The sequence below is a fragment of the Equus caballus genome, chromosome 5 (assembly GCF_041296265.1).
Source record: "Equus caballus isolate H_3958 breed thoroughbred chromosome 5, TB-T2T, whole genome shotgun sequence".
In the NCBI taxonomy this organism is placed as follows: domain Eukaryota; kingdom Metazoa; phylum Chordata; class Mammalia; order Perissodactyla; family Equidae; genus Equus; species Equus caballus.
Genome location: NC_091688.1, coordinates 21051102 through 21339459, shown reverse-complemented (window position 1 = coordinate 21339459; position 288358 = coordinate 21051102). Strand labels below are relative to the sequence as shown.

Genomic DNA, 288358 nt, shown 5'->3' with positions numbered 1-288358 from the left:
GAAAATTTGACATGACTTTGATGTGTTAAATGCTAAATAGTGCTGCACAGGATGAAAATTCTTTGGAAGAAGACCACGAGTATAACTATTTTTGCAGGTGTTTTAGAGCAGAAGTCTGTTCACTCAATGATTCCACATTTTTGGGAAGAACGTAACTAGGAAAAATTTTAGCTTTTTTTCTTTTTCCAAGGAAGGAACATGAAAATGCCAGAAATACAGAGGTAATTATTTTGATCAAGCGATTATGTTACTCATTATGATGGCAAAATCAATTTACACTTTATAGAATCATTTGTCAAGAAGCTTGGAAATACGGCACATTGGAAATTGCAGCAAAAGCAATTACATTTGATTTTCTTGATTAAGAAGAAAGAAAATGAGTATTACCTATTGACAAAATTACAGAGTCTGAATTAAAATACACACTTATTTTCTTGATGAATACAAACAAAGGTGATTTGACATTCATAAAATCCCATTGCAGTTTGGGTAGGGAAGTCCCGACTTTCTCGATGTCAAGGGAAGAGAAATTTAAGCTTTGTTTGTAACTCATTCAATGAAATACGTAGGACAAAAAATAGGATTTTCAAGGAGGAAAATGTTGATCCATCAGGACACATGAAACTACTGGGGAGAAGGAATCAACATTAGAAATCTTGGACATAGTCCTGGGGTATAATTTTGTATTTGGCTATAATTCAAATTACAAATCTGTGTTTAATCAGTTGATAACTAAGGTCAAGATCGGAATCCTCCAACAGCTTGCTCCTGGCCTTTGGTGAGGCCCTGCTGGTCTTTTAGAGTTCCCTCAGAGTCTGAGTTGACACAGAGAAGCGTTAAATATCCTAGGACTGCATGAGGAAGTCTGCTCCAAAATAAGACTCATTTCTTTGAAAACCAAGGATTAATTTCCATTAAGCATGTGAGAGTTCCTTTAGAAACATTTTTGTGTGGGCTGTAGCTCATTTTCATTACTGGTTTTTTTTTTTTTTTTCATCACTTAGGACAATTCATTAGAAAATCCACCAAATTTATTTGAAGTAATCAATTAATCCTTTGAGATGCAACAATTAATATGCAAATTGTGCCACATTAAGAGTCTCAGGGGGAGTGAAATTAAATAAAAAATGTACAGCCCTTCAGAAATTAAAAAAGATATTGTTTTACTGTCACAGATTTTCAAAATCCATGTGATTTTTCTCCTATGGTTCATTTTATTATCTCCTTGCCTAGAAGTACCAAAACAAATGACCATTCCTCTCTTAAATGCATTACATCAGGATACTAATGGAAGGATATTAAACATGATAGCTACATTGACAAAAGATCTGATGAGGCAAATAACAATATACATAAATAAGTATGAATTCAGAACAGAATAATTACATCAAAAAGTAAATAATTATCATTGCTATTTCCTTCTCAGAAATACTCACAGGGAAATAAAGGACTAAGAGGTCATTTTGAGAACATTACCCAATAGGCAACATCTTTACTGAAGCATGCAAATTCTGTGGTACAGTTATGTTTTAAATGGTTTTTCCTGATGACTGGATAATGTGAGGGAGATATGAATATTGTTAATAAAACACCTTTAAAATAGTACCAATACTCGCTCAATAATTTCTATATACAATTTACTGTTCTCAGCACTGAGCATGTCATCTAAACCTCACAGCAGCTGTATGAAATAGGAACTGTCATTACTATCTTACAGGAGAGGAACCAGAGAGCAAAGTGACTGACCTGAGGTTACCCAGTTAGCAGAGCCAGGATCTGAGCCCAAAGATTTAACACTACGGACCACGTTGCTCGCCACTGCACCATCCATCTCTGAGAAAGATGCCAGAAAATATTGCTGGCATTTTCCTGAGGTTAAGCATTAAGCTGTTAGAAAGTTAGAGAGATAAATATTGCTGTTTAGATAATTGTGATCACGTTCACTTTTTGCTATTATTATTCTAAATATGCAAAAAGAATTAATGCACAGTTGCCTTGCTTTTTCGTTGAGCTCAGGAAGCCTTAAATGTATCATCTCATTATTTTGCCTTAAATTTTCTCCATAAGAGATTGGAAGAAGCCACATTTGTCCTCATAGTGTAAATGAAACATATTGAAGTGGTTACATAGATATTGGTAGTGGGTATTTGCAAGAGAATTGGGTTAATTATCAAAATGATTTTGGAAAACAGTTACTTTCTCCAGAGCTACCCAGTACTACATTCTCTTTCTTTCTGTATACCTACCATTATTATTCATCATTATCATCATTATCATCCTTGTCTTTTTCCTAAAAGATTTGAGACAACTGCTCGAACTCTATACTTCAGGCAGAAGTCAATTTTGACCTATAAATATTAATTAATTCAATTAATGAGTGATTATCAAGCATAGATTCCATGCAAAACACTGCATTAGATACTTTGCAATAATTTTTAAATGCTCTAACTTTCAAGAGCCTGAAGTTTCATTGGGTCAATAAGTCATATATACAATTACAATTCAAGGACTTCTGAGATAAGTACCTTAAAAAGTACAAAATTATATAGGAGTTCATAGGCTATTTCCAAGTGGGAAATAGGAATGGGTGGGAGGGAAATCTGAGAAGGGTCATTAAGAAGGGGGAGTTTGAACTGAGTTTTGTGAGAAGGATAAATTGTGTGTGTTCATGTGAATCCATTTATCATGTAACAGCTTTGCCAAATTTTCTCTTAAAGATGGAATAGTTTTTTCTATGAAAAACACTATGCTAGACAGTCAGTATAGCACAGCTTGAACCATGGTTCTGCTGCTTAGTCACTGTGTGATCTTGGGCAAATTGCTACACTTCTGTTTCCTCACCTGCAAGATGGGGAAGATGGTACTAGCTACCTCATAGGGTTCTTCTGATGATTAAGTAAATTAGTATGGATAAGCAATCACAACAATGCTTGGCACTATGTAAAAGTTAGCTGCTAGGATTATTATTTGAGTGAGGGTGGCAAATTCTAATCAGTGGTGCGCATTTAGGATGTATAGATGTTAAGGCAAGAATTGTTTTGCATGTTTTAGAAATAGGGAGGGCAAAAGATATAGGATGAGCTGAAGACTTGGCAAAGGCACAGATACAGAGAAACATAGGGTTGTTTAACGCAATGTTTCCATTTTGTCTCATTTGGAAGAATGTGTGTTTTTTGTTTGTACTTTAATTGTTACGTCCATCATAAGGAATATTTACAGGTTAAATGAGGAAAAAGTTTTTGAGGACTCATGAACACTAAATGTTGACTTCTCCACTTTGCCTTAGAAGTCTTACATTTTTGATGACTATCAGAGTGAACATATCGTCCCCAATATTGCCTACATGAAGTGGGTAAAGTACTAGAGAAGAAACAGGGTAGAACCTTGGAAATTAATTGGTCCTTCCAGAGGATTGAAAGCAATCATTTTCTTCTGCCCCACATGTTCATGTAGCAAAGAGGCATTTTATCCTTGGTCTTTCCAAAGAATAAAAACTGTTCTCAACACTGTACGACAATCTGACTGATTTCTGCAGCCAACTTCTCCTCCTCAGCAGGTGTCCATCTCTCCGCTCGCTTAGCCCATTCAATATTGTTCACCCAGGCGAAAGCGAAAGTCCTTCGTTTCCCGTCTCGCATTCCCAAAGCTTGTTGGTTTATTTTTATAGGGCTGCTCAGATTTTTATAGTAAAAAGCCACTTGAAAATCTTGTCTAAATGCATTCAGGTGCATATTAATTGATTTCCCTCCTTCAACTGGAATTTGCACAACAAGAGAAACAGCTGGAGACAGTTCATTAACTAATTGGAAATCTTGGCTTTGGAGATACCAGGAATAGAACAGAAAGGGAAACTAGCATGCTATGAAAGAAGACAAGTGTTCTTCGTGACAATGAGATATAATATTTATCCATTTTCCCTTTGACCACTTCCTCTACAAAGCTTCTGGCTCAGAAATAGACTGGAAATTAAATTAAACCTATCTTCTGCATGATGCTCCATAACAGTAAATATATGTATCTTTTGGTATTTGATATTTGATGCCTGATGCTGCTATAATATATATTTCAGAACCCTCTGTTTCGGATGATAGTCACTCACTCAGATTAGTTTAAGCAAAGAAGAGAATTTATTGACTCGTTTAACTGGGAATTTCAAGAGGGGTTCTGACTTCAGGTATGGCAGGAACTCAAGAAATGTTGTTTGGGTTCTATCTTGCCATGTCTTGTAACCCTTCTTCTTTATGTGGCTTGAAAGCACTTTCTGGCTAGTTTTCTCTCTGTGGCAGGAAAGATGGCCCTCACAACTCCAAGCTTAAAATCTTGTGGCTTGAGACCTGAAAAAAGAAATCTCCTCTCCCTAAAATGCATATATCAGTTCAGAGAGAAGACCCTGATTGGGCTTGCTTATGTCAAATGTCCTCTCGTGCACGATAAAAATCTCCTCCAACTTGAACATACATATCATGCATATCACTTGATGAACTTGTTAAAATGCATCTTCTCATTAAGCCCACTTTTACATTTGTTATACGAACAACTTAACTCCCAAAGCCAGGAATTAATAAAATGTGATTCCTACCAAGGAAGGAGAGATTAACAATCAGTGAAATAAAAAGAAATCAAGAAACTGAAGGAAGCTGTTACGTTAAAAAAAAAAAAATTAGATAATCAAGATACCTGGGTAATAAATTTAAGGAATGTGTAAAACAGCAATGACTTTCATTTCTGTTTAGAATGATCCAAGAGGAAAACAGGGCATCTCAGTTTCATTACTTAGTTTTATCCAAACGGTAATTATAATAATTTATATTATGAGACTGCACACAATCGCATTACATTTTCACAACAATTCTGAGAGGAATCTTCTTAGCAATCCTCTGCTGTCAAATGCCTCTACGTCCCGTCCCTCTCTGAGTAGAGATTGTCACCTTGCTGGGCTCAGCTTTGAGGACCAGCGATATGGCAGGTCAGGTCCCTAACTTGGTCCTGTCTAGTGAGAGAAGCCAGGGAACTTCTACTGGTTTAATACTAGGTTGTTAAAACAGCTCTTTCCTTTTGATTTCTTGTGTCTGGCCCAGCTCCATCTTTTGACTTTTTTTTACTGGCTTTGGGTTTCAGAGATTGGATATCTTGGCTCTGACACTGGCCGTAAAGCTGGGCCTGTGTCCTGTGCTATTGGTTTTACTTGATAAAGTTTCTATCTTCTGAGTCTGTATCTTACAGTATCTGGAGAACGATTATTTGAGTCAGCTTTGTCTCAGTTGCTTCTTCTGGCACCTTCTATTTTTCTTAATTTTTAAAAATTTTAAATCTGTTAGTCTGGATGCTGGTCATACTTGTTTTGATGCCAGATTCAACACATCCTTGATTCATAATCATGTTGATGATCATAATAATGATGATGAAAATGGTAATGAAGACTAAAAGTGAGTATTTCCTGAGTGCCAGACACTAAGTACTTCACATACATTAACATAGTTAATTTCCTAATAACCTTAAATATGCACTATCATTCTCATTTTACAGATGAGGAAATCAAGGCACAAAGAAATGAATTGATTTGCCCAACTTCACAGTGGTAGAAAGTAGTAGAGCCAGGATTTGAAGCCCAGTAGTTTCGTTCTAGAGCTCCCCAATATTGAGGAGAAAAATATGCAATATAGTCTTTTAATATTAATGACAATAATGCTAATTGTTTATTATGTATCCTACTGTCTTTCCATAATAATAATAATATAATGATGATGATGATGATGAACATAATATTGAACTTTCTGGTTTACAAAATAACTGCTTTATTTCCAGAAGAATGGCTCTCATTTGGAGTATGGATAAAGTTGGGGAGTTGCCGTAGTAGGCACAAGAATTAAAACATACATGTAGGGGCTGGCCCAGTGGCATAGTGGTTAAGTTCGCATGCCCCACTTTGGTGGCCCAGTGTTCACAGGTTCAGATCCCAGGCACAGACCCACACACCACTCATCAAGCCATGCTGTGGCCACATCCCACATACAAAATAGAAGACTGGCACAGATGTTAGCTCAGGGACAGTCTTCCTTAAGCAAAAAAGAGGAAGATTGGCAAAGATGTTAGCTCAGGGCCAATCTTCTTCACCAAAAAACACAAAACCCCAAAAAACCCCCACACGTGTAGATTCGAGACCAACTAATTAACGGGGGCAATTATTTAGAGCAGACACTGAGTGCCCTGTGGGAGAGGATTAGAAGAGGGCACCAGTTTTGTCTCCAAGCTGGCAGACCATGCTCAGCAAAAGAAAACTGTTGGGTAAATCCACCCTTTTCTCAGTAGCATTTGTTGTCATTCAAGTAATTTATCAACACTTTTCCTTTCATTTGTAGAGAGTGTTGTCTGAGAGAAGTTTGACGTGTGCAACGTCCTAAAATTTTGCACGTCCAGGGGCTGTTTCAGTTCTCTGCATTGATTGGCATCTAGGGCCACTGTCCCACTGGATCACTTCTTCAGCCAGTTCAGCCCAGGCCCTTACCCTTTTACTATTTAATTAGAATTTCCAGAGGTGGTTCCAAGCATAGATATGTTTCAAAACATTAATAATTTTATGCCCAAATACTTCTGAGGTGCAACCCTGGTTAACAACCACTACAGTAGAATCTTGGAACCAGAATGACTTTTTCAAAGCAAATGAGCCAAAACTCAGAGAGATGAAGTGACCGCCATATATAGTCACCTGCAGAGCTGGTGACAGGGCTGACTTCTTTTGTTTCCTGTTTGATACCATTGGCATTCCTAAGAACAAGTCAGAGTGGATTCCCTTCGCTACTATTCTTCTCCCACTTTGCCTTGTCAAGTGGCCTGGAAATAGCGGAGCTGGCAATTGAACCAACGTCCATGTGACTGTGAACAGCATGTTCCTTCCACTTCGCTTCAGAAAAGATTCTGGTTCCTGTCTCAAGAGTGCAGCTCAAGTATTAATCATCCATCTGTAATTGTCCTATGGCCCCCTCTGCCAGGTTTTCCTCTATTCCAATTTGCCTTCTTGACATGTGATTCTCTTCCCCCATCATTTTTGTTAAGTATCTTACTTTGTTAACATAAATTTAGACACCAAGGTAGGAGGAAGTCTATCCTGAATTGTTCTCTCTAATTCTGATAACCTCATCACCTACTCAGAATCTGTATTGTTTGCACCATGTTACACACAGTATTTCTCATTACAGATGGATCTTTTCAGTGAGTTTTTCTTTTATTTCCCACCTGAATATAAATTAAAAGGAAAGTGGAGACAAGCCTTCTCATATATTTTTTCTTCCACATAGTGGGTATTAATATAACCCTTTTGACAAGGAAGGTTTGCCCTGGGCAAAGAGAGAGCATGTACTTTTGGAGTGTATAATCCCTTTCAGCTCTAAAATTATGTGACTCTCCATCTCTGTTTTTCTTTTTAAAGATTGGCACCTGAGCTAACATCTGTGGACAATCTTCTTTTCTTTTTTCTTCTTCTTCTTCTCTCCAAAGCCCCCCAGTACATAGTCGTATATTCTAGTTGTAGGTCCTTCTGGTTGTGGCATGTGGGATGCTGCCTCCGCATGGCTTGATGAGCATTGCCATGTCCGCACCCAGGATCTGAACCAGTGAAACCCTGGTCCTCCGAAGCGGAGTGTGTGAACTTAACCACTGGGCCATGGGGCCAACCCCTCCATCTCTGTTTTAACCCAGGGGACATTAAAAACCAAAACCTTCCAAGACTCAGTTGGCCCCAGGTCTGAAGGGGCAGTACACCCCTAGTATTTGTTAGTGTCAAGCATATGGAGTTACATCTATTAGTTCTGTTTACTCTGCTACAGAGTTTATTACCCAGAAACCCTTGGAAATAGTTTATCAGGACTGCAACATTTAAATAACGAGGAAAAGAGAACCTCCTTCTCTGATTCAATATTGCATTAGAAGAGCATGAAGATGGGATGGGATGAATGAAAATTTGATCATTTAACCTAAGATTTCACATTAAGACATAAATAAGCATATAGGTTGCTGAAGGTATCTTTAAAGTCATATTGTAAAACTGCAGGAAAAAACGAACAGAAAGAGAGAGAGAGAAATCTTTTTTCAGCAGGATTATTTGAGCAAGCATATCACTGGAAACAATTAGAAGTGAAGGTTGAGATATTTTATATGTGTTGCTGAGTTGCAATGTGTTTCCAGTAGAGGCAGTTAGAAATCCTTAGCTGCCAAAACAGCAGTGAATATGAGAAAACCATGATAAACAAATGAAAAGCAATAGGATATATTGGAGTATGAGGAAGCCATTTGGTTTAAAACTAATTCGGCCTGACCTTGTTTTACCAAAAGGCCCTGACGTGGCCTGTTGAGCATGCATTGTACATCTGCTTTAAACATTTACTATGTCCCAAAGGTAAGAACGATGCCCTTAAAGATAGAGATGTAGCTTCCCCCCATATCGGCATTTCTTTAAGGGTAAACATCTTTTCCTGGAAACTAAGCATTAATTGCTGACTTGCTGTGCTCACCTTGTGACCACTGACCTGCTGACTACAGACCTGGTGTGCCAGCTAAGCATGTCATGGCAGTAGGAAAAGAGCCCTTCCTGTCATATGTGATGTGTGCTGTTTGTTCCAAGATGGTATATAACCACTCTGTACACCCCACTTCTTTGATGCCCTTCCTTTGTTGGGGAAAGAAGGCCCCTGGAGCTATAGTCTTCAGATCTGGCTCAGAGTAAACTCACCCCAATTTTGATTTATAGATTGATTATGGATTATTTGCATTGGCATCAGTGAGGTAAGTATACATTCTTCAAAGCACACAAGCAGTCGTGACTTTGAGCTTCCAATTTGATGGTCACACAAGATGCAGAATATGACAAAGCCTAGATCTAAAATATAGCTAATTGGAGATTCCAAAGTCTGATAATAGAGAAATATGGGGAAAGAGAAAAATTTAAAAAGGTAGTTGCTGAGAGTTTTCCACTCAAGGTGAAGATTTTAAATCTTTTAAGTCTAGGACCTTATATATCTAGGATCTCAAATGCTTCCACATTCTTAGTGTGGGTATAAACTAGAAATAAATCCATTCCTCGGAAAAGGCCAGTAAAGGATCTTGACTATCTTAACATTGCAGCTGAGTGAGGGGAAAAAAAACAGTCCCTTGAAAATCTATAACTATAATCCAATTCTCATACAAATATGTTGTCTAGATTCATCCTATCTGTGGGAAAAACAAACAAATGACCTTAACTTGAGATTTCGATGAAAATGGTCCTGGTGTTGCAATGCCACAGGGAGTGCCTGGCAGAAGCAAACACAGATTGTTGCAGGAAACCTTCATTTTAGCCCTCAAAATTCCCACAAGTCAAGATTAAGTTACATGAGTACGCAAACATCACAAAACACACAAGAACATGAGGTACCATAAGCACGTAAGAACCAGTAGAAAAACAAACAAAACCAACAGACCCACAGAGACTTTAAATAATAGTACAGAACATAAAACAAATGTGTTTAATATATTTATAGAAATTAAAGAGGGAGTTGAAATTGTAATAGAAGAACAAGAGACTATTAAAATTTTCTTGGTAGAAAAAGAAACAGAACACTAAGAAATGCAAAATAAAATAATTAAAATTTAAATATATATAAATGTATTAAACAGTAGATTTGACACGGCCTGAGAGAAAATTAGTGGAGAAGAAGATCTGAAGAAAAAATTTCCCCAGCATTCAGGAAAATGAAAAAATGTGATTCAGACACATATAGGATTAAAACAAATACAAAAAAGGTGTGACAGAATCTAATTAGTGGTTCAGAAGTTGATAATAGAAAGATAAGGGGGAAGAGTAGGATACTACAAGATAATGGCTGAGAATTTTCCAGAATTGATCAAAGGTACCTATCCTTACATTCAGGAACTCATTAAATCCCCAAGCATGGTAAATTAAAAGAAATTCACAACCAGACACATTACGTAAAATTGTAAACTGGGCCTGGGAGGTGGTGGAGAGAAAGAGGGGGGAGGGAGGGAGATTTTTTAAATTCAGAAGAAAGCAAAGAAAATTAAAAATGTAATTAAACTGGCATCTAACTTTTTAATAGCCAGATACGCAGAGTCAAAATAAGTGTCAAATTAGAACTCACCGAAACCTTCCTTCAAGAATGAAAGCAAAATAGAGATAGTTTGGTTAAAAACTGGCAGAGTTTGCCTCTAGCAAACCCTCATTAAGGGAACTACTTTCGGCAAAAGAAAAAATTTTCTAAAGATCTGAAATGCAAGGAGTGGAGAGCAAAGAAATCCGTAAACCAATGGGTAACTCTAAAAGAATATTGAAAGAATAACATGATAATAATGTTCAATTTCTTGTATTAGAAAAAGATAGTATTGAAGTTGGGAACAACAGGAAAATAATTCAAGGATTCTTAGAGCTCATGTTTTGTTGAAATAAGTATACATATTAAAGTGTGGGGGTAATGCTAAAAGAATAGAAATATAGCACATAGTTTCCAAGCTAGAGAGAGAAGAAAAGCAATATAAAAATCTCATTCAATTGAAAAAGGTCAAGAAAGGAGAGAGAAAGAAAAACAGTTCAAATGGAAGCACCAAATAATATTGTAGAAACAAGTCTACATATGTCAGTCATTATAATAAATATAAATGGACTAACTCTCCATTTTAAGAGAGAGGAATTGTCAGGCTCTATAAAAAAATAAAACTCATATATTTGTAAGAGATACACCTAAATCTCAGGACGTAGAAAAGTTGAAAGACTAGAAAAAGATCCACAAGGCAAGTATCAAGACTTTCTCCATAAAGTCATAGTGATTAAAACAGTTTGGTGACGATGCAGAGACAGTCAAACAGGCCTGTCACCCAGGCTCTAGCACTCACGTCAGACTTGAACTCTGGAGCTAGTGACACAAAAGGCAGCAGGGCAATGGTATTGGTGATGGAAGAGGTCACAGTGACATCAAGTTCAAGAGTAACAAATTTACTTGGCAGCAGTAATTTCCTAGTCAGATCAGTTCTGCAGTGTGATTTTGGAAGTTTTTCCGGAAGATTAGCTGGAGCGAGGATTCTGTGCGTTACCCTGTATCCTTAAACAAACAAACGCCCTCTTGCTGTGCTTTCTCACTGAAAGTCAGCTTCTATTACTGCGGACTAAGAATCCTGACTGATACAAAGTGTGCTTGCCTACAAGGAAGACGAGAAAAATCTCTTCAAGCCGCTTGCCCAGGATTGCTGACTGGGACCCTGTCCCTTTGATCTTTGCTGCAAAATGGGGGCACAGTTTCTGAATTCTCCCACTTTGCAATGATTTCAGCTCCTCCATTTTCCAGCAAAATGTGAAAGATCAGGATCTAGATTCAGAAATATGTCACATTTAGAAAAAAAGAGGCAAGAAATGCTTGTTTAACCTAAGGCAAACTTCTGTTTTCAGAAGTTGGTGAAAGATGATTAAAAAAGAAACTGCAGCTAAGGAGGGGTGGGAAATGAGATGGATTACTTTTATATTTTAAAAGAGATATTCAATTTGTTTACAAATTGTTTTTCTTTCCTTCTCACCTGAATTTTTTTTTCTGAGATTGCGTCCTATTTCTGTACCTCACCCCAGTATTAGTTTTCTTAAATAATTGTTCAGGTAACTCTGTGTTTCATGCCTGCCCCCCGGGAGACTGTAAACATCAGGAAAGCAGTGGAAGTGTTGGTCTTGATCACTCCGGTATTCCTGGTGCCCAGCACACAGTAAACAAATGAGAAAAATATTATAAGTTAAAGGGAAAATCATGAATGAATGGATTGTGGTAGAAGCAAAAGAAATTTTTTTTTAGTATACTATTGATAACTTCTATCCCCAATTTGTTCCCTATTTTCCATCAAAAGACAAAACTGAAGAATGACTAAATCCTTTGGAGCGTAGAAGTTTGTAGTACAAGTTCTTATCAATATGAAAAATATCTGAAAAATCAGTTAGAAAACGATAATTGTAGTCTGAATAGTTTTAAATATAATGCCATGAAAAGCACTTTAAGATATAACATATTTGACATGATTGATTAGGAGTGAAGAGATACGTATTATGTTTTCATATCTCCAAACCAATGAAATGACTTGATTTACAGACAGGTGTAGAGTTCTCACTCAAAATCCAACTATTTTCACAATTTTTTGCAGTGGAATGGCCTTAGAATGTCTTGAGATTTTACAGCTCAAAAAAGCCCTCTTCCAGGATTTTCTTTCAGGAAGTCCATTAAATCTTCCGTATTTGAACATCAGATTAATCTCCAGAGCTTTCTTCTACACTTCTGTCTAGCAGTGTCTGCTCTAATGAACTTGCCTTTCCTTAGGAATGGTTCTTTTTCAGTCTTTAAATGAAATTCCCACTTCCTTCCAGGACCTTCTTAATTAAGCAATTTATCTGCCTAGACAGCACTTATTTTGTCCTCTTCTAGATTAATAGTTATTTGGAAGTTTTACTTACAAATCTTTCTTAATATTTATGATAAAAATGAAATATTAGGGGGCTGGACCAGTGGTGCAGCGGTTAAGTTCGCACTTCTGTAGCCCGGGGTTCACCAGTTCAGATCCCGGGTGCCGAAATGACACGGCTTGGCAAGCCCTGCTGTGGTAGGCGTCCCACATATAAAGTAGAGGAAGATGGGCATGGATGTTAGCTCAGGGCCAGTCTTCCTCAGAAAAAAGAGGAGGATTGGCAGATGTTAGCTCAGGGCTAATCTTCCTCGGGAAAAAAAATAGAAATATTAAGTCAAATCTGCAGAGGACTCCCATGATTGACATTGTACTTAGCTGGCATTGAAATGAATGTACGGGATGGTGAGAGGAGTGAGATGGACCCACCCGTGTTGAATAGCTCTGTAGAGGGACAGTCTTCCACGTGGCTCCACTAGATCAGGTCTCCTCATTCTGGGTTCCTTCTTCAATGCTCCAATCCACTCTTTCATTCTTCCATCCTCTGCCTGAATGAGCCACCTCAGCCTGTCCCCTGTGGAGCCAGAGGCATCTGGGGCTTTCTCCATTCATTTTTTCTTTTTTCTTTTGTCAGGAAAGGATTCATCCTGAGCTTATATCTGTTGTCAACCTTCCTCTTTTTTTTTTTTTTTTCCCCAAAGCCCCAGTGCATGGTTGTATGTCCTAGTTGTAAGTCCTAAGTCATCTATGTGAGCCACCATCACAGCATGGGGCTGACAGATGGGTGGTATGATTCCAACTGGGAAATGAACCTGGGCTGCCCCAGCGGTGAGAGTGCCGAACTTAAACCTCCTAGGCCATCACGGCTGGCCCTCTTCAATCTTTTTGACCTATTAAAACTCCATGAATTAGTTTGCTAGGGCTGCTATAACAAAGCACCATGGATGGGGTGGCTTAAACGACAGAAATTTATTTCCTCACAGTTCTGGAGGCTAGAAGTCAGAGGGCAATGTGTCTGCAATGTTCACTGCATCTGGGGCCTCCCTCCGAGGCTTGTAGATAGCTGTCTTCTCTCTGCGTTTTCACACAGTCTTTCCTCTGTGCTTGTCTGTGTCCTAGTCTCCTCTTCGTATCAGGACACCAGTCATATTGGACTGATGCCCACCCTGATGACTTCATTTAACCTTAATTACCTCTGAAGACCCTTTTTCCAAATACAGACACATTCTGAGGTGCTGGGGGTTAGGACTCCAACATATGGATTTTGGGGTGACACAACTCAGCCTGTAACACCCTTTGTCTTGCTTCTTTGGCTTTCAAAAGCCTATTTGTGAATTGGAAAAAAACCAGAACATTTCTTGTCTCTCCTTGTTTGTCTTCATCCTAAAACAATCCTAATTATCCTCAAGGAAATGACAAGAGCAGTAAAATTACATAGAAAGAAAAGCACATGGGGGCCGGCCCAGTGACATAGTGGTGACGTTTGCATGGCCTGCTTCAGTGGCCTGGGGTTCGCAGGTTTGGATCCCGGGTGTGGACCTTGCCCCACTCATCAAGCCATACTGTGGCAGCATCCCACATAAAATAGAGGAAGATTGGCACAGATCTTAGCTCAGTGACAATCTTCCTCAAGCAAAAACAGGAAGATTGGCAACAGATGTTAACTCAGGGCCAAACTTCCTCACACACACACAAAAAATAAAATAAAGAAAAGCACATGGATTACCATTTTAAGACAGTATTTCGCTGCTCCTACACTTTGCTGGGAACCATGCTGGGTATTTCCTAAAATTAATGACTTCAATCACATAGGCACTGATGATGTCAGTTTATATGAGAGGAAGCAGACCTGCAGAGAGTTTAGATCAGGCGCATGAGGCTAGTGACAGGATTGCAAGCAGGAATGTCCATCTCTAAACCCAAGCTCCAATTGTGAAGGTGACTATTCTCAATTTAAATTGGACAAAAATGTTTCCGTGTATTTATATGATATTAAAGACTCAGTCTGCTTATAGCTAACAGAAGACTGTCGAAAGAGTGAAATGGTGGCCTGCTCTGAAACTGGCATAGTAATAACTACTGGAGTCCGTGGTGGGATCCTCTTATTGCCATAGGATACTCAGTGAAGAATTAATAAGCCTCAGGTTTCTGTTCTGTGGTTCTAAGACCTTTGATAGGGCGAGGAGGGAGAGAAAGTCTCTCCCCTACACTGACTGGAGCAGAGCCCAGGCCACTCACATCTCTAGGTTTTACCCACTTGTGAGAGAGGAGCACCAGTGACTTTGTACCCCAATATTCCTTACCACTTTTTTATACTCCTTACAAGACAATACCAAGAAATGACAAAGGCAGTAGGCATACAAGCTACTGGGATAGGAAAGAATTTCAATGGATGTAGAATTTTTTCCACATTTAACAAATGTTTTCCTCTGCAGAAAGGAAAATAACCAATCTAATAATTTTGATGATGATAATCATAATGACAGTGAAATGGTGGAAATTATTACCATTTGCTATGTTTTGGGCTGTGCATATAATTCTATTAGTGAGTAAAAGAAAAAAGATCTTGACAGACCCATCGAAATGGAATAAATCAAAAAATTAATTAAATCCTATTTGTCATTATTCCTGGAATGTTTTATTTTTAGGTTTTATTTATAACAAAATAAATAAATACTTTTTTTTATAACAAAGTAAGTTATTCGTGTGAACTCTAAGTCACATAAATTACTTTTTCTTTAGGAGAAATGCAGAAAATATATGTTGCCACTTTATGGTTATCTTACTAATAATTAAATTTTAACTAAGAGGTTGGAAAGCACACATTAATGCAGTGATTTATTTGCTAGACCAGAGGCTTCAGGGAGAGGAGCATAAAGTGAGACTGAAGAAAATCATGTTATGTGAAATGGGGAGAATGTGGGGATGACCTGAGCCTGGGGATTCTGCACCGAGAGCTCAAGGTTCCGAGACTATTGAGGAAAAGTTGAACATTTGGGCTTACTTACTCAATAGTAGGAGAGGAGAGGGGTGTCTAGAAAGAGTATTATGGAGGAATAAGATGAATTAGAGATGGGTTTAAATCGCAGGTTTTAAAGAGTTTTTCCAACTTTAAATTTGCAAAATCCAGATAAAAGTTAACAAAGGAAGATCATGCCTTAATTTATTTAACCGCTGTTTTTTGAGTGTCTCTTAGCTACAAGCCACTGTGTGGTCATTGGGCATGCATGGATAGATAAGGGAGAGTCATCGGCCATATTTGTCTTATAGTTTCACAGAAATGATATAATCTTCCTGGATATCCTAATGAATAGAACAGTGGTCTTCAATTAGGTTATGACTTTTGAATTCTGAGACCTTACTTGATTAAATCTAGAATTTGCCCTGTTTTCCCACGTTTGCTGCTACTTTTGGAGTGTGGAAGGGAAGAATCTTTTCTTTTTTGAATCCCACCAGGAACTGTGGGCAACATTCCCATTCTCCCTGCCTCAAAATTTCAGGAAGTTTTGGGGCTGGCCCAGTGGCACAGTGGTTAAGTTCACATGTTCCACTTCAGTGGCCTGGGGTTCGCTGGTTCAGATCCTGGGTTCAGACCTAGGCATTGCTTGTCAAACCATGCTGTGGCAGGCGTCCCACATATAAAGCAGAGGCAGATGGGCATGAATTTTAGCTCAGGGCCAGTCTTCCTCAGCAAAAAGAGGAGGATTGGCAGCAGATGTTAGCTCAGGGCTAATCTTCCTCAAAAAAAAGTTTCAGGAAATTTTTATAAAGCGCCCACTTGGGGCACAGAACATCAGTTAGGGCAAATATCTTGCTTTCCATGTTGCTTAGGTGAGCTTCCATTTCTCGTGCGCGAGTGCCAGGGTGCTGAAGAAAAGCAGAGGACTGAGAAAGGGGAGAACAGAGAGGAAGAGATGTGAAGGTCAAGAGGGAGGTGAAGAATCAGTGAGAGAGAGGCTCTGTGCTGAGGCACCTGGGCGGTGGGGGTGTGTTTTGCAAACAGAAAGGAGTACGTTCTTAGTTTGCCTGTGATGTTTGGCCCTTGGCAAGATGGTGATGCTCATTCTGAGTGGCTTTCCAGATTTCCAATTTCAGGGAGCTATCTTTTGGCAAGTTATCCATCCACAGTTTCTCCTGCTGTAATACTTAGGAGGCTGTGACGCCTGTCTCTGCAAGAGCTCTAATGTCCACTGCTGGGTCTTCTTAATACTCACTTGCAGACTGAGTCCAACTCAGGTCCTACATGCAAGGCTTTCTGCTTAGGGAGAATGAATCTGCTGTCACCTGTGCCCTTTTCAATTAAATGGTCTCCTTCCTGGTCTCTTGTGACCAAACCCTTACTGGAAGTGGGGTCCAGTCTTCATACTTGTCTAGTACCTCAGTTCCTTGGATCCCAGCTTGCTCCTGGGACTCTGTCATCCTCTTCCCTTAGCGCCACAGTTCCCATGACTGGTCATTCTTCCCTCCCACTCGGGCCCCCTGATGCTCAGGGTATCTTGGCCGCGGATTTGTTGTCTGCTGGAACAGCCCCCCGACCTCCTACTCAGTCTCACTGGCGTGGAATACTGCCTGTATTTCTGCCTAGTTTGGTAAAGAGGGATTTGGGGAGTAATCCTTAACTCCTCAGAGCCCTTCCCCCTTTCATACTCAGTGTGTGAAGACTGAGACTCAGTTAGTAAAGTCTAGTTCAGTGGGGTTATGGAAATATTAACTATGATTAATGTTACTTGTGTGCAAACCATAAAGTTGGAAGCTATTCATATTGGTTGAATAATATATTTGCTGAGTTTACCTCTTAAAACTGTATAAGATCATGGGAGAGGGAGAAGAATGCTAGTGGAAATGTTGAGCATAAATTGGGAGTTAACAAAGTATCTTTAATAGCAAAACCCACCTATCAATGCAGGTAGACCGAAAAGATGGGTATAGTTGGGCGCACGAGTAGATAAAACGCATTGATGCTCACCTTGGACACAGGGTCTGATTACTGGACCCACAGGTCAACTTACGGCTCTTAGAAGAATGAGTAAATATTTTGAGAAAACTTCTTTAGAAAGGAGCAGCTCCATGGTCTGCTCCCTCTCAGAATTCTGGGAGGAGCAAGTCTTCCATTCCCTGTCTGCTTGGAGCCCCGAAACTCTGCTCTGCTGGGACCTGTCCTGCCACGCTTGGAGGTCTCTAACCTTTCACAATTCTAAGGTCTAAGCTTTCTGTTGTGCTCTGGGTAATTAAAGGTGAAAGGAAGAAGGCGAAGCTTTCAGCTTTTTCTTCTCTGCTCCCCAGAGTAGCCTTGGGGCCAAACTCTTCCCTTTTGGAAGAAAGGAAAAGGAACTTTAATTAGAGTTTTGAAATGCAATCCAGCTCACTTAGCTTGCTGCAACACTGCCTTAATTCTTGAGTTTCTGGTCCCAGTACTATCCCACGGCCTCCTGAGGGCCATTGCCCTGCTTGTATGGACTTTAATGTATCAGACTAGTTATTATATTTTATTTACTAATTCAGTCAATTTAAAAACAAAAACATTTATTAAGCAACTATGTTAGTTGAATAGTTAAATAAACACAGTCCCTGATTTTAAGGAAGGAAACTAACAGATGAACCAGTAAGTGGCATAAAGTGATACAAAGTCCATGATCAAAACAAAATTGGGGAGCCTGTTGCATTGCCTAGTTGTTAAGTTCAGCATGCTTTGCTTCAGTGGCCGGGGTTCATGGGTTTGGATCCCCGGTGCAGATGTACATCACTCTTCAGCCGTGCTGTGGCCGTGACCTGCATATAACATAGAGGAGGATTGGCAACAGATGTTAGCTCAGTGTTAATCTTCCTCAGCAAAACAAAACAAAACAAAACAAAACAAAACAAAAGAAAACAAAACAAAACTATAGAATAAGATGGAAGTAAAAGGAAGACAGATCATATGCCATAGTTGAAATGACCTTTGGGTGAGTTTTGAAAGTCCCCTAAATCAACCCAATGCCCATTAAGTCCTCGCTCTAAAACTGGAGCTGGGCCAGGCTTGCTTCCTATAACAAAGTCCCTCCACCTCTCTTGGATTAGTTGTCCTGCTCCACAAAATAGCAAAGAAACATCACAGTGGTGTTTGATTATCTTCATCTTGAGGCTTTAATTAATCAGGTTTTGCTGATTTATCGTAATTTCGAGAAAGTGCCAGAACACATCATAGCAGAATGGAAAGGCAATTTTTTTTGCTCAGGATTCACAGAAGATTGACAGCAGTGAAGAGGCAGCTTAGAACTGGGCTTTGCTGTGTACCTAGGCTTCATCAATTTGGGAATGAGGATATTTCACTGCTATTTAAAAGCAGATACAAAACCCTCACCTGCATACTTGCATTTTAAGAAACTGGCATGCAACATGTTTTTGGGAATTGACATATGGCTTCATTTTCAGCCTCTCAGCAGCTGAGCCTCTAAGGGTTGTCTGGAGATGTAGACAGTCACGGTGGTTTTCCTGCAATAGTGTTTCAAGTATTGACTACCAGTATTATAGAATATGTGATGCTATTGGTTATGGGAAAGAAAGTCATCATACTCTGAGACTGGGAAGTGGATCATATTTTCAAACATCTAATGCATTTGGCTTCACCATTTTCCCTGAGTTTGGCAAAGCTTTTAGAGAGATAAAACCAAGATTGTCACAAAGCAGCAAATGGCTGCCAGAGACCCAACAATACAAAGTTCTAAGTCAAGAGCAGACTAATCTAGAAAATTTTTTTCAGTGTTCCTCAACAGTTAAGTGTCCTAAAGACACGCAAATGTTGGCTGATCATAAGAGTGGTTTGGTAGAGAAATATTACTATTATTCAGAGCCACCATCTCATTTCAGCCTCATGTGAACTGTATGGTATGGGTTGTGTCATCTCTGGTGAATGATGAATTCAAGAGCAAATGAAATCAGGTGGCTTATGCAGTCTCAGAAAGGTGGCATGGGGCAGGACTTGGACCTGAATATACCAAATCCACATGTTTTCCATTATACCACTCCATAGTTGTGCAATAAATATTGTAGGTTCCTTGAAAACAAATGATTATTTTTAGCATTTTTCTTCCTCATTGTACCAAATATCACTCTGGGAGTGGATGGCTTGATTTCCTCAATTTATGGCACTATTCTCTACAGATGCGTAGATAACTATACCAAACAGAAGCCAAAACATGAAACTATAAAATCCCACTAACATCTTACAGTTTTAGAATAAAGTACTCTCAAGAACTGTGAAGGATTGAATTTTACCATACTTGCAAGCTATGAAGTTAACCTACCCCAGTTTCACGGAGACTAGTGGAAGACACAGATTCCTCAAAGCAATAGCAGCAGTCAAAACATCAGCATTTTTCATGCCATTTCTCCAAGCCTGAATTTCTACAGGGTGATACCAAGAGGGCCAGACAACACCGGCGTATTCAGTGGGTTGCTTTACAGGAGGGAACCTTGAGCTTAGAAAACCCAAATCTTCTACAGTGGGCAGTAAGCATGCCTGCCCTTTACTCCAGAGGGAGACACTTTTTCTGTCTTCCCAAATTGCTCACTATACAAGCATCCTCGAAAAGGTAGTGTGGAACAAAGGGCAGGTGAGCAGCTCGCAAGATGGTAGATAAGTGAGAGCTCCATGGAGAATTGTCTCCCAATACATCCTGAACTCTATCTGTTAAGAGGGTTCTGCACCCAATTCCAATGTATGGAGGGGGGGTTTCCCCAGACTGTCCAACAAGCAAATCTCTGACACCTGCTGGGTATCCAGCAATTGAACTCAATTCTGACACTATCTACTCAGAGATAGCATCAGATTCCACAGGTTAAGGGCTAGTCCCACAGGATTGCCCCTGTTTCAGATGCCAATCTCAAGCCCAGGTTACCTGTATTTCTGATTGACTGCCTATAAATCAGAGGTTCCCGTGATTTCCTCCTGAGGGTAAATGAATTTGCTAGTCGCTCACAGAATTCCAGAAACCCTTTTACCCCCTAGATTACCAGCTTATTACAAAGGATATTGAAGAATAAGAATCCACAGCCAGATGACGAGATTCACAAGGCAAAGTATGGGGGAAGGGGCACAGAGTTTCCATGCCCGCTCCAGGTGTCCCACTCTGCCAGCACCCCCATGTTTTTACCAACCCTGAAGCTCTCCAAATCCTCTTTTTGGGTTTTTACAGAGACTTTGTTACAGAGGCATGATTGATTAAATCATTGGCCATTGGCAATTGATTCAACCTCCAGCTTCTCTCACCTTCCCAGAGGCCGGAGGGGTGGGACTGAAACAAAAGACTCCTTTGTCCCTCTCATCACTTAGAAGATTCCAAGGGTTTTAGGAGCTCTGTGCCAGAAACGGGGATGAAGACCAAATATATATTTATTATAAATCACAATAGCACATATGTTTATATGATCAAGCCCCTCCTTCCCTCTGCATCCTCATTTAGCGATCCTTCCAACTTCACTTGCACTCCGATCCTTTTTCAGCTCCTGAGTCATGCTGTGCTTCTTTCCTTCAGAGTCCTGCCACATGGATTCCCTCTGACCGGAAATGACCAATCCCCACTATTAACTCCTTATTCTTCAGGTCTCAGTTTAAACCTTCCTTCTTCAAGGAGATGTCTGACTTCCTACCAGTCCCCCTAATGCCTTGAATGGTCTGAGATTCTACCTTACATGTAAGCTAATGTGTTATCCTGACAGTGTCATAGATGCTGGCAGAAGACATGAGACTCCTGGGTCAGAGACAAAGGTCTTTATTACTCACAGCACAGCAGGCAGCAGAGCTATACATTCTCATCAGTTCCCCTTGTCCCTGACGTCTCACGGGGATGATGCAGAGCAGCACAGGTCAATGCTGCACACACACTGGGTTTGCCTCACAGCTGAGGAAACTCAAGCTGAAGAAACCTCAGTCTTCTAAAGGGGACCGCCAGCAAACCTGCCCATCCTTTGCTGTGGAGGGAGACATTGTCTTTATTGTACTGATAGGAAACAAATCTTCCCTCTGCCCAAGAGGGAGGCACTATCTCTATCTTCCAAGGCTATCTATTGTACAAACATCCTCGTGAAAAAAGTATGGGACAAAAGCTGAGATAAGATGGGCATAAACATGAAAGATCCACGGAGAATCGTCTCCCAACACCTCCTCACTACCTCATCTAGATTCTGATAGGTTTTCCTTGTTATAAACATAAAACTGTCTTTTCTTGAATAGTACTTATTCCAATTACATTTAATAAAGTGCTAGTGTTCTTATTTAATTTATATCTTTCTCACTAGATTCTAAGTTCCATGTGAGTAGACATTGTATTTATTTTGTATCCTAAACACCTATAACAAAGCCTATATGAGGAGTTCCATAGATTCCTGTAGAACGATGAATGAAAGTGGTTGGGGCCTCCTCAGTGGCTTGGAACCTTCCCAGACTCCCTGGGTATTGGTTTGGTGTCCTGTGAGCTTCTGTCATATCCTATGTGTGGTCGTGTTACAGCACTCACTGCACAATTGAAATATCTTTATTTCTCTGACTCATTTCCTAGACTTTGAGCTTCTCCACAGCAGTCATCATTTCTTCCCCAATGGCTGGAACCATGTCTTGTGTACAGTAGCAGCTTAATGAATATATGCTTTTATCTACACAGATCTGAAGCTCCACATTAAGACAGTCTTGTACATTAAACTGCTTTTGCATCTCATTTCCTAATGTCCTGTAAGAAAAGGGATAAGTGAGTTACAAATCTAAAATTGTACCATGTTGATTCAATGTTTGATCCATACTTAATCCAAAAAGGAAAAAAGTAGGTAGCTTATTTGAACAGCAGTAATTATTTGGCTTAGGATTATCAGACTTTTGTCAAATAAACATGATCAACAGCTTAAGATGTTTTACTTTTCTTGTATGTCTCGTATTCTTTAGTTAAAAACTGTCACTGTTGTTTACAATATTGAATTAGAACTATTCTTATTTTATGAAAATAAGGTGTCAACATAGCTTAGTTGGAAGTATGTGGGCTTTTGAATCAGAAAAACCAGGGATCCAGTCCTGGTTTGGTCATTATGAATTCAGACAAGTTACTGTACCCTTCTTATTTTCTCAACTCAAAAATGGGAATTGTTAGGGCCTTGCCTGGTGGTATGGTGGTTAAGGTCATGCACTCTGCTTCGATGGCCTGGGGTTTGCAGGTTTGGATCCAGGGTGCAGACCTACACACCGCTCATCAAGCCAAGCCATACAAAATAGAGGAAGACTGGCACAGATGTTAGCTCAGCAACAATCCTCCTCAAGCAAAAAGAGGAAGATTGGCAATAGATGTTAGCTCAGGGCCAGTCTTCCTCACCAAAAAAAAAAAAAAAAAAGGAATTGTTATATCTATTTTATTATATCTATTTTATTGCAAGAAATGGACATTACATTTGTCATTCGTTTTGGAAACGCATCTATGTCCCTTCCCTTTTGACATTTGGGAATTCTTTACCTTGTTTTGGTGAGTGTCAAAGACTTCCTTCCCCTGTAAAGCTGGAAATGACCATTACACTAGGGCTTAAGCTTGTGACAAAGGGTCTGCTGGTCAGATTCACTAGCTCCAGTTTCTGACTCGGTAGCTGGTGACACAATCGAGGTGCTCCCTCTCTGCCCCTCTTTCTGTCAACATGGGTATTAGCTAAGATTGTGAGGCTTAGTTCTTGGCACAGAAATGACAATGTAGTGCCCAGTGCTTGATGGTGGCGGCAATCTTTTTCTCATCACATCAACCCTGTGGCACAATTTTGGACATAGTTCCTGGAAGCACAGCCTCAAGCCTGCTTCCCTAGCACTCGCAGTGATTCTGGTAACTACAAGATGTCTTTATTCTCATTTTCTGCCTACTCAGTCAGAGTCATCTTCTGTTCCCTGAATCTCAAAACCTCAAGTGATGTAGTCCTCAATAGATGTTGCAGCCCCAGCCTATAAAGGTCCAGTGGGTTTGGCAAAGGAGAGAGGCTAATAAGCCCTGGTCAAGGCTGGGTTGAGAGGTTTCCAACAAGCCCAGAGTCTGAGGCCTTAAATGCCTGATGCTATGAAGTCTGTACATAGTCATTTAGGTTCAGAAAAGTGAAAATGGGGCCATCTTTGATGATTCAGGCAAAAACATGTGTCCTTTCCTTTGACTTTGTTCTTCAGGCCTTTGGTCTGACAACGCTCAGAATTAGCTCTCTTTCGTTCACTTGCTAGGGAGGTGTAGGTCAGGGTGTTCAGTAAGTACAAAATGCTGTTCCTCTAAAAAGCAAGGGGTGGGGCCAGCCCAGTGACTTAGCGGTTAAATTGGCATGTTCTGCTTCTGCGACCTGGGGTTCACCGGTTAGCATCCCGGGTACAGACATGGCACCGCTTGGCAAGCCATGCTGTGGTAGGCGTCCCACATATAAAGCAGAGGAAGATGGACACAGTTGTTAGCTCAGGGCCAGTCTTCCTCAGCAAAAAGAGGACGATTGGCGGCCAAAGTCAGCTCAGGGCTAATCTTCCTCAAAAACAAAAAACAAAAAACAAAAAAAGCAAGGGGCAGCCAGTTTGGGGGACACACCAGTTATTCTACTGAAATGGAATCATTTACCAAAGTCCTCAAATTTACAAAACTTTGGCACCAAAACTAAGGCATTATTTCATTATAATGCATTTTTGGTGGAAGTGTTTAGGTTCTCCAATCATACATAGTAAAATTTTATGTGGAGAAGTAGCCTTTAATTTTGATTTTAAAAACTATCTAAATTCCTTGAAACTATAAAGAATGGTAAACTATGAAAAAACCCTGTCCAACTTGGTTTTAGAGAAAATCGAGGGAAATTGTGTCTTTTCGAGCCCTGGGCTGAGGGTCGTGAGAATGTGGTTTCTGCTCCCCTCACTCACCCGCTCCCAGCTGTGAGAGATAGCTGGAGGCGCACCCCCTCAGTTTCCCTCTGTTTCACAGGGCTGTTTTGAGGACATGATACCCAAGAGCATGTTTACAAGAGCCCCTGCCTGGACACCAACACAGGAGGTTCTCAAAGAGGGTGAATTGATTTTGATTCTGAAATAATTGAAGGCGACCTATAGACCAAAGATTTTGTATGATGACAGGGGAAAATGTTAGGTTCTTCTATATTGCAATTGATGCAGATTTTCAGTTAATTGCTCTTTTTGTTATTGGTATTTTCTCATAATCTTAAAAAATGAACAAAAAACTATTGCTCCCCGTCCTTATAAAGGAGAGGAATCTTTTTTTATAGGTGTAGCAGGATTGGGGCTAAAGGGAGAGAAGATCCATGTTGTGATGATTTGGGGCTACATAGGCTTAAGTTGTTTCTTAGGGGCGGGAGAGAAGGCAGTGTGGGAAGGGTGGGGCAGCCGGGAAGGAGGAGCAATTTATTTTTTTTGAGGAAGATTGACCCTGAGCTAACATCCGTGCCCACCTTCCATTTTTTCTATGTGGGACGCCTGCCGCAGCATGGCTTGATGAGTGGTGCTTAGGTCTGTGCCCGGAATCCAAACCAGTGAATCCCGGGCCACCAAAGCAGAGCGCACCAACTTAACTGCTGCTCCATCAGGCTGGCCCCAGCAATTTTTGATTTATATCTTTGTTTCCTGCTCCTGAGCGGCAGCGCCACAAATGCAGGGTTTCCCACTCCTTTTCCATCCTCTCTCCCGTGCACACAAAGACACAATTTGCTATCGTCCTAGGGCTTGCAATTGCGGAGAGTCTAAACCTGCACATACATAAAGTACAGTTACCGGTTGAGCATTAAAGAGCTGAGAGCGTCTTTAAACACCTGCCTCCTTTGAGTCTGAAGGGTTGAGAGACGCGAGCATTACACAGAATGTCTTGGGGAAGAGGATTTGTTTGTGCTTTGGGGTGTGACCAGGGCTCTTTGTAGGGCCTATCACTGTATAATGTTGGCCTGAAGCCTTTGCCTGACAAGGGCTGGTTCCCAGTTCCTCCTGCCACACCGCTGCTAGGGGTTGTTAGAGCTGTCACCCAGCATTCTGAGACAGCTTTGTTACAGCACTGCCTCAATGCACCCGTAAGTCATTTCTCTTGCCTGCCACGTTTTTCTCAGGCTGTTTCAACTTTCCTGACAATCGCTTGTCAGAACAGTTCTGTTGGGGAATGAGCTTCTTCATCTCCTGCCTGGAATTCTAATAAAAGCAAAAGTGGTTCAAGAACATCAAGGGGAGTCTTGATCCATGGACTCTGGCGCCAGCCTTTAGGGGTGTAGTTAGTCCCTTGGGTGGAAGCGTTGCAAAAGGATGTTTACCATTGACTGCGCCCCAACTTGACTGGCTTGTGGACTTGCTTGTGGAGGAGATGGCGCCTCTGGGAGTTCCTCACTGGTGTCAGGCACCCTCAGAAGGGCTTCTGGTTCTCAGGCCCCTAGTGGTTAGGTTCAGAACCTTCTAACTATCCAGATGTTGTCAGGGCTAAGGTCCTACGCGAAGAGCTCATTCAAGGAGAAATGCCTCTTTCTCATGGCCACAACGCTGAAATGCCCACTCTCCTTGCCCCTCTAGGGCGGCTTGTATGGAATTAATTTTTCTGAGCTTCAGTTTTCTCACCTCAAAAACGGGGTTAATATTTTCTATTGGGCCGGGTTGCTTTGAGGATTAAATGAAATAATGGTTAGAAATCACCTGACATCATAGGTATTGAGTTTCCTTCTCTTCCTGTTTATAATGATTGCCACAATTTGTCATCCTTAGGGATGATTCTGCCATCTGGTTTCTGTGTGTGTCACGCCAAAGAAAATGGTGCTCAATTACACAGAAAACAACTACAACTCAGCGGTACTGTCCAGTAAAAAGCTAAGGACACCTATTAATTAACTAGATTGCTTCAACCCTGTGCGTTTGCAGAACAAGATCAATGACAGAGATTATGACATAATTGTTATATCAGCTGAAGTGAAAAGGGAATTTCGTGGCGTGCCCTGAGGGCTTATGGGTAGAGTGATCTCAATCACAGGTACGCTATTGTCCTGGTGTCACCTGGGAATGTTTTTTTAATGGACTCTGAACATACCCAGACCCCTAATTGCCAAAGAAATATTACATTCATTATTAGCCCTCATGTTTGAGTGGACTAGAAGATTCTGATGTTGAGAAGATTGCAAACTCCTGAATTTCCTGTTGATCGAAAATTTTGTTAAATAAATATCCAAGGAGCAACAGTAACCCCTGCTTCATTCAGAACGTGGAGATCGGTTGCCAAAGGTGGATCCTGATTCTTTGACAATTAATTTCAGGATGACAATAGGAAACATCCAGAAGCTTCTAATCAGAGATTTACAGCTAATTACATCCCAGAGCCCCTTAGAAATTTTAGCCTCATTATACCTCAAACTGTATATCTTTCTGATTTAAATAAGAATGTTAAAGATGTGCTTATAATTTGCAGTTGAAATATAAGAAAGAGAAAGGTAATTGATGACAAGACAAAATTATGTCTGCATGATCACTGACGCATTGGTACAGTATCATTTCCAATTCAGAAGAGAGTCAACTTATTCATAAATTATAGTCGTAGGTCTTATATTTTCTCAGATGGCAGGATTTCACTGGGATGTGTCTATGATGCTTTCCAAAGGATCGGAAAATTCATTAATAAATGACCGAAATTTGGCCTCAAGATTTAGCACGTTTAGTAGTAATTACATTTGTATATAGAGTCTCAGTGGAAAATATCCATTCCTAATACACCGTGATTATTTTCCTAGGCTAGTTCCAGGAGATGATAGTTAATTCTCTATCCTGACACTTTCAGCTGGCTGATCCTGCTGAGGGTGATTCACCAACAGCTCATTCTTGATTGTCCGTAGACAAGCCCTGTAATACTTTAGCAAAGAAAATCTACAGGTGGCATCAAGCCATCTTTTTATTGGCTGTCACTTTACGGAGTTTTCTCTGCGATTCGCGGAGTGCCTTGTGCTAGATCTAGGAACAGGGAAAACTGGCTCAAATATTTGAAGACCAGAGCAGGTAACAAGGAATGCAAATCTGTTGGCCTATGACAGAACATTGTAGAAACCCAATAAAGAGTGATTTCGTTTCCTGTTTTACCACTTTTCATGTCTTACCTCTATCCTTTGGTAGAGATAGTAATGCCTGTGTATGAGGCCACAGGAAGAAGGAGGGGGAGGAGAAAATGACCAAGGCTGTATGTTCATTGAACAATCAATGTCAGAATAGTGGAGGATTAACTAGCAATTATGTGCATCTTGGTTCTCCAAGCCAAATTTTGCCAAGGGGATTCTACCAGTCTCGCACATAAAAATACTTCTGCTACTAACCCTCATACACTATGAAAGCCATTTGGACTTAGGATGTCTTGGAAATGATTGGTGACAGAGAACATGGCTGTACATAGACTCCTGAATAATGCATCCTGAAAACAATCTTTTGATTGTTTATACATTTATATAAAGGCAGAGATCTGGAATTTCTAGAGTCACTGCTCTTGGTATTGAGATGGACTCTAGTGAATTAGTTTAATCAAATATTTCAGACTTCTAGACCCTTTTGGCTCCAAAACACCCAGCTAGGGTCTTATTTTTGGTAGAGTCCCATTCCAAATTCAGACGGGCAACCAATAACTGGAAGCAGATTCTCTAAGTATTCTTTTTTTTTTTTTGGTGAGGAAGATTGGCCCTGAGCGAACATCTGTTGCCAATCTTCCTCTTTTCTTTTTTCTCCCCAAAGCCTGAGTATATAGTTGTACATCCTAGTTGTAGGTCATTCTAGTTCTTCTATGGGGGATGCTGCCACAGCATGGCTTGATGGGCGGTGCATAGGTCCATGCCCAGGATCTGAATGAACTAGCAAATCCCAGGCCACCAAAGCAGAGTGTGCGAACCCAATCACTTGGCCAGGGGCCTGCCCCAGAAACAAATTCTTAATGAAGAAGCATCTTGAAAGGTAGCAAATTAAACCTGAGTTGACTAGTGGAAAGCCAGAAAGAGTCCATATTGATTTCACTTTAATTAGAGAATCATAATGTTTCATTTTGGAAGTGAAGCATCCCTTTCTGTGGGGTTTGTAACAAGGGGAAATTTCAAGCATCTCAGATAAATTGCAAAGAATGTGGCGATGAGTAATGAAAATGATGAAGGAGCTGGAAGAACTGATTTATGGGGGAAGATGAAAAGAATTTAACTTGGATAGCTTGGCTAAATGAAGAACAGATCCTTTGATTAATAACTACTCATCTGTGAAGTGCTAAAGCACTAAGAAAAAATCAGTAAGCTTTTGGGTGGGGAAAACATGAATAATGGAATCAATTAAGCACAGGAAAACAGGCTGAATGTAAAATGTAAAATATCTATTCCTGGACTTTTTCGGATGTGCCTCTTGAGGTACTTTCAATGTTAAATATTGTCTAGTAAAATGGCTAAGCTCTTACTATTTTCGTTTTTTTAAACAAAAGAAGAAAAATCTCCCAAGAGTTTTGAAAGGATGCATTTTGTTCATGGGAGCATGGTGGTGGGATTCCAGGGTCCGTGATCTTCAGGATAAAGTCTTTTAAATCTAATATAATTGATCCCAAAGATGCAGAAGGGCTTCTAGCTTGTCTCTGGGTAGTTAGTTCCAGGCCTCTGAGGGAGGCAGAGGGAAACGCTTGCCAGGGCTTTGACACCCATTGGTTCAGGATGGCCTGAATGCACACTGTCACCTTTAGAAGGCATCTGGCTCCATTCAGAAATTGGAAAAGGCTGGAGTTACAAAATATTAACGCGGGGCTGGCCCCGTGGTGTAGTGTTGGGTTTGGTGCCCTCTGCTTCAGCAGCCCGGTTTGCAAGTTCAGATCCTAGGTGCAGACCTGCAGTGTTCGTCGGCCATGCTGTGGTGTCCCACGTACAAAATAGAGGAAGATTGGCATGGATGTTAGCTCAGGGCTAATCTTTCTCAAGCAAAAAAAGAGGAAGATTGGCAACAGATGTTAATTCAGGGCAAATCTTCTTCAGAAAAAAAAAAAGAAAATTGTTGATTAAATGCGTTTATTAAAAAAATATATATATATAAATGAAATTTGTTGGCATAGTTATGCTCAAGATTTGATTGTGGAGACAGAAGCTGTTTATGCACCTGGGGTGAGGGAGAAGTGAATTTGGAGTTCTAGGCAGGCTGAGACAGCGGTTTAACACATGTACTTGGATGTCAGTCAATCAACCCAATAAACCTTGCAATCTAGGCTGGCCACTTACTAACTATTTAATTTTGGGCAATGCCTGACATTTCCAAGCCTCAGCTTCCTCTTCTGCGAAACAGGTCAGCTCCAAAGATTGTTGTGGAGATTATATCAAAGCTTATATGGATAAAGCTCAGCACAGCACGCGATTCATAGCAAGTCTTCAGCCAGTCTCAGTGATTCTTCTTGCTGTTACTAGCCCCGCCCTCGACCCTGTCTATATCCTCCATCACTATGATCATACCTCTCCTTCCAAAGGTGAGGACCAGTGACGGGCCATTCTAGGGGAAGATGGGGGACAGAGGAGATTGTCATCATTCCATGAGAAAGCATGGCGTATTTCACATCTCTATATGTTATGGATGAGAGCACTCCATGGTTTAAACTAAAGTCTGAATAGTCTAAATTATGACATTCTAAAAAAATCCCGTTTTATTATATTTCATCATGAATAAGAATCATTCTGCTTATTTCTTTTCTTTTCCCAAGTCTTTATTTGCTAGTAAATGTAGGGTGTAGACTTCTGTATGATGACATCGTTTCCACTCTGAGTGATCCTGGGAAAGCTGGCATAAAGACTGACTACTAAGGCGAATATAATAAATCCAAAGGTGATGAGAGCTCTAAAGCACAGTTGGCTCCTGCATGTGTTGCTTGCGATTTGGTTTCTGTGCTTCAGCTTGTACCTTCTGATACTGCTAATGTTCCTTCCTAGTATGAATATTTTCTGTCCTTATTATTTTATTTTCTGGGAACTTGTTGTACATACATGGGTTCTATTAACAGCTCTGACATCTAAAGTTTTTAACACCAAATGCTTTACAAGCACCATCTAATCCAATCACGACTTCAATTTCTTTGTTCTCTCCTCCTAAAATCTTTGCAGATTCTACAGTCAGAATCAGAGCACAATCAACTAAATTGAAAGTCCCTCGCCTCCAGAAAGGCTACTCTAACAACGATGTCAGACACTGGGTTTTCAGGTAGAGGACTGTCCTACCTGGGTTAATTGTTGTAAGGCCATGGTTCTGGGTTAGAAAGTCCTAGAAAAGGAGCAGTTGGAAATTGGACCCAGAAATTGGAAACTAAAGATCCTGGGTGAAGCAGATATAGAACAGAAAAAGAAACTGGAACAAGATGGGATCTGTTTGCTAGGCCCCGTTGGATAGATGGGCAAGGAATTAAATTTGGTAAATGAATAAATACCAGAAGCCCAAGTCAGATGTGGTTGTCAGATGAGGAAACTGAGGCTTAGAGAGCATAAGTTATGTGCTCATGGCCACATAACTTGTTCTTGGCAAATCTAGGTCTGTCCTCCACTAGAGCTCCTGTTCTTGACCTCTGTCACGAACTTATGTACAAATTTCATAGTTACTTTTACTCAGGTGAACAAATATATAAATTCCTTCGCTTGTCTATAAAAACTTAATTTCTATTTCAAGCCCCCATTGTTTCTGATGCAAATATTTTAATTTAGTCATTACCAGGGAAACTTAGTCATATTTAAGTTTGTCGTCCATGATTTCAGGTTTGGGGTTATTCACCTACACCCTTCTTTTCCTTGGAGTTAATGCTATGCTTGGCAGGCTATGCAAATGATGGGAAGATGTTTATTTCATGCCTTGGATTTGTCTTGGTGGCCTGCTGGAGTCCATTCATTTGACCCTCTGGCTTCTCTCCATCGTAATGGTACCTGTGGCATTTTAACAGTGTTCTCAGCTGAACCCCTGCACTGGACAGGCCACTTTGCAGTCTCTACCTTAGCTCCCTTGCTGTCGTTCCTCTGCAACCCACCAGCACTCTTTCTTTCAGCCATCTGCTGCACCCACTCTGAGGGACCTCAACAGCCTTTGGATGCGCTCCCGCTGATTCCAGGGCTGAAGGGAGCTCCTGGGTTGTCTCCAGCTTTATCCCTTTCTGCCCTCGGGTGGCCACTGCTTTCCAAAGACTTCACCTCAAAATTGAAGCTCAGGTTCTCCTAACGGTGGATCTAAAAACTTAATTAGAGGACCAAAGGTATTTTGGGCTGAGCTTGAGGCTGAGCTTGAGGAAGTGAGGGTTTAGGATACAGCTTCCCCGCCTCTCTCATGAACAGTTAACTCTAATGGTTTGTATCTATTCTGTCTTTAATATCTTTTCCTTCACAGCCCACAGCATTCTCTATCTAGACTGGTGAGGGGGTGGACAACTGAATCAGGCTGACAACATCTACTTCCTAATCCTTCTGTCTTATTCGTGGATCTGAAATTTTTGAGCTTACTTGTCCACTTGTTTCTTTATGAAACTCTCCCTCAGAACAAAATGGCCTCTGGGCTCCCAGCCGAAGTTGGAGAATTACTTCTGTGTGGGGCAAAGAGGAAACAATACTCCAGTTCGTGCTTGCATATCATTTTCCAACTTCAGTTAAATAATTATACTTTGTTAAAGGCATCTTTTTTGGGGGGAATTCCAAGGATTCATAATATTATTTTGTAGAAGTCACGGATGTTGAAAGGTTGCTTAAATACTTAGGACTTCATAGGTTCAGTGAAGGTTACTTAATTTGCTGCTCTGCCGTTGCTTCAGGAATCTTGACATTTAAGTCACATAAAGGGGAATAATTATGTAAGTTATAAAATTAACAGGTACTGTGGCAGTTCATGAAATACCTGAGCCTAGTCTATCTGAGTACAGACATTGGGAATTCAAGGGCAACGAAAATTTGGCATTGACAAGGAATGCTGACTGTGTGGGCTTGTACAACTACTCTATCCATCAACACTCTATGACAAGAAAAAGCCCTGTTAAAATATTCTTTACGGAATTGCCCAGATTCTTTTGTTCATGTCAAAATGGTTTTATCTTGGATTCTTCCTTCCTCTCCATACCCAAGAAGAAACCAAATTCTAACTTGCAGATATTTGTCCTGGCTTCTCCATTCTCCTTATTACTGCCTAGATCAGCCCCTTATCATGTCTTGTCTAGAATATTATAACAGCCCCCAGACTCTTGCTGCCTCACCCAGTCCATTCTCTACTTATACCTTGGTCTTTTTTATGAACTACAAACCTGATCTGTATTCCCTCCTTTGAAAGTTGTGATGCTCATCTACTGCTCATGGAATAAAATACCAACCCTTGAGCAAGGTGTACAAGGCACTTGACTGTCTGCATCCTGCCCACGTCAGCATGCATACGCTCATCCACTCACTCATTCAATAGATTTTTATGAAATACTTTATGGAAATATATAGAAATATAAATGGGCACAGTTACTGCCCAGGTGAGAGTGGGTGTGAGTGAGGAGAAGACAGACAGGAGAAAGACAAGGAAAGAAACTATTACACATGCTGTAATGGGAATATGCAAAAGATACAGTGGAAGTGTTGGCCAAAGCCTTCCAGGAAAGTTGGAGAAGGCTCATGTTCCACTACTTACTTTCGCTCTCCCGCGCACCTTCAATTCACCTCTTTCACCCCTTCTAGATTATGAGTTTCTTGATGAGTAGATTCTTCTTCCTCATCTTTGTATTCCCAGAGTTGCCTAACATAGTACTGTGGCACCTAGTAACTCATAGTTGAATTAGGATGCTGTATTGAATTTTGTTTGAAATAAACTGAATTTTGGAACTATGTTTGCTATTAAGGGATGTTCATTTTAATAACAATTATTTATGACAAATAATTTGTGTATTATTTCTCTTTAGTACATTCTTGGATTTTTGCCTTAGTATATTTTTGATCCATAGGGGAAAGCCATGTATAATTTACTCATTCATACTCAAAACAGGTTCTGCACTTAGCCTTTTCAAGAGATGGGATTCTGATATTCATGGAAGAGAAGGCTTCTTGATTATAAAAACAAACTTATAAATGTTGAGTCACTATGTTTTATACCTGAAACCAACATAATATTATATGACAACTATACTTCAATGAAAAGTAAAATAAAATAATTTAAAAAATTTTAAAAAATAAATGAAAAGATAGAGCCCGCCCCCACTCCTCCCCAAAGAATAAACTTAAGGTAATAGAGCAAATGCTGTGACAAAAGCACTGAGGAAAGAAATCAGATTGGTCATGGAAAGCTTTATGGAGAAGGTGAGCTTCTAGAAGGATTGTGAAAGAAGGGACGGGTGAAGATAGATAAAAGCAAAGAGAAAGGACATTTCAGAGAAAGCAGTCTGTATGCAAGGATGAGAACTGTGGACAGGGTATGAGATATGGATCCGTTAGAGTATAGTGAGAAGAACATTTAACATTAAAACTAAAGTATTTGGTGTGCTTGGTTGTTTATTTTGTAAAGGGTCTATTTTGTGCTTACTAGGCACTTGGTCAGCAGTTTCTTGACTGCTTGGATTAATAGCTGAAAAGTAAAAAAAAGGCAAGAAAATGGAAATCTAGGTAGAATCTTCTGGATAGAAGGTGAAATTAATTTTAAATGCATAATATTCGTTTTTTTGAATCAGAGTTTTAGAATATAGTGGTTCATTGGACCATTATTAATGTCCACCCAACTGTCCTCCTTGCTTCTGGAATCGTACTTCCCTTCCTTTTGGAAACTTCTCCAATCTCCACTTGTACCATGTATTCCTGGTGGAAGTTCTGCACCATCGCGACCCACTGTCTTGGCATAGGGGTGGGCGTGGGACCCCAGCTGAACCAGTCCATTCCAGGGTCTTTTCAAATTGGACTAAGGGAAGATGAGTAATCCCTTTTGGTGATGAGTGAAGCTGTGACATATGAAGTAAGAAGCAGTAAACAAATGCTCTGACCTAGACAAAGCCAGTCGGAAAGAAGGAAGCTGGAACTTAAGAGAGAAGCAGCTTGAGAGATTGGAGAGCATCCTAGTGATGTTCTAAAGCCCCCCTAGTTTTCTCTAAGTCTAAGTGCAGCCTAGAGCTATTCACAACTGACTCCTTGGCCAAAAAATCGCCCTTTTTGCCATACAATGTTAAGTTATATTTATTTCTGTCATTTGCAGCACAAGCTGTCTGGTGAGTTTAACGACTTAAGGTCCAGAGAATCATAAAAGGGACTTCATGTTATTGTGAGGAAGCTCCCATGAAGGTTAACCAATTTTCCTTTCCTCTATCATCAATACTCTGATTCAGAAGAACACCAAACTATTTTTAGGATAGTCTAGATTATAACTTGTAGGAGAGGACAGTTATTAGGAGTCATCTTCTCCCACCCAGGTCTGGATATCATGACCACAGCTCCCTCAGTGTGGTGAAAAGGCATGAGAGTGCAGAAAAGAGAATCTGTTTCCTGGCAACTCAGAGTCCCAAAGGCTCTTGTTGCTTTAGGTGCATCTGCCGTTCTACTGGGGGACGAATGGGCTCCTGCAGTGGCCAGATTGCTTTCATGTTTTATCTGTTTTCTTTTGCAAAAGGCTGAGCCCTCTGCTTTGTTTTGTGATGTCTAGGGGTACTGTGTTTATGTGGTTTTTGGCGAGTTTGCTTGACCTTGGATTCCTCAAAGTGTCGTCCTCTGAGGCAACAGAATGTGCACTGAAGACTCTTTTAAAAGTACAAAGGCTTTTTTGGGAGTCCTTGATTGGTTGAGGTATAATTACTAATCAGAATGAATATACTGTTACCGGAACATTTTAGCGCAGAGGCAAAACATTAAAAAAATTCAAAATAATAACTGCGTGTAAGAAAACTGAGGTGTCTTTTGCTGATCTCTGGAAGATTCCCATCGCCATTATCATGTTTGCGGTAAACATTTATTTCGTAGAACCTAACGGAAAACATCTTGCCGAGACTTGGGCACTCAAAAATGAATATAATATAGTTCTCAACTTCTAGGGGATTGCAATCCTGTACAGAAGTCAGGGCACATACTGGTGTAACCAGAGTATGCCCAGGCTACACAGGAAAAACAGTTCACAGCAATAGTGAAAAACAAATACCAAAGCCAGAAATATTTCCCGGGCTAATCTACTATGTGTGGTTTGGTTACCATTCCCACCTCAAATTTCTCTCACCTGGTTCCAGAAGCTCTGAGGGTGTCCCTCATGTGTGCGAACCTACACAGATTTCTTGTCTTGAAGCAGAGTCCAGGAGTTCTTCCTCTTGCCTTACTGGGGCAGGTCTCTTGGCCATCCTGAGAGGCTATCATGTTCTCCCTTCTGCTTCTGGTTCTTCGAGGATGTCTCTAGACAGCACAAATTTGTAATATTGTCCTCTGATCTTCTGTCCTTGTGTAGGTCAGTCTAGCTTCTGGCTCAGGCTTCTACGGTCTTCTCCCTTCTCACATCATGGATCTTGACCTCCTGGGTGACTGTCCTGCTCAGTAGAGGAAAGTGCTTCCTGTGCCCACTTGTTGCATTGGTCCATTGCCAAACAGAAGCAGCCTTTTTTGAGGTCTCTGCCTCACAGAGCTCTTAATGAAACAGCGCTTTTATTTATTTACTTCATAAACTCTAAGTTCCAGGAATTTCAGCTGAATTCTGCTAGAGTTATTGGGTACAATGGTGATTGATGGGACAATGGGAACAGCATACTTCAGGTACACTTAAAAATACCCCTCCTGGAGAAGGGCAAAAGGGGTGATTAGGCTCATATGTGAGGGGATGGACTACAATTAGTTTTCGGGTGGTGACCAAGATGTAATGTACACAGAATTCGAAATATGATGGACATCCGAAAATAAATAAATTAATTAAAAAAAAAGACCCCTTCTCTCACAGTTTAGTGGCTACCAGGGGAAAGGTGGGCTGGGGGGTGGGCACAAAGTGTGAAGTGGTGCACCAACAACAGGAATGACAAACATTAATGTACAACTGAAATTTCACAAGATTGTAACCTAGCATTAACTCAATAAAAAAAAATTATAAAAAAAATAATAAATTCATCTTGGTACATTAAAAAAAAATACCCCTTCTCTCCCACACATGCCCACTGTGCTTGGATTAATCTTTGTTGACGATAAATGACTTTCACAAGATGTTTCTTTGCTTTTTTAGGCATATAGATCTCATGCTTTCTCAACCTTGATGTCCCTCTACATATGTATTTCTTTGATAAAAATATATCGAGTACTTGCTATGTGTCAGTTACTCTTCTAGGCCTTGGGGATATAGCGGTTGATGAAACAGTCCCAGTTTCCGTCATCGTGCATCTCAGCAGGAGGGATTATGGCCCAAAACTGTCTGAATATTTAGTGAATAAACAGCTTATGTTGGCTTCTAACCCCTACTGCACAGCAGATGAACAACAGGTTACATTTGTTAAATGCCAAGGAAAGAAACACCATAACATTTCAGAGGAGCAATTGATTACTGGAAAGGCTGGGCTAAGCTCTGTGAAAGAGACGGGAATTGAATTGAGACTTTGAATGAACAGGAGGGCAATAGGTGAATGGAAATGAACAGAAATAGCATTCCAGGAGGAATGCATATGGCAGGTCCAAGAAGAGAGAGGAAGTACAGATTTACACACACGCATGCCAGGAGGAATGCTCAGGACAGTAGGAAGTCACCCTGGCTTTGATTCAAGTCACAGTTTGATCACTTAGTATGGATGTGTGTGACCTTGGGCTAATTAATTAAATTCTCTGAGCCTCAGTTTCCTGATCCATAAAATGAGGATATCGAGACCTACTTCATGGGTTTTTGTGTGGATAATAGTACAAAGTATATAAACGTAGATAAAGCTCCGAGAAGCATGTCTGGTAAATAATAAGTGCTCAAAAACTATAGGTCTTGGCAGTGGTTGGAGCAAATGATTCATGTAGGGTGAAGGAAGTACTCATTTTGATATTTCTTTTTTGGAATTTACCCATTGCTGTTGAGTAGGTGAAAATGACTGAGGGACACTCTGTGCTTTGTTACCCACAAGACGAGAGAAAAAAATCAGATGGAAAAATGAATGAAGGAAATGGACTATTTTCTGGTACTTCTTCCAGCCTCTTATCAGATGTGTTGAACACCTGAAATAGCCTGATTCTATCTGCGCACAGGACACGTGCTGGACCCATGGGGGCCTAGGGAAGGACATTTGTTTTCTCCTATTGCTCTTTCCTTGCTGGGAAATCTGGGGAAGAATTTGCATGTGAGATGATCTGATTATATCACTGTTACATCAGAACATCAAGCTAGGTTATTTCAATTTAAAAAGCTGTTAATAAATAAGGCTCATATATCTCTCCTTCCTCTCACAAAACACCAGCTTCTAAACACTTAGCTTTATTTGCTCCAATTGTGCCTTGCCCTTTATTTGTGGCAAAATGAACTTCACTGACTGATTCACCTTGCTCCATCCCACTGTTGGCTTCTAATCTGTTTCCTTTACAATCGGTGTGAACTCAAAATCAATTAGTGCCATGTAAACTACAGCTTCAAAGCGAAGATGCCATTTTACATGGAAAAGACAAAATAGATTTCAGTTCCCTTTAATTTAGATTCTGCACACACAAACTTTAAACCAGTCTTTGTTGAAATCTCACCTGAGTTGCTGTTGCAGCCACAATAAGGTAAAATTAGCAGAATCAGAAATCATATGTCTGGCTCTGTTTAGTTCTCAGCGTCTCTTTGCTAAAATAATGCAAACTCATCCCAGAGAAATCGAAGAGAGAGAAGCAGAGAATTATCAGTGGGAGTGGGACATCTGATAGTTGCAATAAAAACAACTAAAACCAGGAAGAAAGCGAGAGCATTTGGTAAACATGAAAGAATAAAAAGTAGGAAAAAGAACTATTCAAGATAGGTTAACAGTTTGCAAATAAGACAAATTGCAAAGAATTGCTGAAAGAAGAATGGTACATAAATCTTTGGCAGCAGAGGTCGTCTGGATTGAATGAGATGGATGCAAGGGAGACTAAAGGATTGATTATAGGCAGAAAAATCAAATGGGGTTATAATTCCTTTCCAGTGGGTTTCTTTTTTTCTCAAGTACCAGCAGAGAGAATACCTTATATCATGATTTAATTAAGCAAGATATCTCTGAATTTGTATTCTCCATCCTTTTGTTCCTAGTACGGCTCCTTAGCCTTTCTTCTGAAATTGAACACCTGGACACCATTGTATTATAGTTAACTGATTAAGTGTCTCATTGCAGCGAGCCAGGGAGAATCTTGAGGGCATGGAGTGTGTCATGTATATCACTAAGTTTCCTGAGCCCAGCACAAGACTGGCACACATTAGGTGTTACGTGAAAGTTATGAGATGAATGAATAAATGAGTGCCCCTTTTGCTTGGTCAAACAGGCTTTCTGCCCATTTCTTTGAGTATTATTTAGATAGATTGTTTATTCTTTTACTTCCTCTGAAGCAATGAATTCCCTCTGACATCCAAGAAACGTTCGAAAAAGGAACTCTGAAGCCACAGGATTTTGATTCCCAAAAGGGTTTCCCAGCTAACGCAAAGTATTTCATGTGTAAGATAAAAGAGCCCAAATCAGTCTGGCACCATCGTGCCAGTAGCTGACAGGCGGACGAGCTGTGCTTTGCTTGATAAATCGCAGAGGGCTGGGTGTGTTTTTCATACGCTGCCAGTTCCAAGCTTCTACCTGACAGGTGTCTGTCAGGCTGCAGCAAGAAGAACAAGCCTCAGGGAAGCCCAGTGCTGCCGCTTACACGCACGGCTGGATGTGAAAATTGTTCTCACTTTCACCACTACTGATCTCTTCTCTGGGGCTGGAACCTGAGATATTTTCATTATCCCCATTCTGGAAATGAGAGTCACTTTCAGTTACAGGAACTTGATTGTCCTTATATTCTAGTGCATGGAGACAGCCGACAAAAAGGTGTAGATTTGAGAATCAGAGAGACTTTTTAGGTGTGTGTAAGTGAGCAAATATCAATGAGTCCATGATTCTTCATAAGAAGTGTGGCTGATACTTGTTTCACAGAATTGTTGTGAGGATGGAGGTAACGCGCCTGGAGTTTACGAATTGGAACCTGCTATAGACTGAATGTTTGTGTTCCCCCAAGTTCATATATTGACAACTAATCCCCAGGGTGATGGTAATAGGAGGTGGGGCCTTTGGGGAGCTGATTAGTTCACGAGGGTGGAGCCTTATGAATGGGCTTAGTGTCCTTATAAAAGAGACCCCCCAGAGCTCCCTCTCCCCTTCTGCCATTTGAGGACACAGCAAGAAGACAGCCACCTATGAACCAGGAAGCAGGTTCTTACAGACACTGAATCCGTTAGAGCCTTGATCTTGGACTTAGCCTCCAAAACTGTGAGAAACAAATGTTTGCTGTTTCAGCCACCCAGTCTATGGTACTTTTGTTCTAACGGCTCACACAGATTAAGACAGAACCTTGGGAGCAGCGGTTCTTAACTGGAACAGTTTTGTATTCCTCTTCCTCTGGGGGCATTTGGCAGTGTCTGGAGACAGTTTTGGTTTTCATAACTAGCATGGGTGCTACTGGCATCTAGTGGCTAGAGGCCAAGGATGCTGCTCAACATCCTACAATGCACAGGACAGCTCCCCCCGCCCCCCAACCCCTACAATGAGGAATTATTCTATTCAAAATGTCAACAGGGCTGAGGCTGAGAGACCCTGCTGGAAAGCATGAATGTTCTAGCCCTGTGCAAAAGCTTATGGGTTTAATCTCTAGAAGGTTCGCTGCCTTATTCTACTTAAATAACCCCCCCACTTAGAAACTCACCAGCTGATCCTTGCTCCCCATTAAAAAGCATTCGGGCTTTTATCTATTAAAATTAGGTAAACTAATATGTTCTAAAACAAGTATAGTTTAGTGACTCAAAGAACCACAGTATCCTTCAGATGTGAAGCCTGTGCCACCCTCCCACAGTCTCACAAAGTCCTCCAGAATATCTCCCCGTGCCATCTCGCATCCTTGGATGCACTCCACATAGCAATGTGTAGGGTGTCTGCTCTTGTGTGGGATCTGCTTTCTGGCTCCTGGGTTGCTGTGATCTCAGTGTTGCCATGTTGGCAGAGTTTGTTCATCGCTCTCAGTTTGCTGCTATTATGGGCTGAATTGTGTCCTTCCTCAGCCCCCAAATTCATATGTGAAGTCCTAACCCCCAGCACCTCAGAATGTGTCTGTATTTGGAGTTAGGGTCTTTAAAGAGGTGCTTCAGTTAAAATTAGGTCATTAGGGTGGGCCCTAATCCAATATGCCTGGTGTCCTTATAAGAGGAGATTAGCACACAGACAAGAACTTGTGAGAAACGCAAATTCTCAGACCCCACCGCAGACCTACTGGATCAGAAACTCTAGGGGTGGGACACAGCAATCTGTGTTTTCAACAAGCCCTCCATGGGATTCTGATGCACACTCAAGTTTGAGACTCTAGTCATAGTATCTTGCATTCTCTGGGAATTCTCTTCTTTGTTCTCAGCACAGTCACTTCTGCCTACCAGGACTCTCTGGTATCTGAATCTTGGACTCCCTCCCCAGAGTGTCAAGCTATCCTTTCATTAAAACACCCTTCAAATGCTTTACTATGGGGAAATCAACAGTAGGTTCACAGACGTCTGATGGAAAAGTCAATTCTCTAATCATCCCTCCATCGACATGAGATCATTGGCTATTTCTTCCCCTGGAAATTATCGTTTCCTGACCAGGGCTGTAATGTTTTTATCCCCAGTTGCAATGTTAAATGTTCTTTTGTGTTATCATCAGGCTGTAAATTCCAAATTTATGGAGTTGAATGGGAAAAAAGAAGAGGAAGGGACCTTCTCAGTAGTTTTAGATAAACAGTAATAGTAATAACTTAAATTTGTAAAGCTCTTTTCAATGTACAAAGCTCTTTGTACATCCTGAAACATTAGTTTCCTCATCTGTAGAACAGGGATAATCATACTTAGTTAATAGGGCTTTTAAAACAAGTCCATGAGTTTGATTTCTAGCTTCTCAGATGAGAAACTCAGCTTCAGAGAAGTCACATGACACAAGTGTTCAGTCCTGCAGAGATATAGCTTGGGCCTGGTTCTCTCTAACTGATTCTGTCATTAAAAAACTAAGACAGAGCCCATTTGTTCCCACTATGTAGTTTTTAGTATTGAACAGGAATGGTCCAGCCAGCCAGGGCTCTCACGGATATGTGCTTAGGAAAGAAATTAGGCTTCTTTCCTCTTTGGGCTGCTGATCCATCCTCACTATAAATAACTGAAACGTACAGCCCAGGGCGCCCTGGTTTCAATTCTGTTCTGTAAATTTAGAGAGAGGAGAAGACGAAATTTTCACTCCGGCTAGTTAGGACTAGCGCTGATTAAGAAAACCACACACATGAAAAACAAAAAACAAATGGGTTGTGACAAAAGCAAACTACCACTGTCAGCGGTGGGAGGACTTTGGAAGACTGGTGCTACTCGGCTATAGGTGTCTCTGGAGAAGATCTTCTTTGATCTTCTGTGGTCGCCGGACGCCTGCACAAAGAAACCTGAGGACAGTCGGGGAAAGACAGGCTCTATGCATAAGTTGGACAACTTTTTCTATATTTTTCTATATTTGAACGTTGAACATTGCCTGACACAAAAATTGTAGGTGATGCTCCAGGTAATTGATAAATAATTACCAAAAATCACCAAGAGGGGTCGGCCCGGTGGCACAGCGGTTAACTTCGCACGGCCCAGGGTTCGCCAGTTGGGATCCCGGTGCGGATATGGTACCGCTTGGCACGCCATGCTGTGGCAGGCGTCCCACATATAAAGTAGAGGAAGATGGGCATGATGTTAGCTCAGGGCCAGTCTTCCTCAGCAAAAAGAGGAGGATTGGCAGCAGATGTTAGCTCAGGGCTAATCTTCCTCAAAAAAACCCCCCAAAACCCCGAGAAAGCACCAAGATAGATTCATAGAAAAGATTTCTCAAAAAACTGGAAAACTCTGCTGAGACCTTGATGGAGCAGCAGAATGAGGGTGTTCTTGTGCATGTGCACATGTGTTTATGTGTGTGTCCGTGCTGATGTGTGTGTGTGAGTGCCTATGCATGTGTGTGTGTTTAATATTTCTTTTTTGTGCCCTTTAAAATCCCCACAGACGTTTGGAGGAGGGGATTTCGAATGATGTGTAGGCATGTCAGGTTGTCTTTGAGAAAACATACGTTTCTGGGAGCCATGGAATTTTCCTGGGTTCTTTTAAGGAGAAATGAATGCCAAGTTTTAGGGTATAATTAGACTTTGTTAAAGTATATTCTTGGCAACCACCTACTTAATAGGTATTTTATATCTTTTTTTTCCTCTCCCTTTCAAGATGATAGTCAATTGTTTTCCATCTTTTAGCTCATTGGCATGACTTGGGCGCAATCTTGCTCTGACCTCTGAAAACTGCTACCCGGCCCTGTTGTTTTCAGCTCTCAACACTTAAATTATCATGGCCATTTGCAGTGTAATGATATAACTAAAACTCCAAATAAGTATCACAATAATAATACAAGGGTTAACATTTATTATTTACTGTGCACTCGACATTGTTCTAAGATTTTATAGCTGACATCGAATTTAACTCCTACAGTTTGAAGGCAGACTGAACAGCTGTACTTGTACTTTCCTGTGAGTTCATTGTAATGCGAGCATAGAAATAATTTTTTCAAAGAAAGATATAAATCAGAGATTGAAAACTGCCAAACGAAGGGATGGATCTTGTCCGTGACATTTTTGATTGGTGTGCAGAATGTTTAGAAAAATATTGTTTTCCAACATTTAAAAACTTATTTCTCATAAAAGTTCATATTTCTGGCCATTTTTGAAAAATCAAAGATTTGACAACAGTTGTATTCACTTCCCACAGGTCAACAATTGGTTGGGGGTATATAATGGTTACCATTTTAGATGAATAAGTCTTCAACATTCTGCTACATGAAGTTACTTTATCATCCTGGCCCTGATTGTCATTTGATTTTGTAATTCCTTATAAAAAATCCATAACAGCAGAGGGAGCAGGAGTTGGCATCAATGAATGAGGAATTTCAACACTTTTCTACAAGATTGAAAGTGAATAGGAAGTGCTGATTTGGAAGTCACAGCCTACAGTTCTCAGACTGAACCAGCAGAACCCTCCTGAGGCTGTGGAGTCCGGGCTGGTAGGTAAGTGGAGGGTAGAAGGGCAATGTAGGGCTGAAAATGAGGAATGTATTTGGTAATTTGTTGTGGGGCAGTCAATGTCCTCCCCCAGAGCTGTTACAACATGTAGGTGTCTTCACTCAGGTCAAAAACTGGGTTTCTTTCTTTAACTTTTCTTGGTTTATTTTCTCCTTTTCTGTCAGCTTTACTGAGGTGTGATTGAAGAAATTGTGAGATATTTAAAGTGTACATTGTGGGGATTTGATATATGCATACGTTGTGAAAGGACTTTGATATATATACACATTGTGAAAGGATTCCCACCATCTAGTTAATCAACACATCCATTATCTTATTTTCTTATTTATTTTGGTGAGAACATTTACTCTCTTAGCAAATTTCAAATATATAATACAGTGTTATCAACTATGGTCACTATGTTATATTTACATTAGATTCTCAGACTTTATTCATCTGAAAGCTGAAAGTTTGTACCCTTTTACCAACCTCTCCCTATTTCTCCCTTCCCTAGCCCCTGGCAACCACTTTTCTACGAGTTTGACTTGTTCTTTTTTTTTTTTTTTAGATTCCGTATATAAGTGATACCATGAAGTATTTGTCTTTCTCTGTCTGGTTTATTTCACTTAGAATAATGCCCTCCAGGTCTATCCATGTTATCACAAGTGGCAGGATTTCCTCCTTTTTCACGGCTGAATAATATTCCATTATGTGAGCCACTTAGGCTATTTCCATGTCGTGGCTATTGTGAATAATGCTGCAATGAACATGTGAGTACAGTTATCTCTTTGATATCCTGTTTTCACTTCCTTTGGATATATACTCAGAAGTAGAATGCTGGATTATATGGTAGTTCTAGTTTTAATTTTTTGAGGAATCTCCACATTGTTTTCCATAGTGGCTGCACCAGTTTACATTCCCACAACAGTGCACAAGGGTTCCCTTTTCTCCACACACTCATCAACACTTGTTATCTCTTGTATTTTTGGTAATAGCCATTCTAACAGATGGGAGGTGAAATCTCATTGTGGTTTTGATTTGCATTTCCCTGATGATTAGTGATATTGAGCGCTTTTTCATGTATCTGTTGGCCATTTGCATGTCTCTTTGGAAAAATGTCTTTTTAGTTCCTCTGCACATTTTTAAATTGGGTTGTTTGTTTTTTTGCTGTTGAGTTGTAGGAGTTCTTTATATATTTTCGATAATAACTCCTTATCAGAAATGTGATTTGAAAATATTTTCTCCCATTCAATAGGTTGCCTTTTCATTTTGTTGGTGGTTTCCTTTGCTGTATGGAAGCTTTTCCATTTGATATAGTCCCACTTGTTTATTTTTGCTTTTGTGGGCTTTGCTTTTGGGGTCAAATCCAAAAAATCATTGCCAAGACCAAGGTCAAGGAGCCTTCTCTCTATATTTTCTTCTAGGAGTTTTATGGTTTTGAGTCTTTTTTTTTCTTAGAAATAAATAAACTACTTTAGGGAGAATTAGAGCAGCTTGTGAGTGTATTAGTGCTCTGGAGCAAAGCTCTCTTCATTCTGGCATATGGAGCCAAAGGGCCGAGCCTAAGAAGCGGCTCTGTCATCCCCTTGCAGTCACAGAACTTCAAGTCAGCTATCTTGTGTTTCCTTGTTAAATATGAGTCAACAGCCAAAGATCACCATTCACTTTCGAAAAGTTTGCACAATGAAAAAGAGATACCAAGATAAATATAAAACCAAGTCTTGGAGTATAAAGATAATTCATGGCACAAGAGAAAAATTCTTTTTAAAAACCTGATTTACATCATTGAAGAGATCCAAGAATAGTGTGTCCATAGAACAAACACAGGGTGCTATGGAGAGGAAAAATCCAAGAGCAAGAAATATAACTTAAAAATGAAGCATGTGACTTATACAAAATTCAAAATTGGTGTTGGTAGCTAGACTTTAAAATAATCACCCAGATTTCTCTAAAAGTTAAAAATAGAAATACTTTATGACCCGGCCATTCCACTACTGGGTATCTATCCTAAGAACCTGAAACCAGCAATTCCAAGAGTCCCATGCACCCCTATGTTCATTGCAGCATTATTTATAATAGCCAAGACGTGGAACCAACCTAAGTGCCCAGCAACTGATGATTGGATAAAGAAGATATGGTATGTATATACAATGGAATACTACTCAGCCATAAAAAAGGACAAAATCGTCCCATTCACAACAACATGGATGGACCTTGAGGGTATTATGTTAAGCGAAATAAGCCAGACAGAGAAAGACGAACTCTGTATGATTCCACTCACAAGTGGAAGCTAAACATAGAGACAAGGAGAACTGATCGGTGGTTACCAGGGGAAAGGGGGCGGTGGGGGGAGGGCACAAAGGGTGAAGTGGTGTATCCAAAACATGACTAACAATAATGTACAACTGAAATTTCACAAGGTTGTAAACTATCATAATCTTAATAAAAATAAAAAAATAAAAAAAAATCACCCAGAAAGAAAAGGTATACAGACATAGAAAATAGAGTAAAAAGAAAAAAGACATAAGTTACAGAGGATCAGTATTGAGCTTCAATATACAATTCATAGGAATTCCAGAAAGATGGAACAGAGAAAAGTAAACGGACAAAATTATCAAAGAAAGGATAGAAAACAATTCCTCGGGACTCAAGAATTACTTGAGTTTTTAAATGAAAAGGGACCACTGAAGGCCATGTAGACCAAAGGAACACACCCAGACACATCAACAAGGATGAGAGAAGTAACAAAAAGCTATCAGAGAGGAAAACAGAACATACGTTAACACAAAAAAACATATCATCCTTCTCACCACCACAACAGGCCTCCAGGTTCTCAAGAATGCTTTGAAATTTAGGATGCGATTATCTATAAAAATGAGAAATCAGGCATACAAATTAATAATCAGGTGTCCTTTTCAAACATGTAAGTACTAAGAAAGTTTATCTTCTAGAAAGTTCTCCAGAAAAAGCAAACAAGTAAACTAACTAAAAAACCTAGAATTAGTAGAACTAACACAGGATCCAATGAAAATGAAGTCTAATCCCAGGATAGCGAAATCGGAGATTGGCTGTAGGGCCTTTGTGCCTAAATGCAGGCAGGGTATATTTCTTCTCTTTGATGTGGGGAAGAGGAGAAGTCAGGAAGTGAGTGCCTTTTGATCTTTAAGGATTTCCTCAGTTCTCTGTTTAGTAGATTTTGTACCAGGTATATTGTTCTATCTTAACTCTTGTTCATTTTGTGAGAGTATATACTTAGTAACATGGGTTATTTTTCATTTACCATGAAATAATATGGCCTTGTGTTTTATGTGATTGTGTTTTTGGGACCTTAGGCATTGTGTTATGGTGTGTTTTACTGTGCATCCCAGAAAAAACATCTACAACTGACCTAGAAAGCAAATTAGCACGGGCTGCCTATTACTCCCTCCTACCTGAAGACCTTTTACTTCGCTTTGAGAGCACCACGCTCCCCTACCACGTTCTCCTCCTACCTCATGGCCACTCCTCGTCGTCTCCTTTCTGGGTTCCTTCTTATCATTCCGTGCTCTAAAATCTGGGGGTATCTGGGGCTCATCTGTTAGATCACTTCTTTTCTCCATCTGTACTCATCAGTCTATACTCCCTCCCCGGGCCATTTCACCTAATCCCACGGCTTTTAATGCCATCTTGATACAGATTAATCCACAATATTTTCATTCCAGAATACTCCCCTTCTCAGTGAATGGCTGCTCCATTCAGCAAGGCTTTGAAACTTGGTCGTCCTTGACTCTTCCACAACCGTAACTAATCCCTCAGCAAATCTTGTTGGCTCTACTTCAAAAGATCTCTGGGCTCCGACTGTTTCTTAACATCTCCACCGCTATCCCCCTCCAAGCCGCTCTCATCTCCTGCCTGAATTATCACAATGGCTTCCTCCTCAGGGTCACCCTGCTTCTGCCTTTGCTCCCTGTAGACTATTCACAAGACTACTGCCAGAGAAATCCTTGTAAAATGCAAGCTAGATCATGTCTCTCCACTGCTTAAAACCCCCCACTGGCTTCCCAATTCACACAGAGAAAAGCCTACACTGTCTCAATGGCCTACAAGACTTTACAAGACCCATTGCCCCAAGTTTACGCGTTGCCTCTCTGATCTCATCTACTGCTCATTGTCTCCCCTGTCACCACCCCACTGAATTCCTTCTTTTCTTTAAACGTGCTGGAGACTTCTTACTTCCTGTCTGCAATATTCTTCCCTGCTTGTCTCACGTCCTTACTTTCTTCATGTTCTTGCTGAAATGTCACCTTCTTGCTGAAGCCTTCCCTCACCACCCACCCTAATTTTTATTGCATCCCTATCCCCCCGCCCTGCTTCATTTTTGCCCTTTGTAAAAAGGATCACCATCTGAATTACTAGATGTGTTTATTTGTTTGTTCGTTGTCTCTTTCTCTTTAACCTGAATGTAGCTGTCCAAAGGCCAGAGTGGTCTGTTCGTTGCATCCCAATGGTGCCTGATACTTAGTAGGTGCTCAATAAATATATATTGAATAAATGAATGAATGAATAAATAGCTCGAAGTAAAATTTTTCAAGATGAATGGAATAGATTCAAAGGAATAGATAAAACAAGAAAGGGACTGATAACTACTAGAAAAATTAAGATTAAGAAGGCATGTATTTCTTCTCTCAACCTGAAATAACATATAATTATATCTACACTATTTGAAATGAACATTCTTATAAATAGTGTAAAGGAACAGGAAAATATAGAATTGTGTTTAGTGATGAATTTTTAAGCATTGTTTTAAAAACCAGTGAAACTTGGAGTTAATTTTATATGGACCAGGCTTTAGTTGATTTCAAATTTTAGAAGCCACGAGCTTAAAGAGCCTCTTCTGTAAACGTTACTTTCACTTCCTTGCCCTAACTCAGTGGATGGGGTCTCCCCGCGAGAGCAGCTCAGCATCACCTGGAAACTGTTAGAAATGCAAATTCTCAGATCCCACCTCAACTTGCTGAATCAGAAACTCCTGGGGTGGGGCTCAGAAATTTTTAACAAGTCTTCCAGGTGATTCTGATGCATACTAAGTTTCGAGAACCATGGCTGTAATCAAATCTGGCTCTCCAGAGGACTCTGCTCTCTTGCAGGCCTCCCAAGTGGAAGCTGTTTTTCAGTTGCATTCCCTGGACCACTGGCTTGGGGTGAGCATGAGTGTTGCTGTCCTTATTCATCCTTGCCTCTTACAGGCCATTTTTTCTCTCTCCTCTCACAACAGGAGCACACACACACACACATATCATCAGACCAGACTGACTACCCATTAAACTTTCTTATTTTCCGTTATCCTTTGTCTTCTTCCTCATATGCAAACAAGGTAATAGTTTCCCTATTTTAAAACACAGAACAAACACTTTAAAACCCTCTCTGGAACTCAATTTCCCTCCTAATCATTGTCCTCATTTCTCACCTTCCTTTTACAGCAGAGCTCAAAATAATTCTCTAAAAATTCTCCTGTGTTTTTCTTTGGAACTTACTAAACCAGGCTTTTCCTGGCACTGCTCTACTAAAACTGCTCTTGTCAAGGTCACTTCCCTCTGCTAAATCCAATGAGCAATGTTTAGTCCCCAGCGTGCTTCACCTACGAGCACCACCTGGCACTTTATCACATCTGCCTCCTCAAAATTCTTTCTTCACTTGACTTCAAGTCACCGCACTTTCTTGATTTTCTCCAACTCAGTATCCTTTGCTAGCACCTTCTCATATATCTGAGTGCTAAACCCTTCCCTATTCTATGTATGCCCATTCCCACAAGATTTTATCTAGTACCGTGGCTTTAAATATTTATGGACTGACGACACCCAAATTTCTGTCTCTAGGCCCAGCTGGTATGCTAAATTCTAGAGTTCAAACCTATATCCCAAAGTCAACTCACCATATCCATTTGGTTGATTATTGGCATCTTAAAATTAACATGTCCTTAAAACTGACGTTCCCTCCGAGATGCACTTCTCTACGGTCCTCACCATTTCAGCTGATGGTAACCCCATTCTTTCAGTTGTGTAGGTCAGAAACCTTGAGTTGTCCTTGGCTCTCTTTCTCTCTCATGCCACACCCAAACCAATAGCAAAACCTGTTGGCTCTACTTCCAAAATCCATCCGGAATTTGACTGGTTAACATCCCCTCGGCTGCTACCTCACTGGTCCAAGCCACCATCCCATCTCACCAAGATTGTGTAGTAGACTCCTAACTGGTCCTACTTCTTCTCTTGTCTCCAAGGAGTCCATCCCCAGCACAGCATTGGGCTGATCTTGCTAAACCTGAGTCAGATCGCATCACTCCTCTACTCAAATGCTTTCAGCGATTTCTCCTCTAACTCAGAGTGTGAAACAAAGTACTTACAATGATTTACAAGTCCTCCATGATCAGCTCCATTACCTTTTGGTCTAAGTTCCTGCTCACTCTCTCCTTGCCACACTGGCCTCGTTGCTATTTTCTTAAACACTTCAGGTACATTTCCATGTCAGGGTCTCTGCCCTGCACTAGCTGCTCTCTTTGTCTGGACTGCTTTTCTCCAGACGCCAGCATCACAACCTCTTTCTCTCTCTCATCTCCCTCAGCTCACTACTCAAAGGTCACATTTCCACCTGTCTTTACCTAACATTTAAATTTTCTCCCTGACAGTTTCTCTCTCCCTTTCATTTATTTTTCTCTCCTTATAGCTTAGCACTATATAACATATAGTCAATTTTATTTATTTGTGTTGTTCATTGTCTCTCTTCCACACTAGAATATAAACTCTGAAAGTGGAAATTTGTGTCTTTTGCTCTGCTCCAGCCCCTAGAGCAGTGCCTAGCACCTGGGGAGGCACTTCATACCTATTTATTGAGAAATAAAGGAATGAAAACTTGAGCTCTTAATTTCAAAAAAGTATTTACACTCATCCACAGGCCTAAGGAGTAACATAAAACTCTTGCATTTTTGAGAGAATTTACATATTTTTGTGATGACTTTGTTAAGTTATCTCAAAACTTAAGTTATCTCAATCCCATCCCTCGTCCCACTTGATCGTTGGCGCTGTGAGGACTAGAACTGGGTTTGTTTTGCTCACAATTGTCCAGGTCAGGACATGGCGAGGTAAGTGAGGCACTTGCTTTGGGCATAAAATTTAATTGGGGAGTATACCTCAAGGAATAAAGATAAATAGTATGTTACCAGCAATCAATATAGATAATATTTTTATGCAAAACTTTTAACGTCAAAATGAATGCAAAAATCTATGATGAATAACATATCAACATTTTAAATCAAGATGGGATTAGTATTCCTGACTGCCTGTAGCCCCAGTTTCTAATATGGCTCCACTTGGTGCTGATTTGATCTTTTGGCATCTGATACCCATTTGCTAAATGAGTGAAGAAATGAAGGCCAGCAGAAGTGTGCTAGAGTAAGGGGAACTTACCTCTTAGAGACCTTTCTTTGTGTCCTGGCTTTCATAACTACGATGTGCCAGGAACTGATCAAAGTGCTTTATATATGCGTAATCTATTCAAGCTTTCCCAAACCCTATAAATAGTTACTATTGCTATCCCCATTTTACGTATGAGGAAATTGAGGTCCAGAGAGATGAAAGGACTTGTGTGCTTGTGTTCATACGCTAGCAAGTGGCAGAGCGGGGCTTGATAGTGGCTGTGCCAGATCTTCTGTGGATGGGAAGTCTGGTGGGTCTGCAAGGCACCAGGAGACGTTCCAGGAAAAGGGAATTTAAGCAAATTCCTTTTACTCTTATAGAGCAAGTTCACACGGACACCAAAATAAATCATGAAAACATAGGAAAAAACAGATGTCACGATCCACACACTGAGCTGGGGAAACTAATGTGGAATTATTTTATGAAGCATGTCAAACATATGGAACAAGTTACAAAGCAGGGCCATTATAGTTTTTTTTTTAAAGCACCATTGGCTTCAGGAATGAGGGTGTAGGATAGAAGAAAAGAAAATGAAGGAAAGAAAGACATTATCCCACCTCTGCAGTAGCATAGAGGGCTTGCTCTGATAGTTTTCTTACCGCTATAAAGCTTTTAAAAATGATCTTTCCCAGTGAGAAATTATTTATGGCATCCTTATGGGAATGTAAGCAATCCACTAAGCTCTGAATGGTTTTGTATATAAAGGGTGGGATCACAAGTGGGGATCACTTGCTGGAGATTATTTGCAAGTCTATTCATAGCAAATGCCATTGATGTTAGCCACGCTAATTTGGAATTTATGCTACAAGGGGTCTGTTGAGGTTTATTGTCTGAAAGAAGACTTGCCATTTAAAATATGTAAGCAAGTGTTCGAGGAGTAACATTAACACATTTAATTGAAAATAATTTCTATACCCTTTATAGGAGCATGGTCTCCCTTTGCTTTGTGTGGAATAATGAAGTTTTATTGCATCTCGTGAATGTTGGCCGTAACATATGTAAAAATCTTTGGGAAATACATTAAGGGGGAACAAATGTGGGAGCCCTTTTCTATTTGTAGTCTCTATTTTAAAACAAATTGCATGATACTTGGGTAGAGACATAGTTTTGAATTTCAGACTCTCAACTTCTGATTTCTCTCTCCCCAAACGTTGTCTGCAGATGCAGACTCCACGTGGACCCTGGAGTCACAGGCTTTCCCTCCTGTGCTCTGAAGCTATCCACCCTGGCAGCTCCACCTATGTATTTAGACTAGAAAAACAATAAGAAAATAAATGTATCCATTGTCAGGCTCCAAGTAGAAATTCATATTCTAGTCTGACTTCTTTTAAGAGGGGTTGAAATAAAGTCAGATTTTCTTTACCTGCCTTAACTTTTACATAAATTTCTGGAGTTCTTTGAAGTCCCAGAGGGAACTGACAGCCCTTAGTTTTTTTTATGAGAACTTGTGAGTGCTTGTCCACCAGCAGCATTTTGTTCCATGTGTTTTTTTCTTTTTTTTTTTTTTAAAGATTGGCACCTGAGCTAACAACCGTTGCCATTCTTTTTCTTTCTTCTGCTTTTTCTCCCCAAATCCCACCAGTACATAGCTGTATATTTTAGATGTGAGTGCCTCTGGTTGTGCTATGTGGGACGCCGCCTCAGCATGGCTTGATGAGGGGTGCCATGTCCGTGCCCAGGATCCAAACTGGCAAAACCCTGGGCCGCAGAAGCTGAGTGAGCGAACTTAACCACTCGGCCACGGGGCTGTCCCCCTTCTTCTTTCTTTTTTTTTAATAGAAGTATAATTGACATACAATATCCTATTAGTTTCAGATGTACATCACAGTGATTCAATATTTATATACATTACGAAATGATCACCATGATGTCTTGTTACCATCTGTCACCATACAAAGTTATTATATTATTGACTATATTTCCTGTGCTGTACCTTACATCCCCATGACATTTATTTTATAACTGGAAATTTGCACCCCTTAATCCCCTTCACTTATTTTGCTTACCCCTCTACCCCTCCCCACTCTGGCAACCACCAGTTTGTTTCCTGTATCTATGAGTCTGTTTCTGTTTTGTTTTGTTTATTTGTTTATTTTGTTTTTTAGATTCCACATGTGAGATCATACAGTATTTATCTTTCTCTGACTTATTTCACTTAATATAATACCGTCTATGTCCATCCATGCTGTCACAATTGGCAAGATCTCATTCGTTTTTATGACTGAGTAATATTCTATCATATATATATATATATATACACATATATATATACACACCACATATATATATATATACACCACATCTTTACTCATTATTCTATCAGTGGACACTTAGGTTGCTTCCATATCTTGGCTATTGTAAATAATGCTGCAGTGAATATAAGGGTGCATATTTCTCTTTAAACTAGTGTTTTTGTGCTCTTCAGATAAATACCCAGAAGTAGAATTGCTAGATCATATTGTAGTTCTGTTTTTAATTTTCAGAAAACTCCATACTGTTTTCTGTAGTGCCTGCATCAATTTACATTCCCACCACAGTGCGCAAGGAGTACCTTTTCTCCACATCCTATCCAACACTCGTTATTTTTTGTCTTTTTGATAACAGCAATTCTGACAGGTGTGAGGTGGTATCTCATTGTGGTTTTGATTTGCATTTCCCTGCTGATTAGTGATGTGGAGTATCTTTTAAGGTACCCCTTGGCCATCTGTATGTCTTCTTTGGAAAAATGTCTATTCAAGTCTTCTGCCCACTTTCTAATCAATTTTTTTATATTAATTTGTATGTTTATCTATATATTTTGGATATTAACCTCTTATTGGATGTATAATTTGCAAACATCTTTTCCCATTCAGTAGGTTGCCTTTTCATTTTGTTGGTGGTTTTCTTCACTGTGCTAAAGCTTTTTGGTTTGATGTAATCCTATTTATTTATTTTTACTTTTGTTTCCTTTGCCTGAGGAGACTGGTGCAATAAATTATTGCTAAGGCCAGTGTCAAAGAGCTGACTGCATATGTTTTTGTCTAGGAGTTTTATGGTTTCAGGTCTTACATCCAAGTCTTTAATCCATTTTGAGTTAATTTTTGTGTGTGGTGTAAGGTAGTGGTCCAGTTTCATTCCTTTGCATGTGGGTGTCCAATTTTCCCAGAACCATTTATTGAAGAGACTGTCTTTTCCCAATTGTATACTCTTGCCTCTTTTGTCATAGATTAATTGACCATATATGTGTGGGTTTATTTCTGGGCTTTCTATTCTTTTCCATTGATATATGTGTCTGTTTTCATGCCAGTGCCATATCGTTTTGATTACTATAGGTTTATAGTATAATTTGAAATCAGGGAGAGTGATACTTCCAGCTTTGTTCTTCTTTCTCAAGATTGCTTTTGCTATTCAGGGTCTTTTGTGGTTCCATACAAATTTTATGATGCTTTGTTCTAGTTCTGTGAAAAATACCATGGATGGAGATTGCATTGAATCTGTAGATTGCTTTGGGTGGTATGGACATTTTCACAACATTAATTCTGCCAATCCATGAACATGGTATATCCCTCCTCTTATTTGTATCATGTTCGATTTCTTTCATCAGTATCTTATGGTTTTCAGAGTACAAGTCTTTTACCTCCTTGGTTAAATTTATTCCTAGGTATTTTCTTCTTTTTGAGGCAATTGTAAATGGGATTGTTTTCTTAATTTCTCTTTCTGATAGCCCATTATTAGTGTAGAGAAATGCAACCAATTTCTGTACACTAATTTTGTACCCTGCAACTTTACTGAATTCATTTATTAATTCTAATAGTTTTTGATGGAGTTTTTAGGGTTTTCTCTATATAGTATATCATCTGCAAATAGTGACAGTTTCCCCTTTTCTTTTCCAATTTGGATGGCTTTTATTTCTTTTTCTTGCCTAATTGCTGTGGCTAGGACTTCCAATACCATGTTGAATAAAAGTGGTAAGAGTGGGTGTCCTTTCTTAGAAGAAAAGCTTTCAGCTTTTCACCTTGAGTATGATATTAGCTATTGATTTGTCATATATGGCCTTTGTTATGTTGAGGTACATTCCTTCTATACCACTTTTTATCATAGATGGATTTATTTTTACTTTTGTAAAATGTTTTACTGTTTTCTGTAGTGCCTGCATCAATTTACATTCCCACCACAGTGCGCAAGGAGTACCTTTTCTCCACATCCTATCCAACACTCGTTATTTTTTGTCTTTTTGATAACAGCAATTCTGACAGGTGTGAGGTGGTATCTCATTGTGGTTTTGATTTGCATTTCCCTGCTGATTAGTGATGTGTTTTTTCTGCATCTATTGAGATGATCGTATCACTTTTATCCTTTGTTTTGTTAATGGGTGTATCACATTGATTGATTTGCAGATGTTGAACCATCCTTGTATCCCTGGAATCAATTCCACTTGATCATGGTGTATGATCCTTTTAATGTATTGTTGAATTTGGTTTGCTAATATTTTGTTGAGGATTTTTGCATTTATGTTCATCAGAGATATTGGCCTATAATTTTCTTTTTTTGTGTGGTGTCTTTGTCTGATTTTGGTATCAGGGTAGTGCTGACCTCATAAAATGAGTTTGGAAGCATTCCTTCCTCTTTAATTTTTTGGCTCTGATTGGTTCTTTCTTATATTCTAACTCTTTGTTGAAGTTCTCACTGTGGTCCTCCATTCTCCCCTCGAGTTCAGTGAGCATCTTTACAACCATTACTTTGGACTTTTAACAGGTAAATTACTTATCTCCATTTCATTAGGGTTTTTTCCTGGGGAGTTATCCTGTTCTTTCCTTTGGAACACATTCCTCTGTCTCTTCATTTTGTTTGACTTTCTGTGGGGTTTATTTTATTTTATTTTTTTGCTATGAATTAGATGAAACAGCTACCTCTCCTGGTCTTGAAGGAGTGGCCTTATGTAGGAGTGTCACCTGTGTAGACTGCATGTACTGGGTGGCTTTGGGAGGCCAGTTGGAGCTGGAGTGAGCATGGGCTGTTGGGGGGTCTGGGGTATGCCACATCCAGGCCATCCTGGCAGAATAGCTGGAGCTGGAGTGGGCATGGGCTGGCGGGATCCCAGGGTGTGCTGCACCAGGGCCACCTTGATGGGTGCTTTGTGTCTTCTTGAGGAATGGAAACTCAGCTCTTGTTGATTTTTGGTGTCTGTGAGGAATGATCCCTGTCCAAAATCACTAAATGCTCCAGTGGAAATAACAGAGGCATTTTAAAGTACTGATTTCAAAACGAGGGCATAGGCCCAAAGTGTCGTTTTCAATGTAGAGTGTAAACTAACTTGGTATTTCTTAACAGGAGCTGAGACCAGACTTCTTTGATATTTGTTCAGTTAAGCACATGGGCTTGAGAGAAAATACTGGATTTATAATAGTGCTTCTGTTAAGCAATATCACAATGAATTACAGTCTAAAGTTACAAGAGGGCTGAGGGAATGAGCATGGCAAACTTGTTAAAATCACTCTGTTACAAATTGGCTGTGTGGCCTTGGGCAAGGCATTTCACTTTCCTGGGCCATGGGTTTTTGTTTTTCTCTATAATTCCTTTCTTCTACATATGCAAGATGAAATCAATAAGTTCACTCATTGAACAAATGTATTGATCACCCACTTTTGTGCCTGGCTAATTACCAGGTGCCAATGAGTGAGTTCCAAACAAGACCATATTCTTGGAGTTTACAGTCTAGTGAGAAGAGATATACATTAATCAAAAATCATAAAAATACAAGGAAAATATAAATGTAATAACTTCAAATGGGAGAAATGCTTTGAGCTATGCAAACATTTAAAAGGGGGCATTGAGTTAACCCACCAGGGGTGTTATATTTAATATAAGGGATAGCCCAGGAAAAATAAAATACTTATGACATTTTTTCTCTCAAAAATAGTTTTGCTGAGTTGCATAGGGAAAATTTTATATCTTTATTTCATGATATGGGGAAAATAATTTTTAATAGCTTCTAAGAGAACTCCTGGTAAGTAGCAACCCAATTTTGTTAGGAAAAGTCAAGCTTCTAAAACCTAAGGATGAATGAATCTCTTTTGTGTGAGAGAGAAAAGGGGATGCATTTGTGGACAGACCTGAAGGTGTAGGATAGGCGAGGGCGTGTGTGGAGTGGAGTGGGCAAGATGACAGATGGTGAAGCAATGTGAGATGTGCCCCTCTTGTAGTCCCTTAAGTCTTAATTCTACTCAACTCAACTCACACAGTGCTTCAGTGAAAATTCATGTAGATGTTGGCTTTTGCAACTCTAGCCAGCAGGCGAAGAAACAGAGATGCTTAAGGATGTCAACTGTCTGGAATCTGCAGAAAGCAAGGCTGGGTTCTTTAAGCTCTCACAAAGGTATGTCACTGTATTTAAGGTTAAGCTTAATAAGATTTCTCTGGGGCAAGTGGCTCCAGCAAACTCTGAGTTATACTACAATTTAAATTATACGCTGTATTAAACATAAGAGTGTCAAAGAGAAAATCGGCCCTGCTTTGTAGCTACCAAAATGGTATCTGACGTCTCTGATGCCTATATTCAAATCCTCTCATCCTCATCTTGATGTGGACTTCAACTCACCTCGTAACAATAGCGTCGTCTCTTATGTGCACATTTCTTTATACAGCCACTAGTGAAAGCCTGCCTTCTTATCAAGCATTTTTTTGTACCTGGAAGTGAGTGGATTAACACCTCTGGGGGCATGCCTTGTGGGCTGTAGGAAGAGATGGATAAATTCATCCCCAGTTGATCCTCAGGTACACAGTTCTACGAGGCATTAACAGACTTTTCATGAGTCCCCCTGCAAGACCAAGCCCCAGTTGCCCACAGAAATGTCCCCCAAAATTAGCTTTTCCTCTTCCTCTCATTCTCTCCCTTCTGCTCCCTGGAATTCTCAACTTGCGTACAAGTCCTTGTCTCAAGATATGCTTTTAGGGGGAAGCGAAAAGATGATAAATGGTAAAATCTATGTGTGTTTGAAAAGAAGGAATATGGATGCAGCTGTCTATTTTCCACTCGTGAATTTGTTTAGTATTTTGGAATTCACAAAGTACACAAGTATTGTATTTCATGCTTGAAATTATTCTAAGAGTAAGAATTGTTATTATCCCTACTGTACAGATGGAGAAACAGAGGCTCAAAGTGAAGAAGTGAAAAGTAACTTGCTCAATGTCACATGGAAGTTACCCACATGGAGCAAAAATCAGTTATTCCAGTTAATACAAGCTTCATGGTGTGCCGATTGTGTGTCAGGCCCTGGGCTAGCGAGGGGAGCATGTTGTTTCTCCTTCCTTCCCCTGGGCCCTCTCTCCATGTTGCAAGATCTCTTCTCTACTTGGGCAGCTCTAGGCAGTCCTAGATCCAGAAGAAAGGGGCGCACTAGGCTCCATTGCCTCCAGCCTCTGTAAGGAGGCTGTTGTACCCCGGCTGCTTTATTCTCAGAGTCGCTCCTCAGCTGAATGTCGCTCCTCAGCTCTCTCAGCTGAATGGCCTGGGACCAACAATTCCAAAAAGACTCTTCTTCAAAAAGATTGTCTTGGTGGCTTTTCTTCTCTGATCTCTCTGCTTGGTAAGTGCTGGAATGTTGTGATGAAATTAGGTTGCAGGATTTATCTCAAGGCTGTATAGGCCATGGGTTACTTCTCACTGTTTTGAACTGTGTTGACTCTTACGTTGGCTGAGTGGATGTTAAATTATTCTTCACGCACAGGCAGTGATCCATCAAGTACAAATGGTCTGATTTATGAAACTGATCCATAACTATGACATAAAATTTAAGTGATAGTAATCTGGATCAATAATACCAGAATGTCAACCCACAAGTTAATATGCTTGCCTTTATTTAGATTTGAGGAATAAGGATGATAAAATTATTAAAAAGCTATATTGTTTTGCTGCCTATGTTATAAAAGTATATTACAAATGGCATTAGAAGCTCACCTTATCATCTACCTACTGTGGCATGAAATGGCAGACACATAAAGAACTGTCAAGTGGCCATTTATTTCACAATTTGCCTCTCTTATCAGCAGGGCAACCATAGCAGAGCTTTGGTTCCAGGCCCCACAACATTTAAGAAAAAAAACATGTTAAGCTAAAAAATGTTTTAAGCTAAAAGTCTTCAAGATACTTATTTCATTTATATATAATTTTAAGAGTCTGAAATGCTACTTTCCTAAAGGATCAGTATTCTTACTGATTATTTCCAAAAGTTTATGGCTGATCTTTCACAAAGTTCATATTTATTACTTTGTGTAAACTTTTTTTTTTCTTCACTAGCAAAGAACAAAACAAAACCATAAAAAGAAAATAAAAACTCTGGGGTTCATAAATTCTTTGTATTAATATCTTATTTCATAATGTCACCATACAATACCTAAGGATTTTATGTGGTATAGCATTTTGTATGGAATAGCAAAGGGAAAGAAATGATTAAACATATATATAATTACATGTAAAGAGATATAACCATGTATCTATGTGTGTGTGTGTATATACATATATATACATATACATATAATTATACACATGCATATACATGCACAGATGTCTTACCTTGGATTCTTTTGAAATTGAGCTTGACACACAGCTTAACCGCTAATGCTTCATTGGGAAGAGAATTCCAGGTTGACTGGAGTGAGCGAAAAGGGAAGTGTGGCAAAGAACAGTGGGAAGCAAATGCAAGATGATGTGTTACCATGCTGACCGCTGCTTCACAAAGAGCCGCAAAGAGACAAAGCCATTTCATCAGCTGTGCACCTGCTTGGCCATGTGTGGCAATGTTTGGACAGACAGCACGGCAAAGTCCTGCATCTAAACAGCCCATCTGGTGGGAAGAAGTGAGATGATAGCTATCTGCCAGCTTTCCTTCATCTTCTGCTTCCTAATGGTCACAGTTTGCCTTGTGGGAGTTGACTCCCTTACACTTAAGAAGTTCAATCACCTGGTCCCTATGGGAGATTTGGGGAAGCCAGATACCCCTCCGTGTGATGTGTGCTTCTGGAATCAAAGTCTAGAAATGGCAGGAGGAACCAGAAACACTAGACATGTCGCTTGTTTGGCCTCAGGCATAAAATCATGTGTCAGACCCACAAGTACGTCTCCGGGTCAGTGGCCGAGATGGAGGAATTTGCTGAGGCTCTGCGAAACAGGTGAGGAAAAGAGAATAAAGACAGAAACATAAGATGTGAATAATGCAACATAAATATATGTATCCAGACATGGGAATGGTGTCAACATAATATATAATGCATTCTTAAATCTCTGCATTAAAGAAGGAAAAAGAGGTATGTATAAGCTTGTATAGAACAGAATATAAAACTACACTGAGCTTTGAAACGGGTGTTTGTATTTACTGAGAACCAAGTAAAAGTCTGAAAACAGAGCAATAAGGATGTATTTAGGAGACTCGGTTTGGGAAAAGAAAACCATCTTTACCCATCCTCCTCCCTTTTGTCCTTGGGTTAACTGCTTGCAGTAAAATCATTTTTTTCTGGAGATAGATAAGATAATCTTCCAAAAAATGCCCAAAATCAGAATCCTAGGAAGAGATGTCTTCCCAGAGCAGAGGAAATAGTTATATCTTTTGATTTCAAAGAACTTCTCTCCAGGTTGTCTATAGAGTAAACAAGAAGAGCTAAGAAGCCAATGATGCAAGTGGAGAAGTTGAATCAATAAACTCAAAACCCAGAAAACTCAAGTGTGAACAATAGTCTTTCAGATAAACATGGATGAGAATTATAAGTGCTTAATTGAAAATATATTTTCTAGATGCTATGGGAAGAGATCTATGTAGGAAAAAGTGCCTTCTAGAAATCAAGAATGTAAGGGATCAAAATAAAATTGTTAGACCAATATACTCATAAACAAAAAGTTATTATGTAATAAAATGTCAAGAATAAGTTCATTTTAAGAATAAGAGGACAGGGGCTGGCCCGGTGGCGCACTAGTTAAGTGCACACGTTCCATGTCGGTGGCCAAGGGTTCACCGGTTTGGATCCCGGGTGCGGACATGGCATCGCTTGGCAAGCTATGCTGTGGTAGGCGTCCCACATATAAAGTAGAGGAAGATGGGCACAGATGTTAGCTCAGGGCCAGACTTCCTCAGCAAAAAAGAGGAGGATTGGCAGCAGTTAGCTAATTAGCAGGGCTACTCTTCCTCAAAAAATAAAATAAAATAAAAATAAGAGGACATTAACTTTGGTGTGGAATTCTGGAAGTATCCATTAGGGTTCCATGGAAAAAATGGGAGAATGCAAACTCTTGAAATGCAAAAGATTTCTAGACATAAAAAATACATTTAGGAGCTTGTTAAGCTCTTTAAGCTCTTTAGCCACCTTCAAGAAAATTACTCCAGAGAGATGTCACTCAAGTGTTCATCTTTTAACTTGTTATTAGTGCCTGCTAACTTTGGTTTCACCATGCTTGGTGGTTTTATATGACTCTTATTATGTGTTCCTCATTGCTGTCTCTGGCCATACCTCTCTGACACATGTGCCATTTTGGTGACTTGCCTGTGCTTTCTTGGGACACTTTCTACCTACGACAACTTGGGGATTAGCTTTCCTCTTCCCCTTTGGTACTAAAACCTAATTCTAGTCTCACAGGTTGAAGCCCCCTGATGTTGCTGTAGGTCCATCCAAGCGACTGAATGTGACTGGCTTCTTACCTTATGTGTGCCTGTGGTAGATAGACTGTATGAACAGCCCCAATTTTCCATGCTTCTCTGTATCCACGTCCTTTGGTGGAGGATGCCCTCCCACACCGACTCTGGGCTTGCCTTGTATCTTGCTTTGGCTAAAATGACCTTAACAATTTGACCCAAATGGAGGCTTTAAGTTGCACTGGCACATTTCTACTTCCTCTCTTGCCTCTGATTGTCTTGAAAACATACTCAAGAGGGCCTGACACCATGCCTGGGCTAGCCTGTTGGAGGGATATGAAAGACATGTACAAGTGAGGACGCAAGGAGAAGAGGTCAGTTGTCCCAGCTGAGGATGTCCTATATCAGGTTGCAGTCAGATGACCCCAAATACAGCCACCTACCCAACATGTATCTGGTGCGTGAATGAGCCCAGATGAGACTAGAATTGTCATGTTGACCTGTAAAATAGTCAGCAGTAATAAATGCCTATTGTTTTAAGCCACTGAGTTTTGGAGTAGGGATGCTACATAACAATAGCTAGTTGATATAGTGTCCCAATTAATTAGTGAGATTTTTGATTAAATTTATAATATAATCTCCTCCTGGGAAATGAGCCTATAGGAAGAGTTTGAGCACTTACATACTTAACAATGTCCAAGAAAATGTTCTTATTATATTTTGAAATTTCTCAGACGCAAAAGAATAGCAAATAATTGAAGGGTTGCTTTGGGGTAGGTTGTTTTGATTTGGGAGAATTTAAACATGTCTCATCCAGAAATTGAGCATGTTCTGGGGACATTCAAACCAATGTTTGTGTTGTAAATGGCATTCCAAACCCATGTCCACATAGGTAAGAAGACCTAGGGCTGGCACACAGAAAATATTTCCCAGCAAACCATTGCATTCACTGTTACTTTGAGGTCTCTAGGAAGAAATGTGAGTGGAAATAAGTGCATTGAGGACCTTAGAAGATTTGGCAGTGCAGTTTAGATGCTTATCTGAGCCACACAAGTTAGGAATCTGGGATGGAAATCTCCTAAGAATAATCATTCTCACGAAATTTCCAATCCCTCTTGTTTTTGGCAGAATTTAAAATTCCGTGGAAATGGCTCATGTCGCAAGACTTTTGTGTGGTGTTGGCCAGCACCAGGAGGAAGAGCGGCCCAGGGAAGGAAAACCAAACCAATGTGGCTGCATGTTTTCACGCCTTTGAAAAGGTTTAGGTTTGGCTCAAGCCAAGAAAGAACACTTGGGGTTTTTATTTTGTGCCAGCTCCTTCAAATACCATTCACCTGACTCATGAAGCTTTGAACATCAAGAGGGAACAGGGAGTGAATAAATTTCAGTATTCCTGATGTTCAAACATACTTTGAACGAGACTCCTTTCTGCTGGAAGAAAGAGCAGAACACAGAATACCATTAGAGCAAAATGTACTCTTACAATCTTTGCTGGACGGTGAGTGGCAACGCAATTTGTTAATCAGTCAACTCATTATGTTTCAGGATTATAAGTGATACTATGGTGTACAAGACTTAGATTCTCCCTTGAGATAGCTCACATGGTTGAGTCAGGGGGACAAACCTGGACCAAAGTATTTTGCCCTCTCCAAAATTTCACTAGAATTTTAAAATCCAGTAATGCATATTATTTATGTTTTTGAGAATAATTTTGCTATTTTACTCATCTTACCATCACATATGCTGATTCCACTGCTTGGAATGTCCCACTACCTATTGTTTGCTCGGCGAATTCCAATTTCGATCCCAAATGCAGCTCAGACATCAACCTTAATCTTGCCAAACATAATTACTCCCTTATCTTTGCTACCTCTCTGCTTTGTACATATTTATCTTATTGCATTTAACACACAAAATTGTGTTCTTAGCACAGTGCCTGGGGCATAGATGTTCGATAAATAGAAATGGATTGCACAATACACCACTATAAAAACTTCTCTTTCTGAAACACACGAGCCCCGAATCATCATTAGCCTCATCCTTCTTTCTCAACCCCATGCTAATCACCTGTTTGTCATTCCCAGCGTGGCTTTCGCCCCAGCAGCTTCCACACACCTTCTCCAGCCTCTAGGTCACTCTGTGAGCCTTCTCATATGCAAATATAAAAGGTCAGCAAATGCTCATGGGTTAGGACTTTGCCATCAGCTGATCTAACTTTAAGTTGCTACTTTAAAGGGATCATAACTTCTGGACTCCAGCACCATTTATAGCACTGAATTACTTGACATCTAATAATAGGGTAATATTTGTATTTGAAATATAGAAACTGTTTCCCATGAAGTTAAAACAGGATAAGGATAATCCGATTTCATTTTTTTTTCCAGTTGCCAGTGGCTGGGTACTTCATCAGATTACAGCATGAAATGGTACACATGGAGCAATGGTCAGAGGTTTACAGCTCTGTCTGGTCCAATTAGAGTTATTATTTTTCACATTCTCCTTCCATTTCCTTGAATTTCTGCCAAGTCTCCTACAAAATAGTGCAATTGTGCAAAGGGGTGTCCAGAAAAGAGAGCACAGGAAAGGTTCAGTGAAAAACTACTCATTTCTGGAAAGACAACTGGCAGTTTATATGCTATTGCTGTGCCTGTGTACATGGGTATTTGTGTATGGGAGGGGCATGTTCGGTCTATGCACAAATGTAAGTGTCTGTCTGTCTATCTAATCTCTTTCTCTCACATGATTTGAAAAGCATGCATTGTTTTAGTCAGATGGAAGGATTATGTTACTTGAATACTGGTATTTAATGTACATTATCGCATTTATTATCATATCAAAACCAGATGTTTAAAATTTGGGCTAGAAATTCCAAAATATGGCTTGTATTACCTCAGGGTCACCCCGCCACCTAATGCTCACTGCTCAGCTGTATTTTGTTATGGCTTTAATCGAGCAGTAATGTGTTTCTACAAGTCTTACTGTGGTATTAGATGACATGTGGGCTAATTTAGGTGGGTTGAGCAGACTGGCAGGGGGTTAGACAAACCAGAGCAATTTGCTTTCCCAACAATAAGAAAATACATGAAGAATTATTGCCAATAGTCAAGGCACCTCTCTCTCTCTCTCTCTTGCTTTTGCTCGCTCTCTCCTTACCTCCCGTCTTCTCTCTCTCACTCTCTCTTTCATTCTTTATCTTTGACTCTTTCATTTAAAATTTGTTATTTTTCCTGTCTACAAATGTCCCCCAAACTTCATCCAGAAACAGGAGCTACCTCTAATTTCTAACTTTATCTCAGCGAAAGCTACTTGAAACCTTCCTCTGATTTGCCTTTCTTACATTGCTTCTGTACTGATAAAATTAAAACAGGCAAGTCCAGAAAACTGATAGCATTCTTGATTTAAAAAATTATAATCAATGCAATTTAGATAAGGTTAAAGAAAAAAGAAATAAAAGCCTGTGTGGAACCAAGCCAGCGATTCATCTCTTTGCATTAATAAGTTCCAGCAACGGTACTACAGGCACGGAAAGCCTGTTCGCCACTGCGCTTAGCAAGCACATGAGCTTAAAAATAAACTTTGACAATGTAGATCTCTTTGTCCTTTCAGGAATGGAAAACATTATGTACTTCAAAGCATGCTAAGCCTGATTTTAAAATATAGTTGGGATATTGTTACTGTGGCAATTGGGAGGGTATTCGGGCTGCACGCAGTACATGGATGCTTCATATGTAATAGTACTTGAGCCACAAACTCCTGAGAATAAATGACGCTGACAATTTTGATATGCTCATTCATAAGGAAGAAACGTCTGCCTTTTAAGTTCTCTGGAAGAACTGAGATATAGTTCCTCATTTCAATCAGGGAGTTTCTTCCTGAACCAAACTGCATAAACAGAGCATTTGAGTAGCACATTTCACTTGCATACAGCAGCGTTCGTTCATTTTTGAGTGTTTTTGGACAGGAAATTGATCTACAGGGTAACATTCGCACAAAAAAGGAAACAGTATGGGACGATGGCTTCTTAGTACAAGTGACTCCGTTCTGGAAATTACGGACAAGAAACCTTGGAAGAAGAACAGCATTAAAGATCAAAAGCATGATGACTCCTGATGAAAACATCCCCAAATGATGAACCCACGAGCAAAAAGGAACTTCTACTGTAAGTATCTTAGCAATAAAGTATCTTATCTGTTTTCAAGATTTCTGAAGTATGTGGAGTAGATTTCCAAGCACGTATTTGATGTAGGGAGACTTCATTATAGACAAGTCTATAATTAAACTCATTGGGTGGTTCCAACAGAGGGTTAGTTACTGGAATTTTTTCCATGACCTTGCAACACTGAAATAAATTGCATGTTAATGTGGGCATGTTTTATATCAGGCTTTTATTGTGTGCTGTAATTCTTCTGGCAATGCAAAATTGATCAACATATATGTCTATAAAGTCCATTACATTTGGATTCTGGTGATTTAAACTATGTTTACTTTGGTTTCATGTTATGGTTAATCCTATAATCAATTTTTTCGTGTATAGATTAACACATATATTTATAATTTACTTAGAGAGAACATTAGCTGTTTCCTCAGTGAATCTTGTTTGCATTGTAGGGAAGAGATGGCTTAGAATCTTGGAAATGTGGAAGAAAAGGTATGATAGTTTAAACCAAAACTTGGGAGCTAAGACCTTTTTTTTAAAAACATTTTTACATTTCCATATTTATTTGGTACGGAGTTTGAAAATTTTTAGGTGTCTCTATATATGACTTTTTTCACTCTATAGGAATATTGTTGTCATCTTGAAAATGTGACTCAAGCTCACCAACAGTAGAACCCTGTGTAAATATTAAATATAGCTAAGTCCATCTTTAGTGCTGGGCATAGAGTGCATACTTAATAGACAATTTTTGAGTGTTGACTATGTGCTGATGTTGGGTAATAGGACAAGTATCCTGATTATATAGTAATCATTTCATATCTTGACTTTATTTTATGAACTTATCTGTGAGTGTGATTGAATCCTGTTTAACAAAGAACTGTATAATAATGGGGTCACACTGTATTGCTATTTTCAATCAGGAATTTCTTTAAAAATCAAATTTCTAGATGATTTCTATTCTTGGTTGCTCTTCTTTTGAACAAAGGAGTTTGTTCAAGTTGTTTATCTGAAGGGATATCATAAAGTTTTTGGAGCAATTCAGTATATAAAACATCACCTTATTTCCAATTAGTAGGTAATTTCCAGGTGCTAGTTTGTGGCATTGGGACTTGGAACTTGTAATTTTGGAGCCCCCTCTGCTGAGGATTGATGGGTAAGCCAAGATGCTGGCCAAACCCTCATAGAGGGGAGATCATTTTTTATGTGTAAAGGGCATGAAAATAAACTGGGAAGTAAGTGGATGCAGAGACTCTTGGAGTCAAACCAAGTGTTTCTGGAGAGACAGGAAAGAAAATATGGAGAAAGGCATTCAGTGGGATAGAGCTGGAGAGACAACTTAAATTCCTTAGAGATGCCACCTCTGTCTCTTATGATGCCAGATAACACTGTTTCAGTCCTCTAATTTTTTTCTAGGTCACTTGCCATAGATACTTGTTAAACTGAACACATGTCTTTCTGCTACCCCAAGTAGGAAACAAGAATGCCATACGTGTAATTTTATTTAATCTTAATTAGAAGCAGTGATGGGATCCTTTGGCTAGGAACTGACAGAAGCTACATCTAAGCAATAATTATCATCAGGGTAAAAAAGTTTTGGATAATCATATATAATGTTTGGATAAGTTTAAATTATCCCATTAACAGTCTGTTCATTCTCCTACTTAGATGTGCATTTTATAGGTAATTTATCCAGGTAGATCTATCAGAATATAATTCTACAAGAATAATTTGGAAGTTCTTTTAATAATGAGAAGGCTGGTTGATATCATCTGCATGAACGCTTTTTTAGGCTAAAATCATCTGGATTCAGTATGCAGAATTCTGGGACCTCAATCAAGAAATGGTGCAACATTAGAGAAGTCCTAAGGCTTTCTCTTTAAGGAAAGGGTAGGCATTTGCTTATAATATGAAAGCCAAGTAAGTAATGTACGGTAAAATGATTAAGATTTTGAGGATTATCTTCAAAAGGAAAATATAGGTTTAGACCTCACCTAACAGGATCGGGTTGTCGTTATTGATGACAAACGATAACTTGAATTTCCATGGTACATTATAATTTTTTTTAGTTAGTTGTTTGACATCCGAAAGATCTATAGGCAGAACTGTCAAAGGTTTGCTGTATGGGGAAGAATGAGCTCCCTACTGCTAGTGGATGAGGCAGCAAGCTGGAGAAACAGAGTCACACAAATATGTATTGGAATTCCAGATCCCCCACTTAAAAGCTATGAGATCTTGAGCAAATTACTTAAGCTCTAAGTGTCTGGTTCCCCATACATAAAATAGGGTTAATAATTCTTCCTTCTTAGAATTATTGTAAAGATTAAAGGAGATAATTTATGTCAATGGCTTGACCCATAGTATATGTGCAATAAGATGGCTACCCTACATGAGATTTAGGGACCTTTCTAATTCTGTGGTTTTAGTAATTCTAGCTCCTTAAAAGAATCTAAATTCCTTGATTGTGCTAAATGCTATCCAAAGATGCAACTCAATAGAAATGTCTGTTCTTTACCTAGTGGGCTCCTAGTACGAGAAAATTGTAAAACAAAGCCGCTATAAGTACAATAAAAGAATGAATAAGGCAATCAGAATGCATGAATTGAAAGTAATGAAGTTTTTAAAAAAATATATTTTAGATGTGTTAGGTGATAAAATCAACTTGATTGACCATCCTACAGTCCTCAATGATTAAGACAGTGGGAACACTGAATTGACTGCCACTAATTAATTTGCCCTTTCATTTTGTGTCTGATCGTCTTAGAAAACCCCCTGAAACCAGCAAGTGATTTTCAGCAGAAATGGCTTTTTGAGAGTTTAAAGACTGAGGACGTTCATCTTCAAAATATTTCTATGACATCTTTCTATGGTGGCTGCAAAAGCCAAAGTTTTATGTGGGTGGTGTATTTTGATGATTTAATTTGTGTCCATTTGTTCCAAGTGCAGAGCGCTTGGCAGAACCATCATTCTTATACTGCTGCTTCAACTGGCTTAAGCAATGTTTCACATCACAGACATGAAATAACAAACGAGCTGTTAGATTTACTATATGGAAAGTTACTATATATTTGGGATAGTGTCAGCAGTGGCTGTTAAAGAAAATATTACCTCGACTCTATATACTGCCATTTTCTTTTTAAAACATTTCCGCATATGTTCTTTCATTTTTCCTCACCCTTGAAGTAGAGAAGGATGCTATGTTATTTTATAATATGAATTATAAGCCCAGAGATTAAGCAGAATTGTCTAAAGAGAATGTTGAATGTGAAGTAATGAGACTTTGCCTCCGGTATAATTTGTCTGATGGTTTTGTGACTATCTCTGATTTTTATCCAGAAATATACAAATCATCTGCTTCTCTCATGCTTTAATAAGAGTCTTAAACTTGAGTGCTAATTAACACTTACTTCGTATTGTGCGTCCACAAAGACCCCACCAATCAGGCACGTACACAAAAAGATATAGTGCAACTGGGTTCAACCTTAGTCAGGTGTGCGGAAAAACCTGTTTCTGGAATTCGCTGTCTCCTCTACTATCAATATATCCCAGTCACTTCAAAAGAGTAAAGGTGTTCCTTTTTACTCACTTAAATTTTTTGTTTTATGCAGGAGTCATGGCTACAATTGTACTCTTGGCAACCTTCCTTGGCTGAAATGACACAAATCTGGAAATTTTATTTTTTGTATTTTATATATATATATATTTATATAGACATATTTACACACATGGAAATATATATGTATAACAAATTAGCAAAGGGACAACACGAGGGAAAATGCTGCTCCATAGCTCCTCAAAGGCTGGTAAACTAGGTCTTATAGGCATAGATTCGGAGACTCAGGGCATGGTTATATCTATTGATTTCAGTCTGGTCATCAGAAGTCTTCCATGTAGGACTGAAGATTTTAGGCAGCAGAAACCACAGTTTACAGGTGCAAGAGAGAAACAGAAAACTATAGAGCAGCAGGGTCCAAATATCTCACACAAGTTATCCACTAGGTGATTTTGAAATGAAATATGTTGATTTCTTTCCTATCAGTAGCTTCATCTGTGCAATATTCTCTTAGGGCAGTTCCTTATTTTCTTTTCATTTAGAAGCTTAACATTGCCACGGGTTCTGTGCAATACTTTTGGTTGGTGGCATTTTGTGACCATGTAGGCTTAAAGAGGAAATCATGGAAGAGAGGGCTTAGATGCATTTTGAAATGAACAGAACGAAACTTGGAAAAGATCTTGTTCTGCATGAGCGTTGCTCAGACGGTATTATCCTTATTATTCCCTCCTCCTGTGAGAGGAACAGCCTGTAAGAGTAGACCAAGTGCAGTAGAGCTAATAGAGGTGCGATTACAGGTCATTCAATGGGATGATGCCAAAGTGTCTTATTTTCATTATGCTGTTTTCATTGTTTGAAACCCGAGGTAAGAGATCAAGATGAATGGAGCCATCATGTGTAAATGCAACCAGTAACTTTTCATGCCTTAACATTTAAGAGTTCTGGATAGTCCAATCCCGAAAAAGTTCTTGCTTCTTTTCCTTCATGTTTTTAAGATTTGTTTTATTTTGGAGAAAAGTACAGGATTCTCACTGCTCCAGAGTGAGACAGTCTGCTCCCAGAACACAGGATTTTATCTTGTATTTATATTTTAAATTATTTAAAAATCTACATAAAGTAAAATTCACTAATTTTTGTGTGCATAGTTCTGCGAGTCTGGACAAAGGTATAGAGTTTTGTAACCACCATCGCAATTAAGATCAAAACAGCTCCTTCACCCCAAAAATGTTCCCTCATGCTGCCCCTCTGCAGTCAAAACCAGCCCCATCCCTAACCCCTGGGACCACTTGTCTGTTTTCTGTCTCAGTAGTTTTACCTTTTCCAAAATGTCATTTAAGCAAAATCATACAGTTTGCAACCTTTTGAATCTGGTTTCTTTCACTTAGCAGAATACATTTGTGCTTCATTCATCTATCAATAGTTTGTTTCTTTTTATTGCTGAGCAGTATTTTATTGTACCAAAGTTTGTTGATTTATTCGCCAGGGCAGAACATTCAGGCTGTTTCCAGTTTTTGGTGATTATGATCAATGCTGCTTTAAACATAATATGCTGTAAATACAGGTTTTTGTATGAATGTAAGCATTCATTTTTCTAGGGTAAATGAATACCTAGGAGTGGGATTACAGATCATAGGGTAAATGGACATTTAACTTTAAAAGAAACTGCCGACCTGTTGTCCAGAGTGAGTTTAACGTTTTGCCTTCCTACCAACGATGTTTGAGAGTTCTAGTTACTCTGCCTGCTTGTCAGCACTTGGTATGGTCAGTTTTTGCTTTTTAAATTTCTTAGCCATTTCAATAAGTGTGTAATGCCATCTTCTTGTTGTTTTAAAATGGTGAGCATCTTTTCATGTGCTTATTTGCAATCTGAATATCACATTTGGTGAAATGTCTGTTCAAATCTTTTGTCCATTTTTTACTCGATATTTGATTTCTTGTTGGTTTTATGAGTTCTTTTAAAATTATGGGTATAAATCCGTACCCATAATTTGTGATTTGAAGATATTTTCTGTAGTTTGTCTGTCATTTTCTTAATCATCTTTTAGAGAGAAAAAGTTTTAGTTATGATGAGGTACAATTGACCTAGTTTTTTCTCTTATGGATCATGCTCTTAGTGTTGTATCTACGAATTCTTTTCCTAACCCAAACTCATGAGCATTTTCTCCTGTGTTTTCCTTTTTCTGAAGATTTGTAATTTTGTGTTTTATATTTAGGTCCATGATCCACCATAAGTTAATGTTTTTTATATGGTATGATGTGTGGGTTGAGGTACATAATTCCTGCATATGAATGTCTAATTGTTTTAGTACCATTTATGGAAAAAACTGTCTTTTATCCATAGAATTGTATTTTCACTTGTATTAAAAATCAGTTGACTATACTTTTGTAAGTCTGTTTCTAGACTCTCTATTTTGTCCCATTAATTTATGTGTGCTAGTTTCACTAATACCGTGCTGTCTTGATTAGCATAGCTTACAGTAAGTCATGAAATCAGGTGGTGTGAATCCTCTCAACTTGTTCTTCTTTCTCAAAGTTGTTTTCTCCACTCTTTGCCTTTTCATATATGATTTTGAAACAGCTTCACAATATCTACAAAACTCCTGCTGGAATTTTGATTAAGTGTTAAATCGACAGATAAATTTGGGGAAAGTTGACATCTTAATGATATTTGAGCCATCCAGTCCACTAATTTAGCTCTTCTTTGATTTCTTTCATCAGTGTTTTGTAGTTTTCATCATACAAACTCAGCACATCTTTCGCTAGATTTATACTCAGGTATTTTATTTTTTGGAGTCGTTGTAAATGACATTTAAAAATCTTCTGTTTCAATATGTGGCTATGTAGAGATATGTTGGATTGTTTTTGCATATTGCCATTTATCTTGCAAATTTGTTGTTTGTTTCTTAGTTCTAGGAGATTTTTCTGGAAACTATTTAGGTTTTCTGTGTAGACCATGTCGTCTATGCATAGAGACAGTTTTATTTGTTCCTTTCCAGTATATGTGCCTTTTATTTCTTTTACTTGCCTTATTGTACTGGGTAGGGTTTTTAGTACTATGTTGAATAGGAGTGGTGAGAACAAACATCTTTGACTTGTTCCTGACCTTGGGGGAAAAGACTGAATCGTCATCATTAAATATGGTGTTAGCTATAGGGATTTTTGTAGATATAATTTATCAGGCTGAAGAAGTTTCCTTATGTTATAATTATATGATGCAATTTGCTGGGAGTTTTTATTATGAGTGGATTTTAGTTTTTTCGAATCCTTCTTTTGCATCTGTTGATATGATCATGTGGTTTTTCTTCTATAGTCTCTTCATACGATAGATTATATTGATTGAATTTTGAATGTTGAACCAGCCTTTCATTTCCAGGATGAACACCACTTGGTTATGAGGTATTTTCTTTTTTGTATATTGTTGGATTAATTTTGCCAAAATGTTACTGAGGATTTTTACATGTATGTCCATGAGAAGTATTGGTCTGTAGTTTCCTTTTCTCGAAGTGCCTTCCTATGGCTTTCGTGTCAGGGTAATGCTGGCCTCATAAAATGTCAAAAACTCTCCTTTCTGACTCAGAGTACAGATGTTAACAAAGTGTTATTTTTAAATTAATAGAGAGAAATTAACTATCAGCTATTTCATAATGCAGTTCCATCTAGAGGATGGTAATCTAGAGAATGTAAAATAAATAAAAGCAAGAGGAACACATATTTCATACAATTCAGTGAACCTGCCTCAGAAAATTGTTTAACATGATAATCCAAATATGATGTAAGTTATGAAACCACATCCAGCCAGGAACGCCTCTCATTCCCACCTTCCCGTCATGAGATTATATTTCTACAAGGAGTCCATCTGGTAATTTTTCCATGAACTGATGGGAGTGTGTTTGATGTTTCCATGTCCCTTCTGAACAGTATAATAGGTAAGTTCCACAGGGAGATGAATTTTCCAGAGTTAGTGGAAACCCACATTTATCTTCCCGTCCTCTTGATGGTACAATTGTAGGTTGCTTCGATAATGTTGTGATGCGTGTATAATAGTATGAACTTAAGGAAGAAAGTTCTAAATTCTGAAATTAGAGCCAGGTAAACTAGTATGGCAGATGTCAACCCTTTTAGTTAAGGCACAATGTGAGAAGGCAGTATAGCATAATACGATGGTTATGAAAGTGAACTCTGCAGTTAGATTGTCTAGTTTGAACTTGCCAGCTGGGTGATTTTAGGTAACTTACTAAACGTCTCATTGGTCATTTTAAACATAACTAGTTTAAAATTCCTTTCCTTTCCCCTCTTATCTCTAGCTTCCCAAGTGTAAATCCTCTGTTTTATTGGGGTCTATGTCTCTGGAGTGTTTTCTGTATATTGGACTCCCTAATGTGACATTCTCAAATTACTCATTTTACCAGGATTAATGTCCTACAGTAGTCCTTTGTGTGAACTGGGTTGTGGTTGCCTCTCTATGGAGAGATTTTTGGTGGCTTTAGAGCATATCCATAGGATTCACTGGTCCTGAACTACTTTATATATTGGATTTTGAGCTTGAGATTTCTGAGCCATATAGAATTCAGGCTCATACTCAAACCATACAGGTTCTGGACTCTTTGGCAGGTAACTCTGCATCTATTTATAACCAGGTATGAGTAGTTCATTTCTGGATGAGCCCATGGTTAGTAGGTAGAAATTTTCTCCTTTCTGCTAAGAATCCCAATGATGGAGGCTTGCGCTCCCAGCACCATTTTGCCCTTGGATCTTTGATTCTTTCTCACTGCCGTGGGTTCTCTCTTAATTTGTAGCACTTGGAGAGTTACCTTTGTTGATTTTGAGTTGAATAAATTTTTAAAAAGATATTCATGTTGTGGCAAATGACACGGTCTCATCTTTTTTTGTGGCTAAGTAGTATTTCATTGTGTGTGTGTGTACATGTATATTGCATGGATGGACCTTGAGGGTATTAAGCTAAGTGCAATAAGTAGAGAAATACTGTTTGATTTCACTCATATGTGGAAGATAAACAAACAAACAAACACATAGATATGGAGAACAGATTGGTGGTTACCAGAGGGAAATGAAGTGTCGGGGGGAGGGTGAAAGGGGTAAATAGGCACACGTGTATGGTGACAGATGGAAACTAGACTTTTGGTGGTGAATACGATGCAGTCTATACAAAAGCCAAAATGTAGTGATGTACACCTGAAATTTACACAATGTAATAAACCAATGTGATGTCAATAAAATAAAAACAAAAACAAACTCAAAGATATTTAGTGTACTGTAGGATTAGCAGAAACTACGTGAGACTCAAGGAGGGAAAAGAAAAAGAAGTAAAGAGAAATAAGAACTCTGAGCTGAAACCAGAATACTGAGCAAATATAAAAGTGAGCAGTGCCCTGGAGACAAATGCCAATCCCAGCACTGAGGTCATCAGGCTGGTCTCCCTCTCAATTGTAAACTCCTCCATTAAGCGGAAGCTTTGGGAGGGAGTGACGGTAATTTCAGATCAGTAGTTCCCCTGGCCTCTCTCTGGAGGAATGCATTCCCAGTTTTGGCCCCCAGGATCAAGTGTAACCAAATGTGAAGGTACAATCAAAATTTAGCAAATACTCAAGGAAACAAGCTGCATGACTGAGAGTCAATAGAAACAACAAACAACAAATTAGAACCTGAAGAACTTGAGGTGTTGGAACTACATGATGCAGAATATTAAAATTCTACATGGAATGCTTAAAAATATAACATGAAATAAAATGAGTGGCGATTAAAAGTCTGTAAAAAAATGAACATGCATATTTGAAAAAGAACCAAAATGTATTTTAGCAATGAAAAATATAATCATTGAAACACAAAACTCAATTAACAGGTTAAACACTAAAGAGAGAATTAATGAAGTGGAAGGTAAGTCTAAAGATATTATTCAGAGCATGGAACATAGGGAGACAAAGATATGAAAAATACAAAATAGTAAAGAGATGTGGAGGATCTCTTTCATTTCATTTTGCAAGAATGGAGGAAAGGCACTGCCCAGATAAATAGTAACTGAGAATTTCCCAAAATAATGAATGTCGTGCAACCAAAGATGTGTAAAACATCGAACAGGTTAATAAAAAGAAAACCACACCTGCATATATAATAGTAAAACTGTAAAATATCAAAGGCAAATAGAAGATCTTAGAAGCAGCCAGAGGGGAAAAGATTACCTATGAAAGAATGGTAACTAGATTGATAGCTAACTTTATGTAAACAAATTTAAGAATGTCGGTGAAATGGACGATACATCTCTAAAACTAACCACACAAAAGAAATAAAATCTAAATATTATAATTGCCAGTGAATAATAGAAACTATTAAACTTTGGTTCTACAGTTAAAGCCACCAAAACCTTAAGGAAGATAGACTATTCCAATAAAATATAAAATCTTCCAAATTCTTTTTATGAAATGGGATTCTATTGATACAACAGCCAGCCATGCAAGTTAAAAACAAAAACACCTACAAAAAATCTTACTTACAAATATACTTAAAAGTCTTAAATAACACCAACAAAGATAATACAGCAGCAAAGAAAGAGAGTAAGTGGATTGTTCCAAGAATGCAGGCTTATTGAATATTAGGAAAGCAATTTAATATAATTTACCATATTGACGTATTGAAAGAGAAAAACGTGGTTATATCAATAATATATATGAGGGGCCGGCTCCGTGGCCAAGTGGTTAAGTTCATGTGCTCTGCTGCAGCGGCCCAGGGTTCGGATCCTGGGTGTGGACATGGCACCGCTTGTCAGGCCACGTTGAGGTGGCGTCCCACGTCCCACAACTAGAAGGACCTGCAACTAAGATATACAACTGTGTACGGGGGGGTTTGGGGAGATAAAGCAGAAAAACAAAAAGGCGATGGTTGTTAGCTCAGTTGCCAATATTTAAAAAAAAAAAATATATATATATATATATATATATATAGGAAAAGGCACTTAATAACAATTACATCCATTCTTAATTTATAAAACATAAACCCTTAATAAAATAAGGGAGAATGGACTTCCTGAGTACTCAAACCAGATGTCAACATTATGCTTAATGGTAAACACTAAAAGCATTACCGTTAACATTAGGAACAAGACAAAGATGTCATAGTCATCACAATAATTTGACATTGGTACCAGTACATTCAATATCGACCTGGTTGTACCAGATAATATAACTAGGCAAAAGAAAGGAAGTAAAGATATAAAAGTGGGAAGAACGAAGTAAATTATTATTATTTGAGGATGATGTTATTATATACATAGAAACTCTGAGCTAATAAATAACCGTAACAAATTAAAAAACCCCATCAAAGTAATGGATATAGTAATTAGTGGCCTTCAAATTATATAGCCCCAATTAAAAGACAAAATGGAGGAAAAATCTCATTTTATAGTAGCAACTAAATGGATAAAATCTTTAGGAAAAATGTGCAACCGCAAATGTGCAAAATCTATATAAAGAAAAATGTACAGAATACCCAAGGGGCTTAAAAGAACAATTGAACAAATGGAAAAGCAAATCATTTTCTTGGGTAGATATCAAGACTTTCTAAGTTAACTTATAAATTCAACATGCTCTCAAAAATAGTAACAAGATTTTTTAAACTAGAAACACTGGTTCTAAATTTCTTAAAGAAAAACAAATAAGCACAGAAGAATAGTCAGGGAAATTATTCTTTTAAATATGAAAAACGGATATATTAAAGCATATTATAAAGCTGTAGTAACTAAAACAAAGAGGTTAAAATGTCTGAATAGACAGACAAGTGGTACAGACTATGAGGCCTAGAAACAGATCTAAAGATAGGTGAGAATTCAGTGTATGATAAAAGTGTCATTTCAAATCAGCAAGAAGAAAAGGAGAATTAAGTAAATATATCATGTTGACTGAGTCGCCACTTAAGAATAAAAGGAAAGAAAGTAAATTTTCTTACATCAGTCCTTCTACCACATAAATTAAACTGCGTTAACTACTAAAAATCTAAATTAAGAAAGTAAAACCCAAATTGGGAAGTTTTTCTAGGCATAAATTAAAAGCCACACACAAAACAAAAGGATTGGTAAATGTAATTACCTGAAAAAAATCTGCAAGATAATTAACACCATAAAAAGTCAAAAGATATTTTCAAATTATATCACGGACAAAGAGATTTGATCTATATGTATATGCTTATATGTATCTAGAAAGCCTAAAACCAACATGAACATGCCTAGCAACCAAATAGAAAAAAGGCAAGCACACGCACACACACTCAAACACACACATTCACACACACACAGAAAAGTAAGTATAAAGTAAATATGAATGACTTTAAACATAAAATGAAGTTCAATTTCACACACAGTAAGAGAAAGGAAAACATTTAGGAAATCATATGGGAAAATATTTTGATATCTATTTTATCAAAGTTGTGGAAGACAGATGTCCTCATAAATTACTGGTGGCAGTTAAAATTGATGCAACCTTAATGGAGAACAATTTTGAATGTATATAAATATTATAGATGTACATAGTCCCAGACCCAACAGTTCTACTTGTGGTTCATTCTACAGATATGTAGATGGATAACATCATACGTCTAAGGGTATTTACTGCAATGTTTTTAGTAGCAAAACGTTGGAAATAAAGTAAATGTTCATTATCTTGTTTATGGTGAAAGAAATTATTGTGCACACACTGCTGTGTAGCTCTGACAGGAAGAATAAAGCAACTCAATATGCGTTCATACAGAACATCTAGACGATACCAGAATGTAAGTTCCTCATTAGAATGTAACCTTCAGAACTAACTGAATGCTTCACAGGGGCAGGAATTTTTTTTTTTTTTGCCTCTCTAATTCACTGTTGTACCTAGAACAATCTTGGTACATAGAAGAGCTCAGTAATTTCTTACTAAATGAATTACATGGATATACTGAGAAGAAGAAAGCAAGATGCAGAATATATTGAATTTGAGTTGCCAAAGGATAGTTGGTTGAAGATGTCCATTAGGTCATTGGAAATATGACTCTAGAGTTGAAGGAAAAATTGGGAATTATCTGCTAAATTTGTAGACATAGCTGAGGCAGATGTGGTAAGGTGAGTGTCTTGAGAAGAGACTGGAGATTTATTATTGGGTGATATCAATTTGTAATGGCAGATGGAGAAAGAAGGGCCGATAAGGAAGATGAGAATGAGCAGAGCCATCGGCGGTAATCTAGGAGAAAATGGTATTTGGAGCCAAAAGAGGGACTTTTAAGAGAATGATCAACTGTATCAAATGCTGTAGTGATGTAAAGATAAGGACAGAATATGGCTAAAAGTGTCCTTTGCATTTGGTAGTTAAGAGAGTAATTTCAGTAGAGTGTTGACAGCAGAAAGCCAGTTGAGGTGTTGAGGAAAGTGAACTGGTAGTAAGGAAATTGAGGTGTGAAGTAAAAGAAAAATGAAAAAATAAATCTTATACTAATACTAGTATCTTAGATGTTTGGCCATAGAGGAAAGGGGGGGTGGGGGAGGTGGGTGGTGCACGGAAGCATCTAATATAAAAGTTTATACTTTATTTGCAAGAAAATTTAGCTCAATTTTTGTGTTGATAGAAGGGAGCCATAAAGAGGGAGAGATCAAACTGATAGGACAATGGATGAATTGAGGATCTGGACACACAGAGATAATACCGTCTAGCTTTCTGAAACAAATGGCTTGATTAAAGTATTGACCAATAGAGTAGCAAAAATAAGCTGTTTACTCATGATCAAGTAAGATTTGTGTGTATAAGAGGGGTGGTGTTCCAGGCCCCGAAATAATGTATTTATGTGGTAAATTGAGCACTTAGGACTCACGGGACATAGTTATAAAAGCAATTTGATTTTTGTATTCCACAGTCTTTTTAGAAATGTCCAGTGAGCCTAGTCCTTCCCTGCTCTTGGATGCTCACTCAAGCAGACCCCTATTTCTTCTCAGGTGATAAAAGTGCCCAGAGTCCAGGAAGAGGAAGAAATGGGTTCGATTACCTGCTATAGAGCTGTAACACTTTGAGTAGATGAAAAAGACAAGAAAGACATTCCAGACAGGGAAAAGAAGAGCAAAATATTGAAAGTACTTGCTTTCATAGCATAATGTATTTTTCCTTCATAGCACACATGATAATTGTAAAATTTTATTTATGGGATTGGTTCTTGTTTAATTACTGTCTTTCTTGGCTACTGGATATACAGAGGATTAAAAAAAATACAAAGTCTGCATGGGAAAAAGCAGAGAAGAGCAATAAGTCACCTGATGGTTCTGCAACCAGCAGGAACTCAAAATCGTTAGCAGTAATTACTGAAAGCATGGCAGGTCAATTCGAGAACATCGGCTGAAGCTGGGAGGGGTTTTGCCCATCCGGTAGCAGTTAAGTGCAAGGGGCTTATGATAAGATGTAAAGAGGCTAGAGCAGTGGTCTAGAGCTAAGTGGTGAACTCTCAGAATCAATGAACCAGAGCTCCTTTCCAGAACTGGATGACTCCGAAGTTCACACTTCTACATACTTATTTTAAAAAATAAAATGCATCATCAATTTAGTTATTCAATGAATAGCCATGGAGAACTTCAAACATATTGTTACTTGTAGAATTGCAATCAAATAAGGATTGAAAATGAGAGAATATAATGTATAATGAGTATATGCTTTGATAAAATACATAGTATAATTATTAAAAATGGGTGGATATTGGGGATAGCATATGCCGAACAAGAATTTTAAATGGACCCAGTAGTTATACTGTTGGTAATATTAATGTTATTTTGAGGTTATTCTTCATGTAACATGAATAAAACAGATGAGTAATTATGTTGTATTCTAATTCTATCATCCCCTGTGACCTTGAGAATCAGGAATCCTGATATGGAAAAAAATGAGATACAGATGAAAAATATAGAAGAAGTTAACTAAAAAGTTTTTAGTCTTGAATTTGAATTGGAAATATTATTAAATCCTTAGATATTTAATATATATACATATACCTAACACATATATAGTATATAAAGTATATATATGCACTTGAGAACATATGTAATAGGATAAGTATGTAATACAATACATATGAGGTAGATATATAGATATGTTTCGCAGCTATGTCCTAGAAAAAATTGCCAAGCACCTAGCAGCCATGAGAATCTTTAGCACCAACACTGTTGATATACCATTTTGCCACTAACAGAAGCCAAGACATCTTTGAGAAATGTGTGGGTCAAAAAATGTAGAAGACGAACATGGAACACCTTATCATATCATATAGTGAAGAAGCTCTCCAGACTAATAGGGCTACGCCATTTGTTCATGAATATGCAACCAATTTAGAAAGGCTACTATTAGCTAAAAATGGGACCATTTGAGCAGGATCATAAATGCAATGAACTGAAATCTATCAAATGTTTAAATCCATGAATTTATAATGATAAGAAAAAAACTAACTGGAAATTCAGAGAAGGCTTCTTTAAAAGTGACAGTTAAGCTGAAATTGAGGGACAAGGAGGAAAGACCTAGTGAAAACAATGAGAAGAGTATGCGTGAGCAGCCAGAAGATGAGAAGAGCTCATCCTGTGTGGCTGGAAGATAGTGAGTGATGGGGAGAAAGGTTCAAAATGAAGTTTGAGAGATACTCAAGGCCAGTTGTTCAGGGCCATGTAGTCATGCTAAGGATTTGACCTTTCCTTTTAAATGCAATAGGAACTTCTTGAAAAGTGTTATGCAGGGAAGAGACACGATCAGACTTGAGGTTTTAAAAGATCACCCTGGGTGCTACATGTCCAGTGGATTGGAGGAGTCTGAGCAAAATCAAGTGAGAGGGGAAGCTGGTCTGGAAAGCACTCATGGAATGCAATTGCCTTTCAACATGAAAAAAAAACAATCTAAGGAAGACCTGTTGCTCTCTGGAGTGATTTTATAATCTTCTATGCCCTAAATATCTGCTAAGACAAGCCCTTTTATCCTTATTTCACATTATCAATAACAGGATGTAGCATAGTCTTCTCTGACAGAACCCAGACTCCATGTAATTTCTATATTTACAATAAAAAAAAAAATTAGGAGGCCCTTTTCTGTCTAATAGAGTGATATCATTTTGCTTTTACTAATGAACAGAAATTACTTACTTTTACAGTTCGTTTTTACCTTTTATGAAGCAAAGTATGGACCTTCCAAAGAAATGAGTTACAGTTGGAGACTGTGCTTTTTACTGAGTTCGTATAAAGAAAAAAGACCCATTTCTATGTAAAAAGAGCTATTTCTCCCCTTGAGAAACACTCACAATCCGGCCTAATACTCAGCTGAGATGCCCACTATGACAATGTCAGTTGTTAATGGCTAGTGCCCATTTGTTGCTGCATCTGTTCTGATTGGTCAGTGCTGATGCACTCATGTCTGTTAAATATTAAAAACTCACTCTGCTCATGAATATTAAAATAATATTTCCAATTGTCATTTGGAACGCATTTCAGTTAATCCATCTTCTATCTAGTTGGAATTAGAGTTTGAGGAGAGGCAACACTCAGACATACCACATACAATCCCTTTTGGGGGCAACGAAGGAAGAAGGTTAAAGAGATTCATTTTAGAGATGTTATAGGTTATCTCTTCATGCATTCTCTATTTTCAGTACGCTTGGTTATTCCCCGTGAAGAACAACCCAGCTGGTTTGCCCCTCTTATGCTTTTCTTTCTTTCTTTGACTCAATATTACTGTTATGTTTTTAAAAAGGAGACCACAATTTTTTACCATGCTGTATTTTGAGAAAAAAAAAAAAAAAAAGCCAGGAGGAGTTAAACACAAGCCGTCGTAGATCCATTGGTCAAAGTTCATAGTGTTAACTGTCTTTTTCTCCCTTGTTGAATGAGTGTTCATTTTCTGTCATTTTTGCCAGTTGTTTGCTAGTTCATTAGGTGTCCTTCAGAAGTGTGATATTTTGGATATTTTCAATGGGGGCATTCTTTAAAGATGGATTTGTGCTGTAAACTCCATTAATAATGCTTGGGACCAAATTTATTGAATAAGCATATCAAGTTTGGAAATATTATTAATAATCAAAGATAAAGTCTGACTACAAAGACTTTTAGACTGCTTTTCTTGAGTGGCTTATAAATTGGCTAAAACCTACTGACCGTACTTATTTTCTCGTGGGGTTCATATATGCTATCTTACAAGCCAGCTTCAAAGGAGGGATTCCAAAAATATTTTCAGCATTAAGGTATTAACCATTCGATCTCAATGGTTTTCCAGTGTGACTGTTTTAGGATGGTGCTCATTTGGATGTGTGAATTCTGGAAAGTTGGCTTCATACTTTATGGTGTATTGCCACCATACATACTCAGACAAATAATCGGGATTGAAGAGTCTCCAATTATAATGTCATACATAGGATACCACCTCTTAATTTCATTTTATATCTTCTCTTCCTAACTCTAATCTTCTAGTATAATCAAACATGTTTCAACAGTAATGAGAAGACTTAATTACTTCAATAGTTTTAAATGATCCAAATTTTTAAAAAAATCACAGAATGTGTATTTTATTGACAGATGATAGATATAGGACAGTAAGAACATATTTTTTAACTTCACAGTAATTGTCATCTATCTTTGGACAGTGAAAAAATTATGCTTGAGGCAGTCATGTGAAATGCTTGTGATTCTCAGCTTATAATCCATATTTAAGAAATGTGATTTGATTTTCCTACAAAGTGAACTTAACTTTTATTTCAGGTTCCTTATTTTACTTGGCAGAAATGTAATCTTGGGTCAACTTGGAGTTTCTTCCAGTGTTTCAGGCTCTTTTCAGTCAGTTCAGGTTCTTCCCAAATCCCAGGTTTGCTTCTAGATTCTGGGGCTTTCAGAGGTCCAAGTCTGGGGCATGGATATTTTGACATCTGCCTTGGTAGCATTTGCTGTGCATACGTGGTTTTTGGGTCCTCACAAGTTGTGTCTTCCTTGTCTTAAACATCAGGCCTCATCAAGTCTGTTTGACAGTTTCTGAGCCCCTCTCAGGAGACATGACAAGAGTGTGGCTGTTCCCTTGTTCCACTCTGGGTCCACAGCACACTCTCTGATGCTGTCTCAGTCCTCTTTTGGCTGGATGCCTTATGCAGCCATTGCTACTCAAATGATACCATGCTGAGCAGAACATAGTGCATCTTAAAGCAATGCAGGGCCTTACTGAGATCTGCTGAACCAAGTTCCAGATCATAGGCTCCTCTGGAATCCCCAGACCTGTCTAGGGATGTGCATCCTCCCCCTGCCTAACTTGGCCTAGAGTCAGGGGAGGGTACGAGGCCCCTTCCTAAGGATTCAGGAGCATCTTCTCTCTGATTTTTTCTCTTCTTTTCCAGCCCAGATAATCTTTATGTTCTCTGAAATAGAAAAGAAGAAACCTTGGATTTCATACATCACGATTTTTCCAACTTTAATGTTTATGAAAGGTCTTTGGCTTTTAAAACACAAAAGTCAGTGATTTCCTTCTTTGTTCTTCTTTCCTTCCCAGAGGCTATAAGTCTAGAAGTGGCTTTGTCAATGGGGCTAAAATCACATGAGTAAAAAAGAATTAGTAGGAATGAAGAGAAATAGCTCAGTTATATAATATCCAAGTATGAACCATATGGTTGTTTACACATGGCTTTCCACAGCCTATAGACCTTTAAACTGAAGGAGGTGCCCTTAAAGCGTGAGACTTCCATTTCAATGGAGCTGTTGCTACTGTGAAACAGCTGTGTAAATCCCTTTCAAATGACCAATCTTGCATTTCAGGAACTTTCTCTAAGGCTTAGTTTGTTTTTTGTTGCTGCATTTTTTTTCTTATATAGTTAGATTAGGCAGGAAATTTATTCTTGGAAATACATGAGCTCTTTGGGTGCCAGCCAGCCTTCTATTAAAAAGACATCTTTCTGTGTACCCCTATTTGACAAACAGAATTCCTACTATGTCATCCAGCCGTACATAACTGAACGTGTCAGCTCAGTGACCCTTTAAAGAATCACCTTTTAATATCTGCCCGTTGGCCATGAGTATGTCACTTCAATAATATTTTATAGTTTGAATTGAGTTACATGGAAGCATTCTGAGAATGGAGAGACATGACAGTGTTTTACTTTAAATCACTCCACAACAGTTACCGTCAATATTTGAGTGCCCTAGTGAGTGAGCCAGGGTGTGTTATCAAGAGTTGGCATCTAAGGATGTATATTACAGCTACAGTCCATCAATCAGCAAATGTCTTTTAACAAGCACCAAATTCCTAGATTTGTTTTGACATCTATTTTCACTAACAATGGGAGTGGTGCAAAACAAGTATAAATTTTTAAAAATAATTTTTAGTTTTCAAGACCCTCTTTCCAGGTAAGAAAATTTGGATAGAAGAAGTTGCTCAAAGCTTGGTTGATTTACTGCCTCGGCTGTGCTTGATCCCAGAGAGTTGACCCTGAATTTTACATTATGCTCTGTTTTGTTTTGTCTCCCATCTGGTACACTCTGCTGCCTTTGATGTTCTTGTCATTAGGACACAGAAGAGAAAGGCTAAATCTACACAGCCAGCTCTGGGGATTTTCCTAGCCCATGCCAGGAAAATTCACACGGGGGCAGAATTAAAGCTGCTGCCAAGAAGTGGGCAGAAGAAGGGAAACGTGGCCCCTTTGTGAATGGGGGCGTTTATTTCACTTCTGGCAAAGTAGCGGTGGCATGAGCTTCCTGAGGCAGGTGTAGGGACCTGAGGGGGTGAATGATTCTGCCAGACACAGCCTCGCCCTGATACCCTGTGGACTCACTCTGTGGATCAGAGGTGACAAGCCGCACGGCCTAAAACAATCTCTGGATGGCACCAGTATTTGGTTGAGGACGTCCAGGCTGGAGCCAAGGCTAGGGCCATGTCAGGTGTCCAGCCAGCATTCAGGTCAGCTTCTCACAGCGTTAGTTCACAATTTTAAGAGGCCCAGTGCTGCAGGTGCCCAGTCCACTTGCACAGAGGATAACATGCTCCTAACCCTGGCATTCAAAGCTGTATAAACCTATGCCATCTCCCAGGTTTATTAACGCTGCTTTCATACAAAAATGCTTGTGCTATCCCAGAATCTTGAAGCAACATGTGTTTTGGAGATGACTTGCAGTTTTCTGCCCTGAAGTTTTTCTCATGGTATTCCTCTGACTTCTCAAAATCTTACCTATACACTAAATAACACCTCCTTCAAAAAGCTTTTCGTGTCTGAAACTCCCACTGAACAAATGTTGCTTAAATAGCAAAGAGCCCTAAAAACAGCTCAGTAATTCTTTGATTTCTTTTACTATGTAAGAGACTATCTGGCTGCTTATCAGGCATGTTTCAGTGATTTATAAAAGCAAAGCTAATTGCCCCACAATTGTCTTTATATCCATCGCCACCGACTAGAACTCATAAATTAACAGCCTACAGATTAGACTTCTCCAACTTTCTTTTTGCTCAAGCAAACATACATATCTATAGGAATTTATTTTTTTACTGAAATAAAGTCATACTATCCACATTACACTGCAGTTGTGTATTTAGCTTAATGATATGGCCTGGGCATAAATTGGTTACCAGGCATTATGTCTAGAGGCTAAGAGCCAAGGCTTCAGGGTCACACTGCTTGGGTTCCAATTCAACCTTGGGAGCTAAATAATCGTGTAAGTCTGGGAAAGTTATTTAACCTCCTAGTTTTCTCATTTGTTAAAAGAGGATGATAATGATTTGAACCTCACAGGGTTGTTGTCAAGGTTAAATGTTGGTACATATAAAGGGCTTAGAAGAGCACACTCAAAACATGGAGTTATACATTGCCTGTGAAGGTCAGAAAATAAGCATATACGGGGGCCGGCCAGTGGTGCAGCAGTTAAGTTCACACATTCTGTGTCAGTGGCCCAGGATTCACCAGTTTGGGTCCTGGATGCGGACCTACACACCGCTTATCAGGCTATGCTGTGGCAGGCATCCCACATATAAAATAGAGGAAGATGGGCACAGATGTTAGCTCAGGGCCAGTCTTCCTCAGCAAAGCAAAAAAAGGAGGATTGGCGGCAGATGTAAGCCCAGGACTAATCCTCCTCAAAAAAAAAAAAAAAAAGAAAAGAAAAGAAAAGAAGCATATATACATATATACTTCTCATTTTCTCTAAATGAGATTATCATGCTTTATTTCAGTATAATATTTTCTTTCCTTTTTTGTTTCTTCTTTTGGTCCCTATCCTTTTTCTTCTTCCTCCCATATTTGCCTCTCCTACTCCAACCACTTGAAGTAATATAAACATTAGTAAATGTAAATCCTGTTACCTAGTGTAGTCTTACATGTATTCTGTAATGTCCCCAATGATATCTAACCAGATCTCACATATATCATATGTGTATAATATGCACATGTGCACATATATCTATATGTTTTTGTCATTATTTTGCTCTACAAAACTGAAACCATAGTATACATAATTTTCTTTTGGTATCTTATCTTTCTCTCTCAGTAATTACTTTTGGAAATCCCTCAAAGGGCCAGCCCTGGTGTCCTGGTGGTTAAGCTTGGCGCATTTCTCTTTGGTAGCCCATGTTTGGTTCCTGGGCGTGGACCTACACCAGTTGTCCGTCACTGGTCATCCTGTGGTGGCTGCTCACATACAAAAAGAGGAAGATTTATAGTTGATGTTAGCTCAGGGCAAATCTTCCTCAGAAACAAAGGGGAAAAAACCCCTCCAAGCTAGCAGATATGAACAATAATATTGTGTTCTGTGGATTACCGGAATTTTCTGAAGTATCTGAATAATACTGTGTTGTATGGATTACCATGATTTATCTCTTCATGTACATTTTTTTGCCACTACAAGGAGTGCTGCAATAAATATGTGGGCTCCCACATCTTTACTTACTGGTGATTATATTTCTAAGGGGTATATACCCCGGAGAGGGATTACTGGGTCAAAAGGTTTGCGTGTTTTTAATTTTAATAAATGTTGACAGATTGCTTTCTAAAGAAGCTTTACCCATTTACAATTCCACCAGCAACATAGGAAATATTTTTTCCACATTATCTCCAATAACAATGTTATCACTGTTTAAAATTTTTGTCAGTCTGATAGGTTCAAAGTGATGGTTTATTGCTAGCTCAGTTTCCATTTCCCTATTACTGAATTAAAAAAAGTAATTACAAATATTTGTTGGCCATTTGGATTTGCTCATCTGCAAATTGCCTATTTACATCTGTTGCTCATTTTCCTCTTCGGCTGTTGTCTGTTTCTTGTCAATTTTTAAAGCTCTCTTCACGTGGTCACAGCTTTTAAATGCTTATCTGTCATCTGCATTGCAAATGTGTTTTCTAAATCTATCATTTGTTTACTATCTTCACTTATAGTCTCTTCTGCTATACAACAGTTCTTTATTAGCTTCTATCTAGGTCTGCCCCAGAAGTCCCAATAAAATATTAGAATTATAATTGTATTCAACACTTCAATCTACCTGATCTTGCTGTTTTTTTCTACATGACATGAGATAGAATTAATACTTTATTTTTTTCAGGATGGATACCCAGATTGGGGAGAAGTTTTGTTAAATAGATCTTTTTTTGTCTCCCCAAAACTGAATTATACCCTGGTCCAGTATTAATAAGATTAATACGATTTATCGGTTTCATAGGTTCTGCGTCTTTTTTATTCAATTCAGTTTATATTGTTATTTTAAAGGGAATGTTTTCTCCTCTTTCTTTTTCTAGAGAAGAGAAAATCTGTTGGTCTTCTTACCTAGTATCTAGCCATTTCATAAATTCTCTTATCAGTGCTCATAGTTTGTCTCTTGGATTTTTAAATACGAAATCATATCATCAGCAAAAGAGAGCTAGCTTTGTCTCTTTATTTTCAACATTAATACCAACTACTTAATTTTCTCATCTCATTGTTTTCACTACACTTTCCAAACTGATATTGAATAGTGACAACAAGATCTCGTCTTGATTTCTGAGTTTTCTTGGATTCTTTCTATTGTTTTGACATTGAAAATACTTTTGACTCTTGGTTTTAGTACATATTACCTTTTCCTATCTTACCTAAAGATTTTTATTGAGATTGGCTGTTAAATACTATCAAATGTCATTTCAACATCTATTAATGTGGTCATATAAGTTGTTTTCCTTCGATTTACTGAAACACCGAATTATGATGATAGATTTTCTAATTTGAACTTCTTCTGGCACACCTAGAATAAACCCTGCTCAGTCAGTTTGAAGTTTCTGTTGAGATGTAGCTGGATTCTATTTGTTCATACTTTGTTTAGAATATCTTCATTTACTTTCCTAAGTGAGATTGATCTATTTCAATCAAGTTTTGATGTTTAATTTACTCTAGCTTTATATAAAATTGGGAAGCTTTCCATATTTTCTGTGGTCTGGACTAGTATAAATTATATTCTTTAAAGGTCTGATAGACCTCAACTATGAAAATACATGATGGATCTTTCTTGCCTTCCATTCACTTCTATAGAAATTGGCCAATGAAAGTTTCCCTCCTCGTTTATGGTTAATGTCAATAACTTTTGTATTTCACTAAAAATGATCCCTTTCTATTGTCTTTTCAAATTAATTGTTACATATCTGTGTCCAATATGTCCTTATGATTCTTTTCATTCCTTTTGCATTTGTGGTTGTCTCATTCCTAAGAAAAGTAATATTTTTTATTTTTCTCTTTTTTTCTTAGCCAGGCTTCCTAGAGATTTATCTAATTTAATTGACTTCTAAAAAAATTCTTTTAGAATCCTGTGTTAAATTTACTTCTTAAAAAATATGTCTATACCTTTAATCTCAGCCTTGTCTTTCTTAATTCCCTCTTCCTACTTTCTCTTGCTTTGTTTTGTTATTGTCATTCTAATTCTTACGAAGTTTGCTAAGCTCAAGTTCTTTAATCCTTCTTTAATAGCAGAGCCATTAAACTATACATTTTCCTCTGGGTAAAATTTTCACTCTTTCCTATAGGTCTTTGCATTTTTAAAACTTGTGGTATATTACATTCAGTGAAGTGCACGGACCAGAAGTGTACAGTTCAAAGAGTTTTGACAAATGCATTCACTGTGTGACTTACACTCCTATTAAGATATAGAACATTTCAATTAACACAGAAAGTTCACACTTGTCCCTTTCCAGTAAATTCCTTCCCACACTTAGGCAATCATCACTCTGATCTCTATCACCATAAACTAATCTTCCTGTTGTAGAACTTTATATGTTTAATAATTTAATAATTCATTTTATTGTTCCAGGATCAAATCCAGGTGATCACATTGCATTGTTACCATGTCTCCTTAATCTCCTCTGATCTGTCTCTGATGTGGGAGAGTTTCCCAATCATTTTGTTTCTATTCTTGTTTTTTCATGACCTTGATAGTCTGGGAAGTCCTACTGGTCAGGTATTTTATCGGATGCTCCTGAGTTAGAGTTTGTCTGATGTTTGCTCATGATTAGACTGGAGTTATGGGTTTTTGGAAGAATATCACACAGGTGAAGCTCCCTTCTCATCACATCACATCTGATGATGTGAGATCTCAACATGACTTACCCCCGGGGATGTTAACCTTGATCACTTGGTTACGTTAGTCTGTCAAGGTTCTCCACCATAAAGTTTCTATTTTCCCTTTCATACTCTTTTTTCAGAATCCATTCACTAAGTCCATCTTACACTCAAGGAGACAGAAATCAAGCTCCCAGCTCCTGGAAGAGAAAGTATCTCTATATATTATTTGAAATTTTCTGTAAGAAAGATTTGTTCCTTCTCCCCCATTTATTATTGACTTAATCATTTATTTATATGTGTATGGGCTTGTAGATATTAATTTTCTTAGGATTATAATCCAATGCTATTCTGCGGTTGTTACTGTTGCTGTTATTTTTGCTCACGTTCTTCCAGCTTTGGCCATTGGGACCTCGTTTAGGTTGATTCCTGTATCCTTTGGACATGCTCCATTCTTTTCTTCTCCCTCTTTTTCTCCTTGTTGTTTTTTTTCTTGTACTTTCTTATTTTCTAGCACTACAAGATGCTCCAGGGTCATGTTGTATTATTCCTGATCCAGCTCTAAATTCAGCCATTTCCCCAAGGAACCCTGGTTCCTTTTATTTATCTAAAGGTGTTAGAAAGCAAGATCAGGACAAATACATATCTATGTATTTGTCTACCTATCTGTATATACTTTCAAATATATATGAATTCGTATTGATATTGATGATTTTAATCCAACATCACAGAGTTCATTCTAATCTTCTCCCCCCGCCCCCTGCTTATTTGTAACTTCTTTCCCAAAACAATGAGAAACCTGACTCCTGTTATCATAATTTATTGACTTATTTGTTCAACTCTAGTACACACAGTTTCGGAACTGCTAACCTGTATCCCATGAGAAACAAATTTGCCAACTAGAGTTAGTATTGCATACAAATAGTTTTGTGTTTGTACTTACAGTGTCTAGTAAAAACACTGTTTTCCAAAGCTAAGGTCAACAACCATTTTCCAAGCCCCTTTAGTGATGTTATGTCATACATTTTTAATACAGTTAGACTCATTTGTCACAGTCTGCATTCCATCCTGTCCTCTCTTAACATCTGGTTGAGTTTTTAAAATTTGCATATGGTGAAGTTACTTTTTGTATTGTACAGTTCAGTGGGGATTTGGCAGATACATAGAGTCATGAATCCAACACCCCAGTACCATACAGAGTAGTTCTATCACCCTAAGATTCCTTTCTGTGGCTCCTTTGTTGTCAATTGCTTCTCAATTTCCCAACTCCTGGAAACTGCTATCTTTCTTCCATTCCTATAGTTTTGACTTTGTCATAATGTCCTATAATTGAAATCTTCTATGTAGCCTTATGGTATGGCTTCTTTTACTCAGAAAAAGGCACTTAAGGTTTATCCATGTCATTGTATGAATCACCTGAGTAGTAATCTATTACATAGATGTACGGTAGTTTGTTTATCCATTCACCAATTAAATACTATCTTGGTTGTTTCTAATTTTTGCTGGTAATAAACAAAGCTGCTATAAACATTGGTGTACAGGTTTTTGTATGAACATAAGTTTTCAATTCACTTGGGTGAATACTTAGGAGTGGAATTGCTGGTTTCTATGGTAAGTACATGTTTAACTTTATAAGAAAATGTCAAACTGCTTCTTAAAGTGACTGTACATTTTGCTTTCCCAGAAGCAGTGAATGAGAGTTCCTATTGCTCTCCATCCTTATCAGCATTTGGTATTGTTGGCTTTTTGATTGGTTTACAGAAGTTCTTTATATATTCTGGACACTAATCCTTTGTCAGATGCATGCATAACAAATATTTTTTCCTGGTCCACTGCTTTCCTATTTGTTTTCTTAATGATGTCATTTGATAAGCAATTTTTAATTTTTATGAATTCCAATTTATTAATTTTTTATAGTTAGTGCTCTCTGTGAACTATGTAAGAAATCTTTGCCTACTTCAAGTTTGTGAAGACTCTCCTATGTTTTTTTCTAGAAATTTTATGATTTTAGCTCTTGCTTTTAAGTCTTTAATCCACCTAAAGTTAATTTTTGTGTATGGTGAGGGTAAGCATTATGGTTCCTTTGTTTTCCATGGGGATATCCAGTTGTGACAGCACCATTTGCTGAAAAGACATTCCTTTCCCCCGTTGAAATACTGTGGAACCTTTGTTGAAAACTGGTTGTCTACGTAAGTGTGGATCTATATCTGATCTTTCCATTCTGTTCCATTTATCTCTTTTGCCATATCTACATTAATATCACACAATAGCTTTACAGAAGGTCATGAAACATTAGCGTTGTCCTTCAACTTTGTTCTTTTTTAACATTTCTTTAACTATTTTGCATTTTCAAATTTTTAGAATGAGTTTGTCAGTTTCTTCAAAATACCTGCTTAGATTTTGAATTAGTTTGTCTTGAATCTATAGATTATTTGGGGGAGAATTTGCATCTTGGCAAAACTGAATTTTCTAATCCTTGAACACGCCACAACTCGCCATTTACTTAAGTTGCCTTTAATTTCTGTCAACAGTATTTTACAGTATTAGTGTACAGACGTTGAGAATCTTTCATTAAACTTATCCTTTGGTATTTCAGGATTTTAATGTTATTGTATATGGTATTGTTTCCTTAATTTTATTTTCCAGTTGTTTGTTGTTAATATATAAGCATTCAACTGATTTTATTTATTATCTTATGTCCTACGACGTTAATAAATTCACCCATTTGTTCTAGTATTTGCTTTGAAGATACCTTAAGATTTACTAAGTGGATAATCATGTCATCTGTGACATTATTTTATTTTTTCCTTTCTATTCCTTATGCCTTTTATTCTTTTTCTTGCCTTGTTATACTTGATAGGACTCCAGTTCAGTATTGAATAGAAGTGGTGAGAATGGATATTTTTCCTGATCTCGGGAGGGCAAAGCATTCGATGTTTCAGCAGTAAATATGCTGGTAGCTGGAGGTTTGGGGGTTTTTTGTAGCCAACTTTTATCAGGTTGAGAAAGTTAGCTTTTATTGCCAAGTTACTGAGAGCTTTTTCTTTCTATCATCAATGGGTACAGAATTTTGTTAAGTGATTTTTCTATATTTACTGTGATGATTATATGGTTTTTATTTTCTCTTTTATTATGTCAATGTGGTGAATTATGCTGATTGATTTTCAAATGTTAAGCCAACCTCATGTTCCTTAAGATGAAATGCAATTGCTTGTGATGGACTGACTTTCACATACTGCTGAGTTTGACTTATTAGTTTGTTAAGGATTTCCAGATCTAAGTTCATAAGGGATATTGGTTTGTAGTTTTATTTTTTTTGTAATGTCATTACCAAGCTTTGGTATGAGTTATATTGATCTTGTAGAATATGCTATAAAATATTCTCTTTTCCACTATATTTGGAAAGAGTTGTGTAAGATTGTATTATTTCTTCATTAAATGTTTGATAGAATTCATCAATGAAGTTACCTAAGCCTAGCATTTTCTTTGTGGGAAGTTTTATATTATGGATTCAGTTATTTAGCAGTTAACTTTTAATATTTAGATATTAATATTATAACCTTTTTTTTTTGGTGAGGAAGATTGGCTCTGAGCTAACATCTGTTGCCAATCTTCCACTTTTTGCTTGAGGAAGATTGGCCCTGAGCTAACATCCATGACAATCTTCCTCTACTTTTTTTATATGTGGGACACTGCCACGGCATGGGTTGATGAGTGGTGCGTAGGTCTGCACCCAGGATCCAAACCTGCAAACCCTGGGCCACAGAACTGGAGCACACCAACTTAACCACCACACCACTGCACCAGTCCCAACTATCTTTTCCTAAGTCAGTTTTGATAATTTGTGTCATTCAAGGTACTTGTGAATTTCATCTAAGTTATCAAATTTATTGGCATCAGATTTTTTTAAATATGCCCTTATCATCTTTCTAAGGTTTATAGAATCTAAAGTGATCTCCCTCATTTCTGATATTGATCATTTGTGTTTTCTCTCTCTGTTTTTTGAGCGATATTCAAGGTGGTAGAAGGAAGCTGTGTGTATTCAGTGATATAGCAACAGGTGGGTAGGTTGTCAATCCTCTTCCAAGACATGAAGGGGAATCTTCTAGCTGCCCATTCTCTTTGTGTTTTCCTAACCTCAGAGATGGAGAAAATTCAGTCCACCTGTTTCTATCTTCTTTAAATCTTAGACACCAGAGAGCCCCTGCATCTCACTTAGGGCATCATAGACCCACCCAGCCCTTCCAGGGGTCTAAGGATCTCTGAAGACAAGCCTTCTCCAGGACTCACCTCCTTCAGTTTCTTGCCCTAGGGCTCCTCAATGTTATCTCCTGAACTTTAGTCAGACCCCAGATGGAGCGGATTCACAACACCTTTACTCATGCCCTCCAGGCATATTTTACTTGCTATTACCAACAGCTGCTGGTCCCTCAGCAGAGGGGTGGTGGCTAAAGAATATGCTGTATACATACAATGGAATACTGCTCAGCCATAAAAAATACAAAATCATCCCCTTTGGAACAGCATGGATGGAACTTGAGGGTATTATGTTAAGGGAAATAAACCAGACAGAGAAAGATGAACACGTATGATTTCACTCATATGTGTAAGATAAACACACACACAGATAAGGACACAGATTAGTGGTTACCAGAGAGGAAGGAGGGGCAGGGCAAAAGGGGTAAAGGGACACATATGTAAGGTGACAGACAAAAACTAGACTATTGGGGGTGATCAAAATGCAGTCTATATGGAAACTGATATATAATAATGTACACCTGAAATTACACAATATTACAAACCAATATGACCCAATAAAATAATTCAAAAAAATTTTAAGATAGAGTTGAAAGTGAATAGAGTTGGTATGTGTTAAGGTGACAACCCCTTCCATTGCAGGGTCTGAACTTTATTCTTTCTTTTTTTTCCCCTTAGTTAACAATTTTTTTTTATTGTCACAACCTTGGCTTATGACATTATATAAATTTCAGGTGTACATCATTATATTTTGATTTCCATGTAGATAACATCATGTTCACCATCCAAAGACTAATTGCAATCTGTCAGCATACATGTGTGCCTAATCACCCCTTTCACCTTCCTCCCTGTCCCCTTCTCCTCTGGTAACCGCCAATCCAATCTCTGTCTCCGTGTGAGTGTTTCTTGCTGTTTTTGTCTTCTATTTGTAAGTGAGATCATATGGTATTTGATTTTCTCCCTCTGACTTATTTTGCTTAGCATAATACCCTCAAGTCTATCCATGTTGTCACAAATGGCCAGATTTCATAGGTTTTTATGCCTGAGTAGTATTCCATTGTGATTTTATATGACATCTTCTTTATCCATTTGTCCCTTGATACCACGTTTGACCATGCAAGGGAAACAATAGAAAAAATAAACAAATGAGACTATATCAAACTAAAAAGCTTCTGCACAGCAAAGGAAACCATCAACAAATGAAAAGGCAACCTAACAATTGGGAGAAGATATTTGCAAACCATATATCAGATAAGGGGTTAATACCCAACATATATAAAGAACTCATACAGCTCAATAAGAAAAAAACTAACCACCCAACTAAAAAGTAGGCAAAAGATCTGAACAGACATTTCTCCAAAGAAGATATACAGATGGCCAACAGGCACATGAAAAGATGTTCAACATCACTAAATATCAGGGAAATGCAAATCAAAACTACAATGAGATATCTCCTCACAACCATCAGAACAGCTGTAATTAACAAGACAGGAAATAACAAGAGTTGGAGAGGATGTGGAGAGAAGGAAAGCCTCATACACTGCTGGTGGGAATGCAAACTGGTGCGGCCACTCTGGAAAACAGTATGGACATTTCTCAAAAAATTAAGAATAGAACTCACGTATGGTCCAGCTATTTCGCTGCTGAGTATTTATTCAAAGAACATGGAGACACAAATGTATAAAGATACATGCACCCCTATGTTCATTGCAGCATTATTCACAATAGTCAAGACTGGAAGCAACCTATTCTTTAAATTTAAGTTTGTGACCACTGTCTAGAAGGCTCTATCTAAATTCACACAGCATTCCTGTCACTGTAGACAAACTCCAGAATCACTTCTTATTTTTATCTCCATGTATCTCATTTTGTTCCCAAAAAATTTGCAAAGAGACACAGAAACTGAATCAATTGCTCGTACTCCTGGAATAGGGAGCTCTTTTCCTTTGTTGTGCAGTAAATTTTAGAGAAATATTCTTTATTTACAATATCTAATCAAAAGGCTTGGTTTCTGGCATTCTCTCAATTTGACCCTTTTTTAACATCACTGAAATCACTGAAAAATGTTTTATTCCAAGCACTTCTGCTTTCTGAATGCCATATTGTTTGTTTCTATTTCTCTTCTCTCTCTCTTCCGTTTTAAGGTCATTTACATGAAAATCGTATCTTAAGATGGTTTATCAATATGTTACGATTATTTTCACCTGCAGCAGAGAATACTCTCACATCTTTTGTTGTTGCCATGGAAACAATTATGCTATCAAAGAGGAGAATTAAGATTTCAGTTAGGGTAGAAATTAGGTTGGAGACAGCTAATGTTGAAGAAATGAAAAGGCACCTACTGTTTGTACCTGAAGGAAAACAAGATGTAAATTAGATAGTAATTGGTCATTTTGTTTTAAGGCTCTCTGTAAGAATGTAAAGTCAAATTTGGAGCCATTTGTGTGAGTTTTGCTCATACAATAAAGCTAAAAAGAGTGTCATTCTGTGCTTTGATTGCTCTTTAATTTTTGTCAGCTACACTGGGTTACACACAAAAAATTACCATAACCTGGATATAGTCCTATTTTAAAACTCCCCCGTAACTTAGACTGCAATTCTTCCAGTAAGGCAGGGACAATCATATCTGTTCATAAAACTTCTCACTTGAAAACAAAATTAATCTTGAGAGATGAAGTGTAGCTTGATCGGCCATTTATCACGAAAGCCACTGAGTTATATAGTAATTTCCCAGAGTCTCCACTTGGGAGACCCTTTTCTCCAGTTTTCCAATAAAATCTATCCGTGTTTGTTATGTTTCCATTATCTTCCAAACTAGAAATGAATAATTGTCAAATAATGTAGTATGAGATATTAAAGAGAAGTAACTTGACGGTAAGCTATTTTGTAAATTGATGAGGAACTCAATTTGAAGGGAAAGGTACATCACAAAATTTAACCTGGAGTTGAGGCATAGTAGGGAAAACTTAAGACTCCAAGATATTTTTTAAATTATTGTCAGAAACCAAACACAATTCCATTTCATGGAGTATTTTGGAATTTTTCTCTTTAAGTTCTCTTCCTACAATTATTTTTCTCCTTTTAGGCTATGGATAGTTCAGTGCTTGGATCATTGCCATCACATACAATTTGCTTTCTAATAGTTTTTTATTTATCACTTGAAGAACTTATCTACTCTGAGCCTCCTGAGATGAGGGTGTTTCGGACAGAGGAAGAATGAATGAAGGCTTTTTCTATCATTGTTTATTGCCTCCCAGGAGAGGTGATTTTCTGCATTGCATTACAATCAACTAGGGACTGAGCAATCTGGCTGTGTCGCTTTACGGAACATTATGGAATGTCATTCTTTGGGCGTTTTTAGAAGTGAGGGAGGATAAGCAGGTAAGAGAAGGAGCTCTGAATTGAGTGTCTAACATATTCCAGTTCCTGTGCTAAGGACTTTCCATTATATTACAGTAATGTAGTGGTCACAGGCTTTTGAGCCAGAGTCTGAGATCTAATATGAACTCCCCACTTAGCGTTATGGGATTTGGGATATTTAACCTATCTCTGCCTTTTGCTCTCATCTGTTAGGAAAATAGTACTCTATCCACCTAAAAGCCTTGTTGCAAGGTGCATAATCAGTGCTATGTAATATTTGCAATTACCTTTAATTTTTTAAACAAACCTGTAAAGAAAGTACTGTGATTACTTCCATTTTAGAGATGACAAGGCAGAAGGTTAAAGAAATTACATAGTTTGCCCAAGGTCACTCTCCTAGTTTAGTGGCAAGATCAGAAGCTAAACCTAGGCCTGTTTGATTTTAAAGACATTTATGATCATACCAGATGTAGCTCTGCTTCTGACTTTGTGATCCCCGGGAAAGATAGTTAACACTTCAGAGCTTCCATGTACACAACTGTGTGACTAGTGGGAATCCTGGGGCTTAATGTAAACAAAAAGACTGACCCACTTAGCGGAAGTCTCTGCTTATGAAGTGGGGAAGTCACTGTCACTAGAAGTCAACTGGCATGATGGAGTAGGAAGCCGTGTGGAGTTGTAGATACAGCATGGCTGCTTGCTAGCTGTGAGGTCTGGGGCAAACCAGTTTTCTCCTGTCTACTTGGGATTCAGCCAGCTATCAATTTTCAGTGCCCGCCAGCACTCCATCAGGTGAGAATAATATCCACCAGACATGTCAACCTCTACCGACTATCGGAGGATCAAATAAAACATTTGACACAAACCTGCTGATTGTACAGCATCTGTGCTCTGCAGACAAGAAGGGACTGTGTTGCGTGTCGACTGCCCTGTAGTCCCTCGAGACTCAGAACCAGCCAAGCAAAACAGGTCTGCACAGGGCTGGGACCTCTGACCAAGGGCTTGTCTCTTTTTTAAATTTTTGTATTTGCATGTTTCATTCCCCTCCTCCTCATCTACCATCTCATTTCTAGCTGAACTAAGAGAAACTATCACATATTCAGCATCCGCGGTCCCTGTTTCTGGAGCCAAATACTCAGAAGATTATGCCTCATTCCATTTTCCTATTTTGCTATATTTTAGGAGTTTAAATAACTGGCTCTGCCACTTCTTAGGGATTTACTTTAAGTTATTTTACTCACTAAGCCTCAGTTTTCTTATCTGTAAACTGAAAATAATAAAAACCACTTCCAAAAGTTAAATGAGATAGTAGAATTAAATATGATAGTACATATAAAGTGCTTAATAGAGTGCCTGGCTCATAATATGTGCTAACTGGGAGTTAGCTGGTGAGACGAGCTCAGAGGATACGAAATGAGATGAAACTTGAGTGTACAAATTTTGTTTCTTGTGAGTAACTCTGGTCCAAGGTGATAGGATCGGCCAACTTTGTTTCTTCTGGCTAAAATGGGATTTGGAAATTTTCTGTGATTCATGTTGTCTCTACCTATCATTAACATGGACACTAAAGAAAATTATATATAGACAAATTTTGATATTACTTTGCAGAAAAGGCTGGGTTTTAGACTCAGATATTTGTCCACAAAACTGTGTGCTGAACTGTTTCATTTATATGTGCCTAGTGAGGCGCAGAGAAATAAGACATCGTTCCCACCGCTGATGATTTTCAGATGAATCAAGGAGTTTACAAATCTATTCCAAGGTGTGTAACTTAATCACAAAAGGGCACAGTCTGGTAAACATGGTTTTGTCAAGAGTATCAGGTTTGGGGCTTTTCAGAAGCATGCTAAGAAAACAGTCTTTTTCTGTAGGAGTTCACAGTTTCACAAACAATATTTATGAAGAGAGTCATAGAGAGGACATAGGGACAAAGGAACAAGTGCTGAAGAAGTCATTTACTTGCCTTCAGAGGGTGTTTTATTGGAGGTGCTGGTTTAGGAAACAATGGGTATGAAAAGAAACTTGAGAAGGTTCCTGTTGAAGCTAGAGTTTTATAAGATGGGTCAGTGATGAAGTAAAAGGGCTTGATGATTTTTGGACACAAAGAAGAGCACATTCTCGTCCAAAATATAATCTTAGGAAAGGGCATCGGCAAAAGTAGAATGGATGGGCCAAGGGAGAATTGAGCTAATTTGCCCAAGAATCACAGCAGGAGAGGAGAAAGTATAAACACATTGTCTTTATTCAATTTTTAAATTTCTGTCAGTGGCGCTGGTGCTTGACAATTACCCAAGATGCTAAACTTTTACTTCTCCCTCTCTTTTATCAAACCTTCTTGGGTTGATTTTATGCTATTTTATTCTCTCATGAACTCATGACTGGTATTGCCATTTCCTATGTGGACTCACCTCCAGAAAAATTTTCCCAAAACAAATACTCATTTTTCACCTCATTTACTTTCTCTAAATTCACGATGGCTCCCACTTCACCAATGGACAAAATACAAACTCATCTTCCCACTCTAGGCTTTCTCCTTGAATCTAATCATATCTCTTATTATATAATAAATGTTTATGAATCATCTGGTATGTATCATGTACCCTCCTAGGTACCTATGATCATGCGGTAAACCAGTGCATGCCCTCATAGGGCTAACACAATCAGTATTTGAATTGCTACTTAAAACATATGTCACTGCGCATCCATTAAGGTGGCTATCATAAACAAAAGAGAAAATAAGTTTTGGAGAGGATGTGGAGAAATTATTATCCTCGTGCACTATTGTGGGAATGTAAAATGTTGCTACTGATGTGAAAAACAGCATGGCAATTGCTCAAAAAATTAAACACGGTATTACCACATGATCCAGCAATTCTCCTTCAGGGCATATACCCCAAAGAATTGAAAGCAGGGGCTTGAACAGATATTTGCACACCCATGATCACAGCAGCATTATTCACAATAGCCAGAAGGGAAGCAACACAAATGTCCATTGAAGGGTGAATGATAAAGAAAATATGATGTATACACACAATGAAATATTATTCAGCCTTAAAAAGAAAGGAAATTCTCACACATGCTACAACATGGATGAAGTTTAAAACCATTGTGCTAAGTGACATAAGCTAGTCACAAAAGGACAAATACTCTATGATTCTAGTTATATAAGGTACCTAGAGTAGTCAAATTCAGAGACATAAAGTGGAATGGTGGTTTTCAGGGGCTAGGGGAGAAGGGAATGAGGAGTTAGTGTTTAATGGGTACAGAGTTTCAGTTCGAGATGATGAAAAAAGTTCTGGAGATGAGTGGTGATGATTATTGCACAACAATGTGAATGTACTTAATGCCTCAGAACTGTACTGTTAAAATGGTTAAAATGGTAAGTGTTATGCATATTTTACCACAAAAAAATAAAATAAAATAAATATTAGGTAGTAAACAGCAAGTTAGATACTCCCAAAAATTAAGTTAGCAAGGTGGATGGCAAACTCAAGAAATCCATAGTTGATGCCAAAAAATATTAACATGATGAAAAGATGTGAGAAAAGATAGATGTAAAATAGTTCCCCAAATATGTGGAGAATAGGAGGATAAGACAAAGATAATAAGTAAGAAATAATAGAAGAAAATTTTGCTGAGTTGAGGAAGAGCACAAGTTTGCAAAATGTACAGGCTCCTTAAGTATAATAAACTAATGAATACAGAAAAACACAGATGTTTTAGTGGTTTTTCCCAAAGTGCATTCAGGAAAATACTAGCCCTAAGGGATAGTCTGAGTGGGGAGAAAGGGTGACTACATATTAATAAATTTTGGAAATACTGTAAATATCATCCTCCTCTTAGTGATTTGTAAAACTCAATAACTTATTCTTGTGGTGAAGAAACTGTTAATTTTCATTTAACCCAGCATTTCCCTGATTCATTAGAAAAAAACACCTATTAATATCCTAAAACACACTTTGGAAAGGATAATATAATTGAAAGTATATGGGATTTTTTAGTTGGGAGGCCTGGGTTTGAATGCCAGTTATGAGTCTCAGTTTTCTCAATTATAAAGTGAGCACAGTAATAATAATATCTGCTTCATAAGGTTGAATACTAGCAGTTATGGTTGCTTGGCAAAGTAACCCATTAGCGGATTTAATTAATTGGTTAACCAATTACCACCTGCTGTCATATCCATACAATAAAATGTAGTATCCTGAAACAGGAGGGCCACAAAAGGACACAATTTGATGGGGAGCTATGAAAATTGGGCCATAACTGGGGATCTTGTTTGGCCATAGTGGTGTTCTACAACTAGATACCTGAGAGTTAGCATGTGTTTGTGTGTGCTGTGTAAGTCTGTGTGTGTGTGTTGACGGTGAGTTGGCAAGAATTTATTAACGGGCGGACAGTTGACGACAAATTTGAGATTAGCTAGACCATGGTGCAGTAACTATGCCTACCAATAAAATAAACCTGAGTGGTCTCATATGAAACCCAATACTGGCCTGGAGGAGTAATTTATCTGGGTCTTTGTAGCGTTAATTATGTCCCTGTATAAGCTGCAGAAGGAATCTGATCTCTTTCCTGAATGCGACAATTTTCCTTTGCAAACTAAAATTCAAAGAGAACTGTAATCTTGCTTGTTGCTGTTCATCAAAGGATAACCTTGTGAGTAATACTTGTGATAAGGATTTTTAAGGATTATGCATAACTTGGGTTTTTTATAAATGCATATAAAATAACCCAAAATATGCATATAACCTTTGCTTAATTTGATAGACAGCATCTGAAATTCTGTCCTTGGATTATTATGTGAAAGTCCTGTTCTTCAATCTATGTATAGTTTGGCCTTGAATAATCTTTTTAAATTAAAAAATGCCCTTGAATAGTTATCCAAGGTGGTCTATGTGTTCCCAGTAAGTTTTCCCGTGCTCTCATCTATAAATAAAATTTTCCATTCTGTTGTTCCTGGTTTTGCCATGCCAACAAATGCATGACTCCTATAAGAGAGTTGATGTGTGTTCTATGAATATGTCCCTTGATGCTAATAATGTACAGGCAATTTGTAGTAATTGCCTTGTTGAAGGACTCACCATTTGCAGAATGTAAACATCCATTATACTGTAAAAATAGCTCCAGAATGTAACAAGTGGAATTCTGTGTGATGGATAACACATATTAGTAGTTCAAGTCATCATGGAAAAATCTAGTATAGCAAGAGTTGCTTACAATACAGGAGTGACTCTCAAATATTTAGATCTTAAGCTATACTCAGACTTGTATATTCTAGGTCATAGAGAGGAAAATAGAGCCTAATGGAATTGTCCCCTGGGGTGAATAGAAATTTCTGTTAACAAATGGTTTTGATTTGGAAAACACTGTTTGAGAAATACAAAAGATCTACATTTTATAGAGATGGCCCTTGGCATGAAAAAAGAATAGATCTAAGAAAAATTCTTAAAAGGTTAAATATATACATATTCATGCATTTTACTTCTCAATGCTATATCAGTTTAATATTTTCCAGTTGTTGTGGATATGGTTGGGAACTATATTTGACTAAGGTCAAATTTAATCTTAGTATATAAGAATATGGAACTTAAGGAGACTACATTTTCTGATATATGATACTCATTCTGATGCTTGTGCTTTCAACCTTGAAAGATTGCGGGCAAGTAACTTCACAGAGCATAGTTAGAAGAAAGTGGTCGTTAGAATAAACAGATATAGGTTTTGTTGAATTATTACCATTTTCATAGGCTCAGATCATTTTCTCAGCCTTTTTAAACCTGTATTCTTTTATATAAACAAAATTTTATGTGTTCTTTTTATATTATATAAAATTTAAAAACACGTAAATAACATGACTTAAAAATTAAGGCAATGGTAAAATAAATTTTACATCAAAAGCTATATTTCTCGACTTTTCCATGTGATATAAATTTGAGCCTTAGCTTTGCTTGCTTGTCACAAGCTATTTTATCCAAGAAAGTATTGAAGTTTGAGAAGAGAGTAGGTCAATTTCAGTGTTAAGCTTGTGACAAAAGAGAAGCCTATTTAAATCTCTATGGTAATTTTTTAGCAATTATCTAAGATGATCAAGTCAAACTTGATTTTAAAACTTCTTAGTTAGAGCCTGGAAAAGATTGAAAATGATTAAGAATATGGTTTTTTATAAGATGCAAAATGGGAAATTGCAGCTCATGACAGGAAAATATTGCCTGAGTTCAACTGGCAGAGAAATTAAATATGATTTAATGTTCTACTTGAGAAGATTTTTCACAGAAAATGGACCCATATATTAGCACCAATTCCTATATTAATAGTGGTTTTGGACAATATTAATAAAAATAATACCTTACTGAATACTTACCATGTGGCCATTGTGCCAAGCATTTCACATTAATTTTGAAAGATACAGAACACTGTTTTCTTTAGACTTTCTATTTAATTCTAAAACAATGGAATGAAGTAGTTAGGATTATTATCTTCATTTTAGAGATGAGGCTTAACAAGGTATAGGAACTGAGACTTAGAGAGATTAAGTAACTGACCCAAGATCACACATCTAGCAAATGGCAGAACCTAGATTTGAACCTGGAGCTCTTTGATTCCTAAGTCTCTAGTCTTGATCATAAATTCACAGTGTATGTGATCAATACTACTAAGCAGTGATTGGCGTTTGCTCCCTCTATTAATGCAATACAACTTTAAATATCTCTGGAGAATTTGCCAAACTCTTCCGAAATTTACTCTTTATTTTGGAGTAAACTTTTTCCCCTTGCTTTAACAATGCAGAAAATACAGCTTTTCTATTACAGATCTAATCAAGCATATTTTCCTTTAATAATCTCTAACAGAGTTAAGTATCTCAGTATAGGTATATTCCTTATCTTTAATGACAGAAGGATTTTGTGAGCAGTCGTCAGATCTGTATCAAGGAAGGCAAATAAATTGGTGTTTCACACACTGTGCAAGGTTTGGAGGCCAATTTTTGCAGATGAAAATGCAGAGAATTCCCTAAAACATTAAGTTTTCTTCATTGAGTTTTACCAAAAATATTGACCACAAACCCAGAATTTCTGGAGTAATATCAGCAAACATTCCTATAATATTTTTTCCAGTTCAATTTATTCACTTTAAATGGTTGACAAACTTTCAAAGATACTGCCAGGCTCTCACAGTGGTCTCCCTGGTTTGAGAAAACAATGCTTATTCTTTCATACCAGGAATGAACAATAGATGAGCACAATTCTTCTTCAACAGGTATGTCACCACTAGCTGCAAAAAGGAATGAGACTTTCTTCTTCTGTAAATGGTGAGTTTGCTATCAACTCTAAGTCATCAGTTTAGCACTTAACCTAGAGTTGAAGAAGAAATATTCTAAAGTCTTTTCTGTTTTCTCCAAGCAAAGTGAAGGTAGCATTCAGACTAGGGCTTTCAAGAGAATCTCCAGTGGTATGACTTTGTTTTTTTACATATTTAGTGATTAATAGGGAAGTTTCATATGAAATTTCCATTGCCTTTTTGGTTTCTTGAATGTATTTCTAACACTGGCTGATCTTATGTGCTACAGAGAATCATGCTTTGCAACAAAACATGATAAATAAAATAAATAAAACAAAATAAGCAAAAATTTCCTCGCATTCTTGGTTTTTAAAAAGGCTTGCATGATTTTGGATTCAAATTTTATTCAAGTCAAATGGGCCGCTGGTGTTTTAGACAGATAATACTTAGAGTAAATTGCATTCCCTCCTTTGCTGGGGCTGTGACTTACCGTTGGCCACTCAACCGAGGGAATAGGGGAGACTGAAGTTCTCCTCTCTGGTCGCCAGAACCCATGCCTTGGTCAAGCTGTGTCAGCCTGGAAGCATTCCTCCAAGCCTGGGGTGCATCCAAGTATTGTGTGTATCAATAGTTTATACCTTTTATTGCTGAGTAGTATTCCATGGCGTTATATACTATATATATATATAGTTATAGTTTGTTTAACCATTCACCCATTAAGAGCATCTGGGTTGTTTCCATTGTTTGGCTATTGTGAATAAAACTGCTGTGAACATTATGCATAAATTTTTGTGTACGCATAAGTTTTCATTTCTCTGATGCTGAAGAACACAGTGGCTGGGTCATATAATAATTACATGTTTTGTTTCATAAGAAACTGCCAAGCTATTTTCCAGAGTGGCTGTAACATTTTACATTCCCATCAGCAGTAATATATGAGTGATGGAGTTTCTCTGCATCTTGCCAATATTTGATGTTGTCACTAAGTCTTATTTTGGCTGTTCTGATAGGGATATAGTGATATTTCATTGTGTTACTGTGTTTTTAATTTGTTTTTTCCTAATGGCTAACAAGGTTAATCACATTTTCCTCTGCTTATTTCCCCTCTGTACATCTTCTTCAGTGAAATGTCTCTTCATGTCTCTGACCATTTTCTAGTTGAAATTTTTTAACTGTTTTAAGACATCTTAATATATCTAGATAATAGTCGATTGTTGGACATGTGGCTTACAAATATTTTCTCCCACTCTGTAACTTGTTTTTTTCATCCTCTTAATAGGATCTTTCACAGAAAAAATGTTTTTAATTTTGATGGAATCGGATTTATCAATTTTTCCTATTATGTCAACTCTAAGAACCTTTTTCATAGCCCTCGATCCCTAAGATTCTCTTTCACTTTTTCCTAAAAGCTGTACAGCTTTACATTTTACATGCAAGTCCATGTTTCAGCTGAGTTAACTTTTGAATGAAGTGTGAGGCTTGGGTTTAGCTTCATTTTTCTGCCCATGGAAGTCCAATTACTCCAGCACCATTTGATGAAAAGGCTATTCTCCTTTCATTAAATCACTTTTACATCCTTGTAAAAAATCTATTGGGCATATTTGTGTGAGTTTATTTCTGGGTTCTCTATTCTGTTTGATGGATCCAAGTGTTTCACCCTCCGTCTGTACTACACTGTCTTAATTACTATAGCTTTACAGTATGCATTAATATCAGATGGTTATTCCTTCTAATTTATTTTTGTTTGTCAGGATTATTTTAGCTATTCTAGAGCCTGTGCCTTTCCATATAAACTTTAGAATAAGCTTGCCTATGTCTATGAAAAAACCCTGTTGAGATTTTGATAGGAATTGTATTAAGCCTATTGCTCAATTTGGGGAGAATTAACATCTTTACCATGTTAAGTCTTATAATTTGTGAAGTTTCATTTTTTGTCTTGTTTTCTTTCATTAGCATTTAGTAATTTTCAGCATACAGATCTTGTACACATTTTGTTACGGGAGCAATCATAAATGGCACTATATTTTTATTTCAATTTCTACATGTTAGTTTATAGAAATGTGACTGGTTGTTGTGTGTAGGGATGATTTTCTCAAAAAGTTGTTCATAGCTCAAAGATCTCTTGTAGTATTACGTTATAACTATTCATTAGATAATTCATTCAACAGGTATTTATTGGAAGCCTTCCATGTGTCAAGAACTGTTCTAAGTGATGAGGATAGACTAATAAAAAAAATAGACAAAGTTCCTATACTATGGCACTTACATTCTAGTAGGGGGATGGGAGGAGAGAGAGAGAGAGAGAGAACAAATGAAAAATAAATGTTTAATGTTCCAAGTGGTGATAAATGCTATTGTATAAAATAGTGTAGATTAAAGGCATGATGACTATATAATTTATCTTCTAAACTGGGACACTTTTGAGGGTGAAATATGGCACTGAGGAAATGGCACACAAAAACAAGAGGTGTAAACTTGGACTGTCCCAGCACACTGGTATATATGGTCATTTTACTTAAAATCATGGGGAGTGCTTATTGGGGTTGGGAGTTGCTATTGTTGATGCCCTGCAGGCCAAGTCCACCACGAACATACCCGCAAGTGAACAAAGTTGGGTTTATTAACTCGTTGCAATGAGGGACACTGCATGCCCTGGGGAACAGTGTGTTTCAGTAAGAGGTTGTTAAGAGGGGCTTATATTGGATTTAAGCTTGTGTTAGGTGATTTTGGAGAAGTTTCAAGGAAATGTGGTTTTGCTCTTGCTTGGGTACTATCAGAAACTCAAAGCAACTCTATGATTGCCTTAGTAATCTTAATAAATTTATATGGAAGGTAGAGGGAATAAAGTGGGGCTAAGGCTGAAATTGATGAAGATAGAGCAGTCACTCTTATAGCAGGAGCAAGGAGAATGTTTGACAGTGTTCTCTCTTTCCCTTATTTTTACGTAGTTATTTATTTTGGTCTCTGCTCAGACTTAGTTACAGAGCGGTCTTGTTTTTGTCTTGATCCACCACATCACAGAGCAGCCCTGTCTAATGTTGGTGTTCTGAAAAACCGTTTCTATTCAAAAGGAGAGTGCCCTTGCCTGGCCGTTAGAGCCAGGACAGCTCTAAGCTGATGGTAGAGAAAGGCCACTTTTTCTTTCTTACTATTTTATATAAAGTAGTCAGGACCAGTCCTTCTACTAAGAGGACACTTGACCTGAAGCCTGAAGGGTGTGATACAATGAGACTTAGGACATCTGGGGCACAGCATTCAGGCTTGGGGAACAGCAGGTGCAATGGCTCTGAAATGAGCATGTGCTTGGCACGTTAGGGCACAGAAGCAAGGTCAGCGTGTGGCTAACATGTTTGAGACTCAAGTGTTAGGAAATCATGTGGGGAGGATAGTAGTGATCCAGATCATGTGGGGCCTTGCAGGTAATTGGAGGAGCTTTTGCTTTAACCCTGGGTAAGAGAAGAAGCTTTTGGGTTTTTTAGATTTAATAATATAAAAATTAGGCATTCTTTTAAAGTAAAAAATATGCTCACCTTTAAACAGAAAACACTTATTATTTCTGATGTTCAGTTATTTATTCATTCAACAAATCTTTATAAAGTAGCTACTACATTCCGGGAGACAGCTCACAAAGCTGTGAATAAGATAGGCAAGGCACCCCCTGTTATGGAGCTAATGTAGTAGATGAGACAAGTATAAAATGAAAAGCAATATAATTTCCAATAGAGATAATATATGTAACTACAATGAAACTTAATGCAGGGTAATGGTATAGAGTACTTGGGGGAGAAGGGAGTTATTTACATAGGATGGTCCTGAAAGAACTGGCTGAGAAATGATATTTGAACAAACCTTTGAATACTACAAGGAAGTCAACATTCCAAGGAAAGTATGCGTAAGTGTCCTGAAGTGGGAAAACCTGGCTTGTTTGAAAAATGATATAAAAGCCAGTGAAACTAGAGAACCGTGAATAAGGGGAGAGTGCTGGGAGGGGCTACGGTGAGCAGTTCTCAGTGTAGCAAGAAACAATTGGAAGGTTTTAAGAAGAGAAAAGGAAAACCCTGATTGAGGTTTTAAAAATATGCTGACTATCAAGCAGAAAATGGACTGAAGGGGATGCAGTGAAAAGCTGTTGCCACGGTCCAAGTGAGAGATGGGGGTTGAGGTGTGGGTCAGGTAGTGGATTTTTAGGGATAGATATTTAGATTCAGGATAAATTTTGGAACTTCAGCTTTCAGGACTTCTTAGATTTCATGGTTCTCAACTGGGAGTGAGTTACACCCCCAAGGGATATTTGAAAATGTATGGGGACATTTTTGGTTCTCATGACTGGGGAAGTGCTACTAGCACGTAGAGGCCAGGGATGCTGGGAAACATCCTACAGTGAACAGGACAGCCCCTCACAACAGGAATTATTCACCTCAAAACATCAATGGTGCCAAGGCTGAGAAACTCTGGATTAGATGTGGTGGGAGAGGAATCAGTGAGGATTCCTAGGTTTGGGGCATCAGCAATGAGAGAACAATGTTCGTGAGTCATTTTGTGATGAAAAGGAAGGGAAGAGGAACAGTTTTGCATCATGACAATTGTGTAGAATTAAGTAACATACTGTAGATGAGGGTAATTGTAGGTATTTCTCCGAGTTTTTATCATGGTGCTTGATTCCTCTTTTTCTTTTATTTATTTATTTATTATTATTACTTTTTTTATCAAGTTAACCTTGCTTTATAACATTTTGTTTATTATATACATTATATATGTTTAGATGTCTGTGTAGGCTACATCACGTTCACCACCCGAAGTCTAATTGCCGTCCGTTACCATACACATGTGCCCTTTCACCCCTTTTGTCCTCCTCTTTCTCCTCTTCCCCTCTGGTAACCACCAATCCATTCTCTGTATCTATGTATGTGTGTGTTTGTTGTGGTCGCTGTTTTCTTCCACATATGAGTGAGGTCATACAGTATTTGGCTTTCTCCATCTGACGTATTTTGCTTAGCATAATGCCTTAAGGTCCATCCATGTTGTTGCAAATGGCAAGATTTCATCTTTTTTATGGTTGAGTAGTATTCCATTGTACATATATATACTGCATCTTCTTTATCCATTCATCTGTTGGTGGGCACTTAGGTTGTTTCCAAATCTTGGCTATTGTGAATAATGCTTTGATGAACATAGGGGTGCATGCATCTTTTCAAATTAGTGTTTTCATGTTCTTTGAATAAATATCCAGAAGTGAAATACCTCAATCATGTGGTAGTTCTATTCTTAATTTTTTGAGGAATCTCCGTACTGTTTTCCATGGTGGCTGCACTATGGAGGATTCCTCCCTTTGTTTTCTGCAAATGGTAGTTATGTTAAAGTCAGCTAGGTAGATGCAGGAAATGAGCAATGGGTTACTTGTTTCCCCCAAACCCAGAGGGAGACGAGCTTCTCAAATTTTCACTTGCAGGGGTTTTTGCTGTTTCTATTTCTGGGTTCAGCTGGTTAACAATGAGCTTGAGGCTCCCGTCTATAAAATGGAGGCAAGATGAACAAATCCATGGAGAGACATGGAAAACTAAACTCCTCTCATCAGGAGAATGCTGTCTCCTGGAAATCCTCCTGGGACAATAGTGACAATGATAGTGACAACTGATATCTTTCTTAAGTATTCTAGTTGATATGTAGGGAGGTATCAGAAATAAATTGATCAACTGAGAAATGTTCGAGGCCCTAGTGTGTACAAGGACATGAGGTTAGACCTTAGAAAGTTTGTTGAGTGAGCTGTGAATAAATGAATGAACAGACAAGCAGGTGTGAAGAGAGAAAGTGGACAAGGCAGATTATAACAGCGTCTGGAAGATGGTCAATGTACGTTGTTTTGAACAGAAAACTCACCTGAAAAAGTGATGTTTCCATACTTGAACTCAAATCACAATAGTAACTAGGAAATTCTAGAAAATGGAAAAATAAATGAATATTCTCTCTCTTCTGCATTTCGTTTCTAGCTTACAAAGGTGGACCAAAAGCGTTAGATAGATACTTGTGAACTAAATACAGCCCTGGCTGTTGTGCTTTGATTTCATGTATTGCAACATTGTTTTATCATGACTTTTCAAAACTGTCCTTTCCTCAGTAAATCAAAATGGCCCTCCACCTTAAATAAATGATGGCATGGTCACCATAGATAAAAGTGCAATTTTTGAGCTGTAACTATATTTTTTGAGCTTTTCTATTTCCGTTAGTATTAATTCTATGATTAAAGAAATCTATGGTTGCTAAGATTTCCCCTAACTCAGAGTTGTCAATGTCACGTTCCTTGGTGGAAGGAATTGGATAGTTAGGGGACTGTTAAATGGAGCTGAGAGTCTTTCTCCTACAAGTCAGACTTATACATAGCTCCTTTTAAATGTTTGCTCTGACTCCAGAAGCCCCCAGGCTAGTTTGAAAAACTGTCCAACAGTCTCAAAGGCTGCTTTGTTTTCGGCACCATCCCTGCACCGGGAACACAGAATTCATCACATGAGTATAAAAGTGGGATATTCTATTCAGTGTAACTTAGCTTCCCCAGGCATGTATCACACGCATGCTGGAAATGGTTGATTCTTCCACAGGCTGCATTGCACACCCACCAGTGTTCTGAGGTTTGTCAGGGACAGGAAGGCACAAGTTATCGTGTAAAAGGAAAAGTCTGCAAGTTCTGTGTCAAGGTTGCTAGTGTGTTTTTCTATAAATAGCAAGCGATAATGCAAACCACAAAAATATGTGGAGACAAGGCAACCAAAACTGGGAACACTTTTTGAGTTATAAGAGAGAGTTTCTTGGCTTTTTCCATGCAAACCAATCAGGGTTTCTTCAGAAAGACTATTCTCTGTGCAGAAGGACTTTAAATCGTTCTTCATTTTTCTAGCATGTTCTTTCCACTAGGTTTGTTTTTACTTGTCTTTACCAAATACTACGAATGTTCTTGAAACTATATCTTTAAATCACTAATTTGAATGTTGAGCACACAATTCAAGTGTTAGATCACTAATTTGAATAATGAACATAGAATTAAAATTCCATGGTAATTGGACTAGATGACTGCTTATTTAAGCATATTACATGAATATCATAACTTATCATCAAATCTAAAATACACGAGAATTCTGAAAGTTTGACCTTGAATAAGTAGTTCATATTATGTCAAGAAGTGTCTGTGGCACTTCATCTCTGAAAGCGTATTACCATTATTCCTGAGTAAACAGCAGAGCAAGACAAGATTCATCAATATCTGCATGTCTTTATACCACCTTCAGACGGTGTTTTATATTTCCCAATCACTGTGTGTGATTAGAAATCCTCACTACATGCTCAAAATGTCTTCCCATTTCAGGGAGAATAAGACACATACCAGTTCCTCAGGAAAATAAAAGAAGCTATGAAAAAGGACTCAAAAATGAATATTGCACTCTTCATTGGTTTTAGCAAGATACAATAAGACATTCCCAAAGAACAGCTTCCATAGTTACAGCCACCTTCTCAAGGAGCTTGGGCGGTACAGCAGAGGAAAAGAACATACTCTTCCAGTGGCTGTTTGAAGAGCTTTGATTTTATTATGAGGAAAAGTAAAACAGGCCCCAAGAATGCCCTCTGCGGTTTCCTATCTTCTTTTGGGTCTCACTTTTCCCTGCTTGAAAAAGAGAGACAAGATTTCTAGCCTTTCTTCTCTCCAAACTTCCCTCCTATTACAGTTTAAACCCTTTACCTTCTGGTTAGGTTTCTGTATCTGGTAGGAATGTTCGTTGGGCCTATAACAGGAACTCTTGTAACCTGCCATTGATCTTCTGATCTACCTGAGAAATGGCTACAACCAACTCACATGGGAATCTAAATTTAGTGATCATACATGCCCTGTTCTTGAAGGATTCCCTGTTCTTGCCCTGTGCTCGTCTGGTGGCATGGCAAGTTACTGGAGGTTTCTTTTTATATACAATGGCTTATGGGTTACAAATCCTAAAGCATACATTTAAAGCCCAAGGTCACCTCAAAATTAAATTACTCTGTGTTTAATTTCCTAAAATATGTCACAGTACCTGAAGGAGTGGCTTATACAAACACTAAAAAGCTCAGGAGGCTAGGAGCATGAGGATATCTAGAATAGGGTGTTTCATAGCAACTATGCTTATTACTAGTGTTATCAAAAGTGCTGACTAAACATGAAGTTCTGACATAATTACTTTCTGAAAGTTTGTTTAGAAAGAGAGAAATGGGATAAGACAGTAATATCATAGTTATCTAAATGTTTAATGTGTACAACATTTGTAAAAAAGTAGCATCCACACTATGTAAGGCAGGATGTACCTTAAAATCTCACTTAGGCTGTGGACACAACAGAACCAGATGCAACTCCTGGAAACTTATTTACTATCCCAGAGACTCACACTTGATCTTAGCCAAAAGGCCAAGAAGCCTTTTGATATCCTAGAGACTCATCAGTAGAATAGGAATCATATTAGTAATTATCTAAAACGTTTATTGTAAGAACTAAATGTAAAAGTCTTAACACCGCTCTAGCTCAGAGTGGGTGATATATAACTTTGTGACTCACCTATATCATCCCTTTTTAAATCTGTACACTGCTGCTCCTTTCCTAACCTGTTCTTAGCTATTCTCTGGCTATATTCATTATGTAGCTGGATTACCCAATGGTGAGACTAAGCCTGTGTTTGGGGCAATAGCAAACCAGAGGTACAACATTTTTTTTGGAATGAAGTTGAGCTTAGCATATTTAAGCTTAGAAGTGTTATAGGATAATCATAGTTTTTTGAGCTTTCTTGCCCTTACTTTTTGGCTCAGGGTTGTTTTCATTTTGAACTACACAAGATGAGTGATGTGAGGAGATGAAAAATGATCTTTTAAATGTTTATAACCCTGGTTGGGCGTGTGACAAATGTCCCACAAGTGCAGAGGGACTCGACTGGAGGTCAGGGCAGAGAGAGTAGTCTCCACAAATAGCACAGCTCTGGGTGTGAGATCCAGGGCAGGACCTACACAGGTGACAAGGAAGAGATGGTTTCTGCCTTGGTCTCGATGTATACATTAGGAGCAGTGGTTCTGTGGAGTGGAAGCTACCCTGACCTGCTATTAAGTCTTGGCTCTGCCACCGAAGTTCTTTCAGCTCTAGCAGTCTATGACTTCTATTTTCTATTTGTAATAATATCAATTTCAGATTAGTAATAGCAAGATGGGGAGGGGACTAGGCAGGGCCGTCTGACTAAAGTAGAAGAAGAAAGAAGGAGAAGAGACAGAAGAAAGGGAGAAAGGCCAGGAGAAAGCCAGGGGATGACAAGATGAAGAGGAGAAAGAGAGAGAGACGGGGCCAGGAGAGAAAGGGCAGTGAGTGTGAAGGAAGGAGAGAGGAGCCACAGAGCAATAGAGAACAGGCTGAGGACACAGGCTTCAGAGTCAGACAAACCTGTTTTCACATTTGGCTCTGCCACTTCCCGGTGTGTTAACCTTGGGCAAACTGCTTCATCTTGCCAAACCCAAGGGTATCTTTCAAGGGGGCTAATTGTATCTCCCCCAGGCAAGTTGCAAGAAGTAATTCAAACCATAAAGTGTGCTGGTTTAACACTCAGTAAGTAATGGGGGCAATGATGGTGTTGATTATATGATGATGATGATCATGATGGAGGGAAAACTAACAAAGTTTAAGAAGTAAGAAACATAAAGATATGGAAAAGAAGCCTGGGGAGTGGGAAACTAGAACATGAGGAGTAAAAGAGGAAAAAGTGAACATGAAAGAGATTGATTTTTTCGAATGCCAGGAGGACCTAACTGAAGCTTTGCCCCCAACCCTCTTCAAGGAATCCCATCTCTTTCTCTTCCTCATGGCCGTGCCCCTCCACCAGATAAATACTTTTCATTTACCTGTTCACTGGCTGGCAGGGGTATTCACTTCTCACATTGTGCGATTTACCCCTTCTTTTTTTCCTTCCAGGGGGAATGGAATTGCATTTTACGCTTGTGCCTTTTAGTACCGGGAGCTGAAACTTAATTGAAGACAGAATCCAGGACCATTACTTATGCAGATTGGGAATGGATATACGCTCACTCTAACTCTATATATCTTTCAGAAATGCCTAAAGCAAAGAAATTATTCTTGATTTCTCTTTCCCTCACCTATCAGTAAGTCCTGTTAATTTCCAAAACATGTGTTAAAATCCATTTTCTTTATCCTACTATCTCACTAACCTAAGCCACCATTGGCGATCACCAAGATTTCTGTAATAATTTTGCTTCCATTTTTTCCTCCTCCAGTCTTTCTCCAAAGATAAAATCATTCCCCCCACCCATGAAAACCATCCAAAGGCTTTCCTCTGCCCTATGTATAAAATCTAAACCCTTTCTCCTTGTTTACAAAGCCCTACATAATCGCCCCATTGACCTTTCCAATTTCATTCTACTTTTCTTCTTGCCATTTACCCTCAGGCCACACAGAAGATGTTTTTCTCCCTGTTTCTTGAACTTTCCAAGTTTTGTTTTTTTCTCCTTTAGGGCCTTTCGAATAGCTCTTTCTTTTCTTTCTTATCTTCATATGCCAGACTCCTTCTTGTCATTCTGATTTAGCTTAAAATTCACTCTCTGAGCAGCTTTAGATTGCCACTCCATATAAAAGTCACCCAATCTCTTGGATCACATTACGCTATTTTACTTTTTCACACAGGCACGTTCTCCCTTCTGTTGACTGGTTAGTATATGTGGGCACATGTACATATGTATACATGTGGGTCTCCTTGTCCCCAGAATTTCAACTTTAAGAGAACAGAGGCCTTGCCTGTCTTGTTCACAAAACCTTTCCCCAATGCTAAGAGTTTTGTCCAGTATATAATAGGAACTCAATAAATAATCTGTTAAATTAATGATTCAGCCTTTGAATACAGAATCCTTGCCAGTATTTTAAAATTTTTTACAGGTAATCAACATTCCATTCAAGCCATTAAGTTAGACAGCCTCCCCATCCTTCCCCTAATTTGATAAGTTAATAACGAATAATATTTGCTAAGTCAGTAGTGATAAAAATAACACGAAATGCTCTTTAGGAAAAAAGTTGATATGATTTTATTTTTTTCACTTTCATTGTACAAACATCTCAAAGCATCCATCTGCCTTGGGATGAAGGGGGGATTAGGACTGTCAGGGAAAGAAAAAAAATATCATTTATGTTATAACTTTCAAAACAGAATCTTGTGACAAATCAGTAGCTTTAAAGGCTGAGACTGTCGAAAGAGAAAGGATTTTCTAAATATCTATAGCTCCCGTTTAACAGTTAAAAATGCCAGGCCTGGCCAAATTAGATCACAGGAATTTATATATGGGCAATCTGTGACAGACAGGAAGGGGAAGTAAAGAAAAGAAAAGTAAAGAAAAAGGAAAGTCCATCTCATCTAACATGAGAGAAATGGAAGAAAGATAGAAAAAAGATATGGGAGGTAGAGTCACTAATACATCCTTTCTCCCCTTTTGGTCTGAACCCCAGGGCTCCAGAGGTTTGTGTTACACAAGCCTAGGGCACATCCATGGCGGACATTCTCTGGCTGTGCTCGCATTTTTTGATGAGACCCTCACACAAGGAGGTGCTGAGACAACATAGAGAGGTGGGTTTGGAGATTCCAACACAGTTGACAGGACAAACCAGCATGATCAGTCATACAGGGTTGCAGTATAAAGCTTGGCTTCAGTTTCCCTGAGGTGAGAGCCAGCAGACCTGCCCTGGGGGCCCTGTAGACTTGGCAAAGATTCAGAGGGTCTGCAGTGCAGCCAGCAAGAGCTGAGATGAGCCTGAGTGAGCAAGCAGGGCCTGAGCCCCAAATGAATGAAGGAAAAAGACTCTAGGTGTACTGACCAGAGGGGTCAAGAATTATGCCTGCAGAATTCTCTGGAACAGACCAGTCTCATGATACCATAGGACGATTGTTACCGACTGATTACCTCAAGGAACTCAAGGGAGGTTTTGGAAGCATTTAACTGTTTCTCCAAAATTTTGTTGTTGTTGTTATGTTAAGAGATGCAATCACCAACCACCCTGAACCAGACGGAGCCCCATCACAAGAGCACTGCCTTTGCAGGTGAGCCCAGAGATGCCAACTGAGCCTGAGCGAGTGAATACTCACCTCTTTGTGAATATTCAGTCCCCTTCTGAAATAAAAGGCCCCTGCTTTCCCGTGCTTGGGGACAGTCACGAGCTTGGAAGTGAGTCCTCGTGGCCTCCTATTTGCTGCAAATAAGCTCCACTTTGTGTGGCAACTACTTCTGGTGGAGAGTCTGATTTTAACTTGCCAAGAGGCAAACTCACTTTGGTTCAGTAACAGGATCAGCTAATCCCTAACAAAAGATAACATGACCTCCTCCTGAGGGACCTCCTTCCTCCCAACCCAAGAGATGATGTAAACATTTTCCTGTGCCCTAGACGCCACCTCTGAAAGGAGCAAGGAGAAAAGAAGAGTCTGAAGGACAGAGCAAATATTCCCAGGGGACTAGGTAGCACCTACGTGCCTGGAATGATTATTGCCTCAGATAGACTTTTAAACTGAGTTGGACTCATTTTCTTCCTTCCTTCCTTTTTTTCTTTGCTTATGCCATGTAGGAGGTAAGGGATTTAAGGAAGATCAGAGTGGTTTTAGACAAAATTATAAATCTATATTTTCTCTACATACCTGAGTACAGTATGTTACTTTTGTAATCCATTCTACAATGTTCAACTGGAACTCATTCCTCATTCTGATGCCTTGAGTACTCTCTGAATACAAATTGCCTTCTCTAGAAAATATGAGACTAGTAATGTCAGCACAGAATCTTATTTCTTAATTTTATCACTATTTGTATGGGTATGAATATATGAAAGAATAAATTTAGGAAGACATTTAGCTATTTAAGCTGAATATTCAGTTTAAGAATATATTATTATGCAACTAGAAGACTATACATACGTATATTAATTTCTAAATGATTTTCTGATTACAGGGGACATGAATATTAGGAAAATTTGAATCACACGACCATATATTAATAGAAATAGATCTAGTACAAAACTGTACAAAATTTAAAAATCTCCAAAGAACAAGTTTTTTAATTGTTTTATTGGTGAGGGATTTTTCTGATTCAAAAATCGTTCATGCAACTTAAAAAAACTTAGGATAGTCTGTCAAATATGCAAATAGTCTTGTGGATTAAAAGTTAATTTACTAGCACTAACTCTTGGGGCCTTTGTATAAAAATATTTTGAGTTAGTTTAGATAACTGAATGGGTTTAAAAGAGAAGTGAATTTCTTCAAAAATATTCCAGAAGTACTATTTTTCTCTAAAATAGTTATCCTTGTAAATATGGTTATTCTTGTAATTAGTTTTAACTATTAAAGTTAAATCTGAGCCACTATGGCTCAGGCTGTTTCTTTGGGAACATATCATTTAGGAAATAGTCGAGGAGTTGGTGGGATAAAGATGGATTTATTAGTATTTGTTTTATTTATAAAAGGAAATAATCTTAAAGTTGTAGAAGCTTTAATTAAACAGCAACTTTAAACTCTAAAAATTATTAATAAATTATAAGGTGGCTTGAAATAATTCTACAGTATAATAATAGGTGCTAAGGATGTTCAGCACAATATTATGATTTTAATAGCATCCTTCTTCCTTTCTGCTCTAGCCAATACATGGCTTTCATTAAATACTACACAGGGCTTGGACAGAGTTAATTGTCTAAGCCTGTTCAAAAGGCCAGAAATTACTCTCAGGGAATCAAAACATTATGCTGGAAACTACGGACACAGATAAGAGTGTGGGCTTTAATTTAAAGAAACGGGATGAGTCCTGAGCCATAAACAAAGACACTCTGTATTGGTTTGAATAGCTAGAAACTTTTTTATTTTTTAAATACCACTTCAGATAAGTTTAAACCCCTTTGGATATAAACAAGACAAGTGATCAGCTCATGAGCCAAACTTGCCGAATTGTGGGGCCAGTACCTTAGGCACTGTACAATGTCAGGTATTTACATGTAGGTAGAACACACTGGGAAAATGAATATGGTATCGTTTCAAAAAAGGGCAACTCTAAGGAATAATGTAGGACAAACACAGAACCTATAGGAACTGTAAGCCTGAGGCACATAATAAACCCTTTAAGTCAGTATTCGTGATAATTAGATATGGGATGGACTGAAGTTTAATTCAGCACTATCAGTGACAGTTGGTTAAGCAATTGTGCAAATAAGATCACAGAAGACTTGTTTAAACCAAAGGTCTGCTTTTAAAATCTTTTGGTATTTCTGAAGTAGATTTTGCTGTTTCCAAACTCATTTATGGACTCTTCAAACGTTTATTAAAACATCTATTATATGTTGGGCCATGGTCAGAAATTTGGGGATATAAGAAGTGAAAGATATAGACCCTGATTTCGAAGGAGAATGAACACACCAAAAAACCAATGAGTACAAAACAGTGTGATGAGAATTATAAAAGGATGAACCTGGTGCTAGAAGGAGGAGTCCAGAGAGCCACCTGTGAGAGAAGAAAAAGAGAGAAGGTAGTACTCAATCTTGGAAGGAGTTCTAAAGGATGAGTGGAAGTCAGCCAGATGGATTTGGGTCCGGGAGCTAGAAGATCTTACGCAAAGGGATCGAAGCATTGGAGAGCGTGGCCCGTTTGGGGAAACATAGCAGTAATAAGGCTGGGAACCAGAGCCATAATATGTGGTAGCAAGACAGAACACGAAACTGAAGAAACATGCAATTGAGAGCCTTCCACATCTTGCCAGTAGCTTGAATTTTACCCTGAAGGCTGTGGGAAGCCGCTGGAAGGATTTCAGCAGGATTGTATTCTGACCACGGCAGAGAGAAAAGATTAGAAACAGGTACAGTGGAGGCGCCAACTGGGAGACTACTGCAGTAATCGAGGTGAAAAATGATGAGGTAATGAGTCCATCTTGCTTAGCCGGCCTCCATTCCCGTCTCCATGCAGGCTTGCTTTTTGGATTTTCTACACAGCATGTCACAAGCATTTGAAAGCTACATTTTCTACCTCTTCAGAGAGTAACTGTGCTAATAATAATAACAACTAATATCTATTGAGCTCTTACCATGTGCCAAAAGTCTAGACTCTTTACACATCACAAATTGTGTAATTGTCATAACAGCCTTATAAGGAACGTACTTCATTATCTCCATTTTACACACAAAAAAAGAAAGGAACAAGGCAGTCACAAAGCAGATGTGTCAGAAACTTCATTCAGAGTCTGTTTTTGACCCATTTGTCATACTGTCTCTCTGCTCTCATTACTGTCCTCAATAACATAATTCTTTGGGTGATTCCTCTCCTTTCTCCTGAGTACTCTTCCCAGCCTTATTTTGATTTTGTTTTGGCTGACTGAGTTTTCAGCCACTCACACTCAACAGTGTTTCAGGTTCTGCCCCTGGTCTTGACGCTGATAGGACCCTCGATCCACCCCTCAGCTGTGGTCACCTGCCTCCATTTAAGACTTCACAGCCTAAATGGTTGGATAGAGAAGAAAGAGTGACTTTTTAAAACTATTTATAGGTTAGAATTAGTGGGGTTTGTTAACTAAATGCACGGATTGGGTCAGGGAGAGAACAAGGACATTATGCCGCAATTATTAGTCAAATAACATTCAATATTTATGGTATTATGATTAAAAAATATTATTCACTGTGACCCATATAGTGCAATGTGACTATATTTCCTTTCTAGTACTACTTGTCTTTTCTCTGGAGTGAATAATTGCCTCATATTTTTTTATTTGCTTAGTTTTCTCTGTACCTGTCACTATGTTGTCCCCCAAGTCTCTGACAGAAGTATAAATCTTTTCTCAGTGAATCGCCCATGAGGAAATCTGTTAAATTCATTTGTAACTTGTAGACATTTCTTCAGCCTTCTTTATATTGGCTCCAAATCAGATTGTTTGTTCTCTAATTCTCTCTGATGTCTGAAGTCCTGGGGTTACCCTTTACCTGGGATTTCTGTGAATTGCTTTTGCCTCACTTCTATAGCCTGTACCCCATGTCTTCCAATATCTTGTTCTATTTCTTAGCTTTGTTGGAGCATGTCATCCCACAGCTGCTGAGAAAGAGGCCATGGAAACTGGGCAGAGTCCAGATTGTGCCCCACATGTTAATGATGGATGTGCATTCTGATGTCAGTCTTCTGACCTAATGGAGGTGTCATGCCATGCTGCTTTCTAAATATTCTGAATGTCATCTCAACATAGGAGGTAAATGTTTTGAGAATTTTCATGTCTGAAAATAACTGTGTTCTATACTGGCATATGATTAGTTTGGCTAGGTATAGAATTCTCATTTGGATCATCATTTTCACTTAGAAATTTGAAGTCACTGCTAAATTGTCTCCAAATGTTGGTGTTAATATTTCTAAGTCCAGCATCATTCTGAATCCTGGTTTGTTGCAGGTGACCTGTTTGTTCTCTTTTGAAGTTTTACGGATCTTTTGATCTCCCTTGTTCTTGCAGTTCTAGCTTTTTCATTTACTGAGCTGTACACTCTGGGAGCTGTTTCAGTTTGGTGACTTTTGGTCTTCAGTTCTTGAAATTTTTTCTTGTATTATTTTCCTGATAATTTTCTCTGTTAAAATTTTATATTTTCTCTTTTTCTGGAACTACTATTATTTTAACACTAGAGCTCCTGAACGAGGAGTTGATATATGTATACATGGTGAAATGACTACCACAATCAAGCTAATTACAAGTCTATCACCTCATCCTGTTATTTCTTTTATCTCTCAGAATAATAGTTATCTTTCCCCAGAACTTTCTTTGGGTCTCCAGATTGTGTGTGTCTGAGATTTTTGTTTTCCTTTTGTTTTGATCTTTTTCATGTTAAAAGATTTCTTCTTACGTTTGATGATCCTGGTGGTCCATTATTTATTTATTTGAGGAAGATTAGCTCTGAGCTAACATCTGCTGCTAATCCTCCTCTCTTTGCTGAGGAAGACTGGCCCTGAGCTAACATCTGTTCCCATCTTCCTCTATTTTATATGTCGGAGGTCTGCCACAGCATGGCTTGACAAGCAGTGGGTAGGTCCACTCCCAAAATCTGAACCAGCGAACCCCGGGCTTGTGAAGTAGAGCACACGAACTTACCCACTATGCCACTGGGCCAGCCCTCCATTTATTTTTAAGAGAACTAATAGCAATGTGTGTCATGGTGGGGAGATCTTTGGAGTGGTGAGTTTCTGAGTGGGAGCCACACTATAGGATCAGGCAGCAGTGAGCTGTAGATCTTTCCTCTTGGGCCTGTTAGCTTCTCCATCGAGGAATTATCTAATCCTTAGCTTAGGGGGCTGACTTAAGCCTGAGATCAGCAATCTGGGAGCCAAGTAAGGCAAGAGAGTATTTCTTTAAACTACCTTGAAAATAGCATCGACTCTTCTTTAATTTGATCTATATTTCCTCCCAATTTGTGACATTAGTGAGACTTTTCTTCACAAACAATTACTAAATATTTGGACCAGTCCTAGAACCTATACCTGTCACCATATATTTTAAAATTTGTAAGACTCTAAAAATCATTCTTTCAGATGATTACATTATTTTAGTAACTTGCCGTAACAACTGAAATTTTTGCCATTAAACTCTGTAAAGAAAGCACCCTTTAAATGCACCTATGTTGCCTGAAAGAAGTACCCTCATCATTTAACATACCACGTTAGCTCGTTGTCTCTTACTCAGGATCCTCTGAAAGAATGCCATGCAGAACAGGTCACTTTTGATTGGGAGAGGAATAGAGGAAACATATATTGCATGATACACTAGTCTTGATTTCCCTAATGGATTGTCATAATCGAGGATCCTGGGATGCATTAGGAACCTGAGGGACAGGGTGTGAAATGGAAATGGAGAAAGAGCACAAAGAAACAGAGCCCCTAGGTAAATTCTTCCTTGACAATATTTTCAAAGGAAAACCAAAATTAACAGTGGTTAGATCTGTAAAGCTGAGAGCTTAAAGATGTCAGAGAAGCAACAGGCCCATAGAATGCATCTGGGAAGGTGTGTGGATGAATCTGCTCGAGTAGAGTTCTCAAGTATGAAAAGTAGCATGACGTGGGGGGTGACAAGACTGAGAAAACAAATCATTGTTATCTATCTAGCAGGTTATTTGCATTTTTTTCTTGTAACCTAAGTAAATTATTTAGATTCACATGTGCTCGTGCAAAGAGAATTAGAGAAATGAGATTCTACATGAATCATCCAAGCTAAAATATCACCTTTACTCAAAATATCTGAAATGTCCTGATAACTGAGACAAAAGTATGTCAATTTTGCATTTTTAAAAGCTTTTATGCTATGGGGGAACTCCCTTAGTCAGGGCTGTGTGTATGTGTGTGTGTGCGCGTGTATTCAATATGGATCCAACCAAAGAAATTAAATAACTGGATTTCACATATCAGGAAATTCAGAAACTGCTCAAGTCCTAGACACAGGATGTTTGGCTGCATCACCCTGGTGATGAGGCTGCAGAATCTAACGTCTAGAACAGTGTTTCCTTCCCTCGGTGATTCCAGCAGGCTTGGACTTGCTCAGTATTTTCTAGGGAGCTCACCACTCGGACACTGAGCTGCTCCCTAAAGAGATGCAGGTAATTCAGAAAGCTGTGGCTTGCTATGGGTACAGATAGGACGTGGGTCAAGGAAGAAGAGGACAAAGCTACTAAAGATTCTAGTTTTCCAGGAGTCAGAAAACAGAGGCCACTCTTTGTTTTTCTTAAACGTCAAGGCTAAGCTTCATTGAGGGGAGGATTGTTGTCAAGTGTCCAGGCTGAAGTCCACCTCTGGTAATTATATTGCTTAGACTTTAATTCCTTTGAAGTTTCAAATAGATAAGGTCTAATTTCCTCTTCCTGCTAATGCCTTCCCTCCATATACCTCTTCATTTCTTGTGTTGGTGGCTTGTGCAGTGTTGTGGGGCGGTGTTATAAGATTAGCTGTGTTTTATCAAATAGATTAGGTTATTATTTGATTTAGGGAATCTTTGGAAATGAAAGGTGATAAAGGGTTAGAAATTTGTAGGTATTACTATATTCCACTTATTTAAAGTAGTTTTAAGTTGGGGAATTAGGCATTATATTACCAAGGCTTTGCTTTCTTACCCACAGAGATTTATCTAAATACTTTAAGCAAGTATTTTTAAAATTTTTTGTGAACAGAACTTTGAAAATGGAACAAGATTTTTGTATTTTGAAGAAGCCCTGAGATAAATCCTTTTACCAAGCCCAAGGGCTGTCATGAGTTTTATCTGTTTTTGAAGTTTGGATTTTTGTACATGGTATCTTCAAGTACACATACTGTCAACTAAAAGTTGCAGAGAAACTTATATGCTCTTTAAATTTCTCTAGAAGACATGATTGATCCTCAGCCTTAGCCAGATTTTCAGAAAACAAACAAAAAGGAATGAAGGGCAAGAAATGGACTCACGCGTCAATTTCATGAATTGAGCTATATCAAATGTGAGCACTAGAACCTTTAGGACCTCAAAACCAAAGTTCTTTCCTTAGCTGTAAGCATCTGGCTACTAACTAGAAGTAAATTATGACTTCTTAATGTTTCAGTTTCACCTTAAATGAGAATTAGGTGCCCAGGAGCCAAACAGTAAAAGAGCCTTTGTCTAGGCAAATGCTTTTAGGAAACTGTGCATGTAATTAACTAGCAAGTATCTTTTTCTAAGTCACTGCTTTGTTTTCGCAAATGTTACACATCCTTATTTGAAGGCAAATTTGGACAGCTTGCATTGGCAACCCACGTCCTGAGTTGGTCTGGCTATTAACAAGTTAAATGTCCTTGGAAGAATAGTTGAGAGGAAAGGAAGGAAAGATAGCTCTTCTGAAATTTCAAAAGAGAAATTCCCACCTCTTTTTCTTGCCAATGCTCCAAACGGAGTGTGAATTCGGTGACTGCTAGACTGTTTGTGGTGTGGATCTGTGAGCCAGTGTGCACAGTTCAAGCCTTGCCCGTCATTTCTGAACCCTGACTAATAACGGGTTTAGGCTTTAATACATTAGTCAGCACAGAGGCCTGACCAAGGTTGTTTGACAGGGCAAAAAAGCATGAAAGAGACTTTACTCTGTCTCTTCTGCTTCATATTCATAAGACCTTCTTTCGTTTTTGTATTTCATTTGTTTCATTTAAGGCCGACCAGCAGATTTTAGATGATAAAGATTTTTTGCTTTAAATATGATCAGGGAAAACGGATCATTCTGAAAAAGCTCTGCGTATTTCAACATGCACAAACCTTGAGAAATTTTGAATGAAATAAAAAAGCCAGTTGAAAAGAATTCATATAATATGATACATTTATGTAAATTTTAAACTTCTTTATATTTTTATGGCTACATCCGTACATTGGAAAGACGTATTTATATTCATAAGAAGGACGAACACCAACTCCAGGAGAGTGGTTATTTGTGGGGGAGGGAGAAAGAAGAAAGCAACAGCTTTCACTGGGGTGAATTGGGACTGTAGTTGTAATCTGTTTTTCCTCAAAAAAGGAGAAAACTATAACTCCTTTTAGCATATATGGCAAAATGTCAGTACTTTTAAAATCCAGGTTTATTTTTTTGCAATATTTAATAATTCAAAATTTACAAAATTTATATAAATACAAAACAGTCTCTGAGGTTGCTGAAATACTTGAGTTCATTTCAACAAGCCTTTATGGAGAATCTACTATGCATTAGGCACTGGGAACACAAACCACAAACTTGAGGGTCCCATGGTCCCTACCAAAGGGAACTCACAGGCACGAGAGAAAGAGACATGTAACAAATACAATAAAACGTGGTAATCACAATCATGTTATACATAATGGTTTCTAAATAGAATGATTGACTCTATGATGATTACTTTACTAGACAAAAGTAGAGGAAATCTAGACCAGATTAATGTTAAAAAGTCATCATGAGTTGAATTAAAAAATAATTTACTTTCATATTTAATATTTCAAAGTATTCTCAAAAAGAGGTTTTCAAAATATAATTGGCAAATGTTCCCGTGTAATTTACTTAAATACTAAATATTTATTATGTCCTTTAGCAGATGTTTCCTTTGTGGTCACTTCTGAGTCTGTCTTTATGATTCATTTTGGTTTTTATCATGGAAACATTGTCATCCCAGATTGATAGTCAAATCTTCACAGAGAGGGCTGTCTAGTTTTCATATTTTTATCGCTCAATCTTTGGAGTTTTTAGCATAGTCCTATATAAAAAATAACAATTTATTTTTTAAAAATTTCAATTCTTTTTGAATGCCTACTATATGTTATTGGATCACAGTAAAGAGGTGTTTAACCCCAAACTCAGCATTTGGGGCCAAGGGCAAAAGGGAAGACACTTGGAATTACACTTTATCCTGTCCATAATATGCAGATACAGTGTACGAAAAACATAACGTCATGTATGAAAATGGTGCAAATGACATCCATCACTCCAGGCAGAGGAAACACTACAGTTAATTACCAAGAAGGCTGGCGAGGCACTTTGGAATCTGAACAATGCACTACTGGCTCCCCTTCCGAGAAAATACTAATGGGAAACACTAAAGTTTTTTTCCACCCAACTTTCATCCAAAGAAAAACTACCACAAAACTTAGCATTCCACAGTTGGGGTAGATATAAAAACAGGAAAAAAGGCAGTTTATTCTATTCATAGCTGTACTTGGTTACCAATAATGCTAACAGATTGCCATCAATAATTGTCAAAAATAGAACAGTAAATATTTGATATCTCAGCTGTAATTAAAAGGAGCATAATGTGATATTGGGGTGCGAGGAATAAGAGAGATCTCTGATAAATCAGCAGAGGGAGCAGGTACAATATGTGAGTCACAGTAGTAAACACACATTACACCTGATGGCTCAATAGAAAACTCCGTTCCTGGGGCATGCATTGATCCCCTTAGCAACAAACAACCTGGGGTTACAAAAGTTTTACTTTAACCAAAAACCTGTTTGTGGAAAAGAAGAGTTTATCTGTGTCCAGAAAACAACATTGATAACAACGAAATGGAAAAAAATCAAGCAAACCCAGAAGCATTTAAAGCAATCATGGTTGCTAAGGAGATAGAAAGTAAAGTCAACACAATGTAAGGGACAGTTTCAGACAGCAACAGTCCAAAATGTTGGGGCCACAGCCAAAGCGAGAGCTGAGTATGTGCATGGTAGAGAAAGTGGTAACACCACATCTGTAACGGTGAGAATAGACCTGTAGGTCTGTTTCTTGGCTCCCAGTGTAGCCTCGTGAACCTAGCAACCATCTCCCTTTCTGACCTAACTGGATCCCACTTATCCTCCATTGTTTGCTGGCTATATTCTGGTAAGGACTTCTCCCCCATCAGGTAGAATGGGAAAGACTCCCTGTCCTAGGAAGGAGCTGCCTGAGTTGCAGAGTCCTCTTTGTAGAACAGAAGGGCTGGAATTTGCCTCTGTCTTCTGTAGCCTGGATTACCTGATTCCTTCCTTAATCTCCTTTGCCCATTTGGTTCCTAAAAGCAGGCTTCCATGTGTTTGCTGGGCCCAGCCCCAGAAGATAATCCACCTCTTCCTTTGTGTTTCACTTCTTATCTCAGATCCATCTGCTTTCCCTCTCTCCATGGTTCAGTGCTACTGGTGGGAACACTAGCATTAACAGTGACTAATGTTTATTGAGTTCTTACTATATTTCAGGTATTGTTCTAAACACTGTTCAAGTGTTAACTCTTTTAGGTCTTGTTAACAGCTGAGGTTGATACACTTTTCATCCCCGTTTCACAGATGAGGAAACAAGGCACAGTTAAGAAGTGTCTGGGCCTGGAATTAAACTAGGTGGCTCACAATCTTGACCAGTACACTATGCTGAATTTCATGCGACTCTGTGCAATAATGGAATTACGTGGGATAATAAAGGGCATGGAAGAAATACAGTGACTTTCAATGTACTAAAAATACCTTGATGTGAATTAAATGCTTTCTGATGATAAATGTCACAGTTACCATGAAATCCTTCTTTGAAGGTCTTAAGAGCTGGTGCGTGTTGGGATAGTGGTGGTCCTTTTTCCACACCAATTCAACAAATATTTGAATACCTGCTATGTGTTCTAAGAAATCAAAAGCAATTCAGATGAGATACCTGCCCTCAGAAAGCTTTCAGTCTACAGGCCAGACCCATGGCTGAGTGGTTAAGTTCACGCACTCTGCTTCAGCTAGCCCAGGATTTCACTAATTTGGATCCTGGGTGCGGACCTAGCACCACTCATCAAGCCATGCTGAGGCAGCGTCCCACATAGCCTGATGGGAAGGACCTAGAACTAGAATATACAACTATGTACTGGGGGGCTTTGGGGAGAAGAAGAAGAAAAAGAAGATTGGCAACAGATGTTAGCTCAGGGCCAATCTTTAAAAAATAAATAAATAAATTTTTTAAAAGCCCCATATATCTTCTCTAGAGCCGCCCTTCCCCCCCACCAGATCACTGAGCTCGAGTGCACATACTCACGCACATACTGATTCCAGCTCCAGGTGACTGTTCTCCTTAGCAGCCCCTGCTAACCTTAAAAAAAGGAAAAGAAAAAGAAAGCTTTTAGTCTAGAGGAAGCCAGACATCTAGACAAATACATACTAGCGTAAAAGGTGCTATACGTGTATATCAAGATACATGGGCAACAGTGATCAAATTTATCAGAAATAAAGAAGAAGGAGGGTTTCGCAGAGAAGAATAGTTAAAATACATGACCAGGCATCGGTCCTGATCAAATTAAATTCATTGTCTAAGTATATTTTTTATCTTCTAATATTTGAAGAAGCAGATTTCACAGGAACTTGGGGCCAAGTTTAATTTTCTTCATCATGTCCTGTTCTTTCTCAAATTACAGTGAGAGAGATTATGTAGTATTGAAATTTCTACGCTGGTGCCAATTGTTTTCCCAATGGGTGCTTTGGCAGTTCATAAATATATCTACATAATTGGCTATGTTAGGCCTGGTGTGATGTTGACATGTCTTGTGACTCTCAAGGTCTGGGAGAAGCTTGTAGAGATTATGAGAACCCTGAATTAACACTTTGCCCTCAGTTATTACCTAATCATGCACATTAATTATCTCATGGAAGGGTTTGTGGCGACAATGGATGAGAAGGGCTGTATTTTGAGTGGCTGCTTAGGAAAGGTCAAAAGTGCTCTCTAATATCTAGCCTTAAGGCACTTTAGATGTGATTTCCAAACTGAAAGCTACAGCAATGTAAGAGCCTTCCATGGTAACTCACCTGCATCGGCTGGGCTCCAGCAGCAAGCTGTGCAGGGCTAGAGCCAGAGCCCCCCTGAAGCAGCTCATAGTGTGGCAGAAGTGAGCAAGCATTAAGCTGAAGCCTGGGAGAAAAGTATAATTAAGGCACTTCCATTAGAAGTGAGGAGCACCATCTTAGAGACGAAGAAACGACAGTGCTCGAGATTCATTCTCTCAAAGGAGAGAGATGAACTGGAGAATCCACAGAAAGTGTAAGTTACTTCATCAAATTTGCGGTGCAACGCATATTTGGGCACAGAATTCTGGGTGGGTGAGGGGTTGCTTCTTCTGTAATGTAGCACAGTACTGGATCTGCAGGAAGGGGTGCTGATGCAACAGAAGAGAGTTCCCATGTGTGATCTAGCAGCGAGGGTGAGTATCAGTGAAATGGGGGAGAGAGGCTAAGAACAGGGTGAGGCAAGTGAGGCTAATTTGTTCAAGTGTGGGATTGGGTTCTTTCTTTCTTTAAAATTTTGAACTTCTGTTCATCATAGATTTTTTATATTAATATTGATATTCTAAAATATTGTATTAAAGTATTATTTATCTTGATTACTATGTTTTTGACACCCCCTTAAATTTTGCACCCAAGGGGAGTGCCTCACTTGCCCCACCCTTGTGGCAGCGCTGCACGACTGCCATTGAGGGAGATGTTTCCGCACGAAATACAGATTCATTGCACCTGATTGTAGATGCGACCTCACAGGGCATCTGATCTTATCTTATCCCAGAGGCTGCAATTCGAAGGCCTGAGGACCCTTTTATTTGCCATAAACATTATTTATTTTTGAAAATCTATTTAGTTGCCCCCGTTTTGAATTGGAAGATTTCTTCTAAAACAATTTGGACATCTGACTTCTCTTGAAAAGTTGGAAGGTCGAATACACTGGCTCTAGGTTGTTGCATGGCAGGAATCAATTAAGGCCGACTAGAATCTCCCGTCCAGTTCATTGGACTCACTTCATACCTGGATGTTACTACCTGGTGCTGTAGCCAAGGAGATTCTAAGCCTTGATTAACTGCAGGATTCTTTCAATAAAATTTCTTAAAAATGGGCTTTCATTCATTTAATAAATACTGATTTTTTTGTGCCTACTATGTGTAACGTATCATGCTGAGGAGCAAGATGACAAGGTTCCTTCCCTCTTGGAACTTTTTAAATCTCATAGGCAATGTTATGGGTTGAATTGTGCACTGCCCTGAAAAAGGTATATTAAGTCCTCATTCAAGTACCTCAGAAGGTGACCTTATTGGGAAATAGGGCCTTTACAGAGGTAATCAAGTTAAAATGAGGTCATTAAGATGTGCCCTAATCTAATATGACAGATGTCCTTTAAAAAGAGGGAAATCGGGATACAGAGACAAAAACAAACAGAGGGAAACACTGTGAAGACACACAGGGAGACGATGGCCGTGGGAGTGGCGTGAGGCGTCTACAAGCCAAGGAATGCCAAGGATTGCTGGTAAACGCCAGAAACCAGAGGAGGCAAGGAAAGATTTTCCACTAGAGCTGTGGGAGACCATGGCCCTGCTGACCCTTCTGACTTGTAGCTTCCAGAACTGAGACCATAAATTTCCGATGTTCAGCCACCAAGTTTTTAGTACATTATGACAGCAGCCCCAGGAAACGAATACGTGCAGTTAGTAAATAATGGTTTGAACAAATAGTTGAATAACAACTGTGACCAACATAATGAAGGGACCATATAGAGCGCTGTGAGAGTGAATGTTGAGGTGGCGAGCTGATCTCAGTAGGAGGTTATGGGGCCTTTTCTGAGGAAGGTGTGTTTTAGCTGAGGTCTGAAAGATGAATAGAAGTTACTTTCCAGTAGTGAGGAAAACAGGCACAGTCAGCCTGGAAGGACTGTTGTGTGTGTGAAGGCTCTAAGGAAAAAAGGAGTAGGATATATTCAAGAAACTGGAAACCAACTGGTGGCTGAACCACAGAGGGGAAACTGCAGAGCCTGGTTAGGTGGGCCCTAAATAATAGGGTGTATTGACTTATAGCTGTGTTACTTTGGGGAAGTTATTTAACTTCTCTGACGACAATAACAGGACTGACCTCACATGGTTGTTATGAGGATTAAATGAGATAGTAAATAAAATAGTCTTAAAAGAACGGCTGGCACATATGCCTCCAGAGATATTACCTATTGTTATGACTCCTGTTGTTCTTGTTGTTGCCATTATTACGGACAGGACGAGGATGGTCAGTGCCCTGGGATACCCTTAGCATGCTGGTCTCTATCTTGAAGGCAATGGGAAGCTAATGTACGCTTTTAATCAGGGCATAAACAGATTTTATTTTTGAAAGCTCCATCTGACGGATTAGAGGTCAGCGGGGATGCAGCCACTGGCAAAAGTTCCTGTAGACAGGTGTTGGAAGGGGCAGTCCTGCCTTGCTCACCTTGTAGAATTTGGAGAGATCACACACCATTTAAATAAATTTTGAAATTCCATAGAAAGCTGCCTTCTTGTAGGTTTCACGGTTTTCTTCTGGAACAAACACGCCCTGGGTGATGCATGGATTTTTAATCTCAGTTCTTCTATCTATTTAGCAGATGGCCTTGAGCAAGCCTTGTATGTGCTCATTTAATTATAGGCACAAACAGGTATAAGGGAGAGCTAGATCCTATATATATGGTGAAATTAAGATCTTTGGTTATCGAACACATCAAAAATATCTCTATAGAAGATCCCAAATACTCATTCTCTTTTGACTTTTTATTACCTTTATGTCTTGTGACTTCATTTTAGAAGAGAAATTGAATTGATTTGTTCTTCACAAAGCCACATTCATTGCTATCAGAATTTGTGGCCTCAGGTGAAGGCAAAATGCTGGACTGGCAAATGTTTACAACAAATCTAAGTTTTAAATAATGCACTGGATGTGCCAAAAATTCATTAGGTAATGAAAAACCATCAAGAAAAATTGAAAATGCTCTAGTTCTTTCTGGATTTACGGTTGATTTTAATACAAAGCATCACATTTGATATAATTAGTTTGCCTAATATTGGCAGACTTAAGAAAATTATCTGATGAATTCATTGTCAGTGGAGGATTTACCTGTGATGGCAGAAGTGAGAAATGTTAAAGTTTAGATACATATCAGATAAATGTTCATTTCCTGGTGATAGTTTATGATACTCAGCTTTAAAAGGAGAAAGGAACTCCAGAGCAGAATTTCTTCTCTGTAAATTCTACTGTTTCCTGAATTTATTCTACTATAATAGAGTATCGTTTTATAAGGATTTCTTTCCTTTACAAGACCCTTATTCAATATTTTATTCCCTGTTGAGTAAAATTATATATGAGTATTAGTTTATTTGTGATAAACACTTGTGTGTACACTGATTAAAGCACTCATGTTTATATGCAAAAGGTGGGTGTTTTGACTTACATGAATTTTCAAAACTAAAAAGAAGTCACATGGGACTAAGAACTACCATTACTAAAGAGATTCTTGCTTACGTTAAAAAATTCTTATCCTTCTTCATATTTTTGTGTGTATGTGTTTATTTTAAAGTAAACAATATACAAAGCCATTAAAAAAGATATTATTGACATATATTTTAGGGTTACTTCTCTTTTTGCAAAATGAACCTCCCGACTTTGATGAATTTTGCAAAGTTTTATGGCAAAATGACATTTTTCATTTTTCAGGGTGGGTACTTTAATCAGAAATCTTTTCATCAACTCAATGATGTTTTACTGAACAGACGTGGAAATAGTTTTACTAATGTCATTCTTTCCTTATTTTAACTCCATGATTACAAAACTGTGGTGTATTTTCTTTGCTACTATATATCCCCAAGTGCTGGAAAAGTGCCTTCCTGGTATACAGAAGGTGCCTAATAAATACTAGTTGAATGAGTGAATAAATATATTTCTTGTACCATAAATGACATAATCCATGTTGATGGTGTTGTAAATGGTAAGAACTCTTGAACTGGACACTTTTGAGACTGAGAGTATATGGTGATTTGTGCCAGCGCCTGCCATGATTTGCCAACCTTGTTGGCAGGGGACCTGAGTTGCCCACTAGCCCAATTTCTCACCAGTCACAGAAACAGCCTCTGTGACTGTGAGCTATCAGAGCAGAGTGAATCCAAATCCTATTTTTCATCCAGGATTATCAAAGTGTGCTCCCCGGATGATAGCATCAGCATCAACTGAGAACTTATTATTCATGCCAATTCTCAGGCCCCAGACATAAAGCATCAGAAATTCTGGGAGTGGGCTCAGCATTCTGTGTCATACAAACCTCCAGGCGATTCTGATGCACACTCAAGTTTGAGACCCACTGCTCTAGATAATTGTTATCTGGGCACTGCTAGCATGTACTTCTTCTCTTCCTTTTCTATTCTTCCAGTGATGTTCAACTTCCCTTCTGATTGACATATTCTAATTTGAGGGGTATGAGTACTTCAAAATGAATACATTTTGTCCTTTAAGGAATTGCCTTCTTAAAGTAATTTGCATAGCCCAGATCTGACTGACATTTTATAAGCTTGCTTGGGATTTAGCTCTTGTAGTATCTATTACTACATAGCAAATTACCCCAAAACTTAGCAGCTGAAAATGAGAACCATTTATGATCTCACAGTTTTGGAGGCTCAAGAATCTGAGAGGAGCTTACGTGGGTGGTTCTGTCTCAGTTGCTCAAGAAGCTGCCCTCAATATGTTGTCTAGGACTACAGTCATGTCATGGCTTGACTGGGGAAGAATCCACTTTCAAGCTTTCTTACATGGCTTGAAACCTCAGCTATTGGAAGACCTCAGGAGATCTGCCTCCAGGCTTACTCACGTGGGCCTCTCCTCAGGGCTGCCTTATGGCATGGCAGTAAGCTTCCGCCAGAGGGAGGGATCCAAGAGGGAGTGAGAGAGAACACACAAGAGGGAAGCCACAGTCTTTTAATAACTTAATCTTGAAAGGGACATCCCATCGCTTGTCCTATATTCTATTCATTAGAAGCCCCCATTCAAGGAGAGGGCATGACACAAGAGCTTGAATACCAGGAGGCAGGAATCACTGCAGGTCAACTTAGAGACCCTTCACATAGGGAAATTATTTCTCACTCTGTCCAATATTTTGCATTGCAATGTTTCAGTTAGGACTTTTGATTTCTAGTGTCAGAAATCTTAACACAAACTGGCAAGTACAAAAGAAAATGTGTTGAGCTTTCAAAAATTGTCACCTTGGTTCTGTTTGCTTTGTATTGGCTCCATTCTCAGGTAGCTTGTCCTCTGATATCGGCATAATCGATTCCAAGGCTTTCAGGTTCAACGTCAGTGGTATAGTGCGAAAGTCTCTTTTCCCAGAAATCACAGGCCCATGCCTGAACCAAGTGAGAGGTTGAGGAATCTCGACTGTTTTAGCTAAGACCAGGACACATATTGCACTCACAATCAGGGATGAATCCCACAAGAAACACAGCAGCTATGAGAGGGGCAGGTAAGTGCCCTCAGAGGGACCACCTCAGGCAAGCGTTTCACTGAAGTACTGCCTATACTGTTGTCTACCCCCAAGTTTGCAGTCAACTACATCTCTTGGAAAATTCCTAACTTCTCCCTCACCATCTATTCTCCACACCCAATGGATCACAGAGCCCTGTTGATCTACCGGGACTGGTCATCTCCTCTCCTCCACTCCCATCCAAATCACCACGAATCTCTCACTTGGGCTAAAGCAATAACACTTAAATTCGCTATCTATGTGCTCACATTTTTGTTCACCTTCTGCCTGTTCTCCATGTAGAAACCAGAGTGATCTTTTAAAAACGCCGTCTGATGAGATTAGTCCTTGGCTGAAAATTTATCAAAATCCCATTAACTAAATCCAGGTGCCACACCACCTGGTCTTTGCCTGTCTCTCCAGCTTGATCATGGTCCACCACCAATCCTCACTCTCTGGGCTCCCCAAATTCTCCAAGCTTCTTCCTGCCACAGGCTTTCTACACGTTCTTCCTCCCCTTGAGGAAGCTCTTTCCTTACACTATGTATCTCTCTCTTCACCCTTGCTGATCTTCAGGGTCCAACTTTAGTGTCATTTCTTTGGACAGGCCTTCCCTGACCCACCAACATTAGATAGTCTCATAGCATTATGGCACTTACTGAATTTTAATTTTATGTTTGTTTAGCACCTTCCCTCTCTAGACCAGAAGCTTAACGAAGGTAGCAACCTTGTTATATCCACAGAGCTTCTGTTTGGCACCTAGTAGGCATTCAATAAATATTTGATGAACGTGATTCATTCTTCCTCGTCTTAGACCTGTGCAGTCGTGTTATCCAGAAGATTAAATAAATAGCTAAATTTATTACAGAGTTGGATTTTGCTGGTGGTCTTGCGTGGCCAGGAGCTGGTTCAAGGGCCCTGGTTCAAGGGGTTGGATCAAGCACAGGAGAGTATAAAATTCTTGTGAGACTCTACAATGTTAAACATTTATATGTTGTCTCACTTTGTCTTACAACAATCTCTTGTGAGTTTAGTGTATTATTCCCATTTCATAGATGAGGAAACTGATGGTCAGAGAGATGGGACTCCCTCAAACTCATGTGGTTCAGAATTGGTAGAGTTAGGATACCCATGGAAGTCACTTTGACTCTAAAATTCCAGGCTTGATTGGAATTATGGGAAAGACAGTGGCATGGTCTTTTTTTTTTTTTTTTTAACTATGGCATTTTGAGTAGGCCAATTTCAGAAAGCGAAATAAACATAAAAGTGAAGCTCTGTAGATTTCATGCTGCTAGTTGGAGCAGAACAACATGCATATGAGGGCAGTATAGAATTTTGGGGAGCTAAATCTTTTTATTACATACTTCAGGTTCTCCTATCCATTAAAATAAAGTTCAAGAGTGTCAAGTGGTCCTGCAGCATGAAAGACTTAGAGTGCACCTGGTCTTTCTGTTGCGCTTTTGATGGGGATTTATATGTGTTGCGTAATGTAGGCATAAAATTAAATAGGATAAACCATCCCATTTCCTTGTTTCTCAGGTTGCAATGATATACAAACTAGTCTACTTCCTTTTTTGACTCTTATTTCAAAGATCATGAGTGAGTGTGTGTTTGGCACCTCTTAAAGTGGTAGGAGCATTTGATCGAGGGGGCTGTGAAGGACCTCAGTGGAAGGCAAGGCTAGATCAGTGTGGGAACTGGTTTCTTGATTCAAATTATTTATGAGGTTGAGGCTGGCTTGTTGGAGTGACTCCTGCTAATGTTACAGTTTGGAATTTTCTGTTTTAAATCTTATTTTAATGTCTCTGTCAAGTAAATCCGCTCCCCTCTCAGCACTCTACGTATGTGTGTGCCTAACGTGAGAATAATGCAAAGGGGAACATGGAGGACAATGGCGACATGTAAATTGATAGAGAAAAGGAGGGAAAAGGGCAATTCATGATTTGGAACTGGTGGTGAGTCCTACATCCCATGAATCTGGAAAAAGGGAAGCACGATACAATCATATTTAAGCCATGAGTTAATCCCCCACTGCAGGAAGCATTAGTCAGTTTGACAGAAGGCCAGTGCTTGGTAAGGTGTGGTTAAAGTTGCAAAAGACTCAGAGGAAATAAAAAAGAATCACCAAGTTGGTGAACCAAAAGGGAAAAGAAAAAAAAAAAGAATACTCAAAGTGTTTGGGATCATTTCATCTGGAGAAAAAAAAGCCTGTGATAGAGTAGAAAATGATTCTGAAGGTGGTGAATTCATCTCATTTCCTACATATGCAGGATATCTTGGTTCCAAAGTCCTGGAGGGAGACCAGGTGAATGATGTCAGCAATCCTGCCTTCATTCAGATGTTTATCAACACCTATTCAGTACCAGTCACTGGCTATTGTGGATACTCTGGGGAACAGAGAGACGTGTTTTATGCCCTCGCTGAGCTTACCATCTAGTTTACAAAAAGCACACCACAATGCAACAAGGGCAAACATGGAAACAAAAGTTGCCCTGGGAAGCAAACAGTAAGACACCTGACTAGCCAAGATTCAGGAGAAACTTCCAGGCAGCTGAGAGAGCTGAAGGATAGTGCCTGTGATGGTTAGTTTTATGTGTCAACTTGGCTACGTTATAATACCCAGTTATTTAATCAAACACTTATCTAGGTGTTGCTATAAAGGTATTTTTTAGAGGGGGTTAATGTCTACAATAGCTGTCTTTAAAGAAAGATTACCCTAGATGATGTGGGTAGGCCTCATATAATCAGTTGAAGGTCTCACGAGCAAAAACGTAGGTTTCCCGGAAAAGAAGAAATTCAAGCCTCAAGTATCAACTCTTGCCTGAGTTTGCAGCCTGCCAGAGCTGCTCTGGGGATTTCAAATGGACTTGCCAGTCCCCATGATCATCTGAGCCAATTCCTTAAAATAGATCTTTTACACACACACACACACACACACTCTCACACACACATCCTATTGGTGTGTTTCTCTGCGGAACCCTACTGATACAGCATCTTAGCCATGTAAAATTGAGGACAGGACTGGGGAAGGTGTGTGAGAGAAAGTGACAGTACCCAGGAAGGCCTGGAATGAAAAAGAGAAGCCAGATCAGGAAGCACATTATATGTGACCTAGAGAGTTTGAAAGAGGTTTAAGTCCAGGAGCGAGAGGATCAGATTCACATTTTAGAAAGCACATCCGATTTTATTATTCCTGAGAGTACAAGTCGAGAAAAACATGTTTCAATTCCAGCAGGAAGGAATTCCTAATAAGGAAGACATTTTTAATAGGAGAAAAGGAGGTGCTGAATCTATTTTGGAATTTTAAAAATAATTAGACATTTTTAATCATTGATAGCCACAGTCTTGCAAGAGGTTTATAACGTTCTTTTTACAACCTTACCTCTTTCGCGTCTATAGCTTTCACTAGTTTCTCGTCTATAGCTTTCACTAGGAAGTTTTCCTGGTAACTGGGAAAAAGATAAACTCACACAGCGGTGGAGGTGAGAGGGTGGAGGTCAGCAGGGGATTCCGACTATGAAAGTGGGAAGGAAGGGAGAGTTTACAAACCGACTGAAGTTCCGCTACATCATGTGTGTGGTGCGAGGACTCGCCCGTTACAGCCGCAGCCTGTACTCTGCGCGCTTTCTTCCCCTGTCTGCGGATTCGGTTCCCGCACCCGTGTCGCCACGAGTTCAGCTCCCCCGCGCGGCGGTCCACGAGTCTGGGTGGGGTCTGGTACTTGCCAAGCTGGGATCTTAATGGAGAGATAAGCTGGGAGCACCGAATTCAGACTGAGGTCCGATCTCCCACCCAAGAGCCTTCGCAACCTCAGTCCCCAGAAAAGCGGTCTTGCCCTAAGAGTCTGGCCGATTTTCCTTCCATTCCCTCTGCATCCCTAGATATCTTCACCCTGGCTCCCGGTGCGTTCCCCATCCTTTCTAGTCCGGAACATTCTGTTGATCAGAGCTCCCTGCCCAGGTCAAGAAACCTTGGAGATGAGGTGGGGGTTGCTGATGACGCGAAAACCCTTCCCCGGGTGTAACCTGGAAGAAGCCAACAGCCTCCTTACCGCCCCCACTCTGGGAGTCTCAGGGCGCCAAAGGGGGCACTTCTCTGTACAACCCTGGGGGGGATTAAAGGGAGGGGAGGATGCCTATGTGAAGGGGTCCTGGGAGCTGCGCCCTAGAACTCGGTCCCACACCCCGCACCCCGACCGGGAAGGAGATGAGTCGGAGCCCTATGTGCCACATCGCAAGAGGGAGGATGTGGGGAGGAGGCAAGGGTAGTGGAAGAGGCTGAGAGGAGAGGCAGCAGGTGAACCCAAGGGCTGTGCCCTAAGGCGTCGAGCAGGCTGAGAGGGACTTTGGAGGGGAGCCCCAGGCAGGGGCGACGCAGGCGAGGGTTGAGCTAGGAGAGGGTGTGGAGAGGCTAGCCCAGGCGTTGAGTCAGGGAGGGGGGAGGAGACGAGGGGGAGGGAGTTCCGAAAGGAGGGAGAGGAGCCGGCGAGGGGCGAGAGGAGCGAGCCTGGAAGGGAGAACGGCCGTGGGCGCCCGGCCCGCCGAGACCGTGCCACACCCCCGCCCGGGGCACGGAGGGCTTCGCCGGGGGAGCCGCACAAAGACATGCGAAGCGGGGCTGAGCGCGGCTCGCGCACAAAGACGCCGGGGCGCACGGCCGCCGCGGCTGCCCCCACCGCCCCCGCGCCGCGCCGCGCTGGGGCCGGGCCCGCGCCGAGCCCGGGGCGGAGCGCGCGGCGGCGGCGGCTGCGGGCCGGCGCGGGACCCGGGTCGCCCGCGCTCTCCGGGTGACCCGGGCCCGGCGGCAGGCGCGCGCGGGGGCGGCGGCGCCCGAGCCCAACTTGGCGGCGGCCTCGCCCTCTGCCCAGCCCGCTGGTGTCCCCTCCTTCCCGCGATTTCGTTTCTTCTCACGCTCCCCCCTCCCGCGTCCAGCCCCGCTCTCTCCACCTTGTAAAACAAAGCCGGGGAAAATGCCTGCCCGTGCAGCTCGGAGCGCGCAACCCGACTCTGAATAAGAAGTGAGTACAATGGCGTGTTTGTGAAAGCTTCAAGTCCGTCTTTTGCAAAATACATTTTGAATGCTGCATGCCTCATGCTTCCCAGCGCGTTGCGGGAGAGACCCGGCTATAGAGCGGGAGGTGAGACCCCCCCCCCCCCCCGCCCCCCGCCGCCGCCCGCCCCGCGCTTTCCCGCCCCAGCCTGTCCTGGGAGGGCTGCAAACGCCCCGCTGGCAGCAAGCGGACGTTTTCCACCTTCCTTTCCCGTCCAAGGTGTCGGGTCAGAATCCCAATCCTCTCCTGGATGTTTCTCCCTTTCTCCCGCTGGTGCCTGGGGGTTCTGCATCTGCATTGGGTATGGGTTTGGGACACCTTGGGGGAGTTTCCGAAGGAGGAGGAGGGTCAACCCTTGGGAGTAGCCGACAGGCAGGACGCATGGTGACCCTGGTCACACTTGTTGCCCATTGCCTGGTGGGACAGGCAGTGGTGCTGAAAAAAGCTGGTTTCTCCTGGTATTGAGTAGTCAGTTGCGGCTATGAGCAAAGAAGACAGACCTGGGTGAAGATGGGAGACTACGATTAAGAGACTGTGATGTGCTGGGGGCGGAGGGAGAGTGATGGTGCTGAGAGTCTGTGGAAGGGGCGAATCTTTGATTCCTTGTTCTAAGGAGCTTCTCTTTCCGATCATACATCACACGATGTGGAGATGGAAACGCAGAGGGTTCCCCATATTAAACCGAGAGAAAAGGCTGTTATGTTTTATTTTGATATGTCACCAGTTTCTGCCCATTCTCTCTGCCAAGTGTGCATTATATATATTTCTGCTAATTAAAAAATAGGGCTTAAAAGAATTAAACTACATCAGGAAATGTATTAGCTTAATACACACAGACACACGATCTTTTTAAAAAAAAATCTGTCGGCTTTCCCCCAAAGCATATAATGATACTCTCTGACTTTGGCATTGGGATTTAGGCTGAGGATTTGGGAGCATCAAGGTAAACAGTCTTGGTGTTCTCCAGTTCTGCAGATTAGAAACCACTGGTGTGAAAAATCAGAAATATGAGAGCACAGAGAACCCGAGAGGAAAGGCTTGGAAAGCTTCCTTCAGAGAGATAATGTAGAGCTTCCCTGTGATTTTCTGTTATTTTTATTCCAAAAATGGCTTAATTTTAGATTTTGATCTTTATTTTTCACTCAGACTCATTAAGCAGCTTGGAGGCGGGATGGGGTGGCTAGACAGCAGATGACTGATTTCAGCTGTTATCAGCATTTCTATTAGAAAAGTTTTTTTTTTAAAAAAAAATTCAAACATTAAACACATATCCAGTGCTAATTGTGAGTGAAGTTGCCTTTATAAATGTTATATGTTAAAGGTGTCTATTAGTTTATGGGTTTACTCGGAGCAGGTGACTATCAGGAGGGAAACGTGGACATACCTGTCCACAGCAGGTTGAACCACAGGGAATCGTTGTAATGAGCTGTCCGTTTGTAGACCCTCCACTTAAAGCCGTGGGTGCTTTTACCTCTTCAGAGCTCTGACTTCATCTCTTCAAAGTCAGGAGCATTCAGAGCTTCGCTGGGTGAAGAGCCCTCGGTTATCTGCCATTAGTGTACAGCATTATTTAGGGCTAGTGCTTCACATGGCTTTGTTTCCAAAGCTTCTTTTTAATGGGCAACTGAAGGTTTCTTTTATGAACTCAAACTGTGGTAGTCCACGTTTAACTCTCAGTGGTAGTCAAGACGGTAGGCTACAGAGCCATGTGAAAATTGACACTCTTCATTCTCTTCTTAGCCTCAAGTAAATTCAGGTTCCTGTAGGGTATTTGGGTGTAATTCCATAGGGATTTCTTCTATACTTACCTAAAAGTGACTTTTAGATGAAGTTATCATTTTATCAAATCTGTATTATATACACTAGAATAGTTTTCCTTATATCTATCCCAGTTATGGACTGCAAATGGATTGTTCTGGTTGAGTTGATGGTTTTTGTAAGTCTCCTATTTGTTTGCTGTTTTATTAACCCTGTGGGTTCAATGTTGCCTTTCCAATCAAATATTCTGTAGTAGATGACTTATTTTCCCCTGGAAGTCTAGTATCTCTTGTGTTTTCTAAAAAGAAATCCATTAATGATATTTTTGAATAGCTGAGTTGAATAATAAATGGATTTAGAGTCACCTCGGAGTATATGGGGCTTTGTAAGAGAACACATAAATCCACTCTAATGGAGCAATTAGCTTTGTACAGAGCATGTAGGGTCCAAGGTGTGAGACAAGGTTTTAATTTTTTTTCTTGATAATGTTCACTCCTGAAATGGAAGGAACTTATCATGTCTTGGCTGCATCTAGAATTGTGCCACTTTGGGTAGGAATACTTTTGTTTTTTAAACATGTCGGAGATCAAATAACAAAATATAGAGAATGCTTAATTATGGGCCCACTTTAGAGAGTAGGCAAAAAGAAATGGTTGGGCTAATGAGTGGTTTCTTCACCATCATGTTTTACCAGAAAATGACTAATGTTTTACTTTGAGCAACAAAGTTGGATCACAAATTCACTTATAGTACAATTCTTTTATTACAATGAATTTTTAAATAAAAATAGAGAATGTTCTTTACATTGATTGCTTCTGGTATAGAGTGTTAACTTCTTGAGAACAGGAATAAAGCATGAGCTTTCTTCATGGGTATTCAAATATCTCGTTTAGTACTGTCGGCTCTTAGGAATTCAGTCAGTCTGCATTGACTGGTGTGGTGGACAGATATAAATTTAGATATTAATTAGGAAGATGTTAGGCATTCTTTTGCTTTTTCAGAAGTTTCTTGGTCCACCCCCTGTTTTTTTCCCTGCCATCTGGAACCCCAATAGCAGCAAGAGCTAAGACCCACCCCCTTTTCCTTGAACCCATTTATATGGTCCTGGATGTGATCTAGTGGGAGTTTTTCTGGTTTAGGTTCCAGAGCTTCCACCAGGAGAGCAAGCAGAGTTCAGTCAACCTTTGCCGACCTCGTAAAGAAGCCTAACCATTACCCCTCTAATCTCCTCCATCCTAACCTTCATTCTCTGTTGTTGTCAGTGGCGGCACCTGATTTGCTGGATCCTAAATCTGCCGCTCAGAACTCCAAACCGAGGCTCTCCTTTTCCACGAAACCCACAGTGCTTGCCTCCCGGGTGGAGAGTGACACGACCATTAATGTTATGAAATGGAAGACGGTCTCCACGATTTTCCTGGTGGTTGTCCTCTATCTGATCATCGGAGCCACCGTGTTCAAAGCGTTGGAGCAGCCTCACGAGATTTCACAGAGGACCACCATCGTGATCCAGAAACAAACATTCATTTCCCAACACTCCTGTGTCAATTCGACTGAGCTGGACGAACTCATCCAGGTAATGACAGAGAAGTTGCTCCTCTGTTTCCTCTATGGGGAAAGGACGAGCAAGAGGAAGAGGAGACAATTCAAAGCACAGTGCCGTCCTGATGTGCCTCTCGGGACCCTATTCCACTTTCTCCTTCATGTGGACTTCTTTTTCGTAGTTTCCTTGTTTCCTTTCTGCACTTCTTCCCTCTTTCTTCCCTCTGCCATCCTTTCTTCTCCTTTTCCTTTATTTCTCCCTCCTACTGTTCCTTCTCATCCCCTTCTGCTCTTGCTCTCCTGTATTTCTGTCCTGTTGTCTTCCTGCTTTCTTTTCTTTTGCCCTGTCTTAGAACTGCCAGTAGACATGGTGGACATGAGGCTACCTTGGTGGAGGCCCTCATGGTTAGATGATCATTGCCGACTGAGAAACTTTTCTGTGGCTAATGAGAGGAAAACAGAAGGCGGAAAGAGTGCGTTAATCATGGCAGTGGCCATCACAAGATAGAAAAGATGACTTTATGGTGTGACCCTCTTGAGATGGGTGGCCCCCATGGTTAAAAAGTTGTGGCTTACATCTTTAATCTAGCCAAAGTATGAGTCTGATAATTGCCTTTTTTTAGATGTCTAAAACTCAACTAAAAGCAATTTACTACTACACAGAAAAATGGAGTTTTTGAATAAAAACGAATTTAGTTTTAATTTACTCTGTAATAGCAGAATAGTATCCTTATGGAAAAACATTTTGTTTTAAAAGTTAATCCCAAAATGATTGAAAGTTTCATTTAGACTCCTCGGAGATGGCTGTATTTTTGTTGTAGATTTCTTTTGCACAAAACAATTCATTGGTCAAACCAAGACTCTTGGTCAAGAAGAAAGCCCTAGTATTTTCTTTCAAGGAGAGATCTTACTGGCTGTTGAGAACGTTTTAATTGTACATATATCCATTTTCCTGTAGAACCTCCTTTTCCTACCTGATGTAAGTCAAATTGGACTGAAAATTATCTGTGAGTCATCATCTGAGCAAGTTCTTCCTCACGTTTGGTTTTGGATCATTTAAGTGAGTTGGAATAGTAGATTGAGGGAAAAAAATTATTTATTTTAATCCAGTTTCTTATTCTAAGCCCTTTCCTCTCTTAGTTGCTCTTGCCGTGGATCTGCATGTGCTGTTTCCACCCTTCATAGCCCTATTTGTAGAACACACATACAAGTTCTTTATTCAAGTTTTATTGAAAGCTATCAAAGCTAATGGTCTTTGACCCACATTTAGCTCCTACCATATTCAAACACTTCTGCATCTCACCTATTTGATGTAAATTTTGAAAAAGCTCTTCAGATACTTATATACTGAATTCTCTATTTTTAGATGATAGCAACATTTTCTGTATTGACAGTGAAACCGCCAACTAATATCATCATCCCAGCCACTGTGTTGCCTGTTCTTAAATAAGATTACTTCTCCTTCACTCTCTCTTTGTGCCACATAGTGGTACGAAGAGGTACTAAAAATCTTTGAAGAATCCCCACTTCCTTTAGGTTTTAGAAGAAGACCTCTGGTTTGTCCTGGAGGTGGCATGGAGTAGTAGTAAGAGCCTAAACTTCAGGATCACATGGGATGTGTTTTAAAGTCCAGTTGAGTACTGTACTAGAGGTGTCATCTTGAACGAGCAATGTTCCTCGCTAAGCCTTAAATGATCTGGGATGAGGAAAGAATACCTATCAAATCAGGCTGCTGTGAAGGGTAGAGAGATAATCCATGTAAGGCGTTTAGGTGCTCAAAAAGGGTTGGGTGTGTGTGTTTGTTGCCATTGTTATTTCCTCCTCCCCCCCTTATCTCTTTATTGGGTGAAGCATCGTTTTCAGAGAATTGCATTCTTAGCGTCTAAAGTGAGGTTGTTGGTCTTGGGCAGGAAAAAAAATGCCTGGAGTTTCAGAACAATGCTGGAGGAAACCCTGTGTGGATGTGAAAGCGCTCTCACTCTTCGGTAGTCCTCAGATTTAGTCGGAACTGTGAAGATAACTTGAAGGTCATGGCAGGTGGTCCCAATCTGAAGGTGGAGACTTCATTTTTGCTACTTTGTGTTTGGAATGGACACAAACAGAGCTCAATATGAGATTTCACTTTTTTCTTTCTGCTCTACCTAGGCAGTCCATTTTAGCTTTATTAATATTCACTGCTGACTGAGTGTTTTTGCTTCTTAAAAATCTTAAGTATTTTTGTACTTGTTCAGTATTTTTCAGCACGAAGTTCCCTATTATTTAGTGTCATATCAATCACCTTTATAACCCTATAATTTTAATAAATTATTTTTTCCTTTTGAATATAATTTCTTCTGATAGAAGAAATCTTTCTAATGACATGGCTTCAAGGAATCAGATCAGTCTTTAAATAGGAAGGAAGGCAAATGAACCAGTAATCATTGATTAGAATTTCATTTCATTCATATGATTCTCATAAATTTCCAAGAGTTTTGCTCAGATTTATTTTCCCATTTAATTATCCCTTAAAATCTCCTGAGGAGATATATTAGGCAGTAGTATCACAGCATTAAGGATTAGGAAATCAAGACACAGAAAGTTCCAGTGATTTCCCCCACATGGCATCGTTAGGATGAGTTCAGGTCTTCAGAATCTTGATCTGGCATTATTTCCAGGAATCTCTGCTCTTTCAGGGCTCAGCTCCTTTCAGTGCCGAGGGTTGGAGAAGTTACAAGTTCAGCCCCAGTGTTGGTGGAGAAGGAATTCTGGATTCCTTTTATGAAGGGTAGGGAAGAATGAGGAAGTGGGTAGTCAGACAGTAAGGCCAATGCTAGGTACAGTTAATCTAATCTGGCCCCAGGCTCCAGGCTATTAATTACGCCTCTCGATGGGCTATGATAACCTCACTTCATGCTGTGGTTGCCTCACAGGGTAGGGAGGGCGATGGTGAGGGGAGACATAGGGAAATGGAGCGTTGAGCAACTGCTTCTTCTGTTAGAGTCCCAGCATGTGCGTTCCCTCTACGTGCTGTTTTTGACACCCGCCCTTCAAGGTGAGATTGAAGAGGGGGCAGAGATATCAAGACAAAGAGATCTTTCCTGGGCTGAAGTATTTTGAGCACTTTGATTTTCTACCCTCATTCCATTTAAGTTAGTGTGATGTCAGTACAGAAAAATATATGGAAACGCTAAGTTTCAAGAGTCATGAATACCATTAACCATAGTCAGCATTTAATGAGCACTAACTATGTGCGAGGCACTGTATGTTCTAACCCTTTACATGTATTATCTCATTTAATTCTCTTAAGCACTCCTATGAGGTAAGTGCCTTATTATCCATATTTAATATGTGGAAACTGAGGCAGAGAGAGCTTCATTTTCCAAGAGCATGCAGTGGTAGAGTGCACTGTTATTCAAACCTAAGTGGCTAGACTCCAGAGTTTAAATGCTCTTAGCTCCTGTATTTGCTGCCTCTAAAAAGCTGTAACAAGCATTAAAGTTTGCTGTAAAGTTCCCTGATATTTCATGTATTAGAATGTGATAAATATCAAATTATAGTCCTCTGTATCTAGTGATATATATTATATAGCATATCTTTCTCTCCATATACATGCAGCGTATATAACCTGGATTTTAATATTCTTTTTGAACAACACTTCCTGTTGAATTTGGAATTTGTTGACTATCTCCTGTTTGAATTTGTTAAAGCAGTATAAGCATGTTACATTAGATATAGCTGGGCTTCAATCTAGTCATTTCCATGTTTACTGAATCAATGCTGGGATTGAAAAAAATCAAAATTTGTGACCTAAACGTTGCTAATAGAAATACCCCACTGGAGATTTGACTTTTGTTTTCTCATTTGAGCCCCACCCTTCTGTGAGATAGGTGGGGAAGGCGTCTGTTTTTGGGTGAAGAAACAGACATATTTGCACAAGGTCATGCAATGGCTTCACGTCTAGATCTTTGGAGTCCTTCCGCTGAGGGGATTATCTTCTCTTTGCCCTACCCTTCTCCACTTGGTTCTCACTGCTGCATTCAGTGGCATTTATTGAGCGCCTCCAATGTGTTGACCTTTGTGCTGGGTATTGAGCCATATAAAATGCTAGATAAAACATGGCTTCTCTGAAGGCCCTCCCTCCTTCGAATTCACGTGGAGGAGACTGCTGTAAACATAGTGGCAGTAGAAGTGCTTACAGATGGAGCTGACCTACAGAGGAAAACGTTAACCACTTAATGAGAGTTGAGAAGACAGAAGAGGTGAAAGGGCCACTGGGTTTTAAGTGCAGAGTCAGAATGCTCTAGGGGAAGAGAAGGGCATCAGCAGACGTTCTAGGCAGAAGGGGCATGCTGTGTTCCAGTAACTGAATTATCTGGTCGTGGGGGGCAGGAGCATGAGCAAGTCTGACAAAGTAGAGTAAGGCCTGTTCTTCCACATCAGAGGGTGGAGGAGATGCGCCATTGACGACACTCGGTTGTGTACTAGTGGATACCTGGAGTTACATGCCTTCCTAAGAATGCTAATGGACTAGACTTTTTAAAAAAATAAACACGTGTTTATATTAATTCTATCATCACTCATTCATTCAAAAGTATTTATTGAATTCCTGCTATATGCATTGTTATAGGCACTGAAATACAGTGTAGAATAAAACACATGAAAATTCTTGCCCTTGGTGAGCTTACATTCTGCTGGGGAAGATAAGTATGCCAGATGGTGATAAGTCTCAGGAGGAAAAATAAAGCAGTGAAGGGGGATAGAGAATATTGGATGGTGTTGGTGATAATTTCGGATAAGGTCACTGGGGAAGCCTCACTGATAAGGTGACTCTTAAGTAACGTGTCTGTCTGAGGAATAACACTCGGGTAGAGGGCTCCGCATGCACAGAGGCCCTCCCCGAGGTGAGAGCGTTCCTGGCATGTAGAGGCACAAGAAGGATGCTGGGAGGGAGTAGTAGAAGGTGATGTCAGGCAGGTAGTGGTGTCCAAGTCCTGTAGGGCTCTGTAAGTTACAAGAAGTTTGGCTTTCTGGTGCAAATGAATGTCCTGCTCTGGCTTATGTTTCACAGGATCACTCTGGCTGCTGAGTTGAGAATAGACTGCAGGAAGCCATGGGTCGAAACAGAGGGAGTGCTTATGAGGCTGTTGTAATAATCCTGGTGATAGATGAGGGGGCCTAGAATTAAGGTGGTGGCAATGGGGGTTGTGAGATATGGTCAGATTCTGGATATATTTGGGGTGGAGAGCCACTGGGATTACTGGTGGACAGCATGGACAGTGCAAGGATGTGGAATCAAAGATAATAGCAAAAGTTTTGTCCTAAGGAACTGAAAGAATACAGTTCCCATTTTCCTGAGATGAGGAGCTGGTTTGGGGATGATGTCAGGAGCTTAGTTTTGGATGTTGCACTAATAGTGTCAGTTAGACAGGGTTCAGTTATTGAAAAAGATTCATGGGACCCAAAGCAGCAGGGCTTACAGATCTAAAGTTTATTGCAGGAAAATGATACAATGTAACAGCCACACTCAAATAAAGATATGTACCACAAGCAGAGGCCACATCACAGCACGGGGTCTGGAGAGGGCAGGAGCCAGCTCCGTTGTCCTCCCTCTGCAAGCCCAGGCCAGGACATACTTCTCTCTTGGATCAAGAGCCCCTAGTGTGTGCTTGGAACACCTCAGAACCCAGGGAACCCAAACTGGTGTCTTCTTGGCTGGCATTTCTGACACCCTGCTGGTGACATAGGCATTTTCTTGCTATATAACCAGCCTCTGTGGCAGAGCTGTCCAGGAGGCTCAGTGGAGAGCAGGTGCAAATCGTCCATCACACTGTTACCAATAAATGATGCTGACAGGCTAGGCCTGACCTCCCTAGAACTCTTCAGGCCATGGTTATAAAACAACAGGCTTGCTCAGCGTGTCTCATACATTTACCAGGGGACAGTGCAGTGCAGGTACTTTAGCAAAACAACTCGGGCCAATTCCAGGCCAGCACAGCCAAGTTAAATTTGAGGTGCCTATGAGGACAGCTAGTGTGGATGTTGAGTAGGAAAAGTCATGATTGGGAAAAATGATGCTGAAAATGTGAGTTGGGAGTTCAGGGGGAGGGGTCAGGCTGAAGATAGACATTTGGAAGTCATCGTTGTACAGAAGGCATTTGCAGTTAAGACGTGGGATGAAATCACCTGGAGAAAGAGTGCATGTGGAGATGAGCAGAGATTCTAGTATGATCCCAGGAGCACTTCAACATGTAGAGGTTGCTAAGGAATAAAGTAAAAAATTCACATGAATTATTGATTTACAGCCTAAGGTTTCAAGGACATTTCTCTCATTTTAGGGAACTATATCACCCTATGCCCCCAGGCCTCTTAAGGTCTTATTTTTCTTTGCCCTCAGGGACCCTTTAAAAGAAACAATTATGAAGTCTGTCTCTAGGCGTGGGAGCCATTGAAGGTGTTTGAATAGGGGCGCCCATTTATGTTTTGCTTTATGGGTCTGTTAATGGCAAACGAGATAGTTTGGCATATACAGAGCAGGCCTAGAGCTGATTGTATGTGGTGGTGAGTGGTACTACATGATTCTATATACAATGGTTTAGTGGCTATCATTCCAGTTTGTATAAGCACCCAGGTATATTAAATATTTGGCTTCAGTTTTGGAAAGTGTATACTCATCTTTTATCATTTTATTTATAGACACAATTAACATGTTGTCCAGAAAGCATCTAAAAGGGATTTTTTTTTTCTTACCAATGATTTTACTCTTATTGTTCAACCTTATGAACCTAAATTTAGATTTTAGGAACACAATTATAACAAAAAATAGACTGAAAAATGTCTAAACATCCCATAAATACTTTACGTCCCTGAGGTTGATCTCTGGAAAGAGCACATTTAGACAGCAGAATGTGTAAACTTCTTGGAAGCATATGAACGTAGTAGCTTGGATTATTTTCCTAGATTATCTAGGAGCCACTTAAAGGGCTGGGCTCTGATGGTGAGGGTAACGCAAGAGTGCTGTCCTGGGGGAATTAGGTACCAAGGGACCAAGGCAGATAGAGAAATCTTGGAGGAAACCATGTCAATTTCCAGTTTTCCTAGGACCCTCCCTCCTTTGTGCTACTTTCTTAGTGGAATAACTTATGTTTGCCTCCCCTTCCTGCCCATATTGTCATGCTGTCTTGACTTTCAGAATGAAAGGATTAAGATGGAATGACTTTTTCATGTGTAAGTACATGAAGGAACAACTGAGATATTGTCATGCACTGTTTCCTAATTATAGTTAGGTTTTTATTATAAAACACGAAAGTAGTTTTTCAGAAAATGATTTTATCTCCAAAGGATATTTGAAGATTAACTAGTTAATATTGGTAAAAAAATCAGTAAAGTGCTGCATGAGTGTTATACATCAATGAGTGTTATATGTCAATAAAATATCACTCAAATCGATGTGATTAAAAAGGAATATTATTTTAAATAATGGCTAGGATGTTATTTAATCACTGGAATGGTTATTTAAGAATGAGAGAAATTATTCTGCATATACATTGTAACACATTTAGAAATATTTTTTGCCTGATGATTTATTTAGTCTAAGCTAAAAACAGGACTTAAATGTAAAACTCAGTCACACAGTATTAGAGTCACATGTGACCAGTATGGATCTGTCAACAGCAATTATAATGGCTCTAAAATTCTTAGACCGTGTTTGCATTTTATCATGCATTTTAAGGAACATTTTATTATTTAATTCCAGGTCCCTTAGACATATGTATTTTAGTTCACGTTTGCAAAATGAGGAAACAGGCACAAAGTCGCGTGCAGTTCAGGAAGAAACAAAATGGCACCTTGCTCAGATTCTTTCTTATGACTCCACCTCCAGTGCCCTTCTCCTAGATAATTGTACAGGAATGTGTGCAACACAATGTCTAGTGATAGGAGCTACCCAATAAGTGTTTAGTCCAACTCTTTATCTTTTTAGAAGTACTATCATATATATTCTCACTTATTTGGTCAGGAAACAGAGAGGATATTCTTCATCGTCTTCCCTTTTGCAGATAAGGAAACCGAGGCACAGAATGTTAACCCAAGTCCACTCAGCCTTTTTTAGCTTGAGATGCTGATAGCAGCACGGCAAGCATTAGAATTTCAGAGCTGCCATTCAGGTGACTCTGAAGCTTGTTTCCACTGAACCAGAAGCCCTCTTTAGAAACTACATTATTTTTTTGTGTTTTCTCACCCCTGGCTGCTCTTTTATCCCCACAAAGCACATCGGATTTCTGACCTGTGCACCTGGGACACACACTCTTCATTTTAAGTTGCTGGTGTGTCTGTGTGCTCCGTGTTGTGTGAGCATAAAGCAGCAGCAGAAGATGCAGCAGGTCTGTAAATTTGAATGCAAAATATATATTCATGGAAAACTAGAGCACAATTATAAGGCCACAAATGAGCAACTGGAATATTGTGCTAGAACTTGTGTGGCTAGGCGCTAGTCATGCTGAGGCATGACCGGGTGGGGTAAGTCAGGGAAGGCGGTTTAAAGCTGGAGGAGTCTTACCTGTAAGAAAGACATGGACCGGGATGGAAAGAGGGGGAGCAGAGGGAAAGAATTGCAAAGACACTCTAAGTTAGTGTGCCACCTGTAGGATTACAAGACTTTTACTCCTTTCTTGCTTTCTAACGTTCACAAAGTAGTAATAACGTCTTGTACAAAATCCAGATAATATAAGAGCGTATAAACAAGAAAGTAAACATCTGAAATTCCTCCACCCAAGTTGACCAAGACCTCTCTTTAGGCATATATACACATATGGATATACCGAGGGGGGGTGTGTGTGTGTTTACACACACACATATTTCCACACAGAATTTTACACACATGGGATCACGAATGCATGCCATTTTGCCATCTCCATTATTTGTCCCCCGTTGTGTAGGGGCTCACTCAGGACTGTTCCAAGTCTAAGTTTTAGATGTTGTCCAAAGGGTTTTGATATAGAAGACCTGACACAGAGGCCGCCTACTCCCCAGGCCCCTTGTGGGGGGTGGGTAGGCTGGCTGGAGCTTGGGAGACCTCACACAGCAACTGTTTCTGGTAGAGCAGCTCTGAGCATCCTTACAACATGGTCCGTTTTGAATTCACAGGTGTTTTTGTCAGGCAACACAAATATAAACTGGCATAACACATTTTTAAGGAAATGGAGTGTAGATCCAGTAAAGTGCCTGAAAATTGAAAGCTTCTCTATCAGATTAATGATGTTTTTTAAGATACACACCTTTGATTTCACAATATTCAATGCTACGCAAAGTGGAGCCTATCAGAGTCATCCTAGGACATGCTCTTTCCTTGTGTTAACACTTCTAATCAACATAAAATTTCATCAGCAAAGGTAGGGCTTTGCTTTGTGTTCTTTTGAACATAAACCCTAGAACACTGGAGGAATTGATACAGGATAGAAAACTCAGTGTCTGAGTGGGATCTGTCTTGGAGCCCCGCTTCCATCTGAATAGCAAGCAGATAATTAATGGCTGGACCGAGAAGGAAGGGGCTTTCACCTAAAAATGCATTTGCAAAACTATACCTGTAGTTTCTGAGAATAGTTTCTTAGCGTGTGGATAATGGCAAAATTTAATCAATTACATATTCATGTATAGATTAAGAATATGATTAGAGTAAGAGAAATGCTTTGGTGAGATATGTAAGAAGATTCTAGGCAAGTTTGGTAGTAGAGATTCTTAAATTGATAGCTGTGGTTTCTTCTCAGGTTAGGACTTACAGACTTCTTCCTCTTTCTTTCTCCCTTTCCCTCTCTCTCTCTTCCCTCCTTTTGCTTTTACTTCCATTCTTTTTCGTTAATTCTCACTTTTAAATAGCTATCTTGTTATTAGCCATCTCTACCCCTTTGGGGTGAATTTTTAACAACAAAAGCATTTTTTGAGGGGGGGACAGCATCTGAAATTACTTGATTTTTTCCCCCTCTGCTACTTTTTTTAGTTCATTCCTTATAATTTCAGTTATGGACTTAAGACCAAGACTGTGGTGGTTCTGTTTCTGACAGTGATCTCCAATGGATGGTGGCAGATGAACCTTAATAAAAGTTCTCTAGAAGGTATCAATTCCTTTGTGATATTTGGTTGGAGTAGTGAAGGTTATCGTGTGATTCTCTCAAAGTGAAGTTTAGAGTTGGAGGACAGGTAAAACAGATTTGAATTTCCTTATGGTCCTTTGGTCCAAATGGCTCATTCTCTTAACAAGTAATGTAGAGAGGAACCCAAAGTATTGAGTGAAAGAGTTCAAGCATAGAGTATTGAAGAGTATAGAAGAACAGAACCTGTGGCACTGCGAAAGAGAGAAACTTCTGGGAGATGAATGGTGACTCCTTTCGGCCGTTCAACTGGGATCCTGTACTCTGAACTCATAGGCGTGGCCTGTGGCCCCATTCACTCCTATTTTGTTATTGATTAAATATCCACATAGGTTAGTTAATATCCTTATCAATAAGGGGATGAAATGATGTTTCTGTCTCTTTTAGCTGCTTCTCTACTTTTCATTTTTATGAACATTTGAATATCTTGGCTGGATCAAGAGCAGCAATTCCTCTAGCTCTGTATTTCTACTTTTACCTGTGGTACCAAGGGACATTTAAAAACAGTGCCATAGTTCCCTTTATAAAACTAGATTTAAAAGGGAGGACTGTACCCTGAGCATCATGACATTATGAAAGATTTGTCGTGGATCTAATATTCATAAACTTAATTTATCTAAACTGTTTGAATTTAAGCATATTTCAGCCTGTACCTTCTCTTGAGATAAGTGGTATCTTATATTCTGCTCAATAAAGTTTTTCTTTTCATTTGATCTTTTATAAAATTACGTCCTTTAAGTTTTAAGCCATTTGCTTAGTGAATTTTGTGAACAAAGTCATGTCATTCCCTTCTAAAGATAGGGACATTGTCTTTTTTATCTTTATGCTGTGCTATGTCTAGAATTCATTCTCACTCAACTCTTTATGCTTTTATAATCCATGCTGATGTGTGTCTTGAGTTTTTGCCTTTCTAATAGTCTTGTGTTTTAATCTCTTTCTTAGCACTTATAGCATCCCCTTGATTATTTTACTTATCCTTTTTTGAACTGCTTTCTGCTCAGTTAAAACTTTGATAAGTGGTGGGCTGTCACCGTGGCTGAGTGGCTAAGTTCACGCACTCTGCTTCTGCGGCCTGGGGTTTGCCATTTCAAATCCTGGGTGTGGACCTCTGCATGGCTCCTCAGGCCATGCTGTGGCAGCATCCCACACAGAAGAACTAGAATGACTTACAACTAGGATACACAAGTATGTATGGGACTTTGGGGAGGAAAAAAAAAAGAGGAAGTTTGGCAACAGATGTTAGCTCAGGGCCAATCTTCCTCACCAAAAAAAAAAAAAAACCAGATACCTTAAAAAAAAAAAAACGCAAAACTTTGATAAGTGCCAATTAGAGCTGTGGGCAGTATTCCAGAAGAAGAGGGGTCTTAGTGTAGCGCAAGAGTAGCTTTCTGTTTAATTCTTTCTTTTTCCTTTTTCTTTTTCTTCCTGTTTTATTTCTTTTACCTCCCTGGTGATGCCTAGTGTTTTGTGTGCTGGCATTGTCGATTGATGTCCTCAGGCAGAGTCGCAGTGACCCTGAGGCTTCCTCCACGTTATTGAAAACATTGTTAGAAAAGGATAGCCTGGCTTATTTTCTCCCAGATCCATTAGTTTTACTTGACAAGGATGAACCACAACCTTGTTTGTACTCCTCTTTACCCAGGCTTGTGAGATTTTAACAGTCTTATTGGACGTTGGTCATTTCACAGTCTTAAAGAGCCTGATGTTATTTCCACACTTTGATATTTCCCTTTTTAGTGTTAAATTATGACATTGCAGGACAGATACCTAGATTTACATTTATCCCTTCAAATATACATTTGAATGTATATTCAAATATATAATAAATACATATTTATTATATATAATATTAAATATATTAAAATAATTAATATAAATAAATATATAATATATATATTTACTGCATCTACATTGTTTTATATCATTAAAACCTTATCTTTTAGATCTGTAACCAAGCATACCCATTTTGTGTGTCTGTGTGAGGAAGATTGGCCCTGAGCTAACATCTGTGCCAGTCTTCCTCTATTTTATGTGGGACACTGCAACAGCATGGCTTGATGAGTGGTACTAGGTCCATGCCCGGGATCCAAACCTGTGAACCCTGGGCCACCAAAGTGGAGCTTGTGAATTTAACCACTATGCTACCTGGCCGGCCCCAACATACCCATTTTTATAGGGAACCAATTTTTATCAGTCCTTAGTTGATAATCTTCTTTTTATGACGACTTACATTTTGTGAATTGATTTTTCTCTGGGTCCTTATGTACCCCTCTACAATGGCTATTGAATTGGTGAAGCGTGCTCTCTGTGCATTATATCCCCTTCTAGTTAGTTAGCTTGCATATGTGTTCAGAAATATTCTTTATGTGCTTTCACTCTGTTTTGCTTTTAATTTTTCTCAGAAAACTCCAGTTTGCTTAGAATTTATCGTTAGGTGTGAGAGAGCTCTCATTAGTGTATCCTCAGTCTATAATAATGTGGAATGAAAGTGCCAGTATTTGCAGACTGCTAATTTAAAAACTGTGTGTTCTTTTTAGGGGTGCCTAAGGAATCCAAACTTACCAGAAGCTTGTAGAAGTGTAGTGTGTCCTCTGGGGATGTAGCAGGGAAGGGAGCTTTGGAAATAAGTCAAGTGATAAATGTCCCACTGTGGGAAGGGAGAAGCAGCTCAGTAGACATCACATGACCACGTGGGTTACATCGATGCACATTTCAGGGAAAAGAATCTTTAACTCTTACATTTTCCATTTTTAGGGTCCCAATCTGATTTCCTGGCTGTTGTAAAGTTTCTTTTCTGCAGTTATACATCTGTTCTTGTTTTACTGAAACTCACTCAGAGGAGTATGGCGATTCATCAGAAACTCATAATTGCTAAAACAGGACACGTTCCTTTTGGGTGAATGAAAATTTTCCTTTCCTGTTACTATCATTTACATACTATAAAGAGTGATTTGAAAACATTTGATTTGAGTGCCAGATAGAATAACATGAACTCTCTTCCCTTGGACGTCATGTACTTTCAGCACCAGCGTGATAATGACGGGACCAGGGAAGTGGATTCTGAGATTTACTGGTGAAGAGCCACCGGTTTGTGTCCATTTAGACATTTTGTGTTAACCCTGAGCGGAGAGGTACCTAATTTGTCCTCCACATTTGAAGGGGAGTCCTTAGTGAGGTTTGCACCACACCGTGGGTCTGTGATGCTGTGTGTTCCCGACAGGGTGGCGGTGTGGTCCAGGATTCACTAACAGATTTCCAAGCAAGGCAAACTTGAATGGATTGGAAAGGAGAAGCATAGTTATTAGATGGATTTAGAGTTCTTTTATTGTTCATGAGAATGCAAGGGAGGTCTTATTTTACTTAAAGTAGCCATGGAGAGTGTGTTCTGTAATGGGCAGCGTATTTTCATACAGCAGCATCTCCAATCATCAGGACCTAGGTGTTTCTTGAGCAAAGGAGAAACTAATGAATACAGCAGGGGTCTTCTTACCCTTGACTTTAAAGCTCAATTTGGTGATGTGCTTCTTTTAGGTGAAATAGGATTTAAAATATTATTTGCGTAACCAGTCCATAGAGAAATTTAAATCTTGCTGGATGCGGTTCTGATTTCCTGTTGCACTGGAGGTTGGTGAGGGTCCCTCAAAACACCTATTTTAGTTGAGGCAGGCTGCCATTATTTTCCATTTGTCTAGTTCATGCACAGATCATCAAATACATAACAAAAATGGAGATAATCATTCCCAGTTGTTAGAAAATAAAATTTTGTAAGACAAAGTTACGTTTAATCATTGGTCAAAATAACTTATCACTCATACAGGAAAAAAAAAAGAATTGATTTGCAGCATAGTTTTGTGAACGTGAACTTTTTGGACATTTGGACGTACACTAAACATCCTGAGTTCTCTTTCTGAATCCTCATCGAGAAACATTTCTGTGTTCATCTCTTATGCTCAGATAGCAGATTAGCTCTTGAAAGACCTGAGGTGAGACAGTTGGTGTGAAGATCTACTCATGTAAAGGAAGAAGTAGTTAAAATGCACATTCACTCATTTATTCATTCTGCATGTAATATTTTTTTGAAAGGCATTGTTCTAAGCATGGGGCATAATCAACACAGAATTAAACTGATGGAGTCCTGCGCTCATCAAACTGCTACCCTAGTGGGAGTGACTAAAAATAAAGAAGCACCTGAATAAGATAATTTCAGAAAGTACAAATGTTCTGAAGACTGAACAGTGACCTAATGAGATAGAATCATGGGGGGTGGGGCTCTTCTAGAAGGGCCATGTTCAGACAAGTTTTCTCTGAGGAGTGACGTTTGAAATGAGACTTGCATGAAGAAGAGTCAGTCATGTAAGGATCTTGAGGGGAGGTGGTCCAGGAAGAGAAAGCATCAGAGGCAAAGGTGAGAGCATTCTTGGTGTGTTCTAGGACCCTTGCAAACACTGGTGTGGTTGGGCATCATTAGTGATGTGAGGGAAGCAGGCCAAAGCCTTATAGGCCTTGATGAGTGGTCCAGGTTTTTTGTGCGATGGGAAGTCAACGAATAAAAAATTTTAGAAAGAAACAGATAATTATATATGTCAAAATTGTGCTAGGTAATTAATATGGTGACTTGCTAGCGGAATTAGATCGAATAAAATTAGAAAGATTAGTTGGAGAAATTTTAATGATAGTTGATCGTTTGAAGAATTTTTAAAGAAGAAGCCGGGCTCAGAGAGGGTTTGGGCCGGTAGGAGAGGAGAGAGCCTGTCAGGGGGAGGTGCTTGAAGGTGGTGGTCCAGGTGATGTATGTTCTTCTAGGGAAGATAAAGGCAGAGGGGAGATGGCTAGTTGAGGGTTCTGAGACTGATACTAGATGTGTCTCAGATCCCTTGAGAAGAAGATAATTTTAATGAGCATAGATAATTGCTAGATGATCCTTTTGCATGAGTTCTGTGTACAAGAAGCCCTTCATTTTATTTTTATTTTCTCAAAATAAATTCTAATATTTGTTTTAGGATAAAAGATGTTTATTTTACTATTTTTTAAAAATTATTTTTTGGGCCCAGCCTGGTGGCCAAGTGATTCAAGTTTCACGTGCTCTGTTTCAGCGGCCCCAGTTGACGGGTTTGGATCCCAGGTGCAGACCTACTCCACTCACCAGCCACGCTATGGAGGTGTCCCATGTACAAAAAACTAGAGGAAGATTGGCACAGATGTTAGCTCAGGGCTAATCTTCCGCAGCAAAAAAAAAAAAAAAAAAAAAAAAAATATATATATATATATTTAAATCTTCCACAATATTGAAAATTCTGGACATGTTACAGCTTACATGCTACCACAATTGATTATGTAATTACTTTTTCCTTAATAAATATAGATTTCCTTGTTTTTCTCCCTGGTTAACAAATTCCAAAGCTTCACAGCAGTTTTCGTTTCTGGAAGATGTTTTATCAGAGGATGACATTTGGCTCTTGATTTGAGCAGGCCTAAGAATCTATTTCATGAGGCTATTTTTAAATAATTTGTTTTAATTAAAATTGAAAATAATCTTATTTTATAATAATGATATCATTCCTGGGGCATATTTTTCTTGGACAGCTGTACTGTCCTATTATGCAAAAAATATTTTTTTTTATTAAAGTATAGTTGACATACAATATCCTAGTAGTTTCTGGTGTACATCAGAGCGATTTGATATTTATGTACATTACAAAATGATCATCACAAGTCCAGTTACCATCTGTCATCATACAAAGTTATTATATTATTATTGACTATATTCCTTATGCTGTACGTTACATCTCCGTGATTTATTTATTTTGTAACTGGAAGTTTGTACCTCTTAATCACCTTCACCTATTTTGCCTGCCTCCCCAACTCCTCTGCCCTGTGGTATCCATCAGTTTGTTTCTTGTATCTATGAGTCTGTTTCTGTTTAGTTTTATTTGTTTGTTTGTTTTGTTTTTTGGATTCCACATATAAGTGAGAGCATATGGGATTTGTCTTTCTCTGACTTATTTCACTTAGCGTAATGCTCTCTAGGTCCATCCATGTTGTCACAAACGGCAAGATTTCATTCTTTTTTATGGCTGAGTAATATTCCATTGTATATTTATATGCATACCACATCTTTATCCATTCATCTATCGATGGACACTTAGGTTGCTTCCATATCTTGGCTATTGTAAATAATGCTGCAGGGAACATAAGGGTGCATATATATCTATTTGAGTTAGTGTTTTCGCTTTCTTTGGATAAATACCCAGAAGTGGAATTGCTGGATCATATAGCAGTGCTATTTTTAATTTTTTGAGGAACCCTCATGTTGTTTTCCATAGTGGCTGCACCAATTTACATTCCCACCAACAGTGAACAAGGGTTCCCTTTTCTCCACATCCTCACCTACACTTTGTATTTTTTATCTTTTTGATAATAGCCATTGTAACAGGTGTGAGGTGGTATCTCATTGTGGTTTTGATTTGTATTTCCCTGATAGTTACTAGTTGAGCATCTTGTCATGTGCCTGTTGACCATCTGTATGCCTTCTTTGAAAAAATGTCTATTCAAGTTCTCTGCCCATTTTTTAATCAGATTTTTTTTACAAAGATTAGCCCTGAGCTAACTACTGCCAGTCCTCCTCTTTTTGCCGAGGAAGCCTGGCCCTGAGCTAACATCTGTGCCCATCTTCCTCTACTTTATATGTGGGACGCCTACCACAGCATGGCGTGCCAAGCGGTGCCACGTCCGCACCCGGGATCCGAACCGGCGAACCCCGGGCTGCTGAGAAGCCGAACATGCGCACTTAACTGCTGCGACACCGGGCCAGCCCCTAATCAGATTTTTTTAATATTAAATTGTGTAAGTTTTTATATATTTTGGATATTAATCCCTTAGCAAATGTGTGATCTGAACATACTTTCTCCCTTTCAGTAGGTAGACTTTTCATTTTGTTGATGGTTTCATTTGCTGTGCAAAAGATTTTTAGTTTGGTGTAATCCCGTTTGTTTATTTCTGCTTTTGTTGCCTTTGGGGAAAAGATGGTCTCTTCAATAATGGTGTTGGGAAAACTGGACAGCTACATGCAAAAGAATGAAACCGGGCCACTATCTTACACCTTATACAAAAATGAATTCAAAATATGTTAAAGACTTCAATTTAAGACTTGAAAACATTGGGGCTGGCCCCGTGGCCGAGTGGTTAAGTTTGCGCGCTCCGCTGCAGGCGGCCCAGTGTTTCGTTAGTTCGAATCCTGGGCGCGGACATGGCACTGCTCATCAGACCACGCTGAGGCAGCGTCCCACATGCCACAACTAGAAGAACCCACAACGAAGAATACACAACTATGTACCGGGGGGCTTTGGGGATAAAAAGGAAAAATAAAAAATCTTTAAAAAAAAAAAATGCTAAAAAAAAAAAAAAGACTTGAAAACATAAAAATTCTATAAGAAAACATAGGCAGTCAGTTCTTTGACCTTGGTCTTAGCAGGATTTTTTTGGACCAGTCTCCTTAGGCATGGGCGAAAAGTATTTTTTGATACGACAGGAACTCCTGCCTTATTCTCCATTACTCAGGGCCTCACAACCTTGTTATTTCTTGATCCATGGAGAGCTTGTGTGTGTTTGTGTCTTGTGTTTTATTCCCTGTGATTCTTCCCTGATGCAGGATTAAATTGCTTCACATAGCCTTCTTGATAGGGAACAAATGCGATTTCCTTCTTCTTAAGGGAGAACAAAAAAATGTTAATCTCATATATGAACCAAACTGGGGTGTGTGTCTTTGAGTCTAAAAGAAAATGCATAGAACAAGCAAAAGTGGTGAGTATCTCTGAAAGACAGGGAGTTATAGAAAAGATTCAGCAATAATTTTATCATAATGTATTTTGAATTAATTGCATATAACATTTTACGGAATAAACTCTCTGAATTTGGAACTTGGAATCTATATAACTATATATGTCATTTTAGAACTAAGAAAGTGAACCGTTCATTTTCCTAGGAGCATACTGCTAGTTAGTGAGAGAACAGACACTGGATCTATGACTTCCAGCTCCCCAAACATCCCCCTCCCCAACTTCTTTTCCTTTTCTTTTTTGTCTTTCTCTTACAAATGTTAGCATCATTCTAGAATCAGAGCGGCTGTTCTAACATTTTAAATTTTGTTGAAGTACGTGATCCAGGTATTTTCTTCTTTGCCCTCCAGAGTGGCAGTCTGCATTGTCTATACAGCTGTACGGACGTGACTCATTATTTTGCATTTATCATCTCAGTCTTCTTGCCACTATTGCTTGCTGCCTCTTATGCCGAATGAATAAATGAAAATCTTAGCATTTTAGAAATAGAGGGAATCCTCCTGACACTTGAGGAAAATAAAAGCAGATAGTGTCCTTATGAAGCTTCTTGCCACCAAAATTGCCAGATAAAGTTATAAATAGATTTTTTTAAAAGATTAATCCTTTTAATTAAAGGATGATAAACCAAACTGCATTAGGAAAGAGAAGTGAGACAACTTAGAATTTTAAAAAAAATTTTTATCTGATAAGTGAATCAAAATTCCATGAGGGCCAGCCCTGGTGGCCTGGTGGTTAAGTTTGGCACACACCACTTCGGTGGCCTGGGTTTGGCTCCCAGGCGTGGGCCTACACCACTTGTCTGTTGTGGCCATGCTGTGGTGGCAGCTCACACACACAAAGATGAAGATTGGCAATAGATGTTAGCTCAGGGCAAATCTTCCTCAGCAAAAAAAAAGAAAGAAAGTTCCATGAGTGTTTACCCACTGAGGGAATATCTATTGAATGCCTATGATGTACCTGGCGCTGTATGGGCCTATGGGTTTTTTCCCTCTCAAAATTGTATTTTATGATACATATTACTTTATATCCTTATTGTCTCATTTTGCAATATGTTATGAATATATCTATATCTTTAACTGTAGGTTTATGGAATCCTTAAAGTGCCATTTTATGGATGTACCATTGTCTTTTAAAACTACTCTCCTATGTCAGAGACTTCATCTTTTATTTTATTTTTTATTGTGGTGAAAAAACATATAGCATGAGATCTACCCTGTTCACAGATGTTTAAGTGTACAGTATAGTACTGTTAACTGGGAGTACAATGTTGGATAGCAACCTCTGAAACTTTTTCATCCTGCATAACTAAAATGCTATACCATTGAACAGCAGCTCTGCATTTTCCTGTTCCCCCAGCCCCTGGTAACTATCATTCTACCTTTTGTTTCTGTGAATTTGACTACTTTATACCTCATAAAAGTGGAATAATTAAATATTTGGCCCTCTGTGACTGGCTTATTTTACTTAGCATAATGTCCTCAAAGCTTCTTCCATGTTGTAGCATGTGAAAGGATTTCCTTCTTTTTTAAGGCTAAATAATATTCCATTGTAGGTATATCACATATTTTCCTTATTTATCCATTGATGGACATTTAAATTGTTTCCGCCTCTTGACTATTGTGAATAATGCTACAATTAACATGAGAGTCCAGTTGTTTCTTTGAGATCTTCTTTTCAATTCTTTTGGATAAATATTCAGAAGTGGAATTGCCAGGTCATAAGCTAGTTCTAGTTTTACTTTTTGAGGAATATCCATACTGTTTCCTTTAGCAGCTGCACCAATTTACATCTCTACCAATAGTGCTCAAAGGTTCCAATTTTTCCATGTTGTTGGTAAGTCTTGTTATGTTCTGTTTTTTGTTTGTTTTGTTTTTATAATGGCTGTCCTAACAGATGTGAGGTAATATCTGATTGTGGTTTTGATTTGCATTTCCCTGATGATTAATGAGGTTGACCATTTTTTCATATACCTGTTGGCTGTTTATGGTGAAGATATGTTGGCCCTATCTTCTTTGGATAAATGTCTATTCAACTCCTTTGCTTATTTATTTTTTTTTTTTTTGGAGGAAGATTAGCCCTCAGCTAACTACTGCCAGTCCTCCTCTTTTTGCTGAGGAAGCCTGGCTCTGAGCTAACATCCGTGCCCATCTTCCTCTAGTCTATACGTGGGACGCCTACCACAGCATGGCTGCCAAGCAGTGCCATGTCTGCACCCGGGATGCGAACCAGCGAACCCCAGGCCGCCGAGAAGCGGAACGTGCGAACCTAACCGCTGCGCCACCGGGCCGGCCCCTCCTTTGCTTATTTTTTAAAATCAGGTTATTTGTTTCTTTGCTGTTTAGTTGTAGGAATTCCTTACATATTTTGTATGTTAACCCCTTATCAGATATCTGGTTCACAAATATTTTCTCCCGTTCTGTAGGTTGCCTTTTCACTCTGTTGACTGTTTCCTTTGCTGTGAGGAAACTTTTTAGTTTGGTGAAGTCCCACTTATCTATTTTTGCTTTTGTTGCCTGTGCTTTTGGTCTCATTTCCAAGAAATCATTGTCAAGACCAACGTTACAAAGCTTGTCTCTTATTTTTCTTCTAGGAGTTTTATAGTTTCAGGTCTTATGTTTAATTACATCTTTAACCCATTTTGTGTTAATTTTTGTGTATGATGTAAGATAAGGGTCCAATTTCATTCTTTCGCATGTGAATTTTTCCCAGTTTTCCCAGCACCATTTGTTGAAAAGACTATCATGTACCCGTTTTTAGTCTTGACACTCTTGTTGAAGATCATTTGACCATATATGCATGGGTTTATTTCTGGGCTCTCTGTTCTGTTCCATTGGTCTATAAGTCTGTCTTTATCCCAGTACCATACTGTTTTGATTCGTGTAGATTTGTAATATGTTTTGAAGTCAGGAAATGCGAGGCCTCCAGTTTAGTTCTTCTTTCTCAAGATTGTTTTGACCATGTGGGGTTCTGTGTAGTTCCATATAAATTTTAGGATTGTTTTTTATTTCTGCAAAAGATGTCATTCAGATTTTAATAGAGATTGTATTGCATCTTTAGGTCATTTTGGGTAGTATGGACATTTTAACAATATTAAGTCTTCCAATTCACGAACACAGGATGTCTTCCTGTTTATTTCTGTCTTCTTTAGTTTCTTTCAGCAAATTTTGTAGTTTTCATTATACAAGTCATTCACCCCCTTGGTTGAGTTTATTCCTAAGTATTTTATACTTTTCGTTGTTACAGTAAATGGGAATTTTTTTCTTAATTTCCTCTTCAGATTGTTCACTGTTAGGATAGAAAGAAAACTGATTCTTCTGTTGCTTTTGTATCCTGCAACTTTGCTGAGTTCATTTCTTGTACTAACAGTTTTTTTGTGGAATCTTTAGAGTTTTCTATGTATAAGGTCATGCAATCTGAGCAGAGATGCTTTTACTTCTTCCTTGCTGATTTAGATGCCTTTTATTTCTTTTTCTTGCTTAATTGCTCTGGCTAGGACTTCCAGTGCTGTGTTGAATAGAAGTGATGAGATTAAGCATCCTTGCCTCAGTCCTAATCTTAGAGGGGAAGCTTTCAGGTTTTCATTGTTGAGGATGGTATTAGCAGTGGGCTTTTCATACATAGCAGTGGCCTTCATTATGTTGAGGTAATTTCCTTCTGTTTCTATTTTGCTAAGAACTTTTATCATGAAAGGGTGTTGCTTTTGTCAAATACTTTTTCTCTGTCTATTGAGATGATCCTGTAATTTTTGTTCTTTACTGTGTTAATCATATTAATTAATTTTCATGTATTGAACCATCTTTGCATCTCAGAGATAAATCCCACTTGGTGATGGTGTGATATCCTTTTAATCTGCTATTGAATTCAGTTTGCTAGTATTTTGTTGAAGATTTTGTGTCTATATATATTCATGAGGGATACTGGCCTTTGGTTTTCTTTTCTTGTAGTGTCTTTGTCTTGCTTTGTTATCAGGGTAGTGCTGACTCTGTAAAAATGAGTTTGAAAGTGTTCCCTTCTTTCCAATTTTTTGGAAGAGTTGGAGAAAGATTGGTGTTAATTCTTCTTTAAATATTTGGTAGAATTCATCAGTGAATCCTGTGATTCTGGGCTTTTCCTTGTCAGAAGGTTTTTGATTACTGATTCATTCCCCCTGCTAGTTTAGATATTTTCAGATTTCCTGTTTTTTTTCATGATTCAGTCTTGGTAGTTTGTCAGTTTCTAGGAATTTGTCCATTTCATTTATGTTATCCAATTTGTTGGGTATAATTGTTCATAGACGTCTCTTCTAATCCTTTTTGTTTCTGGGGCATTGATTGTAATGTCTTCTCTTTCTGTTTTTATTTATTTGAGGCTTCTTACTTTTTTTCTTAGTCTAGCTAAAGGTTTGTCAGTGTCATCTTTTCAAAAAACCAATGCTTACCTTCGCTGATTTTTTCTGTTCTCTATTTTATTTCTGCTCTAATCTTTATTATTCCTTCTAAACTTTGAACATAGTTTGTTCTTCTTTTTCTAGTTTTTTTTGTCAAGATTGGCACCTGCACTAACATCTATTGCCAATCTTTATTAGTTTTCTTCTTTTCCCCAAAGTCCCCTGGTACATAGTTGTATATTCTAGTTGTGAGTGCCTCTGGTTGTGCTATATGGGATGCCACCTCAACATGACCTGATGAGTGGTGCCATGTCCGCGCCCAGTCCGAACCAGCGAAACCCTGGGCTGATGAAGCAGAGCGCACGAACTTAACCACTTGGCCATGGGGCCAGCTCCTTTTTCTAGTTTCTTGAGGTGTAAAGTTAGGTTCTTAATATTTGAGATGCTTCTTTCTTAATGAAGGTGTTTACCACTTTAGACTTCCCTGTTAGTGCTACTTTTGCTGCATCCCATATGTTTTGTTATGTTGCATTTTCATTTTCATATGTCTCAAGATATTTTCTGATTTCCCTTTTGATTCTTTATTGACTCATTTGTTGTTTAGGAGTGTGTTATTTGATTTCCACATATTTGTGACTTGTCCAGTTTTCCTTCTGCTGTTGATTTCTAGTTTCATTCCATTTTGGTTGGAAAAGATACTTGGTATAATTTCAGTCTTCTTAAATTTGTTAAGACTTATTTTGTAAGCTAACACACGATCTATCCTGGAGAAGGTTCCATGTGCACTTAAGAAAAATGTATATTCTACTGCTGTTGAGTGGCATGTTCTGTATATGTCTGTTAGGTCTATTTGGTTTATAGTGACGTTCGTGCCTTCTGTTTCCTTATTGCTCTTCTGTCTGGATGTTCAATCTATTATTGAAAGTGGGGTATAATTGTTATGTCTTCCTGGTGAATTGACCCTTTTATCATTATATAATACTCTTCTTTGTCTCTTGTGACAGTTTCTGACAAAGTCTATTTTGTCTGGTATAAGTATGGTCACCCTTACTCTCTTTTGGTTATCATTTTCATGGAAAATCTTTTTCTATCCTTTCTTTTCAGTCTGTGTATCACCATAAATATAGAGTAGTTTCTTGTAAAGAGCATGTTGTTGAATCTTTTTTTTTATTCATTCATTCATTCATTTTGTTCATTAATTCATCCACTTTGTATCTTTTGACTGGGGAGTTTAATCCATTTACATTTAAAGTAAATTACTGATAGGAAAGAACTTTACTATTACTATTTTGTTAATTGTTTTCTGTTTGTGTTGTAGCTTTTTTGTCACTCGTTTGCTCTCTTGCCATCTTTGTTTTTGCTGATTTTTTGGTAATGATATGTTTTTTACTTCTCTTTTTATTTTGTATATCTTCTATAGTTTTTCTTTTTGTGGTTTCCGGAAGGCTTATATAAAACATCTTATAGTTATAACAGTCTATGTCAAGCTGTTAACAACTTAACTTCAAGTGCATATCAAAACTCTAGTCTTTTACTTCTCCTCACACACATCCTTTATGTTATTGATGTCACAAATTGCATCTTTTAAATTTTGTTTCCATTAAGATATTTTTGTGGTTATAGTTATTTTTTTGTATTCTTTTGTTTTAAATTCTGTATCAGCATTAAAAATGATTTATGCATCACCATTATAGTTCAATAGTATTCTGTCTTTGTCTACACATTTACCTTTACCAGTGAAATTTACACATTCCTGTGCTTTTTTGTTGCTCTCCAGCATCCTTTCGTTTGAACTTGAAGGACTCCCTTTAGCATTTCTTATAAGACAGGCCAAATGATGATGAACTTCATCAGCTTGTATTTATCTGATAAAGTCCTTGTTTATCCTTGATTTTTGAAGGATAGTTTTTCCAGATATAGCATACTTGGTTGGCAGTTTTTTCTTGCAGCGCTTTGACTATATCATCCCATTCTTTTCTGCCCTGCAAGTTTTCTGTCGAGAAATCTGCTTATAGTGTTATGGGGCTTTCCTTGTATGTGACAAGTCAATTTTCTCTTGCTGCTTTCAAAATTCTCTTTGTCTTTGACTTTTGACAATTTGATTATATATATCTTGGTGTGGGGCTTCTTTACATTCATCCTAATTGGACCTTTTTGGGCTTCTTGAATCTGGATGTCCATTTTCTTCCCCAGATTTGGGACGTTTTCAGCTATTATTTCTTCCAATAAACTCTCTGCCTCTTTCTCTCTTCTACTTTTGGGCCTTGGGTGTATATTAGTCTCCCTGATGGTTGTCCATAAATGCCTTGGGAGTTTTTCACTCATTTTTTTGTTTGTTTCTCTGACTGGATAATTTCAAGTGTCTTGTCTTTGAGTTCCCTGATTCTTTCTGCTGCTTGATCAGGTCTGCTGTTGAATCTCTCTGAATTCCAGTACAGTTATCGTATTCTTCAGCTCTAAAGTTTTTATTTGGTTCTTTTTTATATTTTATATCTCTTTGTTAATCTCATTTTGTTGATGCATTGTTTTCCTGAGCTCATTGAGCATCTTTACGGTTTTGAATTCTTTGAGGTAATTCGTATACCATTTTTTCTCTAGTGTTTGCCTCTGGAGATTTATTCTGTTTCTTTGATTGAGCCATGCATCCCTGGTCCTTTGTGTGCCTTGTAACTTTGTGTTTCTGTCTGTTCATTTGAAAAAACAGCCACCTCTCTCAGTCTTAACAAACTGGCTATGTACAGGCTAAGACTTTCACCAGTCAGCCCAGCTTGAGATTCTCTGGGCCTCTCAAACCTTTTCTGTGGGTTCATCTTCTCTGGAGTTGTGTATGTGAGTTTCCAATTAGATGGGTTTGCCAGTTTCTTTTTTCAGGAGCTTGTAATCTCTTGCTGTTTCTGGTGTCTGTCTGAAGTACTGCAGGTTTTCTGCAGCTACTGCAAACCTCCTAGGTCTCTTTTTTGCTCAGTGGTCCCAAGGCTGAGTATGCTGCATCCTGTCAGTGCTCTGATTTGGGTGAGACAGAAACCAGTCCTTTGGGTAGTCCCCCCAAAAGCCAGAGTATTGAACATATGCTGCACTCTTCTCTGTTAGGGAGAGGCCACCAGGCTGTATCAGCCTCTGTTTTCTGTACCATGGGTCCCCTGGAGCAGAAGCAAGCTGTCCAGCTCACTTTTGTTCTTAACGTCCCCTGGGCATCTGCAGTGTGCCAGGTTCCATCAGTCCTCTGAGATAGGCAAGACAGAAACCAGTCCCCTGGATGACACCCCCAAAACCCAGAACATTAGATGCACGTTCCAACTGTTTCCCTCCCCAGGGGGAAGTTGGGGGCTGGGAGATTTCTCCTGATGACACTGTGCTGAACTGTGGTGGACTATGGCAAATGAGTGCCACGAATTTTCCTACTAGCTTCCATGTGGCTGCTTTCACACTCACTTGGAGTTCAGGAGCCTCTTAACTTGTTTCTGGATTTCTCACTAAGGGAATTGACCTGTGCATCATTGAAGCAGTATCTCTATTGGGCGAGGAGGGTCTGGAGCTTCCTATTTCACCATCTTGCTGATGTCACCCCACTTGAGGCTGTGGGTTTTAAAGCCATGAGCAAGTCATGTAAGGTTCTTATAATTATAGAAACAATAAATAAGTAAACTAATAAACACAAAAGGTAATTTCAAATAATTCTAAGTGTTTTGAAAAAATAATATTGGTTATGTGATAGTCACTGCCTGTGCTAATTAAATTGGCAGATCAAGGAATTCAGATATTTTAGCCTTGATCTGAAAAAACAATAAGTGGTCAGCTATGCACAGACATGTGAATAACTGGGGAAGGCATTTCAGGTAGAGAGGAGACCGAGTGTAAAGGTCCAGAGGCAGGCACATTCTTGGCAGGGAGGCCACCTGGTTAGAAGGGGTGAATGAAGGGGGAATTTATATGAAAAAATACTAGAGAAACAACAGGGGCCCAGATACTGTAGGGCCATAGGGCCTTGTAAATAAGCATAAGGGATCTTGGATTTTACTTGAAGTGAGTTGCAGGACCACGAAAGGACTTTGAGCAGAGCAGGGACATGATCTGACCCATAACTTAAAGGAATTATCGTGGTTGCCCTGTGAGGAATAGAGTGAGGGTGGACAAGGTTGGGAATCCATTCCAAGGACCCAGGAGAGAGATGGTGGTGGCCTGGATGAGAACAGACACCAAGGATGTGATGAGATGTGGTCAAATAGGATATTTCGAAAGTAAAGCTAGCAGGATTTGACGTGAGGTGTGAAAGAAGTCAAGGATGATTTGTAAGTTTTGGGCCTGAAGAACTGGAAAAATAAAGTTGCCAATTAATGAGATGGGAAAAACTCAGGTGGAGCTGGTTTCAGCTCAGGAGGTCAGTTGGCTGATGATTGGTTTGAGTTGCTGTTCAGACATCCAAGCAAGGGAGCGGTGCGGGATGAAGAAGACGCTTGGGAGTTATAAGCCTATTGGTGATACTTAAAGCCTTGAGTTTAAATGAAATCACCTGGGAGTGTGGCTGGAGGGAGAACAGAACCATGGGCTCAGAGATGAGGGGAATGAGACAGCAGTCAGGGACATTGGAGGAAAGCTAGAGAGTGTGGTGTTCCATGAGCCAAGTGAAGACATGTTGCAAGATGGGAGAGATTCGTTGTGTCAAATGGTATTGCAAAGTCTTACTCTCTTTACCGTGACCAATAATATGCAATTAGGACTCTATTCTATCAGGTTATGATAGTGATTTTATGTGAACTTAGAAATCAGTAAGTACAAAATACGCCACAAATAATTCTTGAGCAGTTAGCATTACACTAGATTTATGGGCCGTATGTGACACAAACATATAAGACAATGCCTGATGAGCATCTGGGATACGTTATATGTGGATAAAATAAACAAGATGTTCACCCAGCTTCAAGCTTATGAATGGATTCTTTTTTAAAAAATTCATTTATAACTGTATTTATTGTTTGGAACTTGCAAAGTGTTTTCATATAGAAATAATATTGTAAATGATGTCCGAAGCTAGACAACCAAAGCTGTAATACAGCTAAACTATAACACCAAGACCTGAGGCTGGTTTGCCGGATTATTTTATTATTGTTTTTACTTATTTTGACCTAGTGGTCCATTTAGGCTTTCTATGCCTCAGCTTTTGTGGAAGATAAATAAAATTTATCTGATTCCTATTAAGTGATTCCATGTCGATAATGGTCAGAGGGTTGTTTTAGTGAGATGCCGCAGCACCTTGGGTCTTGCACTGCTGGTGCCAGATAGTTACTCAAGGGCGGGTTGCTGTCTAGAGGACACCCAATAGATGCACAGCAGGTGATTAAAAATGAAAAAGTGAGAGAGGTCCAAGTGCATTTGGTAATCTCCTGATGCCAACCCTCTTCTCCCTCCATGCCTCCTCTAGACTCTCAAGAGAGTGCATGTTGCTTTGCTGTGACTTTTCATTTCTCTCTGTCCCCACCCAGTTTCAACGTATGCCGCTTGTTCCACCAGCCCGAACACTTCCTTGGTTTGAGGGAGTTTTGAGAGCAGGAGAAGTGAAGGTCACTAAGGATGTTTGGCCCAGCTGATAGCTTTCCAAGCATTAGACCCATCCTTTACTCAAGGCTGCCCTGGCGGTGGCATCTTCTTATTCTAGGCTTCTGAGCAGAGAGGACCCTCCAGTCTCATACTGATTATGTGGATTTTGGGGCATCTTACCTTTCTTAGATTGCTGTGCTCTGAAATGCTCCTGGGACTGGTGTCTTTGTGTGAATGAAGATGAAGAGTACAGCACATGTGAATGATTAATGTAGAAAACATGAGGAAAGATGTCAGGCTTGTTTCCAGTGCTGATGGCTGTAGCGTGACACTCTTAAGTCAGTCTGAGAAGTGCCTGAGAGAAGGGTTTAATTGCATTTTTGTGCAGTAACTATTGGACAGGTGTCAGGGATCGCTCTGACACTCCAGTTGGCTTGAAAAGGTATAAGAAATTCTATCGGGGACCTGTTTTCAACAAAATGCATTTCAACCAATTCAATATTTGCTATAACTGGTGAGTGAATGGGTGTGTAATTGAGAAAGACAGGGGAAACTTGGAGAAAAGCTAAGAAGCTAAGACAGGATAAGTATGAATCACTACATTTTGTGAAGTTATTCATGTCCTATTTTTGCTGTCTTGATTTTGTGACATTGAGCCAAGAAATATAAACATATTATGCAGTTTTGCAAGACTTCCTTTTCTCTGCATAATGTTAGTATGTCATTAGGAAACTTAGTCTGCAGTGTATTAGGAAATTTTACCTGGAACCTGAAAGCACAGAAATTGCTTATTAATGGCAATGAGTCAACTCAGTTGAAGTGAGAAATACAGAAATTTTATGAGGCCTGAAATAGAGCAACTATCAGAATATTATTGGAATGAGTTAGTGTTGTGATATTTTGCCTTAACTGATGACTGATTTGGGTTGTGGGAAGTTTGATTTATTCAAATACAAATTGGGTTAACTGGTCACTTTGTCATTTGTGCGTGCATGTACAGAGTCTCAGATTTTCGATCCTTATGATCTTTTAGTCATATTCAGGAAGGGCAGGAAAAAGTTTATTTGTTTTTAAAACCTATAACTAAAAGAAAAAGATTGCCTTTCTGTGGAAACTTGATAAATTTCCCTAACGTTTCCCCCTGTGATTGTGTTTATATAGGTATAAAGACTTTTTTGTTTAAACTTGTATGTGTTATGGAAATACAGGCTTAAGTGTATTGGAAAATCAAATGAGTAGAGATCAGGGACATTCTACTGAAAAAAGCCAAGAGAATCTCCAAATTTGGGAATTCTGTGGATGCACGTAATTGACAGAGTGAAACTCCCTTTGTTCCATTTTGGACTATTTTTTTCTCATCAGTTTAGAACTTCAGGCCTTAAAAACAGTGCATGAATAAATGTTGGTTAGTGTGGTATGCCTTAGGCAAAATGGTATAAAAATATTGTCTTGCTTGCTGTATCTCCTTGATCTCAGTCTTCTGCCTACTCAAATCCTATTTTAAGGACAAGCTCTTTTAAAAGACCTTCCTAGATAGAGTGAGTATAACTTGTGTTAAGTTCCTATCTTACTCTTTTAGAACATTCTCTTCTTTGTTATCTATACAACCTTTACCTTTTCCCCTCTACTTGTCCTTTTGTTTCTTTCTGACTTCTCATTCTACCTTCTTCTCTCTCCATATTTTCCTTTTCCTTATTAATCTTCCTTCCCCTGCTGAGATAAGGTGGAAGGGGGCCAGAAGGATAGAGGTGAATTTTCTGATAGAATATTAATATACCATACAATAATATGAAATCTAGTAAAATTCATGGAAAAATGCACAGTTGGGGAAATTCAGTATGCTTGCTTCATATGTATGTTTCTGGCTCCTTCGGAGATGCAAGGATCCCAGGGTCTTGACCATGTTTTATCCTTTCTATACCACAGTGTCATTTTGCACAGGTCTCAAAGAGTAACAGAATTGCAGTGTTTCAGGTTCAGCCCTTGTCTGATATATAAATCATCTCTCTAGCAACTTTGAAAATAGTCACTTGAATTTGGATACCATTATACAAATTCATTCAATGATAGAGGAATGGTTATGTAAACTGTTTTATGTGTAGCTACTCAGTGAGATATTGATAACTTATGAAGTGAGATATTGATGACTTCAAAATGTTTGGAACATGCTTATGTTATGAAAGTAGCTGAAAGCAGATTTAATGATTATAACTGTTAACCAAAAGTTGAATATATGCATGTTGCAAAAAACTATTTTAGGGACTGTGATTTTTTTATTCTTATTTTTCCAAATGTCCAATAATATGCATATTACTTTTGTGATTAAAAAAACCTTCCAAGGGCTGGCCTGGTGGCATAGTGGTTAAGTTCGTGTGTTCCGCTTTGGTGGCCCAGAGTTCGCTGGTTTGGATCCCGGGTGCAGACTTACTCCACTCCTCAGCCATGCCGTGGCAGCATCCCACATACAAAATAGAGGAAGACTGGCACAGATGTTAGCTCAGGGACAATCTTCCTCAAGCAAAAAGAGGAAGATTAGCAAGAGAAGTTAGCTTGTGGCCAATCTTCCTCACATACACACACAAAATCTTCCAAAGTGGTTATAACCAGGGGAGATGACCCTAATATCCAGCAGCTTGCCTCTTGCTTTGGGCCTGTTGATGACATCCACATCCAACTCTCTGTTGTTCCCTGCTTTGGGTTTTAAGCTTTCATTTCTACTAATAGGAAATAAATTTACACTTTCAAAAGAGCAAGAAAAAAGCTGCACACTTCATCAGTCTGTATAAAAATAGCTTTGACATGCAGTTGCATAATCCCTAAATAGAAGGAAAGACATGAGAAGGTAAGTGAGGTGTTTACTTTTAGAGGTGCTCTCTAAAGTCTGGGGTGTGGAAACTGCTTCCTGTAGGAAATACTGTCTTTTTAAATTATAAGAATTAAGATTTTGTCTTTTTAAAAGAGGATGCTTCTTTATAAGAAGTTTCTAATTAATATGTGGTTGAACTTAGGTCGTGCATTGCTTGGAAACACATTCCAGGATTTGAAAGCCGTTTTAAGAAAACACGAAATGTGTTTTGATTCGAACTGTTTCCAACAAAAACAAAAGATTGAAAACATGATTGCCTATTACCTTTCTCACTTAAAAGATGCACTCTGGGAGAACTTTAAAAACATTCTTCTTTACCAGATTCTAAATATAGAATGATTTAATGATCTGTGTTCTGTATAAAATATGCAAATGTACTTCTTCATCTTTTTTGTCCACATGAAGTCAGAAACATACTATCTAAAAAGAAAACGATTATTGATGTTAGATTTAGAAAGTCTAACCTTTGTCAATACTTAAAAAGTTCATTTAATTGTGGGATGTAATTTTCGGATTTCTTTTTCTTTTTTGAATTTATATAGATGCCTCTCTTTTTCCTAGACAAAAAAACAAAACAAGTGCCATCTCCATATAGCTATAGAATAGCTGAAAAACTAAGTTATGTGTAATACATGTCAAGTTCATTTATCAGACTGGAGACTAGAATGTGTATTAGTGTGGAATAATTTGATATCAAATGATGAATATATAAATATACTTCTACTAAATGTAGTCATCTTAAATATAAACAATATCCCTTGATTTCTTGGATATATATAAAAGTTGGACACAATGTGAATTTCCAATAATGATTCAACAGTCAGTCCATTTTTTCCCAGAATAGCATTCTCAGCCATATAGAGTTTAACTTAAACTAACAAATATACATCCTTCACAGTAGAATTGTAAGCAAGACCATCATAGACTGATTTGTTATTAACAGTTTCCTCCTTATGGGAATTAGTTTTAATACTGCGCTAATAAATATCACAGTGCAATGAAATTTAGCATGTTATTACACATGTTTATCAAATGTAAGTATCAGTGTTTTGGATGTGACTATGAAATTGTCATTTTGTAGACCAAAAAATACTTGGATATTGACAATTTCATATGGTTCAAACTAGTATTATCATTAGTTGAGTGCTGCTTCTGGAATATTCTTGTGGAGCAATATGCTAATACAGTGTGGTTTTCCAGAAGTCGTTTGCTCCCTTGGCAGATTATGAACAGTCCCAAGTGGTACTCTGACAGAAGTATTATCTCGTTCAAGGAGCCAACAGCATTGCTTTAGTTGCTAGAATACCATGAAAGGATAAAAAGTTGAAGAAGGTGGATTTGGTTTCTGGTTTTCCCGATGGTACAAAAGGTGTGCCATGGGGTGGTTTTGTATATAAGTTTGCAATAAAGCCCTGTAGTGCCGTTTCTTGGCGGAACCTAATTTGATATGTGTAATGGCCCAAAGAAGCAGCCTGAGTAATTAAGACTGCTACATGTCCCACTGACATAGAGGAGAAGCTTGTCATGCAGATGATGTTTATAAATAATATTTCAGACAGATATGGCTAATAAAGTTCAGAAAATACTTAGGAAATGGATGAGCAAATGTGACTCCTCATTGATTCAAACATGCCCGTTGAGGTTGCCTAGGCTCCAACAGTAATATATGTAATTTCCTGCCTTGTAAGAGGAAAGGCCACCGTGAGAGACTCTCTGGTTTTATTATCAGGACCTTTACAACAGTTCACATTATCTGGCATTGAGTGATCATAGTGTTGACACACAGCCAGAGGTTAAGAATGAGATGTGTAAGGATCTTGCAGCCTTTGGCAATAGTACTCACACATGACTGCATATTATTGATGGATGTGATCATTTTTGTGGTGTAACAATAAATAGTAATGATACCTACTATTATATCTTCTCACAAAGTCCTTTGGCAATGAGAGCATCATTTATTATTTTGCTCTCCTCATTATGCATTCTTCAAGTCTTTCAAGATAATCTTGCTTACATCGTTGAAGTGATCAAAGGCAGTGTTGTGAATGTGTGATTTGATTCCTTCCCTGAAGACTAGCCTCCACTCAGGATGAAACTAGTTCCCCCACAAGGAAATAGTGACAAACAAAAATATACAACTGTACCTTACGGAAATTTGGCAAGAGGACACTTATGTTACTCTTTGAGGAACGGTGGAATTATACAGATGTCAGTATAATTATAACTGGATTTGCCCATTATATCAGTTTATTGGGAATAATGTTCTTTTTCAAAGGAAAAAAATAATCTTAAATATCCAGTTAAAAGTTGTCACTGAAGCAGCTGTACATACATCACTGGTGTAACCTCATTAGTTGTGAATACCTTGTACCTGCAGTTCAGAGTTTTTATATCACTTAAAAATTTCAGATTATTAATGTGACTCTACTTTAGGATTATAGGTATAATAGCATATTTTAATGAAATCCTGATTATGATATTAACAGTAAAGGAATTTGTGGAAAGCATTCAGAACATTCTGTATTGTTTTGATGAACACAAGCATCTGAGCATCAGATTAAAGGAAAAAAAAAGTGAAATCAGAACTTCTGGTGTCGCTTGTATTTTAAGATCCATAATATAACCTCCTCTGAAAACAATACATTCTTCAAGCCTTCCCTGGGGTTTAATTTCCAATATCTTTTCCTTCAACGAAAAAATAGCTAGTCAATTTCTTTATAACATGTGGAAAAAGCTGTTCCTGGGGATTGGACTCATGGGAACATTTTCATGATTGTCAGTTGAATTCCAAGGCTGTGCTAGTCCCATATGATTACAGATAAGTGTGTCTTAGCAATGTTTGGTGTTAAAGCTGCATATAGTTCCAAAATGCCAGATGACATTGAAACGTCAATTTCTGACAATTCAAGAATGTGCAAATTCACAGTAGAACTCAGTGAACTTTGATTATAAAGCCATCATTGTCATGGAAACTAAAATTTTTCATAATTACATTTATAGGTAATTACCTTTATCATCTCTAAGAGTATAAGCCTCTTAGAACTCTATTTCTTTCTTTCTTTTTTTTGCTGAAGAAGATTTTCCCTGAGCTAACATCTGTGCCAATCTTCCTCTATTTTTTGTTTTTAGTATGTGGGCTGCCAGCACAGCACAGCTGCTAACAGAGTGGTGTAGGTCTGCAGCCAGGAACTGAAGCTGGGCTGCTGAAGTGGAGTGTGCTGAACTTAACCACTAGGCCACCGGGGCTGGCCCAGAGCTCTATTTCTTAAGTTTAAGCCCATACTCTTGACTAGAAGCATGTATTCAACTTTCTTTACTTAATAATGTACATTATGTGTTTGTCTATAAACTGATGGGCAAAATTGACTGTGAATCCAATCAAAATTATCTTATGCTATTTCTGTTGTAGATTTTAGGTTTGGAGTCCCTTCCTTAAGCAATACTTCAGGTAATCGTATTTTAGGATTAAATGCATAAGATCTCACATTCTCTTTACCCTAACCTAAGCAATTCAACTTATTCATAAGTCATCAGTATGATTTGATGTTCCAGAAAAGTTGCCTTCAATGGAAAAGTGGATTTTTATTATTTATGAAGTGATTGTTACTTTAGACACATAATGTGGCACTTACAGAAACAGCTCTCACGAAGGCGTTTGTTAAGTGCTCTCATGGCCTGAATTGATGTTGAAATTGCAAAGACTCTCAGATCTATGTCAGTGCATTTGCTAAGGGCATCCAATTTCCTGTAGATGTTGACCAAGAGACCTTGTACAAAAATATAAAATAAATTTACAGGAATACTCTAGAGAAAGGCCCTCATGGTAGACTCATTCTCATAGTGGTTTGACATACTCCTAGTTCCATCTGAAGCCTCTGTTGCAATAACCACAGCTCTGTGATAGCTATTTACAACCCACACATTGCCAGACATTGCTGTTTCTGATTATAAGTCTATATTTGCTTTTTTTTCTTTTTGCGTTTAAGTAATTTGTGGACCTTACCCAAGTGTCTGGGTAACATTGTACCTCATCACTGACAAGCAAAAGAATAGGCTAAAGTGATGATGCTGGCTTGGAAGGCTATATTAAATCAGTTAGCTTGCTTCTAGTCAGTAAAATAATTAATTTTACTTAATAGGCTGGAGTCTAAAGATGTGCCTTCTCTTTAGCTTTATGACCCATGATTTTACTTCTCCGTTTGTTACCCACTGCCTGGCACCATAAACAGTTGATAAATATTTTTTGAATAAACGGACATTTGAAGAAATGTCTGTAAAATATAAAAATAGACTTTGGATGGAATTATAATCTGTCTAAATCCACTCTCTCCTTTATTTTTGCTGAGAGCATTAGTTTTTCCTGAGAGTTACAAAGCTAGAGATCAGTGAGCCTGTGCTTACCTTTTTGTGTACATCTCTGGTTTGTTTATTGGTACCTTAAAATATTTTCCAAAGGCATTTTTAGTTTTTTGAGTTTTATCTGTCCTTTTTATTTGCTTGCTTTCATCATTGTTTAGTAAGATACCATTTTCTTGCCAACAGTCGATATATTTAACCACAAAACACTAAAACCACTGAGGATTTTATGTAACAAAAAACAAAGAAGTCTGCTCTCATTATTTTTACTTACCATTGCTCTGGAAATACTGGCCAATCTAATAAGAGATGAAAAATAACAGAACATGGCTTTTGAAAGATGCAGAGATACGATGTCATTATTTGTAAGCTATGAACTTGCTTACTTTGGTTTTACAGGTAGAAAATAAACTCAAACAAAACAAAAGGAATGGTAAGAGCTCAGTATAGAGCAGTGGTTGTGATCCTAAGATGTGGTCCCAAGACTCTCTCAGAGGTTTGATGAGGTCAATGCTATTTTCTTAGTAGTACTAAGATGTTTTGCCTTTTCTGCTCTCATTGTCTCATGAGTGTTCATTGTTTTCCAGAGGCTGTGTGATGCACTCTCCCAACAGAATGAATGTGGAAGCATTTATTAGAATGTAACTGTTTCCTATTAAGCCAGACATTTAAGAGATTTGTAGAATTGTGAAACAGTGCTTCCCTTCTCACTAAATATTTGTTTGTTTTGGAAAACATAATTAATTTTCATAAAAGTAGGTTACTTATGTTAACACAGAATAGAATTATTGTTATTTTTAAATGAATTAATCCAAACATTTTGCAAATTAGACATTTGAACAAATGTAGTAAATATCAATGGTTGTAACTCACACGTACAAAAGCTCCTTGATGTCCTCAATAACTTTTGAGACTGTAAAGTGGTTTTGAGATAAAAAATTTGAGAATTGCTGGTGCAGAGAATGGACAATATATATTTGTGTGTGCAACAGCAATAACCAGTTATAATTTAAAATGGAAAAAAGTAAAATACACAAGAATATCTTTACAGACCTATTGAGGTATATAAAAATACTCTATTTCAGGATATTAAAGGGGACTCAGTAAATGGAGAGTCATAGCGTGCTCTTTGATGGGAAGTTTCACTATTATAATGTGTTCATTTTCCTTATTTAATTTATAGATTTCACATATATCTCAAAAAAGAAAATATGTTAGACTTTTGGAAATGAAAATTTCTTTAAAATTTGTCTAAATGATTCTAAAGCTTATGCAAGAATAGTAGTTTAGTGGGGCTGGCCCTGTGGCATAGTGGTTAAGTTTGGCGCACTCCACTTCAACAGCCCGGGTTTGTGGGTTTGTATCTCAGGTGCAGACCTACACTACTTGTCAGCCATGCTGTGGTGGCAGCCCATATATAAAATAGAGGCAGATTGACACAGATGTTAGCACGTGGCTAATCTTCCTCAGGGGGAAAAAAAAAAGAGAGTAATAGATTAGTAACTGCAAAAAAATATTTTTAAAAGAAGGATAGTCAGAGAGAACTGCCTTATCTGATATTAAGTTTACAATAGACAATCAGATAAAGAGAATCAGTTCTCTCAAAACTAGCTCTACTGCATGCTGTACCTATATGTGTGTGTGTGTGTATGTGTGTGCATTTAGTATATGATAAAAGAAGCATTAGTGTTCAACTTCACGCACAATCAAGGAGATATAAGTGTAAAAAATTCTTGTCAGCTCAGTAAAGATAAAATACTAATATTGGAGGTAACAGTATTGCTAAGCATGTGTAAATTGTTGGGGGGCAACTGTAAATTGTAACAACCTTCTTGGATAACTGCTTGCTCCTATACATCAAGTGCTTTAAAATATTCATAATCTTTAATGTGGCAAATTTATTTCTAGTAATCTCTCCTGAGGAATATTCAGAAATGAAAAAATATTTATACACAAATATGTTCACAGCAGCACTTTTTATAATTAGACTTTAGAACAGCATGCATGTCTACATATGAGGCAATGATTAAGCGAATATGGTAAGGACAGGAAAAAACTGCATATAGAATAATACTAAGTACAAATAGAGAATACACTTCATATGCTTCATAAATCCAACTATGTAAAAGTATAGCAAAATACCAGGGGCAGATACCTTATGACATTAACAGTAGTTATCTCTGGATTCTGAAATTATGAATAATTTTTATTATTCTCTTTATGCCTTTCTGTATTTCCCTAATTTTTTTTTACAGTGAACATAATATCATTGTTAAAGTCAGTAGAAGCATTACAATCCAATTAACTTTACACACAATTATTGAAGTTTTAATTTATGGATAAAAACAAATCAGACAAAAGAGATTTTATATTGCGTTTCTGCTGTGGATTACCTGCTCTTTTCCATCTGACAGTCACCTCCTTGGATGGTGCCTTCATTTTCACAGGGTAGTTTGTGTCCATTTGCCAGTAAACTATATAACCTTAAGCAAATCACTTTACCTCTCTTGGTCTTTAATTTTCTTGCCTATCAGGTGAAGTTCCTTCCAATTGTAAAATCTGAAAATTAAGTGATAAAGATTTCTAAAACTATTTTCCCAACAGAAACATCTTTTCCTACAATCTGTGTGTTTCTCTTTTACTGCACATTTTCTCCTAACATATTCTCTTCCATGTTGGGGCTTCTGGACCTCCCCATCTCCTCCCAAACATCTGATGATTGACAAAGGATTTAAAATGTCATCTTTCTGTCTGTCCCTCAGTACTACTCATGGTAGCAGCCAGATTCTAGTGTCCCTATATGAATGTCGTTGACTGTCATCTACAGGTCTTTGTCATAGAATTTATAAAAATCAGATGAGATTCTAAGAATGTAGGTATAAATGGACTGGCTTAAGTGTGATGGTGAATTGCTGTTGCCTTTTCTTCTCATCTTAGCCTGTTTTTTGGACCTTACTGATATATACTCTCTACTGTTACAACTCTCTACTGTTACTCTACACTGTTACTGTTACATATATTGATATATACTCTCTACTGTTACATCTCCCCCAGGCTTAGATGCACGTTTCACATTTGAAATGATTAGCACTTTGGAAATACTTGTGTTTTTGATGAAGCTATTATATATTAATTGAATTGTAGTTTGCAATCTTGATATTTTTACTCTGTGGTGCTTACTAAAGAACATTGCTATATTTAGTTGTTAATTCAAGTAAGTCATTAAATATGCTAATGGTGATGATAGGAATGCATATTGGTACAATATGCTAAGCTTCATGCCGATCCATTCACTTGATATCAAATAACTTTCTTATAATTGAACCGTTGTTAAATTTTTTAGTATGAAGTTTTAACCTATATTGTACACTTTAAATGGAAGAGCAAACCTTAGAATTGATTCTCTTTGTCTAATTAGTCATCGGGGTGGGATAAATGCTGTTTGATGCCTCCATGTGATTCCTGTGTACTGATGAATTTCTTTTTAAACTTGCAGCAAATAGTGGCAGCAGTAAATGCGGGAATTATCCCTTTAGGAAACACCTCCAATCAAATCAGTCACTGGGATTTGGGAAGTTCCTTCTTCTTTGCTGGCACTGTTATTACAACCATAGGTAGGAGACAACTTATTTCGTTTATTTTGGTACAGTTTGTAAGCTAAAATTCATTTGTTTGAATTTACTTTTTACGGTTGATCAAAATGTTCCACTTAAGTTAGACAACCAGCTTTCAGTAAGTTGACTTTTAAAGGTTTGAACAAAGGAAGGATGGAAATGAATTCGTTATTGTTTCAGAATACTGAGTTAAGTTTAATACGTGTGAAACTCAAGAGCAGTGCATTGAGTCTTTTGACTAATGGATAGAAGTGTCAAGAACTGGCTTGAAATGATGATTTTTGGGGGGCAAGTAGTTTTAAGTTTTTCCTCGTCTTTGATTCTTTAGTGTAGAAAGAAAGGATTTGTGTACAATTTTGGCATTCTTTTCATGAAGTTCTCATTCGCTATCACCTTTTTCAATTTGTAAATTTCAACTCTACCGTATACCAGGTTGTTCTCGTTCTTGTATGCTTGTCTCTTATGATTACTCCAGGGTTGCTGCTTTCACACGTTGTTTTTCCAATAGTAAAAATGTATAAAAATTAACACTGAAATGTGAGGATTACAAAAAGAATTAAAGTTTAAGCCTTTGCTATTTTGCCTTTTAATCACGTTTGTTGTAATGTTAAAAAGAGTTACATAGTGGAACATGGTCTTTTTTGGGGGCTTGACTGTCCTCACACTGAGCACCGTCTAGGCAGCGGAATGGGTACACGTGATGACGTCTCTGCTGGTAGTTATTCAGTGCTCAGGAACTATCCCGAGGATGTAAATACAGACCCCATAGTGAAAGCCACGCTTGCCGGGCTGTGAGGATTCAGAAGGGTTACAGCTGTCTTACTGTAGAGGTGGGTTTGCAGCGTAATTTTCAAGATAGGGAAGGAAATTGTCTCATTATAGTTATGAAGGAATTTCAGGTGGGAGAAAATACATGGTGGAGTGCAAAAGGGAATTCTTCCCTTCCACCTATGTTTGTGATGAGATTTCCTCTCATGGGCCTGATCTCTGATTATGGGGTGTGAATTAAGATTTAAAAGTTTTAGTTTTATTCTTTGATGTCGTTAATAAATTATGAAGAATATAAGGTTTTTAAATCAGTACTTTATATCAAAGTCCTAAATAAGAGAACGTGGTCAGTTTATGGATGAACTCTCACTTAAAATTTCCCTTTGAGAGGAATTTGTAGTGTCCTGTCATTATGTGAATCCGCTGTAATGCCTCTTTGTGCTGGATCACTTGCCAGTGAAATAAATACCTTAGCAAGTTGATTTTTGCCTTTGTTAAGAGGTCAGGGAACTATATTTACTCTTACATTTCCATCAGCTAGGTCAAAAGTTGTGTGGCTGTGAAAATCTGGAAGAATGGTAACCTTGATTTCTAACCATAATAACAGGTTAACTTTGGTGCTTAGACATCTTGGCCATTTCTACTATGGAAATAACTGTTTATTGTGTAAACTACTTAGAGTCTGGAAGGAAAAAAAAGCTCACAGACTGAGTGAGAATGGTTAGTTTCTGCCCAATGAAAACTCAAAAGTCCAAGTTATAACTCATCATGACCACCGCTAAATTATTCTGCAAGAGACTTAGTTATTATGCAGACTTGCTGTTGCATCGTATGTTTATAAACAGTCTCATTTTTTGAATCCCAAATTCAGTAAGTTTTGCAGACATATACTTCAACACATGAAAAAAAAATAAACCATTATTACCAGCCTTACCCCAAATTATAGCCATTAAGCACAGTAGCTGATTATTTAGGTTGTTTAGGGAGCTGACTGACAGCCCAAATCTCCTACTGTTCTATCTCAAGTGTTAGTCTTAGGTGGATTAAGTCATTCTAGGTTACCCACATTTACTCCATGGTCTTTTTCTCCCAGGTCAAGGCCATCTCTTCTGACTTTGAACTAGATTATCATCTAGGCCAGGGTAAAAATTTTGGCCTCTTTCGTAAGTGTCTACTTGACCTCCAAATCATAATTCAATAAAATTCAAAGTACAATTATTAATATTGCTAATGATAATAATTGTGTGAGCTTTGAACTGACTTTTAGCAATTATAGAAATTGTAACCTCTAGCACTAGCTGCATTGCATTTAGTCATTTAAAAATAGAACTTGAGGCAGTTTGGGAGAATAAATTGCAGTGACTTATATAGGGTGCCTGGTACAGGCAGTGCTTCATGGAGCTGTATTGGCTGCAGTGGTCCAAGATTTTTTTATTCAGTGTTATCAATTTGTCTAAGAAGACAAAGGGCCCTTCACTATTCATTGGAAATATGCCCAAGGGAAGTTCAATTATACAAAGTAGAATATTAAAATTTAAGGCCTAATTTTAGAGAATCTCTTCATATGTCTACTCATTGTTTCCAAAATCATACCCTTCCAAACCCTTCACAAATTCCATGCCACGGTTGGCAGACTAAAATCCATTCTTGACTATTCTCTTTCTCTCCTACCTCACTTCCAGTCCATCCGTCAATTCTGTTGGCTCTTCCTTTAAAGTAGATCCATAATTTAACTACTGCTTACCATTCAAACTGCCACCATTTTGGTCCAAGTCAGCATCATCTCAACATCAGCATCGTTGCAGAAGGAAACCTTCTGCTCAGAATTCTTCTGTGATTTCCAGCTTGGTTAGAGCAAAAACCATAATCCATTGCCTGTCTCACCTAGTAAGAGGCAAGTTCTTTGGGTTTAGGGATTTTTGTGTGTTTGAATCTTTTCTGTATCCTCAATGCCTGACACATAGTGGATGCTTAATAATTATTTTTGGAATTAAAAACAAATAGCCATTCTAAATGGTATGGACTGTGGATTATTGGAAATTACATAACACTCAATTGATACCTCTTATGCTAAATTGTTAGCTTTTTCAACAGATTTCATTACCAGCTTGTTTGCTTGCTTGTTCATTTATTTATTCAACAAATAATAAAACACCATCACTCTGCTACTGTAAAGATAAAAGATAAATTACTTGAGCCTAATTTGCATACAGACCAGTCAGGCAGGCCAATGGGCAAATAATCATTTACAATATAGTGTGCCAGGTACTATGGGTTAAGAGAATTTAATGGGAATGTATAGGAACGACACTTTACATAGATATTGGGGTGGGGGGGCGTGGGTAAGGAAAGGGCAAGGGATACTTCCCTTTCCTTAGTAAATGGTGTCCTGGTTGAGACTAGAAAGAGAATTAGGAATTTTCTAGGTGAATAAAGGTGGACAGGGAACATTCTAGGCATTGGGAGTTCATATGGGAAAGATTAGGGGTAAGAGAAAGTATATTCTGTTTGGGAATTGCAAGTCATCTAGAACTGTGATTTGTAGTTGAATGGATTCATCCTTAGGACTACGTCAATCGGGAAGTCAATGTAAGTAGCTCTTGGTGAGTCACTGCTGCTTCTGAGACTGCCGGGAGTGTGAGGGACACAGTCCCTGCTTGCAATCCAATTTGGGAGATGAAATTTACACATATGAAATCACTGAAGAATAACAGAAATAAGTCTTGTGTAATCGAATGTTATGTGGAACAACGGTTTAAGTGCTATAAGAAATGGGAAAAAGGAAAGAACATGTGGGCTGGACCTGGAAGCAAAGTCTTCATTAGAGAAGTTGGATTTGAAATATGCTTTGAAGAAGATGTTTTGGTTTAGATTGATGGAGGGGAAAAAGCCTCCGAGTCTGTGACATGGCTAAGCAAAAATACGAAGAGGGGAATGAACTTGATTCTTTTCGAGGATAGAAAAGGAAGTGTTTGAGTAGACCAGAGGAATTGTTTAAAGGAATAGTGGGAAATATTATTGACTGATGCAGATGGCCAGAGTATGGTTCAAAATAATTTGATTTTTGAGAATTTTAGACCTGCTATAATGAGATACAGCATGGATGTTTTTGGAAAGTGAGGTGACAAGTTAAAAGTGATCTGAGAAGATGCATCTGTCAGAAAGAGGATCTATGGAGACTGACAGCTGAGAGAGAAATTAGGAGCCATTTCAGTGACCCATGGAAGGGGGATGAGGGTATTGACTGGGATGGTTGGAGATGGTGTTGAAAGATGAGAGTAAGACAAAATGTTCAAATAATTAGATGCAAGAATCAATAGGCCTTGGTTGCTAATACAATGAAGAGAGAGGGGTCAAAATTTTGAATATTGAAATTAATATTTAGGCAGCAGGCTTGCAATTCATAGACAGTGATAGTCGATCCTGTGAAGAGAAAGGAGTTAAAAAATGGCCAAGATTTTATATGTTGTGTTATATTAGGAAGCTTTGTTTTAATAGTTTCTCTCCCCTCAATTTTTGTTTGTTTATTCTTTAATTCAGATGGCTCCCTCCTGGAGCTCACAGTGAGACCGAAGAGACAAACAATCAGCACGTTAAAAAACAAGACCATTATCCACAGCAATAAATGCTACAAAGGAAGTTCATGTGCAATAACAGAGTAGACAGTGGAGCCAGAGCAGGGAGTGGGAGGTGTTCTAAAGAAGACTGATTCAAAAGCTTTCTGAGCAGGTGACATTTAAGCTGAAACCTGAAGGATGAGCAGAAATCAGCTAGGTAAAGAAGAGTGCAAAGATGAGTTCAGACAAAGGGCACAGCAATTGTGGCATGTTCAAGGAATACAGATGAAGCCATGTTGCAGAGCCTGGGGGAAGAGGCAGGGTTAGCAAGATTCACAGGAGCCAGAGCATGTAGGATTCAGTAGGTCATGGCAACGTTCTAAATTCAGTGGGAAGCCACTGAAAGATTTAAACAGAAGAGAGGCATGATGTGACTCAGGCTGCCGTTCAGAGGGCAAAAGGGGAAGCAGGAAGACCAGTGAGAGGTTATTGTATGAATCCATATGAGAGAAGATGTTGACTTGGACCAAAGAGGTGGCAGTGAAGAGAGTGAAAAGTAGACAGATAAATGATTAAAAAAGGAAAGTTTACTGATAGAGATATGCTTATCTCTGAGAATAGTGCCATGGCGGGGGGTTAGTGTTTTAAATTTTAAGTTATTTTAAAGCTGATAAGAAATCACTTATGCTCTAGGAAAGGCTGTTGGCAAAAATGATGTAGTGGAGAACTATATTCTGTATTGGAGGTCAAACTGTATTTGAGGTCAATTTAAAGATTAGAATACAATGTAAGATGATTTTATTACCTGAAGGAATTAAAATATAATAAAATTTTCCCCAGTAGAAAGTAAGTTGGAATGCCAGGGTCAGGATTTCCACAAGCTTATCCCTCGATCGTCATGATCTTTGAGTGTCAGAAGGCAAATAACAAGGGCACCACTATGGTCTCCAGCAGCTTTAATATCCTAGAGCATCTTGTTAAGTCTTATGGAAAACATTTCCTTGGAGTACCAGTTCTCATAATTACAAAAGATTCTTGTTTTCTACCACTTGAGTATAGAGATTGAATTCAGTTATGTAGTTTCTGTGTTTAGTTTTTCTATGTTTTGAACCAGCCACCAGGAGTTTCAGTTTTTACCTAAATTGAATTGCTGAAGTTGTTATGACAAAGGTCACAGATTTACTACAAACCCATATTTTGCCTATTTAGCACAATGCTTAATTGATTAGAAAAACAAAAAAAGAACAGGAAAAAAAAAGTTTTGGAGTAATTTTAACAAACAGTTCCAGATGAAAAGAAGAGGTCAGTTTTGGAAATGCAGAGGGTATGTTGAAAACTATAAAGCCTTATGCACGTCTTCAGCAGGAAATCTAGACCTTTCTGTCAGATATGGTAGAAAACTATAACTTAAAGGGTGAGGGAAAAATTGTAAGAGTATTTTCTGTTCCGTTTTGTGATCTCATGAAGCTGCTATCTGAACTTGGAAGTGAATAGATTCAAAGCAGTGGTATAGAATCTGACAGTAAGCATTTTCCCAGGGCATGATGTCATTGCAGCTTTCGGTGTTGAGTGTTATCTTATTAACTTAGTACCCACGTAATTCTGTGGCATTTCACTGGTCTCTTGGCTGTTCTCAAAGAACTGCCTATTGGATTTTGAAAACCCATTTTAAAGGAAAGTTAAGGTTTGTTCAGGCAGTTTACAAGGCAGATAATCTTCCACGATGACTTCCAGCTAACTCTGCCATCTCGTTGCATTTTTCTTTATGTCAGTTTGTTCAAGTGGATGACTAAATTTTTCCAAAATATGTAATTCTGGTGTTGTGCGGTTGAAGTCCAGAAGTTGAAATTAAGAAATTGTTCTAGGTCTTTGATTCTCTGTTTCTCTTCCTATCCACTTAAATTAATGAAAATAAAACCTATTTCAGGATGTTAACATATGTTCCTGCCATTCAAAATCTTCACGTAGATTTATTTATTTTCTAATTTAAAGTGCATTTCTCAGAGAAGATGTCTTATGAATGGTAGTTAAGTTTTCATAGTTCAGAATTATGCTTGATAGGCAATAGAGCTGAATTATTGCAGGAATAGTGTTGTACACTCTGAGGCAATAATGAGACAGATTAGTCATCTTCTCCTCTCATTACGTATGTATGTTACATCAGTCACAAAGAGGTTCAACCTGGAGCATCTAGTACTCAGAATCCTGTGTTGGGGGCTGGCCCGGTGGCGCAGCGATTAAGTGCGCACGTTCCGCTTCTCAGCGGCCCGGGGTTCGCCGGTTCAGATCCTGGGTGCGGACATGGCACCGCTTGGCACGCCAAGCTGTGGTAGGCGTCCCACATATAAAGTAGAGAAAGATGGGCACAGATGTTAGCTCAGGGCCAGGCTTCCTCAGCAAAAAGAGGAGGACTGGCAGTAGTTAGCTCAGGGCTAATCTTCCTTGGAAAAAAAAAAAAATCCTGTGCTGGTTGGAAGGGGATTTCGGAGCGTTAGGGATATAATTTTCCCTGGAGTGAGGCAGCGTTTTTTTTTGGTGGTAGGAGAACACAGAGCGAAATAGCATAGATCTAACAGAAACTGGAAGTCCCAGTGAGAGGAGGGCCGGCCGTGGTATCAGCGTGGTAGTCATCCAGATCTTGAGGTTGTTGAAGTCAGAAATTGCTTGTATTCTAAAACAAATACACTTTCATATTTTTCTGCATACTTTTGAAAAGTGTGCAATAACATATTTTTAATCTTCTGGAAAACAATCACTGTCAAATATTGTGATCAAGAAATTACCCAAAAATTGAAAGAAAGAATTGTCGTGAAGTTCATGCCCTGAATAAATACAGAATCAATTTTTTGTTGTCTTTTTTTCCCTTTCCAACCACTGAAATGCAGCTCTGTTTGTCATAGATTATAGATTTTATAGAGCATCTGACTGACCACCAGATACACAAATATTGCTCCAAATGTGATTAAAACTAGGTGAGATGTTTACCAGAAAAATACTTTGTGTAACTGTCTCAAGTATGTCTTTTGATAAGGAAGGAATGTAATAACATTTGTCTGGGCCTGTCTACTTTCAGCTAGTAATTATGGTACATATTTGTTTTCTTTCCAGTACTTTTTTTTTTTTTTTTCAAATTTTTTTAGACTTGTGCAATCTTACTCTTGGAAAATTGGCATTGTTATTTATGTGGTGCTGTAAATATAGCATGATGTTTACCAAAGACGTACCTGTGCCAAATGAAGGTCATGTGAAGTGTCGTGGTTTGTGTGTACCTAAAGTAGAATGCAGAAATGACTAATTCTAAATGGAAAGGAATTCCATGCAGCCAACTCGTGGTTCTAACATACCGTTGGGGGCAATATTGATAATATGAACAATTAAAAGTCACAGACCATCAAAATATGCACATTAATTACTAACCTTAAACTTTTTTCCCTTCTGACTTTATTTTTAAGGCAAAAACAACAAATATGAGCAAATTTAGTTGATGTGTTATACCTCTCCCCTCTAAGCTTAGATTTCTCTTATTGAAGATGCTAAAAAAGAGTGAAATTCCGAAAGGCAAGCAGCAAGAGAAGAAAAAAGGAAAGAAGGGGTATGAAATAAGTCATAATCTGCCTAAATGGCTCCTATCCAAAGCATGTATGTTTTGGGGGCTGGCCTGGTGGCATAGTGGTTAAGTTTGCACACTCTGCTTCTGCGGCCCGGGGTTGATGGGCTTGGATCCCGGGTGTGGACATACACACCACTCATCAAACCATGCTGAGGTGGCATCCCACATACAAAATGGAGGAAGATTGGCATGAATGTTAGCTCAGTGACAATCTTCCTCAAGCAAAAAGAGGAAGATTTGGCAACAGATGTTAGCATTTCCTCATGAAAAAAAAAAAACGAATGCGTGCTCTAGTAGGTAATTTCAATGATCTCTGTAGATAATGGAAACTAGTTTTAACTTTATTTGATGCATAAAAAATAGATTTAGACATGACCTCCTAATAAATATTATACTGACACTAAATAATATGCTATACATAGTCATGCAGACACTTAGCCTAGTTTTATTTACATAGTACAGCTTAGAATGAAAATATTTCTCCCCTATATTTTTTTTAGAGGAGTGATACAGTAGAAGGAACATCAGATTTCATTTCAGAAAGTCTAAGTTCAGGTGCTTGTCTTTGCCACTACCTGAGCTTGTATTCTTAAGCAAATCACAGTTCTTGTATTATCCTTGATTTTCTCATTTGTCAGTGGGGCTAGTGTTTCTTACAATCAGAGTTGTGAAAGTTAAATAAGATTATATATGTGAAAATAGTCTGTATACTGAATGTCAGTGTACTAATTTAGAGTAAGCTGATTTTATTTTTAGAGTAATTTTTATTATTATTAAAATGAACGAATATTATCTTTTGAACATGTATTTACATTATCAATTTCAACAAAGAAAGAAAAGACATTCTTTTAATTGTTATAAAGCATATAATGTTTGCCTTCACATAATTTATTAAGGTTTGCTCAAACCAGTTATTCTCACAGTGCTAAGTGCCAGACTTGACGAGTTTCTTCTAGTTAATTTGTATTTGATTTAATGAAGTGAGTTGATTGGTTATTTTAATGATATATGGATAATCCAATATGTGATCATCAAAATAATATATAATGTAACTTTGAGATATTACTGTTAGCTTACTGAGTATAATAAAAATTAATATTTGTATAAATCTGTTTTCTATATGATTTAAAAACAATTTATGATTCTCTGTCAGAATATGCGAAGTTATTTTCTGCAGCAAACAATCCTCACATCTTGATGGCTTTACAAAATGAAAGTTTATTTCTTTTTCACACTATATGTCCAGTGTGGATTGACGGGAAGACCCTGCCCATTGTTCTTGCTCAGAGACTTCTGCTGGTGGCACTTCCTCTTTCCATAGCCTTCATGAACGCTTTGGCATAGGGAGGAGAGCATGGGAAATTGCACACTGGCTGATCAAGCTTCTTATAAGTGCCCACATTGTTTTCACTTATATAACATCGGCCAAACCAACTTCAAGAGCATAGGTGGAGAAATGCAATTCTATGGTATGTTCAGAAAAACCAGAATATTTGGTGGCAACCCTAAAAACTACCATAAACAGATATACTAACTGAATACTCTCCTTTAAGGTTATTTGATATTCAAACTAATTAAAGATTATAAGAAAATATATTTTATATTTTAACTTGCTTTTCCAAACTATGTCTCCATGACTGCAATAGAGTTTTTAATTTTTGACATGTAATATTGGCTCCTTTTGTACTATTGAAGGAGATTGTGTTCCAAAGCTACCCTCCTGTCCAGTGGTTTCATCAGTGAACCATCTCAAAATAAAAATAAAAGTTAACTTGTAAAATTCTAATCTTAGTTTTTTGGCAGAGATTTTGCTGTTGTTGGTGATATGATTTAGGGATTCCACTAGTGTTTAGAGTATTTTAGTAATGATCACTTAACAAGGGCAAAATTATGACGACAAAAACATTCAAACCATTTAGGAAAATACATAAAAATAAAGACTGAGTTTATTTTTGATGTAAAGGCAAAATAATGCAGGGGTCAGCAAACTATGGCCCGTGGGCAAAACACAGCCCACCACCTCTTATGTAGTTCCTGGAACACAAACACACCATTTATTTTAGTATTGTGTTTGACTGCCATCACACTGTGATGGCGGAAATGAATAGTTACAACAGAGGCCATATAGCCTGGAAAGCTGAAAATATTTATCGTCTAGCTCTTTACAGAAAAAGTTTGCCAACCATTGGACCAAAGAAAAGAGTATAAAGCAAGAAAAAATAATAGAATTTGTAAATAGAAAACCTAGATTTGAGTATTGACTCTAACATTTATTCACTGTGTGATTTTCTTCCAATGGTTGAACTTGCCTGAGTTGTTTCCTCGTGTGAATAGTCTAAATGACTTCCTAATAGGTGAATAATAATAACTGTGCTTGCCTTCTCACAGGATTTTATGAAAACTCAAAGAATAATATATTTAATAATGTTTATTATTATTAACTATGCAACGAAAATTGAACATTTGTAAGGAATATGCTGTATTTCTCCATTTCTCTTCATTGTCCAATAAAGGCTGAAATAAACTTTGTGACTTCGTTTCTATGAACCTCTGGGAAGAGAAGATTCAAGAGTATATAATCATGTTTCTTGAAGAGCAGGTCCACAGTGTGTATGAGATTCTCAAAGGACTCCACAATCCTCAAAAAAGTTTAAACAATTGGCTCAAATAATTTCTATTTTAATTTTCAGACTGATAAAAAATGATGTTTTGAGGCACTTAAAAAATTGCCAGAAAATACCATATTAGAAACATAGTAGCAATATGCTCATGTAGATGCCGGTGGACTAAATAACTACTACGAGAACTGGGCATAGTGCTCAGAAAGAAACCATGTGAAAATACATTTCTAAAAATGAGAAAATCTTATTCTACTGCTGAGCTCTGAGTGATATTACAGTGTCAAATATTTTCAGTTCTCCCAAACTCCTGGAGATTTTGAGTTGTTTTCTGTAAACATATTGAGAAATGTTATATTTTCAAAAACTAGAGTGCTACTAATCCCCATCCGTGGCATTCTGGGTTTAAAAAATTCAGACTTTGGGAAAAACTTCAAGAAAATGAAATTTAAGTGACAGAAAAAAGTCAATATATTCTTTTGGGGATACATTAAGGGTAGAAATTATAGATTTATGATAATAGAAAGGAGGTTGTTATGATAAAGACACTCTTAAAATGGATAATGATAGAGAGAAAAAATATATCATAGACCTCATTGTAAATTATGTTTCATAAACTCTTCGTCTTTCTACAGTGTTTACTGGTTGACTTTTATAAATGTTTGCTGAAAGTCTGAAGATGTGCAGTGCTAATTGCCTTTCAAAATTCATGGAAACTCTAGAAAAGATATAAATCAAGACAACTCAAGATAGGTGTTTTGTTGGTGTCAATAGAGAAAAGAAATCATATTCTTTTATGTGGCAGCATTGGACATGAGAATAGTGAGGAGTTAATGATATGCTCACTTAAAATCAAATGCTGTATACTTTTACTTAAAAATTTAATAAGGAGTACATGTACCTGATTAAAGAAATAGATTAGAAATCAATAAGCAGTATAAAAAATAGAGAGAGACAGCTAAGTCTTCCTCCTGCAGAGGACCTCCAAGCTCATTCTCTTTGCAGAGTCAAGCACTATTAACATTTCTTAGCATTCTAGAAATCACTTGGGTCTATATATTTATGTATGCAAGTGTGTAATTAATATATACATGTTCCTTTATTATACAAGTGAAAGCTGCTACCTTGCCATCTCCACATAATAGATCTTGAAAAATTTTCTTATCTCTTCCTAAAGATTTGCTTTATTTTAGCAGCTGCATAGTATTCCATTTTAATGATGTCATTATCCTTATCCCCTTTGATGATCATTAGTTGTTTGTCACTACAAACAGTGCAGCATTGGATATTTAAATGTTATATAACATATAACATATATATTTGAGATTTCACATTTTCCTTTATCCAATATCACTTTTTAACAGTCCTTTTCCTATGCTTGTTTTTTAAAAAGTTATTATTATGACTCTTTTATTTTTTAAATTGCATATATAGATTGTTTTTTTCTCATATATGGTAATATATGATTAATATAAAAATAGAAAATGTAGAAATGTATAAAAAAGGAAAATAACTAGATATGACCATGTTTCCTTGTAGTAATTTTTCTGTATATGCTTGATATAGTTGATATCATATCATAATTGCTGACTTTTAGAGATGTTTAACATGCTAATATCTATGATCCTTATGGATGTTATAAATTTGAGTTTGTTGACATAAGATATCTGTCATTGAGTGCCTAATTAGTTTTTCAAATTAAAAGTAAAACAATGACTTAGACCTTTTAAAGTAAACTACAAAGTTACAGAAAGTCATTACTTAATCTACTTGTCATTTATAATGGCTATTAGTTATACTGTGCTGCCTTACCTTTGTAAAGGAAAATAAATGTTTTGTTCACTTATTCTCTAGGCAACATGATCCCGTCATCTAAATTGTTGTATCACCCAACATAAGATCCAAAACGTGTCACTTAAACTGTGAGAAAAAGAATGCAGCATGTCATGTAAATACCTTGTTGTTATGAAGATTTATCTCACAATTAGCTTACATAATCCTCAGACAATTTTTTCAATGAAGGTACGTGAGTAGAATAAATATTTGCGTATTTGCAAGTAGCTTCCTTTTGCTTTCACACATGAAAGATAATTTAACTTGGTGGAGTATCAAATTCTTGGATCACAACTTTTTCCCATCACAACTGTGTGTATTTCTTCTTTATTACCTGTTGGCATTTCCTGTTAGACTGGAGTAGCTTGATACCTGCCTGATTTTCCTTTTGTTTTCTTTTTTTCTTTTTTTTTAAAGATCGGCACCTGAGCTAACAACCGTTGCCAATCTTCTTTTTTTTTCTGCTTTATCTCCCCAAACCACCCCCATACATAGTTGTATATCTTAGTTGCAGGTCCTTCTAGTTGTGGGATGTGGGACGCCACCTCAACGTGGCCTGACTAGCGGTGCCATGTTGGCGCCCAGGATCCGAACCCTGGGCCACTGCAGCGGAGCACGCTAACTTAACCACTCGGCCATGGAGCTGGCTGATTTTCCTTTTTTTATTGGTAACCTGTTTTCCTTAATGTTTTTATTTTAGAGATTTGCTTATAATCTTGCACTGGTTTCATTTGTTTTGTTAGGTTTTTTTTTTTAAGAAAAACTCTTTTTAATTATAGTTTTGATTATTCTAGTCTAATGATTTTGTTTTTCCACCTTCAAGGACACTGATAATTTTTGTGTTGTTTCTCTGTTCTCAATTTTCTCTGTGTATCATTTGCCTCTTAACATTCTTTCTATCTTTATTTTTTCTGTAATTCTGGAAAATCTTTTGTGTTCTGTAAGTTGCAGCCTTGATTAGAATTCTGCTGTTTCACTCTGCTCCTTAATTATCTTGAATCCAGATTTTAATTTTGCAATTGCGTGTTTAGCTTCCTTTCAATGTTATGTTATCATGCCCATATCTTTTCCTTACTTAATTTTGTCTTTAGATCCCAGTGAATTCATTTTTTGTTGCTTTAAACTCCAAATTCATAGATAGAGTGTTTTATTCTTTCCTGTGTGGTTTGTAAACATATTTTGCTTCTACAGTATACCATTTTCAGAGACCTGCTCTTCCTAGTCAGTCATTCATTCGCTCAGCAAATATTTATTGAGTGACTATTGAGTAGTTTCTAGGTGGTTGGAGTACATCAAATAGACAAAAAACTAGTGAGAGACTTACTAGGGAAGTAAGTTATATAGCATGTTACACGATAGTTAGATAGCTCTGGGGAGAAAATGGACCAGGAAAATAGGCTGGGAGTGGGAGGTACGATTTTAAAGACATCTAAAAGGTGATATTTCTTTTCCAGTTTTCTACATTACTTGTTTTCACTTTGGTTTTGTGTTTCTAACCTGTGGACATAGAGTGGAGATGGGCCTCAGAAGTTCTTTCCACTTAGTTCAATGTGGGCAGGCTTAGTAGTGGGGTAACAAAAGTATAATGAGCTACCAATTTGTGCATTTTGGTTCACTTTCTTCTGCTGAATGGAAAGTCTCATATTCTCTGCCTGTAGGCTCTGAATTGTTATGGAAACAAGGAAATAGTATTTTTCTAGCTATTGTTCTGAGCTCTCTTTGGAAGTAGTCCTTTTGATTTCTTGCTAAAATCCTGCATTCCAGGATTAGGTTTTCTAATAGCTTGAATTTAGGGCAAAGGGCTTAATCTGAGATAGTTTTCATAACTGTGAAGAGATTACAGAAGGGGAAAAATGTATTAAGGGTACATTAGGGCAAGGGCAGGCCTTCTCATGATTACCACTTCTTTTGTACTTGTGTTTCACTTCAAGGCCAAATGAGAGTGTGTAGGAAATTAGGTAGTAAGGATGCAACGAGGTGTGGAAGAGTGGTTCTCATGCCCCTCCCTGCCCTCTATCCCATGGAATCTTTTCTTTAAATTAAATTTTATGAATGTCAGACGTATATAAGACAGATAAATGGGTCTCTTTGTGTGCATGTGTCTCTGTCTGTGGTGGGGCAGCGAGTGGTGGCTTGCATCCAAGGGCGGGCAGCCTGTTGCCGTGGTGGGGGAGACTTTGCGGTCAGGCAGATGTACGTTTAAACACTGTTTGTACCACTTTTGATTTGCCCCATGTGTTTTATTTAACATTTCTGAGTCTTGGCATAAATAAGTTTTAAAACACTTTTCCCAGGATGTTACTTTGGGAGTTAACTAAGAAAAATATACCCAAAGTGCAGAGGATACCACAGTCCGTTGCTCATAGTGGATTGTTAGTCAGTGTTAAGTTCATTCTATACATCTTTCCTGTTCAGATGTTCCCAGTCAGAGGTTGGGAAATGGCCCTTTCTCCACCAACTTCTCCCAGTCCTAAGGCTTAAAGCACACATTGTACTCTCTGTGGGGAATTATGGCAAATCATCTCTAGACAGCAAAGGAAGTTCCCCAGGTAAAAGAAGAATCTACATTAGGTGGGACAGAACCAATAAAAAGATTAATAGCGTATGATTGATAAGTCACCAACAGTTATTGGGTGGATTATTTGTGCTTTTTGATGATTCTTTGCTTGACAGAAATATATAAGAGGTATAGATTGGTAAGACCTAAAAATCCAAGAGATGTTGAGAAGTCAGGAAAATTGTGGCATCAGACTGAAAGATTTGTCTTTTGCATGGTCTCTTGTGTGATAGTATAATATTAGCAAACAAAAATAGCGCTAAGTGGGTTCCAGGTACTGTTTTACATGCTTTATGTATATCAAAAATTTTCGTCCTTACGACAACCCTATAAGGTAGTTGCTGTCATGATTCCCATTTTTGGATTAGCAAACAGAGATGTTGAGAGATTAAATGACATGTCCAAATCACGCAATGAGTACATGGTATTAGTGGGGTTTTAAACCCACAGAGCCTGGTACAGTGTTGGTGCTCATAACCTCTGACCTGTATTGCATCATATGTTGAAAAAAGTAGAGTATATACTTTACCATAAATTTTGAGTGAACTGATATCTGTTCTCTCCCTCCTAATGGTTAGGGACTTACTTCTAAGACTCTACCTTTCCAGGTGAAGGGGCTATGCCATTGTTACCACTGAAAAATTTCTAAGTAATTTGCAGAAAATGAGCTTGAAAAACACTGCCTTCTATCTCTGATGTGTCCCCCAACACTCTTTTTACTTGGAGATATTTTAATCAAGCAAAATATATCTGCCTTTACCATGTGTGAGAAAACCTTGTATGTTATTCAGGCTAAATGGCCTTATTCTTTTGATATTGAGGATATAGTTTTTAAATATGTAAAATGCTCATCTTTAATTTTCTTCTATAGTGTATCTTTTAAAAAATAAGATACACAAATAAGTTGGTTTGAAGATATTTAATTTGTCAAAGTCAAAGAATGTATGGGAGTCTGGTCTCTTACCAGAGATAAATATTAAAAATGCTAATGGATGTTGAATTTAAACTGAATATAATCAGTGCCCCTTATTGGTTTTGCTGATGTATCCTTTCATGTAAATGATCCACCTTCAGCTGTCATCACTCAAGTTCAGTATCTGGATGATTATGCGTCTTTCAGGTGGGTGGGCTGTCACACTCTCTCCCTTCTCCCATCTGACACTAACAGTAGTTGATGAGTTTTGAATTACTGCTCCAAGGTAATAGCCATGGCAAGTATAGTTCCTTACACTCTAATTTCAAGTTCAGTTATATTAAATATAGACACTCAACACTTGAAAATCTTGCATTTTATCTCTTCAACCTGTGCTATCTGCTTACCACCATTACTTCAATTTTCTTGGCCCCCATTTTCCATATTTATGTAATGATGGTGTTACAATTCTGTTGGCCATTTCAATGCTTACATTTTCGATTTTGTTTAAAAAATTCAACTGCCTATTTTCCCTCAACTCATGGCACTTTACATTGTGGATTTAGAAAAATAATGGACCATCTTAGACAAGATACTGTCTAGCGATCCTAAGAGAGATGCCTAATTAGGTCCTCCAAAATAATAGGCTTTGTTGTGATATGTTTATTATGTTTATCACTTGCTAATGAAGGGTGAAATATTCTGATAGCTACCAGTGCTTGTTTGCTTGTGACAATAAAAGGTGAACTTCAGTAACTTAGAGTACTTCATTTCATGGATTATTTGATTGGTATCAAGTAGCTGTTTTTGTTTCATTGGGTAATCTGCAAAGTGAAGAGTGTGAATGGAGAATGTTGGCTCGGCTCCTCCTTACTTTATGCTTGTTCAGGGGAAAAGTACTGTGATCATCAGCATACCATCATTTCCACCATGATTTTTATCAACACTGGACACTTATTCAGAGCATCACTGTCAGTACCTGAGCCCTACTTTGTGGCTGGGAAAGTGACTTTAGCTGCCTGATACTCATTGACTACTTACTGTATGCCAAGCACCCTACTGAGTCCTCTATGTATATTATATTACTTAACCCTCATTACTGTTTTACAAATGGGGAAACTGAGGCACAAAGAGATTTTTGTTTTGTTTTGTTTTGTTTTTTGTCTCTCTCTTTCAGTGACAGAGTGGCAAAGCTAGGATTCAAAGCCAGATGTTTAGGTTCTAGAGCCTACAGTCTTAGCTGCTATGCTATACTGCCCTCAGTATACTTGAAAGTAAATTTGAATAAGTCTGTTTGCAGTTGAAGAAAATTATTGCAAATTAAAGGTAATGTAGCTTTCTTGGCAATTCAGATTATTCATGTCCACCAAGATCCAACTTTCTACAATTAAAAAAAATCAAAATTTTGCATGTATTATATCTAGTTTATTACTTTTAGGGCAATTTGATGACAGAGGAATTGTATAGTCTTATCTTTTTACTACTGATAATGTTAAAGAAAAAACCATTCAATGACACTTGTTAAAGAATGATAAGGCAGACTTTATTCAGGACCATCGTCATAGGTGTAGGGACCACTGCAATGGAGTTTTGTAGTAGGGGAGAGAGATTGGGCTCAACTCTGAGTACACAAAGGCAAACTGGGAGTTTACAGCCAAGGAGCAGGGAGGGTTTCAGTGGATAGAAAATTACTAAGAGGAAACACCAGGTGTAAGGAGGGGTTTGGGCTAAACCGACCTAACAGGATCCTTACTGAAGGCTTGTCAGGGTGATCAGACATCACCTGGGTGATGGTGGAGGCTGGGGAACCCAGGATGGAGGATTCTGGCTAAACTGACTTAGTGGGATCCTTGCTAAAACTGGACTTTAAAGGACATGGAGCCCAAGGCTTAATAAAAAATAGAGCTCAGAAGATCATGGCCACACTTTGGTCAAGGAGAGAATCTTTGCCAATACATAGTATAGTTTTGTTTATTGCATTGTTTGATGCCAAGTATGGTCAGGAATATAACATCAAATTATGCTGAAGTCCCTATAGGAAAATTCTTTTAACAGTCACCTTTAAATCCTGATTTCCAGGAAATTCATTATCATAGCAGTTAAGATTTCTGACTTTATAATCTCTCTCAATACATGGGAAAACTTAAATTATTCAAATGTCTTGCTAAGAAATAGTCCCCCATTTCCCTGGTGCTGTTGGATCTTTATTTGCCCCTCATGGGATAAGAGGAGGTACACATACTAAGAGACAGTTAAATAGCACATGAATTTACAGCCGTTTATAGAAATATCATTTCATTACACCTTGAACAGATCTCTGTTTGTTGGAGTGAGTCTCAGATAAAATAGTTGGCCAACATTTAGTGGTCGTGTTTTATTAAAAATGTACATCTTTAAACACTTAGCATCAAATCCAGAACAGTTAGATGCTGTCACTGTGAGAGGCATGTGAGGACTGAGAAGGACTTTGACATGAGCCGTTTCACCTCTTTCGTGTCATGTTCACTTTAGGCTGTTCTTACCAGAGGAATGTGGGCGAAGCTCTCGTACTGTTTAAATATGTTCTCTTACTCCTGCTCCCCTCCCATGGTCTCTCTCTCCCTCTTCCCACCCCCTCTCCAAGCACATATTTGCATAGGTGAAAAGAGGTAGGATGTAGTTCCAAAGTATTAAAGAAAAAACGCTGGAGAAGTTAGGAAACAATATGCAGGGAGATTGTTATTGTTCTTGTTCTTTGGCAAACTTCCTTTGCAAGGGAATTTCCCCCAATAGTCAGCTGTAGTTGTAGGTTATGTAAATGTATCTTGTTAGCAAACAATATTTGGTAGAAGTTCATTCAAAAAGCAATTTAAGAAATCTGTAACTTGCTGTAGATTTGCAATTTTACAACTGTGATGTAGGGTCTTATTATGTAAGTTGCAGCTGAGGATAGCAAGGGAGCCATCTTGTGAAATACTATTTGAACTGCAGGCCCGTGGCTTCTGGGCCAAGAGGAAGTTTGGGAAGGTGAAGTTAAAACAGAGTGTTAAAAGGACCCTTTGATTTAGTTACTTTAATTGACACATTTGTTTTGATGCACCTGCACATCCTTTCCCAGTCTAACAGCAAATATTGGCAGAATGGCATGTCCAAGTATGGATCCAAACTCAGCGGTTCTCTAACTGAGGAAAACCGAGAAACAGTGTCTATAGCCCTGATCCCAAACGCTTGCTCTAAGCAATTGAGTTAATGGTTTAAATCTGTCTTACATTTAGTAGCTGTTTAACCTGAACACATTACTTGACTTCAGTAAACCCCACTTTCCACATTCAGAGTAGGAATAATTAGTTGTACTAAAATCTCATGGGGTTGTGAAAGTTAAATTAAATATACATATAAAGGGATTAGCGGTATATCTGGCATGTGGTGAGAAAGTGAATGTTCAAAACTAATAGTGTTGGCCATTATTTTTATTATTGGTAGTAAAATTACTTTATTAATGGTAATGAAAATATAGTAATTTAGTTATACCATAGTCAGTCTAATCAAGGTCGTCCTAAATATAAAGGGGCAGAGGCAGATTTACCTTGAGACTAATGAGGGTTAAGCTTCCAGACTCCTCATTTGCATGGATTTGCTTCCTAATTTTGTATTCTTTGTTCCTAAAGAGCACCTCCCCCCATATTGTATAGCTCTTAGACCCATATATCCTGCCTCTGTTACAGATGTAAATCAGAATCACTTCTGTAGATATTTAAAAAGGCATATACACATTCCCCTCCCCTCCCAGGGGAAGACAATAATTTAGTTGTTCCTTGGTTTAAAACGAACGATCTAGAAGAACAGGGTACAACTTTGAGTGTGAAAGTTCTGAAATGAATCCATCTTTTTATCAAGACATTGTTCAACTGTCTTTTAATTAGAATCAAATTTTTCTGGAAGCCTTTTCCTTCTTCAGTGTTTAGTCATGTTCTTTGCTTATACAGCATAGCCATGGCTCTGACTAGCTTCTTTAAAGAGACCAGACATAATTATCATTTCACTTTCATTTCTGAAAGGCTTGCCCCCTTCCTTAAATTGCTAATTGAGCACATCCTCAATTTATGCTGTTCCTTTTCCCAACTCACCTCCAACATTTTGCGCTTATGCTCTACAATATTAATGTTTTCCTGCATCTAAAATAATTTAAATTGTCTTGCATTAAAATAATATTTTAATGTTACTTTTTGGGGTGATTTTTTAAATAACGTTTGCACAGATCAAGAACTTTGCTTTTCCTTATCAGTTCTGAATAAAATGAAAAGGAGTAAAACAAATTAGTACAGTAGAACTGTTGAGATCTGGGCATGTCTATTCAATTAAAATCTGAAGTATTAGTGAAAACCAATAGACCGTTCTTTTCAATTCAACATATTTTCTTGAACATCTGCTATGAGCAAAGCACTACACAAGATATATAAAGAAAAGAAAGCAGACTACAACAGAGTCTCTGCTCCCAAGAAGTTTGTCATCGAGAAGAGACAAAAGCATATCACCAAATGGCAGGAATTCGTGTTAGAGTAATGCCTAATTCCTCTAATGGAAATGGACAGTACTGAGTACGTTGAAGAAGGCAATATCACAGCTGATTGAAGGGTGAGGAATGGCCGTGGGTGGGAGGTGGTGTGGAGAGGGGACAGAAAGGACAGACAGAATTGCAACATGATAATTGCCAGGCCACACTGGTGCCAGCCAGAAGGAGCAAACAACAGCATAAGAAATATAAGGAATCAGAAAAGTCCAGCTTATTTTTTTTCAGGGGATAATGATGACTCTGGTGTTACTAGAAGGTATAACAATTTCATAACAGGGAGTGTTAGGTGAAGACTTTGGAACACCTAAGGATTTTAAAGCTACTGAGTATCAAGATTGAAGCTGCACCCTGGTGGAGAATGAACTATTATGAGATGGATTTGGGTGAGAAAAGACCACAGTTAGGCTGTTTTGATTCACTGAAGTGATGGCAGTGGAAGAGTTAAGAAGCAGAGAAAGAGAATCGAAGGGTTATGGTGGTGAGGGGGTCTGCCTCATTTCCTACAAAGCCATAGTTGGCTTTTGGATCTGGGAGTGAGGGAGCTTTGAGAACTCTGGCCCTGTGGTGATTGATTTAAGCCTAACAAGATGGTGGTGGGGAGGCCAAGAGGGTTGGGTCAGGCTATTGTCCAGATGACATGGAGTTGAGGAGCATCCTCAACACTCCTGATGTGGGGGTGTGGGGGCTGGGGAAAGGGCAGGCTTCCATGAAAAAATGCTCCATGAAGAAAGTCTTTATAAGACAGTCCATGAGGTATTAAAGAAAAAGGTCACTGAAAGACAGTGACAAGACAAAGTGAGTTGCCACTATAGTTATCTGCTAGTCATTCACTAAGAACAAAACCCTGAATTACTGAGGAAGGGAGATGAAACATGCTAGTCTGATTGTTTTTAAAGGGAAAGTACCATTCAGAAGTCAAAGCAATAAAAAGAATGCAAATAAAACCTATGTGTAGAAGAGATTTCAAAGGATAACAAGAGTCAGTAGAGGGATATCTTCATGTAGCATCTTTTCATAACCCCACCATTTCAGTGGGAGCCACAACGAACCAGCTATTTGAGAATATTTTAGGTCCAAGCTCTGAAACTGTATCAGGTATTCTTGAAAACTGCAATACTTAGGATGGGGAACTGCCAGAACAGAATGGAGAGAGGGCTGCCATGAAGGACAGACAGTAGGAAGGGAGCCTCGGGAAGCATATGTTTAGTTAGATATCCAATGGAAATGCACCAGGGCTACACTGATGACTAAGGCATGGTCCCTGACCTCACAGAACTTCTAATTACAGAACTGATGATTACAATCTAGTGAAATAAGTTGGAGGATCGGGAAACAGGCAGGAGGTGGTCAAACCCAGGCTTTGGGGTATGTAGTGAGGGCTTAAGGAAGGCTTCTTGGAGAAATTAATATCTAACCTAAGTAATTATGGGTTCTTAGGGATGAGCCAAATGAAGAGTGGTGGGGTTGAAGGATGTGCATTTGAGAGGCAAAGGAAGAAACATAATCAGAGGGGATCAATAGGGAGATAGTTTGATTTGGTTAACTTATTTATATCTTTCATCTGCATGGGACTTCTTTTCACATAGGATGAATTTCTTTTTTCTTTAAAATAGTAACCAATTTACCTAGCACTATTAATTACACAATTATTCAATTTCCAACTTATTTATGATGCTTTAAAATATATATATATATGTGCTCTTCCTGACCTTTTTCTTTTCTGTTCTTTCCTGTTTTGTTCCATCCTATTCTGCATTAGCCCAAGCTGTTCTCTAAAGTTGCATATGTCTTGATAAGATTACTTTTAGGTATTTCCTATTTCCCTTGATATTGTAAATAAGGTATTTTTCCATTTCACTTAGCACATTTGCAGTAGTGCTAAAATACTGTAGTGCTGTTGGTTTCTGCATATTTTTCATGTACTCAGCTATTTTTTTTTTTTAAGATTTTATTTTTTTTCCTTTTTCTCCACAAAGCCCCCCAGTACATAGTTGTATATTCTTCGTTGTGGGTCCTTCTAGTTGTAGCATGTGGGACGCTGCCTCAGCGTGGTTTGATGAGCAGTGCCATGTCCGCGCCCAGGATTCGAACTAACGAAACACTGGGCCGCCTGCAGCGGAGCGCGCGAACTTAACCACTCAGCCACGGGGCCAGCCCCTCATGTACTCAGCTATTTTGATGAACTTTTCTCTATTCAACAATTTTCAGTATTCTCTTGTATTTACCAGAAATTTAATTCAACCCACAACTAATATATTTGTCTTTTTCTTTATAATAATTATTCCTTTTATATGTTTACTGCAATTACACCTGCTAGAACTTTCAGAAAATGATCAACAGTAGTTGTAAAATGGATATACCTTTTCCACCCTGGTTTTAAGGGAATTCTTGTTGTGCTTTAAGATTAAGTATGATAGTAAGTGTTTTAAGATAGACATTCTTTGTCATGGTAAGACAATATTCTATTTCTAGCTCTTTAAAGAACTGTAAGAAATGGGAGAATATTGTCCAATATCTTTTTGATCTATTAATGTAATGTATTTATAGATATTCTCTCTTGTTTTTACTATTGTGCAATATTTCAAATATGTAGAAATGTCTGCAAAGAAAAATATTGCACACAACCATCTATGCATCTACCTTTATCAAATCTTAACAAGGCTTCATGCTGTTTTTGTTGTTACTGTTGTTAAATAATACACAATATAGAAAGTTGAAGGTCCTTTATCCTTCTCTCCAGTCTCATTGGATAGCCGACTCTCCACTCCTCTTCATTGACAATTGATCTTCTCCCCGCCTTTGGCAGATGTCCATGTTTCCAGACATGTTGGGGTCTGTTTCTGAGCTCTCTATTCTGTTTTGATTGGTCTGCTTTTCCTCATCCAGTATCACATTGTCTTAGTCATATTGCTTTTTAATGGCTGTAGTAGGTCCTGACATCATGTAGGGCAAATCTTCCCAACTCATTTTTCCTCAAATATGTCTGAGCTATTATTGGTCCTTTGTTTTCATCTGTGACTTTTATAGAAGTTCAAGTTACACTGAAAACCTTTTTGAAATATTTATTGCAATTGCGTTATGTTTAATATAAATTTGGTAAAATTGATACCTGTATATATCCTTATTTATTCAAGTCTTCTTTCATGTCATTCATTTTGTATCTTTTTGGTAGTTTTATCCTTAAATATATTTACATATTATTTATTAGATTTTTTTCTTAGATCTCTTTATTGCTATTGTTGTTGAGATATTTTGTTTTTGTATTACATTTGCTAATTGGTTCTTTCTGGAGGTATAGGAATCTTGCGGTGTGGGTGAGAAGAGCCCAGACACTGAACCTAAAATACCTGAGTTTGAATCCTAGCTCTCCCACTTTACTAGCTATGTAACCTTGGGAAAATTATTTAACCTCACTATGCTTCAGTTTCCTCTTTTGAAAAATGAGGATAATAGTACCTACCTCATTACAGTTATTGTGAGAATTAAGTGAATTAAGTTTAATTGGTTGTAAGAGTGCTTGGCACATAATAAGCACGTATAAATCTTTATTATTGTTATCATTGTTTTCTTGATTTTGAATCCAGAAAGCTTGTTCTTGGCTTTATTATATAGATAAGCATATCATAAAAAAATAGTAATAGCTTCAACTTTTACTTTCTCATTTTACGCCTTTTTTCCCTTCAGATTTTATAGCATTGACCCACAATATAATATAGGAGAGAAGTCGTGATGATGATGTATTTGTTATGTTCCTGAATTTTTAAAGTCAATGCTTGGAAGTTTCACCTTAAGTATGTGTTAGCTATTAGCTTTTCGATAAAAACCAGGTAAATAAAATTTTGTTCTGTTTCTAGTTTGGTAAAAGTTCTGTCATCAATGAGGAATCGGTTTTATCAAGTGCTTTTTCTGCCTCCATATACCTACAAGGCCTTCCGGCCTTCCTTGCAGGTTACAGCAGGCCCCCATAGTCAGGTCCCCTCAGGTCCTTCCACTCTCCCCATGTCATTCAAGCCACACAGGCTTTCTCAGGCTTCCTCACATGTGCCAGGCCCGCTTCTGCTTCATGCCCTTTGCACGGGCTCATTCCCTTCTTCCCCTAGATATTTCCATGGCTCCCTCCCTTACCTCTTTCAAAGCTTTGCTCAAATGTCACCTTCTCAGTGGGGCCCACTCCAACTATGCCATTTAAAATTACAGTCCTATGTGCCATATTCCTAATGCCCCCCATTCTTCTCTATTTTTTATACCATGTAATTATTTCTAACAATTATATTTTATTTTATTGTTTTCACTCTCTATCACACTCTCCAAAAAGAGAATATTACCTCCATTCAAACAGAGAAGACTTTCACCCTTTATTCGCTTGTTGCGTCTATAATGGTTCACATTGTAGGTACTTGATAAATATTTCTTGAATAAGTTGAATGAATTCATCTTTTGAGATAAGCATATTGTTTTCCCTTGCAATCTGCGAATGTGGTATGTTGCATTAGCTGCTTTTCTGATGTTGAATGTAAATTTGTCACTTTCTTACGATCTTGTCAGCTTTCACTTAATAGTTTACAAAGTTATGGTGCCTGATACCTACAAGATCATGATTGCTATAACATCTCTCCTATGATAGTACACGGTGCCTCACATTATTCCTAGGAATATGATTAGCCTTAATTCTATTTGATTGATATTAAAATCATTATGCTGACTTTGTTTAGAGAAGAATTTGCTGGCAAGTCTTTTCCCGTCCCTTTATTTTCATCTGATCTGTGATATTTTTATAAACTCTAATAATCTCTGTCTTTATGTTTAATGTATTTACATAAATTGTTGTGATTGTTGATATATTTGGACTTTCGTTCTACCATGTTATTTTATGTCATTCTGTTTCTTTTCCCCCTATTTTTCTACCCTTTTGTTGGATTGACAGTGGTTTATTCTTTGACACATAGCTAATACTTTTATTTCTAGCATTTTAGCCAAGCAATGCTGAACTTATGTATTGAACATCCCCATTCTCCCATCCGTTTTGTTGCTGTTGTACGTTGTTCACTTTTAGTGTGCATGTGTGCATGTACATGTTTTGCAGTTAATAGTCGATTAACTTTTCTGACCTGTTTTTTCCTATTTCTGTGCCCACTCCTGTTTCTCCTATGCTACGTTATCCTTCTAAGTTCTCTTTTCTTCCTTCTGAAGGATATAATTTCTCAAGCATACCTAGGTAGTTATTTTAGTGAGGGCTCTCTCAGTGGTAAGGATTATTGGTCTTTGTATGTCCGAAAATTGCTAAAATAGGACCCTCGTTCTTCTTTGATAGTTTAGCTAAATATGAAATTTCAGAACAATAGTTATGTCTCCTCTGTACTTTGAAGATATTACTCCATTATTTTCCAATGACTATTATTGCTCGTGTGTTGTTCATTTGTAAGTAATCTTTTCCCTTCTTCTATTTGATAACTTTTTAGATTTCATCTATTCCTGTGTTCTTTGGTTTCTCTGTGCTATATCCAAGGTGTGGATTTATACTTATTTATCATATTCAACACTAAGAGTACACTTTCGATAGGAATTCACAAGTCTTCAATTCTCGAAAATTCTCAGCTAACAATATATTAAATATTATTTCCCTGCTAGTCATCCCATGTTTTTCTTCTGGAACTTGTATTATATGATTGTTGAGGTCTCTCCATCCTCCATGTCCCTGTCTCTTAAGTATTCCATGTTCTTATTTTAAATCTCTTTTCCTTTCTGTGTCAGGTTCTTGGTGGATTATCAGCATCGCCATCAAATTCACTAATGCTTCCTTCACTTATATTAGTGTATTTCATCTCTTTAAGAAATTAGTTAATAGTATAATTTTTAATATACCTTACTGTTTCCTTTTTTATCTACCTGTTCTTATTTTTATACCTTTTTAAAAATTATTCATAATTTTAATAAAACTTTTGTTTTTTTATCTCTGGATATTTTAATATACCTCTTTCAAAATTCAGTTCAGACTGTCTCATGAAATTATTTTCATCTAGAGTAAGTTCCTGCTCTAGGTGTTGACTGTGTTTAACTACCTTTCTTAGCATTTGATTTATTTGTGGACTTTTTATTTAGAGGCTCATGTGAAATAGAATGGCCTTTATTTTACTCTCCTGTCATTCCTCACTGTTAATTTATTGTTGGGTCCTTGCAGAATTTCCTGATACAGCACATTAAGAATTTTTGTCCCAGTACGGAGTGATTTCAGTGCTCTTCTTGGGTCTGCCCTACTATCAGTGCTTAACTGCTGCATATTGAGAGCAGTTCGAGCCTCAGTAGATTCAGCATTTGAACAGACCTGATTTAGGTGCTTCCTAGTTGGCCTGCTCTTGTATTTCAGAGATCAAAGTAAACATGGGACCAAAATTAAGCTAACCCAGCATTTTAAATGCAGAGTTTTAATGGGAATGTTTCTTACACACATACTGCCATCCTTGGTTTTCTGTGTAGCAAATCTTTGTCCATTTGTGTACCTTTGTTAATGTTTAAAGAAAAGTTAGTAGATAGAATACTTAGTTGATTTTCTCAATAATTTGGAATTTTTTTGAAACAATGTTTTCTTCATCTTTGTGTCCTCAGTATCTAGCACAGTGATTGGCATGTCGTATTTATTGAACAATTTTTCAGTGAACAGAATGAAATTGTACTGATTTTTGTGGTGATAATTTGATTTCTTATTTTCTATGTATAGTACGGAATTGATCAGAGTAAAATAATACTATGCGTTTTTTTAATCTTGCCTAATTTTCTCTCTGTGGGATTGGGCTAATAAAGTCCTACCTCCTAAATTTTTGGTCAGAATTACTTAGAATCTTTCATCTGTTTCCCTCTAGAAGAGTCTATATGAATGCCATTTCAATTTATTGTTGCTTTTATCATTGCTGTTGTCATAAATGTAATCATAAACTACTGTCTCCACATTGAAAACTGGCTAAGAGATTAAAGATTTGCAGAAACTGCCTGTTAGTCCCGTAGAACTTTTAAATCTAGAGTATGTTGCAGCCAACAAGTCCAGTTTAACTATGTTGCTTAATTTCAGTAAGTCTCACACAGAAGGTAGAAAGTCTCACAACACTATTATCCAAAAGTGTTGCTTGTTACAAGTTTAGCCTGACATTTTTCAGTGGAAGTGAACTTGTGAAAGTTGGCCATTTGATAGGCTTTCTGTAAATATCCCAAGTACCCGTAGCCAGTAATGTCTTTTGGGTTTATCAAATCATCATTATGGATATTTAAAATTTCCTAGGAATAGGTATATTCATAAGTAACAGTCCAAAGTTTAAATAACTGCGGTGGGAGACTAACTTAGGAGAACATCTCAAATCACAAGTGCAAATGGGATGGATTCAGGGCGACTTCAGCCCTGAAATGAAATGAAAGATTGGTTCTTCGACCTGGAGGAGCCGTGGTAGGACCAGGAACAGAGGCATTTCCGTCTTTCTACACAACCTCTTGGCAAAAATGTTGGACCTTTACATAGCATTTATGCTCCAATTTTGACATACAGCATCATTATTTTTTTGTGTAGTCATATTTACCTTTCATTTCTTTATGGTTCTGTCCTAGGAGTTATGCTTAGACAATTATTCTCCTGTCTTTTCTTTGTAGTATTTTATGGTAATATTTTCTTTATATTTGATAATTCAGTCCATCTGATAATATTTAGTTTGTAATGTGAAGTAAAGACATAATTTATTTTTGAGTAGCTTACTATTTATCCCATCACTATTTACTGAATAGTCAACTTCTGTATTGATTTGAAATATTGTATGTATCAAACATTAAATTCATTTACATGCTTGGGTCCTTTTCTATATTTTCTGTTGTTTTCTTTCATTAATTTGTTACATAGTTTTAATTATTAAAACTATAGATAACATCTTTTTAATTTGAAGGTAAACTTGTCTTCCTTTTAAATATTTATTGACTACTATTGTTAATTTTATTCCAGGTGAATTTTAGAATCATTTCATTAAGTTGTAAAATTTAAAAACTGTGGAACTTGATTGCAAAGGTAGTACATTTATTAATGAGTGAGGGATAAATTTAATTTTTTGTGAGTTCCCACATAGAAACGTTGTATTTCTTTGTATGTTTTTCTTTTTCTTTATCCTCTTTCTAAAGTATTGTGAGTTTTTTAGGTTTATGTGCCAGTGAATCAGTCAAGAAATATTTATTAATTATCAATTATGCACTAATTAATAAGCCAGTAAGGTTTTGGAATTACAGTTGTAAAAATATATATAAAAATAAATAATAAATCAATCTCTACACTCATAGAACTCATAGTCAAGTGGGGAATATAGACATTAAGTGGATTATTGCAAAGAATTAAATAATTGTAAGTGTGTGCAGTGCTTGAGGGGGTATTCTTTATTTGTAATATTAATAAATTCTGTCAGAAAAATGATATATCTACTTGGGACTGTTCAGATGGGGGTGGCATATGTGGACTTCCTGCTAGATGGTCCATTTACAATGGACTTACAGTAGCTTTCCATGGAAGGCCCTTTCCTGAAAGCAATATGAAGAAGAGATGATAGCTGTTCTGGTGATGCACTCATTTAAATGTCAAGGGCTGGCCTTCAGGCATTGGCTGAGCTTCCATCTGGATTTCTGGCACAGACTACATACAGTGTCTTAAATTTGACTGTATCTTATTCTGTATTGTATTCATAAATATTAGGTAGCTGAGGAGAGAAAAGCCTTAAATCGTAGTACTTGCCAATTTGTTTCTTTTTTTTAGTTGAAGTATAGTTGACATAAAATATTATATTAGTTTCAGGTGTACAACATAGTTTTGACATTTATATACCTTACTAAATGATTACCCCAAGTCTAGTAACCATCTGTTGCCATAGAAAGTCATTACAATATTATTGACTAAATTCCCTACATTACATCTCAGTGGCTTATTTTATAACTGCAGGTTTGTACCTCTTAATCCCCTTCAACTGTTTCACCCATCCCCCCACTCCCCTCCCCCTGGCAATCACCAATTTGTTCTTTACATCTATGAGTTTGTTTTTGTTTTTTGTTTGTTTGTTTTGTTTTTTAGATTTCACATATAAGTGAGATCATATGGTGTCTGTCTGACTTATTTCACTTAGCATAATACCTTCTAGGTCCATTCATTTTGTCGCAAATGGCAGGATTTCATATTTTTTTGTGGCTGGGTAACATTCCATTGTATATATGTACCGCCTTTTCTTTATTCATTCATGTATCAATGAACACTTAGGTTGCTTTCATATCTTGGCTATTGTGAATAATGCTGCAATGAACATAGGGGTGCATATATCTTTTTGAATAGTGTTTTTGTTTTCTTCTGATAAATATCCAGAATAGAATTGTTGGATTGTATGGTAGTTCTATTTTTGATGTTTTGAGGACCCCATCATACTGTTTTCCGTAGTGCCTATGCCAATTTACACTCCCACCAACAATGTATGAAAGTTCCCTTTTCTCTATATGCTCCCCAACACTTGTCATTTTTTGTCTTTTTGTTAATAGCCATTTTGACTGTGTTTTTTATTTTTTTTTTAAAGATTGGCACCTGGGCTAACAACTGTTGCCAATCTCTTTTTTTTTTTTCTGCTTTATCTCCCCAAACCCCCCGTACATAGTTGTATATCCTAGTTGCAGGTCCTTCTAGTTGTGGGATGTGGGATGCCGCCTCAACGTGGCCTGACGAGCAGTGCCATGTCCGCGTCCAGGATCCGAACCCTGGGCCGCCGCAGCAGAGCACGTGAACTTAACCGCTTGGCCACAGAGCCGGCCCCTCTCCTTGTGTTTTTGATTTGCATTTTCCTGATGATTAGTGATACTGAGCATCTTTTAATGTGCCTATTGCCCATCTGTATGTCTTCTTTGGAAAAATGTGTATTCAGGTCTTCTGCCCATTTTTTAATTGGATTGTTTGTGTTTTTGATATTGAATTGTACGAGTTCTTTATATATTTTGGATATTAACCCCTTATGGGACATATCATTTGCAAATATCTTCTCCCATTCACTATGTCAAGTTTTCATTTTGTTGCTGGTTTCCTTTGCTGTGCAAAAGCTTTTTTTTTCTTTAATGTGGTCCCATTTGTTTATTTTTGCTTTTGTCGCCTATGCCTGAGGGGACAGATCCAAAAAAATTACTAAGAGCAATGTCAAAGAGCTTACTACCCATGTATTCTTCTAGGAGTTTTATGGTTTCAGGTTTTACATTTGTCCTTAATCATTCTGAGTTTATTTTTGTATATGGTGCGAAAAAGTGGTCCAGTTTTATTCTCTTGCATGTAGCTGTCCAGTTTTCCCGACAGCATGCATTGAAGAGACTGTCTTTTTTCCATTCTATATTCTTACCTCCTTTGTCATAGATTAATTGACCATATTAGCGTGAGTTTGTTTCTGGTCTCTCCATTCTGTTGCACTGATCTATGTGTCTGTTTTGATTACCATAACTTTGTAGTATAGTTTGAAATCAGGGAGCTTGATACTTCCAGCTTTATTCTTTCTCAAGATTGCTTTGGCTATTCAGGGTCCTTTGTGGTTCCATACAAATTTTAAGACTATTTGTTCTATTTCTGTGAAAAATGCCATTGGTATTTTGATAGGGATAATGCTGAATCTGTAGATTACTTTGGGTAATATCAACATTTTAACAATATTAATTCTTCCAACCTGTGAGGATGGAATATCTTTCCATTCAGTTTTGTCATCTTCAGTTTCTTTCAGTAGTGTTTTATAGGTTTTAGATTAAAGGTCTTTCACCTTCTTGGGTAAATTTATTGCTGGGTATTTTATTCTTCTTGATACAGTTATAAATGGGATTATTGTCTTAATTTCTCTTTCTGATTACTTGTTATTAGTGTATATAAATGCAAGATATTTCTGTATATTAATTTTGTATCCAGCAACTTAGTGATTTCATTTATTAGTTCAAATAGTTTTTTGGTGGTGTCTTTGGGGTTTTCTATGTATAGTCTCATGTCCTCTGCAAACTGTGAGTTTTACTTTTTCCTTTTTTTGTCTGGTTGCTGTGGCTAGAACTTCCAATACTATGTTGAATAAAAGTAGTGAGAGTGGGCATCCTTGTCTTGTTCTTGATCTTAAAGGAAATGCTTTCAGCTTTTCACTGTTGAATATGATGTTAGCTGTGGGTTTGTCATATATGACATTTATTATGTTGAGGTATGTTCCTCTATACCCACTTTGTTGGGAGTTTTTTTTTTTGGTGAGGAAGATTCGCCCTGGGCTAACATCTCTGCCAGTCTTCCTCTGTCTTTTAGTATGTGGGCTGCCAGCACAGTATGGCCGCTAACAGAGCGGTGTAGGTCTGTGCCTGGGAACCAAACCTGGGCTGCCGAAGTGGAGCATGCCACACTTAACCACTAGGCCACTAGGGCTGCCCCAAGAGCTTTTTATCATAAATGGATGTTGAATTTTGCCAAATGCTCTTCCTCGGTATGTTGAGATGATTATATGATTTTTATCCTTCATTTTGTTAATGTGATGTATCACATTAATTGATTTGTGGACATTACACCATCCTTGCATCCCTAGGCTCAATCCCACTTGATCATGGTGTATAATCTTTTTAATGTATTGTTGAATTTGGTTTGCTAATATATTGTTGAAGATTTTTGCATCTGTGTTTATCAGGAATATTGGCCTGTAATTTTCTTTTTTTGTAATATCCTTGTCTGGCTTTGGTCTTAGGGTAATGCTGGCCTTGGAGAATGAGTTTGGAAGCTTTCCTCCCTCTTTAATTCTTTGGAATAGTTTGAGAAGGATGGGTGTTAACTCTTGTGTAAATGTTTGTTAGAATTCACCTGTGAAGCTTTCTGGTCCTGGACGTTTGTTTCTTGGAAGTTTCTTTATTACTGATTCAGTTTCATTACTAGTAATCGGTCTGTTCAGATTTTCTGTTTCTTCATGATTCAGTCTTAAAAGATTGTATGTCTCTAGGAATTTATTCATTTCTTGTAGGTTTATCCATTTCTTCTAACTCTCTTACATTTGACTCTATCTTATTCTTTAGTGTTTTGGTAAATATTAGGTGGCTGAAGGGGGAAAAAGCCCTAAATTATAGTGCTTGCCAATTTCTGTGGTGTAAATATTCCTACTGTAGCTGATTTCAGGCTACCAATGTGAAGTCAGCTGACTTGGAAAATTTCTGAAAATTTAACAATTGATCTTTCAATCCATCTCCAGTATACACTTGAAACCCCCTCCTCCGCTCAGGTCCTGTCCTCTGGTTTCTGCCCTACCTCATCTCCTCCAAGGTCATGCCCCATCACTCTTCAGTATTCTTTGTAGCTCTTTGGAAGCTGGATTGACTGCTACTCCTTTTACTTTCTTGTTGTGCATACATTATGCCATAAACTGACAGCTGCTTTCCTCAGGGGAAACATTTTGAGTGTGAACACCTTAATTTAGGAATTAAAAGAAAATAAAACTTAGTACTGTTTGTTTTTTTACCCTTCTTGCTGTAACTGTCTATTTCGCCCCAAGGCAGTAAAGATGCTGCTGACTGACCAGGGAAAGAGTCAGGAAGTCCAGACAATCACAAAGATGAATATTTTAAAAGCTTAGCATCCTCTATTGCTTAGAATCAATGGATACCTTTCATAAATCTGTTACTAGTATCAAGTCGTTTAATGAGTGTCTATTCATTGGTTAGAACACGTGGTAAATCTGTGTAGGGAAGTCTACTCTTACTTTGCACACAGAAGAGGGGGGAAGAAAACATGAGGAACCTGAGCAGTCATGTGGTTCTCTCACCCAGGGAAATGTCTGGGGAGCTGTAGGCATGCCCTTTATGTCAGAAAACTCTAGGTCGCTTTTTGTGTGCGGGCACTGGGAGTGGTGACTGTGTGAGGGATGCCACCTCTGAGCCACAGATTCAGCCTTAGAGCTCAGCGTAACGGTGGTGAGAGAAATATTTGGAAGGTGAAGCAGAAGAAAGTCAGAGAACAACCATCAGGACCCCTCATTCCTACTCCCTTCGGTCTTCCTTCTGCTAACTTTGTCGTGGAGATACTAAAAATGAAGTACCCAGATGCCACAAGGAACTGGTCACCATTTTTTGATCAATGAAAGGTAGATCGTCTTTCCTTTCATCAGGAATTCTCTTTGGATTTTGGGTCATTTCATTGGTGATGTTAACAGGCTTCCTGAGGAAATCTTCTGTCAGCTTTTCTGAAGATGTTCCAGTGGCCTCCAGGCTGAATCTAAGTCCATGATGGATGAAAACTTGGAGACCTTGTTTCTTATGCCCTTTTAACTTGCATGGGGCAGATCAAATTGAGCCCTCTGACAGCGCTAGGCTTTTATTTTTTAAACAGTAGAGCCTATTTATAGCGATGCTACAGTTAGAATTTGTAAAAAGTCCTATCTTTTGTTTTTGACCCCTAATCCTTCCTGGCGGTCGGTTACTTCTTATGCTATAACTCTGAAGACATTTGTCCTCTTATGCAAAAAGAGAAAATGGGATGGAAAAGGATAACTCAGATGTCTGCCCTCCCTCAAGCCACATAGTTATTCATCTGGAGTGGCAGTAAAGCACAAGTGCGGGATCTTAGCAGGACTCTAGAAGAATCAGAAAACCCGTGTCAAAACAGTCCACCCCACCGACTTAGCAAGGCCTTCTTGTTCTTGGTAGTATGCGTATTGATGTTAGACTAAATGACAGGGTTGAGGTTGTTGAGGTCCTTTCTTGAATAGTGTACTGTCCCAAATAGTTCACGTTAAACTTTTTTTTTTTTTGAGGAAGATTAGCCCTGAGCTAACATCTGCTGCCAATCTCCCTCTTTTTGCTGAGGAAGACTGGCCTTGAGCTAACATCTGTGCCGACCTTCCTCTACTTTACATGTGGGATGCCTACCACGGCATGGCCTGCCAAGCCGTGCCAGGTCCTCACCCGGATCCGAACCAGCGGACCCCGGGCTGCTGAAGCGGAACGTGCGCACTTAACTGCTGCGCCACTGGACTGGCCCCTATACAATTTTTTAAACCTTTGGGATGGCCTTTTTTTTCTTCAAATTACCTTGATACAAGATTTCTGGGCCTTTTTCCTACTTGCCCTGGGTAGATCTCTTGCACATATTGCTCTGGTGTTCAGCATTCCAAGGCATTAGTAGATAAGAGCAAATGGAAGGTAAATGAGTTAAATGCGTAGACGCCTTACATCAGTTTTCCCTCCATCATGGAGCACCGGCCGTGGCAGACTCTTCATCCTGACTTGAGGCTTCTTCCTTTTCTCCTGGGTTCTCAGGCCTCCTTGTCTTCTGAGCAGAGCATATATATACTGCTGGGTCCTTTATAACCCATGGAAGTTTCTTAAGCCACAACATAAGAGGACAGTGGGTAGACAAGAACCTTATTCACTCCTTCTCTGATTCTTTCTTCCCTGCACTGTGATCTACTGGGGAAAGAAAGAGGGAGCTCTGGGCTTTTTTCTTCTACATGAAATGGAAAAGCACATCAATATGTTTTTTAAAAGAGTATCTTTGTTATATATGTAATACACTTTCAAGGTGTTTTAAATGATTATTATCTCATTTACTATCCTATTGTTTCATCTGCCTTCACATTTTCTTTTCTAGCACTATTTACATGTTTGTTATTTTTCAGATACTATAACTAATAGGTGAAAGTTTGAGGAACAGGATATTTACATATTCTCAAAGTGTTTCCCCATAATTGATGTATTAATTGCAAAAGAAAAAATTGTAACGTTTCAGTGGAGAAATCCAGTGGACATACCTTAACCAAGTATTCAAAATCAGCCTCACTATTATAGGACAGACCGTCACGTGCCTCCAGATGTGATGTACTGAGAAGGACCCAATATCAGTTAAGTGGTATTCCTGCCAAAAATGTATAACTTGAACCTATTTATGAGAAACTATGAGACAAAAGGAAAAGAGAGCAACATTTTATGTAATAACTGGCTTGCATTGTTTAAAAAACAGTAAAGTCATAAAAGACAAAGAAAGGTTTAGGAACTATTCCAGGAGATTAAAAGAGACTAAAGAGAGATGCCAGTTAAATGCAATTCATGATCTTGGATTGGATCCTGGAACAGAGAAAAATAGCGTTACAAAGGACGTTAATAGGACAATTGGCGACATTTGAATATAGACTGTTGATTAGATGATAGTAGTGCGTCAGTCCAAAATGTCAAACACTGCAGGTGATCATCTGGCCTCTGCCTGCTTCTTATAGCCTTACTCTTACTCTATTTTGGCTGCAGTTACCTAGCATGAACTCACTTTATGTCGATTGCATCCATTACTTTTGTTCTTTGCACCGAGCATCAGATTTGGTCTGTTTCCTTTTCCTTATTCAGATAGTTGAAATTAGCTAGTCTGCTTCCTTCCACTCTCAGTCTTATTTTCTTCAGCACAAACACCCCCAATCCATCCAACCATTATGCATGCCTTCCTCTATGCATGCTATTTTGCCAATGTTCTTTCTAAATAATGGCACCCACAGTTTGACAGAACATTTCAGAACATAGTGGAGAGCGTGGTGTAATCATGACCCATTAATCTAACTTTTAAATAGTTTGCATAGTGATAGGGCTAAATACATTGATCCTCTAATCTTTGCTTCTATCAGTGTTATTACTAATAGTAATTATAATTATTATTATAGCACTTAACATATATTGAGCACATAGAGTGTAATAGATTTTCCTAAGCATCTTTCATGTAATACCTTTCTTAGTTCCTACAACTTGATGAAGTAGATAATAATAATATACTTTTTTAACAGGTGATAAAATAATTTGCCCGAGGTCACATATGTAATGAGTGATGGATTCAGGAATAGTTATAATATATTGCCAAACTTTTATAGAGTTTTTATCTTGATATCTCTCTCATTCAGTTTTAGACTTTAAACTAAAATGCTTTCAAAAACTATGATGTTTGCATGTCTTTCTATAAGTCTGTGGACTTATTAGATGATTCATATTTAATATCTTAGAAAACATTGATAAATTCACAGATCCAATTTCTTTTCTGATATAAACATGAATTTACCTTATAAGCTGTTTGATATAAGCATGCGTTTAACTCACATCACCAAAAAGTTGCATCGAGATGACAGAAAACATAAAAATAGTGGGAAAAAATTCCATAGTATGCTTGAAGGCAGGGAAAGTGTTGTGAGGGAACCACAGTAGGAATGCATCTGGGGGCCGGATGTGAAGCTTGTAGATTCAGATTGACAGTGAAGTCTTTTTGAATTGAAAATCCCACATCCCCCATAGAAGAAAAACAGAGGATTCCAGAAAGAAAATTTTTCTAAGGGAACGTGATAAAGGCACCAAAATTAGAAACAGAAGTGAGCCCATGGGCCGTAGCCTGTAAATTCATCAAAGTTCTATGGAACCACTAATCCTAACAGTTACAGTGGCTGTCTCCAGTCTTTGCCTCCAGAATAATGCTGTGAATACAAGCTCTTCAAACAGAGTTATGTTACAGATATCCCCAGAGTAGGCAGGAGGCCTGAGGAGCAGTAAGACGGCCGTGAGCTGGTGGCTGCCATGAGAAATTAGGAGACCCTCCTCTCAGAAGTTACATGAGGTCCACGCTCACATGAAAGCCCAATCAGAAGCCAGTCCCCTTTCTTTCTGGCTAACACAACTACTTCAACTGGGCTCCTTTAAAGAGAATCTTACATACTCTACCAGATCAGCCACAACCTCACGGAGGCTGGGAAACACATTTCAGCTGCAAATACTAACCAATTTAATATTGTATTGTGCTTACAAGTATGAAAATATGACCAGGAGCTCTCAAACATGTGAAGAAATTTACCTAAATAAAGGAAGTGTAGGACTTCTGTCAAGGAATGGAGTTAACGTATAGTACAACACCAAAAAAATGAAAAAATGAATATAATTATTATTTTCATGGCATAAGAACAGGCTAATGATAAAAGGCAAAACTCTTGAAAATTAGTTACATTAAAGAAAACTGTATATATCTACCACAACTTCTTTCTCCATTCGTCCATTGATGGGCACCTTGGTTGCTTCCAAGTCTTGGCTATTGTGAATAATGCTCCAATGAACATGGTGGGCATATATCTTTTCAAATGAGCGTTTCAGTGTTCTTTGGATAAATACCCAGAATTGGAATAGCTGCATCATACGGTATTTTTATTTTTAACTTTTTTGAGGAATCTCCATACTGTTTTCCATAGTAGCTGCAGCAATATCTTGCCATTTGTGACAACATGGATGGACCTTGAGAGTATTATGCTAAATGAAATAAGTCAGATGGAGAAAGACAATTATCACGTGACTGCTCTCTCATGTGCAAGATAAATCAACAAACACATAGATATGAAGACCAGATTGATGTTTACCAGAGGGGAAGGTGGTGGGGGCAGGCGAAAGGGGTAAATGGGCGTGTGTGTACGGTGAGGACTGGCAACTAGACTTTTGGTGGTGAACACAGTACAGTCTATACAGAAGTCGAAATATAACAATGTACACCTGAAATGTATATAATGTTATAAACAACTGTGACTTCAATTGAAAAAGAAACTCACCAAACCCGTGGATGAGTTGACTAGCAATGAACACCAACCTGACTGAGTAGGAAGAAAAGAAACGTGGAGATATTATGGGGAGAAAAATGCATGAGTTGAAGTGACCAAATATTAGTCTAGCCCTGTCCCCCAGGAAAGGTATGGTGAGGGCACCACAACAGGCATGGATTTTAGGGGATGATTTGAAGCTCTTCGATGATATATGCCCTTTTTGTATCCAGAAAATGGAAGACCCATATTATTTTCAAATAACAGTGAAACAAATTCAAAAATTGACCATTATAAAGCCACAAAGAAAATCTCGATAGATTCCAAAAAGTGAAAATCATACAGGCCATACTCTTTGGCCGTAATAGTCATAAAACTAGAAAGTAACAACAAAAAGCCCATCCTAACATGTCTATCCACATTCTTGAATAAAAGAGGAAATTAAAAGTAGAATTCCAGATTAATTTAATATGGAGGACAATGAGAGGATTATATATCAAAAAAAGTACTCTGTGTACTTCTAGAAGGCATACATTCTTCCCTTCAAACATGTATGTAGATATTGCTTCTGTTATTTAAAAAAATAGGGGAATTAAGCTGGACTGACTTAATCATAACAAGTAGACATCCTTACACAAAATTGGAAAACCTTCAAAATCCTCTGAATTTTAAAAATGTTTAATAATTTTAAGTTTTTAGTTATTGCTTTTTGGTAGGTACTTGAATGAAAACAAGATTTAAAATTCTTAACTTTAATCTTTAAATAATTTAAGCATATTTGAATTCTCTTAAATTGAGGCAGTCTACTCTTCTCCGTAAATGGTGGTGAAAGCTTTCTAACTAACAGGATTATCAGTATAGAGAGATAGAAGGAAATTTAATGAAAATATTGGCGTTATTACATGTGTTACCCCCTCAGTTTTCATCATCTAGTTTAACTGGAACATTAGCTATACTTTGTAGATTATTGAAGTATTTGCTTATGAGTATTTTTTATTGAAATATATTAAAAGGCTATGAAATACAAATGGATTCTTAACTACTTGAAATCTATAATTGATATCTTACAGTATTTGGGAATTTCTGAATCAACCTTGAGGTCACATGTTTTAAACTATTACTCATTTACAAACAACTGAATTCCTTTTTTTGTATTTAGGATTTGGAAACATCTCACCGCGCACAGAAGGGGGAAAAATATTCTGTATCATCTATGCCTTACTGGGAATTCCCCTCTTTGGTTTTTTGTTGGCTGGAGTTGGAGATCAATTAGGGACCATATTTGGAAAAGGAATTGCAAAAGTGGAAGATACGTTTATTGTGAGTATGATAGCCTTTTAACTACGTATGTTTACTGTTAAATTTTTAAAAATATACCAACTTTTCCATCACCTGGGGTACAGTTAGACATTCAGTTATTGGGGTTCCATATCAATTTGTATGTACCTCCATTAGCATGCAATTTCTGTATTACTGTATTATAATACTGTATTATAATTATTTTTATGCTTATCTGAATGAATAAATTAATCCATGAGAAAACTCCAGAAATATGTAGAAAAAAGTAAAAATCTGACGATCCTTGGTTCAAATTCCAGATGTATTGTCTCCCAGCTTATATTCTCTTACACTAGGTATTTTACCCCTAATTGTCCATTTTGTCATTTACATAGTGTGAATAATGGTACTGGTGACGAGAGATTATTCTGAGAGTTAGAAATAATATAAATTAAAGCTTAACATAGATAGTAAATTACTAATGATATTTTATTTAAAAAATTGCTTTGGGGGGCTGGCCCCGTGGCCGAGTGGTTAAGTTCGCGCGCTCTGCTGCAGGCGGCCCAGTGTTTCGTTGGTTCGAATCCTGGGCGCGGACATGGCACTGCTCGTCAGACCACGCTGAGGCAGCGTCCCACATGCCACAACTAGAAGAACCCACAACGAAGAATACACAACTATGTACCGGGGGACTTTGGGGAGAAAAAGGAAAAAAATAAAATCTTAAAAAAAAAAAAAATATATATTGCTTTGGTACCCTTGTTCCTTGCTGGTGGCGTTACAGACTTATGGAGCCCATTTGTGAAGGATGTAATAATATATGGCAAGCATGATAAAAGTGATCATGTGACTTAATTTACTTATACCAATGATAGAAATTTATCTAAGGGATGTAATTCAGTAGAAGTAAAAATAATATACATGCAGATCTTCATGACTGTATTATATTCAATAGAAAAAATAAATAAAATAAAAATGTTTTTAAGTATTTTAAGTTAAAAATCATAAAAATATCATTATGATTATAAGTGTATATTCTTGAAGAAAATTATAGAAAGAGAAAATGATTGTTTTAGAAGGTGGGATTATAAATAACTTGTAACTACTGTCACCAGCATCACAAAAACATTTTATTAATTTCTCAATGATAGTTTCTTTTCACAGAAATTTCAACAAAGTGTTTTACATTTAACTCCATTGACGAAATAAATCTATTGAGTATTGTGTTTTCAAATTAAGTTATCATTCCAATTTTTCACGTTAGTTATGTTTCATATTTAAGTTCAAATTTAGCTCTAAAATTTTTTTACTTTTGGTATGGAGTAAGGCATGGTTATCCCAAAATAGGAGTTTTATCCTTTTTTTGGTATTATACTTTTCTTATATTGATATTAAAAGTGTTCTGCATTTATATAACCAAGAGGGCAGCTTAGTGGCATGGACTTGTAACATGACATTGTTCATTCATTCAGCATGTTTGAGTGCCTTCTGGATGTTGGGTAATGTTTCCATGCTGCATCTATATCAATGCACAAAACAAATTCCATGCCCTAGTGGTGAATACATTCCAGTGGTCATGATTCTGAATTTAGAACTAAACACTATTCTGAGAACTTTACAAACGTGAATTCCTTGAATTCTCACATATGTGATAAGGAGGGGTAGACTAGAGAAAGTTGTTTTTGCTGTCCATTCTATGATTTCACAGATCTTTATCTCTAGAAGATTTTCAGGTTCTAAAATTCAGTGATATTGCTATGGTGGGGGTGTGACCTATAATTTTCACAGTAGACAGGACAGATCCAGTGGGAGATGAAATATATATGATGACTATCCTCAAAGGGAGATCTGAAGATAAACTGCTGTATGTACAAACTTCACTTAATACGTTATGCTGCGGAGACTCCTGATAAAAGAAGGAGGTAAAAAAATATGGGTCCTCTGAGGGCAGCTGTAGCGTAGTGTTGTTAAAGACTTATCTTTGCCTACATATCATGTTTAATATATTTAGTTGTACGTTTCAGGTCCATAGAACATCTGGTTAAGGCCGTCTGTCGATGGGAATCAACTGTGGACTTTGTGTGTTCGTATTACACTCTCATCAATTGGATAATAATGATAGGCAAACGTGATAGGAGTGAGAGGAAAAAGTCTTCATGAAATTACTAATTTTATTAATTATCAACAGTAAATATTTAATTCATGGTTCAGTTTTCTCCATTTTCCTGTATTTCTAGATTGTGTTTGGCCTGCAATCAGTTGTATGCCTTTAGAATAGAAATACTTCAAAAGTAGTTCAGGTAAACAAAGAATGACGTAAATTTGAAATCGTATTCTCAGAGCAAATGAATTTACTTTTGAAAGTGTTTAGCATTTGGGGTTTCCATACAATTTATATGTATCTCTATTAGCCGTAACTCAATGTACATGCTTTACCTGTTGTAAAGCTATGTAAGTGTAAAGTAGTGTCATCATTAGCATTGTTTTGAGTTATTTATGTTATACCTAATTTTTATAAGTAAAGACGATTGAAAATTAAGTATAAAAGGGAATAAAATAACATTCTCACTTGCTAATTTACTGATAACAGTGTCTATAGGTTAGCTTTGCAGGCACACTGATAATCAGTCTCAATTTTTCTCTCTCTCTATCTCATTCTCTCTCTCACTTTCTCTATCTCTTTCTCTCTCATCCTTAGAAGTGGAATGTTAGTCAGACCAAGATTCGCATCATCTCAACAATCATATTTATCCTGTTTGGCTGTGTACTCTTCGTTGCTCTGCCTGCAATCATATTCAAGCACATAGAAGGCTGGAGTGCCCTGGACGCCATTTATTTTGTGGTTATCACTTTAACCACCATTGGATTTGGTGACTACGTTGCAGGTAAGTTTTCCTGGAACCAACACTGTCTTCATAACCAGTGTCCTTTCTTTAGACTTCTCACTGGGCTGTGAGGCACATCGCAGTGGCTGTGTTAGTTTCCTTGGGCTGCCATAACAAAGTACCACCAACTAAATGACTTTAAACAAAAAAAACCCATTCTTTCAGAAAAGTTCAATATAAAGGTTCCAGCAGGGGCATAATCCCTCTGAGACTCTAGGTAGCACCCTTCATTGTCTCTTTCCAGCTTCTGGTGGCGGCCATCGGTCCTTGGCCATCCTTGGCTTGCAACTGCATCGTTCTCACCTCTGCTTCCATCTTCACGTGATGTTCTCCCTGTGGCTCTGTCACTGTGTCCAAATTGTCCTCTTCTTATAAGAATACCAGTCGTATTGGCTTAAAAGCCCACCCTCCTCCAGTATGAGCTCATCTTAACTAATTACACCTCAAGGACTTTATTTCCAAATAGGGTCATGTTCCGAGGTACTGGGGGTTAGGACTTCAACATTTAATTTTGGAAGACACAATTTAATCCATCACAGTGACAGAGCCAAAAGAGGTCATTCCATGACGGTGAAAAAATGCAGAAAGGTATAGTTGAACATTTATTTTTCATTCTGTGAAAGAAATTTAAATTGTTGGTTGCTGAGAATTTTATATTCCCACCCTAATTTCAGAATCCAAATATTTGCCTCTTAACTATTTTTTCAGCGATAAAAGAATTTGAATTTAACTTATCTTTGCTCTTTTTACTTAGGCCTTTTCATGTCATAGTTTTAAAAACACCTGAAAACTTCAGAAGATGTTCTTAGCTTCTTAAAATCCTCTTTCTCTAAGATTTTACCTCTTTTAATTTTCAATTCTCAGGACAATATTTTTGACCTTAGCTAAAGTGTCCACATTTTCTTATTCATCGTTTTCTATTTTTCCTTTCCTATATATATTATTTCAGTTGCCATCTGCTTTATTGTTGTATCTCTTAGGTCTTATATTCCTGTCATTTCGACTTTCTCAGTGTATTATCCAGTTATTATTATTGTTCTAATCCAAATTTAAATAAGTGATACTAATAGTGTAAAAGTAATGTAGTAATGCTCTCTCATGGCTCCTGAAAATCTAAACTATCCTTTAGAAAAAAATTCTGTTTGAAGTATTAGAAAAACATGTTTGAACATTTTAGTAGGTATATTCTATTAAACTTCTCAGAATAAACTCACTAGCCTAATTTAGTTTTACAATAGTTTTATACTTTCTGGCTGCTTACTATTTTTTCTTGACCAAAACCGCTTACTTAAATATTTTCAGAAAAGAAAATATGTTGTATAGTTCTATAAAACCTCAGAGAAGACTAATAGTTCATCTGTTTTTATTGACTTGTTAATTACAGTTTAACCTGGCAAAGCCCCCCTTTCTGGGGAATGTATAATATCCTTGAAGGTGGGGATGTTTTTGTGAGCGAAGCTTTGCTTTTGGTCAAAAATGCTGGATGCACATCTCTGTGCTGGATGGAGACCCTCAGAGAGGAGGGTGCCTCACTCTGCTGGAGATCTTTTAGTTTTCCAATTAGCAAAAGGTAGGGAGAAGAATCTCAGACATTTGTAGCTCCATGTAAGAAGACAAGCTTCTGTCCTAAAATACTCATTTTTCTACCTTTCATTGATGATGTGTAATTGACTTAAGTAGAAGTAGAAAGTGCGTTAAGAGAAAGGAGAAAGTGAGACACAATGGTAACAAAATTTATACTTGAGATATGTTAATCCTAGGCTGTTGTACCACTTTATAATTAACAAGCTCTTATAGCAACTGTGTAATATTTAGGTATTAGGTGACAAGTCTTCTATTTTCAGGCCAACAGCCTTGTACTTCACGTTTTATTTTATCTTTATTTTATCTTATTTTTGCTGAGGAAGATTCACCCTGAGCTAACATCCACTGCCAATCTTCCTCTTTGTCTATGTGAGTCACTGCCACATCATGGCCACTGATGGACAGGTGGTGTAGGTCTGTGCCCAGGAACTGAACCTGGGCTGCCAAAGCAGAGCATGCTGAACTTAACCACTAGGCCACTGGGGCTGGCCATATTCTATTTTGTTTTTTTATTTTCACTTTTTTATGGTAAAAAATACATATATTTATTTGTTTATTTTTCAACTTTATTGAGATATAATTGACAAGAAAATTGTAAGATATTTGAAGTGTGCATCATGGTAATTTGGTATAAGTATACATTGTGAAAAGATTCCCACCATCCAGTTAATTAACAGTATCCCATTATTTATTTATTTATTTGGTAAGAACATTTAAGTTTTATTATCTTAGCAAATTTCGACGATATAATGTAGTGCATGAGTTATTTTAAACAATTGACAGACCGTGTCAGTTCAATACATGGCCTGATTCATGGTTTGGGAATCTCTAAAAAAACAAAAATTGTAAATAAAAAAAATGTGGGTGGAATCCTAAAATAATGTTGTATTTGTGACCACAGTATAAACTGGCTTAGGAAAAAAGAACAAAAATTTTTACTTTATGGTTTTGTAGAAGATGAAAAAAAATTTTTTTCAACTCACCTTAAGAAATTGACACTCTGAAACTGGCTAGATCATGTGGGTCTGTTAGTAGCCACTCTCAGCTGCCTGAGGAGAGAAGTTCAATGAAAAGGTCTTGTGTGTATCAATCGGGACCCTGAATTCAGAGTTATGTCTTAGTATTATAGAGGAATAGGGTAACAAAATGATATTTGCATGGCATTAAGTGTAGTCTAATAAACATCATTATTACTAGGATTTTATTTTCTTATACCACTCTTTAAATCCATTATTTTAATTTTTCAGAGGAAATCATGAAAAATGGTGGAAATGCACCTTGCTAATAATTAGCAAAGGAATTTGATATGATTAAAGTGACAAATGTTGAGAAAGATAAATTAGAGAAGAGGCCGATTGACACTAGTCTTGTTGCCTCACCTCTATCTCCTTAATTTATGTATTTTGTGGGTATTTTCATCTTTGTGAAACCGTAGAACCCTTTGCCTGGTACTGTCGTCCTTACATGCCGGGTCCTTGTGTCCGGGAAGCATTTTTGAAATGAGAATGTGGACGAGGGTGCAGAGGTGGCAAATGCAGAGTAGGAAATGCGTGCCCTTTGCAGGAGCCTTTGGAAAAACAAAAATTATGTGTTTTTTTTTAAAGGATTTTGGAAAAGAATTGCCTCATATTGTTCAATAGAGTACATAAAAATTGTCTTTGCTTCTGGGTACCTTGTGACTAGAAGTAAAATTAGCCATTGAGTTAAGGCGAGTACCCCATCTGGGAAATATTAGTTGTTTACTTTATAGAACCGTGTCTTTTCCTATTAAATGTCACTACAGATAGTATTCTCAATTTTGGTAATTTTGCCAGGGAAAAGCAAGAGGCATTGCTCAACTTGAATTTTATCATCGTTTTATTGAGCTATAAAATCTCAAAAGACAACAAAGATGTCCCTCCTGTGGTGCACACTCACTCTGTGATGCCTGTCTCAAGCCTGCAAACCCTGTTCTGAGTAGGATTAGGGTCCACTTACACTGTTGTAGTGAACTTCTTTGAAGACAAATTAAAGAACATGTTGTTCAAACTGGTGTTAGTAAAGGAAAAGAATTAAATTTTGGAAAGTGCTGTATGAATGTTTAGGATATAGGCTGTAACCTCGGTGTAATTATTAGGAGCATCTCAAGAGCACCAAGTGATGGTGGGGTGTTTTAGACCAGAGCTCTGAAACAGAGTGCTCATCCCCAGGGAATGAATGAGGAAGTCTGTGCAGGTAGACTTTCTACCATGAGAAAAAAACACAACAACTCCTGTTTCAATGTTTTTTTGGGTTTTTTTTTTTGCTGAGGGAGATTCTCTCTGAGCTACCATCTGTTGCTAGTCTTCTTCTTTTTATTTGAGGAAGATTCACCCTGAGCTAACATCTGTTGTCAATCTTCCTCTTTTTGCTTGAGGAAGATTTGCCCTGAGCTAACATCCGTGCCAGTCTTTTTCTGTTTTGTATGTGGGTCACTGCCACAAGATGGCTATGGATGAGTGGTGTAGGTCCGTGCCCGGGAACTGAACCTGGGCTGCCGAAGCAGAGCTCACTGAACTTAACCACTAAGCCACGGGGCCAGCCCCTGTTTCTATGTATTTTTAAACTTCCTTCTTTAGTTTTTATTTTTTCTATGTCATAATGTTCATGATATAATTAGAGCATACTAGATTTCTAATTCATAAATAAATATATATTTAAATTTGCGTGCACAAATTGTTTTCACTGTTGCCAATGTTGAATCAAAAGCATTTAGAGACCACTAGTAGAGACAAATAGGCAGAGTGTTGAGGTTCCTCTGTGTATGTGTCTGAAGAGAGGAATTCAGCATTTGGCCATTTTTGTACAGGAAGAGATCTCCTGGCAAATTTTAATTTTATATTTATATTTATGTTTTAGTGGCTGGTTGGTTACCTTAGTGATTGGTATGGGCTCCTTCCTGATGGCGCTTTTGGTTCATTCACCAACAGTCAGTGTTCTAGAGCTAAAAAAGGACCTGGGAGGCCACAGAATCACTCCCACACTTATTTTACATGTGAATAAAATATGGAGGGGCAGACGCACCCTATGTTTTGCTTTGTGTTTCCAGCCCTAGCTAAGTGTCAACCATGCAGGATGGGCAGAAAAGCTTGGTGAATAAATGATGGGAAGGACAGTAGCTAAACAGACCCCTATTGCTAAGAGTAGTGCATGCGGAGTAATCCTTCGTAAAAGGTGAGGAGAGAAAGTAAATTATTTAGCAAAGTGTCATTTACTTGATTTTAGCAATACCTATAACAGTTTCTAGTCAAATTTGTAGAGGTAAGTTAGGGTTAATGGCAAAAACTATATTTGAGAATTAACTGTTGATTTCCTGTGTTCTGTTTCTTAACTTTTGTCATTTTATTTTTCATGTGATGAGAAGTCTGGGTTGATGACTTGTTGAATCTTGCTTGCCTTATGGACTGAGAGCTAGAGCAGCTCTTCTTCATTAAATCTAAGAAGTGATATTAATTATATGGAAAGGTGTGAAACATTGAATTCTACTTATTCAGGTTTGCTTTTACAACTTGTTTTCCAAGTCCATGATTAAAAGAACATTAGGGGCCGGCCCGTGGCCGAGTGGTTAAGTTCGCGCGCTCTGTTTCGGCGGCCCAGGGTTTTGCCAGTTCGGATCCTGGGCGCAGACATGGCACCACTCATCAGGCCACGCTGAGGCAGCATCCCATGTGCCACAACTAGAAGGACCCACAACTACAAAAATATACAACTATGTACTGGGGGGATTTGGGGAGAAAATAAAGCAGAAAAACAAAAAAGATTAGCAGTGGTTGTTAGCTCATGTGCCAATCTAAAAAAAAAAAAAAATTAGTTGACAAGTCTTCAAAATTGGAGGAAAGTCAAATAATTACCTAATTTAACACAATTTAAACTTCTTTTTCAACATGAGTGTCTCCTTTAATATATATTGTTAAGGTTATAATGGGTCATGCAAAGCAAGAAACACATTTTCACAGCTTGTTTAGAAGCTACCCAGAGCCCTTAAAAAAACTTCATAAACCAGGTTAGTTCCTAAGAGATAATGTGAATGAGGGAAAGCCAGATGCAAATTTATAATCTCACAAAGCAGTGTCCTCACATTGCCTACTTTTCTAAGAAAACCCAAAAATTTTAGCTAAAACTTTAGATGTTATAAGAAGTCCTCATGGTTAATATTATGAAAACACACTTTCCATCTGAGCAAAACATTTATTTAGCCATCCAAATGTATCTTCATCGAATTTTGATGAGTGAAATTCAGTATATTCAGCTGAATAATGAAATTTTCTTCATCTCACATGTAGTTATTGAATGCTTACTGGCTTAATCATACTTTATACTTAGTGCCTTATGCTTCTCTACATAGAAAACACAATTTGGGGCTTTCCCAGGTAAAATTCTTCTTCTGGTGCATTTACCTTTACTAAATTTTTACAAGTTTTCACAGTTCTATAATCATTGTTCATCGCATTTTTTAACTTGGAAAAAACATATTTGTATATCTCATATTAAGAATTAAATTTTCTTGGAATTATATTTTCAAAGTCATTATCGGAAATGCAGGTTTTGGTAACCAAACTATTCCTTTCCCTTATAACTGAAAATGTGACTCATTCCGTGGCGTGCTCAGAGCTTGCTTCGTGGGAGGGGATTTTATTATGAAAATGTAGAAATCTCTGTTGAAAAACCATGGCACGCTTTTTGTTCGAAACAGTTTATTGTAGTAGAGACCCTCTAGAAAACAGTTCCTGATGTTGCCTAAAAGTTTTGCAACTATGTCAGTGGCCAGTTATTAAAATTGGTATTCTTGAGCTGATCACTGACTTAAACTTTGCCAGGAGTTCAACAGATAACAAGAAAGTGATCACGTTGAGAGGTGAATACTGAAGAACAGTGACTTTCACGGCAGTAATGCTCAGAAAAATCACTTTGATCGGAAACGCAGGGTTTACGTGACTACTAGAGAGATGGATCATATTCATCATTCGTTCATTTGTTCTCTCAGATAGCGAGCACATTCAGATAGTGAGCACATATTGTATGGCAGACACTGTGCTTAGCACTTCCTCATAATGACTGCTCTATTCCCTGTTCCTACGGAACTGAATGTTTTAAATCCAGGAGCAACCATTAAATTAAATAGAGAACCTTCTTCTCTTCCTGTTAGTTAGTTCTTCTGTTTGATAATACAGAAAATCTCTGCAAGAACTCTAATCACCCCTGACTCAGCCAGTGCCTCTCAGAGTACTCACGAGAGAATTGATAGCTATCTGCGTGATTAATCAAATGGGATTTGATCCAAAGGGTTCAAAAGTCCTAAGGACTGTGGTCAAACCAACAACTTATTTGACTTCTAGGATTCATAATGGATATATAGAAGCATGTAGAAATATGTGGAGAAAAAATAAACAAAATGTTCAATGAGTAATAGTTATGGCTTGGTGAGGCAGGCAGTAAATTGTACTTAATTTAATGAAAAAGATTCCAAATTGCTCTATATTGAGACAAATGTAGTTTCTAGGGATAACAGTTGTGTACCTCCTAGGCACTGTAGATTTCCATCCTTGTAAAGGATAAGTGAGTGAGACAATGTGTTGGTCTTTCTTTCTTTATGATCCTGAGACTGCCGTTTTTGATGGAAGTTTTCCTAATTTTAGATCAAGTACTGAGTGGGAAGTGGACAACTTCTTGAATGCTGAAGTGGAAAATGCCAAAATATAGGTTCAAATGTGTTTCATTTATGTGTTCGGATATAGATGCCTTGTGTTTCTCTGACTTGATAACATATGAGAAGCTTGCTTTAGCAGATGAGCTATTGTTTAATCCTAAAGTCATATTTCTAATTGTAAAAAAGAAAACAGAATTTATGTTATTCAAAGAGCCTCTTAGTTCTTGAAGCACTGAGAAAATGCTCCATTCAGTTACATTGCTTTATTGTAAAAAAAGAAAAATATACTAAAGCAGAAAATAATTGTTTCATATTAATGCAGGGTAGCTTTGATTATTAAAAGTAAACAAACCAAAGAAACTGAAATGAATATTTGATATCTGAACTAAAATATTTATAGACCAGTGTAAAGAAATGGCCTCCATTTTCTTTAGAACAAAGTTATCTATCTATAGTCTATAACATCATTTTAGGAAACCAGAGGCGAGCATGGAGTTGATAACCTTAGCCCAGAATGGCTAGATGATTCTTTAAATCCAGGATATATCTTTTTTTTTTCTTTATAAATATTTTGTGATTCAGGAGCATCACAGGGAAAGATTAAGTTTAAGGGGGAGAGGGCACTGTATACTCAAATTCTTTAGGGCATAATAGGGCCGACTGCTGGAAAATGTTGGAATGAGGACCGAAGGAAGGTCAGGAGCCTCCTGCTAAAGCAGTGCTATCGTCAAAGCCACCTGTTTTCTCGGTAAGAACCTGGAGGGGCAGAGGCACACCATGTTTGGCTTTGTGTTTCCAGCCCTAGCTAAGTGTCAACCATGCAGGATGGGCAGAAAAGCTTGGTGGATAAATGATGGGAAGGACAGTAGCTAAGATCGTAGGTGACATGGACAGCCTGGTTCAGTGAAAAGAGCCTGTGATGGGGAGCGAGGCAGGCCTGGGTTTGAGTTCTGACTCAGCTGCCCCCTTTCCTATGTGGCCTGACACATGTCATTTTACCCTCTGAGACTATGGCTTCTCTGTTATAAAGGAGCAATAATTCCCCTTGGGGTTTTAGGGGAGCCAGTACAAACCTGTCTTTCACTCCTAAGTTCTGAACAGACTGTGAGAGTGATGACAATTGAATTATCAGCTCAATTGCTGGTAAAGGCGACTAGAGCTATGGCTTAAATCTGTGGGCAAATGGTCTTACTAATAGCCCTGTCCTAAATCAGTGGAAGTGTGAGGAGTGGGAATGTAACTCTCCTCGATGCCCACCCCCCGGGGCTTTAGGATGGAATGATTTCATTTAGGTAGGCAGCAGCCAGTCTTAGTTTCCATTTCTCTCTCTCTCAATCAGATTTTGAATATTTTGTATTTCAGCTGAAATGAGCATAGAGACTGGGTTAGGTAGGACTACCAGACCAAAATAAAAGAACCTTCCAGGAAGTGCCTTCTGTGGCCTCATGGGCTGTTCTGCCGCCAACTAACAACTCTTTGGGACCAGATAGGAAATGGGCTTTCTTAATGATGAGTAGGAGGATTGTTGCCAGCAAATGTTTAGGAAACCCACCTGAGGAGAGAATGGGTTCCTAGCAATAATACCAGCCTGAACGTTTCCTGAGCTACGTTTTTAGTACTGTAATCTGCTACATGAGATTAGAGTCTGGTTGGTTTCCTTATTTAATCACCAAGGAGAAGAAGTCCAGAGAAAAATGGCACCTTCTAAAAGAGGCTATCACATATCATGTGAGATTTAGGAAGAGACTTATTTCAACCACTTGGAAAAGTTTGTAAGATTACTGAAACCTTTGTACCTCCACCTCTCCTGGTAATTTTTATTACCATCTGTCTGCTCTCCTGTAATACTTAGCCAGAAAGCTCTTAAAATGGAAAGGACTTGTGTGCGTATTTTGAGTGGCAACAAAGAAAATAGCAACGAGGTGACTGTTCCTACCAAGTGGGTGAGGAATTCAAGAGGCGGGAGTGGGTTGTAGCATCCCGCAGGCTGCATCCCAGGACTGTGTGGCAAGAGAAAAAATGATGGAATGGGGGAGTGGAGGTGGGGATAGGGAGTATATAGGGAGTGAATCCAGGACAGAGAAATTGCCCTGGGTTCTTAATAAGCAAGAGACCCATGTACAGCTTTCCTGAATGCTAGCTAGACTAAAATTAATGCTTATGACAGCCAAGAAATTTTTTAAATGTTTTCTAATTTAAAAATAAAGCTACCTCCTTTTAGCAAGTTATCTTAACATTATAGACATTTTAATTTGTCTAAGAGTCTTGGATCAAGTGAATTGAGTAATGTGGAAATTAATTCATAAATCTTCGATATCAGAAAGCGAATAGGATTTGTGAGTTGTTTGACAATATTCCTATATATATTAGTTTTTCCGAGATCATTTGACTGTGGTATTTCATCTTAACAGTGGCAATTAAGAATGGGAAAATATTCCCCCTGCCACCCCAGGCTTAGAATCCGCTAAAACTTGTGGGATGAACATTTTACCCAAATGTAGACCGTTAGTGATTAAGCTAATTTACTCTTTGCAAACTGTGACATCCTGTTTATAAGAAAGAGGGCTTATAAAAAGTTATCTTGAGCATGAACTAACTTCTAAAATCAACATCTTGGTGAACTTATGTGTAAAGTGAGTCACAAGTATTTGGATGAAGATTTTCTGGTTTTGAAAGAGAAAGTACTTGGGATGAAATATCATTTTGGTTTCATTGAAATGGAAACATTTGCAAAATGGAATTTGCTGGTGAGCCTATCGTATACCAAGTTTCCACACACACTTCTTACGTCACTTCTGTGAATCTGTGGAGCTGCATCCACCATGGGCCAAGGCTTAACCATCACGAGATGCATTTAGCCTCCACAGTCCTTCCCAGAAATGATATTTTTAAAAATGCAGCACAAGGTAAAAATTTTTACAGCATTTTGAAGGTAATATTATTTACTTTGTAAGCTGTATTCTTAAAATTATTACATGTCCCAAAAGAAAGCTGAACTGGTGTCTGTTTGTATTATTTGCTCGATAGAAAAATATCCTCTTTTTACTCTAACCCTTTAATATTGGAAAATGTCATTGTGGGCAACTCACAGTCTAATTTATATACAGTAATGTTACATTCAAAATTTTGTATTTGATTTTTAATGTATACGTGCTGTTTATTAGCTGTTCTTCTGAATGTACGGCTTGAGTTTTTGTGAATTAAATACATCCACAGCCCCTGTTTAAGGATCCCCGGTCTCTGTGTTGTTGATCCTGAAATCCTCTCTCCCCCTCTGCCCTGTTAAGTGTTAGATCTGTATTTAAGGATCATGCTGAGTATCTCCACCTGTTTATACCTAAAGCCCTTCAAATCTATTTGTCCCAATGTGAATTACTTTTCTTTTTCTTAGTTACTGTTGCTTCCCCTGTGTTTCCTGTTCAATTGCTGGCAGCATTTCCCTAGTGAGGGTTCTAGTCATCCTAGAGCCCTTCCTTCCACTAATCACACCACCTAACTGGTCATCAGTCCCTGATGATTCAGCCTCTGAAATGCCTCTTCTTTCCGTTCCAGCCCTAACTTGGGCACAGTAATTTCTTAGCTAGTTCAGAATGAAAATTTCTCATGAAGCTTCTCTTTCAATCCTTCCTTCCCTGCCACTAGATCTTTTTGTGCATGCAGTCAAACATGAATGTAAAACTTCGCTGTATATAAACTTTTGCATACTCTCCATTGCATCGGGAACAAGTCCTTACAACCTGACACAACTTACTTTTTCTAGATTCCTCTCTTCTACCCCTCTGCTCCCTGGCCCCAATCCACATGTAGCTTTAGCCACTACTGAAAGTCCCCTGAATGTACTGTGTATTTTCACACTGAACTTTTCTCTGTTTTGATCCTCATTACTTAAAACTCACCTTCTATCTTCTTACCTTCCCCCTTCAAGATGTAAAAATCGCTTCTTCTGTGTCCTCTCAGCACTTTTTATTCCTTTTTGTTCTCTCTCCATGTACCTCATTATGGTTAATAGTCTGTGTGAGGCTTTCTCAGGCTAACTTATGACTTTCTCAAGGGAGATACTTGCTTCCCTCTCTTGTGAAAAAAAGTAACTCTTTTGGTGTTTAAGATTTAATAAGAACACCATTAATATGCGCTGAAGTAGGGATGTGTTGAAATGTATTCGCATTCTCATAGGTGCAGTTACTGTACCAAATGGATGGAGAAGTAACAAGGATTAGCGTAAAGCAAAAGATCTCCTTTACTAATATTTCCTTGAAAGCTAGGGATTTAAATTTGTGACAAACATGGGAATTCCTCTGAAAAGTCAGAGAATAATGAATGACTGACTCACCTGCGAATTACCATTTGTTCAAATTAGACCCATCAAGGTATTGTCTCTGGCATTTGTTACCAATCCGTTGTCCTGATGGCTTTAAAATAAGAAACACTTTCTGTCTGGGTTGGCATTGAATTGATGGGTCAGCATGTACTGATTGGTTGGCATGAATGATTGGCAACAAGGTAAATACACTACGTCAAATGCATACCAAAAATAAAAAATGCCGTCTCTGTCTTCTACTTGTTACAATAAAGATGGAAAGAGCAAACTGGTACACATGGATTCTGTAAGTGCTAGACTAGTTGAGACAGACCGTAATAAACAAAAAAGAAACATTAAACAACGAAGAATCATTATGACCAAGAGAAGTAATGAAAAGTCTCATTAAGAACTTACTCAACTGATTCTTGAAAAATAGGTAAGGATTACATGAGTGAAAACAAGGAATTGCATATGAAGGAAATAACGTGGATCAATTGCTCGAAGATTTCTGTTTTGCAAGCCAAAATTCAGTTGAATAATTTCAGCAAATATCTATATTGTTTACTTTTATGAATATGAAGTTATTTTGTTCTGCTTTGTCTTTCTCTCACAGGTGGATCAGATATTGAATATCTAGACTTCTATAAGCCTGTCGTGTGGTTTTGGATCCTTGTAGGGCTGGCTTACTTTGCTGCTGTCCTGAGCATGATTGGAGACTGGCTCCGAGTTATATCAAAAAAGACAAAAGAAGAGGTGAGAATTAAGAAGTGTGTAAAAATACTCCTTTTTAGTTAATTCAGCAAAGGTTACTTTTAATTCTTCTTTACATTCACATTTAAAAATATTTAAAGATTATTTAAAGTTTTAATATTTATATTTGGTGTGGATTTGCTGTATATGGTAATGGGAAAATATTTGAGTTATAATTCATTTACTTAACAAATATATACTAAACACCTTTATGTGCCAGATGCTATCTAGGTACTGAGGCTAATTTGTAATGGAAAAGGATGTAATTAGAAATATTTTCTTTGTTATTTCTTTTTTTCCTTTTCCTTTTTTTTCTTCACGGGCACAAAGTACATATTATTCTGTAAAGAAAAATACAATAGAAAATATTTGGGTCGAGATATCAATAGCATGAAAAAGTGAATGTATTGTATAATCTTGTTTTTTTTCACTATATTCAATTATTTCCTTTTTTTTTATGTTTCTATAAATGCGTGCAAATGCACACGTATACACATGCATATATTCCCCCAAAGCTGTGTGCTTTATGGCCAATTTCCCAGTGTACAGATTTCACCTCTTCAAAAAGATATTCTTTTACCTGCTTTATACAGCTATACATATAAAAATGAACATTAAAATTTTGACCCATGAAATTTTGGAAATATTGAAATTTAAATCTTGATTTTTAAATTTTATAGTTTGGAAATTAAATTTTGATTTCATATTTATAGGTCCAGAAGTACTATTAGTTTGAGTGTAACAGAGTAGTGTTTTATTATGAATTCTGTATTTTTTGCTTCTGAGTGTTAGCCAACATCACTAATTTTTTCAGAGAACAGCAAATCTGTAAAACTTGCAACTATAGTACCCATTGTCTTCCTTTAATTATCCCTCCATTTCATTATCTGCTATTCATGGGCCAAGAGACACCAGTGTCCAAATCTTTTTGATTTGATAAAGAATCAAGTATGATTCTTGAAACATAAAGCCGAAAGAAATAGAGTACTATAGGAAATGATAAAATTAACTTCTCTCTCATTATTGTCTCATCGTATATTATCTCATCATAAACATTCTCAAAGAATATTTTCTTTGAAACTCATCAAGTCATGCAGTTTCTTATTAATACTCAAAGTGCCTGTGGAAATTAGAGTGTAAGTTATCCAACACTTCCCTTCATGGATGCCCTGTTTCTCAATTGAGAATTCACATATTTAGTCTGCATGCTTTAATCTATATCTTAGTTGCATCACAAAACCAGTATCTTTTATTATAAACAAGTCAACAAAACAATGTGCTTGACATTCTAGTTTAAATCATGTGAAAAGTTCTGCTTTGAACAGGACCCCAAGTGAATCACTTCAATCTTAGGCTCATTGTGTGTGTGTGTGTGTGTAAGAGAGAGAGGGAGAGAAAGAGAAAGAGAAAGAATTGTGGTTATTTTAACTTCGGTGTACTTTTAAGGATCTTGAAATGCTAAGGAGAAAAGGAAATTTTAACTAGGAAATATTTTGGGTAGCATCTCTAAAAAGAGAACTTCTCAAACATCTAGCCATAAACTGGCTTTCAAATGGATTTAAAAAAGAACACACACACACAGCATTTATTTTTTAAATAAAATAGAATTGAACAGAACATGTCTCTTATAGTTAGATAATTAGGAGAAGTAATGTTTTGTGAAATATGTGTGTGTATATATATACACACACACGTATTATAAACATATATGCATACGTGCATACGTACATACTAATGTTATTGTGGATCACAGTCAAAACATTTGAAAGCCCCTAAGGCACATATAGAACAGGGGGAAATTTTATCTTTACAACATTGGTATAGAATATTTGATTAAAGTTTAAAAACCTATATTATTAAAATCCAGCACTTGTTGTGATAGGACCAGCTGGTCCAAACCGTTAGCACACTTTTCCAGAGTAATGAGAGAACTGTCTATATTAGTCTGCTCAGCTGCCATAACAAAATGCCACAGACTGGGTAGATAAACAACAGAAATTTACTTTTTCATAATTCAAGAGGCTGGAAGTTCAAGATCAAGGTGCTAGCAGGGCTGGTTTCTGGTGAGGTCTCTCTCCTCAGTTTGCAGACGGTGTGCTTGCTGTGGCCCCATGTGGCCTTTTCTCTGTGCACGTGAGTGGAGAGAGAGAGCTCCGATGTCTCCTCCTCTTCTTGTCAGGACACTGGTCCTGTTGGATTAGAGCCCCACCCTTGTGACCTCACTTAAGCTAATCGCTTCCTTAAACGCCCTGTCTCTAAATACAGTTACACTGCGGGTCAGGCCTTCACCATGTGAATTTTTGAAAGATTGCAGTTCAGGCCATAACGCCATCCTTTCAAATAAATTTAAATTTCAACATTAACTGGTTTATTTAATATGAAAAACAAGTTCTTATGCCTACTTATGAGTGATCTTCATGATTCTCAGCTGAAAGTATGAGATGTATCATTGGGTTTTCATGCTGTTAAACACTGGAAAGTAGTAAACTATTTTTTTCTTGTAATGTGAATTATCTTTTTCTTGTAATGTGAATTACAAAGACTCTTGGCTTCTACCTAGCGTTTTGAGTAACGTGTATTTTCTGGTGACTGCGTCTGTAGAAAGCTCATGTGACTTAAGGCCATGAGCAATTTTATGTGAGCCCTCCGCAGCTGCAGCTGCTCCAGACAGTTGAGCCAGCTGAAAGGGAATTGTCAGTTTGAGCCGATGTGTTTTTTCTATATAATGCAATTTAGGGAAATGACAAAATTGGGTCACAGATTCAAAAGAGAACGTGAAGAAAGAAAGGGAAAGGACCTATAATTTATCTATAGATTATCAGGGCCAAACTTTTTATAAATGAAATACTACTAAAATGTCCACAGCAATGGAAAAAAGATCGTTAGATAATTTTAGTTTTGCAATAACTCACTAAAGAGCATAATTAAGTAAAAACCACTAAATGCGTTCGAGCTGTCGTCTTTACATAGATGAACCATGCTGAGTGACTGTTCACTCTGTATTCCTTTGCCTCTGTACCTAAACCATTCCAGATACTCCAGCTTTGAAAAACTTCCCAACTGTTCAGAAGCAGCAAGGCTATTTCTGGCTTTCATTTTTGATGAATAAAAATGCTAAATATTTTTAATATCTTGGAATCTTCTCTATTAAAAAATGTAACTAGTACAGAATATAAAAAGTACAAAATAATATGTAGTATCAAATTTCCGAGTAATAATACTAAAACACATGCTTTCCCTGAAGGAAAAGATTTTGGCCAGTAATAAGCCCCAGTCTTATATTATTTTTTCAGAAACAAATCTTCTTAAATCATATTGGTTAAGTATAAACTTACAGCTCTAGTCATATGTGGCCTTACTTCTGTTTTTTATGTTAAAGTATATTCTATTTCCAATGAAAACTAGTTTTAATGAAAATATTATGTTTAGAAGTAAGGAAAAGTAGTTTTTGACGAACCTGCTGAATTAAACAGGTTGGTATAGCTAATCCATCTAAAATATTTGAAGAGGAAGTAGTTGGAATGACACCACATTGTTTCAGAAGTGTCGCATATAATTATAGTTGATCTGCATTCCTCAAGGAAAATAATAATGACCTCAGTAATTTTTCCATGAGACATAGGCGTTTCTGTAAAAGTGTTTGTTTCATTATTTTTAAATCTTTAATGGAGAATAGGCACATGTTCAACCGTAAGACTTGATATGACTAATTATCTTTTTCTATGAACCTGTGTACCCTTTTCTGAGGAAATGATGTTTCCATTTAGAAAATAAGGATTATTTAGGTATTCTGGATAATACAATAATACTGCTATCTGAGGCAGGTGTAATAAAAATAAAACATGCCCACAAAAGTCAGAAGGTAAATTCCTAAGCAGGCAGGGAATAGTGCATCCTTATTATGCCTAAACATACAGTAGTTCAGTTGGCTACTGTTTACATTCCTTGAGTTTGAAAGGCTTGTGATTTCTTTATAGTTCTTGCGTTGATGTACATGTTCCACAGAGTCTGGAATTCTCCTATCTGTATGTGAGACAAACACCACCACAGCCACTGCTACAGCATGCCAGTGTTGTCCGGCCATGTGGCACTACAGCTGGCCACAATGAATGGATAACCAAGCATGACTTCTTTACCTGTATTGTTTCTTTAGTCTCTGGAGACATTCATGCAAATGGAGACACTCATTTTAGTAAGTTCGCCTTGTATCGTTAAGAAGACTCCCTTTGATTGGGAGGCTCTAGTGCCCATTGAAAGACTGTCCCTGGAACTTATATTTGGCCCCAGCATTGTGAAGGGACCTGAGACTGTGGAGGGGCATAGTTTTCTTCTGCCGGTTACCTGGCGAGAGCACTTGGTCTTCTCTGAACTTGATTCAGGGTGGCGATGCCTCCCTTCAGTGAAATTGCTGGGGCTTGGCAATTCTTTATCTTAGCCTGAGATGGGCAATTAAAAAGCAGTTGCAACCTGGGCCCTGGAAAGGGTGCAGTAGAACACTTCATCATTTCTTATGGGAGAAGTGCTTTTAATATGAAAGGTTTTATATGCCATTTGAAATAGTTTAGACTTTGTTCTGAAAACCTTAGGGAGCCATTGAAGGATTTTAAGTGAGTGGAGTGATTGGTCCTGTCAACAGTGAAGAAGATGGATTGGAAACAAAGCTGGATGCAGGGAATTCAGTTGGGAAACATTATTGCAGGAATCCAGGTAATACAGAAGGAAGGGTCTCTGGTGGCAGTGGAATAGAGATGAAAGTACGGATTTCACCATTATTTGGGGGATCGGAGGAATAGGATTTGGTAACACATTATGTGTGGGCAATAGAAAGAGAGGATGACGGATGACGTTCATGATTCTAGCTTTGGATGGGATTATGAAACACAGGAAAATGAGAGATTCTGAGGAGACAGGAGGAATGAGAATGTCATTTTGGACATACTGTGAATGATAGATGTGTTGGACATCCAGGTGGCTAATTCAAGTGTAGATAATTGGATATGCAAGCCTGGAATGTAGGAAAGATGGGAGCTGGAGAGAGAGTTTGGGTGGGTTATCACGACATACATGACAATGGAAGTTGTGCCTATAGATGAATTCACCTAATGAAGATTTGTAAAGTAAGTCAACAGTAGAGCTAAAGATGGAACCTGGAGTAACACTTGTGTTTAAGAGGGCGGCTGTAGGGACTGAATGGGATTGTTTAGCAAATAATGTCATCAAATAAATTGATTCATGGTAGGGTCTGTTGGAAGAGCAAAGGAGTTGAGGTTTTGGAGAGAGGATGATTAAAGTGATGGATCAGATTGGCTAAAGACAATAGGGAAGAAAAAAGAATCCAAGGAAAGGCTGACACAGTAACATAAAATAGATAAATAAAGTAACTAGAATTCCCTATGAAGTTGTTCTTCAGGGGTGCCACTCCTGTAGAAAAAATCGTAAATATTGTGCCCTGGAATTGTGCAATGCAGTGGGTATATCCTAAGATAGTTCTTTAAGCACAATTCCCAAGGGCTGCATTCACAGTGTATTTTATGAAAAGCCCTTGGAGCACAACTAATAGCAAACTGTGTGATTGGTGCCCCCTGGAGTTGACCAATGTAGCAGCCCTGATCGTAGCTACTGGTGGGCATGTGTATGTGGTAAATATGGATGGTGGGATGGGAAATGAGCTTTGGAATGACAGTGTAATGTGGCAGGAAAGGAGGAAAAGACTGGAGACATAGAGACCAGTTAGGAGATTATGTAATGTCTAATTCATTCCGAAATCATTCAAAAACATTTACTAAGTGCTGCATGGTGAGCACCGTGTTGGGTTCTGGGAGTGACTCTTCATCTGTGGTCGTCTAAGGCTGATCTCTGTATTGGGTGGATTCCATTGGTGGTACATTTCTTTATTGATCTTTATAATATTTGCTCTTAGTTTTCTTCTTCTAGAGAAGGAGAAAGGAATTTTGAATAAGAAGGCACTTAGTCTTTGATTAGCTCTTAAAATAGACTGTTTTTACTTTTTTCTTTTCTCTTCTTCCCTCCCTCCCTTCCTTCCTTTATTTAATCTTCTGACAGCTTATCAGACTTAGTAGTTGTTGCTTTGATTTCTAACATATTTGGGGGGGGGGGCGGGCATTACTATTTAATTCAAAATTTTTCTTGGTATTTTTTGTTTTTGTTGTTCTCTCGTTGCGATACTAAAGTGGTTATAGATGACTTTTGAGGTTGAACTATGGGCACAGTATACAGTGATTGTAAAACTTCTCAGGTTTATATTTTAGCGCATAAAACTCCTTTTTGGCCAAAAGGTAAGAATAAAATTAAATAGAGGCAAGCAATATCATGATGGGCTATTAAAAACAAGGCATATATAAAGGGCCCTTCTTTCTATCCCATGGGGAGGGCGGTGTCCTTCACTATGCTATGGAAAAAAGATCAGAGCAATCAGACTTGAGGTTCATCTGCTGGTCTGTATTTGGCTCTGCCTAGTTATGCCAAGGAGAAAGTGTCTTCTATTTTCAGTCCCAGCCTTGGCTCAGCAAGTTGTTGCCTACTTAGTAAATAAGTGATTGGAAAGAAGAATAAAAATAAAAAACCAAATAACAATATAAGACTTAAATTATACTTTGAGGCAACAGCAACTCTCACGTGATAGTACATGTCTAATTTCTAAATGAATTTTATGAACAGTCATTTCTGTAGAACCAAGACCCCAAATATGTCTCTACATAGTCTCAGTATTATGTTTCATACTATGAACCTTTGTGGGTCTAATGTTAGGAAGTTCCGCCAAGTCAAAATATATGCTAAAAATAAAATAGGATTTGAGGGTGGTGAAAATGGAAATGCCTCTCTTCTAGAAAACATTTCATTTCTTTTTTTTAATATTAAATGAGATGAAAATGAAAAGTGCTCAGCTGTCAGCTAATAATTGCTAATAACGAAACTGAAGCATAGGCGGTAAGGTGACTTTCTTGACACTATACGGCTAGTAAGTGGTAGCATCATTCATCAGCCCAGATGGCTTGACTCCTTGGCCCAGGTTTCTAGCCTTTTTGTGATGCCTCCTCCCACATGCTCAAAAAAGGTGGTTGTGTGCTTTAGTTATTGTCATTCTTTCTTCATCCTTTTGTATGTAGGTAATATCGACATATTAGAAATAAGTACCCGAATCTGACCTATCTGTTACTATGCAGCTACAGACGAGGACTTTCTGAGTTGAGTTCCGTAACTGACTGTGTTATGGTTCATTTATAGATCAGTGAAATCTTGAAACCTAACGTTTTAACAATTTTTAATGAATGGAAATGATTTTTATGATTTCTAAAATGTGCCTGGACTTTAGAGCCCTTAGAAGCGAGATTTAGTTCTAGTTTAACTATTTACTACCTCTGCAAACTTCACCAAAATACCTAATCTCTCTGAATCTTCCTTTTTTTTTTTATAAAGAAAGACTTAACTTCGTTTATGAGCCTGATGTAAAAATTCAGTGGGTAGAGCGTGGAATGTGGCTAAATGCTTACTAAATGCTTGTTCTTTTCCTCATGGATTTCTGAAGAAATTAGTATCAAATTATTGTCAAATTGAGTAATCCTGTAAAGCTTAGACTATCATCTATATATCATATATTGTTCTGTATAGAACATAAAAATGCTGTGAATGCTTATGTCTAAACATCTTGCCTGGTTGAAATAATGAGTAAAAACAAAAGAAAAGATAAGAAAACATTAAGGGTATGTATATTGCTAGTCTTTAATCACAAACCCAGGGTCCAGAATAGGCTAGGAAAAAAGTAGGTATGGGAATTTCAAACATGTTGGATGTTCTATGGACTTGAAAACTAGTTTCTGCATTAAATTTTCCTTAAATCTACCCAAAATACTATCTTAATTCTTTTCTTGAATTAGAGTCACAGATTTTCTGGTGTCCTGATGTGTGGATGAGGTAGAATCCATTTGTATTTTTCCTTTTATTAAACTGAGAGAGAGTAGCTTGATTGCTACTTTAAAAAATAAAAACATGCAGGAAGATTTCTTTTTTCTCTTTTTTAGATTTTAGATGGAACCCTCACTATTTACAAATTGTAACTTCTTTTTGCTTCAGGTATTTCGCAGAATGTCATGTGGTAATGGAAATTCAGAGTAATTTTTTCTATTCATTTGTACATAATAGGAAAATAAATTAAGTTAATAGTTTTTGCCTCAAAGCCCTTTATAAGTAAGTTCATTTTCCTTAGCTAGAGAGCACATTATGGGGATTTAATGAATCAAGATATAATGCTATCTGTCCCTTTTGACTGTTTTTATACTGTCGTCTGTTCTGAGAATTTGTGTTAGGAAAAGTGACCACCATGAACTTTGCTTTCAAAATTTTTTTTGGACTGTCTTCATCATACAAACCGAAGTATTGTGCTTGTCTGTATTCAGAGCTACAATCAATCACATTCTACAAAAAATCAAACCTGTTTTCCTGAGAACACAAACAACTGTGTTTTCAAAGATGGATCAACAAAATGAATTTGTTTTCAGCTCCTCTTCCTAGATGGCTCTTTGTAAAAGCATATTAGTTTGTGGTCAGTTGGAGCTGAGAGTAGGGGGGACACTTGGAAGTTTGATCAGAGATCATTTGATCATCTTTTGTAACAAAGTACGATGATTTGTTTACTGTTCAGTGGATAGCACCCTAATTGTAATAAGAGAATTTAGTTCTTCCTGCCTCCAACTTGATTTGAACCAAAAGAATGGCTTCCAGTTAATGATATGTGTGTATGCACATGCACGTGTACACACACACACACCCCCCCAAGAAATATAAAATCTCCTGTTTCCAAACAAGGAAGAACCCCAGTTCTTCCTTCAGTAAAAACGTTAGTCATAAGTGCTATTCATGAAATATTTCCATTTGTCTCCCCTTCTGGACGCCTGTTAGGATTGTACTTCCTCTTCTGCTGTGGTTGGTGAGCCATGTGAATAGTTCTAGCCAATGAGTTGTGAGCAAAACTGATGTGAGCAGAAGGGGAATAAGATTGAAGTGCACCTGTGAGCCCCTCAAGAGCTCACTTGCCCTTGGGACAATGACTAGAGGAGATCATGGTGCTGTGTCAGCCTGGGTCCCTGAGTGGCCACAGTGAGCAGAGCCCGCTGCTGGCATGTAGGGACATTTGGCACGAGTGAGAGATAATCCCTTGTTGCTTTAAGCCGCTGAGATTAAGGGGCTGTTTGTTCTAGATTCTGTCCTCCCCTATCCTAACTAATCCAGCAGAACATAAACATTATTGCTCTACTTCAAGGAAAGAATTAAAATAATAATAATAACTTGGGAGATTTAAACTTTATGTTCCATGCTCATATTTGGTGAATTTTGTATTAGTTTCCAAATCTCTGATGGGCTTAGGTATATTATCTGCATTTATATTAAAATATTATATTATCTGCATTTATTTTATTTAAGATTCGCTAGTGGTTTGATTAAAATAGAAGCATTAAGGAAAGAGTTGAAGTGAAATAGAACAACCTACTTTTTAAGGAAACTGGAGATGGGCTTTAAATTGTACAGCGACCAGATATTTGTGTTCCTATAGAAAGACGATCTCTGCTCTCGTTCAGAGTTATATTCTTGTTCAGGATTGGGTCCAATGATACTGAAACTGTTTTATATGTAAACTTTCCAGAAGTAAGTATCTTGAGCTGATGTTAAGTTTCCTAAAACCAATGCATCATACCGAAATAATTACAGATATGAAAGAGCAGGATATCCTTATATGACATTATTTTTGAAATTTATGAGGTTGAACTGTATGAAATTGTTGACATTCAACTATTTTTGACCTTAAGTATCACAATTTCATATGATGCAACCTAATATTCTAAGGAACTGTATTTACAAACCAGATTCTGCAAATATTATAATTTTCATAATATAATCTATATATTGATTATGACCTATACATTAGGCAAAATCGTATTTGGCTAGACATTTCTGGTATACTTTCCTTATTCATTACTTGGCTAAAACTTTTCAAAATTCTCTTTTGATTCTGTGTAGACTTTAGGCTGATTATCTCACCTCAACTTGAAAATAGACCAATTTGTTGTACTTGCATGTTCCACAAATCTGCCCTTGTTACACTTGTTACTTGTCGCTCCAGACTGTAGCTCCAGATTTCTCTCTTTTGTTCTCATCTGGCCTCCCAAAATGTTATAACTGCTTCTCCTAGTGCTGAAGCTCTTTCTGGGGCCACTTCACGCTGATCATGGATACAGACTCTCCACTTTATTCCCCATAATACAGCTAATAGGAGAATGGAACAATTTATAACTTTATGGATAAGTTAAGGGAATTACAGTACTGCTCCTAGGAGTCCATCGGTCGTCTTCTCAAAGGGTCCCTCCTTTACCTCAACCTCTGGCTTGGTGACATAGCGCAGGCGTCTGCTTATCACTCTAGACAAGTTCATTCTATTGGGTACTTCCCTCTCCAGAGGGCAGGGACCAAAACCGCAGAAGACCAGTTGACACAATAGTAATATGACATATACAAAATATGCAGATATACTCTCCCCTTTGGAGATAGCTATTTAAATTATTAAACATGATGCCAGATGTTTTAGTCTCAAGCAACTCCATTGGGAGTGCTTCCTCAGGTAAGGTTGTTCCTCAGAACAGAGGATAGGTGCTTGACTTACCTGTCTGTGATTAAACAAAGAAATACGCTCACTAAAGTAGTAGCTTTCATATGGAAGGGGGTCCGACTCCTAGGATAAACCCTATCTCCAGAATCTCAGGATACTTATGATCCCTAAAATTTCTGGTTTTTTCACCTTTAGAATTGAAAAAAAAAAACCAACACAGAAAGCTTCTCACACCTTCTAGCTGTTTATCTCTGCTACACATAGTTGTTCATAAACACCCTGGCGTTATTTTCATAGTCTCTCTATATCAACAAGCACTTAGTTATCTTTTGAGCAAAATATTTTGTATGAAATATTGCCCTAAAGCTAAGTGGAAAATAAGTCATATGTTACCATGCGCAGGAATTTATTTTCAAAATTGGAGACTGTGTGTATAAATTTGATGATATTTTCATGGAATTTCTCACAAATGCCAAGGCTTCTAATGTGTTGATTGCCCTTTTAATTTCCTGGTACCTATTTGTGAGAAGCTAAGATATTTCTTTCAATGAGAGTATTTTTATACAATCTAGTGTGTATTATATGTATATATTTATACACACACACACAGCCATGCACCACAAGTCATGCACCGCATAATGACGTTTTGGTCAATGATGTAGGGCGTGTACAACAGTGGTCCCAGAAGATTAGCACCATGAGCCTAGGTGTGTAGCAGGCTATACCATCTAGGTTTCTCTAAGTACACTGTATGATGTTCACACAACGACAAAATTGCCTAGCGTTGCATTTCTCAGAATGTATCCCTGTCATTAAGTGACACGTGAATGTATATATGTATCTTTATATGTTCATCTTTATAAATATATGATATGTTCATCTTTATAAATATGTGAATATATACATATATAGATGCATATTATATGTTATATACATGTATTATATATGACTGTATATATGTTATCTATGTTCATCTTTCTAAATATATGAATATATACATATATACATACATATTATATGTTATATACATGTATTATATATATTAATCTTTACTCCTATTTGTGTCATTTCTACCCCACTTTGAGAGCCTGTTGGACAGATTTAGCCTAAATATGTTTGATTTAATGACTACAGTTTTGTGTTCAAAACATGTTTCCGAATGAGCAGTGAATGCTCCAAGGACATATATAAGCAGGGCAGGATAAAAATTGCTCTCCTGTTTTGAAGGCACATGGACTGCAACATGCGAGCTTTGTCATAAATGTGAACTGACCCAAAGGCAACATAGTCTGAGTATAGGAGAGAGAAGGATTCGCCAAGTAGAGTTAGGGAGTGCTATGCCACCTGCAAAAGGTGCGTAGAACAAGTGGCTTCCTTCCACAAGCACTCATTGATTTGTTTGTTCATCAAACATGCTTTCATTGCTCATGGTGCATCAGGCATTTTACTAGGTATTGGGAAGAGAAGTATAAAAAAGTCACAGCATCTGCTCTCAAGGAGAAATTTACAGGTGAATGCTTATAAGCATGTACCAGTAATTACTAAAGGGTAGGTACTTTGGTAGAGCTACAAAGAAGATGCTTTGTGTGCAATGGTATGCATAAATGGAATGACTAAATTTAATTGGGTGAATTTGTTAAAATTTCGTGAAGAAGGTGACATCCCTGACTTCTCTCTTTCTTTCTCATTTTACATTCAATCCTATGGGATTGATCTGAAGATGTATCCAGAATTTAAACGACTGCTCACCTTCTCATCATCCTTTTCTGTTCCACAGTTAGCCCACACCTAGATTCCAAAATCTGGCTACCTGGTCTCCCTGCCTTCAGCTGTGCTCTGTGTAAAGTCTGTTCTCAACCAAGATGCCAGAATAATCCTTTGAAAAAGTGATAATATATTTTTCTGCTTAGAAGCTTCCCGATGTCTCCCCATTGTCCTCAGAGTAAAACATAAAGTCTGTAAAGTAGCATAAAAGGTTCTACGTGATCTCGTCCCCATCACCCCAACCTCTTCTCTTACTATTCTTTTTCCCCTTGCTAACTCTGCTCCAGCCTCGCTACCCACTTGCTGTTCCTCTCCTACCCCAGGCACACTCCTGTCCCAGTGTTTTTGCATGCACTGTTCCCTCCATCGTGAATGCTCTTTTCCAGGATCTCTACCTGGCTCCCTTCCTAATATCTTCCAGGTTTTCTTTTAAACAACTTCAATTTGTAACAATGAAAGTAATTTGCTATTCCAGAAACAGCTTTAGGGGAAAAACATCTTCTCTATAAAAATAAACTCATCAAAATTATAAATATTATAACTATTTAGTTCTTCGATTTAAAATGCTCCTCCATAATACTACTCCTCCCTTCAGTACCTTTCCTGTGCCATCACATATTGAAGAGAAAACAGCATTACAGCAAAGCTTGATCGTTTAATTTAACATAAGAATTTGTATAATGACTTTTTTAGATCTTTGGCCTCAGTGGCCTTTCTTCTTTCACAGATTAAAAATGCTGCCTTGATAACCAGTGTTTGGGAGACAACATCTTCAACTTTATCATATCCCATCTTGTGGAATGAAGCCCACCCCTTGACCATCTCTTTTCAAGTTGAAACTGCTCTACCCCCAGCACTCGTGCGTCTCCTTGCTCTGCTCCATTTTTTCATCATATTTACCAACCACTAACCTTCTATGTGATTTACTCGTTTATTATGTTTCATTGTTTATTGCCTATTTCTCTTCCCACAAGCTGTTGTTCATAAAGGAAGGAATTTTTTTGGTTTTACTTCATCAAAATCCTGTAGAACAGTGCTTGGCATATAATAGGCACTCAATAAATGCTTGTTGAGTTGAATGAAGGAAAAAGTGTGGAGATAAAGTGACTCAGAGGAAGGAGTAGAATGCAGAGTTAAGAAGAACTTGGAGAGATCTAAAATAATGCAGGGAGTTTCTTTTTCATGCTTGTTTTTAAAGATTAGTGTATTTTGTACTTCCTCAGTGGTAAAAGAGGAAGGAGTGATTGGGCCAGCCCCGTGGCTTGTGATTAAATTCTCAGGCTCTGCTTTGGCGGCCCGGGGTTTGCAGGTTCGGATCCTGGCGCAGACCTACACACTGCTCATCAGCCATGCTGCAGGGGCGTCCCACATACAAAATGAAGGAAGATGGGCACAGATATTAGCTCAGTGACAATCTTCCTCAAGCAAAAAGAGGAAGACTGGCAACAGATGTTAGCTCAGGGCCAGTCTTCCTCACCAAAAAAAAAAAGAAGAGGAAGGAGTAAGTTTTTCTTCTTTGTCAAATCAGAGATACAATTTTAATTTTGTTCACTTTTTTGCTTTTCAGTAGAACCAAAGCATACTTACTTTGATGGTTTTTATTCATTCTATAATTGTTTACAGATACAAAATAAATTATAATTAGTATGAAGGGCTGATTAATTTCATAATTAAATAGCTTGACATAAGCTACTTAAAATTTTCAGTAAGTTAAAATTATTTGTGTTTCAATTAAAAAAACTTGAGTAATTACTGGAAGCTGTAGTACCGAGTGTGATGCCATCAAGTTAGAAACTAGTTCAAACGTGAGTCTCTAAGTGCAGCAAAATGTCAAGAAAATTTCATTTTTATTCCCAGTGTGATGATTTCTTGGCAGTTTTAATATTTTATTGTTATTGTTGTATGTTTTATTTTATTTTAAAATAGTTAGTTCTTATTATTTCCCGCTGCTATGTTAGTTTCCCCCCACCCCGCCCCATGAGCAGCACTGCTTATAGCAGTTGATTCTATTTTAAGCATTATGAACATTTTCCAGAAAGTTTTAACGTTTTTAAACTTTCTAAGCTATATGAAATTGCAGATTTGCTGATCTGAAGCGCACTTACTTGATTTGAAAAGTAAAAGGTATGCATGAGTGAAGAAAAATGTAGGCTGGCAAGATGGGTTGTATATAACTGTCAGGTTTCTAGAGAACAATACATATATTAATAGTATTGGATAAAGTGAAGAGAGTGCTTAGAGAAATTGTTTTCTTAACATGAAACTTTTAATATGGAGTTCTGAAAGAGGAACTGGTACGTTTTCCAAAATCTCCAATTAGAAACTATAGATACCTCTAATGCATCATGCTAGATAATCTACTGCTTGTGTTTTGTTTGTTTGTTTGTTTATTTGTTTTGAGGAAGATTAGCCCTGAGCTAACTACTGCCAATCCTCCTCTTTTTGCTGAGGAAGACTGGCCCGGAGCTAACATCCGTGCCCATCTTCCTCTACTTTATATGTGGGACGCATGCCACAGCATGGCTTGCCAAGCGGTGCTATGTCTGCACCCGGGATCTGAACCAGTGAACCCTGGGCTGCCAAGAAGCGGAATGTGGGAACTTAACCGCTGTGCCACTGGGCTGGCCCCAGCTCTGCTTGTGTTTTTAATTAGAAAACTTTTCCTCAAAAATGCTGGCTTCAAAATAGTTGTTAATTTCAAATAGCACAGGTTTTCTTCCCCCATTGGAACTTAGCAGGATTGTTCTTTACTGGAAATGGTGTGTCTGAGGTTCAGTTTGATCCGCTTACGAATTCTGAGTAAGCAGCTTTGAGAAAGAAGTCATACTACCTTCCTCTGCCTTCAACAATCTACACACTAAAATATCCGCGAACACTGATAACCGTTTCTGGCACTTAAATAAATGCTAATCTAGATATTTTATATTTATGTCAGTATGGTTTTTATAATTTGAGAGGGAAACGTTTGGTGCTGCTTATGCTTGATTGGAATAAAAGTGTTCCTGGCTTTGCAATGTCATGTAGTTTAAAGACTATTGAAAATGAAAATGTTTTACAGTTTTCTATTCAAGATGGACTGGTGGCGCAGCGGTTAAGTTCGCATGTTCTGCCTTGGCGGCCTAGGTGTTCAGATCTCGGGTGTGGATCTATGCACCGCTTATCAAGCCATGCTGTGGTAGGCGTCCCACATCTAAAGTAGAGGAAGATGGGCACGGATGTGAGCTCAGGGCCAGTCTTCCTCAGCAAAAAGAGGAGGATTGGCAGCAGATGTTAGCTCAGGGCTAATCTTCCTCAAAAAAAAAAAAAAGATGGACAAAAGTTTTGTTATTCTACATTGGACCAGTGAGAAAGCTCACAGCTTCGTGTAGTTCATTTCAGGCAGTAGGAGAGTGATGCCATCATTAATGATGTTTTGAAGGAGGGCTAATGAAAAATGACCAAGTTAGAGCACTCTTCTTCTTTTCTTTTCTTTCTTTTTCGTTTTGTGAGGAAGCTTGGCCCTGAGCTAACATCTGTTGTCAATCCACCTCCTTTTTTTGCTTGAAGATTAGCCCTGGGCTGACATCTCTGCCAGTCTTCCTCCACTTTGTATGTGGGATGCCTCCACAGCATGGCTGATGAGTGGAGTAGGTCCATACCCGGGATCCAAAGCCCAGAAGCGGAGTGCGTAGAACCCACTTGACTCTGGGACCGGCCCCGACTCTTCTTATTTTAAATAAGCAGATTCAACCTTACAAAAAATTTCGCTCAATTTCATAGGTATTGTAAGCTATGGAATTATTAGAAATGATGGTTATTGAAAAGTTAAATAATAACACGCTAAAGCTGGATCTCATAAAACAGTGCTTCCTTAAAATAAGTAGAAGTGTTAGAAATATAAATTTGAAGTTGCCTCTAGAACCCCGACCTTGCCAAATAATCCTAGATTCTCACGATTAAAAGTATAGGTTCTATACGTTGAAAGGACATAGCTCAAAAGTATTGTTTTAAAAGTTCTTGGGAAATATCAAAGTTGTAGAATTCAATATTTGATATTAAATGTTTAACCGATTTCGCCTATTGTCTATTTGTAGGTCTTTGCATGCTTCTCTCATTTGACACTGCCCATTGGGCCAGAAACAGCTTCAGACGTACACGTCTGCATCGTTGCCTCTTTGAACCTGTTTACTATTACAAATACACTCCATTGTCCACATTTGGCTCCATAAATAGCATGATATTCTTGTATATACTAAAGCTCTCGTGTAGCTGGGTATTTTGTCTCACAAAGTAATTATTTATATGGTTTGTGCCCTATTGGACAACACAGCCATTTGAAGAGATTTTTAAACTAGAGAAAGATGAATTGGTTAATTCCCTCTGCTCTTTCCCTGGAAGTTTCCACCATCCATTATTCAAAATGCACAAGCAACCAACTTTTACATCTGAAGGAAAAGAAGATAAGCAGGCTAGTGAGAGGGGAACTTGGGACTAGTTAAAGCCTTTGAGAGCTTTGTTATGAGCCCTGAAGAGGTTAAAATCAGACCCAGGCACAGCTTCCATCTCACTCCCCGTCTCTGAGCATCGGTTTAATGTAAGCGATAGTGAAGCTGGCTTTACTTAGTCAATATCAAATCAAAAACAGTAAGTAATGTGGCAAGATACCTGGAGAGGCATTTGGATTTGTCCCTGCACCTCCCCTGCCTTTTCTCACCTACCTGAATGTTCCCTGCCCCTTTAGTACTTGATGTATTACAGGCTTCATAAAATAACCAGACCACGGTTTAGTAGAAACCCATTATAACGCAGCTCTCTGTTAAATGGATACAAACAAAAATAGGTCAAATCGTGTTCTCTAAAGCATAAAGTGATATCCTAAGTGCTGTAGATGAAAGTCAGCCTGCCTCAGGAGATTAGCAGTGGAAGTCGGGGGGTTCCATTTCATTTTCTCTCGGTAGAGTTCTTTCCTGTTTATGTGGTGTGAGGAGATGCTTTGGACAGCTCCGACCGCCACAGGCCAGGGGTGGGGGTGTGCACATCAAGATGCCTTTCCAGAGACTGTTGAGAAGCACTTGGTGAAGGGCTATTCAATTATAGCTCTTTCACTTCCTTTCACAGTAACACTTCCTATGTTTTGTCTTTACGTTCCTGAATTCTAAATCCATAAGCCATTGGTGGAGACAGCTGAGGAGACAGCTTCACAGCATTTCTGATCTGTATTTACAACACCCTGCATACTTCTGAGGTGAGAGGCCAGCCGTGCCTTGCTGTCACCTCCTCAGCTTTTCCATTGCCCCTTCTTTTATTTTCTGTCTTTTCTTCCTATTTCTTAAGCAGCCTCATTACAGTTTGGCCAAGTTAATTGAAATACGGTGGCATGCTTGTGAGCCAGAGCATGTCCCGCGCAGTGAGCAGCATTTCTGTAGCACTAATTTGGCAGGGCTCTCTTGGGTTTGGGAAAGGCAGCTGGGAACACTTGCTTCCTGGGCAGTGAACACGCTGCGTTATTCGACCCTCTCTGCTACTTTTACTTGTTGAAATCGGGTGGGGGAAAATTCCTGGTTTTGTATTATTTTTCAAACATACATGACCACTTTTAGTTTTTTTTTCTGAAAATTGTTTTTTACACATTCATAAAAGAATAAGGCGTGATTTCTTTCGTAGTCCAGTTTAAAGATGGCAATAGAAAGGCATCCTACGGACCAGGCTGTCCAATAGAAATAGAATGCACAATGCAAATGCAAGCCGCATATGTAACTTCAAGTTTTCTATTAGCCTCATTAAAACAGTAAAAAGAAACGGATGAAATTAGTTTTAATAATGTATTTTATTTAACCCAATACATCCAAACTACTATCACTTTGATATATAAATGTTTAATAATGTAGAACTTATGAGTGAGATATTTTGCATTCTGTTTTGTGATAAAATTTCAATATCTGGTGTATATTTAACACTTACAGCACATCTCAAACAGACTGGCTAACGTTTGAAGTGTCCAATAGCCAGAATGGTGGCGGCCACTGAAGTGGACAGCACAGCCATCAGAATATAGATTATAGCTATGTTATAGAATATATACTAAGAATCTCTGTCAGTAAATTGTTTTAAAACAAAGCTGCTGCTTCTGTGCTAATGATGTAGATTGTGTTTTTCCTTCCGGAAATGTTATTGTCCTTCATTGATATCATTTCAAGGAGTTAGAAGGGAGAAGAGTAAAAGGCCAGTTGCAAAGGCAGTGCTATGAATGTATAAACTCCCATTACTTACTCTTTCCCCTATCTGAAGCAGTTCTTGGAGAATATCTTTGAGCTTTATATTGCTTTTGCTGCCTCTGCATTTCATCTAATGTGACAACGTGAACAGCTATACGTGGATCATCAATTACTTCAGAGAATTTCTGTAAATGTCGACCACCCACACCCATGCAATTATACATGGGAGAGTTTACTCTGTAAGAGAAATTTCTGGAAGTAATTTCCCCTTTGTAAAATAAGTTGGAAATATAATTTTCCTGGCTCTGCTGAGACCATAGTGTATATTTTCTCCCACATTCCATTATGCAAATTTTAAATGTGATAGATATTTTTAAACTGATAGAGCATATATTAAGAGATAAATGCATTAACCTCTGAAAATAATAGCAACAAAGAACAACAAAATGAGGACTTATTCTCTTCTCACTTCTTCCTTACTCACTTCTCATCGCCTTTTCGCACTCTAAAACTCTCCAGCTGCTCCCGTCTGTAACTTGCACTGACACTGATTCTGGTAATGCATCTGATCAGAGACTGGTTTAGCCCTGGAGCTTAAATAACTTTTTCCTTTGACTTCCATGGAACTAAAGAGTACGTATCTGGCACTGCTTGGAACAGAATTTCCAATATGCTTACATTTCATGTATACAAACTGGATTTAAAGGCTTTAAATTTTAAAACAATCACCTTTAATTTCAAGAAAAAGCAGCTGATTTTATCTGCACAATTCAGTTGTTTGAAGTTCTATGGGGCAGCCACGATGTTTCAGGCACTGAGATTGGTGCTGGAGCTAAGATGACACAGTTAGACACAGTCTCAGGCCTCAGTGGCCAGTGTCCAATAGGAAACATGATAGCCAGAAACCAGTAGGCACAATAGGATACATGGCTATCAAAGTATGTACATATAGTGTTTGAGGGAACTTGTAGGGGTTGGGAGAGTATAGAGGTGATGCTTCATGGAGAATAGCTAGAATAGTGAAGGAAGGAGTCAAGAGGGACCAATGGACTAAGACACTAATGGGCCAAGCATCTGCAAGGCTCAATGAAGTCACAACATAGGATAACAGTGGTAAGAAAGTAAAAGAGCCAGAGAGATGGGAGTTATGGTGAGACTAAAGACGTGAATGGGTGCTGACCTACAGCAAAAGTTAAACTGCTACGAAGGCTGGAGGGAGAGTTTGGTGAGGCTGTTGTACTCAGTGAGTCATTCACATGGAAGCTGAAGTTCCCCCAAGAGGATGGCAGGAGCTGCCATGCGGGGAATACCTTGTAATCAACCACCTGTTTACCATCTCAGATTAAACAGGACCCACCGGGATTGTGATAGCCCCATCCCAAATGTCCTTCCCCTCTCGTCTTCCGGTTTTCAGCACATATCACTTAGTATCTATTCATTTGCTCATGCCAAAATCTTTCCAGTCATTCTTGATACTTTCTTCTTCCTCACCTCCATGGCTCATACAACACAAGTTCTGGTGACAGCATCACCAAAACACGTGTCAGTGCCTTTCTCTACTCTCTGTCTCCATACCACTACTTTGGTTGCATGTCTCCCTACCTCCAACTACCATATAAGTCTACCTGGTCCACCATAATAGCATCCTAACTCGATGTCTTCCTTCTCTCCTCACCTCCCACCAATCCATTTCCTTTCTCCAATGTCTCCCAGAGTTTTATTGTGAATCTTTATTAATAAAAAAATTGGGGGCATGTACCTCCACTGTATGCATGTTTTTTATAAATTACAGACCTGTACTACTGTGTTCCTATACCAGTACATTAGATATATATTTAAAACATATGCAAAGATAGAAATGTTAAAAGACAAAAACAAAGTAGTTTTAAATGCTTTAATTGGACTTACTGATAATAGAAAAACTTTTTTTGCTCTCACTAAAAACTAATAATGAGATCAACATGATTTGTATGCTCCATTACGTTTTCAGACCTACATTTGACACCCCATGTTATGGGAATTCCTGATTCTGCTTCATGGTGCATTTTATTTTGATTCTTGATTTAATGGCTGAGTCTGGAAAAGTTAATTTACATAGCTATATAGATCCAAATGAAAGAATTACATTTTTTAATTTTTGCCTATTCAACGTTGTACTTGTTTTTCCGTATCATTCACTAGTTGTGCAAATGGTTTACTTAAACGAGGGAATTCCATCTTACTGATGTCGAACTGTTGTTTTAAAGGTCAGTCCATGTTCAATATCCACTGAAGCCCTTTGTTTGGGAGATTTTTCAACAGTTTGTAAAATCCTTTCAAGTTTGCTACAAATTAAGACGCGATTTGATAAGCGGCATCCCCTTTCTGTAGACAAATGTAGCAGTGACATTTCCAAACACCCGTTTTAAAATTTTCCTTCCATTATCCACATTTAAAAAATGTTTTGAACAGCGGTTCCCATCTTATATATCTTATATCCCTTAAAGGCCTAGATTAAATGGGTTGGTTTATTTCAAAATATCTGCCAGATGGCATCCTACAGAAAACATTTGTCATCACAGAGCAGATCGTCAAATTTTAAGAAAGAAAAATGCATAGGTGATCTTTAAGTGTTATGCCATGAGGTAACCAGTATGTTGGTGCCTAAGATTTTCATGGTCACACCTCCTCTTATTACTATTTCAAAAGTTCTACTATTTAAAGATCTTGGTTTTATAAAAGCAAACACATTGCCCGTAAATTCAAATACACCAGAATATGCTGACAGCAATGAAGTGAGGGAGCCCCTGTCAGTCCTCCCATCATGGAAATCCTTCTCTTCTCTCGGCATTCCTCCTTGGACCACAGGGACCAAGTGAGGGCACTAGTGTCATTCCATATATTAAATATTAATTGCAGCTTAATAAAAATAAAGAAAAGTAGAAGTCCTGTTCTTTTCTCTGCACTCCCAGGTGCAGCACATGTGGTGCATGCACAGAAACCAAAACCCAGGAGCCCACCCAGTGGCGCAGTGGCTAGGTGCGCACATTCTGCTTCAGCGGGGTTTGCCAATTCGGATCCCGGGTGCAGACATGGCACTGCTTGGGAAGCCATGCCATGAAAGGCGTCCCACGTATGAAGTAGAGGAAGATGCGCATGGATGTTAGCTCAGGGCCAGTCTTCCTCAGCAAAAAGAGGAGGATTGGCAGCAGATGTTAGCTCAGGGCTAATCTTCCTCAAAAATAAATAAATAAGTAAATAAATAATTTAAAAGAAAAAGAAAGAAACCAAAACCTAAATTTGTTAGTTATTTTCTGCTTTAGATTTTTCAGTTGCCACACATTGCTCTGAGAATAAAGTTCAAAATCTTTCATTTAACATAAAAGATGTTAATTGAACATCTTTTTGGGCCCTGCCTACCTCCCGAGTCTCATCTTGTGGATTCATTGGAATCTTGTCACCTGGGCCTTCCTTCAGCTCTCTGATTATACCAAACTCTTTTTCACATCGGTCCCTACCCCACCCACCTGCTCTGCACTGGTCTAGAACACTCTTCTCCACACCCATCATGTTGATTATGTGGCTCTCAGATTAAATGTCACATCTCTCCAGGCATCCCATCTGACCCCTCCAATCTAAATTACTCCTCTTCCTTATATGCTCTCATCATGTGTTTTATTACTTTGCCTTATTTGTACTTAATCGTGATTTGTAACTATGTATTTATTTGTGACATTATTTGCCTGTCTCCCCCAGTAGGCACCATGAGGGCAGTAGCTTTTCTCCCAACCCATTCCAGTAAGCCTTTGCATGACACTCTTTGTCTGAGATTTACGGCATTCTCTCATAATGCTCTCTACCATCCTCTTCTTTGTTATCTGCCAATCTCCTTTTAACACTCCAAAATTCATTTGGCTCCTAGGACATTTATTCAACAAAGATTTGTTAAGTGCCTACAGTGTGCCTGTACTGTGCTAGGCAGTTGAGATAAAACACTACACAAAATGAAATTTATAAAAAATATTGCTTTGAGTATCCTTCCACTTTTAAAAATCAAGAGTCCATTTATAGAAATGCGTGTTGAATTTACTTCATATAGCAGGGGTCCATAGCCTTTGCCGGGTCACGTACTCTTTGAGAGTTTGTTAAGAGCTCTGATCTCCTTTCCCAGTAAGAAATGCACGGTTCCTAATGGTGTATATACAGTTGTAAGAAGTTCACATAGCCTCAAAAGCTCCTGGTTGGGTAACACTTCCTAAATCAATCGTATTATAGGGTACCAAAATATTTACATTCCCTTCTTAAAACTCTGGGATAGAGGGAGAGGAAAAGGTGAAATGAGGAATAAAGCAGAGAACTACAATTTCTGTCTCTGGACGAGGAAAAGGAAGTAGCTTGGAGGAGAAAACTTTTTCTCATTGCTCCCTACTATTGTAGTTACAAAGCACTGGTCCAGGGCAGGGGTCTTCACACTTTTGTGCGCGAACTTCCCGAAAGTATTTTGAAAAGCGAGGTCTGTCCGTGCATATTTTTAAATTAAAATCTAAAATTCTTCATTTTAGGTCAAATAGTTACAAAGGATATGACTATCAGTGAACTTTAAATACTGACATTTGACTATTCTATATCTCTTTAACTGTGCCACTGAGATATAAATATCACAGTAATTGATACCCAACGTAAATCTAACACATGAAAAAGCTCTTCTTGCTGCCTTCTGTCAGATGGCACACAATTTCAATCTGTCCCATTACTGGTGATGTGAACTAGATCACATAAAATACTGGCTGCCAGGCTCCTCCACTGCAAAGTTAACTCTTTTCCCTGTGTAATTAATATGTATTTGGTGGGGAGGTACTTTGAGATTTTATGGTTGTTGCTTTCATCATCAAACTCTCTATTCATTTACATCAGGACAGACTCGTGGATTTCAGCTGTAATCAATGGGTTATAATCTGTTAGTATCATCATTTATTTCGATCCTCTAGTTGTCCCAGTCTTGGCCAGTGGGAGACCCTTCAAGCTGTCTTTTGTGTCTTTTGGCGTATCCCCATATTTTCTTTTTTGAGGAAGGTTAGCTCTGAGCTAACATCTGCTGCCAATCCTCCTCTTTTTGCTGAGGAAGACTGGCTCTGAGCTAACATCGGTGCCCATCTTTCTCTACTTTATATGTGGGACATCTGCCACAGCATGGCTTGACAAGTAGAGCCTAGGTCCGCACCCGGGATCTGAACCAGCAAACCCCAGGCTGCCGAAGCGGAACATGAGAACTTAACCGCTGCATCGCTTGGCCGGCCCCTGTATCCCCATATTTCTTAGGCAATTCTTTACCCTCTGACACAATAAGATGTTCCAGGTTCCACTTATAATTTCTTGGCTCTAGTCCTATAATCATTTATTTCTCCAAGGATCCATGGTTTCTTTTAGTGGATAATGGTATTTAGAAACAAAGATTTAGATGCTCGTTGCTAATGGGTTTATCACTGCTCCCAGGCACTCTGAGTAGACAGAGCTAAGGAATATATTTTATATTCCTGCATATACACATTTCCGTCTGTATTTTATGTCTATTTATATGTCTTTAAAACCATGAGTTCATATTGATATCTCTAATTCCAATCCAACACGAGTTCCCTCTAGTTTTCTGCATTTTTGTATTTGTAATTCCTTTCCCTTACAGTGAAATACGTGATTCCTGTTATTCTCAATATATTATTTGATCAATATCCTTGTTTGTAGCCAGCCTTGAACTACCACTCCTGCCAGTACCCCCAACCCTACAGGGATGCCCTCCCCACGCTGCTTGATCTCCAGCACTAGACGCTGGGCCTCCCTTGTGTGGGTTGCCCTCCTCACCCCACTCAGGCTCTGATAGCCCACACTGAGGTGTGGGTACTTGTTCAGTACTCCTGTCATGCTGATGTAACTCTGACATTCTACTCTGGCACTACAGCCCCCGCCCCAAACCTGCCACACTGATGCCTCCTTGGTTCTGCTCCACCTAACTGCTTTGGGGCTGAGTGGTTTTAGGAAGGAAAGTGGAAGAGGAAAGGAACCAAAACCATCATTTAGTGAACAGGTCTCGTATTTCTATAGTGAACATAAAATGCCCTTTTGTTATAGGTAAACTACTATTAAATCTAGGTTTCCTGAATGAGTTTTGAAACATTATTAAATGTTTTGATTTTATTAAGTGTATAATGAATATATTTTGTGGAGAATGCTTTTAAGCTTTCAGCCTACCCTTTCATTCAGTTATTACTTTGTGTGTGTGTGTGTGTGTGTGTGTGTGTGTGAGGAAGATTCACCCTGAGCTAAAATCTGTTGCCAATCTTCCTCTTTCTGCTTGAGGAAGATTGTCCTTGAGCTAACATCTGTACCAATCTTCCTCTGTTTTATGTGGGATGCACCACTACATGGCTTGACAAGTGGTGCCAGGGCCACACCTGGGATCCGAACCCGCGAACCCTGGGCCATCATTGCAGAATGCACAAACTTAACCACCATGCCACCTGGCTGGCCCCAGAGTTATTACTTTTGACTTGGTATTCTTTACACAGCTATGTGCTTTTCAGAACTTAAATAACAAACAGGTGATTATGCCACCATCACCCCCCCAATCATAGAGTTTGCACACTGTACTGACAAATATCTAGTTACTATTACTCATTCATATAAGAGTGTGTGGAATTTTATAAAAAGTGCATAAATTATTTTATATTGTATTACGAATTTTAATATCCCCATCTTTAAAATACAATAAGATGTTATAAAAGTTGGATGAGCTCCATAAAATGAATTATTAAAGAAAGCCCAATACCAGAGCAGTTGGGAGAATTTCATGGGTGTTCAGTGACACAGTGCCAATGTCTCACTACGGTGACAAAAATTAAGAAGTTGAGATTGCTTTACAACAAGTGAATGCTTGATTTTGCAGCCCCCCCTCATCATTAAGGCAGTTCACATTATACATAATACTTTAAATTTTTAGAAGAAAGATATTATTTAACATCTTGGTATTAATATTAGTATTATTATTTTTCTTAATATCATTTCTATTAAAGCTATTGTACTTAATCTTTACACAGTTATGTTAATATGTGTGCTATTAAGAAGTGGAGAAACTACTAGCTAAAAAAAGCAGTTTAGATTAAGGAGACCTTATGAATATTACATATACTTCCCTGAAAACCAGAGAAAATTGTCAGGTACTCTTAACATGACACTTAGTAATCCATTTAGTTGTTGTGTTTTTTGTAACCTGGTCGGTAAAGAGAATGATTTGAATTGTTCTTTTTAAAAGCACAGTTCAACAGTACAATGAAATGTCAATACTTCAGCAAACGTATTAATGATAATTGTCAGGAATTATAGTCTAGGCAATCTCTGAAATTGGAATGCAAAGTAGGCTTCAAATTATTTTTACAAATTTAACCAGAGGGATGTTTTCAACTCAGCTACCTGCTGTTAATATTTCACTTTCTTCAAGTCATGAAGGTATATAAGCATCTGAGCCCTGAGAAAAGTCTATTAAAATTCCACTGTCCAAAGGGACAGGAAACAGCGGTGGTCAAAGATGAGAAAAACCTTTTTAGTTTTATTCTTGGTGAAGAAAATTACTTAATGGCCATTAAATCCTAAATGCTCAGCTTTTCTTCAGGACAAAGTCTCTCTATCCATGGTATGCTGGCCACATCAAAAACAATGATTAGAGCTGCACATTAGGAGAATGCTTTTTTAAAGAGAAGTTGAAGCTCTTCCAAGCATTATCCAATACCTAGAGATGGCTGTTGGTATTTGGAAAAACCTTATGAAAACCTTACAGAGTTTCTGATAGAAATTCCTTATCCAGTTTGACTCCATGAAAAGGACTGGCTTACCCACAGTAAGTTATTATTATTCATAGTTCCTTGAGTAGTACATGAGAAGAAAAAGTAAAGCCAATTAGAATAGAAGATATAGATAAGGCAGAGTAATGTCTGTAGGGAGAAAATGACTATCAAAGATTGTAGGACTGCAAAAAAAAAAAAAAAATGGCCTTGTACATGAAGTGAGAACGAGAAGGGAGAGATTGAAGGGAAAAGACTGCTGGAAGGGGATTTGAGAGAAAGACCATTTGAATTGCTATCTTAGCACAGTGGATTGGCAGCATTGCTCTTGCCACATTTCTAAATCATACGACCAATTTCCATTCTAAAGTAGCTGCCTGAAAATAATTGGAAAAAAAGGTTGCTGAGAAATTTATCTTTAGAAATAGATGATTTATAATATTAGCAAATTTTGATTATTACTCATCTATTAATGACCCCAAACCAAAACTCTGTAAGAAGTATTGTAGAATTTCAAAGCTATTGGGTAGCTGGGGAAAATAGGACAATTATGATGCTGGATGAGAAGCTGAAGCAGAGAACACCAGGTTTCCCAATTTAATGGAAATTTACAGAAGGGCTAAAGACTTGTTCAGGAGGACAAAGCTTGGGTGGCTCTGAAGGTCAAAGTGAAATAGAGAGTTAAGGTAAATAAACAGATAATTTAGGTTAGAATTATTCTAAATTTGAGCAATTTCACAGGTTCGTCTAGCTAAATTAAGCAACAGATTTAAAATGAACTAATGTTCAACCTCTTGGTGATTGTTGAATTTTATAGAAAACATTACTTATGCAACAGCATGGTTTAAAATTGTAGCGCTTCTTGCATATTAGTTAATATTCAACAGTGATATTTTGGGTAACCCCAGCTGTTGGGGAGACAGTGACTTCTGCCATGTGGAGAAGACACTTTCAGATGAAATGCACCCTGAAATCTATTCTCTTATCAAAAGTCAGGATAGGATGCTGTCTTGCTGTCACAGAAACATGCTTCAGAAACAGATCAGAGAGAAAAAGAAAGTATAAGGAGGTGCTGCTCCTCACAAATCAGCTTTACTTTCGTGGAAGAACTCGTAGCTGGCATTTTGCTGAGTTGTTTGGAGGAAAATAATCTTAGAAATGCATTTGATAAAGACCAAGCATTTAAAAGACCTGAAATTTTAAAAAATATTTCAATCTGAGAACTCTGAAAATTCTCTTTGGGTCGTACTGCACTTTCTGTTACTGAGAAATGACTACTCCAGTGAAGACCGACCTGGAGTAAGTAAGAAAGTATAATGAATTATACTTTGGTAAACAAGCTGGAGTTATGGCTCAGACATATAGACTCAAACATTCTCAATCACTTTTTTTAGAACTTTTTATTTTTTAATTTTTTTATTGAGGTGTAACTGACATGCAACATTATATTAGTTTCAGGTGTACAATATAATGACTACATGTTTGTATATATTGCAAAATGATCATCACAATAAATCTAGTTAACATCTGTCATCATACCTAGTTAATAGAGTTTATTTTCTTGTGATGAGAACTTTTAAGATCTACTCTCTTAGCAACATTCAAATATGCAATACGATATTATTAGCAATGGTCACCATGCCTGTACATTACATCTGCATGCCTTATTTATTTTATAACTGGAAGTTTGTACCTTTTGACTTCTTTCACCCATTTTGCCCATTCTCTAATCCTTGCCTCTGCCAACCACCAGTCTGTTCTCTGTGTCTATGAGCTTGGGTTTTTTTTTTTTTTAGATTCCATATGTAAGTGAGATCGTACAGCATTTGTCTTTCTCTGTCTGACTTATTTCACTTAGCGTAATGCCCTCAAGTTCCCTCCATGTTGTTGCAAATGGCAAGGTTTAATTTTTTATGGCTGAATAATATTCCATTGTTTATATATACCACATTTTCTTTATCCATTGATCCATCAATAAACACAGTTGTTTCCATATCTTGGCTATTGTAAACAATCCTGCATTGAACATAGGGGGTACATGTATCTTTTTGAATTAGTATTTTCATTTTCTTCAGGTAAATATCCAGAAGTGGAATTGCTGGATCATATGGTAGTCCTGCTTTAAATTTTTTGAGGAATCTCCATACTGTTTTCCACAGCAACTGCAACAATTTCCATTTCTACCAACAGAGCACAAGGGTTCCATTTTCTCCACATCCTCTCCAACACCTGTTATTTCTTGTCTTTTTGATAATAGCCATTCTAACAGGTGTGAGGTGGTGTCTCATCTTGATTTTTTTTTTGGTGAGGAAGATTGGCCCAGAGCTAATATCCATTGCCAATCCTCCTCCTTTCTTTTTTAAAGATTGGCCCTGAGCTAACGTCTGTTGCCAATCTTTTTTTTTTCTTCTTCTTCTCTCCAAAACTCCCCAGTACATAGTTGTATATTCTAGTTGTAGGTCCTTCTAGTTCTACTATGTAGGACGCCACCTCAGCATGGCTTGATAAACAGTGCTAGGTCCACACCCAGGATCCAAACCAGCGAAACCCCAGGCTGCCAAAGTAGAGCATGTGAACTTAACCACTCGGCGGCCACAGGGCCAGCACCACCAATCCTTCTCTTTTCGCTTGAGGAATATTCACCCTGAGCTAACATCTGTGCCAATTCTTCCTCTATTTTGTATGTGAAATGCCACCACAGCGTGGCTTGATGAGCAGTGTGTAGGTCCACACCTGGGATCTGAACCTGCAAACTCTAGGCCACTGAAGCAAAGCACATGAACTTAACCACTATGCCACCAGGCCGGTCCCTTATTGTGGTTTTGATTTGCATTTCCCTGATGATTCGTGATGTTGAGCCCCTTTCCATGTACCTTAGGCCATCTCTGTGTCTTTGGAAAAATCTCCATTCAGATCCTCCACCCATTTTTTAATCAATTGTTTGTTTTTTTCTATTGCGTTTTATGAGGTCTTTATATATTTTGGATATTAACCCCTTATCAGCTATATGATTTGCAAATTTTTTTCCTGTTCCATAGGTTGCCTTTTCATTTTGTTGATGCTCAATCATTTTTTTCTTTATAACATTAAAAAGTGAAGACTCCTTCGCAGTATTTTTTTACTTTGATACCTAGATAAGAAAGACTCCCAGTGGCAATTGTAGTCCAATTCTGATATATGTGTTAGTCATAGAGAACTCTGCCCTCACAAGGTTGATTTAGGGCTGAGTATGCTATACACTGAATCTACACGGGTAATATTATAATATCAGTAAGGGAAGATTTAAAGGGAAAAAACTCAAAAATTTCTGCAACATAAGAAAATCAGCACTAAGCCCAGCACCTGGTATGTAGTAGATATTCAGTAAGTGATCGTTGAAATTCACAGTTTCTATTTTTGTGTACTTTTACTTTTAATATCCTTACCTTATGCATTCATTATTTTATATAGTTGTAATCAGAATAAAGTTATAATTTTATTTTCTTTATCACTTTACTTATCACAATCATAATAGTAGAAAACTGTTTCTATAGCTGATTGACCTCTCATAAACATTGACTTCTTAAATGACATTTGTTAATCTTAATATTTTGCTATTAAAAATATGGCTCAGAGACTATCTTCCTGCATACTTACTCTTTCCTTTGGTGTAAATTCTTTCCCAGAATAAATTTCTATGAATTATTGACTTTAATCAAAGGATATGAACATTTCAATGATTATTATAATTGATTTATAAATTGCTTTCTCTTCAGCACACACTGATATAGAACTTGTGCATTTGTCAGCTTCATGTGAGAGCCCCTGAGAGTGTTTGTACAGAAAGAGGGCTGTTGCAGTCAATGGTCACAGATTCCTTACTAGTCAGTCAGAAAGTATGCAGGAATCCAGTTTATTCAAATTTCCATGTTGGGTCCTTTTTTTTCTTTTTTTTTTTTGGTAAAGAAGTTGGCCCTGAGCTAACATCTGTTACCAATCTTTCTCTTTTTCTCCCCCCACGAAGCCCAAGTACGTAGTTGTATATCCTAGTTGTAAGTCCTTCTAGGTCTTCTTTGTGGGATACCGCCACAGCATGGCTTTTTAGTGGCGGATAGGTCTGCACCCAGGATCCAAACTGGTGAACCCCAGGCAGCCAAAGCGTAGCGTGCAAACTTAACCACTACACAACCAGGCCAGCCCCGCCATGTTTGGTACTTTTATGAGGAGAAGAAGTAAATAGGATGCGTATTCTGTGTCATTAAGTTTACCATCTAGTTGGGAAGACTAAACTTATTTTATTAAATTACTCTACTCAATGCACCGTGCAAGATGCTGCAGTGTGGAGTGGATGAGAAGGAAGGGTGAGCTCGATAAGAAATAGGGCATGATCCTCATCCTCAAAGAATCTGCCATATAGTTAGTTGACTGGAGTCAATAGAGTGATAAATACTTCTTATGGTTACAAATGAGCTTCCTGTAAACTTCATAAATTGCAAGTGTCTAGAATAGTGAAATTTGCCTTTCTTAAGCCATCCTGTCAATTTTATGTGATGTAGGAAAATTGACTTAAAAAAGTGGAAATATGGCAGGTACTTGTTTTTAAATTATGTTACTGCCATTCCAAGGGCCTTCTTGGTATTATTTGAGATACTTTAGAGAACCTGAGGCTATAGGGTTTGGAACCAATATTAGGGAGGCAAATACTGGGCCTCTGTAATCATAAGGATTTGCTACTGTGAAAAGCAATTAGATGCTTAGTAAGTGTTCGTAGGTGCTGACAAAGATGTTAGTGATTCTTCTAAAGCAAAAGTGTTAACCCTTCTTTACCTTTAAAGGTTACATTCCATAAGGGTGGTGAAGCCCAGGTTCTGGGATGGCCTAGTCAGGTATTGTCATGCCAAGTGTTAAGGACAATGAAAAAGGTTAGGGGGCTGGTAAGGAGAAGGGGAAGAAAAGGAAATCTGATTTATAGGGTCTATACAACAGGCATGATGCTCTTCATTTTGATGATGAGACATTAGTAGCATCATAGGCTTCTTAGAATGGTGGGGAGGCTCTCTAAAGACGAAAATGTTTGGGGAAACATACTTTGAACCCTTACTATGGATAGACCTGGCTGCATCTCCCTCCTGAGAGGAATAGAGATTAACCCATGAGAGTCAACCAGGAAGCCGACTTTTTACTAGAGAATGTATCCAAAACATGATTGATTTGTGCATCATTCATTTGTCCAACAACTGCTTCTTGAATTCCCACGATGTACACTCTTCCACGTTCTGGGAATACTGAAGAGGACATGGCAGACATATCCTCTCTACTGCCATGAAGCCAGGAGAGCAATTAAACTACTAGTTGTAATAAATTGTGGTGAGAGTAATACCAGGGAGGTACGGGCTATTGTGGATACAAACAGCACATGATCCTGATGTAGTCTAGGGGGTCAGGGGAATGGCTCCATGAGGATGTCTAGTTTAGGATGAGTGGGAGATGTACTAGAGAAGGACTGGGAAGCAGTATTCTAGACAGAGAGAATAGTAAGTAATGAATGAATGAAGGCAAAAGGAAGTGTAGCATGTTCGAGGAAATAAATGTTCAGGATGGCCCCCAAGAGCAGAGTTTGAGAAGGATGGTGGTTAGACTGAGGCTGAAACAGTAGGTAGGCCCACAATCATATGAGCCATTTTAAAGAGTTTTGACTTTATCCTAAGTGAAATGGAATCAATTGAATGGTTTTATGCTGGGGAAAGTACTTGATCGATTTGTGTTTATTAAGGGGCATTCTGGCTGCTGTGTGGAGAATGCATTTGAGGGAGGTGGATTTAAGTCAGCAAGACTGCTTAGGCGGCTGGTGAGGTAATGCAGGTGAGACAAAACGGTGGACAGGGCCACAGTTTTGACAATGAGAATGGAGGGAAGTAAAAGGAATTGAGAGAAACAGAGGTAAATCGGCAAGCCTAGGGTTGTTTTGATGTAAAACTGAGCAAGAGGAAGAATAAAGGCTTATATGGAAGTTCAGCTTGGGAAACTTAGTGGTTAATGGTGCTCTCGACTGTGATAAGAAATTAAGTAAGAACAGGTTTGAGAAGTTCAATGATTTCATTTGGAGATATGCTGAGTTTGAAATGCCTGGAAGTCATCTAAAGTGAAGATGCTTAATAAGCAGTCAGTTATACAGATATAGAATTCAATAGAGAGATTAGACCGAGAAACATGGATTTGGGAGTCATCAACAAATCGATGGTAATTGAAACAGCTGGAAGGATATGATCACCCAGGGAAAATGAGAAGAATAGAACCCTGAGGAACAAAGGTAGTCAAGGGGAGGGTAAAAGAAAATGAGCCTGCAAAGTTGATTTAGAAGAATTAACCTGCATTGTAAGACAGCACCATGAGAGTGGACTCATTTGGAATCTAAGAGCAAAGACTGATTGCGAGGGAGGGAGAAGTCAGCCATGCGGCTGTGAAGATCAGGCAGGATGAGGACAGAGAAATGGTCCACTGAATTTAGTGACATGGATTAGAGCAGTTCCAGTAGAGTTTAGAGGGCAAGTGACTGTTTGTAGCACTCCAATTGCTTTCTTTTCCTGTAAATCAGAACACCTGGGCTGTGAGAATTATGTGAAAATCAAGAATACATGGAATCCCGGGGAAGACCTCTTCTTTGAGTCAAGTGCATGAGCTGTAGGAACATTCATTGTGATCCTTCAGCAACTACTTTTGCTCATTTTGGGTCCTCAACTTTGTTAGTTGTGTAGATTGCTTAGTTTTAGGGAGATGAGATACTATTTGATTGAAATATGGAAAGAATTTTTTATAAAAATCCAATGAAACAAAAATGTTTTAATGCATAAGGATTAATTTTAATTATCCAGAACCCCACAAAGATTTAGCATTTCAATCAAGAAAAAGTTTATTTGTATAAATGTGATATTTTCAGGACCTTTTTAAAAAATTTCTTTGAAAACAAAAAAGCACCTTCAGAGTTTGAATATACAGTTTTATCACCACTGACAGATATGAATCTGTACTTTAGGACACTTTGTGTTATTCAATCAATAGTGAATATAGCAGGAGCCAGCCCTGATGGCCTAGTGGTTAAAGTTCATTGCTCACCACTTCAGTGGCCCGAGTTCACTTCTCGGTCTCAGAACCACACCACCCATCTCAGTTGCCATGCTGTGGTGGCAGCTTACATAAAAGAGCCAGAACAACTTACAACTAGGGTATACAGCCATGTACTGGGGCTTTGGGGAGGAAAAAAAAAGAGGAAGTTGGCAACAGTTGTTAGCTCAGGGCAGATCTTTCCCTGCAAAAAACATAAAATAAAGTAATGTTCTTTAAGTTCAGTATTGTCACAAATAGTAGAAAGATAAGTTACAATAGAGAGGGAACAGATACCATCGTTGGTTTAGATAAGTAGTTCTAGTGCATACTTTTATGAGTCAATTTTTGTTTTTTTTAGTCTCTTTAGGAAATTATGGCAATCTATCCTCACCCTAATATTACCTTCTTTAAGATGGATTTCCATATAGTGTGAATTTGCCTTGTACACCTCCAAAAGATGTATAGTCCTTAGAATTAATAAGATTTACTGGTGAGGTAGAATAATAGGCTGGAGCTAGGCCTCCAAGTTTGAACCCCAGCTCCCCTGCATATGAATTGTGTGTCTTAAGATTTTTAACCTCTCTAGCCTCAGTTTCCTCTTCTTGAAATGGGAGATATAATCGATAGAATAGAATCCTCCCCACAGAGTTGTTATAATGATTAAATAAATTAGCATTTTAAAAAAAAGCAAATCCCCAGCTCATAGTAGGCAGTATATACATACGAAACCCCATGACATGGACCTGTGTTAATAATGAGAGTTATTTTTATCATGAGTAAATATTTGAGTTATGTATTGAGTTCGTTATTATATTTTACAATATTATTCTGGTTGTCATAAAGAGGATAAGGTAAACGTCAGCTCTCTCTTGCCTTGGCCTTCCTCTGAGTGATGTAATGCATCATCCAATATTATCAGGCCAGGATGTTGTTGAGCTATATGTTTTAGGGATGCCTTCAACAAGCTCAAAGCACCTCAGGACTTAAAGATCTGTAAACCCAGGGATTAGGCAGTCTTGCATTTCTGGTGAGACACGCAAAGAGACCTTCGAATTTGTGAATTATATTCCTGGGAGATGTGTCCCAGTTTTTCAATGCTATATTGCTTTTTCTCTCTCTAGTACTCTCCTTTCAGCTCTGAAAGTACCCTTGGCAAGCCGTATCATCATCACCAGCCTCATGATCATAATTAGTAGTTGTGTAGACCTTTATATTTCAAGAGCACGCACATACTGCTTGTTTCCCCTGTGAAAAGATCGTTGTTATCCTTATTTTATAGATAAGTAATCTGAAGCTCAAGAAAGGTAAAATGGCTTTCCTGTGGCACACCCAATGTGAGCGATGGAGCTGGAACTGGAGGGTCTCGACCTTCTCCCGCCCCCTGGATGCTTAGAACATAGCCACTCAAACTCAAAGCTTGAAAAAAAGGAGGAAAAAAAATAGAGAAATAAAGGACAGTCCTTCAAAAATCAAACCAAGGCCATCAATATAAAGAATTACTTATTTCCAGTCCTTAAAATAAAAAAATCCTGACCTTGGAGAATTGTCTATAGCGATGTATTCATTACTCTCTTTGTAGTTGGTGAAGTACAGTGGCCCAGCCATGTTAGGTGTGTACTGTGAAGACACCTGGTCCACAGCTAGGCAAATGGCAGCTCAGACAGGTTGAGTAGCTTCACGAATTCCACAATCATTCATTAAGAAACTATTCCTTGAATTTAATCGTTCTCCAAATGGGCTTGCCAGTTCTCATATCTTTGCTTTCCCTGACAGCAGAAACAAAATATTTCATTGCTTATTGAGTGACTAGAGAATTCCTAAATGACCGGTATTGTGGGGGGGGATACAAAGTTCCTGCACGTACCATTTCTGGCCTCTGAAATCTGGATTTTTACATCGCTGCTATCAAGACTAACCAGGTCACCTGGGTTCCCATTCCAGGCTTTTACTCTGTCTTACTGATTCTATTATGTCTTACTGCCTTTTCGACATTCAAGTACTCCTTGAAATTACAGAGGAAAAAAAAATACCTCATGAAGTTTTAAAAAGGTAAAGATTGGGCCTGGCCCCGTGGCTGAGCGGTTGAAGTTCCACGCACTCCGCTGCGGCAGCCCCGGTTCACAGGTTCACAGGTTCAGATCCCGAGTACGGACCTGCCCCACTTCTCAGCCATGCTGTGGAGGCATCCACATACAAAACAGAGGAAGATTGGCACAGGTGTTAGCCAGGGCTAATCTTCCTCACCACACCCACACAAACGTTAAAGATTGCCTCTTTACAGCATCAGAAGTTTCAATGACAGGATTCACATACAGAAAACAAGCACTTCTAGTCCCTCTAATATAATTTGGTTTAGAGAGGTAAGTTTAAGTTCATAGATTAACGTTTACAGCCATATCTATATGAAATGTAATCTTACCCTGCACAACTTGCCTAATTACGTTGGCTCAGACCTCCAATATTATAAAAGACTACAATCTTCCTTTTTAAAACATTAAAATAAAACGATCCGAAGATAAAGCACACAGAATGCTGACGGTGGTCACATGGGTATCTTTTTGTCTTTTCTCTGCATGCATGCTCCAGGTGGGAGAGTTCAGAGCCCATGCTGCTGAGTGGACAGCCAACGTCACAGCCGAATTCAAGGAAACCAGGAGGCGGCTGAGTGTGGAAATTTATGACAAGTTCCAGCGCGCCACCTCCATCAAGCGGAAGCTCTCCGCAGAACTGGCCGGGAACCACAACCAGGAGCTCACTCCTTGTAGGAGGACCCTGTCAGTGAACCACCTAGCCAGCGAGAGGGATGTCTTGCCTCCCTTACTGAAAACTGAAAGTATCTATTTGAACGGATTGACACCACACTGTGCAGGCGAGGAAATTGCTGTTATTGAGAACATTAAATAGCCCTCTCTTTGAAGAGCCTTAGGCATAGCCATAGGTGAGGACTTCTATATGCTCTTTATGACTGTTGCTGGTAGCATTTTTAAAATTGTGCATGAGCTCCAAAGGGGGAAAAAATAGATACACCCATCATGGTCATCTACCATCAAGAGAGTTTGGAATTCTGAGCCAGCACTATATTTTTGATGATGCTTGTTGAACGGTCCACTTTCTTTGATGAGTGGAATAAAACAAGCAATGTCTCATGCCTTTTTGTGCCCAGACTGTTTGCCTCCCTTTTTTCCTAATGTGCCATAAGGCCTCAGAATGAATTATAATTGTTTCTGGTAATAATGTAGCTTTGAGGGATCAGTCCTTAATTTTTCAGGGTCTACCTAACTGAGCCTAGATATGGACCGTTTATGGATGACAACATGTCTTTTTGTAAATGACAAGAAATTCTTATGCAGCCTTTTACCTAAGAAATTTTCTGTCAGTGCCTTATCTTATGAAGAAACAGAACCTCTCTAGCTAATGTGTGGTTTCTCCTTCCCGCCCCACCCCTAGGCTCACCTCTGCAGTCCTTTATCCCACAGCTCCCGTTTGAATACCGTACCTTGCTGGAAACAGTGTATAACATGACCGAAATGATGATGCCCGAAGAAGGAATAGATGCCAAATTAGATGGACCTTGAAGCAACACTCAGAAACCCTAGCGTTAAAGGCACTGCAGAGAAATGAGGTGCAAAGGTGGCCCCTCTGAGTATTTATTTGACTCAGGTACCAATGGTACATATATACAGTGTAATTATTACCAGGCCGGTGAAATTGGCTGCTCCCAAACAGTCTCTTTTTTCCTGGCAGTATTTAGAACTTATCTTTTATTAATAACTATACTTTTTTTTAATAGTGGAAGAAGAAAATCCACATATATATATATATATATATATATATATAAATGATCTGACAGAAGAAAACTGTTAAAAATGGATATTTATTGGAGGTGATTTAAGACAACTGGTGTGAATTACCATTCTGATGAAAAGAAGATAGCAGAACAATGTGTTATGAACATTTGCTAATAAACATTATACTGCCAGCATCTATTCGCTTTTTGATGTATGAAAGGCTTATATGATTTTTTCCCGTGGGTGACTTTTGCCAGACCAGAGGAGGTGATGTGGCAGTCAGAGCTGGGCACAGTCCTAGCCTTCTGTGGGTGTACCTCTGCAGTTGTGGCTGAATGTGGGAGCAGAAGTTGCAACTGGGATCACTGTGATTTTGCACATGGAAAAATGCAGATTGCAGGCATAATTCATCTCTGACATTAGAGAAAAAGCTGTAATAGCACAATTGACATTTTGAGAGCTTTTTTTTTTTTTTTTTTTTTAGATAGAAAAGGCTGATAATCCTTTTTAGTTTAATTTTATATCCTGTAACTCTTTGGATGTTTCCAAGATTCAGAACAAATTCAGTAAAGGCACCTAGTGGATTGCTACTCTTTCTTTTATTTTCATACTTAGATCTACTGTACATTGTATATATAATTTTTAAAATGCAGAAAGAAAATGATTTCCCTAAATATAGTTGCAAAACATTTCTTTTACTCTTGGGGGGTATCTGAATAAGCGGCATTCAGATTAGGGTCTAAGAAAACCAGGATCTTAAAAAACAACAACTTAACAGATGCTTATTTTCCAAAATTTAAATTTAAGCTAGAAATGTAAATATTCAGTTAACTTGTGAAGCTACTTTTATAAACTTAAAAAATTCTAACCAAAATTTTAGAAAGTCAGGCTCTTTTAAAAAGAAAGCTAAACCCATTTCCTCAAGAACTGTTCTGCAAGTTCCTATGGTGGAATGCACCATGTATAAACTGTGAATTGTATTGACAAATAAAGTTTGTAATTAAAGTCAGCATTTTCAAAGTCTCCTGCTTGCTGCTGAGAATTGAGGTCTGATTCTGGCTAAGAAGAACTCCAGGATGTCACTTTTCATGCTGAGTTTTTTGTGGCTCCTTCACTCACAATATACAAGAAATATTTTTGATGCGGTATTACTAACCTTGTTAAATACATGCAGAATATTCTTCTTGGTGGCTGTTAATCAAAAGTAAATATCCTGAAATTTCATTTTTTGAAATATGATATTTTAAATAGCATATAGATTCAAGATAGTTTCTATTAAATCACAACATATCAATATCTTATCGTATCATTGTTAGACCTTGTCTTGATGTTGAAGTAATCTGAATGCAGAACACAGGCACCTGAAGATTCTTGTAAAAAAAGCAAACATCCTGGCAATGTTGAAGTCTAAAGAAGGTAGTTGGCAACTAGTCTTCTAGACCTCATACTGCAAATATTTGGACTATGTACCTTGTCAGTATCTCACATGAATTTATTTTTTCATTCCCAAGCACCTTGAGGCTCAGTAAGTGTCCTAAAACTGGTCCCCAACATTATCCTCAGGATTGGGGAAGAGCTAAGACACCATGCATATTATATCAATTTTGTTTTCTCCAGCTTTATTTTGTTTACTTCTTGTAGAGAGAACATTAATAAAGATTCTAACATAGTCTAGAATTTTCTAGTGAGTTTATTTTTTCATTGGACCAGTTTAAGAGTGAGTAGTTTTTCCCTGAAGGATATTTGAAAAAAAATTAAGTGCTAGAACCAGCAAGGATCAGAAATTCTGATCTGAAATCTTAGATGTGAATTCTCTCTATCTCCTTTACAACTATTAAATGTAAAAGTGATTATTTTGGAGTTCTTTCAGTTTCTTACATAAATCTCTATACTTTGCTACATAGTTCATACCACACACCCTTTTTTTTTTCGCCAATAATATTTCACTCTTGCAATGCAGGGAAAAGTTAAACTTCTAAAGCCAAGGGGGAATTGAATAATTTGTGTCTTGGTCTTCAAAAAAATGAGGGGGCAGTGTGTAGGGCTTTGTCGCTTTCTCAAATTCTGAGGAACATGTGACATATAAGAAAGACCAAATCCCACCTCACTTTGTGTGAAAAATTCTGTAGAATCCTATGATTCTTAAGGCCAGAAGTTCAAACAGACTAAGGGAAGTTTTAGATGGAATACCGAGAAAACAAATTTAGACTTTCTGCGGACTTGAAATAGCTGTTTATGTCTAAGAACTGGAGGCCTAGATCAACTTTTATTTTTGTTTTCCTTTTTTAAAATAAATGTTTGCTGTTCTAGTGAAATCATAACTTATTTGTGGTTTGCATTCCTTATTAAAATGTGAGTATAAATTTGCTTTTGTAAAAAGTAAAAGATGTCTCTATTTGAATACTCATAACTCCATTAAAATTAATATATGATTTCTGCTTCAGCATGAGTTTACTTAAATGTCCTTTTATAGTGAAACTTACTGGCCTTGCACATGGTCGTGTGTTGGTTCCAAGATGGCATGGAGTAACATGGTTAGTTTTGATAGGAACTTTTGACAGTGACTTACTGAGTTTATCTTTTTATGGGGAAACTTCAGAAGTTCCCTCTGCTTCCTTCATCTCACCCTACCTCAAAGGTTTATACAGCTTTTGTTTCGCACATAATACTTACCCACCTGCATCTCGGCTACCCCTTCCTAAAAGACAGGGATTAGTTCCAATGACCAGGAGTTTTGACACTGCTATTTCGTTTGACACAATACCTTTTGTTCACTAAGCCCCAGCTTTTACTATTTTTAATATTCATAAAACCATTTGTTATTTTCCTTATATTTTCACTGTGTGATGCTTGTCTCAATTTACTTTTTTTTTTTAATCTGTCCTTCCTTTCCAAAGTATTTCTGTACATTCACCAAAAACTCTGCCTAGTTTTCATTCTTTTTCTTTTACACTCTTAGACTTGGATTTCTCTCTGATCTCTGTATCCAGCTAACTCCCATTGGATATTTCCTCTTCTCAAATGCACCTCAACATGTCTAGGACTCTCAAAATCTCTCCGCAGACCTCGCCTTCTTTCAGCATCACCTGATTCACTGAATGGCACCACCATCCATCTGGTCGAGCAAGACACCTTTGATATCTTCTCTCCTTCATCGCCATAGCCACCTATCACCAATCCATATTGACTTGCACCCTGAATGTATCTTGTGTACACAGCCACTTCCTTAATCCAAGCCACCACCATAGCTCCCGTTCTATTAACTACTTTTGTATCATTCTCTGGTCTTGTCACTGATGCAAGAGTGGGCTTTTTAATATGCAAATCTGATTGTGTTACTCTCCAGTTTAAATCCACTAATTGTTCTTCATTCTTTTAGAATAAGACCAGAACCCTTCAAATGGCCCCCAGGCCTTCTTTTGGTCTACCCTATGCCATCCTCTGCAGACTCATCTTGTATCACTCTCTACCTCTCTGTATCCCAGCCCCATTGGATTTCTCTCTTCTATCGCAAGGTTTTGTCGATGTTATTCCCTTTGCCTAGAATCCTTGCTCTCCTTTTCCTCCTCAGATTTTTTCACCTAACAGACTCTACTCATCCTTTATAACCCAGCTCAACTATCACTTTCTCTGAAAAGCTTTTCCTGACACCAAGTACCTTTGTAACACACTCTATAAAACCCTATTACTTTCCCTATTTATGATTAGATATTCATCACTATTCTTCTTTGATTATGATGTTTATTTTCCACTAGAATGTAATTCATTTATTTTAGCTTACTAAAGTACTGCTTTAAAGTACGTACTAAAAGTACTAGATCCTAGCAAAGTGCATGTAGTAGATGCGCAAAAAATACACAATGAACAAATGAATGACGATAAAAACAGAGATTTAACCATTGTAACTGTCTGAAATATCCTTGTGTGTAAGTATCCCAAATTTTCTCAGCTCCACAAATGTTTATCTGCCCTCTTCTAATGGCTTAGTAGTAAGTGGGATACAAATAGCAGTTATTTCTCCTATTAACTGACAAGCTGGTACTAGTTACTCATTGTGTATAAAAAAATCAAAACCAGTTCTTCAACTAGAGAGACTTTCAGTTTATTTGTCATTATACATTCTTACTCCTTGTAAGCAAGAGTTTCATTATTTTCATTTTCAAATTTTGGCTCACAATAGATACTATCAAAGCTTTTCAGTTATAATTGAATCCTGAAAATTTGTTTAGAAATTAATTGTAAAAGTATTTACTAATTCTAATAAACGGATGCCTTTTATTAGTAGAAAGCTAAATGCACATTTATTATCCTTGCCAAATAAAATTTAGCTTTTTCATGCTTAAACACATTTGTAAGCAGTCTGGGAAGAAATCCATTATTGGGCACATTTTGAACTGTATCCAATAGAGAACATTAATCATTTACATGGTATAATTTTGAAATTAACTCTATAGAGTAAACATTAGTTTTCATTCCATTGATGCCTGACATTGGTAGATAGTATCCCTTTTTATACTAGACAATTAACAGAGAGTAGTATGTAGATGTTTCTATCATGCCATCTACTTTGTTTAAAAAACATTTTAGACTTTTAAATGCTATTGACATTAGACTGTTTGTGTGTTTGTGGACTTTTATTAAAAATTTTAAACAAGCATCAGTAAGTGCCAATGTCTGGTCCAGATTCAAATTTTATCATTGTCCAGGTATTTCAGAGTTGGAAAGATATAGCATCAAGATACTGTTAAGACATCTAACTAACCCATCTTGTTTCTCAGTCAGGTTCAGCAATTCAGAGTTTATGCATGCACTGAGAAAGTTTAATATTGCCAAAGTCTAGATACATACAAGTGGATTAGCCAAGTGTATGAATCTCTTCAATGATTACTTGTATGTGCAAATGGAATGTTACTCTTCTCATGGATTATCAAGTCAACATTTTTCTAGGGGCTTTAATGTTCCAGTCACTAGAAATAATGAGCCGAATAAATGTCTACTCTCTAGGCGATGGCAGGCGATGGCAGGCCATGGGTGAGACAATGACAGGCAGCACAGATGCAGGGAATCTTCTCAGTGCTGAGGCGCCCTGAACAAAAGGCTCATGCCTTTTTATGGACCCAGAGGCTGAGGGGGAAAAATGGGGGAAGAGCCAGAAGTGGAAAGTTACTGAGGCAGAGTGGAGAGAAGGGCCTAAGTGCCTGCCAGGCAAAGCCTTGAAATTGCCTTTGATTGGGCCTGAAAGATCACACGCAAGATTTCAACCTGGAGCCAGACTCGCCAGAAAGAACGGTGATGCCTTCCTGAGAATTTTGGATTTGGCAATGGAAAGTCATTTCAAACTTTAAAACAGAGAGTGAATAGATCTGTACTTTTAGAACATTCCCTCTGGCAACAGTGTGGAATAGATGCTGAAGGGGAAGAGATGAGATGTGTACCAGGAAATCAGAGCAATCCTGCAGTGGTCCCTGAGAAAGGGATCCAAGTCTGAACGATACGAGGAACACTGGGTGGGTGCACTGGGTGGAGGCTGGTGCCTTAGCTAGGATTAGAATCATGGGGCTAGAGGGAAGGGGGAGAAGGTTTGAGGGGAGACTGATGTTTTGAAATTAAGGCACCTACTGGGGCACCAAAATGAAAACCCTTAATGGGCAGTTCAAATAAATGAGCTCAGGTCAGGGGTCCTGGGTGGACAAATGAATGTAGGAATCGCTGACACTAGAAATCTGCACATTAATAATGAGAAGTTGAAGTCACCAGAGTCAATATTGTTAAAAAAAAAATACTCCTAAATATTATCCCCATTTTAGACAATATATGTAGGTTAGGAATATTTCATTGCAAGTCAAAAATCTCTCGTATGAGTTAAATAAGAAGGTCTTGGAATGTATGCAGCATAGATGTCAATTAAACATTACTTGTGGGCTGGTGCTATAGTAATTACTGTGTACACTTTGTGGTAAACAGTTTTCATCTGCAAAGCATATATATGTTTGTATCTTTTTAGCGCTGCCTACACTGCTTCATTTGGGTTTGTTAATTTTAACATATGTTCCCAGGACATCCTTTCTTCTTGGAAAGGACAAATATAACTAATTCATGCATTAAAATACAAAAACACGAATGAACATGTACGTGACAACTCTGGTGGACACTCTTGGTGTTACTGGGCCAGTGGCCTTGTCCCCAGCTGCTCTGGGTGCTAACAGTTCACAGCCACCCCTTTTCTGGAGAGTATCCTTATGCAGATCAGAAGCCACTCCACTGGGAGGTTACCCAGCTCCAGCCCCACCCCAGTGTGGGCAACCCACAGCCAATCACTGCCATGAGGATAACGGAAACGCAGACGTCTTTACATTAAAGGGCACTAACTCTGTGCTGCAACTTATACTCCAGAGCGCTCTGTGCGCCCAGGCTGAGGCGGAGGCTCCAGCTGAGGCCGCATCCTTGCTTAGCGCCTTCCTCTACCCTCTCCCATTTCCCTCACTCCCTTTCTCTTGAGTGCACTCCCCCAAATATCACATGCACTCGAATCTCTGTCTCAGGCTCTGTTTTGAAGACAACCGTATAAGTTATATATTGGAATGGAAGGTCAGGTCCAGGGTGGAGAGAAATAAAACTTTTTTCTTTTGTCAGTAAGCCAATGACTTGGTTCTCATTGTGCGTGATGAGGGAGTGTATCCACGTCGCATGAAAACAAAGCCTTTCTAGGAGTGACTTCTAAAAATAAAAATTCCGTATGGGGCTTCGTGTAGGTAAGAGAGAGATTAGGGGAAACAATACAATATCCTTACAAAAATGTTATAGTGGATTCCATGACTGATTCTTATGTTAATTCTAGATGTAAGATAATGGTATAGTACCAGTTTTAGTTTGGTGAAAGCATTTCTTCTGCATGGGTCAAAATAATATGATTCAAGTGCACATCTTTCTGGTATCTGCTTTGGTAGTGCTTTGAATTTCTAAGCAGCATTTTACTTCAGTGTCTCTAAGAATAATCAGAAAGTTGGATTAAAAGGCAAATTTCTGAGTCCCTTCACTGGAGAAGCTTGTAAAGTAGGTCTAGAATGAAGCTCTGAAAACCACACTTTCATACATACCCCATCAGCCAGTTGTTCAGGACCCACACATTAAGAAACTAATGCAGACGACTAGGTAAATATGGTTCCCCAAATTTTCATTTGCGTCAGCACAATTTTTAATAAGAGTGGATGGCAGAAATTTCACAGTGTTTTTCTCTGATATTTGACCAAAGTGTCATTGTAAATTGAGTATGGATTGATAAACTTTATAGATTGAATATGCAGGTGGTCGGTATGGAAATTCTTTGTGACAATTGAGGTCAGCCAAGTTTGCCATGGCCCACATGGAGGTTGGCCCTGAGATAATCCTCTGTGGAGGTGTGGTTAAGGAGGAGAAATGAGGATATTTACAATTCATGGAGGAGTTTGTGGAGTCTTCCTTACTGATGGTTTATAATTAAAAACCAGCGTCCCTAGAACCAGTTCCACCTTCATGCTTGATCACTTTTCTGCATTCCATTTGGGGTATATTTTCAGGATTCTGAAAAGGATAATATTTGAAATGGCAGCAGAAGACAAAAAATATTGGATGCATTAAAGTGATACAATTGTGGTGTAGGTTGGAGATACTTAAAGTTTTTCCCTTGGATTCAACAGAAGTTGCAAACTGGGTAAACCATTCACTAAATAGCTAAATTAGTGAAGTTAACCACATGCTAACTATGATTGAGGGAGACTGATTAACAGCTAAATACAACACCGAATTTGGAAAAAGAGAACAATATGGCTTCTAACTAGATCAGAGTTTCTCAACTTCTGTGCTGTTGGTATTTTAGGCTGGATAGTGATTTGTTGTGGGGGTTGTTCTGTACATTGTAGGATGTTTGACAGCCTCAGTGGCCTTTACCCACTAAATTTCAGTAGTATCCCCCAAAACATGGCAACCAAAAATGTCTCCAGACAGTGCCATATGTCCCCTTGGGGCAAAATTGCCTCTAGTTGAGAACCACCAAACTAAACAATTGTATATGTTGTAGTAAGAAGTTCAGTAACGTCAACCAAGAGGGAATTACATACTCCAGAAAAAGAAATAAGTGAACACCTAATTAAATATATACAATTGAGAGATACTCATAAACTAAGGAATGCTGTTAGGGAATTGGTTTAGACCAAAAATTTGTTCAAGCCAAAGGAATGAAACCAATGAATGAGGGGAGCTAGCTAAGTTGCCGGCAATTCCTTCTGGGTCAAATAAACAGAGAGCTTCCTTGATTAGGTTTAGATTAAGTGGAATTAAAGCCATTTTTACATTGTGGTCTGAGATTCTTACATTGTCCATCCACGGGCAGCCATTATAACCAAGGGAAGTGGTTAGATAGTAAGCAGTTCCGTCTGCTATGCTTGCCACAAGCTTGCATTAGCCAGGTCTGCATTTTGGAGGTTAGTGGCCTGGGAATAAGCCAATCTCAAAATCTTTTTACCCTGAGAGTCGTGTTACTCCTCTTTGAGTCTTTCCCCAACATGTTCTCTGAGGAAGCCTACTGCAATGGCAGCCTCCCTTGGAAAGGTCTTACTCTCATCTGAATCCAAGTAGTGATTTCCTTCAGCAAAACAAAGCTCTTTATGTTTCAGTGTAGGAATTAAAAAATACATTTCCTATTAATTTGTGAATGCTCTCTCCATAGAAAAGCTGAAATTTAAAGCTTTAATATTTGCAGTTTGGCAATCAGCTGTGGAACATAACCAACATTACCATGAGGGATTCTAATCGTCATGGATTATTTTGGCAATGGCTCTTAGCAGAAAAGTATCTATTTAATCAGATCCTGATAATTTTCTGTCAATTAAGTGTGACAATGCCCTCTGCAACTGCAGGAAATGCACCAAAGAGCAAAGATTTGGAATGCTTTTGACTTCTGCACCCTACTTAGCCAAGCGCATCTGGGCTTTTCCAAATTCCTCTAACTGCTCTGAAATTGCTGCTTAACTAGCTGGATCTGATCTCTTGTTAATCTGACTGTGAAGTATCAAAGCTCTATGTCAGCCTTTCCCAAAAAATGTTTAGTGAAATGCTACTCTTCAGGAGTCTTTGGGAAAAAAGAAATGCTTTGTGGTAAGAAACCTTGGGATACAGTGTATACTATATCGGATACCTTAGAGGTCCACAATTAACACTAGCAAGTTAAAGGCTTTGAGAAGTCCTACAGAAAGGAATCTATATTAGTTAATTACCCCCAAACACAGCAACTTAAAACTTGCATTTGTTATCTCACAAGGTTTCTAAAGATCTGGAATCTGGAAATGACTTAGCTGAGTGGTCTGACTCGGGGTCTTTCATGAAGCTGCAGTCGAGAGCCGTTTCAACCACAATACCTATTAACATAATCAGCCTGTAGAATGAACACAACTAGGGAAATTCTGAATTATACTCTTTTTACTTTCACTCAAGGAAATGTGGACAATGAAAAAGTATAGATTATGTACAATACATAATAAATTGGAATTCAACAAAGTATCATCCTTGGTTTCTTCTTTTCTAATTTTGCAAATATATCTTGCACATTTTGAAAGAAAGTTAACTAATATTACTGAAGAAAGTTATGTAAATGTAAAGACAATCCTACTCATTCCTCTCGTAACACTTATAATGCTCATTCTATGAACAGCATGTTGAGGTTGGAGGCACTTTTGCTGTTTAAACAACACTCTAGACCAAAGGATTTCCCCAGGTTCAAGAGAGAATGATAACAGTTGCAGGAAAGATAAAGTGATTATTGCGGCCTCCAGGAGCATTCTCTCAGATAGCTTTGAAGAATTTGTAAGTATATGAATCTTCAAAATGGAAGTAGAGGGTAATACATATACACAGATCTGTTAGAAACTGATATTCTTGACTAGACTAGTTGAACTTCCTTCCATATTTAAGAAACTCTGTTTTGGTTTTGGATAAGAGTTCAAACTTTTGACAATCTGATCCAATAAAATAATTTTTGGACAAGGCATTACTTTTCAGATAATTCATAACCCATGCTGCATTGTTAAAAAATATAAATCTTGGAAAAGAAAATTAAAACTGATTAATAGAGGTATAGGTTATATTGGTTCTCCATAGCAAAGTGCATTCCATCTTGATGAACATTTAAGTATGCCTTTATTACTTATCATATATATATGAATAGTTTATTATCAGAAAATTTTTTTCATATGAATATTTCTAACCCCATCTAAAATTCCTTTTTCTCCAGTGTGAGAAATACGTGGTATGTCAACTGCCCTACGAGAGTTGAAAGAGATTGATATGGACCTTAAGCCAAAGCCCTGTCAAATCTATTGTGGATCCAGATAGTATATGTCACGCTCTTCTTTAGCTTTCATGTGAATATGTGACAATAGCTCTTAGAGAAAAAAGATCAAGAATGATTAGCTTAATTTTTGTTTAGGTGAGTTTGCTCACTTGTACGAAGCATACTGGTGATGACAATGCAAATACCCCTATTTGCTAAAGAGCTGCCCTCTATTTCATGGCCACAGTCCAGAGTTCCTGGCCAGTCATTTTAAAGATGGTTGCTTGAGATAATTAAGAAATGATGTGAAAGAATGTGGATAGCTCAATAAAAAAAGCAAGTCATAACTGGATTAGATAAGACAGAAACATGAATTGTATACATTCCTTACACTCAATTTTAAAGAGTCTATAAATTCATCACCCTATATTCTAATGTGTCTAATGCACCACATCATACCATAGATTTAAACAGATTGTTCCAAGCTTTCACAACTTATCATCCCAGAGTCTCTATTAATGTCATTCTTATTTCTTTGAAACACATAAAACTGGCCTTTGCTTCATCACACATTAAGTTCTATGGCAAATATTTTAAAGAATCAGATCTACTGATTCACATAAGTACGTAATATCACTTTGGAAATAATACATACCAGGTTTTAACTGGAATTTCATTGAGATATATGCAAAACGAATGCAAGATATAAAATGGTATATGCCATCAGTTATAAAGAAACTGCTAGATTTGGAGGAGGTAAGATCTCATTCATGTCAAGTTTCACAGAGAATCTCATGGAACAGCTAATAAGTGAGAACTAGTGAGAGTGATGGGATTTCGACATTAAGGAGAAGTGAAAAATCTGTGGAGTCCTTTACTCCTCTCCCTGTCTTCTCCCCTACTTCCATGGGTCATCATGTCAGATTGATTGGTCTATCCCCCAAACAAGTAGATAAGTGTCACAATTAGGGATCTCCAAGAATCCTATGTGAAAACAGGGTTAGATATGCAAGAGATTTATTTGGGAAAATACTTGTACTAGTTTTCTTGGACTCCCATAACAAAGTGTCACAAACTGGGGGGCTTAAAATGACAGAAATGTATTGTCTCACAGTTCTGGATGCTAGATGTCTGAAATGAAGGTGTCGGCAAATCCACGCTCCCTCCAAGGCTTCCAGGGGAAAATCCATCCTCATCTCTTCCTGCTTCTGGTAGCCCCAGGCATTCCTTGGCTTGTGGTATCATAACTCCCGTCTTTGCCTGTTTTCATGTGACCTTTGTCCCTCTGTGTCTTCCAAATTTCCCTCTTCTTATAAGGGCAGCAGTCCTAAAAGGTTAAGGACCCACCCTAAGAAACTCATCCTAACTTGATTACCCAATTTCCAAATAAGGTCACGTTTACTGGTACCAGGGGTTAGAATTTCAACACATTTTTGGGGGGGACACAATTCAACCTGTAACAATCCTTATGAAGGATAAACGGAGAGGGAGCAGGAGTATCCAAGGAGCATCTGCAGAGTGCAATGCAAGTCTGACACCTGTGAAAGGAGGGAAGGAAGGACAGATTGGGTAGGAAGAAACTCAGATCAAAATACAGTTTTTGAAAAGTTCTGACCACGCTGGTGGGGAATTCCCAGCCAAGTCTGCCGTTAAAGGAATCCCACCTCAGGGAGAAATTACCTTCTTCTAGTACCCCCACTATGTTCAGGTATTGGCTAGGAACAGCCTGGAAGAGGAATGGCCTGGCATGAGTGGAACCCAAAATGTTGTAATTAGAGGCTGTCAATCAGCTATGCTTCCTGCAGCAGTTTCTACTGAAGGGAGATCTGAGCAGGGCATGTCCATGGCCATAGTCCATTTTTCTATACAGATTTGGAGAGTGCTTCCTCCACAGTTCCTGTGTGCCTCTCTTCCTGAGAGGAAACTGAGAAGAGGAAGGTTAGTAAGAAGAGATATAGCTCTCATTTCTGCAACTGGTCTTGGGGCTGCAATGAATACTCATAGTCTTTTTAATCCACTACTCATGTTGAATTCCTCTCAACTTCAGCAAGTCTTTCTGGCTTCCTGATGGTGTAAATCAAATCTTTATTCCTGAAGGCTCTGAATCCTCGATAATCAGATCCACCTCAGGCTGAGTTGTAGCTCATGTCCATTCGCAGTCACAGTTGGATAAGTAAGCACCAAGAGACACACAGGTGAATGCCTGGGTTCCAAATACGTTCCTCTATACCTTCATTCTGTGAAAGCTGCCCTACATTTTACTGCTGATAGGGTCAATTACTCTTACCAACATGGTGCATCCTCTTCACACCTGCAGAACCCTGGACACAAGGAGTTCAAAATGCCTGGCAGCAGCCAAAGCTTGTCTTTCAATGGGACCCTGGTTGTGTACCTTGTAAGGGTATGCCTTCTATGGGAACTGGAATATGCAATGCTGTGGAGTTCAGATATGGGAAGCAGAAGTTTCCCAGTGCATCATTGGGAATGACGGAAAGTGGGACGTCTTCTGTCCCTTGGTTCCCAGACCCTTGTATCCTAGTGGGGACAAAATACCATATAGAGGTCTTGATTTAATGGATATACCGCATCCTGAAGGACAGCGTCTCCTCCTTAAAAACTGTTGCCTCCAAGCTTGTGCTTTAGCTGTGTTTTCATGAGCTGTTTTAACACTCATGAAGCTAGCTGTTTCTGAATGTTGTGGTATGTTATACAAGTGGATATCACGGTCATGGTCATGGACCCACTCTTGCCCCTGCTTCACTGTGAAGTAGGTCCCTTGGTCAGATGTTATGTAGTGTTCCAGGCCAGTGGATTGGGCATTCCTGAAGCCCCTGGATAGTGGTGTTTGCTGAGGTTTTGTGAGCAGGAAAAGCAAACCCATCCCTAGCGTAGTTATCTATCCTGGTGAGGATAAACTGCTCGCACTTCCAGGATGGAGGGGCTCAATGTAGTCAACCTGCTACAAAGCGACCAGTTGGTTATCTTGATGAATAGTGCCACATTGAGGATTCAGAGTTGGTCTCTGTTGCTGACAGTTTAGACATTCAGCATCAGTAGCTAGATTGCGTTTTCAGAGTGGGAGGCCCTGGACCAAAGCTGCCATTGGAGGAATCTACATTGGGCAGGGATTGTCTGGTCCTAATATCTCTACAGTCTTCAGCTGTTGGCTGGGAGCAGCCCTGCAGAATCACAGCCTGGAGTGAACTACAAGAAATGTGTAAACTGAAAGTTGTCAATCAGCTATACACTGTGCAGTAGGTTTTCCTGGAAGGGAGATCGGAATAGGGTACCTCCATGACTGCCACAGGCAGTTTACTCGACATACCCTGCGGGGAAGTAAGAGAGTGAACAATAGGATGAACACCAACAAAGATATCAGATGGATCATTGTTCCTTGATTTGCCCGGATCTCCATTGACTGATTGAATTGAGTGTAGTTAATACGGCCACTTGTGTTCTCATTCTTAGAGAAAACCAGAACTTTCCTACTTGTATTTTGACCAGGCCTTAATCCTGATTCCACATAGACTCCTGTCTTGCTATCTATGACCAAAAGTGCATTTGTGACAAAGGGAATAATTTGCTATGGCTGAAGAGAAAAAGTGAGTGAGAAAAGTTTAAAGGTAAGTTATTGCTAAATCATGGACACCCTGAGGCTGTGGTTCTTTGACTTTCATTCTATCTGCAAATTGTCATAGAATATTAATTATGTTTTCAGTGAAAAAGAATCATTGTACCACAGGCAAGAAATCATAACTACACTTCATTGTGGAACTAGAAGTAGAAATGATGTCTCTTATTTTTAAAAGAATGTTAAATATGAAAGAAAGTATGCATCTTTTCATTGCTTACTGTTTTTTAAAGTGCATCTAGGTGGAAATCTCTGTGGGATTATTTGCAGTTTTGTTTCTGATGTCAAGAAGCATTTCTGCAAGTAAACGTATTCTACTGAATTTCATAGCCCAGTTGCAAGAAAAGAATTGTTTACCTTTCAGATCCCAAAGGACTAGACTACGGGATAAGAAAAAAAATTAAACAAGTCAGGACTGACCCAGAGGCAGGGAAGTTTCTAGAATAGCCCAGGGGTGATGCTGACCATAAACCAAATGTAGCAGGAAATCCTCCTTTACCTTTTAAACGAATCTATATGTCTAGTGACTCTGAAACTAGATTAGATGCAATCATCTCAAGTAAGGTGGTATAATTACAGCATATCCAATTACATCTATTCAGAAGCCATATTTCTTTCTTTGATCAATTAAAGTTAGTAAGGAGAGATTTTAATTAGTGCCAGCCCTCTGAGAATGCAGAATATGAAGATTGATATAGCCTGGAATGTTAGTGGTTTCAGGAGTCTCATTTGCCCCCCAAGTGTATTTCCCACTGTCTCCTAAAGGAGCTCTCTCTTGAAAATCATTAGAAGTAAAATGTATTTTCAAAATAGACGTAAATATTACCCCAGAGTTTACAAATTCTTCTCACTTCTGGGATGTTATCCCAAGGAAATAATTCTAGGGAGAAAAATAATCCGTAAGTATAAATAAAGGTGTTTTAGAAGTGTTGATTATGTAACCAGATTTCCCAGTCATCATTAGACCACAGGAACTATAGGGTCATATCATTAGTAAGAACTTGAAATTCTTGGAGTCTTCTCCTCACCTTCTGGCAAATGATCTTCCCCTAAGTATTTTTAGGAATCCCCAGAGGTGTCTCCCACTTGCCCACAAACAAGTCTGTCGGTGAGCATCATTCTTGCTCTGTGTCTCTCACCAGGCACTGCCATCTCCATTAGACGTTACCACTGCTGCTCTTATGGAACACTCCATC

The 288358-nt window shown here is 38.2% G+C and overlaps 1 protein-coding gene across 6 annotated transcripts; it reads left to right on the top strand.

Moving 5' to 3' along the window:
* Nucleotides 1-64730: 64730 nt before the first annotated feature.
* KCNK2 (potassium two pore domain channel subfamily K member 2) lies at nucleotides 64731-274237 on the top strand. 6 transcript variants are annotated; one of them, XM_070266681.1, is made up of 8 exons: nucleotides 65523-65789; nucleotides 120809-120988; nucleotides 142564-142874; nucleotides 181416-181533; nucleotides 220671-220831; nucleotides 223488-223674; nucleotides 235837-235976; nucleotides 272027-274237. In XM_070266681.1, the coding sequence occupies exons 2-8, from the start codon at nucleotides 120946-120948 to the stop codon at nucleotides 272342-272344; spliced, it is 1278 nt and encodes a 425-aa protein (XP_070122782.1). In that variant the 5' UTR covers nucleotides 65523-65789; nucleotides 120809-120945; the 3' UTR covers nucleotides 272345-274237. The 6 variants fall into 6 exon arrangements, with proteins under 6 accessions (XP_070122783.1, XP_070122782.1, XP_070122785.1 ...); XM_070266684.1 differs by lacking the exons at nucleotides 65523-65789; nucleotides 120809-120988 and adding an exon at nucleotides 139237-139510 and having other exon boundaries at nucleotides 272027-272378; nucleotides 272888-273249; XM_070266680.1 differs by lacking the exons at nucleotides 65523-65789; nucleotides 120809-120988 and adding an exon at nucleotides 139282-139630 and having other exon boundaries at nucleotides 272027-272378; nucleotides 272888-273022.
* The last annotated feature ends 14121 nt before the right edge of the window (nucleotides 274238-288358 follow it).

Excerpts from the sequence above, each read along its gene's own strand:
- KCNK2 (XM_023640727.2), top strand. The coding sequence starts at position 139,585 with ATGCTTCCCAGCGCGTTGCGGGAGAGACCCGGCTATAGAGCGGGAG. Across the intron at positions 220,832-223,487 it reads AAGTGGAAGATACGTTTATT|AAGTGGAATGTTAGTCAGAC; the intron begins GTGAGTATGATA and ends TCTCATCCTTAG. Across the intron at positions 235,977-272,026 it reads CAAAAAAGACAAAAGAAGAG|GTGGGAGAGTTCAGAGCCCA; the intron begins GTGAGAATTAAG and ends TGCATGCTCCAG.